We start from the raw sequence: 284,665 nt of genomic DNA, 5'->3' as shown, positions 1-284,665 counted from the left end.
CTGAAAATCTTTGCCTGTGTGTGTGTTTAGGCTACCTGCCTGGTTGGAACACTGAACGAAACAATTGGAAAATATTTTTGGTTCCAACACCTTCTATACACCAGCTCTCACCACGTATTTTTGTTTTTCATTATCTTTAATTTTGCATTAGCATTTGAACACAAACATTGAACATGAGCATGTTTGCCACACCCTATAAAATGTAACGCGTAAAACAACTCTAAGGACTTTGATTTGAGAGAGATTCTATGGTGCCAAAAACAATGAATACAGTAGCAATACAATTTTGTTTACAGAATGGATCTTCATATAAACCATAAAATGTAAAAACATGATGGCAAAGTATTCTAATAGAGCTTGGATTACAGTATCAACCCATTGTTTCTGACAGGTGTCATTCCTGTAATACACCTGTAGTACATGTAATACACCTGTAGTTCTATTGACCAAGAAAAGACCACCCACCCTAAATGTTAACAAGTAGCTGTCCATACTAGAACTTCACTAGGTAGGTGCGTGCCTTCAGGCATTTGAGCTTACTCTTGTGCAGCCCTCTTGCTGCCGATGTCAAAGTACTCCTTCAGCAGCTGCTCAATGTGGTCTTCCTCCTGCAGCATCTGAAGCATCTGCAGCTGGGAAGCAGACTCCTGCAGCGGAACAACAGGGGAATCTGAAACAGCCAGACGCTGACTAGCAATCTAATGAAAACGAACCCCGCCCATGTTTAAATGTCAGAGACGGATAGTGATCTACCATCACCTTTGTCTCATTCAAGCTTTAGCCTTCTAACAACGTTATAGCACATTCACATGTCATGACACAAACTAGCTCAGGAAATGTACGAATTACTTTAGGAGTTCCCTTCCACCTCTGAAACTCAGCCAGTGCCCTCCTATCTATAGTCAGAAGAGATAGTGGAAATGTACAGTGCCTTCGGAAAGTATTCAGACCACTTGACTTCTTCCACATTTTATTACTTTAGCCTTATTCTAAAATGGACTAAATAAAAATAAAAAACCTCAGGAATCGACACACAATACCCCATAATGACAAAACGAAAACAGGTTGTTTGAAATGTTTGTACATATATTAAAAATAAACATACCTTATCTACATAATTATTCAGACCCTTTGCTATGAGACTCGAAGTTGAGCTCTACTGCATACTGTTTCCATTGATCATCCTTGAGATGTTTCTACAACTTGGAGTTCACCTGTGCTAAATTCAATTGATTGGACATGATTTGACACACACCTGTCTATATAAGGTACCACAGTTGACAGTGCATGTCAGAGAAAAAAATCAAGCCATGAGGTCGAAGGAATTGTCCGTAGAACTCAGAGACAGGATTGTTTCGAGGCACGGATCTGGGGAAAGGAACCAAAAAATGTCTGCAGCATTGAAGGTCTCCAAGAACACAGTGGCCTTCATCATTCATAAATGGAAATATGAAAATATGTGTGAGAGGTTTCCAATAAAGAACACTGTTTGTGTTCTGTTAGACAAGTAACTCTTTATCCACATTATAGCAGGGGGTGACATACGTTTTTCCAGAAGCAGACTATGATCTGTAATGTCAAAAGCTGCACTGAAGTCTAACAAGACAATCCCCACAATCATTTTATCATCAATTTCTCTCAGCCAATCATCAGTCATTTGTGTAAGTGCTGTGCTTGTTGATTGTCCTTCCCTATACGCATGCTGGAAGTCTGTTGTCAATTTGTTTACTGTGAAATAGCACTGTATCTGGTCAAGCACAATTTTTCCCAGAAGTTTACTAAGGGTTTGTAGCAGGCTGATTGGTCAGCTATTTGAGCCAGTAAAGGGGGCTTTACTATTCTTGGGTAGCGGAATGACTTTAGCTGTCTGTGACAGCATGGGTAGCTCATTGAGGCTACAACTCAGGAATTCCCACCCAGCTGACTACTTTAAAATAGCGGAAGCGTGGTGGAAGCCATCAATGGCCACTAGAAGTCTCTATCATTTTCAATGGGTCTATGGAAAGCCATTTTAACATACGTTGACTGTACAAACATTATGAACACCTGCTCTTTCAATGACATAGATGACCATGTAAAAATGGCCGTCCTTCTCTTCTCCTCTCTACCTAACTTTACCTCACAGTCCCTTCAGTTTCCCTTAAGTCCTGTTAGTTTGGCTGTTCAGCCTAGCCCATCATAGCCCTGCCATTCCCAACCAATCGGAGCGCTTGGAAATGTACATCTGGACACTGCCCCTGCCCATTCCAGTCAGAGTGTTGTCGTCATCCAAAGAGAGAAGGACTTTTTATTGTCGACAGTAACACAAATGTCTGAATGTTGTGTGTGTATCGAAATAACCACAATAATACGATTCCAAGGCATTACCACACATAAGGAAATACCTTCAATGAAAGTGTGTGTGTGTGTGTGTGTGTGTGTGTGTGTGTGTGTGTGTGTGTGTGTGTGTGTGTGTGTGTGTGTGTGTGTGTGTGTGTGTGTGTGTGTGTGTGTGTGTGTGTGTGTGTGTGTGTGTGTGTGTGTGTGTGGTGACAGTTAAGAGAGTAATGGGCCTCAACATCATGTTCTAACCGGACAACACTGTATTGAGCAGAACCTAAGCAATCAGCACAAGTTAGGCCTTTCACAGCCGACCACTCAGACGAGCTCCAGTTAGCCGTTTTTACTGACCAGGTGAATCCAGGTGAAAGCTATGATCTCTTATTGATGTCACTTGTTAAATCCACTTCAAGCAATGTAGTTGAAGGGGAGGAGACAGGTTAAAGAAGGATTTTTAAGTCTTGAGACAATTGAGACATGGATTGTGTATGTGTGCCATTCAGAGGGTGAATGGGCAAGACAAAAGATTTAAGTGCCTTTGAACTGGGTATGGTAGTAGGTGCCAGCCGCACCCGTTTGTGTCAAGAACTGTTTTTATACGCTCAACAGTTTCCCGTGTGTATCAAGAATGGTTCACCACCAAAAGGTCATCCAGCCAACTTGACAAAACTGTGGGAAGCATTGTCAACATGGGCCAGCATCCCTGTGGAACGGTTTTGACACCTTGTAGAGTCCGTGCCCCGATGAATTGAGGCTGTTATGAGGTTAAAATTCTGCATATATTAGCATGTATTTATTAAACCAATCAGTTTCTGGTGCCTTGATTGTCAATTAACAGGAGGGTGGAGAGAGCACCGAGAGACAGTCTTCATGTTTTGTTTCCTTCAAATTCAATAAAATGTTTTATTAAATTAGATGTTTTTCCTACTAATGTATACAACCTACTCCACCTTTCGAAAGTGAAAGAAAAATGATAGAAAATGTAAATTATTGATATAAAAAAAAAAACATTTTAGATTTGATAAATCATTTTTTTATATAGAAAAATGTAATTATTGATATAAAGAAAAGACAATTATTGATATGAAAAAAGTAAGGAATATATGTTCTAATGGCTTTCCACACTTGAACAGACTAAATAAACCTTGAGCGTCTGACCAATAGAGTACAACAGTTTGAGTCATAATACCCATAAAACCTAGCGGTCATTATCAAAACATCACGCCAGGGTAAACCTATGGGAAACACAGCCCTTATTTTAAGTGTTTCTAAAATCCCCTATGAGAAAATTGAATGGGGAAAAACTATTAGAACCATTTCCCTGTTTGACCCCTAGGTTTTATGGCTATTATGACACCTCCACTGTGGGGTTCTATTACACGAGACTTCAGTTCTGCGTTAACTGAGATTACAACATCCCCAATGACAGACAGGTTTGGTAGGATGTCCTCTATGGGCTGTCCTCTTTTTACACCACTAGATGTCCCTATCTTACCAGATAACCAATGGACCGGTAGTGTGGCCTAGACTGGATTGAAACAGATACATACAGTACATTCGGAAAGTATTCAGACCCGTTGACTTTTTTTGTTAAGTTACAGCCTTATTTCTAAAATAGAGTGTGCAAAGCTGTCATCAAGGCAAAGGGTGGCTATTTGAAGAATCTCAAATATAAAATATATTTTGATTTATTTTACAGTTTTTTGGTTACTACATGATTCCATATGTGTTATTTCATAGTTTTGATGTCTTCACTATTATTCTACAATGTAGAAAATAGTAAAAATAAAGAAAAACCCTGGAATAATATAAAACTTTTGATCAGTAGGGTATATACATTTAGTGTATATACAAGTCTAATTTAGTTTTAGACTTGTAATTTTGTGTTCTCATCAACTGTTATGTCCATTGCTTTTCATGGTTTCATTTACACTCATTCATTGAAATAAATCATCTTTATGTATCACTGGCACGGAATATCATTATTACCCTGAATAAGGTCTGAAAATCATTTGGTTCTGATGAGTAAAAGAGAGAGAGAGGATGGCTCTTTGTTTCACTTAGTATTGTTATAAGACAGTTCCATTGTTGAGTCACACTGTAGGGTCCAGTGTAGCACCCTGCTGCCTGGAGATTTGGCGAGATGCTGTGTCTTTTAAGGAAGGAGCATTGCCAAGTTAACGAGGTGAAGAGATGGAGTGGACTTTGCTAGCGCGTGCAGGCTAGCTGTCTGGATCTCTGTCAGCAGATCTGAAGTGACAGACAGGCTGATGAGGAGGAGCAGAAAGTATTAGAGCGCTATCCTCCTCTCATTATCTTCCTCCAGTTCAGCTGAAAATCTCCTTGTACTTTGGCTTCAACTCAAGACCCTGAAAGAAATGACAAAATGTTCACATTATTGAAAATGCTGAAACACCCTCGGTCGTGAATAAATCCACGATGTTCCTTGAATGAATTCAGGAGATTAGGCCTATATGATTTATACAATTTAGTTATGCTTTTCCATGTTCATTCATTACAGTGTACAGTATATTGTCACTGGATATCATTATGTTACCCCAACATAGACACCCTGACATCAGAGAAAATATACATATTCTATACATGATGTTGGATGTCAGGGTGTGTCTATGGGATAAAAGAGTGATATCCAGAGAGAGACGTCAGTCACGTGTGACAGAGAAAAGTGTCTGCAGAGTGGAGTTAAGGTCTCTTAGCTGGTGTGCATTGGTCCTGCTCTTAATGACCACAGCCTTTTGGAGCAGAGAGAAACACACAGATACAGATGCCACACAGCACAACACTGCAGCCAAAACCCTTCCAGAGAGATGCAGTGCACCTACACATCCTACACATCCACAGGGCACTCTGATGTCTTGATGATGATCAGGTGTTCGGAGGGTAGTCACTAGATAGCCACGCTAGAATGTAAGAGTGCTGCACCCTCACCACGCCGCATAGAATTGTTCTAAGAGCCGACCCGTTACCCATCATATAACGTCAAAAAATGTTTTATTGCAATCTCCCGCCCTTTTTGGACTAATAAATTAATTATATACTCAATGATACTTGAAGAATATAACCGTCTCCATCTCCAAACCTACACAGAAAGCTCCAGATATGAGTGAGTTGACCCCCAGCAGCTCTGTACCGTCTCAGGGGGGGAGAGAGAGACGAAAACAGCAGGTCCGGGACAAGGTAGCATATCCAGGGAACAGGTTAGGGTTCCATAGCCACAGGGAGAATAGTTGAAACTGGAGAAGCAGCCCGACCAGGTGAACTGGGGACAGGCAGGAGTCATCAGGCCAGGTAGTCCTGATGCATGGTCCTAAGGCTCAGGTCCTCTGGGAGGGGAGGGAGAGAGGAAGAGAGAGAGAGAATTAGAGGGTGCACACTTAAATTCAAACAGGACACCCAGGTAAGACAGGAGAATTACACCAGATATAACAGACTGACCCTAGCCACATAGACTATTGCAGCATAGATACTAGAGGCTGAGACAGGGGGGGGTCGGGGGACATTGAGGCCCTGTCGATGATACACTCGGACAGGTCCGACCAGGCAGGATATAACCCCACCCACTTTGCCAAAGCACATCCCCCACACCACTAGAGGGATATCAACAGACCACCAACTTACACACACTCTCTTTTTTATAAGATGTTATTTTATTTTTGATTAACAATACAAAACATACACACGACTACATCATACAATCATCACTACATCACACCTGCCTAGACCCACTAGCCCCCACTCCTATCTCCAGCGCCCTTATCAGTTTCTGCCACATGGCCTCAAACTGTTCGATTTTGTTTCTCTCCATCGCCCACGCTATTTACATTTTTAGATAGGGTAATAAAGCATTTGACTTTTCCATTGCGTAAATGACGGACAATTGGCCAATTTCCAGTTTTTTTGTATTTTTTTGTATAAAAGTATTGTCCAACCTCGGGCTGTTGCGGTGACCATACTACCGACACATCGGTGGTCACGAGCCATGAAGGCAGTCAAATTCCACGTTTAGGTACTGACCGTTTAGTTACAGTAATTAAGCTTCTCCAAGCTCTGATGCTACTGATGGTCATTAGTAGCCTACCAAACTTGCTAACTGCCTGGTACTCAGCACTCTATTCTCCCTCTAATCACTTGAAAATCTAATCAAACACTTCATGAGAGCCCATGAGCTCATGTTGCGCAACATTTCTATTGGTTACGCAACTGAGTGATCGCCTCTATTTAAAAGAGGAGGATCCGATCAGTGTTGTATAGTCTAGGCCTACTATATTAATGTATCAACTTTCCTAATATTAAGCACATTGCTTAAATTTACAACAGGAGTATAGCCTACCTGGCTGGCATGAAAATAAACCACATGGAAAAGTGTCCTCCATTCGCTATTGAAGTACATAGAAGACATGTATTTTTTCCCGCTGCCCCTGTTTCGATACAGGTGCATGATAATGGTCCATTCTAAATCAAAACAAATTTCACACATGATTTAGTATATGTAAAGAAAAGATTAAATCAAGAATAGTCTGATTGGTGTCAATAATATCACTTGTGAATGATGCCCAGCATAAGGCAAGAAACAATGTCTTTTTTTTGTGCAACTTTTTTGAATCATAGTCACACAGCTGATGTAGCCTAGCCCATAGGCCTACATGTTGGTAAGGTTTGTATCACAACTAAAGTGGCCAAATAAAAAATTAAGCACATTAATCCGCTTTACAAGGGGTGTGGATCCTAACTGGCAAACATAAGCAGTGCATGAGTTTCAAGTTTGGGGAAGATAATTTTCACCATAAAAATGCACCTTTATAATAAAGCATTCCATGCATAATCGCATTTGCGGTCACTTTTGATAATGGTGTTTTCCCACTAATGGAACATTTGTGCTTATAGCCTACTGCCATCTGTGCATTGCCGCGTTCATAATGTGAAGAAATAGCCTAATAGTAATCTATTCTGTGTATTTTGGGTGCGGCATGTAGCATAGTGGATAAGCCTAGTGGTTAGAGCGCTGGGTCAGTAACCAAAAGGTTGCTGGATCAAATCCTTGAACTGACAGGGTAAAAATCTGTCGTTCTGCCACTGAACAAGGCAATTGACCCACTGTTCCCCTGTAGGCTGTCATTGTAAATAAGAATCTGTTCTTAACTTACATTTTTTTTAAACCATTTTTTAATTTGAGTTTAACCTGTAGTTGTTGGCTCTCTTCAGAAGTAAAAAAATCATATTCCTGCTTAAATTTAGAAATGTTGTTTTCTTCTTTACCTTTTATGGGCTTTTTCTAAAATAGTGATTTCTTTTTTATTTAATTTCTGCATCAGATTTAACTTTTGACAAGTAAGAGATTATCATTCCCTTAATGTACGTACACCTTAATTAAAGGCATCTCAAATTATATCAGGGTTCGTCTTTTCTCTGTCCTCTATGTTTACATTTGTAATGGTAAAAGTTTCTATTTTTAGTTTACAGTATTTAATAACATTTGGGCTCAGAAGATGCATTCTGTTCATTCTCCAAATTCTGTCCCTAAATGTATTTTCTATTGGTGTTATTAGGCATGATACTGGAGAATGATCCAATATCAGTAAATCATGATTTTTTTAATCCAGTAAATTGTTGAGTGAATTTTTAGGAAAGAAAATGTAGTCAACTCTTGAATAGCTTTTCTTACTTTGAGAAAAAAAGGAACAGTATTTTGTAGTTGTGAATAGTAATCTCCAGGTGTCCTGTGAATTATTTGTAGAGATTACATTTTTCAGCCTCTTTGGAGGCTCCTTAAATTTACCTTGTTTATTATTATGTCTGTCAATCTTATCAAATATATGATTTAGGTCACCTGCTAAAATAATCGTTCCTGTCTGGACTTGACCTAATATAGCTTGAATTATATCTAAAAACACCAGATTTGCCCCTGGTGGGGTATACAATGTAATCAATGTGTATGTTTCTCCATGGAAGGTACAAATTGGCCTTCTTTGTCTATATGCTGGTATGTAAGGTAAAATTTGGTATTTTTATTTATCAGGATGCCTACATCTCTGCTATTTCTACAGTAGGTGGCAGCATATGCCTTTCCAACCTAGCTCCTCTTTAAATGTTAGATTTCTCATTATTTAAAATGTAACTATTTAAAAAAAACACATCTGCTGACAATCTCTTTAGGTGTTCTAGAACCATATGCTTTTTTTTTTCATCATGTAGCCCGTGAACATTCCATATGATAAGTTGGATTTTGGTAGTCTTTACTTGTATAGAATCTGTTCCGTCTATCATTGAAGAACCAAGTAAAACATTTTACTAGACATGACAAATGAGCATAGTGGGCATTCCATAGAATGGGAGGATCATAGTATAAATAAATAGTTATTGTATACATTACATATATATAGCTTCTGGGCATGGGGGCTGAGTAACATCTCCCTGACCACTCCTCTGCTGACCCGGCTGTCTGGGCCTGAAGAGCTGTAGAAGAGCAGCACTAGGTTGGCCACAGCCATCGCCAGATCCCTACCATCATCCAGGGCCATCGAGAGAGAGAGAGAGAGAGAGAGAGAGAGAGAGAATTTGAAAATACAGACATTGTCTTTTATGGTATAAAGCAGACGGACCCACTGGTTTCCCTCTAGGTTACAGAGAGCTGGTAGTCCCATCCACCAAACAACCAGGCGTGAAACAGGAAAGAGACTCAGGGTGTATGCTAATGCTGTATAGAGCAGACCTGACCCACTCTATTAAATTAGTCTGGCTAGAAATTAATAAGGAAATTCTCAACAGAGAAAAATCTCAATCTCAACAGAGAAAAATGTCCTCATGTGTGCTACCTATATTCCCCCAATAGAATCCCCATATTTTAACAATGACAGCTTCTCCATCCTAGAGGGGGAGATCAACCATTTCCAGGCCCAGGGACATGTACTAGTCTGTGGTGACCTAAATGCCAGAACTGGACAAGAACCTGACACCCTCAGCACACATGGAGACAAACACCTACCTGGAGGTGACAGAATTCCCTCCCCCATATGCCCCCCTAGACACAACTACGACAATATAACCAACAAAAACGGGTCACAACTCCTGCAGCTCTGTTGGATGCTGTGTATGTACATAGTCAATGATAGGCTTCGAGGGGACTCCTATGGTAGGTACACCTATAGCTCATCTCTTGGCAGTAGTACTGTAGACTACTTTATCACTGACCTCAACCCAGAGTCTCTTAGAGTGTTCACAGTCAATCCACTGACACCCCTATCAAATCACAGCAAAATCACAGTCTACTTGAACAGAGCTTTGCTCAATCATGAGGCATCAAAGCCAAAGGAACTGAATAATATTAAGAAATGCTATAGCCGGAAGGAAAGTAGTGTGGAAACCTACTAAAAAACAATTAGGCAACAACAAATTGAATCCCTTCTATACAATTTCCTGGACAAAATGATTCACTGTAATAGTGAAGGTGTAAACTTCCTCTCAGCTTCCCTATCAGAAATTGAGACACCTATCCAACCAAAATCATAGAGACCCAGAAAACCTGAGCCTACGCCTTCACTATGGTGAATTACTAAAACAATACAGAAATACACTACAGAAAAACAAGGAGCAGCACATCAGAAATCAGCTCAAAATAATTGAACAATCTATAGACCCTAACCACTTCTGGGAAAATTGGAAAACACTAAACAACAACACGAAGAGTAATCTATCCAAAATGGAGATGTATGGTAAACCACTTCTCCAATCTTTTTAGCTCTATAACAAAGAACAAACACCAAAAACATATACATGATCAAATACAAATCTTAGAATCAACTATTAAAGGCTACCAGAACCCACCGGATTCTCCAATTACATTGAATGAACTACAGGACAAAATGCAAACCCTCCAACCCCAAAAGGCCTGTGGTGTTGATGGTATCCTCAATTAAATGATAAAATATACAGACCACATTGGCTATACTTAAACTATTTAACATCATCCTTGGTTCTTACAGCAGCACCTAGATCTTCTGCACAGATTCTGTCAGACCTGGGCCTTGATAGTAAATCTCAGTAAGACAAAATAATGTTGTTCCAAAAAAGGTCCAGTTGCCAGGACCATGAAAACAAATTCCATCTAGACACCATTGCCCTAGGGCACATAAAAAACGATACATACCTCAGCCTAAACATCAGCACCACAGGTAACTTCCACAAAACTGTGAACGATCTGAGACACAAGGCAAAAAGGACCTTCTATGCCATCAAAGGAACATAAAATTTGACATACCAATTGGGATCTGGCTAAAAATACATGAATCAGTTATAGAGCCCATTGCCCTTTATGGCTGTGAGGTCTGGGGTCCGCTCACCAACCAAGAATTCACAAAATGGGACAAGCACCAAATTGAGACTCTGTATGCAGAATTCTGCGAAAATATCCTCTGTGTACAACGTAAAACACCAAAATAATGCATGCAGAGCATGCATATTTATAATATCAAAATCCAGAAAAGAGCCGTTAAATTCTACAAATCAAATCAACCTTACAGTGAAATGCTTACTTACAGGCTCTAACCAATAGTGTAAAAAAGGTATTAGGTGAACAATAGGTAAGTAAAGAAATAAAACAACAGTAAAAAGACAGGCTATATACAGTAGCAGGCTATAAAAGTAGCGAGGCTACATACAGACACCGGTAAGTCAGGCTGATTGAGGTAGAATGTACATGTAGATATGGTTAAAGTGACTATGCATATGTGATAAACAGAGAGTAGCAGCAGCGTAAAAAGAGGGGTTGGGGGGCACACAATGCAAATTTGATTACCTGTTCAGGAGTCTTATGGCTTGGGGGTAAAAACTGTTGAGAAGCCTTTTTGTCCTAGACTTGGCACTCCGGTATCGCTTGCCATGCGGTAGTAGAGAGAACAGTCTATGACTGGGGTGGCTGGGGTCTTTGACAATTTTTAGGGCCTTCCTCTGACACCGCCTGGTGTAGAGGTCCTGGATGGCAGGCAGCTACAACCTCCTAAAAGGAAGCGATTCCCAAACAAAAGTAATCACCTACAGAGAAATGAACCTGGAGAAGAGCCCCCTAAGCAAGCTAATCCTGGGGCTCTGTTCACAAACACAAACAGACCCCACAGAGCCCCAGGACACCAATACAATTAGACCCAACCAAATCATGAGAAAACAAAAAGATAATTACTTGACACTTTGGAAAAAAATTACAAAACAACAGAGGAAACTAGAATGCTATTTGGCCCTTAACAGAGAGTACACAGTGGCAGAATACCTGACCACTGTGACTGAGACAAAATTAAGGAAAGCTTTGACTATGTAGAGACTCAGTGAATATAGCCTTACTACTGAGAAAGGCTGCAGAAGGCAGACCTGGCTCTCAAAAGAAGAGAGGCTATGTGCACACTGCTCACAAAATAAAGACGAAACCGAGCTGCACTTCCTAACCTCCTGCCAAATGTATGACCATATTAGAGACACATATTTCTCTCAGATTACACAGATCCACAAAGAATTTGAAAACAAATCCAATTTTGATAAACTCCCATATCTATTGGGTGAAATATCACAGTGTGCCATCACAGCAGCAATATTTGTTGCCACAAGGAAAGGGCAACCAGTGAAGATCAAACACCAACTTCTATTTAGGGTTATTTATTTTCCCTTTTGTACTTTAACTATTTGCATATCATTACAACACTGTATATAGACATAAGATAACATTTGAAATGTTTAACTATTTTGCAACTTTTGTGAGTGTAAAGGTTTACTGTACATTTTTTATTGTTTATTTCACTTTTGTTTATTGTCTATTTCACTTGCTTTGGCAATGTTAACATATGTTTCCCATGCCAATAAAGCCCCTTAATTTGAAATTGAATTGAGAGAGAGACCAGAGGGGATAGGACTGACATAAATTAAGTCAAAACCTTTGCAACTAATTTATGTTTCCTTACACAATCAAATATTGTTTTTCTTTCTGATTCAGCAGTAACAGCACTGAAGTTTACTGTAGCTGAGTAACAACCAAGCAGATGCAATCGTGTACCTACCTTAAATGGAGGCCAGCTGTTTGGACACTTCAACCCTGTTTCAACAAACCAGGAGCAAATAGTACTCAGCAAACTGATAGCAATGGCACACCCACATAGTCGGACACTACTGTATACCATGAGCTATTCAATATAATATAAATGGTATAGAAAGGTTAACATGTAATGGTACAATTGGTTCACATCCTGTTTGCTACCTTCTCAAAAGCTGGACTGACTATTGTTTGAGATCCTATTTGACTTGTATTCTTTGGCTTTGACGTTGACCACCCATATTAACAGGGAGCTTTAGTGTAGGTGTTCTTAGGCAAACATTAGTCTTACTGTGACCAAGCCCCTCCCCCCCGCCCGCACACATGCACTCAGGTGCTGTTTGCTAAGGCCAGAGTAATACAGTCAGATTGGATCTTCTGTTAAATACAGAAGCGCTGTTCCCTGAGAATAGCAGTAAGGAATCTGTTCTCAGGTCAGATTCTCATTGTTAGATTTCCAAGTTATTCCAATTGCAGCCAGATTCCTTTAATTCCAAAGCTTGGGGACAAATGATTGCTGGACTCAACACCCAGGGATTCCTAAACACTGATCAGCTTGTTTTTTGAGACATAAAGCCACTTTTTAATCGTCTGGGTTTAGGTTTGTTTGTTAGCAGAATTCCTTCACTTTGGTGAGGGAGCAAACAAAGGTCAACAGACATAACTGCCTGACTCTCTGGGGAAACGCTGTTTCTGCTCAACCATCTGACAGACGCTCATGGGCCATGTCCCAATACTTTGGTAACCAAGCTGAGGTGTGTTTAAGGTGGCATTCTATCTGGGCACCGAGTGGTACCTGGGACATTGGTCGGGGCAGGGTAAGGGCTTAGTCAGGTTTGTGCTGGAGTTAGCGCCTAACCCATTAGGGACACTGGCCTAACTACCCATTGTTCCCAAAAGCTCTTTGTGCAAATGCCAGAGAGAAAAAGAACACACTATACATTTTTTTTGTATGTAACATCTTTATTAGGATTATTCAAATTGCTTGTATATCATCCACACTCAGTAATCATGAACAGAATAATAATACTGGTAAGTGGTTTTCAAATTGTTCACATTATAATGTTAAACGGACAGAAGGGAAGTACATACATGGACGTTTAATTATTGTATTTTTTCATATTTGTTTGTTACCTGGTTAATGCAAGCCACATGCTTTGGAGCTCAAGACACAGGGTTAATTATCATCATCATCATCAATATTATCAGACATTGTCTAATTAGGCCTATTTGTATTAATTGCACAAACTTTTGAAAGTCATACAAACCTGAATTACTTTGTTTGTAGAATTCAAGACAGAGAAAACATGACAGATAAAATGGAGGGGGTTCAGTAATGGTTATACAGACAAGCTTGGCCGAGCTGACTGTTCTAATTGCAACTAGGTTCTTCTGGGCCTTTTTCACTGGGGCCTTGTGCTTAAATGGACTCAGCTAGCTCGCTCTAGGAGGAGTATGAAATTATTCTTCATTTCGCAGTAGTCTAACCGCAGCTTAAAAAACGAGTCCTTTCATTTGAATCCTGAGCGACCATTTGTAAACAGAGCGGGTAGAAACACTTTTCCCATTTACAATTGTTAACACTAACATGAAAAACTTCCCACAAACCAACACATAAAACCCCTTTAGAGCAAGGGCATCATGTGTAATGAAAAAGTAACAAAAACATAAACCCTACATGCAACAATTTAAGATTTTACTGAGTTACAGTTCATAAAAGGAAACCAGTCAAATGAAAGTGATTAATTTGATCTTAATCTATGGATTTCACATGACTGGGCAGGGGCGCAGCCATGTGTGGAAGCCAGGTTCACCCACTGAGGGGCCAGGCCCAGCCAATAAGAATTTGTTTTACCCCACAAATAGGCTTTATTAAAGACAGACCCCCCCCCTCAGCTTCTTGATATGCCACACCTGTCAGGATGGATTACCTTGACAAAGGAGAAATGCTCACTAACAGGGATGTAAACAAATTTGTGCAGGAAATTTGAAGAGAAATAAGCTTTTTGTGCATATGGAAAATGACTGGGATATTTTATTTCTGCTCATGAAAAATGAGACCAACACTTTAAATGTTGCGTTTGTGAGGTAAAACTACTGCTGATACCTTACTGTGTAACTCTGAGGTGAAATCCTGACGGTTTCGTAAATAGAATGTGCACAAACAGGCATAGAAACACATAGCACAACTTCATGCACTTTGTCAACACTATGTAGGAAACTTCAAGAATTATACAATTGTATACCACATTTTTCTTCCACAATGAAAAAGACGTCCAGTTAAAAAGGTCTGTGGCATAGCACCTAGCACAGGAAAAAGAGAAACTATAAACAGACTCAACCAACAGGCAATACAACATTCAGGACAACACATCTAAAAACGTAACCAAAATCAAATTGTATGTACAATACTCCAAAATACTTATGTTTAACTGTATCAATCGACAACTTACTTTTTCTGGCACCGGAATATTTCTACCTAAGAACTGCATCTCCCCCCCCCCCATCAGTGTGACAATCAGACTGCAAGGCTACATCTGATTGGAGTAGGAGGTGGGTCCGCCCACAGGACTGTATTCTGATACCTGCTCCTGGTCTCCCTGGGCACTGTAGCCTCCTGACTGGTCAAAACTGCCCTGGTTGTAGGGCTGCTGCTGGTTGACTGTCTCAGCCTGTTTTTCGGGAGGCGCACCAGCGTACCGAGCTGGTCCTCCTTTATGCCAACCAGTCTCCTTGAAGACAAACCAGATGTTTCCTGCCCACAGGACGAAGTTTAGGAAGCCAAACACCTGGGGAAAGACAGAGGTAACACTTTATTTGGATAGTCCATCTGTAGATGCTCTAAAGACTAGTAAGATCAGTAAGATTTCAACTATCTACTAACCCTAACCTTAACCCTTATCCTAACCTTAACCCTTATTCTAAACCTAACTGTAACCTTAGCAAGCAGTTGCTTATCAACAGATAGTTTGTTGATAGTATGACCGTCTGTAGAGTATCTACAGATAGACTAGCCGGACTATCTAAATAAAGTGTGACCGAGACAGAGTATCACAGCAAAACAAACATACTATGGTTTATAATGTGTGTTTTGGTAGTGTGCAGTTCACAGTCTGACGCACCACAGAGGTATTGAGGCCTGACCAGCGGGGTCCTTGCACTGAGCCACACTTGTTAGTCATGACCTTACAGGCAGACATGAGCTCCTGCACCTCATCTGGGTCTGTGGCCACCTTGATGTCCGACAGGGCTTTAGCCCAGGCTGAAGAACTGACCAGCCACATGAAGGAGAACACCACGGTCACTATAAAGTCCTGAGGGGGGGGGACATGTTACTGAATATTGTTCAAGTTACTGTTTGCACAACCAGCAGATGTCAAAGGTACAGGGAGTACAATATACAAAATATATTGTCTGTAATGTATATTGCTGCATGGAAGCACTACAAACACATAGCATACTATCTTATTCAAAATGTAGATTTGAACATGGAAAAGCGTGAAAGGTGAGCAGCTCACGATCAGAGGGCCTCGGTTGTTCTCGCGGTACTTGTTCTGGAAGAAGATGTAGACTATGGTGGCCATGAAGGAGAAGAGGAAGGCGAACACAGCGATGGTGACGAAGAACTCAGCCGAGGAAGTGTAGTCCCCAATGAGAAAGAGCCTCTCCCTCCTCCTCCCCTCACACAGCGGAGCCTCGAAGGACACCTGGTGCAACCTGGGGTGGGGTGTGGGGGGGAGGGAAGGGGGGAGGGAGAGGAGTCTAAAACACCTGTAGTCACTTTTTAAATAATGGAGAAAATAAGTCTGTTAAACGTAATCAAAAGACCACTGAGGCTCTTATCTCGTGTGTCTCGGAGTGAAATATTAGCAAAGCTACCAGTGACAGCATTTTAGACATCTTGTCTGGTGCTAATCAATGTGTTTGGCCTCCGTTTACACAGTGCTACACAGAAGGATCTTAATTGCCGTGACTAAATCTTCCATATGGTGTTAGAAAATACATCTGACATGGTCTCAAATATTAACCGACTAGGCTGGTGTTGAAACGTATACTTTACACGCACGCGAAGGCATTTTAATGAGGGGCAATAGTTCTGGAGATGATGACTCCTATTCTCTTTGGATTATTTAAAATGTTAATGGGGCTGCACTGCACTCTTTTTACTGACTCTGATGTTATCGACTCGTTCAGTCCAAATATTGACTAATTTCATTCATTTGAGCCAGTAATGCCCAGACCACGCAGGACCCCCTACCGGCGAACGATTAACAAAAAACTAATGATTCTACAAGCTTCTAGTTCATCATAGTGGGCTTATCGGAGCTGTCATTTGTGACTGGGACTTACAAAAATGTGCTTCAAACATTTGTGATGGCTAGGCATATAAATACAATTATTTATTGATACCTTTGAAATGAGGTTAAATTGCGGCCGCAACCACACTAGATTGTGAATGACTGTGAAATGACTTGACTGCCGCGAGGGAGACAAGCACATAACGTTTGCGAACTGCAGCAGCCCCTCAATCGATTAATGATCGAGTTCGAGTTTGTTGAGTAAAGGCGGGCTGTGAAGGCTGTGTTTTGGTTCGACAAAGCTGTGTCCATCGACAACATTCAATAATCAATTAATTACATTCATTCTTGCACCACACGATCAATTATTAGTTGTAAATGTGTATTTTTCTTCTCTATGCTGCATGATCTATTTTCCTGCGCGTACATATGACAGACAGTTGGTGGTTGGAGCACGTCTGGAACCGCTGAGCCGGAGAAGCACATAATAATCCGGCTGTAGGATTCATTGTGGGAAGCAGGTCAAACTAAAATGAATGAGTCACTCGGCAAAATGTATCATGACCCTCGAGTCAGTAAAAATAGTCATATAAAAAGAAAGAATCGTTCGCGAACTTCACATCACTAATTACTATTATCTGTCTGAAATGTTACTAGAGAGTTTCGTACCTAAAAGGATAGGCAAAATCGATGCCAATACTGAGGTTGCTGCTGGCCTTGTCAAGCTGGCAGTCCACACTAACCCACAGCTGTCCACTGTAGCCTCCACATGTCGCAAATGCAAAAATGGAAAAAAGCTGTTGAGAAATACAAACAAAAACCACAATATTATTGAATTAGAACTCTGTTCAGGAGTAAATTGCCTAACCATTTAATAACTAATCTGTTTAAAGTCTGAGAGGACATTACTAAAGACCCAACAAACTGATAACTAGAAGAACCTCAGGGCTAACATGTCTTGCCGTCATTTCCTCTAAAATATTTATGCATCCATCAATTCAAATCAAACTTTATTTGTCACATGCGGTGAATACAAGTGTAGACCTTACCGTGAAATGCTTACTTACAAGCCCTTAACCAACAGTGCAGTTCAAGAAGAGTTAAGAAAATATTTACCAAATAAACTAAAGTAAATTTTAAAAATAAAAAAGGTTACACAATAACGTAACAATAACGAGGCTATATACAGGGGGTACCGGTACCGAGTCAGTGTGTGGGGGTACATGTTAGTTGAGGTAATTTGTACATGTAGGTAGGGGTGAAGTGACTATGTATAGATAATAAACAGCAAGTAGCAGCAGAGCACAAAACAAATGGGGGGGGGGGGGGGTCAATGTAATAGTCCGGTGGCCATTTGATTAATTGTTCAGCAGTTTTATGGCATGGGGGTAGAAGCTGTTAAGGAGCTTGGTCCAAGACTTGGCGCTAAGGTACCGCTTGCCGTGCGGTAGCAGAGAAAACAGTCTATAACTTGGGTGACGAGTCCATGACAATTTATGTGCTTTTTTTCCTCTGACACCGCCTATTATATAGGTCCTGGATGGCAGAAACCCAGTGATGTACTGGGCCGTACGCAGTACCCTCTGTAACGCCTTACGGTCAGATGCCGAGCAGTTGCCATACCAGGCGGTGATGCAACCGGTCACGATGCTCTCGATGGTGCAGCTGTAGAACTTTGTGAGGATCTGGGGACCCATGCCAAATCAGTTGTCATGTCAAAGATAAACATGAAGGCCAAGCTAGCAGCACTAATCCCTCCAAACAATTATTTTGTCTTCCGGCAGGCAAAGCAGTGGTCAATTTCAATTAGGCCTCCTCCCACACACAGGTAATTCATGTCCAGCACCACTATAGAAAAGGCCCATAGAGTTGGTGGAATCGCTGTTTAATTAACTGCCATTTGCGCAGCTGGGCCAGAGCGCTTTATTTAGGTCAGGCGGAAATGTCCGACAGATCTCATCTCATTAAAAGGAGGAAATCGCCCCAACTCGGTCTAATCCAGACATTCTGTGCGTCCAAGAATTAACCGATTCTGTTATCTTTCATCAAAACTATCTGTTGCGATCGGGAGAGCGAGTCATCAGTTATTGTTTATTGTTATTACTGCAGAGCCCGGCTTGGAGCGCACGCTTCAAACCTATTGTGTTATGTCAATGGGCAATGATCACGGCCCTATAGATCATCACAGGCCAATTATGCCATTGATATCTGGTTAAACGTAACAAAATGACATGTACATATGAAAACAAACCTGGAAGGATGAAATATGAAATGTAATTATTATTTGGTGAATTGATAAATCCTGATATCAAACTGATTGAGATTATAGACTGAATAATTGATAACTGATCGATTTATTTGCATTATTATTCTCATGATTATGATTTATGGTTAGGATCCTAAATAACTCAATCATGATTCATATTGAATTCCTATTGAACTGAATTACCTAATTATATTAATAATGATTGTTATGATTAGACTTTTGTGATTATGAATTTGATTGTATACATGTTATTCTGTTTCCTTTTGTTATGCAGCACAGACAGACTACCCAGTAAATATACCACTGAGTGGTTAAAGGAATTCCTGCCTCAGTCTCCTCCAGTCCTCTGTCACCTGACCCGTGACCCCCTGTTCACCTTTACTATTGTCAGTCTGTCTAGCTACCCACACAAATTCCAATAATCGTTCAACCACTCTCTCTATGGTGGACTCACCCTGCAGACTTATACAGAGGCAGCGATATGACTTGGGCGAGCAATGTCTGGATTACTCACCCAAGAAAGAGTGAGACAGGTTGAGAAAGACAGAGACACACAGATGGAGAATGAAACAGAGAAGAACCTCTTTTCAATGTGAGGGATCTTTATAGTGTAAATTACAAGCCTGACAAAGTACAGTTGAAGTCGGAAGTTTACATACACTTAGGTTGGAGTCATTAAAACTCGTTTTTCAACCACTCCACAAATTTCTTGTTAACAAACTATAGTTTTGGCAAGTCGGGTTAGGACATCTACTTATTGCATGACAAGTAATTTTTCCAACAATTGTTTACAGACCGATTATTTCACTTATAATTCACTGTATCACAATTCCAGTGGGTCAGAAGTTTACATACACTAAGTTGACTGTACCTTTAAACTGCTTGGAAAATTCCAGAAAATGATGTAATGGCTATAGAAGCTTCTGATAGGCTTATTGACATCATTTGAGTCAATTGGAGGTGTACCTGTGGATGTATTTCAAGGCCTACCTTCACACTCAGTGCCTCTTTGCTTGACATCATGGGAAAATCAAAAGAAATCAGCCAAGACCGCAGAAAATAAATTGTAGACCTCCACAAGTCTGGTTCATCTTTGGGAGCAATTTCCAAACTCCTGAAGGTACCATGTTCATCTGTACAAACAATAGTACGTAAGTATAAACACCATGGGACCACGCAGCCGTCATACCGCTCAGAAAGGAGACAAGTTCTGTCTCCTAGAGATGAACGTACTTTGGTGCGAAAAGTGCAAATCAATCCCAGAACAACAGCAAAGGACCTTGTGAAGATGCTGGAGGAAACAGGTACAAAAGTATCTATATCCACAGTAAAACGAGTCCTATATCGACATAACCTGAAAGGCCACTCAGCAATGAAGAAGCCACTGCTCCAAAACCGCCATAAAAAAGCCAGACTACGGTTTGCAACTGCACATTGGGACAAAGATCATACTTTTTGGAGAAATGTCCTCTGGTCTGATGAAACAAAAATATAACTTTTTGGCCATAATGACCATCGTTACGTTTGGAGGAAAAAGGGTGAGGCTTGCAAGCCGAAGAACACCATTGCAACCGTGAAGCACGGGGGTGGCAGCATCATGTTGTGGGAGTGCTTTGCTGCAGGAGGGACTGGTGCACTTCACAAAATAGATGGCATAATGAGGATGGAAAATTATGTGGATATATTGAAGCAACATCTCAAGACATCAGTCAGGAAGTTAAAGCTTGGTCGCAAATAGGTCTTCCAAATGGACAATGACCCCAAGCATACTTCCAAAGTTGTGGCAAAATGGCTTAAGGACAACAAAGTCAAGGTATTGGAGTGGCCATCACAAAGCCCTGACCTCAATCCTATAGAAAATTTGTGGGCAGAACTGAAAAAGCGTGTGCAAGTAAGGAGGCCTACAAATCTGATTCAGTTTCACCAGCACTGTCAGGAGGAATGGGCCAACATTCACCCAACTTATTGTGGAAAGCTTGTGGAAGGCTACCCGAAACGTTTGACCCAAGTTAAACAATTTAAAGGCAATGCTACCAAATACTAATTGAGTGTATGTAAACTTCTGATCCACTGTGGATGTAATGAAATAAATAAAATCCCAAATAAATAATTCTCTCTACTATTATTCTGACATTTCACATTCTTCAAATAAAGTGGTGATCCTAACTGACCTAAGACAGGGAATTTTTACTTGGATTAAATGTCAGGAATTGTGAAAAACTGAGTTTAAATGTATTTGGCTACGGTGTATGTAAACTTCCAACTTCAATTGTAAAACAGTCAGAGGAAATACTGTCATTAAAGAAAACAATAGTCATAATCACAGACTCAACAGGGAGAGTTAGGCAAGCATGGTCATTCTGTAGCAGTTGAGTAGGAAAGGTAAAGGGGGAAGCCTAGCCAGTTGTACAACTGAATGCATTCAACTGAAATGTGTCTTCCTACATTTAACCCAACCCCTCTGAATCAGAGAGGTGCGGGGGGCTGCCATAATCGACATCCACGTCTCCGGTGCCCAGGGAACAGTGGGTTAACTGCCTTGCTCAGGGGCAGAATGACAGAACCTTTCGATTACTGGCCCAACGCTCTAACCAACTAGAGCGGGGCTGGACCCAGCAAACCTGCAGTAATAGGGCAAGAACACTACCTACGCCATTAAGGTCCAGACCTGTTGGCAGTAGCTGTGCTGTGCTGACATACAGATGGGCTATAATACTCCAATACACTTGTAATGTCTATGATTGGATCACTGAGGGAGATATGAGGGTCAGTACTGGAGTACCTTAAGGGATGTGTTGGAAGAATGAGGAACAATAACATTTAATATGATTTAATACACGTCCTGTCCTTAAAGCAATGCAGTGGTTTTGGGTGTGCTCCCTAATCCTAGAGCCTGTGGGGATTGTCCTTCCTCTGAGGCCAGGACTAATGAGGTGTTACCAATTCTATCTGGGACTATCGGGAGGAATCACAGGCTGTGACAAATGCAGATCTGTAGTTTAATATTGCATAGGTTATCATTTCCATTGTAAAAATACAAACAAATAACTCTCTGTGGCAATGATAGAAGAAAATCCTACGGCTATAGGGAAAAAAACTGTCATTCCATGTATTCATTGTATCTGGTAAATGTCATGACGTAATGACAACGAAATGAAAGAAAGCAAAAGATACAACATCCCTTTGAGGGAACACCTCCCTGTCTATAGTTCTCCAGTGAGATGTTTCTAATACCTATGAAAACACACATATAAGTTCTACCTCAAGACACAGATTAGTGTTAAAAGCCTGAAACGGCAGCTTGGAGGTAGTTATATTCATCACAGTAGTCTACAACACTGAGCATTGAACCTCGGCCCCAAACTCTGTCTCAAACCAGGTATATGTACCCATATACACTCAGATACACTATGCAAAAGTATGTGGACACCCCTTCAAATTAGTGGATTTGGCTATTTCAGCCACACCTGTTGCTGACAGGTGTATAAAATCGAGCACACAGCCCTGCAATCTCCATAGCCAAACATTGGCAGTAGACTGGGCTTATTGTAGAGCTCAGCAACTTTCAACGAGGCACCGTCATAGGATGCCACCTTTCCAACTCGTCAATTTCGGACCTGCTAGAGCTGCCCCGGTCAACTGTAAGTGCTGTTATTGTGAAGTGGAAATGTCTAGGATCAACAACGGCTCAGCCGTAAAGTGCTAGGCCACACAAGCTCACAAAACGAGACCGAGTAATGAAGAGCGTAGCGAGTAAAAATCGTCTGTCCTCGGTTGCAACACTCACTACCGGAAGCAACACAACACTCCATCTGGAAGCAACGTCAGCACAAGGACTGTTCGTCAGGAGCTTCATGAAAAGGGTTTCCATGGCCGAGCAGCCTCACACAAGCCTATGATCACCATGCGCATTGCCAAGTGTCGGCTGGAGAGGTGTAAAGCTGGCCGCCATTGGACTCTGGAGCAGAGGAAACATTCTCTGGAGTGATGAATCTGGGTTTGGCAGATGCCAGGAGAACGCTCCCTGCCCAAATACATAGTGCGAACTCTAAAGTTTGGAGGAGGAATAATGGTTTGGGCTAGGCCCCTTAGGTGAAGGGAAGTCTTAACGCTACAGCATACAATGACATTCTAGACGATTCTGTGCTTCCAACTTTGTGGCAACAGTTTGGGGAAGGCCCTTTCCTGCTTCAGCATGACAATGCCCCCGTTCACAAAGCGAGGTCCATGCAGAAATGGTTTGTTGAGATCGGTGTGGAAGAACTTGACTGGCCTGCACAGAGCCCTGACCTCCACCCCATCAAATACCTTTGGGATGAATTGGAAGCCCGACTGCGAGCTAGGCCTAATCGCCAAACACCAGCGTCCGACTTCACTAATGCTCTTGTGGCTGAATGGATGCAAGTCCCCACAGCAATGCTCCAACATCTAGTGGAAAGCCTTCCCAGAAGAATGGAGGCTGTTATAGCAGCAAAGAGGGGACCAACTTCATAATAATGCCCATGATTTTGGAATGACATGTTTGACGAGCAGGTGTCCACATACATTTGGTAATGTAGTGTATAATGATGAAATAACAGCATATATTTCTTTGTCATCACATTACAATTTACCTCCCATGAATGTACTGAATAGTACAGTATGACCCTTTGCTGCTGTGGGCCTTTAGGTCTGGTGTGGGAGGCGAGGGCTGATGTCAAAGTTCATGGGGATAGCCTGTGTGTCAAGCTCTCCTCCTACAAAGATGTTAAAGTTTTTCACAATGTATAGGGAACTAGGAGGTTTTCCTGGTTTAGAGGATCAATATTATTTTTCATCAACAAAGGTTTTGTATACATGGGGAGAACTACATCCCAAATATCCCTTCATTCCCTTTGAATTCACCCTTGCTACCTCTCTTCTAACTGAAAATTGTATTATCTCTTAACGGAGGTCTGGAGGAGAACGGGGTCATGGATCAGACATACTCTCCAAAAGCTCCCCTCCAACTTCACCAGACCATCTTTCTCCTGGAACCCACAAGGGAAAAACAAAAAGAGGGCACCCACGGAACACATGTTAATTGAATCAGGCACCAACAAAACAGATAGGATGGAAGAGAACTAGCGTATGATGGAGGGCAGTGGTCCGTGGCCTATGTTCCCCGAAGAGCAATGGGCCTAATACTTGTTGGATTATACTTTGTTTTTGCCTCTGTGGTTTGAAGAAATTATGTTGAACTACTTCATTTAGGCACTCCAAAGATTAATCTCACTAGTTATTTCCTTGTCTCCTCTCCTTCATACCCATTGATCTGAAACACAGCCTAGTTTCTTCATCAAAGACACAGGGTAGAGTCCCCCCAAGCGGTAAAGAGAGAAGCAGCAGCACTTCCACTACAAGTCCGTCTCAATGCATCTCAGCAGGACACACCATCTCCTCCTCTTTATCTTGGTCTCTCCAAGCCCATTTTCCATTTAAAGCTATTTGCCTACAGGCTGCTCAAACCATGAACACCATAATCAGAGCTGACACCTACTTAGCATGCAGCTCCATTCCACAATTACAGACAGCTGGATGGCCAGCTTGCCAAAAGGAGGAGAGATGGCAGTTTGGTTTCAAGTCCTGGAAAGGATGATTAAATGTCTTCTGCCATTTTCAGATTATGCAGCTTGACCTCACACACTCACCTGGGTACGAGCGTCAATAGTGACTAACTGGACTATTAACCAATTTACTGCCTGGTGGTCAGGCTGACATTTTAAGAGGTCTTTTCAAACAGCTCATAATTTTCACAACTTCCCAGTATTATTCCAACCTCATAGCGTGGAAATGCACTGAGTATAGACTGACCAGGTAAATCGAAGTGAAAGCTATGATCCCTTATAAATCAAAGTGATTGATCCCTTATTGATGGGGGGGGGGGGAGACTCAATATTAGGAAGGTGTTCCTAATGTTTGGTATACTCAGTATATATATATATAAATCACAGGGAAATCATGTTTTAGAATGCACTGGGCCATTAAGAGTTTACAGTTCAGTTTGCTTCCCTCTACTGGACGTAATGGTACTACTGAGCACTAACTACAGTAAAGATGGAAGCCCTACCATTAATGGACAATTCACTGAAAACATTTAACTTTTAATAATCCCAAATGAGGCATTTAAAACTGTTACAAAAGATAGTGAAAGTGCATGCTTGAACTAATGTACAATAACTGAACATCACATTCGTCATGTGCTGTACACCACATATTGTCACAGTCAATATCAGGTGATCTGTGCCACCTTGTGGTGGTAAATGGATATTAAGGGGAAGGTAGTTTAGTAAGTAGGTAGTGTAGTAAGTAGGTAGTGTAGTAAGTAGGTAGACTGTACAGTCCAGTGTGGGAAGTGTTTCTGGTTAGGCTGCTGGCTGAGACAGCTTTATGTCATCTCCTTCTTTAATTAACTGAGCTTCATATATCCACAGTGCATGAGAGAGTGAGTGAGTGAGTGAGTGAGTGAGTGAGTGTGTGTGTGTGTGTGTGTGTGTGTGTGTGTGTGTGTGTGTGTGTGTGTGTGTGTGTGTGTGTGTGTGTGTGTGTGTGTGTGTGTGTGTGTGTGTGTGTGTGTGTGTGAGAGAGAGAGAGAGAGAGAGCCCCAATTACAATTCACAGAATCATGATCATGTAAAATAAAAAAATCCTAATTTCATTCTCTATGACACACGCCTGTCCTGCATAAATCAAAGATCGATAAAGGTAAAGAAATCTCCATCTGGCCATCGTCCTGCTCTCTGTCCTCTCCAAGGCAGTACAGTGGCTACATATGTGTGCTAGCTGCTGTGGAGCATTTTGTATTCTCCCTAAGGTGGCATTGCAACAGAGGACCACATGTGGTGTCCAGCAGTGAGCAGAGCAGGATGCTAGGCTAGGAGAGGACATTCTAAAGCACATCTACAATGTACTGTATCAGTCTCTCTGTTCTCTTAACACCCCATTTCCCAAGGTATACTGTAAGTCTCTTCTTATTGCCTTATCTCAAGCACAGAGAAACACAGCAGGATGGCAGAAACAAATACATTCAGTGCTTTAAGTACTGCGATATGGCATTTACCGCTAACATCACACTGTTTTGGTTGAGAGGGATCAGGGGCTTATGAAAAGCAAACAAGCACACACACACAAACCACGGTGCACAGATGTCAGTTCAATGTCTAGTTTTGATTTACATTTGGTTGAGTTGTCAACTAACGTTTGTTTATTAAACGTGAAATCAACAAAAAGTGTCACCATGTCATTGGATTTAGGTGAAAAATTAGGTGAAAAAAAATCCGTTTTCCACGTTGATTCAACGTCATCACATGACATTTTTTGGTCGAAACGATGAGGAAACAATGTTAATTCAGTTTTTGCCCAGTGGGAGTGTTGGGTAGTAACAGATTACATGTAACGGGGATTACATAATCTGATTACAAAAAAATAACTGTAATCAACCCAGATTACTTAAAAAAAAAATCGGATTACATTCTTAAAAACAGCCGATTACATTCGGGACAATTTGATAAAACTTTGTCATCATTGCTGTCATTTAGCCCACCATTAAGAATTCTCACATGCTCTCAGAAATTATATTGTTCTGCTGATTGCCCTTGAAGGGTGGATGGCTTCTTTTGTATTCAAACTGGTTGCGTGAATAGTGGCTTCCAAAACATTTACACCTTGCCCAATGGTCAATCAGACAGCAGTCTGGACTACAGAGTTCCTGCTTGCTGCTTTGAAGCTCTCACTCTCTCTCTCGCGCCTTTGTGAAATGCTTTCTGATTGTACAATATTTCAAAATGTAATCGCAGGAAAAACACTGTATTGAAAGCAACAACTGTTGTTACTGTTGAAGAGAAAATGGTCCCAGCTTTCTGGTCTGAATTGTATTTCATATTGAAAAAAGGGTACTCAGGCCATTAAAGGTGGGTGCTGTCATGACTCTCCTGTGAAGATCTGAAGGATCAGGTTATAGTGCGTACACTCTACAGAGCGCTCTCTCTCGTAGAGCAGGAGAGCGGGAAGTCGGCTGTTCTATGACAGTCGGAAATACAGAAACTCCTTTCCCCACTCTGCCAAAATGAAAGTTGAGAATCCCTTTGTTACCACAGAGAAAGAATTTTCAGTACGGTAAACACAAAAGGTTATATATATTTCTTTATTCCAACCAGTTTTAATGGTCCGTGTGTATTTAAAAAATAATCATGTCCAACATTTACTGTGTTGTGATATCATTAAAGACGTTATAACGGAAACACTGTAACTTTAAGAGCTTTCACAATGTATTTATCAGATTCACATCTAGATGTTGTGGGGTGGCAGGTAGCCTAGTGGTTAGAGTGTTGGGTCAGTAACTGAAAGGTTGCTGGATCGAATCCCCGAGCTGACAAGGTAAACATCTGTTGTTCTGCTTCTGAACAAGACAAAAAGTGACAAGACAGTAAAATAACATATAATTATTAAATATGAAACTATTTGTGAGAAGATGAAATGTGACTTTAGGCTTCTAAATGAGAAAATGTTTTTTTTAATGCAAAGATTATCCAGTCAGTGGCCACGCCATCATGAGCACAGACATTATAGCCAAACATCATGGAATGCCCCTTTCCACAGAGTTAATAAAAGGACTCATGACAAAATGTATATTTAGTCAAGATAATGCAGGGATGGGGTACCCACGTTGAAATGGCTACCACTCTAGACCAAGCAGACTAAGGCGTGAGCCGGATGTTGCAAAATGCTTTAAACAACTACATTACCAAAGGACCAAAAGACCAGAGAGCATGTAGCAGTAGCTACATGTTGAAATGGTTAAATAAATCTACAAACTAAAGGCCAATTAGTCTGGTAAACACATCCAATCTAAGAACAATGGTACTCTGAAAGATCCATTCTCAAGAACATTTCCGAATGGTACTATGACGTATCCATAATAAAAAGCTAGTGGTTCCTCATTTAACAGTTGCGTCATACTGCGGCACACCATGCGTGCTGCTGCAGCATTCTGTGGCATGTCATTAACTGTCAGCCATTTTTTCTGTTACTGCAAGTTATTGGTAGTTTGACAACCAGAGGGAATCTTTGAGAAACACTTGATAATATTCCGTATTGGCATTACCAGAGAATTATAAACCTTATAACATAATATATGGGATTGATTTTATGAAATTTGGCTTAATTAATTTGATTAACATTATGGTGTGTCTATTCAGAGAAAAACGAAAAACAAAACCTTCAGGGTTTCCGTTAGTGTCACGTCCTGACCATAGAGAGCTCTTATTTTCTATGGTAGAGTAGGTCAGGGCGTGACTGGGGGGGGTTATCTAGTTTATTTAGTTCTATGTTGTTTTGGTTGTAGTTTCTTTTTTCTATGTTGGGATTTTTGTATGATCCCCAATTAGAGGCAGCTGGTCATCGTTGTCTGTAATTGGGGATCATATTGAAGTAGTTGTTTTTCCCACCTGTGTTTGTGGGAGATTATTTTGAGTTAGTGCATGTTGCACCTCTTTCGTCACGGTTTGTGTTTTGTTTGTAGTTTTTGTTTGTTTTGCAAAGTTTCACATTAAAATAAATGATGTGGAACGATACCCACGCTACGCTTTGGTCTCCTTCCTACGACGAACGTGACAGTTAGGATGGAATGGAAAATATGGAGCTGTACAATGTGACGGTCGGGAGTAGGCTACAGGATTGGAGGATTCTAAATTGTTTGCCTTCATTAGACAACTTTGCACCAATATTTCTGTAAGACAGTGATATTTATTCCCATAGTAATTCGTTATGGATCCATAAGGAAATCAACATCTGCATTTTGAAATAGTATTTTTCATCATTATTTTATTAACGAAATGTGTTTATTTGTTTATTAGGTTACTGTGCAGTCTACAATACATACTGTAGTAAACATGGGAAAGTGCCTAATTCCTTACATAAGGGAGAGCAGGCCATGTCTGTACTACAGAATGCGGGAGACCAGTGTTATTTCATAGTTGTGATGTCTTCACTATTACTATTCTATAATGTAGAAAATAGTAAAAATAAAGAGATATCCTGGAATGAGTAGCTGTGTCCAAACTTTTGACTGGTACTTGCTTAATTAATTTGATTAATATTATGGTGTTTCTATTCCATGAAAAATGAAAAACCCTCTGGGTTTCTGTTAGGATGGAACAGAAAATATGGCACTGTACAACGTGGCGGTCATAAATTCAGAGCATTGTCAGTTTGTAAATTCAGACCGTTTCGCTCTTGGGGCGCACACTGGACGTTCGGGCTGATATGACTGAAAAATAATGTCTCAGAGATTCATACCTAATCCGCACATTTATTTGCCAAGGAAGAGTACATGATCAGTGAATATATCCAATGTACAGGCTACAATGTGGGAATCTTATGTGTGGTAATAACTACAGTGCATGTATATAGGACTTGCATCCTTGGCACAATAAAGTTATTATATTCTACTCTATCCATAGGCTTCACTAATGCCATTCAGACTTGAAGTTGATACAACAACTATGATAGCTGAGGTTCATAGATTGGTATGAATATTAGTTCAGAACCTAACGTTTTAGGGTCCATACACAGATCGGCTACATACTGTAGCTAGCTACACATCCATAGTCATACAGTTATTTTTATCCTCCACTACACAATAAGCAAGTAAATAGTTAGCTAGCTATGTTACTTCAGCTGCATTGCAAGGAAGCTTGCACAATTGTACATTCATTTTGCAATACATTTTAATTAGCTAGATTCTTTACATCCACTGTTTCACAAGATGATAGCCTGGTTTGCTGGTTTTCTCAGGAGTCCCTAAAACATTAAATCAAATCAAATCAAATTTATTTATATAGCCCTTCGTACATCAGCTGATATCTCAAAGTGCTGTACAGAAACCCAGCCTAAAACCCCAAACAGCAAGCAATGCATGTGAAAGAAGCACGGTGGCTAGGAAAAACTCCCTAGGAAAAACTCCCTAGAAAGGCCAAAAACCTAGGAAGAAACCTAGAGAGGAACCAGGCTATGAGGGGTGGCCAGTCCTCTTCTGGCTGTGCCGGGTGGATATTATAACAGAACACGGTCAAGATGTTAAAATGTTCATAAATGACCAGCATGGTCAAATAATAATAATCATAGTAGTTGTCGAGGGTGCAACAAGCACGTCCTGTGAACAGGTCAGGGTTAAACAACATGAACTACAAATTCATTCTCATGTCATAACACTAGCTAGTTAGCTGGCTAATGTTAGCTTGTCAGATAACTTGCTAAATAGCGATTTCGTAAATTTACTTTATGACAAAAAAATATGCACAAACGTTTGTCTCTACATTAACTAATATATTCCTCTCAATTGTACATCTTTTGCTTGACTCGTTATGACGTTATAACTACTTACATTTGGTTCCACCGTAATGTTTTGTCAGCCATCTTCACTCAGGGACGGGTGGTTCGTGTCAAATTTGTCATTTTTACCACTCGATATGATTGGTCATATAAAAACCTTGGGACCCAAATGCATAATGAGTGCTCTCTCCCCCTTGTGGTGGTCTGGAGCAATGAAGCCATGACACTGGGTAACTCTAAGTCCTGGGGTGTAAGCTCATAACTTTTAAAGGAGGAACCACTGTACGACTACAAAATACTTTGATCCCAGAGACTTTCTGTCGACTGACTATCCAGCAGACGGACCCGTGATCGCAGAGAGGGACAACAAAGGCATAAACTCGTAAATATGTAAATCACAATTTATTTTCGAATGAGCGGTTGTTCATGTTCAAAGTATTAGCATTTCCATGAGTGTAGTTATTGACTGTAGGGACGTGGGTCCACTCTGAGTTTCTTGCTCTTGAGCTGGCCCCACCCCTTTCCTTTGTCTACCTAGCCGTCATATCGGCTTAGCCCACTAGGGACTTTCAGTGTATTATGTCAGTAACCAATGTATAACTACTGTGTGTGTGTTTATGTAATTCTGTGATTGATTAGTTAGTTAGTAAATAAATAATTAAGCCAATTTGTATATCGCTGATTCATAATTTCTGGGGTGCGCGCAGAGGGTTTGCGACATTCAGGAATGAGACTGATGAGGTAATAATAACATTAACAAGTGACTATAATCAATAAGATATGAAAATATCTGAAGAGTTAATTCGGGAAATAGAGACTCTTTAAACATTTTCCCATGGTGCCCCGACTTCCTAGTTAATTAAAGTTTACATAATTAGTTTAATCACGTGAGGAATAATTACACATAGAGAATTGATTTCATAATATAAGTCTTCATATTTAATGATAGTCACGCTACGACAGTGCATTGGCCTATACATGATAGTTACTGTTAGATGTCAATTAAACAGCTAACTATCAGTGATATTAGGCTATATTTAGAGTTAGCGATCTAGCTAAGGTGATTGACTAGTCCCAAATGAATTAGCCTATGTGATATTAGTCCCCAAAAAGATGTAGACAAATTAATCTCAATTGAACAAAAACATCTGAAAATTCTGGACCCCTATTTTGATACTAAAATAATAACAACAATTTCCTAGTTGTCAAACCCCAAATTCATGACAATCACTGGTTTAGATTGCACATAAAAATGTATGGAATCATGCTTTCGTGCTTGAACATGATGCTACAATAAACAATTAATTTCTTGAATAATACCATTTTAGTAGTCTAATACACTTCTTAATGAAACACTTTGAATGATTTTATAATATAATGAGGCTACAATTTATTTATTTATTTATTATGTGACCCCATTGCAATTGTAGTGACTATGCTCTTACACATACGTGAATTAAAGGATCTTTAGGCTATGCTCCCACACTAGACCCCAAATTGGAAATACAACAAATGTTTTAAACGTTTTAAAATATGTCTTTTAAAAAATATATGTTTTTAAACGTTTTAAGTAATCAAAAAGTAATCGGATTACGTTATTTTACGTTATTACTTTATTTTTCATGCAACTGTAATCAGTAACGGATTACATTTATCGAGTAACCTGCCCAACCATGCATGCACACACACACACACACACACACACACACACACACACACACACACACACACACACACACACACACAAACACACAGTTAGACACATTTCACATACACACATAAACACAACAAGAGAGAGAGTGAGAGAGACAGAGAGAGAGCAATTCTAAACTCACATTAGGGTAAAAAACCTCCGGGCCCACCCCCTTCCCCAGCTTTCTCCCCCCCTCCTTCCCTCCCTCCCCCTCTCTTTCCTGCAGCTGCCTCCATTCCCTATGATTTCAGTCATTTACCACTCACGTTTATAGTGGAGGCCTTTGAACAGGCGAGTGTGTCATTGTGAAGGGGAGTGTGTGCTAAGCCCCGCGCCTGTGTGTATATCAGTCTCTCCCAGCTGGGCTCCTGGGGGAGGGATAAGGCCTGGGAGAGAAGCCTGGATGTGGTCCTCGGATGGAGACTGGGAGAACGCTGGGAAAGAGGCTAGAATGAGGGCTGGGGAATGATTATGTTCTTTTGTCCTTCTAAATGAAATTCTATCCACACAGATTACCACAGTCAGTTACACATACAGTACACACAAGAAGATACATCCCTCACCCCCCATGAAAACATACATGAGATAAATATATGAGAAAGATGGCTGGGATGGGCTCATGGACTCAACGAGAATGGAGAACGAAAGCAAGAGTGAGAACGGAGGATGAGGTGAAATTCAATAGTGAGAAGAAGGGAACGCGTGAGGGGGTGCTCGAGGGAGAGGGATCGTTTAGTGTGTAGTACAGGTGGAGTGTATGATAAGGACACTGTATTCATTCAGTCAGTGTCACTGAGGAGCCTAAGCACAGCATTCATCAGCTACACTTAGGTTCCCTCAGGCACTATAGACGCTGCTATCCACCTGTTCTATTACAGTTTTTTACGATTGCTTACACACAAAAATGTAACTTTTCCCACAATTAGCAAAACCTTACACTCAAGGAGCAAAACACAAGGCTAGATTTGCACAACTGTAAGCACATTGTCAGCTTCACACTATTTGCAAAACAGTACACACAGTGATTTGCAAAACACTAAACACACTTGTATACATCAGACACAGAACCATATCATGATGTCACTTCCTTGCAATTCCAAAGCACTGACTGTCAAATTACCACACCTATGAGCCAATCTGTTAAACACAGCCATCAGGTGCACAAACACATGATTGCTAAATTGTAGACACACCAATCAGGTTTAAGCACTATAAAAATGCAGCAGGTAGGTTCACCTGCCTTCAACCAAAATGGAAGGAGTCAGAAGAAGAGTGAGGGTGAGAGGAGGAGTACACAGAGGAGGAGAAGGAGGTAGAGGAAGAGGCAGAGGCCGAGCCAGAGGTCGAGGAAGACCTGAAGCAGGAGGAGAACGTGCACAAAGAAGAGGACCAAACTTATCAAATGACAGTCGTGCAACACTAGTGGACCATGTTGTGAACCACGGATTGACGCTGAGGGAGGCTGGACTGAGAGTTCAGCCAAATCTTAGCAGATATACAGTGGCATCTGTCATAAGGACTTTTCGAAAACAGGTAAAAGATCTTTCTACAGTTACAGTAATCAGCCGCTTATTGTATGCACCATATCAGCACTTGTGATACCCCTTCTTTTGACATTGTACAGTAAGTTACATGTATTATTCTCTACATAGGATTGAGGGTCGGGAACGACAAGGAGGAAGGGGGCCCATATTCACGCAAGAACAAGAGAGAGAGATAATAAACATGGTTTTGGCTAGTAATGCTATCAGGCTCAGAGAACTACAAGCCAACATTATCGGTGACCATGCCATTTTCAATAATGTCCATCAGGTCTCTTAGTCAACACTGGCACGCATCCTGAAAAGACATCAGGTTCAAATGAAACAACTTTATCGAGTGCCTTTTGAGCGGAATTCAGAGAGGGTCAAACGGCTGCGGCATGAGTATGTGGAGGTTTGTATTGTTCACTTTAGCACTGTGATGTTGCATACTGCACACATTACTTTTTTACAGTGACTGTATACTAGACCTATCCTGAACTACACAATCTTGTCTTTCACTGTATTTCAGGGAGTTTTGCAGATGGATGCTGAAGAAATCCTGCATGAATTCATGTATATTGATGAGGCAGGGTTCAACCTCACAAAAGCAAGAAGGAGAGGCAGAAATATCATTGGCCACAGGGCTATAATCAATGTCCCAGGGCAACGTGGGGGTAACATCACCCTTTGCGCTGCCATTTCACAGCATGGGGTTCTCCTCCGTCATGCCAAAATGGGCCCTTACAACACACCTCACATTCTCGCATTTTTGGACTGATTGCACCACATCGTCACAGCAGGTAATGAAATGCACCAGATGCAATACACTGTTATCTGGGACAATGTGTCATTCCACCGCTCTGCTTTGGTCCAGAACTGGTTTCAACACCATCCACAGTTGACAGTACTATACCTTCCACCATACTCTCCGTTTCTAAACCCTATGGAAGAGTTTTTCTCTGCATGGCGGTGGAAGGTTTACGATCTCCAGCCCCAGGCTCAGGTACCCCTCATTCAGGCCATGGAGGACGCCTGTGACCAAGTCGACGCCGCAGCTGTGCAAGGATGGATTCGACATTCAAGACGGTTCTTCCCGCGTTGTCTTGCTAATGAGGATATTGCTTGTGATGTTGATGAAATTCTCTGGCCAGATCCAGCTAAGAGATAATGCGAAGAGCGAAGAGATAATGTATAGTATGTTTACTGTAGTATTTTCTGTATAATATTGTCAGTTTTTTTCAGATTATTTTTTATGTTTGTTGTTGTTGTTATTTACTGTAATTGTAACCTGTACTGGATACAGTATTTTACATTTGTCTGTTGTTTGCTGAGCTAACAGTGTTATGCACACTACTGTAGTAGCATGAAAACTGGGACATGTTTTGTTGTGATTCTCCATGTTGACTGATTTGGGTATATGGTGAGAAATAAATGATATTTTCCTCAGTCTGCAGCATTGGTCTTGTGTAGTGTTTGTATAGTTGCACTTTCTGTGTACTTAATTTACAGTACTCTAATCAGTGACAATTAGACTTGCTAAAAGTGTTTTAGGTTAGCAACAGCAGTGTGTAACTGGTTCAAAAAGATTGAAGTCATATGAAATGTGTTTCGTATGGTAGCAAAATATAGTTTTTATGAAGTGGTGTATAGTTTTGACAGTGTTCCATTTTACAAATGATCTGAAGTGTTGTGCTACTTTGGTGTAGGTAGGGTTGTGCTAATTGTGTGTAGTGTTTTGACAAACCGGGCCCTGTTTTCAAAATTGTGCTTAAACAATTTTAAAAAACTAAAGACATTTGGGCCCACTTTGGGAACAAAAAGTCTGAAATCTTCTCTCTTTACGACTGCAGAAATCTGGACCATGTCTGCAGCCCATTACATGTTTTGATCCACCATCAAAAAAACTTTGGGTCATATAGAGTCTATGAATGCCAGGAACCCAGCTATTATACCATCATTACCCACGGGGTTAGAAAAACTAACTATTTCAATAATGTCCTATTTTGTATATAGTCCTTTCTATCTAGTCTTGAAAGAGGACCATCTTAGATATGTTATATTGTACTTTTAAGGGGCTTAATGACATAACCCAACACACACTGTGATAACAGTCCTGATCAAGACATGATGGTAGAATCAAGTTCTCATGGCAGTTGATCTCCCTACATGGTGAATGGTTTGTGCCCTGTCTAACCTATGACCCTCTCTCTCCCCATCTCCCCTGCTAACACCCCCCCCCCATCTCCCTGTAAGCTTGACTGACCATAAGCAGGCAGAAAATCTCAATGTATTTTTATAACAGTGCTTCTTCATGCTCCTCTTCTCCCCTTGGGGTTTCCATGGCTACACAACAGTGCAGTTAGTCAGCCTCAGCCACCAAACAGTAATATGATTTGACTGTGTTTGTGTTTGTGTGTGTGTGTGTGTGTCTTGCCATTACACGCTTCAAGCTTTCCCCTATGTGTGTGTGTGTGTGTGTGTGTGTTAGTAAGCCTCCGCACCCAGCAGTGGTACAATCCGAACAAGTGTTTGTGTGTGTGGATGGTGGGACACCAGTTATTCTTTGTGTGTATTGGGACAATCAATGGGTCTGTGAGCGTATGTGACAGTGAATGTTTGTGCAAAAACCTATGAGTGAGTGTTAATTATACTATATGTAAGAGTTGACTCTTTTAGCAAAACACCACTTTACATCCATATTACTGTGCAAGTGAAATTCTTTCTGTTTTACTAAAGAGACGAGACACAAAAGTGTGTTCACCTTGATGAATCTGTTAATAATGATTTTTGCTCTTCACACAATGGTGTATGATGTTACAGAACTACGAACTTGTGAATAAGTTGGTACTCCGTCTCTGGAGAAAAAGCAACACCAGACCATTACACGCTTCAAGCTTTCCCCTGTAGAATTTCACTCACTGAGCGAGTAGCGTTGGGCTTGATTTCTGCCCCTGGCTCTGACATTGGGCCCTCCCAGCAAACAGGATGGGACAGGCTGTCCTTCTCCTGTCTGACTCACAGACAGAGCCGAGCCCAGGCCAGGCCCATAGTCTCAGGGAGGGACGTGAGCTCCTCTCTGACCTGATGGGTTAGGGTTAGCAGGGCTAGATTCCAACCTAAAGCTGCATCCACATGGGCCTTATGACATTGGATTGGAACTGAAGAGTTCATTGCTTTGCATTCTGTTGAGCTTGTAGGTTTGAACCCAGATAGAGTGGTTCTTGAAGCTTTGGAAATTGACATGATCTGACATTTGCTAACGTCCAGGGAGGTATGAGAGAGTGAGAGAGAGAGAGACAGACAGACAGAGAGAGAGACAGAGAAGGGGAGACAGAGAGAGACAGAGAGAGACAGAGAGACAGAAAGACAAACAGAGACAGAGAGAGATAGAGAAAGAGACAGAGAGACAGAAAGACAAACAGAGACAGAGAGAGATAGAGAAAGAGACAGAGAGACAGAAAGACAAACAGAGACAGAGAGAGATAGAGAAAGAGACAGAGAGACAGAAAGACAAACAGAGACAGAGAGAGATAGAGAAAGAGACAGAGAGACAGAAAGACAAACAGAGACAGAGAGAGATAGAGAAAGAGACAGAGAGACACAGAGAGGAGATTAATACTCCCTTGAGGAGGTGCATATTTTTTCTCCCATAACAATAATTATCTGAAATGGAAATTCCTCTTATTCAGCACCATTTGTGAAATAAAATAGAGAAATCCCAACTTGTGTAAGGTTCTGTTTTCTTGAGCATTACCTATACACTGTCCTATGAAAACAATACAATTGTGTCTAGTTGAGACACCTGAGAAAGTTGTATCAAGTATTTCACAGTCACACTAAAATCACTGATGCTATACTGATATCTGATACAAATCCATATTTGTTAGTCAGCTGTCAGTATTCTGAAAGAAACCTATCATCTGAAACAAGAGCGCTACGCTGCAGGCAAGACAGTGACTGTACATTAATACAACTAGTTCAGTATTAGGATGCCCACACATGCACGCACACACACACACACACACACACACACACACACACACACACACACACACACACACACACACACACACACACACACACACACACACACACACACACAGAGGAGTTGAGGCACATATCAAAGGACAGTTTCTGCATGACTTGGGAGGGAGGAATTTACAGCTGTTTGGAGAATTGTGTGCCAGATACTGACAATAAAACAATTATTTAAAAAAGTAACCTTTATTTAACTAGGCAAGTCAGTGAAGAACAAATTCTTAATTACAATGACAGCCTACCCCAGCCAAACCCAGAGAACGCTGGGCCAATTGTGTGCCGCCCTATGGGACTCCCAATCACGGCTGGATGTGATGCAGCCTGGATTCAAACCAGGTACTGCAGTGACACCTCTTGCTCCGAGATGCAGTGTCTTAGACCACCGCACCACTCGGGCGCATGTGCCAGAGAGCCACAGCTGCAGCTTCAGAAATGTATGGGAGATGACCCATACATCCATGTCTACTGGAAAGGTTATGGACCACATATAACTCTCTGGAAAAACCATCCACAAATAGATCATACAGACATAAAGATTGGTGCCGTTGTGTGCGAGACAACACAATTGCGTTTTTAAAATGTCATTGGTAATGTAAATGTCAGCACGGACCTAAACCCATCAGATTAAATGTAAGTGGCTCATCAACAAACTGAACTGACAACCATGACTCTTCATTAATTTCAAAAGAAGTCAGAACAGGTTTCCTCTACTACACTGTACATGCTTAGAAAAAAGTAGAACCCTTTTGGGTTCCATGTAGAACCCTTTCCACAGAGGGTTCTACAAGGAACCCAAAGGGGTTCTACCTGGAACCAAAAAAGGATCCTCTATGAGGACACCCGAAGAACCCTTTTGGAACCCCTTTCTTGAAGAGCGTAGACTCCTGAGAAGCCTCCATGTCAACTCTATATAGACTTAATCTCTGAGCCATTTACCTTTTGTGTTTCATTTCCCTCCAGAAAAGCAGATCAGAATAAAGGCCCTCTGTCTCTCAGTAAACTAGTTTGATTAGGGGGAAGACAGAGACATCTACATCCATCCTGCCTCCTGGAGCCCGTACAGAGCAAGGAATAGGGCAGGGACTGGGAAACTGACTGACCGACTGAAGGCCTAATCACGGCAAAAAAAGGATAATCTGGGGCAAACATACACACATTTAGCTTTCAGAGGCATAATAATGGACTTTAGACATATTCAACTTCTTCCTATGTTGATGAGCCTTGGATACATACAACTCTCTGATGATAATCTCTGCAACGGCTGCACTCTTGGTTCAGTTGGGACCTATGTACACATTAAATACCGTTTTCACAGCTTGATAGACATAAATGTACCTATGTCGCCTGGTCTATTTCTACTAGGAAATAATTGTGACATTGTATTGGATTTGATTATATTGAAATTGTTCATATGTGCCCTAACCGCTGCCAGAAAGACAATTAAAAAAAACATTGGTTTGATCCAAATACTTCTGTAGCCCTTTCCTGCAGTCAAATGACCTAGTGGCCTCATGTTATGAATATTTTTCATAATTTCATACTCTTCCTGGGGTCCATCAAAACTAAAGAAGTTATACATTTTAAAAACATTACAATACATTCATAACAGATTTCACAATATATTAAGTGTGTGCCTTCAGGCCTCTACTCTACTACCAGATATCTACAACACAATATCTATGTGTAAATGTGTGTATAGTGTGTATGTGTCTATGTTTGTGTTTCTTCACAGTCCCCGCTGTTCCATAAGGTGTATTTTTATATATTTTTTAAATAAAATTTTACTGCTGGCATGAGTTACTTTATGTGTAATAGAGTTCCACGAAGTCATGGCTCTATGTAGTACTGTGCGCCTCCCATAGTCTGTTCTGGATTTGGGGACTGTGAAGAGACCTCTGGTGGCATGTCTTGTGGGGTATGCATGGGTGTCCGAGCTGTGTGCCAGTAGTTCAAACAGACAGTTCGATGCATTCAACATGTCAATACCTCTCACAAATACAAGTAGTGATGAAGTCAATCTCTCCCCCACTTTGAGCCAGGAGAGATTGACATGCATATTATTAATGATAGCTCTCTGTGTACATCCTAGGGCCAGCCGTACTGCCCTGTTCTGAGCCAATTGCAATTTTCCTATGTCCCTCTTTGTGGCACCTGACCACACGACTGATCAGTAGCGCCAGGTGTGACAAAACTAGGGCCTGTAGGACCTGCCTTGTTGATAGCACTGTTAAGAATGCAGAGCAGAGCTTTATTATCCAAGATGGCATCCAATCTGTCTGTCAGTTTGTATGTCTGATTCTTGAGATCACAGTTTTAAGTGTTTTTATGTTTGAATGACCCTGATACTGTCTACAGAAGCAAACACTTTTGATGTGAAGGTGGATGCTGTATAATACAACTGTTGATGGGAGACTCTGTTACAGAGGAGTGTAAATACTTTTTTAAGGCTGGATCATGTTGTTGTATTGTTATATTTTTTAATTCTGTAATGTATTGATTGTCGCTGCCTTCTTGGCCAGGTCTCGCTTGAAAAAGCGACTCAAGGTCTCAATGGGCTTTTCCTGGTTAAATAAAGGTACGAAATTATATACAGACTTCTCCCCATTCTAGCTACTGTTCCATCAATATGTTTTGACCATGACAGTTTACAATCCAAGGTTACTCCAAGCAGTTTAGTCTTCTCAACTTGCTAAATTTCCACATTATTCATTACAAGATTTAGTTGGGGTTTGGGGTTTAGTGAATGATTTGTCCCAAATACAATGCGTTAAGTTTCTTTTAATATTTAGGACCAACTTATTCCTTGCCACCCATTCTGAAACTAACTGCAGCTCTTTGTTAAGTGTTGCTGACATTTCAGTCTCTGTGGTAGCCGACGTGTATAGTGTTGTCATCCACATACATAGACACTCAAAGCCAGTGGCATGTCATCAGTAAAGATTGAAAAAAGTAAGGGGCCTAGACAGCTGCCCTGGGGAATTCCTGATTATACCTAATTTTGCTTTCCAAAAGTTTACTAAGGGTTGGTAACAGGCTGATTGGTCGGCTATTTGAGCCAGATAAGGGGGCATTACTATTCTTAGGTAGGGGAATAGTAGGCTTAAATTGAAAATATGGCAAATAGGAGTGCCAATATCGTCCGCTATTATCCTCAGTAATTTTCCATCCAAGTTGTCAGACCCCGGTGGCTTGTCATTGTTGATAGACAACAATAATTGTTTCACCTCTTCCACACTTACTTTACGGAATTCAAAATTACAATTCTTGTCTTTCATATTTTGGTCAGAAATACTTGGATATGTAGTGTCAGAGTTTGTTGCTGGCATGTCATGCCTAAGTTTGCTAATCTTGCCAAAGAAATAAATCATTAAAGTAGTTGGCAATATCAGTAGGTTTTGTGATGAATGAGCCATCTGAATCAATGAATGATGGAGCAGAGTTTGCCTTAATTGCCCAACAATTCAAATTTTTATGTAATTTATCTTTGTTTCATAGTGTAGTTTCTTCTTCTTTTTATTCAGTTTAGTCACATTATTTATCAATTTGCAGTACTTTTGCCAATCAGTTGTATAGCCAGACCTATTTACCATCTCATCCCTCTCAACAATAAAATGTTTCAATTCGTCATCAATCCACAGGGATTTAACAACTTTTACAGTCATTTTCTTTATGGGTGCATGCTTATTAGTAACTGGGATAATCAATTTCATAAATGTGTCAAGTGCAGAGTCTGGTTGCTCGTAATGTTTTTTCTCCCCAATTCCGTGATATCCAATTGGTAGTTAGAGTCTTGTCCCATCGCTGCAACTCCCCTACGGACTCGGGAAAGGCACAGGTCAAGAGCCATGCATCCTCCAAAACGCGACCCTGCCAAGCCGCACTGCTTCTTGACACACTTCTTAACCCGGAAGCCAGCCGCACCAATGTGTCAGAGGAAACACCGTCCAGCTGGCTTGCAGACGCCCGGCCCATCACAAGGGGTCGCTAGAGCGCAATGGGACAAGGAAATCTCGGCCGGCCAAACCCGACCCTGGGCCAATTGTGCGCCGCCTCATGCGTCTCCAGGTCACGGCCAACTGTGACACAGCCTGGGATCAAACCCGGGTCTGTATGGTTGCTCGTCATTACACACTGACCAACAACTAATCTTCACATCAACAACATAGGAATCACAACAAACCTTCTTGTATGACCTCTTATACACAATATTAGTCCCAGCCCTTGTAACTTTGGATTTCCTAGATATGGCTACTATATTGTGATCACTACATCCGATGGATTTGGATACAGCTTTCAAACAAATTTCGTCAGCATTAATAAAGATATGATCAATACATCTTGATGATTTCATTCCTGTACTGTTTGTAACTACCCTGGTAGGTTGATTGACAACCTGAACCAGGTTGCAGGTACTAGATACAGTTTGAAGCGTTCTCTTGAGTGTGCAGCCTGATGAACGCCAGTCAATATTTAAATCACTCAGAAAGTATAATTAATTAACTTTTTTTTTAAACAGATGGAATTCCCAGTGTTTCTATGTTAAACAGTTTGTTATAATATTTCAGTGTTCTGTGATGTATATAAAATGTAATATTGGGATGCAAACTTAAAGTTTAATACATTTCAACTCTATATCTGACATATAGACAATAACCATGTGTGTTAGGAGTATACTTTTGTTTCAGAGTAGATTTGTTTAAGACTTTCAAGAAACACTGTGTGACCCTGATTTAGCCCACTGCAGTAAAAGTTAAACATTTTCTAGGACAGCTAAAATTTTCAATGGCGCAGCTACAAAAACAAAGACCTTTGTTAGATAGCCCTCTTGTAATATTATTTCTCAATTGTTGTATCTTGAGCTGCTGTACCAAACCCCCTTTCTTGTTCATGTTTTGTTGCTGTGCAGATCATGTGACTGCTATCGCTTTTTTGATTGACATTGATAAAAACAACAAATACATTTTTTTTATAAATAAAAAAAAACTTCAATACATTTGGGTCTATGACTTGAGTAATGATTTGTAGCCTATCATGCATTTGTAAGCACTGTTTGCCAAAGACAAATAACATACTCCTCATGATGAAATGATGTGCAGAATGACAAAGACAACTGCCATCAGAGCTTCTAATAAGAATCTGCAATAGTAAAGGTACTGAAGATGACCGAGATGTAAGTAAACCCAGGTTATCTCTGTTTTGTCCGACCCGGGTCACTCCTACTAACAAAGCTGAATCAATTAAATCACTCTTGAGAATCACAGTGTGCAGTGGGTTGATTGTCTGTGCGTCACTATGCTCGTGGTTGGGAAAGATACTGATTCCTCCTCTACCCCTCTGCATTTTCAACACACTCGTAGAGAGAAACGATCATCTCCATGACACTGGGACACCACTGCATGCTCAGAGCTCTGTCACTCTGTGTCACAGCCCTTGCTCCTGTGTGTGTGAAAAAATGTTTCCAGCAGCAGCAGTCACAGACTCGTTTAGCAATTATTACAAGCGGGGAAAGCAGCACAATCTGCTTATTTCTTATTTGTTTACATCCCTGATAGTTAGAATTTCTCATTTGCCAAGATAATCCATCATGTAATAAAGCCCTTTTGTGGGGGAAAACCTCCCAGTGGGTGGGCCTATATCGTCCCAGGACTACCCATGGCTACGCCCCTGTCCAGTCATGTGAAATCCATAGATTAGGTCCTAATGAATGTATTTCAATTGACTGATATCCTTATATGAACTGTAACTCAGTAAAATCAATGAAATTGTTGCATGCTGTTTATATGTTTATATTTTTGTTCAGTATATATCCAACTCAACTTCAACATCTTTTTCAAACTTTTTAACCCGCGACCCCCAAAAAAGAGTGGTACAAAACTTGCGACCTCCGGCTCGCACCCACATGCACATGTGCACACGCAAACATTTACAAACAATCACTGCGCAATAGTAGCCTGTCATTACAGCCATAAACAGTGATGCATTTTCAAAACGTAAGTTAGGCTACTGAGATAAACTGTGTTTAACACCTGCATTTGGAGTGTAAAGTCATTCATGTTAGCAGTCAATATCAACTAGGGATATATCATGTCACTTCTCTGGAGTCCAGAGCAAGCAAAATCCTTCTGCCTACTTGTAGTGGAGTCTGCAGGATCGGTTGGAAAGCATGTTCTGTCTGCATCACTTTGGAGGGCAGCCTACCTGCAGAGTGCTCGTTCCCAGCCGGGTATACCTGTTCTTCCTCACAAATATCTTAATACATTTGCCAGAATATGTTAAATCTTCATCCCATAATATGCAATGTTACAGCTGCCTATCTTTAGACATGTAGCCAGTATCCACCCGTCCTAGGCCTATCTGAAATATGAAAATGATCAATCAAATCGCCAGTTAGCCTATTGTTCTGGCAACGATGAGTCAGTAGATTGCTAAACTGTATTTTATATGGATGATAAACATAGGCCTACTCTGTTTTTGTCAGGCAAAACTGGAGGAAATGAAACAAGTTCTTTCTGGTCTCTAATCTGGATATGCGTTCCAGCCTTTTCTGAAAATGTTGATGACTGGTCATTGGTCAGCAATCAAGACGCGCAACATTTTGGTTCTGAAGCATAGACGAGAATTTAACGATGACTTGCGGGCAGTGGGTTCAGAACAATAATGACAACAAAAAAACATTTTGGGGGAAGTCCAATTTGTAAGTCGCTCTGGATAAGAGCGTCTGCTAAATGACTTAAATGTAAATGTAAGTTATACTACCACTGAAAAGGGCAATTTGGAGATTGGAAGGGCAAAGGGGCATGTGTTGTGCACAGGTAAAGCCATAACTGTGCATGTGCCTGCTCGCACACACACAAACACTGGCTCAGACCCCCCTTTGCCTCCAGAACAGCCTGAATTCTTTGGGGTACTCTACAAGGTGTCGTAAACGTTCTATAGGGATGTTGGTCCATGATTACGCAATGGCATCACGCAGTTGCTGCAGATTGGACGGTGGTACATTCATACTGCCAACAGCCCGTTCCATCTCATCTCAAAGATCCTCTATTGGGTTTGGTCAGCAACAATGTTCAGATACACTGTGGCTTTCAATTGTTGTACAATTGGTATCAAGGGACCTAACGTGTGCCAGGTAAACATTGCCCACACCATTACACCATCACCACCAACCTGTACCGTTGACACCAGGCAGGATGGGGCCATGGACTCATGCTGCTTACGCCAAATCCTGACTCTGCCATCAGCATGACGCAACAGGAACTGGGATTTGTTACCAGGTGATGTTTTTGCACTCCTCAATTGTCCAGTGTTGGTGATCACGTGCCCACTGGAGCCACTTCTTCTTGTTATTAGCTGATAGCAGTGGAACCCGGTGTGGTCTTCTGCTGCAATAGCCCATCTGAGACACGGACCGACTGACGAGTTGCATTCCGAGATGTCTGCACACCACTGTTGTACTGCACCGTTATTTGTCTGTTTGTGGCCCGCCTGTTAGCTTGCATGATTCTTTCTCCTTCGACCTCTCTCATCAACAAGATTTTTTTTTTGCCCACAGGACTGCCACCGACTTAATGTTTGTTTGTCAAACCACACTTGGTAAACCATAGACACTGTTGTGCATGAAAAGCCCAGGAGGGTGGCTGTTTCTGAGATACTGGATCTGGCGCTACTGGCACCATCGATCATACCACACTCAAAGCCACTAGTTTTTCCCATTCTAACATTCAATCATACAATAACTGAATGACTCAATGCCTGTCTGCCTGATTTATATAACAAGCCAGGGCCACAAGATTCACTGTCTGTAGGATGATCCATTTTCTGTCCTGCTACACTGCGATCTGTTTCAGGCAAAACGTTCGTTTTTAGGTGTTGGTGATTGCCATGTTCTCCAGCCTCCCTGTGAAGACCTAATAGAGCAGCGATTCCTGAAATGAACGTGAACCAGTTGGTTACGGTAAAGCAGTTTGTTCACGCGCTGATGGATCAAGCGCTGGAATGGTTACTCGTCCGAGAAATAGTAACATCATGGTAGGCGACACAGAACGCAATTACGAGAATTAAAAGTTTCACCTGAGAGTAATGGAAATGAATGTAAACAAAACCTACAATATAGCCTGCTATAACGCTGATTTACTCGCAAAAACACAACGAGACCCCTTGGGTAAACATGAAAGGCGCAGTTATATTTCAGTGCGCAAATGTAGCCTAAATATGACTGCTATGTTATATCTCGCCAGGCACTAACGTTAATACATATGATGAATACATTGACTGGCAACTGTAAACGTGTTTTCTATCATTTAGTTATTTCATGCAAAACAAATATGTGTTTCTGCAAACACTCAAACTTACCCATTCCAAAACGCGGATAAATCCAAGAGGTAATTTAAGCACTTGAAATGTCCCAACAGACACGAGCTAATGGAATGACAACAATAATAACAGAAAAAATAATAACGATTTTTCATTAATAAATCCACAAAATGTGTAATGTTTGCATAGCCTATTTGACATGTAAGTTAGCCTACATTGTTAAAAAATGGAATAATGGCTGTTTAATGCATATTATTTTGAAACCAGACAAAACAAATGTACAATCAACAAACATACCTCATTAGTTGATAACATTTTCAAAATACTTATCTCCTTGTTCAGTAAGATGTAAACAATTGTACAGAGTTACCCAAACCGCTTGATGTCTATGCCTCGCGCGTGTACGACTCTCGGCTCTTATTGCTACTACACGGAAAACACCGAGCCTTCGTCAGCTTGTTGAAAAATGAAACACCATAGAGACAGACGGGGATTGGCTTCACGGAAATGAACGACGGCTTCAAGATTTTACGATTGGATAAGATTTGTTTGTTATCGATTTAAGCTACGACGTGTTTATTGTTTGAACTGCCTCTCCTCCCCACGTCGGAGATGGATGAGAGGATGTGATTGTAACGGAGTGGCTGAATGTTGTCTCGAGGCACCACGAATTAGTCTGGGCGTATAAGTAGAAAAATATATCTTAATGCATATATAAAAATGCATCATTTTGTAGGTTACATGCCTGCGTGCATGCAGTGCATGCACTGAGAAATCCTATGAAATGCCTTTGACCTGTGGGTATTTTCTTGTGACTCCACCATCTGTAGCCCATTCAGGATGAACCCGTCATCTGTCCCTCTGTAATGGTTGTGCTTTGTGCAGAATAATAACCCCCAAATCAATCGCCTATGGCTCCAAAAGCATCAAAAGTGACCTCTTTTATAAGACCATTTCTCTGAATCCTGGAAATATGGGCTATATTCAGATGTAACTTCTATTACTTGTAGGCTACACGAATTATGTGGATTATTATAGAATTTGAGCGAATATGCCTAAATTGCTCAGAACAAAACATTCAGAGAACATTGCAGATATAAATTGACTAAATGTATAAATGGACTGTATTCCAATTCTACGTGAATGGTTCTTAGAGTTATGTCGTTCTGAAGGATCCCCTGTGTGATTCCCAGACCAAGTCAACATGGCTGCTGGCTAAACACAATCCAAGGGCAAATAGGTATGTAACTCACTGAAGACATACTGTTATGTAATGTGAAACAGGGACTGTTTTCAAGACTGAGTTGTACTCCTGTGTAGTCAGTGTACAGTCAGATTGAAAAGCCCTGAAGAATTATCCTTTGCCTGACAATTTTTGGTGTTGTTGGTAAGGGCATCTTTGTGTGAATATTATGATGAAAACATGAACCAGATTTTCCTTGTATTTTTCTGTTGATATAATGTTCCCTTGCTGTGTGATAGCCATTCCTAGCCACCCCACTGGAGGTGGAGCAATTTGTCATCTAATTAGCCTGCCGAGGCAGATAGAAGAGAGCTGGACTGTAAACTAACTGTAGGCAAGATTATGGTGAGCAAGCGAGGCTTCCTGTGTCTGCTATAGAGATAGCCATTCCAGTAGAGATAAGTTAAAACCAGGCTGACAGTGTGGCTAATTTGACAAAATCTCTTCTCTCACTCCACCCCTCCTTCTCCCGTTTTACTCTCTTGCTCACAAACATCCCTCTCTTCTCCTTTCCCTTTTCTCCCCCTCTCTCCGTCTGCCTGAATTGCTTTGTCCTAGCGATTAGAAAACTGTTAGATCCGATTGGCCTAATATTCTCATCACAGTAAATCAAAAAGAAGTGAGCAGGAAGACTAGAAGATCTCATGCATAGTTGATCCATTTAGTAGGATGTGATTTTTTTCATAAGCTGACTGTTTCTGAAAGGGCTGCCTGCCATGAGGTTGCCTGTAGAGTTTGTTGAGCCAACAAACTCTACAGGCTTGCCAGGATCAATAAAACAATGGTCAATACAATGATTGTTGGTGCGATGATGTTGACTGATAATGATTTAAATAATCACTTATCTACGGAGTACAGGTGCCATCTCAACATACACTATATACAGTATATACAAAAGTATGTGGACACCCATTCATGTTAGTGGATTCGGCTATTTCAGCCACACCCGTTGCTGACAGGTCTATAAAATCGAGCACACAGCCATGCAATCTCCATAGACAGATACTGCCAGTAGAATGGCCTTACTGAAGAGCTCAGTGACTTTCAACATGGCACCGTCATAGGATGCCACCTTTCCAACAAGTCAGCTCGGTGAATTTCTGCCCTGCTAGAGCTGCCCCGGTCAACTGTAAGTGCTGTTATTGTGAAGTAAATCATCTAGGAGCAACAACGGCTCAGCCGCAAAGTGGTAGGCCACACAAGCTCACAGAACAGGGCTGCCGAGTGCCGAAACGCATAAAAATAATTTGTCCTCGTTTGCAACATTCACTACCGAGTTCTAAACTCTCTCTGGAAGCAACGTCAGTACAAGAACTGTTCGTCGGGAGCTTCATGAAATGGGTTTCCATGGCCCAGCAGCCGCGCACAAGCCTGAGGTCACCAAGATCACTTTTTCAACCTCCTGAGGGTGAAGAGGCACAGTCCTTAGTGATTTGGACCCCGAGGAACTTGAAGCTCTCGGCCCGCTCCAATGGACCTGTCGATGTGAATGTTTCCTGTAGTCCACGATCAGCTCCTTGGTTTAACTGACATTGAATGAGAAGTTGTTGTCCCGGCACCACACTGCCAGGTCACTGACCCCCTTGCTGTAGGCTGTCTCATCGTCACCGGTGATCAGGCCTCCCACCGGTGTTGCCAGCAAACTAGATGATGATGTTGGAGTGGTGCATGACCAAGCAGTCATGGGTGAACAGGAAGTATAGGAGGGGACAAAGCACATTCCCCTGTTGCGCCCCGTGTTGAGAGTCAGCATGACAGAGGTGATGTTGCCTACCCTCACTACCAGTGTCGGCCCATCAGGAAGTCCAGGATCCAATTGCAGAGGGATCCAGTCCCAGGGTCCTAAGCTTGGTGACGAGCTTGGAGGGGGCAATGGTGTTGAACGCTGAGCTGTAGTCAATGAACAGCTTTCTCACATATCTATTCATTTTATCTAGTTGGATGAGGGCAGTGTGGAGTGCAACTGAGATTGAGTCATCCATGGATCTGTTGGGGCGGTATGCAAATTGGAGTGGGTCTAGGGCACATGTGTCAAACTCATTCCACGGAGGGCCGAATGACTGAGGGTTTCGCACCACCCTTGTACTTGATTGATGAATTAATGTCACTAATTGGTAAGGACCTCCTCTCACTTGGTTTTCTAAGTCTTATTTGAAAGGAAAAAACAAAAACATGCAGACACTTGGCCCTTCGTGGAATGAGTTTGACACTCCTGATCAAAACATGAAACTTAATAAGGTTACTTGCGTAACCCCGGATCTCTGATAATATGAGTGAGATGTATCACATATGGGATTCACTCTGCGAATGAGGTGAGCCCGTCCTCCCTATGAGATGCAACTCACATGTCCTCTGGGCATTCTTGACCATGCCCGATTTGATTGAGCTCTTGCGAGCAGGGAAATTAGGTGATACATCTCACTCATATTATCAGAGAACCGGGGTTACGCGAGTAACCTTAAGTTCTGTTTCAAATACTTATTTCGATGCATCACATATGGGGATATGGCCCGTATCGCAGACATGCTCTCTGAAGCCAGGGTAGTCCCAACAGTGTATGTGCCAACAAAGGTTTAGTGACATCCAGTCGGTAAAACCTCATGAAGCTATGAGAGGCGGCCCAACATGTCGCATCACAAATCTCTAGTAAAGAGATGCCTGTGAATAGTGCCCAAGAGGCAGTCATACCTCTGGTGGAGTGAGCCCTCAGGCCCTCTGCGGGCTGTAAACCCTTGCCAGTATTAGTAATTTAGTATTCTCCACTATCCAGTGGGAAAGTTGTTGACGAGAGAGGGGCCTCGCCTTGCAGGGAGGTGCCCAAGCAGCGAAGAGTTGGTTGCCCTTGTGTAAAACTCTCATTCTATCCAAGTAAATGCGGAACGTGCATACTGGACACAAACGGTGGAGACACTCTTTTTCCATAGCGGTGAAGGGCGGCGGACAGAAAGTCACAAGCTCTAAGGTGAGACTAGTGGTGTTTCTCAATGTGCATACAACCATGCTCCTCCCCCTACTGTATTACCTCACTCTTCACCTCCCCATTCACTGAACCTTCTTCAAGCCAGGACAATGGCAACAAAGCAACCGTTTTAATTCATAACTATCAGCTATCAGCTAGCTATATGTGAATCGTAATAATGTAGCTAACCAGATAGTTTAACAGATAAAAATGACCTAAAATGAATATTATGCAAAATAGATTCTTCATCGGTAGCTAGCTAACAATTATTTGTGGCTATCTGGCTAGCTAACAGTACTAGTAGCTAGACAGTTAACCCTATTGACTTATTATGAGCATGTGATCTACTGTACGTAGGCAGGTAACCATACCAAAATTAACATAGCATGTATTTATTAATGTATCAAGATAAAATATTGTAGTCAGGCAACATATGAGATGTGAATAGGCAACATTTCATTCTGAAGTCAGAGTGTATTTTCTCTCATTTCAACTAGAATAATGGCTGCCATTGACTTCAAGAAATGTTGCATCATTTTTTACGTGGTTGCATCATATTTATTTGCATATTTTCCGTTGAAGCTTGCATCGATGCATGCTTTAAAATATGTACAAACGGAGTACACATTCGAGAAGTGGCCTCTGTGCTCCTTTTCACATACCTTGATTTGGACAAATACTCCAACCCTCCCGTGCTCCAATTTGTGTGTTCGGAGCAGGGTAGTATTCATTTTGAGAAACACCCCTGGGCTGTCCCCGACTAAAAAAAATCTAGGTTGACCGAAAGGCGTCTGTTCTTCAGACTAATCGATTGGTCAAAATGTTTAAATGTGTATTTTTCGATATATAGATACACCTTATGTGTTTAAATAAAATCAACTATATGCATTGAGCTTGTCTGATGCTTTAAGCTTACTGTTTGATGAACTATGACACAAATGACTCAAGAGGGAGGCAGAGATCTAGATAACAAGAAGAAAAAAAACTTAACCTGACCCAACCATTCTCCCCCCTCTCCTGCTGGCTTTTGCAGATTCTGACATTACTCCCCTGAAGTAGCCGGGAACAGGTTACATGAGGAGTTGACAACCTTTCTCACGTAAAATGCCAATTTATCTTACCGTTTCTACAGATCTGTATGCCAGTTATGGTTTTCATATGCACGTTTTCATTTAATTTATATCTCAAAATCATTGTCATGCGGTTAATCAAATTCTATCCAAATCTAAATGAAAATGATACAATATTAAAAAGTAACTTCTATTGCCATTCCCAACTATGTAAAAATAGCCTACATAAAGCCAACAAATAAAACTGCAGCCAGCAGGTAGAAAATATCATGATTTAAATAAATATCCTATAAATCACATAGGCCTGTCTGCAACGAACTTGAAACATTGTGTCAACTATAACTTGGGTCTAGCCCTAAGCTTGCACTAGCGAACTTGCAACATTGCATCAACTATAACTTGGGTCCAGCCCTAAACTTGCATTAGCGAACTTGCAACATTGTATAAAATATTCTGGTCCCTCAGAGTTTCACACGCCAGTGAGCTGGGGATATACACAGCTGTAGGCTGTCTCAAATACAAGGAGTGAAATGTTACAATTTACCCCACCTTACAATTTACCCCATGTAACAGTTTGAAAAAATGCAAAAATCATGACATGCAACAGAATATTGAAAGCCTTTATTGAGAACAGCTGTTGCCATGTTTAACATTTTGCACAGCAGAAATAACAAAATAATAATACAAATCATAAAATTGTTATTATTTTATGTTACATTAACTGGCACTTCTCAACTAAACAACAACATCTGAAAATAAAAAACAACATCTGGACTAAACAATTGAATGTTTGTGTTGTCCCTTATGGAAGAAACGAATGAATTCCACATGTGAACCCGTGCTCTTGCGTGATCACATGTCATTTTATGTGAAGTTAATGTGATAACATGTGTCAGTGTGAAGGAATGTGATAAAAGGAAACTACACGTGACAAGATGTGAGCACATGTGAGAACAACATTTCAACATGTGATACCATGAAACTAAACGTAACATTTCACATGTTTTTATAACACATCACATTTGTGAAATTTCACGTGAAATCATTTGCAAGTGAAATTTCACATACGATATCATATGCAAATGTTTTTTTGGGTCACTTCACATGAGATACTGATGCAATTTCATTATCTGATAAGGGTTGCCCCGATGAGAGGAGTTTTCCCTGGGTAAAAAGAGATTGGATTTGTTTTGGAATCGGGCTGCCCCGTTCAAAGCCCATGGCGAAGTCGGCTCAAAACAAAATTAAGCACATGGATGTTCTCAAGACATTTGTTTTACCAGTCATCAGGACGTCACGTAATGGTCCCAGATGGTCCCAAACTATTATAAGTAAAGTAATGGTATGGTGGTTTTAAAGTAAGTGGTACGCTGTTCATCTAAAATATAACCCTGGGATTTGAACTCACAACCTATGGATTTGAGATATGCTGATCTTTCTGCTGAGCAATGATATCTGTAGCATTCCCCTACACATTCATTGTCTATAATACATCTATGCACTTAGCAAAATAATGCCATCTGCACTGCTATTTTAGTTATTAGTTCATCTAACGATTCTCTCATCATTGATTTAATTTACTTACTTCAGCAATGTTTTATTTTATTTATTTAACCTTTATTTAACTAGGCAAGTCAGGTAAGAACAAATTCCTATTTACAATGACGGCCTACCAAAAGGCAAAAGGCCTCCTGCAGGGATGGGGGCTGGGATTAAAAAGAAAAACATTAAATACACATCACAAAACACACATCACGACAAGAGAGACAACACTACATAAAGAGAGACCTAAGACAACAACATAGCAAGGCAGCAACACATGACAGCACAGCATGGTAGCATGCTTGTAGCAACACAACATGACAACAACATGGTAGAAGCACAACATGGTAGCAGCACAAAACATGGTACAAACATTATTGGGCACAGATGACAGCACAAAGGGCAAGAAGGTAGAGACAACAATACATCACGCAAAGCAGCCACAACTGTCAGTAAGAGTGTCCATGATTGAGTCTGTCCAGTCTGAGTGTTTGTTGCAGCTCGTTCCAGTCGCTAACTGCAGCGAACTGAAAAGAGTTGCGACCCAGGGATGTGTGTGCTTTGGGGATCTTTAACAGAATGTGACTGGCAGAAAGGGTGTTGTATGTGGAGGAGAAGGGCTGCACTAGATATCTCAGAGAGGGGGGAGTGAGGCCTAAGAGGGTTTTATAAATAAGCATCAACCAGTGGGTCTTGTGAAGGGTAGACAGAGATTACCAGTTTACAGAGGAGTATAGAGTGCAGTGATGTGTCCTTATAAGGAGCATTGGTGGCAAATCTGATGGCCGAATGGTAAAGAACAATTGAAGGGTTTTGTATACTTGTCTAATGTTGGTGGGGCATATTATTCTGTTTAAGTATTACTCCTGAATCAATATGATGATTTTAACCTGAGATTTACTTTGAAGTCCAAAGTGCAGGAATACAAGTGTGGTGGCGTAGCAGAAATATCATAATGCTGTGAACCAAGAGGTTGTGAGTTCAAATCCCAGATAAAGACACATTGAATAATTATTACCTTTATAAATAAACATACAATGTAGTCAAATATGTAAGATGAAAACACTGTATGTTAAAAGCACTGTGTGTGTATCATAGACACACTTTTTGTTTTTCCAAAACACATTTTCACATGTGAAATGCCACGTGAAGTGTTCTAAAAACACATACATTCACATGTGAAGTGTTCCAAGAACTTGTTTTCACGGTCTGAAATGTCCCGTGAAGTGTTCTAAAAACACATACATTCACATGTGAAGTGTTCCAAGAACTTGTTTTCACGGTCTGAAATGTCCCGTGAAGTGTTCCAAAAACCAGGGGCGCAACTTTCACTGGGGACGGTGGCAACACCCCCCCCCCCACATTCTGAAATTACATTTTTGTTTTTTGTCCCCCCTGTTGGAATGTGATCCAAAACAAGGAAACAGTGTGCTTTAGGACCATGCGGACGCCTCCGAGCAGTTAGGTAGGCTGTTTGGAGTGTTTACCCGATGCTGACACCACAGAGCGGACTGACAGGTTGTGTGAAGGCATAGCTTCCGGAAGGCTGGCTGGACCAGCACGGGAGAGTTGAGCATAGTTCAGTGTATGCATTGCCCTCTTTCACTGAGTTGTAATAGGAACAGAAACTGGCTACTCTTTAGTTGACTGATGTAGCTGGCAAGGTAACCACAGTCAACTTAACAGAAAAAAACTATTGTTTATTCGCAATGCTGAGCTATTATTGTAACTGACATGTAACTTTAACTAATGTTTCATCCCTTCTCGACTGAGGTAAATTAATAAGTTATGCTAGTGAGTAGCTACCACAGCCAGTTCAGCTCTAGCCTCTAGTTATCTGTCAGATAGTAATAATAGCCACCTCATATCGCTGTCTAACAGCAGTTGTTTGTATGGACATGTTTAGTAGCCTTTGTTTTGTCACATTTCAGAAGTAAATTAACTTGGCAAGCTTTCGGCAGTTGATGTACCGTTTGAGGAAAAAAGGCCAGCTTTCTCTCTATCAAACTAGACCTAAATCAAATGATTGAAGATTGATATTCTGACTTTTTTCACCAGCTACAGCAAGAACTGGTCCCAAACCCAACCACAGTATTATTTTAGGCGTATGTGACACAGCTCACTTGCAAGCCCTGGTCCCAGCAATTTTGCACCCTATAGGCAATATCAAATGCGCAAAAATAACTTAAGAAATAGGTTCAATTACCATAGACTCTCACATGGCCCTTACATTGTATTACTGGGCTAGTTTGAAGAGAGCAGAGTTGGAGAGACTTGCACTTTCTCTTGAGCTATTTTTATAGCCTACATTTTAGGAGTGGGAAGATTTTCAGACGGAGAAATATGGGTGATCAATATTTAAGCCTATTTCTAGGCAATGTAGTAAACTATAGCCTAATAATAGGCCTATTTAGGAAGTACATTTCCTTGGAAAGATAACTGTCCTGTGCTTCTCTAGCCAACTCTATTTAATTGAGACCACATGCGCAGCTGATCTCGCAGGCATGGCTACTGAACTGGAGGCAGCAAGAATGATGACAGCGACACTTGCTACGTTTTAGGAAGACGATTTGCAGGCAGAGACAAATAAATCCATACTTATTGGAAATGAAAAGGCGCAATGCTCGCTAACCATAGTAGCCTAACCTATGTTCATATAATTTCAGACATAAATCACCATAGAATGTACTATATGCCAGTGAAACTGAATATCATTCACTCAGAAATTGTATTATTCTGCTGGAGGTGTAAAGCAGAAAAGGGGACATATTTGCAGATGTTGTGGTCTTGTGAAGGCTGGCTGAATTCTGGCAAACAGTATGTTCTTTTATCTCAGCATGTCTACAGATTCTCCCTTTTCTCTGTTTTTATTTGCTTGGAAATGTTGATGCTGGAGACTGTTATCAGAAGAAACTGTGTAACCTAGCTAGAGGCTAATAAATGCATTACCATTAATTGGAAGGTTGGTTAGATTTGTTTTAAGATTAAGGGTATATTGCGAAACTTTTATAAGGTCTGGATGCCTTATATGGAATACTGTACGACAAAAGGAGTCTATATTGAAAACATGGCCACGTCAGGGGAGATTTTTTCAATCCCTAGCTGCTGGGCTGCTCAGTCCTGGCCCTGCTGTACTGTTGTCACTCTGGCCTTGGCCTAACACACCTGAAACCAATAATGAATGTTTCACTAAGATTCTAAAGCTGAGTGGGGTGTGTTGGGTTGGGGCGCTACAGGGCCATGGACCCCTAGGGGCAGGACGGGGTGACCCAACTATATTGTGTGCATTAAAAATAGCTTTACAGTACTATTAGGCCTATGATATGAATTGTGTGGAGGGTGTACTGTTTCTGTATGTTAATGTGTAGGTGTACAGTGCATTCGGAAACTATTCAGATCCCTTGACTTTTTCCACATTTTGTTACGTTACAGCCTTATTCTAAAATTGATTAAATCATTTTTTTCCCTCACCAATCTGCAGCCAGTACCTTATAATGACATTTAAGCAAATGTATTACAAAAAATATCACATTTACTTAAGTATTCAGACCATTTAGTCAGTATATTCTTGAAGTACCTTTGGCAGCAATTACAGCTTTGAGTCTTCTTGGGTATGACGCTACAAGCTTGGCACACCTGTATTTGGGGACTTTGATTTTTCTCTGCAGATCCTCTCAAGCTCTGTCAGGTTGGATGGGGAGCGTTGCTGCATAGCTATTTTTAGGTCTCTCCAGGGATGTTCGATCAGGTTCAAGTCCAGGCTTTGGCTGAGCCACTTAAGGACATTCGAGGACTTGTCCCGAAGCCAACTCCAACATTGTCTTGACTTTGTGCTTAGGATCATTGTCCTACTTCTGAAGAAAGAAAATGTTTTATTTCTACAATTTCCAAAAGATAACCAAACAAAACATATTTACTTTTTACGAGGCTTGTTTGTGCCGTCATGTGCATTAGTAGCACAATTTCTAACTTATTTTCATTCGTTTTTACTTACACTTGTATGTTGACTTCTCCATTGATGTTGTTTTTAAGTTTTCGCTGACTTTTCTTAGTGGATGTACAATCGTCGCAAATTGAATCATGGGGAGTTTCAGGCCCCGAAGTGAACATAATTGTATGCTCGCAAAGCCGACTAAAAATTAGGGCTGAAGGGCTTAAGTTGCAAACTTCCCTTGCTTGGCTAATCATCTGGACCGCCCTCCACGATGGCAAAGGGCATTCCCCCAAGGGCATAAGGCGAGGTTAAGTGGACGAGGGTGTGTCTTTTAAGCGTCTGGACCGCAGGCAAGGTCTTGCTTCTTCACATGAGGATTGAGGACTGAACTGACCATGTGCACAGTGAGTCACATGATTCTAACTTGTTCCTGATTGGAGATATTGAGAGTGTACAATCCTGTGTTACCACCATCCCTGGTCTCCCCACTGACACCTCAAATGTTCTACTGCTTTAGCTCCTGTTCTCTCTTATATAATATTATCTCAAAAGTATTGTGGAGCTCCTGCACCTAAATATAAACAGTGACAGCACCCAAACCTATTTCAGTCCAAGTCAAGCACTGATAAGAAGTCATCCGGTAGGCCTGTTTTATGACGTTTCCACTGGATCAGAGCATGCCATGTTTCCCTTTCACGCTGAGTGGTTATCGAAAGGGAGAGAACTGGGAAGATTTTTCAAATACATTGAGGAACTATTGTCATTCTCAATGGATGTAAAAACAGAAATTGTTTGCTTGCCGTTTGAGGTGAAGAAATATTACTTTGAGAAGCTCCACAGCTCATTAGTGGTGGTGCATTAAGCCAATCCAAAATACTATCAGCTGTGCACAGGCCAGATAGCCTACCGTCCTATTTCTAAGTGTAATCTGGTGCACATCCTTACTCAACATTGACTGTAGCGCTCAAAACAAAAGACAATGACTAAATTGAATTGACAAAATTTGATGAAATAAACCAAAACTTGTTTCTCACAAGTGTTGCATAGGTTGTGCGCTCTGCAAACAATGTGTCCACTCCGACAATGAGAAGGGTACAAGGAACAATAATATATTGAAGGCATTAACAGAAATGACCATAACCAAACAAACACTGTAGATTAGAAATTATAGGAATTAACGGTAAATGTACTACTAGCAAACAATTCACACAATGAAGTTATGAAACAATGAATGTGCACAAATTGGCGGGAGAGGAGTGCATTCTAGCGAGAGAAGTGCATTATGCATCTGGGCGCTGATGTCTACATTGGTCATGCAGCACTTACGGTGATACGGCCATCTGCAGAAGTTAGAGCATTCATACTTCTTGCTCATCGCGGAGCAGTGCAGAGCTGTTGCCAAGGAAGTTGTCAAGGAAGGGAGTTTGTGTTTATAAAGGATGTTCCGCCCCCACCTACTGTCAACTAATCATGTCAATGCGGAGCTATACAGAGCCCTCGACATTGTTACAACCTTTGGGATCCATATGGCGATGCGGTATAGATCTCAATTTTGCCTCTGCATCAGTGGCGATTCTAGACCATTTCAAATTTCAACTGGGGGGGCCAAGCTGGGGCCAGCTGTACTGTTAGAGGGGCCAGTTACATTAGACATTATTGTTGTCATATCGTTTTCTTCACTGCATTGCAGGCATTAGCAGGCAAAAGACCATGTTCATAATCATTAGTGTTCCGCGTTGCCACTGTCTAATAACGGAAGAAAAAAAACGATAGCAAAAATTAGTTATGTAAAAATTATTTCATACTCCACATTTAGGGGGGCCACCAGGGGGTCCAAAATTGTTGTCACAGGGGCACTGGCCCCCCCAGTGTACTGGGCTAAGGGAGGCTGTGCCTAGGTTTCATTCCCTGCCCCGCTCACCTAGAGTGATGGCACCCCCTGATGGAGAACCAAGGGGGTGCACTTATGAGTCTGTTCTATGGTGTTTGCTTGCGCAATAGACATATTGAGTCAATGTGCATGGGAAGAGGGCCATGATAGACGGCAAATGTCAATCAGTCATCCTGCTCCGTTTGTCACAACCGACCTGAGGCGAAGTGGGCATACACTGACTTCTACCCCTGGCTGGAACCTGAAAAGGTGCCGAGTGGAGAGCCTAAGGGAGAATAGCACTTGGGGGTAAGGAGACCACATGTCCCAGATTGTGTGGGACAGTCTGGCATTTTGGCCCTTTGTCCTACAACCAAACAATCATGTCCTGCATTTTATCAGCAAATTAAAACACCACTAATTTACAATAAAAGGTTGATTTGTCCAATTACCGTGAGACCGGCAGTCAGACATTCCACGTCGCACTTATGAAAATATATATATCATAAGGATTTGGTACTGGTGATGTTAAACACTCCAGTCATTGTTGAGATCTGATATTCTGTAGGCCAGTATGTCATATCATAAAACAACCACTTTTGTCAAATCCTTTCAGGCTAAATTCCAGCTAAACATGGAGAGGACAGTTAAAGCTGCAATATGTAACTTTTTAAGCACCCCGACCAATTTCACATAGAAATGTGAGTTATAGATCTGTCATTCTTATTGAAAGCAAGTCTGAGAAATGGTATATCTGATCTGCGCGTGTTATTTCTATGCTTCCCAATCTTCTGAACATATCTGAATTAAACAGAAAGGATATATTCTTCAAACGATTTGAGGGAGTATGCTAATGCGGCAATTCTGTGTTGCTTAATTTAGAGTTATTTATGCAACTTTAGTTGTGATACAAACATTGGGCTATATGTTTAGATTTTCAATACATTCTAAGGCTGCATGATGCGACTCTAATGAGGATTACAAACAAGTTGCATAAAAGGCATGAGCTCCGATTAGGTTTTTTTGCGCAGGCTGCACACACTTCATCAGTCTCTCATTCCCAATTTAACAAGCATTTGATATTGCCTGGAATTCCCTGGCGGCATCCCCTTTGTGTGGCTGTAATGCCCCTTTAAAAAATCCATGCCTTTTGTGGCTAGTGGCTGTTGTGCCCTTAGGCTGGATATAATAATTGTAATTTCCTTCTCCCGGCTGTGTGCTCCGAAGCACCTCTAACTCTTTCAGATATCTCAATTCTTATTAGCCAAAGCCCATCACGTGATCAGGTACTTCTCACAGGCTACAAGTGAAGGCAGACACATCGGGGACGCAGCTGCGCACATCCTTATCGAATTCCGAGAAGCATATTGAAGATGTTGGAAGAACTGTCCACTTTTCATCAGCTAACAAGATGAGTAGGCCTAACAAACAATAAAGTACAAGCCTATGTCAATCTTTTATTCCCCATAGTACAAAAGTTTACCTATTCTATTCTGTGCAAAAAATTTATATTCCAAACATAGTCTTGGACAGTTGTGGGATGCGATAGATCCCAAATGAATACAACCACAAGCATCAACAAACCTTTTAAGAGCAATGAGGCTGAGGCAACAGATCAGAACGTTTAGCTTAAAATGTTGATGAACTATTAGGATATCTTTTCACACACAGCAGTAGGATACAAGCGCAAATGTTCCAAAATAGAATTAGCACGACTCTGTTCTCAAATGTGACCGCAAATGTGATTAGGCATGTAATGCTTTATTATAATGATGCATTTTTAGGGTGAAAATTATATTCCCCGAACTTGAAACTCACGTGCTGTGTATATACAGTGCCTTCAGAAAGTATTCAGACCCCTTGCCTTTTTCCAAGTTTTGTTACATTAGAGCCGTATTCTAAAATGTATTAAATATATTGTTTTCCTCATCAATCTACAAACAATACCCCATAATGACAAAGCAAAAACAGGTTTAATTATTTTTTTGCTAATTGATAAAGAAAGAATATTCAGACCATTTACTCATTACTTTGTTGATGTACCGTTGGCAGCGATTGCAGCCTTGAGTCTTCTTGGGTTGGATGGGGAGCGTTGCTGCACAGCTATTTTCAGGTCTCTCCAGAGATGTTAGATCGGCTTCAAGTCCTAGCTCTGGCTGGGCTCACTGCGTTCTAAGGCATTGCATCTGAGTGCTAGATGTGTCACTACAGAACCTGGTTCAAATCCAGGCTCTAACACAACCGGTTGTGATAAGGGAGTCCCATAGGGCGGTGCATAATTGGCCCAGCATGATCTGGGTTTGGCCAGTGTAGGCCTTCTTGTAAATAAGAATTTATTCTTAACTGACTTGCCTAGTTAAAAAAAGGAAGAAAAAAAGGACATTCAGAGACATTCAGAGTCCCAAATTCACTCCTGTGTGCTTAGGGTCGTTGCACTGTTGGAAGGTGACCCTTTGCCCCAGTTTGAGGTCCTGAGCGCTGTGGAGCAGGTTTTCATCAAGGATCTCTCCGTACTTTGCTCCGTTCATATTTTCCTCTATCCTGACTAGTCTCCCAGTCGCTGCCGCTGAAAAACATCCCCACAGCATGATGCTGCCACCACCATGCTTCACCGTAGGGATGGTGCCAGGTTTCCACCAGACATGACGCTTGGCATTCAGGCCAAAGAGTTCAATCTTGGTTTCATCAGACCAGAGAATCTTGTTTCTCATGGTCTGAGAGTCCTTTAGGTGCCATTTGGAAACTCTAAACGGGCTGTCATGTGCCTTTTACTGAGGAGTGGCTTCCGTCTGGCCACTCTACCGTAAAGGCCTGATTGGTGGAGGGCTGCAAAAATGGTTGTCCTTCTGGAAGGTTCTCCCATCTCCAAAGAGGAACTCTAGAGCTCTGTCAGAGTGACCATCGGGTTCTTGGTCACCTCCCTGACCAAGGCCCTTCTCCCCCGATTGCTCATTTTGACCGGGCGGCCAGCTCTAGGAAGAGTCTTGGTGGTTCCAAACTTCTTCCATTTAAGAATGGTGGAGGCTATTGTGTTCTTGGGAACCTTCAATGCTGCATAAATGTTTTGGTACACTTCCACAGATCTGTGCCTCAACACAATCCTTTTCTCTGAGTTCTACGGACAATTCCTTCGACCTCAAGGCTTGGTTTTTGCTCTGACATGCACTGTCAACTGTGGGACCTTATATAGACAGATGTGTGCCTTTCCAAATCATGTCCAATCATTTGAATTTCCAATCAAGTTGTAGAAACATCTTAAGGATGATCAATGGAAACAGGATTTGCCTGAGCTCAATTTTGAGTCTCATAGCAAAGGGTCTGAATATTTATGTAAATGAGGTATTTCTGTTATTTATTTTTAATAAATATGCAGTGTCATTATGGGGTATTGTGTGTAGATTGATGAGGATTTTTATTTATTTAATCCATTTTAGAATAAGGCTGTAACGTAACAAAATGTGGAAAAAGGGAAGGGGTCTGAGCACTTTCCGAATGCACTGTATATTTTAATGGCGATCTGTGGAGTATTTGATTGTGTCTCTGCTTGTCTCTGTCCCTTTTCCCCTCTCTTCTGTGTGAAACCACTGTTTCTTCCTCTCTTCCTTTCATAGGTATCCAGCAAGTTCTGCGCCTTACCTTGGGGTGTGTTAATCGTCCATATAGTAGTGTTTGATGGACCAGTATCTGAACACCCGTGTGCTTGGCTGTTTAACACTCTCACTCCATTTTGTTCATAGGAGGAATGGGAGATTTTTGTTCCTGACAGGCTTGACATGAATTTGGTTATTTTCTGCAGTGTCATGGCTCAGTAACTTTGGACACTATCACATTTTTCACAGTTAGTTATCAATTAAACCTATCATGCACCTTCAAAAACACAAATCAATGAAACACGATTAGACACTGATACAAAGATTTTGGAAATATGTTTGGTTAAATGGCATTAGTCCTTGTCTCATTCTGCACCAGTAACACAGCCGAAATAATCAGGATTAACATTAGCACGATAGGGGAAAGAGAGAAAGGGGGGGGAAGAAAGAGAGAGAGAGAGAGAGAGAGAGAGAGAGAGAGAGGGAGAGGAAGAGGAGCTGCAGCATGAGGATGTCCTCAAACTGGTAATATGCCAACCTGGTCTCAGGGCAATTCGTAGGATATGGTATGTACACTTATTTTGCCTCCATTTAGTATGATACATTATATTATGTTAGGTTACATTATGAATGGAATAGCGGTCGTACAATATAATATGAATTATAGTATCATATATATAATCGTATAATATCAATCGAATTGGAGGATGTATAGCCTTCAAACTCAACTCTGGACACCCCTGCATTTCTTTATTTTTCCCTTCAAATCAGGGACTGATTTAGACCTGGGACCCAAGGTGTGTGCAATTAATTATCAGGTACAACAGAAAACTGCGTATGGTAATAGTTGAATAACCCTGACATATATTATTATACTTCTTTCTCTGAGACCAGGCTGCTTGTTGCATTGTAATGACAAAGGTTACGAGAATTAGGTTAAGGTTCGGAAAACGGTTAGGGGAAGGGTTAGCTAAAATGCTACAGCTGTCCCCGATGCACAAGTGGTTTGTTAGACAGTTGCGATATATTAGTTTGTCTAAAGCAACCAGACCATTTGACATATCATATGTCTTGGAGGTCCACAAAAATCTGTATAATATCCTTCGTATGGCTCTAAGGCCAGCCTGGATATGCACAGTTCTGGACTTATTATTAGGCAGAAGAAGCAATTGCCTCAGGCCTCACATCATCAAGGGGCATAATTGAAGAAAAATATTACTACTGTAGTATTTTAAAATAAAAACATGTCTCCTCTTGAGGCTCGGCTTCTGCCTGGGGCTTCTAAATCACTAAGTCCACCCCTGGATACGCAACAACACATGCATGACATTCTCATAAACAAACATGTGCATTCAGGCACAAACATACACACATCTCTGTCTTTATCTTATACACGTGTGCACAGCTTTCAAGTGCAGCCTTGGTAAACACATAATTAAACCATATGACATAACTGTCCAATCAGTAAAAGCCTGTCTCTGTGTACCGTCAGGTTCAGCACATGCAAGAAGAGAACATAGGCACTTTATTACAGTAGACCCAGAGCCATTTATTGTGCCTTCAGAAAGTATTCACACCTCTTGACTTTTTCCACATTTAGTTGTATTACAAGGTGGGATGAACATTTATTTAATTGTAATTTTTTGTCAACGATCTACACAAAATAATCTGTAATGTCAAAGTAAAAGAAGAATTCTAACATTTGTAAAAAAAATCTACAGTATCTATACAGTATCTTGATGAAATAATTATTCAACTCCCTGAGTCGATACATGTTAGAATCACCTTTAGCAGTGATGAGTCTGTGAGTCTTTCTGGGTAAGTCTCTAAGAGCTTTGCACACCTGGATTGTTCAATATTTGCACATTATTCTTTAAAAAAGTATTCAAGATCTGTCACGTTGGTTGTTGATCATGGCTAGAAAGCGATTTTCAAGTCTTGCTATAGATTTTAAAGCCGATTTAAGTCAAACCTGTAACTAGGCCACTCAGGAACAGTCAACGTCATCTTGTTAAGCAACTCCAGTGTATAATTGGCCTTGTGTTTTAGGTTATTGTTGAAAGGTGAATTTGTCTCCCAGTGTTTGTTGGAAAGCTGACTGAACCAGGTTTTTCTCTAAGATTTTGCTAGTGCTTATCTGTATTCCGTTTCTTTTTATCCTTAAAAAAATCCCTTGTACTTGCCGATGACAAGCATACCCATAACATGATGCAGCCACCACCATGCTTGAAAATATGAAGAGTGGTAATGGATTTGTCCCAAACATAACGCTTTGTATTCTTGGACATAATGTTAATTTCTTTGCCATATTTTTTGCAGTTTTACTTTAGTGCTTTATTGCAAACAGGATGCATGTTTTGGAATATTTTTTATTCTGTACAAGCTTCCTTCTTTTCACTCTGTCATTTAGGTTAGTATTTTGGAGTAACTACAATGTTGATCATCCTCAGTTCTCTTATCACAGCCATTAAACTCTGTAACTGTTTTAAAGTCACCATTGGCCTCATGGTGAAATCCCTGAGCGGTTTCCTTCCTCTCCAGCAACTGAGTTAGGAAGGACACTTGTATCTTTGTAGTGACTGGGTGTATTGATACACCATCCAAAGTGTAATTAATAACTTCACCATGCTCAAATGGATATTCAATGTCTGCTTTATATTTACCCATCTATCAATAGGTGCTCTACTTTGCGAGGCATTGGAAAACCTCCCTGGTCTTTGTGGTTGAATCTGTGTTTGAAATTCACTTCTCGACTGAGGGACCTTACAGATAATTATATGTGTGTGGTACAGAGATGAGGTACTCATTAAAAAATCATATTAAACACTATTATTGCACACAGAGTCTATAAAACTTATTATGTGACTTGTTAAGAACATTTTTACCCTTGAACTTATTTAGGCTGCCATAACAAAGGGGTTGAACACTTATTGATTGACTCAAGACATTTCAGCTTTTAATTTTTTATAACATTTTTAAAATGTCTAAAAACGTAATTCCACTTTGACATTATGGGTCAGTGACACAACATCTCAATTGAAACCAATTTAAATTCATACTGTAACTAATCAAAATGTGGAAAAACTCAAGAGCTATGAATACTTTCTGAATGCACTGTACATACCGCTCTGAGTAAACCTACACACTTAATTTGAGCTCTTGCCACAGATTGAAATGCAGTGAATACAGTCAGGTTCAAACATCTGAGTCACTCACCCAGGTGCCTCTGATAGACGGAGCTCTTACCACGTCTGTCATTGGTCAGTAGACCGCTTCAGAGGGCACCAGGAGAAGTCGACTCCATGACAACAGACTTAGCCCATTCATTGCTAGGCAACTAATCCGGTGGTCACGGAGTGGGTCAATGATGGCCAATTATCGGATGCTTATCTCTTTGCAGAGGTTAACCATTCCACTAAATGCATTTTTCAGAACACTATTTTGTAACTGATAATGTGCACTTTTTCATGTCACAGAATATTTGATTACGTGCTTTCAGTTATTGATAAACAGAAAATGGCTTTTGGACTTTCTGCATTATAAACAAGTATGCACTCAGCCATAGAGTGTGGGAGTGCCGGTCGAGGCCTACACTATTTGTATTCTATAACACAGGGAATTAATGTGTCAAAATGACTATGGCCACTTGTAATAATATACCTTAATAGACCTACAGTACATCAGGGTCAGAGAGAAGTAAGCTCTATAGTGGGAGTGACACTTGTTTAGATTTGTTTGGGTGACATCAAATCGAGGAGCAGAATCTTCTGAAGCCGTAGTTATACATTTTCATGTAAACTCTCTGGTGCCCACTGTGGTTGAATTAGTTTGATGTCATTATTTTCGAATGCACAAGGTTTACCGGTATGTCTGGACTGACTGACTGACTGCTGACTGTTGTCATCCAGCCATGTGTCTGCACTCTGAAGGAAATGGATTTGCACATGACATGATGCATTTGTAGGCTCAGTATCAAAGGGGTTATGAAACCACCTGGGTGAACCGTACTGCCAGTGTACATCTGCATCTCAGCTAACTATCACATAGTTTTCTGTATCTATCAATACACCACATCATGGGGTAAAAAATATCACTATATCTTCAGAAATAAATCAACTAGATGTTTTCCAGTGAACAACTGCAGATGCCAGAGAGGCCCATCCTTCCTAGCTCCAATCGAATTTAAAAAATGTTGTTATCTGCTGCTGCCAATCTCCATCGGAAATTACTGATGGGAAACATGCAACGACCAGCGCCTTTGTCTAATCTGCAGCTATCAGGAGATGAGGAGGCCAGATAGAGCCTTCCCTGTGACGCCAGAGCACAGATAACCTGGGGACAGGCTGCCAAACACATCCAGTCAAATTAATGGGTGATTTTTCTCATCAGCTGTGCTCCCTATCTCCTCACACAGCCTGTTCTGCTGGCTGGCTGCACAATATGCCAACATCACCACACTGCTTATTTAGTCTGGGAAGACAGGCACTGTTAATTAACTGACTGAGGAGAATCACAGAGAGAGATTTGGGTGGTATTGTGAGCTATGGTATCCTCAATTCTTTCCTCAAACAAAAAGACGGTAGCTAGAGAAGTAGCACAATGTCACACACTCCCTTACTGTGGCAATATTGGCATTTACCTATTAAACTGAGCATTTCATTTCACAATGGTGGAGAGGTTTACTTGAGTACATTTAACATGAATTATATACATATACATATGAAGAATATTTCATCATTAAATGTGTACATTTCTGACAGAAAATGAGCATGAGGAATAGTGTAATTTGGATTTGAAATAATAGACCAGTAGGGGGCTCTCTCTCATTACCTAGCCAGCTTCTATAGAAGCAGTGTACTGTGTAGTGTAGGCTGCTACCCAACAGCAGAAAATAAGGCCTCAAAGAGTCTCTTTGAAAGACTACTCAAATCTGTGCCTGTCCTACCCCAGGTGATAGGCTTGATCACAGTGATGGGGAGTAGTGAACTATACTGAACAAAACTATGAAAGCAACATGCAACAATTACAGTTTGTGACAGGGGGCCGTGCATTACCACGCTGAAACATGGGGTGATGGCGGAGGATGAATGGCACGACGATGGGCCTCAAGATCTCATCACACTATCTCTGTGCATTGAAATGTCCGTCGATACAATGCAATTGTGTTCGTTGTCCATAGCTTATGCCTGTCCATACCATAACTCCACCATGGGGCAGTGGTGGAAAAAGTACTCAATTGTCATACTTGAGTAAAAGTAAAGATACCTTAAAATGACTCAAGTAAAAGTGAAAGTCACTCGTGTAAAATATTACCTGAGGAAAAATCTCAAAGTATTAGGTTTTAAATATATTTAAGAATCAAAAGTATGTGGAATTGCTAAAATGTACTTAAGTATCAAAAGTAAAAGTATAAACCCTTTCAAATTCTTGATATTAATGTATTCAGATGGCACAATTTGATTTTCTTGTTTTATTGACGGATAGCCAGGGGCACACTCCAACACTCAGACATAATTTACAAACAAAGCATTTGTGTTTAGTGAGTCTGCCAGATCAGGGGTAGTAAGCATGACCAGGGATGTTCTCTTGATAAGATTGTGAATTCAACCATTTTCCTGTCAAAAGTACTTTTGAGTGTCAGGGAAAATGTAGAAGTACATTATTTTCTTTAGGAATGTAGTGAAGTAAAAGTTGGCAAAAATATAAATACTAAAGTAAGGTACAGATACCCCAAAAAACTACTTAAGTAGTACTTTAAAATATTTTTACTTGAGTACTTTACACCAATGCCATGGGCACTCTGTTCACAATGTTGACATCAGCATGCCGCTCGCACACACAACACAATACACGTGGTCTGCGGTTCTGAGGCCGGTTGGGTGTACTACCAAATTCTCTAAAACAACTTTGGAGGTGGCTTATGGTAGATAAATTAACATTAAATGATCTGGCAACAGCTCTGGTGGACATTCCTACAGTCAGAATGCCAATTGCACACTCCCCTCAAAACTTGAGACATCTGTGGCATTGTGTTGTGTGACAAAACTGCACATTTTAGAGTGGCCTTTAATTGTCCCAAGCACAAGGTGCACCTATGTAATAATCATGCTGATTAATCAGCTTCTTGATATGCTACACCTGTCAGGTGGACAGGTGAACCGAAGATATGGGTACAGTAGGCAAGATTTCCTTTCTTTTCTGGCATCAGACCTGTCTAATGTTTACTTGAAACCTAGTTTTTATGGTAAAAAATATACACTTTTTTTCTTTGTTAAAATGCTCTAATTTTTACCCCTTTTCTACCCAATTTTGTGATATCCAATTACTAGTTACAGTTTTATCCCATCACTGCAACTCCCATACAGACTCGGAAGAGTCGAAGATCGAGAGCCATGCGACCTCCAAAACACGACTCTGACAAACCACACTGCTTCTTGACACACTACCCGCTTAACCTTGAAGCCAGCCACACCAATGTGTCGGAGGAAACACCGTACAACTGGTGAACAAAGTCAGCGTGCATGCACCCGGCCCGCCACAAGGAGTCACTAGAGTGCGATGGGACAAGGACATCCCGGCCAGCCAAACCCTTCCCTAACCCGTGTCTCCCGGTCGCGGCCGGCTGTGACACAGCCTGGGATCAAACACGGGTCTTTAATTTAGTAACCTATATGTTTATTAAGGGTAGCTTTAGTGTATCTTAACTTCTCCCAGTGTGAAGTAATTGGTAGCTTGTTAAACTATAATTTCAGAGTAGCTTCCTGAAGCTGGTATTGCACACAATGCTATAGAGATGGTGACTCACTGTGCTGAGCTACCATCTTACTGTAACAGGAATTGACAATGCTGACTGGAGGCCTATCATTGGCAAGGATGGAGATGGGACAATTTTGTTGGTTGATTACTATTTTAGGCCTATCTGCGATGGTGGCACAAACCAGGTTCTCTCCCCTCTACAGAGCACACAGGTCCACCACTATGAGTCTTGCTCTGTGGGTCTCCCCCTGTGTGGGTATGATTTAACTCATATTTACAGTAATAGCAGTGTGCTGGAAACAGGCTCAGGCTCCGACTCGCTTTAATCCTTACAAAACCACTAATGGAACGCCTCATGACCTGTTCTACTCCAGCGAGCTCATTCACACGGTGCACACACGGTGCACGCACACACACACACACACACACACACACACACACACACACACACACACACACACACACACACACACACACAAGTGCATGCTGGTGTCCACTGAAAGTAGGTCAGATATTTATTACCTCACCCATTCCCAGTCATGTGTGTAATGGATTGATATGTGCAGGTTGTTTCTTCTGTTCTCTTTCTAACAGTAACAGTTAGTACAGCTCTCTTGCAGGTGAAATAAATCTAGGTTTCTCCAGTGGCGGCTCGGCCGCTAGGGCATTAGGGGTGGTGCCCTGCTTTTGATTGGTCCCAATTATTATTATTTTTTTAAAATACAAATAATAATACTCACTATATATACACTGAACAAAATATATATAAGCAACATGTAAAGTGTTGTTCCCATGTTTCATGAGCTGAAATAATAGATCCCAGAAATGTTCCAAACGTACAAAAACCTTATTTCTCTCAAATTCTGTGTATATATAGTGAGTATTATTATTTGTAGTTTTTAATTTTTTTAAATTTACATCCCTGTTAGTGAGCATTTTTCTTTTGCCAAGATAATCCATCCACGTGATAGGTGCGAGCGGTTTGCTGATGTTAACATTGTGAACAAAGTGCCCCGTGGTGGCGGGGGGGTTATGGTATGGGCAGGCATAAGCATTTTATCAATGGCAATTTGAATGCACAGAGATACCATGACGAGATCATGAGTGTCATAAAATAGTTCTGCAGGAGGGGTGAAGTCAGGCGCAGGAGACTCAGGTACGTTTAACGTGTTTAATAAAGAAGTCCAACACCAACAAGAAGGACGCGGGACGCTGTCCAGCAAACCTAATTCCCAAAATGCGTAACGTAACTCAGGAACAATAACATAAAATCCCCCAAACCTACAGCAACAGACATGAAACAATCCCGCACAACCCCAAACACAAAACAGACAGACTAAATACCCCCACTAATTACTAAACACAAAACAGGTGCTACTCTAACCAGACATTACCAAACGAAACAGAAACATAGATCGGTGTCAGCTAGTAGGCCGGCGACGTCGACCGCCGAGCACCGCCCGAACGGGGAGAGGCGCCACCTGTGGACGTTGTGACAATGAGACCCATTGTTGTGCCATTTATCCGCCGCCATCACCTCATGTTTCAGCATGATAATGCACGCCCCCAAGTCGCAAGGATCTGTACACAATTTCTGAAAGCTGAAAATGTCCCAGTTCTTCCATGGCCTGCATACTCACCAGACATTTCACTCATTGAGCAAGTTTGGGATGCTCTGGATCAACGTGTAAGTCAGCATGTTCCAGTTCCCACCAATATCCAGCAACGTTGCACAGCCATTGAAGAGGAGTGGGACAACATTCCAAAGGCCACAATCAACAGCCTGATCAACTCTATGCGAGGGAGATGTGTCGGGCTGCATGAGGCAAATGGTGGTCACAACATATACTGACTGGTTTTCTGATCCACGCCCCTATCTTATTTTTCAAGGTATCTGTGACCAACAGATGCATATCTGTATTCCAAGTCATTTGAAATGATGATTATGGCCTAATGAATTTATTTCAATTGACTGATTTCCTTATATGAACTGTAACGGTCAAATCTTTGAAATTGTTGAATGTTGCGTTTATATTTTTGTTCAATATATTTTTGTTCAATATATACATATGTACACTACATGACCAAAACTATGTGGACACCTGCTCTTTGAACATCTCATTCCAAAATCATGGGCATTAATATTGAGTTGGTACCCCCTTTGCTGCTATAACAGCCTCTGCTCTTCTGGCTCCCGATTTTCACAGCGGTCTAAGGCACTTTATCTCAGTGCTAGATGCGGCACTACAGATCCTGGTTTGATTTCAGGCTGTATCACAACCGGCCGTGATTGGGAGTCCCATAGGGCTGCGCGTGATTGGGAGTCCCATAGGGTGGTGCACAATTGGTCCAGCATTGTTAGGGTTTGGCCGGGGTAGGCCGTAATTGTAAATAAGAATTTATTCTTAACTGACTTGCCTAGTTAAATAAAGGTTAAATAAATAAATACAAAATGAAAAAAGACTTTCCACTAGATGTTGGAACATCGCTGCGGGAACTTCCATTCAGCCACAAGAGCATTAGTGTGATCGGGCACTGATTTTTAGAGATTAGGCCTGGGTCGCAGTTGGAGTTCCAATTCATCGCAAAGGTGTTTGATGGGTTTGACATCATGGCTCTGTGCAGGCCAGTCAAGTTCTTCCTCACCAATCTCAAGAAATAATTTCTGTATGGACCTTGCTTTGTGCACGAGGGCATTGTCATGCTGAAACAGGAAATGGTCTTCCCAAACTGTTGCCACAAAGTTGGAAACAGAAACAGAATAGTCTAGAATGTCATTCTATTCTAGAGCGTTAAGATTTCCCTTCACTGTAAATAAGGGGCCTAGCCCAAACCATGCAAAACAGCCCCAGACCATTATTCCTCTTCCACCAAACTTTACAGTTGGCTACCTGCATTGGGGCAGGTAGCCTTATTCTAAAATTGATTAAATTATTTTTTCCCCTCATCAATCTACACACAGTCAGAACTTCTGGGTCTGCTCTAGTCTCCATCCCAATGAGTCTCTCATGCCAGACGGCTTACTTTCGCATGTGAGATTAGATCTGCTCTATCAGGTATAGACGGAGCTAAATCAAAAAGCAAATTGTAATTAACTTGTAAATAAATAATCATAACAGTCATGGGAACCTGGGACCTGATGAACCGGACATATAAATCTAACAAGATTTGAAGGACAGAGGGATACACTAGCTAGAACCTTCTCATCGAGGATCTGGTAGGACAAAAAAGCATGACGATGGCTAGCCAATTTTTTGTTTTCCCCCACAGTACTCATCAGGTTCTACTGTAGGTTACAGTCTGACATGTTTTGTGGACTAAAATAACATAAAACCGGGGTGTCACAAAGCATGATAAAATGATTTAGCCAGCTTCAGTAATACATTTTTGTTGTTGTTGTAAAATGAACAATTGATCTACCTTTAATAAGCAGCTAGCCAGCTATAGCTAGCTGGTAGCTTGCTAGCTAGTTAGTTAGCCCATGTCAATTTCTTTCTAAACTAATATCTGACTAACTCGGAAATATGAAGTTATTTCAGAATGAAATGTAATGGGCTAGCGCATCATGCTTTGTCACATTATGTTAGCTATCCCCAGTTAGATAATGTGTTTTCACTTATTGCATCTGCATGCTTATGTTCTCCCTCGGTTGAAAGCTTAAATTCTTGTTAATCTAACTGCACTGTCCGATTTACAGTAGCCATTACAGCAAAAGCATGCCATGCGATTGTTTGAGGACGGCGCCCCACATCAAAATATTTTCCCACCAGGACAGGATTCATAAATTCACAAATAGCGATTAAATACTCAATTACTTTTTGAAAATCTTCCTCTGATTTGTCATCCAAGGGGTCCCAGCTATAACATGTAGTGTCGTTTCATTAGATAAAATCCTTCTTTATATCCCAAAAAGTCTGTTTAGTTGGCGCCATCGATTTGAGTAATCCACTCGTTCAACATGCAGAGAAATGAATCCTAAAACCTACCACTAAACTTTGTTTCAACAAGTCAAAATATATTTCTATTTACTCCTCAGATATCCTAAAATGTAATCAAACTATAATATTTCTCACGGAAAGAAGTATGTTCAATAGGAAACCGATTTTAGCAGGTGCGTCTTGTCTTCATCGTGCACCCAAACACGAATTTCCAAGACTGAGTCCCTGTACTAAAACTCATATTTCTTATTCGTTTTGGAAGTTACAAGCCTGACACCTTGAACATAGACTGCTGACACACCATAGAAGCCATAGGAATTGCATCCTGGGAGCTAGAATTCAGTATGCCCCTATACTTTTCAATGTAAGAGCTCAATGTAAGAACATTTCTGGTTGGTTTTTCTTTGGATTTTCTCCTACGATATCTATTGTGTTATAGTCTCCTACATTATTTTAGAATTTCTACACACTTCAAAGAGTTTTCTTTCCAATGGTACCAATGATATGGATATCCTGGCTTCAGGGCCTGAGCAACAGGCAGTTTACTTTGGGCACATCAGTCAGGCCGAAATTGATTTTAAAAAAGGGGCCTAGCCCTAAGAAGCAGCTAGACGCTAACTTCTGAGTGTTGGAGGTACTGAACTTCAACTAACACTTAGAAATTAGTCTCACCCAGATGGCTTTAGGACATTGCAAAAAGCTCCTGGGGAAAATACTTCTGCAAAAGAAATGCCAAGAAGGGTCAGTTATCTTCCTTGTCATTATCTTAAGTACCAGTAACCATCCTAGACTCAATCACCAGTCTAGACTGGAAGGCCTGGTACTATGATGCATTGGGACATTATTGAGATGGCTAAATGGAAGTGAGGACATACTTTAAATTGGTACAATTACTACAAAATAACTACAGAATATTTGGTAGGATATATTGATTAATCTCATGAAATTAGCAAATAACCTAAAAGTTTCTCAAAAACAGAAAAAAGGCCAAGATACAATCAAGACAGTACATGTAATAATTCAGGGTTTATGGTATTAATTTGTACAATATTTTATATTACAGATTCTTCAAAGTAGTCATCCTTTGCCTTGATGACAGCTTTGCACACTCTTGGCATTCTCTCAACCAGCTTCATGAGACTTCATGCTTTTCCAACAGTCTTGAAGGAGTTCCTACATATGCTGAGCACTTGTTGGTTGCTTTACCTTCACTCTGCGGTCCAACTCATCCCAAACCATGTCAATTGGGTTGAGGTCAGGTGATTGTGGAGGCCAGGTCATTTGATGCAGCACTCCATAACTCTCCTTGGTCAAATAGTCCTTACACAGCCTGGAGGTGTGTTTTGGGTCACTGTCCTGTTGAAAAACAAGTGATAGTGGGACTAAGCGCAAACCACATGGGATGGCGTATCGCTGCAGAATGCTGTGGTAGCCATGCTAGTTAAGTGTGAATGGAAATTCTGAATAAATCACAGACAGTGTCACCAGCAAAGCACCCCCACACCATCACACCTCCTCCTCCATGCGTCACGGTGGGAACCACACTCCCGGAGATCATCCGTTCACTTACTCTGCGTCTCACAAAGACACGGCGGTTGGAACCAAAAATCTCAACTTAGGACTCATATAGACCAAAGGACAGATTTCCACAGGTCTAATGTCCATTGCTTGTGTTTCTTGGCCCAAGTAAGTCTCTTCTTCTCATTGGTGTCCTTTAGCAGTGGTTTCTTTGCAGCAATTCGACCACGAAGGCCTGATTCACGCAGTCTTCTCTGAACAGTTGATGTTGAGATGTCTGTTACTTGAACTCTGTGAAGCATTTATCTGGGCTGCAATCTGAGATGCAGTTAACTCTAATGAATGTATCCTCTGCAGCTTAGGTAACTCTGGTTCTTCCTTTCCAATTAAAGTAATCTTATTACGTTACTGAGTTTTAAGTTAATCCAAAAATTAGTTTACTGAATAGAATTTTGGACAGGTGACTAGTAACTAACAGATTACATTTAGAAAGTTACATACCCAACCCTGCTGGTCACAAGCAGTTCTAAGGGATGATGCGTAGGAAACTGAAAAGGGGTTGGGGGTTTGGAGGGGACTTTTTGTTTCAAATTTGATTTATTTCTGGGTGTCTATTTAAACTGATGATTATCTCCCTCCGTCTTTCTCCCTTTCAGTCTGCGGCGTTAGGTGGGGTGGCCCACCTGGTGAATTTCTGCAGTACAGTCTCTCTCTCTCTCTCTCTCTCTCTCTCTCTCTCTCTCTCTCTCTCTCTCTCTCCCCTCTCTCCCCTCTCTCTCTCTCTCTCTCTCTCTCTCTCTCTCTCTCTCTCCCCTCTCTCTCTCTCTCCCCTCTCTCTCTCTCTCCCCTCTCTCCCCCTCTCTCCCCTCTCTCTCTCTCTCTCTCTCTCTCTCTCTCTCTCTCTCTCTCTCTCTCTCTCTCTCCCTCTCTCTCTCTCTCTCTCTCTCTCTCTCTCTTTTGGTAGGCATATATATATGCCTACCAAAAGGGTCATTAATCCATGCCCCAGAAAAGCTATAACTTAAACATCCCATCTGTGCATAGGAAACTAAAGTGCACATGCACACACACAACTTGCTTTTAGTCCAGGAGTGTGGTCACCCTCACACACAAACATAAATGTCTCCAGCAAACAAGATGCAATCTAAATTTCAATCAAATACACTTTATTGAGCGGTTACCAATGGGCACAAAGGCATATTTTATTAGGCTGTGTCAGGGCTATGCCTACTAAGCAATCAAATAATATAATCTTGTCATGTAAAGCAATAACACACACACACACACACACTTCTAGATCCCAGTGTGCCCCTATGAAGGTCATATCAGTGAGACTGTGGCACCTGGTCAAGGCCTTGTGGTTGCCTCAGTAACAGGTAGTGGTTCAGGGACAGAGCACTTCCTGGTCTAGGTTATAGACACCTAGGTTAGGACAAGAGGATTCTTGATGAAGAATTCTAAACAAAGCTTTTCTAGTTAGCAACAGCGCTGGTTCCATGAATCCGTCCATTTTCTAAATATTGCGCACGTGAATACAACACGTCATAACCTTTGTCATAACCTGGTCAGGGACACTAGGCTAAAGGAGGGAGATAGACAAGAGGCTCCACACCCGAACCCTCCCTAGCATGACACTGATCAGAGGTTGCAGTCTCAACCTTTGCACAGCCCAACCAAAATACCCAAAACCGGCATGGATCCTTCTACCACTGTGATTCTAGGCTAGTGCTTAGTATTATTCCCCCAATGTGATTATTATTGATCATTACTGTGGCAGGTTTAGCGACACTTTATTGGAATGCACTTAATGTAAGTCGCTCTGGACAAGACAGCGTTTGCTAAATGACTCAAATGTAGGCTACAGTAAAGCAATATAACCTAATGTAATGTAATGGAAGTGAGGCTAGGTGGAGGCAGCGGAAGGAATAAGAACCAATGGCCCAGTAAATGGGAATGATTTTGCAGCTAGCATAACAGGGAGAAGTGATGCTTCCCCTTCATCACGATATTTCAAAACCATTGCATAGATGGACGTTGCTCAATACCTTGCATAGCAGAAGGTCATGGCTGATCTCTTTTTGATTAAATGGATTTCTTTGATTAAATGGATTTTCTATTAAGGCTGCCTTTCACCAAATAATGGATTTCTGATTTTACTGTTCCCATAGGATGTCAAAGCTGCTTCTGTCTTCCTTGCAGTATTCTTGATTTATGTTCGTATTCTTAAATTGTATACTGCTCAAAAAAATAAAGGGAACACTAAAATAACACATCCTAGATCTGAATGAATGAAATAATCTTATTAAATACTTTTTTCTTTACATAGTTGAATGTGCTGACAACAAAATCACACAAAAAGAATCAATGAAAATCCAATTTATCAACCCATGGAGGTCTAGATTTGGAGTCACACTCAAAATTAAAGTGGAAAACCACACTACAGGCTGATCCAACTTTGATATAATGTCCTTAAAACAAGTCAAAATGAGGCTCAGTAGTGTGTGTGTCCTCCACGCGCCTGTATGACCTCCCTACAACGCCTGGGCATGCTCCTGATGAGGTGGCGGATGGTCTTCTGAGGGATCTCCTCCCAGACCTGGACTAAAGCATCCGCCAACTCCTGGACAGTCTGTGGTGCAACATGGTGTTGGTGGATGGAGCGAGACATGATGTCCCAGATGTGCTCAATAGGATTCAGGTCTGGGGAACGGGCGGGCCAGTCCATAGCATCAATGCCTTCCTCTTGCAGGAACTGCTGACACACTCCAGCCACATGAGGTCTAGCATTGTCTTGCATTAGGAGGAACCCAGACTGGCCGCACCAGCATATGGTCTTACAAGGGGTCTGAGGATCTCATCTCGGTACCTAATGGCAGTCAGGCTACCTCTGGCGAGCACATGGAGGGCTGTGCGGCCCCCCAAAGAAATGCCACCCCACACCATGACTGACCCACCGCCAAACCGGTCATGCTGGAGGATGTTGCAGGCAGCAGAACGTTCTCCACGGCGTCTCCAGACTCTGTCATGTCTGTCACGTGCTCAGTGTGAACCTGCTTTCATCTGTGAAGAGCACAGGGCGCCAGTGGCGAATTTGCCAATCTTGGTGTTCTCTGGCAAATGCCAAACGACCTGCACGGTGTTGGGCTGTAAGCACAACCCCCACCTGTGGACGTCGGGCCCTCATACCACCCTCATGGAGTCTGTTTCTGACAGTTTGAGCAGACACATGCACATTTGTGGCCTGCTGGAGGTAATTTTGCAGGGCTCTGGCAGTGCTCCTCCTGCTCCTCCTTGCACAAAGGCGGAGGTAGCGGTCCTGCTGCTGGGTTGTTGCCCTCCTACGGCCTCCTCCACATCTCCTGATGTACTGGCCTGTCTCCTGGTAGCGCCTCCATGCTCTGGACACTACGCTGACAGACACAGCAAACCTTCTTGCCACAGCTCGCATTGATGTGCCATCCTGGATGAACTGCACTACCTGAGCCACTTGTGTGGGTTGTCTCCTGTTACCACTAGAGTGAAAGCACCGCCAGCATTCAAAAGTGACCAAAACATCAGCCAGGAAGCATAGGAACTGAGAAGTAGTCTGTGGTCACCACCTGCAGAACCACTCCTTTATTGGGGGTGTCTTGCTAATTGCCTATCATTTCCACCTGTTGTCTATTCCATTTGCACAACAGCATGTGAAATTTATTGTCAATCAGTGTTGCTTCCTAAGTGGACAGTTTGATTTCACAGAAGTGTGATTGACTAAGTGTTCCCTTTATTTTTTTGAGCAGTGTATTATTTCTTATTGTTGTTGCAATGTCGAGAAGGAATCTGCAAGTAAACATTTTGTTGGACAGTGCATACCATGTGTATCCTGTACATACGACTAATTAAACTTGAAACAGTAAAAAATACAAGGTTGGCAAGCAATGAACGCTACTATTTTTGACCTATGACTTGCACTGTAATTAATCATCTACTTAGCTACCCTGTGCTAAAGTAATAAAATCACATTTTATTTGTCACATGTGCGGAGTACAACAGGTTTAGACCTTACCGTGAAATTCTTACTTACAAGCCCTTAACCAACAATGCAGTTAAGAAAATATTTACTAAATAAGCTAAGGTAAAAAACAAAAAAACAATAATGAGGCTATATACACGGGGTACGGTACCAAGTCAATGTGCGGGGGTACAGGTTAGTCGAGGTAATTTGTAACATAACACTCAAGAAAACTATGAGATGGTTACTAGACAAACGAAAGAGACAGAAATGAAACAGAAAGTTATTCAATGCATACAACTACCCAACTAGGGAAACTATGAAAAGGAGTGTCGTGATTGCACAACATATTCTGTTTAAATTTCTAGAAAGGTCCTTAAATCCCTTGACGAAACATAAAATAAAGTGTTTGATTCTGAAAAATGTAACCTAGACATACCATGTCCTCAAAACTATGGTGCAAGGCAATAGAGCATGTTTCATAGATAAGAGCAGTAGTCTAGCGGATTACTGACAAATAATCTTAATGCAACCATTACAGTACATTAACAACTATATATATATATATATATATATATATATATATATATATATCTTATACTTGACTTTCTGTAGCCCTCTATCAGTCAATGAAATACAATTTATTTGATAAAGCCATTTTTACAACAGCAGTTGTCAAATTGCTTTACAGATTCCCAGCCTTAAACATGCTAAGCAGAGGCACAGTTGCTAGAAAAAACTCCCAAGAATGCAGGAACCTAGGAAGGTGCCTGACCAGGATCTTCTTAAACTCCCGAGAGATGGTTGCCACAGTGATGGGATACCACATCTGGACCAGCATGGTCTGTGAGGGAGAAACAGACAGATTTTCAAAACACAATTTGATTGGAGAAGTTGATTTTGTTCAGAGACGACTTCTAAAACCTTTACAATGGGGTGTGTCTGTGCCACTGCTGCTGGCAGGGAAGTAGAAATGGGTGGGGTCTGGATATCAAAGCTGAGAAACACAGTCGGTACATCATTGTACTTGAATACTTCTTGATAAATGAAGGACACTAAAAGGGGAAATTAAGAAAATGACCTCAATATAGTTGGTGAGCCAGAAGAAATCTGGGTCTGTGTTTTACACTGTGAAGACGACGTTCCCTATGGGAACGATCTTCCCCTCATTAACCGCTTTGATCCGGATTGGGAGACGGCCATCATACTGTGTGCTCGCATACTCCCTTAATAAAAGACCTTAGCTTGAAAAACAAAAAGCGGCAATAGTAGGGGAGAGCAAGGTAAGTTGTCACATGGGTAAGTTGTCAAACTGTTCGTACCTCCAACACTAGAGGCGCTATCTCAAACATCAAAAATCACAAGCTACTTTGTGTGACTACATGTGTGACTACTTGGCCCCACTATACATAGACACATAGAACATGCTCAAAAAACATTGTGATATTGTCACGGTTGTCGTTGGAAATGGAGGACCAAAACGCAGCAGGCATGCGGTTGTTCATTTTGAACATTTATTAAATCAAAAAAAGAACACTCCAAAACAACAAAACGAACAACGACTTCCAGACAGTCTGGCAAGGCACAAGGCTAAACTCAGAACAATCTCCCACAATAAACAGACAAACACACCCAACTAATATAGGACTTCCAATCAAAGGCAACACCACACAGCTGCCTTCAATTGGAAGTCCACCCCAATTAACCAAACATAGACATACAACTAATTAGATCAACATAGAAATACGTGAAACTCAAACAGTGCCCAAAAACCCCGGAATACTAAATCAAATGCCCTTACAACAAAAACACCACCCTGAACCACATAAAACAAATACCCTCTGCCACGTCCTGACCAAACTACAATACCAATTAACCCTTATACTGGCCAGGACGTGACAGATATTGTATAATCAGCTCTGATAATAGTATTAACTGTTACTGTAAATGGATTATTATATATACGTATAGTTTAGAGCACCAGACATATCCCTGGACTAAACAAGACAGGCTCTCTGTGTGTGTGTGTGTGTGTGTCTACTAACACACTACATGCCTACTGTATGAGACAGCATATCCACACAGACACACTACTTCATACAGTGTCATGAATTTAGGGTGGTGTTATGAATTGCATTGTGGCAGCAAGGATAGTAGACAGGGAGGTGGGCGTAATAAGCCTGTAATGAATATGTAATTGCAATGAGGAAATGTGTTTTTGAAGGAAAGAAGAAAGGAAGGACGGAAAGAAAGAGGGGAAGGAAATATAGATGGTTAGAAATGATAAAAGAAAGACAGAATGGCAGCACACCACCTGGCATAATGTTAAAGGCAGTGAGGCAGGTGAAGTTGCAGAACAAATCAATCAGGAGTACAGCAAAGGATTTTGACAAATTACCATACTCTGTCTCAGTTTTGTCAAAAGGTTACCAGAGAAGAAGTCAGACAGCCATGCCAACAACAGTGGTTGGCTATACAAAGCCACGGCAGGTTTTTTCACCTGATTTGGAGATGAAGATTGTTCAGTATATTACTAGGTCAGCTGACATTTATTTTGGTCTGTCGCCAAGTGAGGTCAGAAGACTTGTCTACCAGTTTGCTGTGGCACACCAGCTGAAGTTCGCGCCAATGTGGGCAGAAAAAGAAAAGGGCAGTGTAATACAGGCTTCTTAAAGCGGCACCCAACACAGTCACTGAGAAAGCCAGAGGCAACTAGCCTTGCCAGGGCAAGTAGCTTCAACAGAGAAAATGTGAATGCTTTCTTCAACAATGCAGCAGAAGTGCTACAGAGATATCAATTTGGACCAGGAGACATATGGAATGTTGATGAAACTGGGGTGACCACTGTACATAAACCTGACAAAGTGGTGGGCAGACGTGGATTCAAACAAGTAGGGTCACTGACCTCCGCTGAAAGGGGAGCCCTCGTCACACTGGCCTGTACTGTCTCAGCCACAGAGAATAGTATACATCCATATTTTATATTCCCCCATGTCAACTTCCGCAATCATTTCCTGATCAACGAGCCACCTGGCAGCAAAGGAGGGGCAAATCCCTCTGGGTGGATGAAAGATGTGCACTTTGTTGACTTCCTGAAACATTTTGTCGAGCATACAAAGTGCTCAAAGGAGAAGCCCTGTTTACTCCTTTTGGACAAAACCACGAGTCTCATCTGTCAATTGATGGACTCAATTATGCCAAAGAAAATGGCATACTTATGCTGTCATTTCCACCCCTTTGCTCTCATCGGCTTCAACCCTTAGACAGGTCTGTCTACGGGCTAGTAAAGAGGCATATCAACACCACGTGTGATGCCTGGATGAGGAACAATCCCGGGAAGACAATGTCAATTTATGACATTCCTGGGATTGTGGCAATCGCCTATTCTTTGGCTGCAACCCCCTTGAACATTCAGGCTGGCTTTAGGGTGGCTGGGGTACAACCTTACAACAGCGATGTATTTCTGGAAACCGAGTTTACGCCATCCTATGTTACAGATCACCCCATTCAGAATCCAACCCTACCAGGCCCCAGCACCAACCTTGCCCTGCAAGGCCCCAGCAACATTCCAGCCCTGCCTAGCACGAGCTGACACAGACCTGCCCAGTTATTATGCTAGCACCAGCTCACCCTTGCCCAGCAATGCCATTGCTGACAGCGGACTACCAACTCCAGAGGACATCTGGCCATATCCATAAGCTGGCCCCCGAAAACCAGCTTGTAAAGGAAGAAAACAGCACAAGACAGCAATTTTTTTATTTTTTTTAATTCAATTATTTTACCCCTTTTTTCTCCCTAATTTCATCGTATCCAATAGTTACAGTCTTGTCTCATCGCTGCAACTCAAATACGGACTCGGGAGAGGCGAAGGTTGAGAGCCATGCGTCCTCTGAAACACAACCCAACCAAGCCGCACTGCTTCTTGACACAATGCACATCCAACCCGGAAGCCAGCCGCACCAATGTGTCAGAGAAAACACCGAACGCCGCGCCCGGCCTAACACAGGAGTCGCTAGTGCATGATGAGACAAGGATATCCCTGCCGGCCAAACCCTCCCCAACCCGGACGACGCTGGGCCAATTGTGCACCGCCCCATGGGCCTCCCAGTTGCACCCGGCTGGGCTCAAACCCAGAATCCACTGTGCCACCCAAGAGGTGTGCAAGAGAGCAATTCTAACTGACACACCAGGGAAGCAGGCACTAGAAATGGAAAAGAATAAGGCACAATCTAGCAAGAGGCTTATTCCGAAGAAATTGAAGCAAGGGGGGAGTCAAAATCTGGATCTGCAAAGAACAAGGCGGCAGCTAAAAAAAGAGAAATCATTGAAGAGTCATCAACAGATGAAGAGGAGTGCTTCTGCCTCGTCTGTGTGAAGCCATTTTCAAACTGCCTTCCAAAGGAGACTTGGGTGTAGTGTGAGAGATGCAACAAATGGGCCCATGATGCTTGTACCTCAGGCCAGGAAATGTATGTGTGCCAGAACTGTGACTCTGAAGATGAGTCTGATTAGTCAGATATGGATGTACATCGTATAGGCTGTTACAAAACTGTCCATTAGTGCATTAGCGTGTTTAAACACCACGTCTGTTTTGTTAAGACTTTAAACATATAAGCAAGTTATCTGCAGCATTACATTCCATTCCGATTCCAACAATTACCGTGAATCTATGTACAGGCCAGAGAATGTTTGATTTTCAGTTCAAAGTAGAGTGGTCGTGCCACTTAATTAATGTGTGCTCTGCCAGCATTATTGTTTTGATGGAAAGGCATGATTTGCTAGATTCTCTAGGCATGATTGTTTTTATTTTGAGTTCTTTAATGAAGTTGAATTTGGTTATGAATTTGATATTAAAATCAATATTCACAATGTATTAGTTGTGTTCTTATTTGTTGATAATCCAATGTGACAACTTACCTGACGTACTGTGACAATTTACCCGCTGATGGGGCAAATTGTCACAAGTGCACACTCTCTTTTTAACAGTCTACAATTCCGTACTGAAATAAGATATGAAGATGTAATGAATACAAAATATGTGCCCAAGACTTTCTTCTTTCATTTGGTATGACATTTATACCATTGTGATGTTTTGTGCCCAGTAAATGTTAGATAGTGTGAAAAGTGTGATAACATACCTCGCTCTCCCTTACTGGGTCTATTTTGAGACGCCGTAGCCAGTATACACTTACTTAAAATAGTCAAAATTAATATAAATCTGCCAATAATTTTAACGTTTTTGCCGAGGAGATCTTAGTCACGCAATTTTACATCTAACTAAGATGTTTGGTGCAGTATTTCTCAATGAAAAAATGTGCATGAAAACATTTGATTGACAAAGACTTTATTCTGGAGCGAGTGCGCCTATGAAGTGGCTATGTTGAGTGTGAAAGTGATCATTTGAAACAGGTCCTATATTCTAGATTTAGATTTATTTGGCAACTTTAGTTGTGCTGATACAAAACCTGAAAATGTCTTAGAAATCAAAACATATGGGCAGTATGATGCAACTATAGGCCATTGATGATTTGAAAAAGTCACAAAAAAAGCTTGTACTCTGTTCCTTGTTTCAGGCTGCACACACACTGTTCTCTCATCAAGTGATCATATTTTCACCCATCCGACTATTCTCAAATGAATCTTGTCTTTACTAATATGTACAGTTAGTTTCGGTTTAGAATGGCCCATCATCAAATGGGCAGGAACAGGGGCAGGGGAAAAAAGACACGGCATCCGTATTCACCCGAATAGATAGCAAATAGATCCTCCTCTTTTTAGTGGCAACCATCAAAACTCTTTTCACACAGGATTGAATATAGGAATATCTGGGCTCATAAGTACACTCTCTCCCTCCTGGAGGACCTGAGCCCTGGGACCATGCATCAGGACGACCTGGCCTCTGTAGTGCCTTGCGACACCTAGGGTGGAGATAGCAGCTACACCGTATTTCTAGTAGTGTAATGCTGTGTTCATAATCACGTGGGATGGTGGTAATTACCAGTTGAAGTCGTACATAACAGTTGGACGCATTCTTGTGCTTTGAACTCGTTGAGAATGCTGATTGGCTAAAGGCCAACAAGATGTGTCAACCACTAACTAAAAGTGCAGCTATCATGCTTGTAAACAATTTATAGTGTTCAAAAAATTATTAATAGAATGTTGAATACATTTAATTTGAACTTACTCTATCTGCTGTCTGCTGATTTTGTTGAAATATGAGACAAAATATCCACAGGAAATTGTGATTAAACCAACTTCCAGAACGCTGGTCAATATAATGATCTGTAGGTTTGTATTTCCAGGGTGTTGTATTTCCAGGGTGTATTTTCATGTTAACATTCAGGTATTGTTCAGGTAGTGTGCATCACGTGCGAATGCAAGAGATAGAACATACAAGCTGAGAGAATCACATACTCACTGGTCCTCTAAAAGGGAGGGTAAACAATAGTTTCCTGTGGATATTTTGTACAAAACTTCAAGCAGCTGAAGGGTCAACTGCACAGACAACCAGTAGAGTAAGTTCAAATATAATTGTATTAAACATTCAGGCTTGTAAGGAAAACTTCTACAATTTTAAAGATATATAGTAAGTTTCAAACTATGTCAAGCATTTGTAGAAAAGTCTGATTCATTAGGCAAGGATGATACTGTATGTGGTTGTCTCACCCAGCTATCTTAAGATGAATGCACTAATTGTAAGTCGCTCTGGATAAGACCGTCTGCTAAATTACTAAAATTAAAACTTAAACATTTTAAAATGATAGACACTAGTAATTACCAGTTGGAGGGGTATTCAAGTGGATTTTTTTCCAGTCATATGTGATAAATATCAGCTTCCCACTTGTTTATGAATGCAGCTTTACACTGCCACAGAGTGTGACCACACAGAGATGGAGATTTCAGAGCAGAGATGGAAGAGGAAGCGAGACAACCCACTCCCTGTTTTCTTTCTTCTGGCCACTCCCTGTTTTTTTGTTTCTTGTTCAATGAAAGTCAATGAACAAAGCAATGATCTATATAAACACTAGATGACTTATTGGGGGTGATGTGTTGAAGCCACCGTGCTTCCATCTTGGCACTCCCCCACCGGTGTAAAAAATATATTTTAGATGTCGACATTAGTTTTTGATGAATTTATGCATACTTCTTAATTATATTATGTGAGATAAACATTATGATTAAACATTTTAAAATATATAAAATCATTTTCCTTAAAGTATACATTCTAGAGATTACTAACAATACTGTCCCTACTACTTGAAAAAATACATGCATTCATGTAATTTTGTCCTAGAAACATTTAATTGAAATACTGTAGAACTCCATTCATTCTTATGGAGAACTGCTCCTACTGGGGATTGCAACTATATGGCCGACCGGTGGATTCAAAGCCTCTCAATGGCCAATACATAGCATCAGCAATCCAGAGTTAATATACATGATTTAAACTTTGTGGACCAGAGCCAGCTGCTATTGCATTGGTGTCTATTGGGAAACCACCCTTTAAGTAGACGTGAACTGACACCTTTTTTTTCATTGGTAAACGGCCTGAGTAAACTATCTTCATTTACCCATCATCTTTGTTTCAGAGGTTTCAGAGGTGTTCAAAGAGGGCGAGTTTGAAAACATGCATGTCAGAAAGCATGTAGTGAATGGATGTGTTCGAGGGGTTACGCAACCAAAGTCGGGGGAGGTGCATCTGTTATAGCCGAAAGTCGGACACTGTAGTGGTTTTCCAACAGCAAGGCTCAGATCAGCATGGCAATGTGTCATAGCTGCTATTGTTTATAAACGTTATTCTGTATAATTCTCTAAACAAACTTTCTATACCCCCACTTCACAATCATAAACTGAAAACATAACGGTGTGTACAATTAATTGGTTAGAGAGAGGTCGCAAATCACTTTAATTTATATCTCCTGTAGCTTAAGAATCATAGAATCAAGTTAGCTCCTGTTTCAATCAAGTCTTTGACCACGTTCACGTGGGTCAAACAAAAACACCCTAATGATTGGTTGGTAAATAGTGCCTCCCACAATGTACTCAATGGCTGCAAGGTGCAGTTGGTGTGAAGCAACTGCAGCAACTTGAAGGCGACTTCATCAAAAACTGGATGACTTTTGATCACATGATTTTTGTGAAGTTCATGAAGTTGACATATGGTGCTTTCAAGACCACTGGGAACTCGGAAGAAAACAAGGTCAAATCATGACAACAGTGATCTTCAGCTTGGAAAGTCAGAGCTTTAGGAAGTTAAAGAGTTTCTGACTTGGAATTCCAAGTTGGATGGCCGTTCAAAAGGAGAGCGGTTAAATTATTGTGAAGAAGGCTTCAGGGCGCCCAAGAAAGTCCAGCAAGCACCAGGACCGGCTCCTAAAGTTGATTCAGCTGCGGAATCGGGGCACCACCAGTACAGAGCTTGCTCAGGAATGGCAGCAGGCAGGTGTGAGTGCATCTGCACGCACAGTGAGGTGAAGACTTTGAGGATTGCCTGGTGTCAAGAAGGGCAGCAAAGAAGCCACTTCTCTCTAGGAAAAACATCAGGGACAGACTGATATTCTGCAAAAGGTACAGGGATTGGACTGCTGAGGACTGGGGTAAAGTCATTTTCTCTGATGAATCCCCTTTCAGATTGTTTGGGGCATCCGGAAAAAAGCTTGTCCGGAGAAGACAAGGTGAGCGCTACCATCAGTTCTGTGTCATGCCAACAGTAAAGCATCCTGAGACTCTTCATGTGTGGGGTTGCATCTCAGCCAAGGGAGTGGGCTCACTCACAATTTTGACTAAGAATACAGTTATGAATAAAGAATGGTACCAATACATCCTCCGAGAGCAACTTCTCCCTACCATCCAGGACATTTTTGGTGACGAACAATGCCTTTTCCAGTATGATGGAGCACCTTGCCATAAGGCAAAAGTGATAACTAAGCGGCTCGGGGAACAAAACATCAATATTTTGGGTCCATGGCCAGGAAATTCCCCAGACCTTAATCCCATTGAGAACTTGTGGTCAATCCTCAAGAGGCGGGTGGACAAACAAAAACCCACAAATTCTGACAAACTCCAAGCATTGATTATGCAAGAATAGGCTGCCATCAGTCAGGATGTGGCTCAGAAGTTAATTGACAGCATTCCAGGCGGATTGCAGAGGTCTTGAAAAAGAAGGGTCAACACTGCAAATATTGACTCTTTGCATCAACTTCATGTAATTGTCAATAAAAGCCTTTGACACTTATGAAATGCTTGTAATTATACTTCAGTATTCTATAGTAACATCTGACAAAAATATCTAAAGACACTGAAGCAGCAAACTTTGTGAAAATTAATTTTTGTGTCATTCTCAAAACTTTTGGCCACGACTGTACACTAAGTTGACTGTGCCTTTAAACAGTTTGGAAAATTCCAGAAATGATGTCATGGCTTTAGAAGCTTCTGATAGGCTAATTGACATAATTTGAGTCAATTGGAGATGTACCTGTGGATGTATTTCAAGGCCTACCTTCAAACTCAGTGCCTCTTTGCTTGACATCATGGTTAAATCAAAAGAAATCAGCCAAGACCTCAGAAAAAAAAATTGTAGACCTCGACAAGTCTGGTTCATCCTTGGGAGCAATTTCCAAACGCCTTAAGGTACGACGTTCATCTGTACAAACAATAGTACGCAAGTATAAATACCATGGGACCACGCAGCCGTCATACCGCTCAGGAAGGAGATACGTTCTGTCTGCTAGAGATGAACGTACTTTGGTGCAAAAAGTGCAAATCAATCCCAGAACAACTGCAAAGGACCTTGTGAAGATGCTGGAGGAAACAGGTACAAAAGTATCAATATCCACAGTAAAACGAGTCCTATATCGACCTGAAAGGCCACTCAGCAAGGAAGAAGCCACTGCTCCAAAACCGCCATAAAAAAGCCAGACTATGGTTTGCAACTGCACATGGGGACAAAGATCGTACTTGTTGGAGAAATGTCCTCTGGTCGGATGAAACAGAAATAGAACTGTTTGGCCATAATGACCATCGTTATGTTTGGAGAAAAAAGGGGTATGCTTGCAAGCCGAAGAACACCATCCCAACCGTGAAGCACGGGAGTGGCAGCATCATGTTGTGGGAGTGCTTTGCTGCAGGAGGGACTGGGGCACTTCACAAAATGGCATCATGAGGAATTGAAAATTATGTGGATATATTGAAGCAACATCTCAAGACATCAGTCAGGAAGTTAAAGCTTGGTCGCAAATAGGTCTTCCAAATAGACAATGACCCCAAGTATACTTCCAAAGTTGTGGCAAAATGGCTTGAGGACAACTAAGTCAAGGTATTGGAGTGGCCATCACAAACCCCTGACCTCAGTCCTCACGAAAATGTGTGGGCAGAACTGAAAAAGCGTGTGCGAGCAAGGATGCCTACTGTACAAACGACTCAGTTACACCAGCTCTGTCAGGAGGAATGGGCCACAATTCACCCAACTTATTCTGGGAAGCTTGTGGAAGGCTACCTGAAACGTTTGACTCAAGTTAAACAATTTAAAGGCAATGCTACCAAATACTAATTGAGTGTATGTAAACTTCTGACCCACTGGGAATGTGATGAAATAAATAAAAGCTCAAATAAATCATTCTCTCCACTATTATTCTGACATTTCACATTCTTAAAATAAAGTGGTGATCCTAACTGACCTAAGACAGGGAATGTTAACTAGGATTAAATGTAAGGAATTGTGAAAAACTGAGTTTAAATGTATTTGGCTAAGGTGTATGTAAATTTCCCACTTCAACTGTACATGTCATTCAGTCATGTTATTCAGTCATCCAAACTGCTCGAGCGCTTCTACGTAGCCAGGTGCTAAAATAGAACTTGGTTCTATTTGTGACGCTTAACGCACTTCAAGTTCCACCCCTCCCATCTCCTCATTGGTTTTTAGGAGCATACACCCACGTGGGTGATTGAACGATAATCCGAGGTCCACACTCAAGTCCAGGTTGTGGTGGTAATGCACTTGATTGTGCCTGCATCTGATGGTCAGTCTCCTCTGAGACTGACCATCAGATGCAGGCACTATCAGGCAAGAAAATGATTGAAATGTATGCTCACTCAGTTGTGTGTCACAAGTAATACAATAACAGATCTTTACCGGTGTGATCATATAGCTTAGTGTACCTCAAACCGAACAACAATGCATTTATTGGCAGGGCAATTCAAGCAAAGCCAATATCCTGTGATAATGTATTGGGCCTATAGTTTACTGCACAAACCTCATTGCTACAGTACTGTTTTTAATTGGTTAATGTTGCATAAGCTTACGTTTTATAAGTCATGTTAAAAATAAATCTGAGCGGTAGATCTCGGCTTGCATAGACTTTACATAGACCGGTGTGGCATAAACAATCAGAGTTGCAGTAGGCCTATATGCAAATAGACCATTGCCATATATGAATCTGTGCCATTTACTTCGAACCGGACTGTGTTTACAGCATGAAAGGTTGTGAGTAGATGCGCTTGTTTGAGATCAAAACGAGAGCTGCACGTAGCCACTTGTAGGAAGCAGTGATTGCTTCCTACAAGAGCACAAAACATATACATTTCTAGACATCTTTGAAAACCCAGTCAGGTGAAGAGCTTTTTTTGTCTTAAAGGGGCAGTGTTGTATTTCGAGACAGGCTTGAATAAGCTAAGTAGCCAATAGGCAGAGGGTAGCAAATGTTGTCTGATTCTCTGTAATAATGGTATGGGCATAATAAATAATTTTATTTTGTAAAATGGTTTCTTGCATCAAACAACACAACAACATTTTCAGTCACCTCCTTGTCTGAAGAACAAGTGGATAAACAGGTTGATATCAAGCCCTGCATGTTTTTTTCCCCTAAAGTCTCATGGAGTGTTGGCCTACATTGAACACCACACACTGGCTGCTACTGTAGGCTGAATGATAGAATAACTATTTCCATGTTACAATGTTATGGGATGCATTTTCTCCATTGCTTTTGATGGTAGGCCACTCTGGTAGGGCTACATTATGATCAATTAGCCACAGTAGCCTACATGGCCACTGTTAAAACTGTAACTTAAAGTGTTTACAGCCTCATTAAACACACGCTGGAAGTTGAACAGAATTTTCAGAACGTTCAAGTTTGCACTAGACATTAAATTTGCTCAGTGCCCCAAAATTAGAGCCAACATTGGTCACAGGAGTCTTCTTCAAGTGGTATTGAGGGGCGAGGAGATGCAAACCGCTGTGCTCCTTAGCCCCTTGCTGGTGGCAACAGGCATAAACAATTCCTTGGAGGACTCAGCCCAAAATATCAAATCAAATCAAATGTATTTATAAAGCCCTTCTTACATCAGCTGATATCTCAAAGTGCTGTACAGAAACCCAGCCTAAAACCCCAAACAGCAAGCAATGCAGGTGGTTTACAACCAAATACAAATAATAGTAATTAAAATAATGAAAATAATAGTGGATTACATCCAAATACAGTCATTGATTACAGCAATATCTAAACCATGTTTTATAAATACAATATAATTCTATAACCTTTATGGGCAGCCAGAACTATAGTGTACGAAAATAAACCTTCATACTTGGATACATTTCTGTGCGTTTTCAAAACTTGAACATCACAAATTATAAACCTACAATGGTCTATGCCATCTCAATCTAATCTCAAAATGAGATGGCAACATCTACAGTAGATACAAAGATATGACAAAGTAGTCATAAGGTTGCCTAACACTAAATGCAATTAGAAATTAATTAATCCCTACATGTGAGATTTATGTATTATTTTTATATACAGTACTAGTAATAAGTTAAGCTTTTTCTTTTATTTTCTTACTATTTTCTACATTGTAGAATAATAGTGAAGACATCGAAACTATGAAATAACACATGGAATCATGTAGTAACCAAAAAATTGCATAATAATGTAAAATATTATATCTTTGAGATTCTTCAAACTAGCCACCATTTGCCTTGAAGACAGCTTTGCACAATCTTGGCATTCTCTTAACCAGCTTCATGGGGTAGACACCTAGAATACATTTAAATTAACAGGTGTGCCTTGTTAAAAGATAATTTGTGGAATTTATTTCCATCTTCATGCATTTGAGCCAATCAGTTGTGTTGGAACAAGGTAAGGGTGGTATACAGAAGATAGCCCTATTTGGTAAAAGACCAAGTCCATATTATGGCAAGAACAGCTCAAATAAGCAAAGAGAAACGACAGTCCATCATTACTTTTAGACATGAAGGTCAGTCAAAACCGGAACATTTCAAGAACTTTGAAAGTTTCTTCAAGTGCTGTCACGAAAACCATCAAGCGCTATGATGAAACTTGCTCTCATGAGGACCACCACAGAAGATACGTTCATAAAATAGTGACCAGACCGGACACGTCGCGTGCGCAAGCATTGCAAAATAAATGTAGAAATCCATCTTATTCAATTATTGCACCCACACTGCTCACGCGCGCCAACGAGCGTCTGCGTTGCCAAGGGCTAAAATAGAAGTCATTCCTATTTCTGACGCAGATCACGCTGCAAGTCCTGCCTCTCCCATCTCCTCATTGGTTTATAGAAGCAGGTACCCACGTGCCATCTCCTCATTGGTTATACCCACGTGGGTGATTGAAAGACGAACTGTTTTGCCGGTCGTCGTGGTAATACTATGAAAGTTTAGATGCCAATCACCATATAAGTTCAAAGATGAAAAAGCCTGGAAGGAGGAGAGATGACTAGAAACGATTCGGTTGACTGTTTTATGTGTGGATTAGAAGACCTTAACAACTCAATGTTTATATCCCAGGAAAAATGAGCTAGCATGTGCAAGCTAGCTAAATAGGACAAATTAGCTAGCATGTGCAAGCAAGCTAGCTAAATTGCCATACATGTTTAATGCTTTTCAACCTGTCCCCAAATTAATGTAATTGGTTCAGAGTTTGTTTTGATATTTTAACCTGCGTGTCGTGATCGCGTTTGTTGTGGGGGGACAAAATAAATTTATGCACGATGCTGCACGCTCGCAGCCGGTTTGGGTTCCGTGTTAGAGTTACCAGCCTCAGAAATTGCAGCCCAAATAAATGCTTCACAGAGTTCAAGTAACAGACACATCTCAACATCAACTGTTCAGAGGAGACTACGTGAATCAGGCCTTCATGGTCAAATTGCTGCAAAGAAACCACTACTAAAGGACACAAATGAGAAGAAGAGACTTTCTTGGGCCAAGAAAGACAAGCAATGGACATTAGACCTGTGGAAATCTGTCCTGTGGTCTGATGAGTCCAAATTTGAGATTTTTGGTTCCAAACACCATGTCTTTGTGAGACGCAGAGTAAGTGAACAGATGATCACCGCATGTGTGGTTCCCACCGTGAAGCATAGAGGAGGAGGTGGGATGGTGTGGGGGTGCTTTGCTGGTGACACTGTCTGTGATTTACGGTAAAAAGCCACAGAAGCCTTGGCCATAAGGGTAAATTGTTGGCACTGTCTTTGGAAGGATGGGACGTGGCCATAAGGCTGCACTTTATTGTATTTTTTATTAAGTAGGCTATATAGGCCCACACCCTCTCTAAACAGAAAGTATAGCTATCCTGTGTTCGATTGGAGTCATCCCAGGACCAGTCATGGAAAGAGGCTCCAGGACTGATATTATGCTGTCAGTATTGATGAATGATGCATTCATTCTGATGCATAAAAAAACATTAATAATAATAATTCTGATGCATAACCTATTACCTAGGCTACATAATTAATTATTAATAAGAAGCGACAAGTCTAGGCTATATAAGGCCTAGGCTACCATACAACATTGGCACCATCATAAACAAAAACATTTAATTAATAGTCAATGAAATCATGCACTTCTAGCCTGACTATTGCACGTGTTAGGGATAACTGGATAACGTGGATAAATGATATTGGCGGATTTAAATCTGAATAGGATGAATAAAGAAATAATGATGTTGAAATAGGGTTATTTGGTGAAATCTCCGTTGGAGATGCATCTCCGAGTCTCAGATCATCAGGTGGATGAAGTGAATCGGTTGTCGCAGCAACAGCGTCAACTGCACCTCCACCCCCCGCTATAATTTTCTTTCTGATTCAGAACGACGTTTAATTCCCGGTATCTTCCAGTGGTATCTCCCCAATCCGCGCGTTGCTTAGCAGGAAGCGGCCATCGATAGTTTTCTATTGACAAATCGCATCAGGAAAATAAGTGAAAGTCGATGGTTGTTCGTTCTTTCTATCTTTCATCCGACTCCTTCCCGTTCTCATAGATAGCATCCTAGCAAATCCCCGACGGCGACTGGAGAGTTAAAACGCTGAAAACGCGTAACCTAAGCAACTACAATTTTCTTTCGTTCGAATTCAATAGCTTTTTGTGCGAACAGTTTGACTAGCTACTCTCGTTCAACATCAACGCGCTTTCGTAATTCCTCTCCTCAACTGAAATTTCCTGTTTTAAATATAGTTTATCTGGATTTTTTCTACTTTTTACCCCACTGGCGTTGCCAACGCAACACAGATAGCCTGTCTCTGAACGCAGTCGTTCTTCGATAAAAAACCTCCCGTGGCACTGAGACACATCGGTCTACGCTTCCTCCCCTGTCTAGATAGTCTCCACCCAAGACCAACAACATGTTGGACCCATCTTCCAGTGAGGAGGAAGCGGATGAGATAGTGGAAGAAGAAGGCAAAGAGGTGATGGCACCAAAGACCGGGGGAGCACGGGTGTCACCCAGCCGGACCACCGAGAGTTCTGGTGGGCTCCAGCCCTCGAGCCGGGGAAGCAGCGCTTGTCCGTCCAGCCCCAGCCCCTCCGCGGCAAGCGAGAAGGAAAAAGATGATCTGGAAAAGATGCAGAGGGAGGAGGAAGAGCGAAAGAAGAGGCTCCAGCTCTATGTCTTTGTGATGCGCTGCATTGCCTACCCTTTTAATGCCAAGCAACCCACCGACATGGCCAGACGACAACAGAAGGTAAGTCCACTGTAAATAATACACTCACAACAGTGACAAATTCATTTGAATTACTTTTTAAAAAGCTTCCTATATATATATATATATATATATAGTATCTCGTGAAACTAGTTGTCTGCCCTCTGGGTTTGGAATGGTACATAAGTCATTATTAGAACAGAGCCAACCACACATGCACAATTCAAACACTCATCTACTGCTTCTGGGGTTGGAAAGACAGTAGATCCAGGAAAGGCATATTTCAATTTCAGCAAAACTAGTCAGTGACCAGTTGCACTGTCACATAGGTTCCTCAAAGGGAAAATCTGTGATTGCTCCATCCCTTTAAATTAATGATATATAGGCATACCCATTGATTCTTGAAGAATATAACTTATACATTTCTTTAGCTGTCTAACCCCATCAGAATCCAAAATATAAGCTTGTTTTACTCCTATCTTTGTAAACACTGTATATCCTCAAAACATGGTTAAAACTATACATTTGATCTAATGGTTGGTCAGTCCTTTCATCCATAGTTCTGTTTTTGAATTTGAGAGTGGTTACATTTTTCCAGCCCCGTCCCTTAGCTGTTTACGAAATGAGAGGCGGGGTGCCTGCTTTGTTGTTGTTTCTGTGCCCAGCTCCAAGAGACATTACAGTCACACCATTAACAAGACTAATTTACATACACTGTAAAGCGGTTATCGTGACTTTGACAGTAGCTTACAGGCAGCTCGGTGGCAAGTAAGATTCTGTATTTCATATTACAGCACACCAACTTCAATATCTTTTTTAAACTTTTATTTAACTAGGCAAGTCAGTTAAGAACACATTTTTATTTACAATGACGGCCTACCCCAGCCAAACCCAGACGACGCTGGGCCAATTGTGCACCGCCCTATGGGACTCCCAATCACGGCCGGATGTGATATCGCCTGGATTCGAACCAGGCACTGTAGTGATACCTCTTACACTGAGATGCAATGCCTTAGACTGCTGCACCACTCGGGAGCCCACTCAGGAGCACAATATAAATAGCGTATTAAAGTAAGTACTGTGTAATGACACAGTACAAAGCCATAAAACGTACTGTATTATACTGTAAAAAAGTAAAGGCCACCATAATCGGAATGAATTAATTATTGAAAGAATGAATGGATGAATTAATTAATTAAATTTGTTGAGGGGAGGGGTTTGTATTTCACAGTATTTTACTGTAACTACAAGGGATTGGTGCAAGCAGGTTGGCTGGTAAGTAAAGTGTTTAGAAACATTAGAGCATATTAATGAATATTTTGTGTTTTATATCACTTGCACTGCTAAAGGCCTTAAAGGCTTCCAAACTGGCAGCGACTACACAGTAAAACAGACCAAAAGGACATAGAAAAATGCTCAACCATTTAAGGTTCAGGACTTGCTGCTACTCCAATCTTTCCCCTAAACATGTTTAATTGGTGGGGCATTATATAACCACATAGTAGTTAAATTGGTACAGCATTCTCCCTCACGGGTGCAACAAATATAGCTTCTTACAAGGCACTCCTCAAAGTATGTTAATGAGACAGAAACAACAATACCATGCCCTCACTAGTAGTCAAAATATTTTTTTCGCTCCAAAAATACAGTACAGTACTGTATTCTGGGCCGGCAGGTAGCCTAATGGTTAGAGAATTGGACTAGTAACTGAAAGGGTTGCAAGATCAAATCCCTGAGTTGACAAGGTACAAATCTGTCATTCTGCCCCTGAACAAGGCAGTTAACCCGCTGTCATTGAAAATAAGAATTTGTTCTTAACTGACTTGCCTGGTAAAATAAAAATATTCTGTGGGATGGAATTACAGTATCATTCAAAATACAACAATTATTTCCCCGCCTTTTCTCACAATGCCCCATCATTTACAGTATGCTGCAGTAAAAAGTTTTGTACTGATTATAATACAAAAAAAAACCCCATATAAAACACCATATAACCTCTTGACGCTCTGAACATCCAGCGAAAAACTCCTATCGACATTAGCATAACGAAATTTAATATATATATTTTTTCAAATATAGGACTGTCTCATATCGTTTTATAGATACACCTCTCCTGAATCGACCCACGTTGTCCGATTTCAAACTGCAGTAAAAAGTTTTGTACTGATTATAATACAAAAAAAACAAACATAAAACACCATATAATTTACAGTTTTCCGTTAACAGTGTACTGGACAGGTTTGTGACAATGCCAGTATTGGGATATTGTGATACTCGATTTTCCATGGCAAAAATTAAAACACAAAGCAGACCAAACTCTTTGGTCCTTTAAAAACCTGCAGAATGTAAAATATTGTGTGCTATAGACTGGTTAGCTGACAACATCACGAAAACGATGCGAGCGCTTCAATGGGGCAGAAGTCCGTGTGTTGTGATTCTGAATGGCCAGATAGCAATCAACAATGACAAGAAGCTGCCATATGGGGAATGGTAGGTGACTCGTTTCAGCTAGTTTTATCTTGTTCTTGATACCATGTCTTGTTTTGACTGATGTCACGTCTATGCTAATATGGCTCAAATCTGCTAGCGAGCTAACCAACAACTGTAACGATGTCTATAGCTTGGAAAATAAATAAATGTGACTCTGGACATCAACATAATGATGTTTATTTCCAACATTGTTTTCCTTAATTAAAGGCCCAGTGCAGTCAAAAACGAGATTTACGTGAAAAAAATCGCCTGGAATTTTAGTCTGTTTGGGTGGGATGGAGTTTTTGGCCGCTGCATGTCACACGGCGATCTGATTTTAATGGACAAATGATCATTAATGTTGTATTTGAATATTCATATTGTATTTGCATACGTCCCCTCCTACGCTAGAACGAGAGAGTGGCTTCTTCTGTAAAAAAACATGTCCTGCCCTAGGCTAATAGCTAGCTAGCTACACGTTATAGTGTGGGTATTTGAATAATGACAGATCTTTGGATTACTCATATTTTCATCATGGACAACATGCAAAATGAAACAACGTATTTCAATAATGTGTTGCCCTGAATTCACCTGGTCCATCGACGACACAGTGCTCAATCACGAAAGTCTGAAAAAAGTTCATGCTGAGTGAGAATGTTTCACTTTCAGTCTTCTGCCATGAATCATTCATCCATACACAGGTAAGAGACTAACGTTATGGTACAGTGGCTAGCTACATGTGCATACATTTTATGTTCACCTGTATGAAGTCATTTGCTTTGCTAGCTATATTGTTAGCTAGATAGTCAGCAGCATATTGGTTAGCTAGCTAGCTAGCTGACCGGCAACTGTAGGTTAATGTTGATTGCACATGCGTTATATAAGCTTAGATAATCATTGTTACGTTCCCCAGTTTCTGTGTTGTGGTTTTGTTATGTGTGTGTTTCAGGATGGATTCCTGAAATTCCCCCAAGCAGCTGATTGGTCGGCCCCATTGCTAATTGGAGCTGACCCCGCCCTCTCGTCAAAGGATACAGCTGTCTGTAATTACAGACTCCTTCAGAAGCTAGAAAAGCCAGTGTTCCTTTGTTAGGAGAGAGCTGAGGGTGATAGCCTATGTTGGTTGTTTCTTAGAAAGAGCTGAGGATGATTAGTGTGTCCTGTGTTGGTTGTTGCTGAGCGAGAGATGATGGTTATGTTCTGTAGTTGTTGCTGAGAGAGCTGATTGGTATGATCCTAATGTGGGTTGTTGCTGAGAGAGAGCTTATTAGTATGTCCTGTGTTTGTCAATAGGACACAGTTTTTTAAATTATTGACATTGTTTGTATTATTCATTTGTTCCCAGGGGGAAGGGGAAAGCACCTAGGGAGTGCTTAGGCAAGAGGCCCGTGGGCATACATAACCGTAGTATTCACTGTCTATGCACACTAGGTAAGACCTGGGCGGACCACCCCCTGTATTTTGGTTAGCGCACCAGGTGGTGCTAAGTTAGGTAAGTAGTGGGTAGGCAGGTAAGTTAGGAGAGGGAGCTTTGACATTTACTTTCTTTGCTTTGGTTCCGTTTTTTCCCAAATTTACCGTGTGAAGGAATAAATTCACAGTAAACGGTAAATTCTCTGGCTTTGTCATCCTTACTCGCACCTACAGTCCATACCTCTTTCACTCCACGGGGACTTGAGTTGTAGCAGGGTGTTGCGTTCCCTCTTCCTAGAGGCGTACTTAACACTCATCATGGTCATTATTGTACCTTTTTTATGTTCCCTGCCAAAAATATTCCCTGTGGTTCTAATGCTAATCAAATCACATGAGTCAGTGGTACAAACTGGATTTTATTAGCTAAATTGGCTAGCTAGCTAGTTTTGATTAATGTTACACAATTAGTTAAGGACGTTGTTTGCATATTCAACTAGGTGGCTAGCTAGATGAATACCATTCACATCCAGCTAGCTGGTTATTATGGCGTTAAATGTTTGTCAAATCTAGCTAGTTACAGTGCCTTGCAAAAGTATTCATCCCCCTTGGCGTTTTTCCTATTTTGTTGCATTACAACCTGTAATTTAAATTGATTTTTATTTGGATTTCATGTAATGGACGTACACAAAATAGTCCAAATTGGTGAAGTGAAATGAAAAAAAATAACTTGTTTCAAAAAAGAAAAAGAAATAAAAAACTGAAAAGTGGTGTGCGCATATGTATCCACCCCCTTTGCTATGAAGCCACTAAATAAGATCTGGTGCAACCAATTACCTTCAGAAGTCACATAATTAGATTGCACACAGGTGGACTTTATTTAACTAAGTGTCACATGATCTGTCACATGATCTCATTATATATACACCTGTTCTGAAAGGCCCCAGAGTCTGCAACACCACTAAGCAAGGGGCACCACCAAGCAAGTGGCACCATGAAGACCAAGGAGCTCTCCAAACAGGTCAGGGACAAAGTTGTGGAGAAGTACAGATCAGGGTTGGATTATAAAAAAATATCTGAAACTTTGAACATCCCACAGAGCACCATTAAATCCATGATAAAAAAATTGAAAGAATATGGCACCACAACAAACCTGCCAAGAGAGGGCCGCCCACCAAAACTCACGGACCAGGCAATGAGGGCATTAATCAGAGAGGCAACGAAGAGACCAAAGATAGCCCTGAAGGAACTGCAAAGTTCCACAGCGGAGATTGGAGTATCTGTCCATAGGATCACTTTAAGCTGTACACTCCACAGAGCTGGACTTTATGGAAGAGTGGCCAGATAAAAGGCATTGCTTAAAGAAAAAAAATTACAAACACGTTTGGTATTCGCCAAAAGGCATGTGGGAGACTCCCCAAACATATGGAAGAAAGTACTCTGGTCAGATGAGACTACAATTGAGCTTTTTGGCCATCAAGGAAAATGCTATGTCTGGCGCAAACCCAACACCTCTCATCACCCCGAGAACAGCATCCCCACAATGAAGCATGGTGGTGGCAGCGTCATGCTGTGGGGATGTCTTTCATCTGCAGAGACTGGGAAACTGGTCAGAATTGAAGGAATGTTGGATGGCGCTTTCTTGAGGGAAACCTGTTTCAGTCTTCCAGAGATTTGAGGATTTGTCCACCTTCCAGCAGGACAATGGCCCTAAGCATACTGCTAAAGCTACACTTGAGTGGTTTAAGGGGAAACATTGAAATGTCTTGGAATGGCCTAGTCAAAGCCCAGACCTAAATCCAATTGAGAATCTGTGGTATGACTTAAAGATTGCTGTACACCAGCGGAACCCATCCAACTTGAAGGAGCTGGAGCAGTTTTGCCTTGAAGAATGGACAAAAATCCCAGTGGCTAGATGTGCCAAGCTTATAGAGACATACCCCAAGAGACTTGCAGCTGTAATTGCTGCAAAAGGTGGCTCTACTGACTTTGGGTGGGTGAATAGTTATGCACGATCAAGTTTTCAGTTTTTTTGTGTTATTTCTTATTTGTTTCACAATAAAAAATATTTTGCATCCTCAAAGTGGTAGGCATGTTGTGTAAATCAAATGATACAACCCCCCCCCCCAAAAAATACATTTTAATTCCAGGTTGTAAGGCAACAAAATAGGAAAAATGCCAAGGGGTGTAATACTTTCGTAAGCCACTGTATCTTGTGTCTGCATTGCCAGTGCTTGGTTTGGCTGGAAGCAGGTTGAGTACAGGGCAGGCAATCTTTGTGACAGTTTTTTAGCTGGTGAATTTTAGTACAGTTGTAGCAATCAACAGGCAATAACAATTTTTCTAGAATTTGTTGCTCAGCAATAAAAAAAGTGTACTTTGTAAAAAGTAACTTTGTCACCTTGGAAACAGGTTGATACTGTAACTTGTAGATACACAATTCCCTTCCATTCATTAACTCCTTTCTTAAAAGGTAATCGCTGTAGTCTCGTAAATCCGACACTTTGCAAAATCAGTGACTAGGGTGTGGTTTCAATGATGGACTCTTTTGGCATAGAGGAACTACGTCACTGCCTACGTTACTACTTTAACCGCTTGAATAAAATACAAAATAGTAGCTAGCAAGATGGAGATCACAGAGTTTATCTTTTCGCAAGTGCTTGTTTGCATCACCTAGCTTAACTAAAACCACTGCAAAGGTTTTGCCTGCAAACTGTGGTTTTGAATCACAACGTTCTGGCATGTCTGCATCGTGATTTATTGGGAGTCCCCAGATGTATTGAAAAATATATATATTTTTTATGTAGGCAGTGAACAGTGGCGGTTGGTGACGTTTTAGATGAGGGAAGGTTATACTTTTTTTTATGAGCATGGCCTTATTTCTATTGCAGCATAATGGATGACTGTCATTCATATTCCATTCACCCAGCTCAATGTAACATTGATAGGTTTAGGTTACTACATGATACAATTTTTTTTCCTATACCCACCATGAGGTTGCTACAACCTAGCCTATAAATCAAAGTTCACAACATAGGCGCACAGGTCGGGAGAAATTTGAGTAATCAAGATGACAGACATTGACAAATGTAATACTACCTTGTACACTCTTGCCTGCATCTAGCTGATCTTGGGTGTAATCATTAGTTCAACAGTTGCAAACGAGAGTTTCTATTGGACAAATTCAGGTACTGTATGTTTTTCTCTGTTTCGTTCCGTTTGCAAAATGTTTCTCAACAGAATCGGCGGAATGAATACACCTCTGATCAAATGCAAACACAGTTCACTTTCATAGCAGCCACATACAAACAGCATGATCCCTTTGATCAATGTAATTACTTTTCGCATCTACGCACTCTCCTTCTCTCACTTTTTCCCTTTGCTTGTGGACTTCTGTCTGACTTCAGCTGTCTGTGACCAGACAAAAAAAACTTTCCAACCCAAACCTTCATATCATAACCGCTAACCCCTACACACAGCCTACATCGTTGTCAGCATATTAACATCATAGCTACTAGAACTAATGTGTTAGTAAAGCTGCTACAATCATGCAGTACAGTGTACAGCAAGCAGAAAGCAGTTTAGCACCTACACCAATGGGCCCCAGTGGAAATACATTAATAAAACCAAAAGCTTACCTTGACTCGGAAAAGTTCCAGTGTTGGATAGTCATAGGAAGCTAGCTAACATAGCATCCCTCTCTGTTTGAGCCGGGTGTTTGATTAGGCTAAACTAGCTAGCTGCATTTTCTAGCTAAGTGAAAGTGAAAAAATACAACTAAATATAGCTCTCTCTCTCTCACTTGCTTCTCCTTCATTTTTAAATAAATACATTTGTTCAAAACTGTTCAACTATTGTCTTTCTCTCTTTTTGAGTCAACTACTCATCACATTTTGTGCACTACAGTGCTAGCTAGCTGTAGCTTATGCTTTCAGTACTAAATTGATTCTCTGATCCTTTGATTGTCTGAACAACATGTCAGTTCATGCTGGTAGAGCTCTGATAGGTTGGAGGACGTCCTCCAGAAGTTGTCATAATTACTGTGTAAGTCTATGGAGGGGGTGAGAACCATAAGCCTCTTAGGTTTTGTATTGAAGTCAATCTACCCAATGAAGGATGGAAACTAGCTGTCCTCCGGCTACACCATGGTGCTGGACTTTATGTTGTTGAGGCTATTGTAGACCTTTATTGCAATATAGTGTGTTTTAATCAATTATTTGGTGACGTGAATATATTGACTATAGTTTTAGCTAAAAAGGATAACTTTTTTAATGTTTTTGTATTTTTATGAAATTCACTGAGGAAGATGGTCTTACCCTGCCTCCTCCGAGGAGCCTCCACTGGCAGTGATGTAGTTTATCTATGCCGAAATAGTCCATTATTGAAACTAGACCCTAGTCACTGCTTTTGCCTAAGGTTGGGTTTACAAGACTATCATCGCTGAGGAAGGCCTGCAGCATGATGAGGAGGACCATAAGGTCATGGACTTCTTGGAGGAAGATGTTTTTGATGAGGAGCTACTTGAATTTGAGGATGAAGAGTATGACACACACACACACACACACACACACACACACACACACACACACACACACACACACACACACACACACACACACACACACACACACACACACACACAGGACATTACATTTACATTACATTTTACATTTAAGTCATTTAGCAGACGCTCTTATCCAGAGCGACTTACAAATTGGTGCATTCACCTTATGATATATAGGACAGGCAGGTGAACATCAACTGGAAGAGAAGCAGCTGAACTGGTTCTTCCTTAACACTCCTAGGTTGATGCTGGTGGAGGTAGCAGGTGCAGGTTGTAGAAATGCTCTAGCCTGGTCCCAGATTTGTTTAAGCTGTCTTGCTGCTTAAATAGACATTACCAAAAGTAACTGCTATTCATGTGTAATTACATGATTCTGTCATGCAAATACTTGGTATATTTGGAAAGAAGACATCTGGGAGATTATGAGGAAATGATCAGAAGTTCAGAGTTACATAGTTCAGAATACACAAGATCAAGCACACACAAAATAACATTTTTTTTTTTTGTTATTTTTTATTTTGAAAGTCATCTTTCATTGACAAGCAATAAGTGAATTATTGATGAAAAGAGCTGGAAACACATCAGATGGCTTCCACAACATGTGAACAATATCAGAGAAAAATCGGCCTGATAGACCTAACAACTGGAAATGGGCAGATGTTTTAGTAAATGGTGTCAGGTGTGGTCACGGGACATTTCCAAGTGTCCCTATACCTCTCCAAAGTGGCATATGTCTGTAAATTAGATAATTCCAGTGCTATTACATATTTGCAATTCCTAAATGCTATTTGTTCAGTATAAAAACAACATTTCTACCATATCAACCTCACTCAAACATTGTGGTGGTGTTATGGGGTATCCAGAGTACATTCAAGTGTACTTTCAACCTCTCCAAAGTTTCCAAATGTGGTAATTGCATTGTTTTTGCACACTGGATGTGCCTAAAAGTAGTTATTGTTCACTATAAAAACAACATTTCTACATCACCAACTTCTCTCAAACATTGTGGTGGTGTCGGGGGACATACAGGGGATATGGATGCCTAATTTTAGTCACTCGGTGGACATTCAATGTTACCATTAAGTCATACATCATCAGGTAACATTGGCAATAGGCTAGATTTGTTCCTAACAACCTAAGGATTCATTTGATACCTATAGCTCAAACACAGACCAAATCGAAGCTTACCTTGTAAGATGTTTGCTGTTTGATGAAAATGTTGTGTAAAATAAACATTTTGGGCTGGTGATCAATAATGGTAGGTCACAGGCAGACAAATAATATATCCTCATGATCTGTGGAGTCCTGGCTTTCAGTGTGTATCAACGTATTCCGTGTTTATTTTGTTTATGCTTCACAACGCTAAGGAATGTTGGTAGCAGCCATCTTGAAATGAGGTTATCGGCCTGCCCTGATATATTCGTATGCCCATATATGGTAGTAAGTCATACAAAAGATTTGAAGGCACCGATCAATAGCCAAGATACTCAGCTTTCCACAGACACCCTGCTTTTGCAGATAGGGGCTACCATTCTCATACAAGACTGAATTGAATAAAAACATCTAATAGGGTCCCCAAATATGGGGACTTTACATTTAAGAGGTTTTAAAATTGATTTAATTGTCATTGTTTGTCAAGTCTACACAAAATACTCTGTAATGCCAATGTGGAAGAAAAATTCAATTTAAAATAAAAATATTTATCAAAATGTAATAACTAAAATATAGTCGTTGCATAAGTACTCTTCTCTCTGAGTCAATACATGTTAGAAACACCTTTGGCATCGATTACAGCTGTGAGTATTCCTAGGAATGTTTATAAAACCTCTTAAATGTAAAGGATGTAGCCGATATTGTAGCGGTTTTTAACAAGCACTTCATATCTGCTGGTTCAGTGTTTGATAATGGTGGTGCCCAGCCCTCTAATGTAAGCTCTGTTACAGTAAACTAAACTCAGCAAAAAAATAAACATCCTCTCACTGTCAACTACATTTATTTTCAGCAAACTTAACATGTGTAAATATTTGAATGAACATAACAAGATTCAACAACTGAGACATAAACTGAACAACTTCCACAGTCATGTGACTAACAGAAATGGAATAATGTGTCCCTGAACAAAGGGGGGGTCAAAATCAAAAATAACAGTCAGTATCTGGTGTGCCACCAACTGCATTAAGTACTGCAGTGCATCTCCTCCTCATGGACTGCACCAGATTTGCCAGTTCTTGCTGTGAGATGTTACCCCACTCTTCCACCAAGGCACCTGCAAGTTCCCGGACATTTCTGGGGGGAATGGCCCTAGCCCTCACCCTCCGATCCAACAGGTCCCAGACGTGCTCAATGGGATTGAGATCCGGGCTCTTCGCTGGCCATGGCAGAACACTGACATTCCTGTCTTGAAGGAAACCACGCACAGAACGAGCAGTATGGCTGGTGGCATTGTCATACTGGAGGGTCATGTCAGGATGAGCCTGCAGGAAGGGTACCACATGAGGGAGGAGGATGTTTTCCCTGTAACGCACATCGTTGAGATTGATTGCAATGACAACAAGCTCAGTCCGATGATGCTGTGACACACCGCCCCAGACCATGACGGACACTGCACCTCCAAATCGATCCCGCTCCAGAGTACAGGCCTCGGTGTAACACTCATTCCTTCGACGATAAACGTGAATCCGACCATCACCCCTGGTGAGACAAAACCGCGACTTGTCAGTGAAGAGCACTTTTTGTCAGTCCTGTCTGGTCCAGCGACGGTGGGTTTGTGCCCATCGGCGACATTGTTGCCGGTGATGTCTGGTGAGGACCTGCCTTACAACAGGCCTACAAGCCCTCAGTCCAGCCTCTCTCATCCTAATGAGGACAGTCTGAGCACTGATGGAGGGTTTGTGCGTTCCTGGTGTAACTCAGGCAGTTGTTGCCATCCTGTACCTGTCGTGCAGGTGTGATGTTCGGATGTACCGATCCTGTGCAGGTGTTGTTACACGTGGTCTGCCACTGCAAGGACGATCAGCTGTCCGTTCTGTCTCCTTGTAGCGATGTCTTAGGTGTCTCACAGTATTGACATCACAATTTATTGCCTCGGCCACATCTGCAGTCCTCATGCCTCCTTGCAGCATGCCTAAGGCACGTTTACGCAGATGAGCAGGGACCCTGGGCATCTTTCTTTTGGTGTTTTTCAGAGTCAGTACAAAGGCCTCTTTAGTGTCCTAAGTTTTCATAACTGTAACCTTAATTGCTTACCGTCTGTAAGCTGTTAGTGTCTTAATGACCGTTCCACAGGTGCAGGTGCATTAATTGTTTATGGTTCATTGAACACGCTTGGGAAACAGTGTTTAAACCCTTTACAATGAAGATCTGTGAAGTTATTTGGATTTTTACGAATTATCTTTGAAAGACAGGGTCCTGAAAAAGGGACGTTTCTTTTTTTGCTGAGTTTATGAAATAGGCCCTCGTGAACCATTTTAACTTTGAGCCTGTTTCTTATGCTGAGGTCTTTAAAGCACCAAAGGCAATAGACATTAAAAAGTCTGCAGGTCCAGATAACCTGGATCCCTACCTCTTAAAGGTAGAAGCTGCTATTATTACTGAACCTGTGGATCACACTTTCAACTTGAGTCTGTTGAACAATTCCATACCCAGCATTTGGAAATCAGCTTATGACCTCCCACTGCTAAAGGGTGGGGATCCCTCAGATACTAATAAGTATCGTCCTATCTCCAAACTCCCTATCCTGGCCAAAGTCTATGAATCCCTAGTGAACTCACAGTTAAAAAACGTCTTTATTTAAAATAACATACAGAGCGGGGTTCAGTCTGGCTTTAGGTCGGGGCACAGCACCACAACTGCAGCTATGGCAGTGGCAAATGACATCATAAATACACTTAATAAAAGCAACATTGTGCTGCTCTGTTTGTTGATTTATCAAAGGCTTTTGATTCAGTTGACCATGAGTTGTTGCTAGCTAGACTCAGTAACATTGGTCTCAGTGAAGGGGCAGTAAATTGGTTTAGGAACGATCTTTCTGACAGAACACAATGTGTATATACTGACAATCACAAGTCTAGCTTTCTTGAGATTAATAGAGGTGGGCCCCAGTGTTCCGTTTTAGCTCCTGTGTTGTTCTCAATTTTTATTAATGATTCGGGAAATGGGATGCAACCAGCAAAGTTGCATCTATATGCAGATGATGCAGTCATATATTCATGTGCTCCTTCACTGGTTCAGGCTGTTGAAGAGCTCAATACTGCTTTTCAGTCACTGCAGGGCTCCCTTTATGGTCTCAAACTAGTCTTGTATGTACAAAAACTAAATTCATGACCTTTACCAGAGCTTGCACTCAGCCAGAGAAGGTTAGCATTGTCACATCTGGTGGCTTATCCATTTAAAAAGTGTCATCCTACAAATACCTAGGTATATGGTTGGATGACAAGTTGTCCTTTAAAGTTCGTATGGAAAATCTTGTGAGGAAGCTTAAATGGAAATTGGGTTTTGATTTTTGGAATAAGGCTTGCTTCCCAACTATGGCTAGAAAGAAGCTTGTTCCTGCTACTTTTCCCTCTGTAATTGATTATGGTGACTTGTTGTATATGCATGCAGCCTCCTCCGTCTTACAGAGACTGGACTCTGTTTATCATGCATCCTTGTGCTTTATTACAAATGCCAAGTCACTCACCCACCATTGCACCTTGTACCAAATGGTAGGTTGGACCTCACTTTATATGCGCAGAAAGCGGCACTCGAACACACTCCTGTGTTCCAATGGCACGTTGTGTTAGCTAATCCAAGTTTATAATTTTAAAAGGCTAATTGATCATTAGAAAACCCTTTTGCAATTAAGTTAGCACAGCTGAAAACTGATGTTTTGATTAAAGAAGCAATAAAACTGGCCTTCTTTAGACTAGTTGAGTATCTGGAGCATCAGAATTTGTGGGTTCGATTACAGGCTCAAAATGGCCAGAAACAAAGGACGTTCTTCTAAAACTTGCCAGTCTATTCTTGTTCTGAGAAATGAAGGCTATTCCATGCGAGAAATTGAAGATCTCATGCAACGCTGTGTACTACTCCCTTCACAGAACAGTGCAAACTGGCTCTAACCAGAATAGAAAAAGGAGTGGGAGGCTCCAGTGCACAACTGAGCAAGAGGGCAAGTACATTAGAGTGTCTAGTTTGAGAAACAGACTCCTCACAAGTCCTCAACTGGCAGCTTCATTAAATAGTACCCGCAAAACACCAGTCTCAATGTCAACAGTGAAGAGGCGACTCTGGGATGCTGGCCTTCTAGGCAGCGTTCCTCTGTCCAGTGTCTGTGTTCTTTTGCCCATCTTAATCTTTTATTTTATTGGCGCAAACGAGATGTGATGGCGACATCTGGTTTGCGCTTAGTGGGACTATAATTTGTTTTTCAACAGGACAATGACCCAACACACCTCCAGGCTGTGGAAGGCCTATTTGACCAAGAAGGAGAGGAATGGAGTGCTGCATCAGATGACCTGGCCTCCACAATCACCCAACCTCAACCCAATTGAGATGGTTTGGGATGAATTGGACTGCAGAGTGAAGGAAAAGCAGCCTACAAGTGCTCAGCATATGTGGGAACTCCTTCAAGACTGTTGGAAAAGCATTCCATGGGAAGCTGGTTGAGAGAATGCCAAGAGTGTGCAAAGCTGTCAAAGGCAAATGGTGGCTAATTTGAAGAATTTAAAATATAAAATATATTTTGATCTGTTTAACACTTTTTGGTTACTACGTGACTCCATACGTGTTATTTCATAGTTTTGATGTCTTCACTATTATTTTACAATGTAGAAAACAGTAATATATATATACGGAATAAAAGTATAAATGCAACATGTAAAGTTTGGTTCCATTAGCTGATTTAAAAATCCCTGAAATTTACCATACGCACAAAAAGCTTATTTCTCTCAAATTTTGTGCGGAATTTTGTTTATAACCCTGTTCTCATTTGCCAAGATAATCCGTCCACCTGACACGTGTGGCATATCAAGAAGCTGATTAAACAGCCTGATCATTACACTTGTGCACCTTGTGCTGGGGGCAATAAAAGCCCCCTTGAAAATGTGCAGTTTTGTTACACAACACAATGCCACAGAGGTCTCAAGTTTTGAGGGAGAGTGCAATTGGCATGCTGACTGCAGGAATGTCCACCAGAGTTTTAGCCAAAGAATATTGGAGAAGGCGATGCATTTAAGTAGCGACGCATTAGATCTCTAGATCTCTAAGGTGAGACATTAAATATTTATTGACCTCAGGCATGAAGGCAGTGTTATGTAACAAGGTCACCTTGGATAACCCTGGGGCTGTTGTAGGCATGAATGGTGAACACTACGTGCAGCTCATTGCAGATGTAAGTGCCATTAGTAAGACAGAGAGATTTCTTTTCTTTCCTTTATTTAACTAGGCAAATCAGTTAAGAACAAATTCTTATTTACAATCACAGCCTACCCTTGCCAAACCCAGACAACACTGGGCCAATTGTGCGCTGCCCGATCACAGCCGGTTGTGGTATAGCCCAGGATCAAACCAGGGTCTGTAGTGACACATCTAGCACTGGGATGCAGTGCCTTAGACTGCTGCGCCACTCGGGAAATATATTACCTCCACGCTTTTCATATCAAAAAAGGCTGCAGTGAAATAGCCTTAAGCACAATTGGCCGGTCCGAAGATGGGGCTAAGGGCTTGGATACTGAGCGGAAACAACATGCTCCCTTCATGAAACGACATAACAGAGGAAATTCCTGCTGTGTTATTGTCGAAGCCTATAGCAGGCCGAGATAGAGGCTAAACCTTCCCCTTGTTCAAAAAGGACCTGCAGAAAGCATAAAACCTTCGATACATATGTAAGGAATGATCTGTACTTGGTAACACCACTTCTCAAAAACGCACCACCCGTTACCATACACTGGGTGTGTAGAAGGGACTCTGGGGATCCCAATGATTTTTTTAACAGAGGAGAAAGCCTTCCTTTTCTTTGAGCCAAAAAAACAGCCCTAGTCAGCATTTTGCAGTGCTTGTAGGACTCAGGGTTGTCGAGTGCTGCCTGAGCATGCTCCCTTCCTAAGTAGTTGATGTAGGCGAAAATCCTTACTCGCAATCTTGGAGCCGCAAGCCGGGGGTTCGGGTGCTGGGCATGGCTCACCCTTGGATGGGGTAGCAGTGGCCATTTATATGGAACAAGGCTTGCTAATATAGAGACGCATGTTGTAAAAAACAATGTATTACGCGGAAGGCTCTGAATAGGCGTAAGCTAGTTTGGAAAAAAGCCACAAGGCTATTAACTAGCTAGGGTGAGCACAAAGTGAACGCTATAGCCACGAGACTTGTAAGGCATTAACTTGTGGCTAAGGTGTGCTGTAGCTAGCACAGTGCTACCCGAAGGGGACTGCGTGGGGCAAGGTTCGACTTCGGGTTGGTAAAGTACCTCAAAGGAGAAGCCGTGAGGCTAAACCAGTCGATCTAGCTAACCCAACGAGTGAACGTAGGTTAACTAGACGAGAAAAGAGAGCTAGCAATGCTACCATGTGTGCAGGTAGGGATGCTTGTGTGGATTGGCTAGCTAGCAGCTACCTTGTGGCTAAGGTGTGCTGTAGCCAGCACAGCGCTAGCTGAAGGGAACCGCGTGGTGGCAGAGTTCTGCTTCAAGTAGGTGTTCTCCCACGACCGTGGAGCCGTGAGGCTAAGTCGGTCAAGTTAACACAAGCAAATTAACATAGATTAAACTAGACGAGAAAAGGGAGCTAATACTAACGTATGTGCAAGTAGGAATGTGGTTTGCTTGCTTTCCAGCGAGCTAGCCAAGTTAGCTTAAGCCTTGCAGCGTGGGCTAATCAAGTCTCGATAGCGAGCCGTGTAATGCTAGCTAGCACCGAAGACTGAGAAGTAGAAAACAAATTCTACTTAAAGCAAAAACTTTCCTTTCAGGCAGTACTCAACAGTATAGACAGGGGGTAAGGTCCTTTGTTCGGCAGCGTTAACCTCGCAGTTCGCATGAGAACAGTTAAGTAGGAAGACATGATTCTAGTCATGCTCAGGAGAGCTTCAGGAGCCATAGCGATTCTTCCACAAGGAAGAAAGGTGAGAATTACCAGAGGACAGGTGAGTGGCGCTCTTACTGTATAAAGAGGGAAGGCTCACCACATTCGCCACTTGACCTGTCTGTCTCCGACAGACGTTGTGTGATTGGATCGTCATAGTGATCCGCCTCCAGTGAATCCCCATATTTGATACATTGAAACTAGTATTTGAAAGAGAACCTCCAATGGGAATTCCCAAAGCAAGGCTTGCAGGTGCTGATTTCTCCTGGTGATAACATGTTATGATCCTTTTCTTGTATGATGAAATACACCAGACAATTTGGCATTCTCTAGACTAGTGACTCTCATAAAGTACACCCTGCAGTCTGATGGGTGGTTCTGGTTCAAACGTTCATTACATTACCCTGAAGAAGGCAAAGTGATGCCGAAGCGCCGGTGGTTTACCCAATAAATTACTGGGAGCTTTACCCAATAAATTACTGTGACTCTATTTATTTATTTGTATAGCCTCTTTTATATAGCCTCAGACATTTTCTGGAGATGAGTGGTGAGGGATAGCTCTCCTGGAATAAGTTGTCATACTTATTAGTCTATTTGGACACTTATAGTATCTTCACCACATTACTGTAATGAGTATATGGACACATGGTGGTCCATGTCAAACAATGGTCCACCCTAAGATAAAGGGCAGTTAATTACTGCTGTTGATCCTTGAATGAGCTGGCGACTGTACAGTAACTGGGGTGTGACCCTGGTCTGACCTGACCCGACCCAATGAAGTCACAGTAACTGTGGGTGTGACCCTGGTCTGACCTGACCCGACCCAATGAAGTCACAGTAACTGGGGTGTGACCCTGGTCTGACCTGACCCGACCCAATGAAGTCACAGTAACTGGGGTGTGACCCTGGTCCGACCTGACCCGACCCAATGAAGTCACAGTAACGGGTCTGACCCTGGTCTGACCTGACCCGACTCAATGAACTCACTCTGATCTGATCTCTTAACATCAATCTCAAAATATCCTATCTTGTGTGAGTTCGATTTGTCCCTCTGTTAAGGTCACACACACTCACTAGCAGGATGATAAGTGGATGGTATTGCACCTGTAGAGTCGAATCCCTCCCTGTTCGGACTGAGCCTTTACTCTCACTTGAACCCCAGTGGATAGCTGACTGAGAAAGTGTATCTTTATCATTACAATGTCTACAAAATCTCACATTGATGTAGGTCTCATTCTCCCCTGTCATATTATCTTCTCTTCTTTCTCTCTGACTGTGTCTTCCTCTCTCTTGTTCTCAGTCGCTTTCTCAGCCCCCCTCCCTCCTTCCCCCGTCTTCTTCCGTCTCTCACTGCCTCTGTCTCTTTCTATCGCTTTCTCTCACTCTCTCGCTCTGTCTTTCAGCTTTCAGCCTGGAATTGGAGCTCATTTGCTCCCAGCAGTCGATATACCTCGAAGGCCTCTATATGAAAGGGATTGTAATAGTCATCAAGTCATTTACTCAATGTTTCGGCTGGATGCTTTCTCACTTGCTCGCTATCCCTCAAATACCACAGTGAAAATGTGTACTTATTAAAAAGGGAAAATTAGTATCTGTTGTGTTAATAGGGCCATATTGCTTGGGCAATATGTCTTTTTAGGCATCAAGCTAAAGCGAATTTTTGCTGTGATAGATTATTTGAAACTTGTTTCCTCAAAACATGTTTTCTAATTAGGCATAAACCCTGCAAGGCCCTTGATCTAAAATGAGATATGCTAACTAGCTCTGTTGTTTTAACCACTTCTCAAAAATATTGCATGCCATACCAATTACTGAAAACGTGGAGCGATAGTTAAATGCAGAAGGCACTGCAGTATGGTAACAACCTCCCGCTCCCTTTTGTCTTTTATTTATTCCCCATTCTTTCCCAAGCCTTCTAATCAGGCCTGGGGGATTAGTACACACAGGTGAGGCTGATGCGGTACAGTAGCACAATCAGGCCATCTGTCCTCTTTTTCACCACAATAGGCCTGGATGAAACCAGTCCAACACCGTCGCACCTCACCCCCGCTTTTCTCTCCTCCTCTCCTCTCCTCTGCACCTCTCCTCCTCTCCTTGACCATTCCCTTGCTCCTTTTCCTGTTCTTCTACACTCCTCTCTGCCTTTCCTCTACCATTCCCCTACTTTGATCCTTGATTTTCTCCTCTGCTTGTCTCTGCCCTCCTCTACCCTGCTCCTTGTCTTCTGCATATCTCCCCCACCCTCTCCTCTGCTTATCTTCCTTGCTCCTCTCCCCTGTTTCTCTCATCCACTTTCCTCTTCCATCTCTCTGTTGCTCCTTCTCCAAATCCTTTTCCCCATCTCGCTTCAGGAGCCTCCAGTGGCAGGGCTTTGAGTACAAAGCTGTCAGATCAACAGATACACAGGGCTCCAGCCAACAAGGGCTCCCTTTTGATATTTTCATCTCTTTGTTCAGCCAACACCTTTGTCCATGGTTACTTACCCTCCCTGCTTTAACAAGCAACATGTTTAGGGCCTTACTCTTAGGAGTTTAACCAGTACAGTAATTTCAGCATATCAGAGGTAAACGTAAGGAAAGCATGGAAGGCCTCTGAGAGTTTTGGTCCAGCCTTGCTTAGTCTCCGCTCAGCCTACTCTGGGACGTATGAGACAGGTAACGGGACAGAGTTACCACCTCCCCTCCTCTCGCGTTAATTACCGTGGGATACTGCCTTGGTGGAGAGAAAGTCTGCTTCTCTGCTCAGCGGTATTTGTCTCAAGCAGATTTAAGTCAGGTTTCATTCGGCCACTGTCTTCTTGGTAAACAACTACAGCCTGAGAATATGAGAATAACTTTTTTTATGCACAATGCGTTTAACAATGCAACAACCAATAATGGAACAGAAAACTTTGTAAATTATGTAATCAAAGGCAGATCTTGTATGTTTTAGTGAGTAAACACACAGTTTACTATTTGTTTGTGAATAGAACGATTGTGTGATATGGAAATCCAGCGTAAGGTTTTGTGTGTGATGGTAATGTCAGCTTGCTCATGCTCTCCTTGCTCTCGTAAAGCTTTTCGTTGTGAAACTGGTTCAATAGTTCCCTATTCATGAGGACAAGGGTCTGTACACACACTCACACTTAACACATGGACACACACGCACACACACACACACACACACACACACACACACACACACACACACACACACACGCACACACACACACACACACACACACACACACACACACACACACACACACACAGGAACACACACAGGAACACAACACACATGTGCAGTACACCCACACATACTACACATGCTCACACATCCTGTCTCTGACACATACTGTACACGTACAGTACCACTCTTTCAATGTTTTTTCTGTATTTTTACTATTTTCTACATTGTAGAATAATAGTGAAAACATCAAAGCTATGAAATAACACATATGGAATCATGTAGTAACCAAAACAGTGTTCAACAAATCAAAATATATTTTATGTTTGAGATTCTTCAAGGTAACCACCCTTTGCCTTGATGACAGCTTTGCACACTTTTGGCATTCTCTCAACCAACTTCACGAGGTAGTCACCTGGAGGGTTGTCCAAACCTTTGACTGGTACTGTACACAAACATATATTAATAAGACTAATCAGTGCATTGAGTCACTGAACACAACCAGCCTGATAAATTACAGCTGTAATGGTGTGCTGCCTGAGACATGAGTACAAAGACTAAATGAACATCCTATCAGCCTAACCCCCCGCCACGAGCTCAGCGGTACCAGACATCAAGCTGTGTTTTAGTATTCTTAAACACTATTGAACTACTATTTATGTATGTGCCATGCTATTCCATTCTCTATGTTGTTGGTATTCTTGAATACCATTTTAAAAGGGTGTGTTTTCTGTAGGTGATGCTTAATCTATCTGTGAAGGAGTTTCTTATGTTTCCACACTTCAATGTCTCACTTTATAAGTGGATTACAATTGTGGAAGTGGCCAGAGTTGTTTTATGTGGGCAATCCCATTTTTGGGACATTATCCTAATTTTAGCTGAGAGGTAAAAGCCTCCATTCACAGAACCTGTGGATAGTAGTTACAAATGGCCAAGGGAGAGCTCGGTTGGACCTGGGAGTGAGGCAGTGGCACACTGATAATGGACCATAGATGGATTCCCCACTGGCCCAATGCACTTTGGAGGGAGAGAGCTGTGATCAGAGTGCCACTGTGGGCGCTGGAGCACCGTTCCAATACTACTTTTATGATTTCTCCTTCCTGCCTCCCAGTCCCTACCTCAAAGTAATCATTAATCAGACTGGATTGGCTAAAACTAAGATGTGGAATCCTTGATTTTCTTATCTCATTAGATCAGTGATCACTTCAAGAAAAGGGAGAGCAGCCCCCTGAGTGGTGCAGGGGTCTAAGACACTGCATCGCAGTGCTAGCTGTGCCACTAGAGATTCTGGGTTCAAGTCCAGGCTATGTCACAGCTGGCCACGACTGGCAGACCCATGGGGCGGCGCACAATTGTCCGGGTTAGGGGAGGGTTTGGCCGGCAGGGACGTCCTTGTCCCATCGCACACTAGTGACTCCTGTGACTGGCCGGGCGCAGTGCACCCTGACACGGTTGTCAGGTGCACAGTGTTTCCTCTGACACATTGGTGCGGCTGGCTTCCTGGTTAAGTGGGCATTGTGTCAAGAAGCAGTGCTGCTTGTTTGGGATGTGTTTTGAGGGATGCACGGCTCTCGACCTTCGCACACTAGTGACTCCTGTGACTGGCCGGGCGCAGTGCACCCTGACACGGTTGTCAGGTGCACAGTGTTTCCTCTGACACATTGGTGCGGCTGGCTTCCTGGTTAAGTGGGCATTGTGTCAAGAAGCAGTGCTGCTTGTTTGGGATGTGTTTTGAGGGATGCGCGGCTCTCGACCTTCGCCTCTCCCGAGTCCGTACGGGACTTGCAGTGATGAGACAAGACTGTAACTACCAATTGGATAACACAAAAAAGGGGTAAAAAATATATTTATAAAAAAAAAGGGAAGCGCAATAATGTTTTTTACAAGTGCCCCCTCTAGAGGGCTAAGCTACAATAAACCAATCTAATGGTCCTCGCCGCAACCAAGTCTGCTCTGATAGATTTTTTGGGGTGGAACCATCCCACTGGGCACGAACTTCAACCTCAGCACTATGTCACCATGTTAACCAAATTTCAACATTGTATAAAATATGTTGAATTTGTATCTTTAAAACAACGTCAGACCTTCAACATTATGTCCACTATCAGAAAAAAAACTAGATGCTGGGCAGCACCTCCTACTGGAGAATTTATCTATCTACATCTACCCTTTAGTCTCCCATCCAGGGTTATAACCAAGCCCATTGTATTCCCATTTGAACTTTGCTGTGGTTTTAAATGGTTGAAAGCATAGTGATAGCACATTGGAAATTCAACTAACTTTTGGCGGTATTTTTGAGTTGGTGATCATTGATCAACGTCTCAACCAAATATTACCCAATTATCCCGGTTGATATTATGTGGTGTATCCAGTGGGATTACCCTAGAGGAGCGGCACTGGCACGTGACTGGAAGCTCCAAACCCATAACCTCTACAATAGAAAACTCTTTTTATTTATTATTTAGTTTCTTTGTGGCAAATATTCATTTTAAAATGGCAGCTTCCTTTCAAAAAGACAAGAGTAAAAGAAAATATGTTTGTTTCTTCTTTTGTGCATGTGTAAGTGCATGTCCCTTAATAAAGCAACAAGATGTTGCTGCTGAGCATTCACGTACCTCTGTTTTTATGTGCAGGCCTGTGTGTGTGTGGGTGGGTGTGCACGTGCACAGATGAGCACTTGCTCTCCTTTGTTGGCTGTCAGTAATCTGGGATTACACATCCATTTGATGTTTTACGGACATTATGTAACTGCCGGGGAGAGCCTGTCTTTGTGCCCTGCCCTCTATATAAGAGGAGAGGAGAGAGAGTGATGTGTGGACGACGAAAGAGAGAGAGAGATATGGTTGCCCTCCTGGTGCCCTCTCTCTTCTCTGAGACTGTTTTCCTGACCAATATGCTTAGTAGTCACACATTAAAGACACTCCATTGGAAGCTGAATGGTGATCGCTTTTCCCCTGATGGTGATTAGGGAGATATGTTCCTTGATTTGCAATGGCCGACCCCCTTTGAATGATTCAGAGCTATTTCAGACTCACCAACTGCCGAAAAACACTAATTAACATTGCCCAGCGAGAGAGAGAGAGAGAGAGAGAGAGAGAGAGAGAGAGAGAGAGAGAGAGAGAGAGAGAGAGAGAGAGAGAGAGAGAGAGAGAGAGAGAGAGAGAACATTAATCAACAGGTTTGGTATCTGCTGTATGACAGAAGAGCAGAACACAGAAACACAGTGGCTACATCAGGGCTGGCCAACCCTAGATCCTGGAGATCTACCGTCCTGTGGGTTTTCAGTCCAACCCTAATTTAACACACCTGATTCTACTAATTAGCTTCTCAACAAGACCTTAACTAGCTGAATCAGATATGCTAAATTAGGGTTGGACTGAAAACCTACGGGACAGTAGATCTCCAGGAAGAGGGTTGGGCAGCCCTGGGCTACATCATCCATCATCTCCCTCCTTTCCATGTCCCAGTTCTCCCAGTGGGTAGCCATAGGGGCTGCAGAAACAGCGTCATATATGATAGGTGAATTATGTTGCAGGGTGAACACTCGTGACTGAGTTATGTGTTTGTAGCTGACAGATGGCAGGCATAGAGATGGCCTCCACTAACACCAGACCCTAAGTTGCTTTCTCCTCTCTCCAGTAGTGGTGTATGGGTAAAATCACTGGTGAAGCCAAGCCAGAAAAAAATCCATATTACAACCTATGTTTTGTGATAAGTGCTTTGTTTGCTCTATAACCTGTTAGTTCATATGCCTTGACACAGTGATATATAGGCCTAAAGGCAGAGACAATAAGAAGACACAGTAGCAGAATAAATTCAACCACACCCTTGTTTCATCAAAAAAACATAGAGCAACCTCTGTCCGGGGGAGTCCACAAAGCATATTGCATGTAACATAACCTCCAGCATGGTGCATGGAAATGTTTCCGACATTTCGGACCACTAAACAACTATTTATTTGGAATTACAGAGAGTTACCGCAAGTCGCAAAGAAAACAGGAGCTGCCTCCACTATTCCAGCACCATTTCAACATCATCAAATCACCTACGCCAATGCCATCCTCCTCTCTTTCATTTTGACAAAATAGTCTTTGTTTCTTTCATACAGTACACACTTGTAATTTTTGTTGAGAGACGAAAGATAAATCATTTCATAGATTTTTTGTATTTATTTTCTTGGTCAGCTCACACATCTAGTTAACTCAGGGTGTCAGCGCCAAACCAGGTTTCATTACGACAGATGCCATTCCATACAGAGGGGGGGGGGGGGGGGGGGGGAATGCCTTCAACTGAAATGTGTCTTCCGCATTTAACCCAACCCCTCTGAATCGGAGAGGTGCGGGGGGCTGCCTTAATCGACCGCCTGGCACCACTGTTAACACTAACTGTAATACATTGACTATCAGTAAGAGAGAGGAGGATTTCTTAAAGAGGTTGCTACATTACTTGGTACATTTGAAGTCGGAAGTTTACATACACCTTAGCCAAGTACATTTAAACTCACTTTTTCACAATTCCTGACATTTAAACCTAGTAAAAATTCCCCGTGTTAAGTCAGTTAGGATCACCACTTTATTTAAAAAATGTGAAATGTCAGAATAATAGTAGAGAGAATGATTTATTTCAGCTTTTATTTCTTTCATCACATTCCCAGTGGGTCAGAAGTTTACATACACTCAATTAGTATTTGGTAGCGTTGCCTTTAAATTGTTTAACTTGGGTAAAACGTTTTGGGAAGCCTTCCACAAGCTTCCCACAATAAGTAGGGTGAATTTTGGCCCATTCCTCCTGACAGAGCTGATGTAACCGAGTCAGGTTTGTAGGCCTCCTCGCCTTTTCAATTCTGCCCACACAAATTTTATAAGATTGAGGTCAGGGCTTTGTGATGGCCACTTGACTTTGTTGTCCTTAAGCCATTTTGCCACAAGTTTGGAAGTATGCTTGGGGTCATTGCCCATTTGGAAGACCTATTTGCAACCAAGCTTTAACTTCCTGACTGATGTCTTGAGATGTTGCTTCAATATATCCACATTATTTTCAATTCCTCATGAAGCCATCTATTTTGTGAAGTGCACCAGTCCATCCTGCAGCAAAGAACCCCCACAACCGGGCTTCACGGTTGCAATGGCGTCCTTCGGCTTGCAAGCGTCCCCCTTTTTCCTCCAAACACAACGATGGTCATTATGGCCAAACAGTTCTATTTTTGTTTCATCAGACCAGAGGACATTTCTCCAAAAAGTATGATCTTTGTCCCCATGTGCAGTTGCAAACCGTAGTCTGGCTTTTTTTATGGCGGTTTTGGAGCAGTGGCTTCTTCCTTGCTGAGTGGCCTTTCGGGTTATGTTGATATAGGACTCGTTTTACTGTGGATATAGATACTTTTGTACCTGTTTCCTCCAGCATCTTCACAGGGTCTTTTGCTGTTGTTCTGGGATTGATTTGCACTTTTACGTCCATCTCTAAGAGACAGAACGCGTCTCCTTCCTGAGCGGTATGATGGCTGCGTGGTCCCATAGTGTTTATACTTGCGTACTATTGTTTGTACAGTTGAACATGGTACCTTCAGGCGTTTGGAAATTGCTCCCAAGGATGAGCCAGATTTTTTTTCTGAGGTCTTGGCTGATTTCTTTTGATTTTCCCATGATGTCAAGCAAAGAGGCACTGAGTTTGAAGGTAGGCCTTGAAATACATTCACAGGTACTCCTCCAATTGACTCAAATGATGTCAATTAGCCTACCAGAAGCTTCTAAAGCCATGACATAATTTTCTGGAATTTTCCAAGCTCTTTAAAGCCACAGTTAACTTAGTGTATGTAAACTTCTGACCCACTGGAATTGTGATACCGTGAATTATAAGTGAAATATCTGTCTGTAAACAATTGTTGGAAAAATTACTTGTGTCTTGCACAAAGTATATGTTCTAACTGACTTGCCAAAACCATAGTTTGTTTACAAAACATTTGTGGAGTGGTTGAAAAACAAGTTTTAATGACTCCAACCTAAGTGTATGTAAACTTCCGACTTCAGCTGTATTATAAGGAATTACAACCTGTAGTGTATGTTTTTGTTTGTGAGATAATGTGAAAATGCATAGATCTAAAATATTGTAAGCTGGAGCCTGTTTGGGTACCAAATGTAGTTCTGTAGGCAACAGAGACATTAAGATGTGGCAAAGATCATCAGAGAGACCAGGGCTCTGTTTCCCAAAAGGCATCTTAAGGCTAAATGAATCTTAGAACCATAGGATCTTATTCTAACGATGAACTTAACCTTAAGATACTTTTGGGAAACCGGGCCCAGGGTAATAGAGCTCTGAAAAGCTGTGATAGGGAGAGAAATAGAGACTAACTTCTTAAATGACAACCTAGGGAATTATCAGCATTGGTCCAGTTTCCTAGAGGACCCGGACTCTTTGTCATGTGTCCACCCCCATGCAGAGCCCTCTGTGTGGGAGTAAACACAGCCCGGCTCCCGGAGACATGAAAAGAGGATTGTACCTCACACACACACACACACACACACACACACACACACACACACACACACACAATATGCTCGTATGCATTCACACACACATACATACACACACACACATGCACACATACGAACACACGACTAATGGGGACCCTGTTTCAGTGGGCCTCCGTCAGTCACAACCCACGCACATGCAGGCCCAGTGGGCTTCTGGGTCTGTGAGCATTGTCTTCTGGCCACGCTCGGGGTGCTAATGATGGGAGGAAATGTACTGTAACGTTAGAGGAACAATAATGCATACACAGGACATGCTCACTTAAGCGATAAAAGGCACGTGCCAGGCACAGACATACAGACCATGCTTAGACTCTTATGAACACACACACACACATGCTGACAAAACATGACTTAATCCGCATTTAAGTATGCACAATATACAGTTCATGTTTGTACAACACATTCATAATACATCCTACATTACAATGATGAGAGTTGTACTATACACACACATAATGTCATATTTGCTCCATGAACCTGTAAAGAGCATGCCTTTTTTGGAGTCAGTGCTGGTTGTGGCCAGCTGGCTCAGTAAAACAATCATTCAAGGGAATATTCCATCCTGTGCCAGAGATGATTAGATTCATGCCATTAACGTGGCGCATTACATAAACCCTCAGCCTGATGTTAGCTGGCTTCGGGGCTTAGGGCCAATGGTGCTGCTTCATGAATGGATTGTAGTGGACGGTGAAACATGGGAGAGGACTTTAGTTAATGAGAAGAGACTAAGTTACCTTGTTGAACCACTGCTGTAAGTGGAACACAGTCTAAACTCTCTGAGTTGCTTATACACTGTGGGGAGGGAGATGACTACATTTCTTTATCGTATTATGTAAAAGACTTTGGGAATTATGACTTTACTATTAATCTAATGGGAGAACACAGCGTCAAATGTCAAATAGCAACATGATCTCGTGCACATATATACTGTACCCAAGGGTTTGGAATATGGAGTGTTCTCTTCCTGGTCATCTAATGTTTGGAGTGTGCCTGTTTGCTCTGTGTCTGTTCATCAATAAAAGGCTGGCAGAAGAGGCATATGTAAAATCTGACACAGTGTGCCAAACTCCAGTCAGAACACTGACCTTTTCCTTAGTAATTCCCTGGGATTAGTGTGTTGGTGTGTGTAGTTTCTGGACTGCTGCCATGGCTGGACGGCCTCTCAGTCTGACAGGCATCTATAGAGAACCCTAAGGGTTTTTCCTCACTGTCTTAGGAGGAAGAGAATATCACACAGACACACCCATCTATTTATGTATGCACAATATCTCTATGAGTATCTTTTCTTTCGCATCCGTGATGTACAAGCCAATCAATCCTAAGATTATACAAAGTGCCAATCTTAAAAAATATTACAAATATTTACACACAGGCATGTGCCTGATTTCTTGTACTGACTTCGCAGTTAATTTAATTAGAGGACACTGACTTAAATAAAGAAATAAAGACTGTTCAATGTCTTTAGCTTCGTTTTGTCTTTTACTCCACTCTGAAAATGGGAGTAGTGAACATTGCACGGGTGCAAGCGTTTAGTAATTCTAGGCCCATGTATGATGGATTCTAATGTAAACCAATACAATTCAATGCTTCATTAAGCACATGCGATTCCTGCGGGAATTCACTCTTGAGACGGACCGTACAGTATGGAAACTGTACACACACAGACCATTATAGTGCCTATTCTCGCCTATTCTGTTGTGAGTGAGATTTCTCTAAGAGGAAACAATGACATGTTATCTTTGTAGTGCACACATGAACCAGGAGGGTCACAATTACCTATGTTCCAAATACACCCACAATTACCATAGTAAACCCGGATCTGAAAGCGCTACATATTTGAAGGTGATATGGAGAAAAAGACTTGCCCTCAGATTCTGCCAAATTCAGTCCTCTAATATCTGTGGGGTTTGGAGTCAGGAGTCAAGAATAGGAATTTATTAAAGTGTGTTTGGACATACTGCAGCAACTATTTCACGTCAACTCCGAAACCTGAATGCACATCTGCCCCTCCCCCGACAACTACCCCAACCCCCAGCCCCGGCAGTACATATTTCTCCTGATTCCTCTTAATAATGGAGTGGATGATTGCTAGAATTTAGCAGCTGGACTACAGATTCTTTGCGTAGCAGCAGTCGTGTTACAATTGTATGTGTGTCTGCCTTTTTCTTAAACCAGTGTAATATTGAAGTAATAATATGGTGGGCATATTGTTTACTGCCTCTCACCATGTTTCACGCATCGGCTTGCGGGGCTGTGTTTTATCAGGGTATAGATGTGGAATGTGCTTATTTTATTGCCAGTGTGTAAGTGCTGCTATTTTCTGGTATACAGCTTAGCCTCCAGCTCTCCTTGGTGTGTTGAGAGCAGAGCAGAGCTAGAGTGGATGACATTTTTTTTAGGGATTACTGGTGCTACAGATAATTTAACCCACAGTCAGGTGCATATAGGTAGAGAGAGAATGAGGCGAAAGGACAGGATACAGCTGCCTAACAGGATCAACTGAGGCAGTACTACCAATATCTGGTCTTTACTGGGGCCTCATACAGGGTCTATAAAACTAATGGCTACTGATCATCCTCCATTCACTCAAACCAGAGTGTAAATGGAGGAGAGAGTAGAGGGATGGGGACAGGTTACAGGTGTGAGAGGAAGAGAGACTGTTGTGCTGCTTAGGTCACACCTTCTGTGACTGTGTATTGTGCTAGGAGAGTATGTGATACTGTAGTTCACCCCAGACATGCTGTCTACTCCGTGTCTGCTCCACTGTCTGATTAACTATACGGGTCTGATTGCGACAGGCATCTGGAGGTGAGAGGTTGGCTGGCGTTCAGTCTTCATTAAACCCTGTGGCCCAGCTGGTCTGCTGAGGCATCTTTCTCACCTAAATATGGGCTATTTATCAGTACTTGACAGAGAGGTGAATGGGGTTGGGCAGGGTGAGGATCCACAGCTGATGATGGGTGTTTCGTTTAGTTTATTAGGATCCCCATTAGCTACTGCACATGCAGCAGCTACTCTTCCTGGGGTCCACATAAATGTACAAATACATGACAAAGTACAACTCCAGTTGAGGTTTAGGCCTAAGAGAATGCTTTGAACCAATTACAGTACTTTTGTTTTTATATGTATTTAAGACCAGTTTATTGTTAATTAGCCCTTCTGACACCGACTGTAACTCCTTGCTAAGAGTTTCAGTGAGCTCACTGGTTGTAGGTGCTGATGTGTAGAGTGTGAAATCATCAGCGTACATATTCATATTAGCTTATTTTATGACAAGTGACAAATAATTTGTAGATATAGAGAAGAGTAACAGCCCAAGGCAACTGCCCTGAGGGATACCACACTGTACATATCTGATGTTAGAGAAGCTTCCATTGAAGAACACTCTCTGGGTTCTATTGGATAAGTAACTCTCCAACCATGTGATGACAAGTGATATAAAGCCATACAAATTATGATCAGTAACATCAAAGGCTACACTGAAATCTAAAAATACAGCTCTAACTCATCTTATTATCCATTTCTTTTAGTCAATCATCAGTCATCTGAGTCAGTGCAGTACAAATTTAGTGGCCTTTCCTATATGCATGCTGAAAGTTCGTAGTTAACTTGTTCTTTGAAAAATAGCATTGTATTCGGCGCATATGACAAAGTTTGATTTGATTTATATTGGTTCAAACACAATTTGCTCCATCAGTTTACTAAGAACAGGCAATCAGTCAATGTTCAGGTCACCAAGAAAATTACTTTCTCTATTAGTATCTAACATCAGACACATATACTCCAGATACTGACAGTTGGCACTTGGTGGCCTATAGCATTACCCTAAAAGAAGAGGCTTCAGATGAGGCAGGTGAACCTGCAACCACAGCACTTATTTTTTTAACTTTTATTCAGGGAAGCCCAATTGAGACCAGGATCTCATTTGCAATGGTGCCCTGAGTGCACACATTATCACAATCAAAGAAAGTTAACATTCCAAATAAATTAAGAAGAATAAACATACAAATAAACTACTAGGTTTACAATATTACAATTTCAACAATTAAACCAATTTCAATGAATCAAAATAACTACAATCCTCAATTAATTAATTTAACACCAGAGTCCTAAATGGCCCTAGTGGCACCAGAGAATCAAGACGCAAGGAATTTTGCAGGTTAATCCAGCAATGGGGGGCAATAAAACTAAAGGTGTCAAGGCTCAGGAGAAGACCCAGACAGTTTCGAAGTAACAAACGTTTATTACAAAAACAGGGGGGCAATCAAACGACAGGTCAAGGGCATGCAGAGGTCAGTAGTCCAGAGCAGAGTCCGAAAAGTACAGAACGGCAGGCAGGCTCAGGGTCAGGGCAGGCATAGGTCAGAAATCCAGGGTGGTGTGACAAGGTACAGAACGACAGCCAGGCTCAGCCTTCAGGGCAGGCAGAATGGTCAAAAACCGGAAAAGCTGGAAATCAGAAACTAGAGACAGAAAGGAGCGCGGAGAAAAACACTGGTAGGCTTGACGAAACAAAACAAACTGGCAACAGAAAAACAGAGAACACCGGTATAAATACACTGGGGAAAATTAGGAAGATGGGTGACATCTGGAGGGGGTGAAGACAAGCACAAAGACAGCTGAAACAGATCAGGGTGTGACAAAAGGAGGATTTACCTAAATTGGTCAAGACCAGAGGGACCTTAAGAGTTAACCAACCATGCGAGCGGGTTTGGTAGCTCATTCTTTTATACTTCAGCAAAAAAGTTTTGTAAGGTGGTAGCTTGTTTAGTAGAGCTTTGTAAACATAAAGGGGTAATGAAGGGATCTACAGGACTTTATTGAGTACCAGCCAACCTGTTAATAGAGGATACAGTGGTGAGTATTAAAACTGTCACCTGTGATAAAGTGAAGGGCGCAATGGTAGACGACATCCACTTCATTTGTCATGAGATCCTCTCTGACCTTTACAGGAATATGCCTCTGAATATATACAGTAACACCTCCCCTGCAGACATTCCTGTCTCAAAGGTGCTGTCTAAGTAAGTCTCAGAAATTGCTAATATATTAATATTATCTAAGATTAGAAAATTACTAATCTCATTCACTTTGTTTCTGAGGCTACATATATTTATTTGAGCTAACTTTAACCCTTTCTTTGGTAGCTTATCAAAAACAGAACTCATATTGATAATAGGTTTTATTTTCAGTGTGTGAGTAGAGCTCACTAGATCTCAGAAAACTGTTGAGATTCTCTACATGTTAGATGGTGGATAAATGAGGATGGCTATTGTACAGATTCAATTGAATGTTTGTCACTTCCATAACTATAATCTGTGCTATAACCATTGCCCTCATTTCAGGGTTTGAGTATAGCCCTCGGCAGAGAGGCTAGTAGTGGAAAGGTCATGTTGAACTCTGAACCTTGACCCCATTAAGGGTAATCACTACATGGCTTCCTGGAGTTGCCTGTGACATGGTGACCACGGTAAAAGTAACTTGGGACAGCGGTGAGAGGGGACAGATGTCCAGGGGTGGGTTGGTGGGCGTGGCTTTAGACATTAGTGTCAGAGACAGAAGAGAAACCGAGACACACTGCTCCCTCATTTGTTCTGATCGGGGCGGGGCCAATCTGCTCTACTTATTGCCTGCTTGTTTGTCTTGTGTAGAGGACAAAGGAGAGATACCATATGAAGGGCGCATTGATAATACATTTTAATGAATTACAGTATCTTGTTCCTTGCCAAAATGATGACAGAACAGTTGGCTTCCCTCCCCTCTCTTCCTCTAAACATGTTGCGAGTGTGTGGTAAAGACTTTGATAAATGATGGACGTCGTTTGGGTGATTATCCTCAGTCAACATCACATTCCTAGATAGGACCTAAAAGTTTCATTATGGCTGTACTGCCTCGTGTCACCTCGTCTATACTGTATCACTTTCTCTATCCTCCCAGTTAGACCTGCTCTCTTGTCTATCTCTGCTCCTACCAGCCTGTGTGTTTAGTGGCCAGTTTATTAGGTACACCCATCTAGTACCGGGTCGGACCCCCATTTGACTCCAGAACAGCCTGAATTATTTTGGGTATGGAAACGTTGCTCAATTGGTATCAAAGGACCTAACGTGTGCCAGGAAAATGCTCCCCACACCATTTCACCACCGCCACCGGCCTGTACCGTTGACACCAGGCAGGATGGGGCCATGGACTCATGCTGCTTACGCCAAATCCTGACTACCATCAGCATGACGCAACAGGAACCGGGATTCATCGGACCAGGTGATGTTTTTCCACTCCTCATTTGTCCAGTGTTGGTGATCGCATGCCCACTGGAGCCACTTCTTGTTTTTAGATGATAGGAGTGGAACCCGGTGTGGTCGTCTGCTTCAGTAGCCCATCCGTGACACCGACCGACGAGTTGTGCGTTCCCCAATGCCGTTATGCACTCCCTGTTGTACTGCACTGTTATTTGCTTGTTTGTGGCCTGTCTGCTAGCTTGCAAGATTCTTGCCATGAACGGTCCTTGGACCTCTCATCAATGAGCTGTTTTTGCTCAAAGGACTGCTGCTGACTGGATGTGTTTTGTTTGTCGCACCCTTCTCGGTGAACCCTAGACACTGTCGTGCGTGATAATCTCAGGAGGCTTGCCGTTTCTGAGATACTGGAACTGGCACCAACGATCATACCACACTCATAGTCGCTTAGGTCACTCGTTTTGCCTATTCTAATGTTCAATCTAACAGTAACTGTATGCCTTTATGCCTGTTTGCCTACTTTATATAGCAAGCCACGTTCACATGACTCACTGTCTGTCTGTAGGAATGAACCATTTTCATGAACGGGGTGGTATAACTAATAAACTGTCTGAGTGTACATTTGCACAAGTGACGTGTGCACTATTACTGTGGCAACATCAGTCCAAACTCATTTCCTATCTATATTTGAACATCTTTAATACCCAATCATTTATTTATAGCCTATATATCAGTCCTGTTGCCGTGGGATAATAGGTTTTTGCCATACAGCGATTGAACCACTAATGCATTTCTATGCAAAAAACCTCCTCATTGTTACTGTCAGTTGAGAGACCCCAGTTTTTAAAATGTTGGCGAGGGCTGTAATCCAGAATTAAGGTGGCATTTTTTTAGTCTTAAAAGCACTGTGAAGTTTACAAATAAAGATGTGGATGGGTCGTTCCATGAAATGAGTAACCTTTGCATCCCTTTGATATTTCAAGTGGAAATTGTGCATCAATATTGCATTTTAAAAGCCTGTTCAGGTAAGTGCCCTTCAATATAGACCACATGGAGAATTCAATAAATCCTATTTTTTTATATGAATAAACACTTGCTAAAGTGGCAAAATTCTGCATTTGAAATCCTATGACACAGGATGATTTTAACCCCAACATTTCTCGATGATTGTAAATGATTGTAAAGCCCTAGTTATTTTGTTGCTTTGACAAAGACATTTCTGAAGATTATTATTTATTTAATGCAGTGGTGTAAAGTACTTAACAAAAAATACTTAAAGTACTACTTAAGTATTTTTGGGGGGTATCTTTACTTGACTATTTATATTTTGACAACTTTTACTTCACTACATTCTTAAAGAAAATAATGCACTTTTTACGCCATACATTTTCCCTGAAGTACTATTTACATTTTGAAAGCTTAGCAGGACAGGAAAATGGTCTAATTCAACACCCCTGGTCTTCCCTACTGCCTCTGATCTGGCGGACTCACTAAAGACACATGCTTCATTTTGTAAATGATGTCTGAGCGTCCCCCTGGCTATCCGTAAATAAAAATAAAATGGCCACATCTTGTTTGCTTAATATAAGGAATTTGAAATTATTTATACTTTTACTTTTGATACTTAAGTATATTTTAGCAATTACATTTACTTTCGATACATAAGTATATTTAAAACAAAATAATTTTAGACTCTTACTCAAGTAGTATTTACTGGGTGACTTTCACTTTTACTTGAGTCATTTTCTATTAGTGTATCTTTACTTTGACCCAAGTATGACAATTGGGTACTTTTTCCACCACTTATTTATGTTATTGGTGATTCCTTTTAAGGTAAAAAAAAAAACCTGTCCCATATTTTAAGGTCAACAATGTTAAGTGAACTGAAATCTCGTTTTAAGGTGGTGAAACTATTCCTTTAAAAATATTTTTGGAAAGAAACATCTAATAGTCAAATCATAGTGTTAAAGCAGGTGAGCTGGTTCTACTCTTTTTGGCAATATTCTGGTGTTTTGTGGTAAAACCTAAGCGGGTTGAGCATAACACGTGGACCCTGTTAGCTACAGCTAGATAGACTAGAAATGTGCTTCCTTTTCCACTGTCACAAGGGGATTTTTGTTTGATTTAAGATGCAATCGTCAACCCTGCTACTTTATTTGGCACTTAATAGGCATTTACTTTTGTATGTTTTTTATTTATTTAACTTCTTGTGATGGAAAATGTGTTTTTTATTAAGTTGCCCATGTGCCCTTTATGACAGAATGTAACCATTTGGTAAAATCTGAAGTTTCTTTTCTTACAAAGTTACACATCTTAAAAGGCACCAAATTGGTGGAACGACCCGGATGTTACAAACGGCATGAGATAGAACCAGGAAATGTGTAATTGGTAATGGGAGGACTGAGATGAGTGCTGGGACCGGGGTTGCGCAGGGCAGTTAAATTATTTGTGTGAAAACACAGTTTAAACGGGAGGACATGTTTCAATTTAGCACTGAAAAAGAAAGATCTATGCATGCAAAGAGGATCCAAATAGAGGAGTTGTGTTAAGTGAAGAAAGACACATTTTTTTAAACATTTTTTACTGTATATTCAACATTGATATAAACTTATTCATTTTATAAGGGGACTGTGACAAATGTTTAAAGTGAAGTAATATGAAACCTATGAGCTAACTTAATGTTACCATGATTCCTATTACTCTGTTGTTTCCCTCTATATTGACTCTGTCTGTCTGTCTGTCTGTCTGTCTGTCTGTCTGTCTGTCTGTCTGTCTGTCTGTCTGTCTGTCTGTCTGTCTGTCTGTCTGTCTGTCTGTCTGTCTGTCTGTCTGTCTGTCTGTCTGTCTGTCTGTCTCTCTCAGATCAGTAAGCAGCAGCTACAGACAGTGAAGGAGCGTTTCCAGGCTTTCCTCAGTGGTGACACCCAGATAGTGGCAGACGAGGCCTTCATCAATGCAGTCCAGAGCTACTATGATGTAAGGCCCTACTCTGTGTGTGTGTGTGTGTGCGTGTGTGGGAGGGTCTGTACAGGAATACAGTTTGTTTAAGTGTTTGGGTTGTGTTATCTGTTTATTTGTATTCACCAATGATTATTCTGCAGTTTTAAATAGTCTTCTGCGGACGAACCAAATCGTCTGGATGTTTTCCTCCTGCATCTGACAGATTCAAATGAATTGGACTTCCCAAAATAGGCCTCTAAAATATTATTAGTCCAGACAGAGGCTATGTGAGGTGCTAAGCTGAATCCATGGACATCTTGTGCTCCAAGAAAGTAGCTTTGAGTATGCCTATCCAGGGCCTCCCAAGTGGCGCAGCGGTCGAAGTCATTGCATCGCAGTGCTAGAGGCGTCACTACAGACCTGGGTTAGATCCCAGGCTGTTTTGCAGCTGGCTGCGACGGGGAAACCCATGAGGTGGCACACAATTGGCCCAGCGTCATCCGGGTTAGGTAGAGGGTTTGGCCGGCCGGGATGTCCTTGTCCCATTGCACTCTAGCGACTCCTTGTTTTGGGCCGGGCGCATTCACTCTGACTTCGCACATTGGTGCGGCTGGCTTCCAGGTTAAGTGAGCAGTGTGTCAAGAAGCAGTGCGGCTTGGCAGGGTCGTGTTTCGGAGGTCGCATGGCTCTTGACCTTCGCCTCTCCCGAGTCCATACAGGAGTTGCAGCAATGGGCCATAACTGTAACTACCAATTGGATAACATGGAAAAGGGGTGAAAAGTAGCAAAAAAATAAATACAAGAAAGTATGACTATCCATCCCTTTCAATATGTCTGCGTTGGCAACTCTGAAATCATAGAATAACGATGTTCGAAACACTATCTCAAAGCTCCCAAAAAGTTACAGAAAATGAGACAAAAGTGAATGCGATTTGCTCTGCCTGCAGAATTAATTGATACAACACTTCAATAAGCCTAAATTAGTGAATTGAAATGCTTCATTACTCAACACCCAGCTAAAGCTGGTTTTCCAATTCAATTAAAGCCCAATGCTCTTACTGACTGTGTTCTGGATGCTTACACACTCCCCACATCCCCACCTGCCCTAGAGCCTGGAGGAGACCTGGGGTGCTCTTCCTTGGCAGAATTTAGGATTAAGCTACATGAAGAAAAAAAAATTCTAGCTAACATTTACATTTTATTGTCTATATCAGGAGTTCTATCTTCAACACTCCCATGCAATGTACCCTTCTTTTTGGCCCTCTGAGAGCACTGCTGCTGTTTCAGAAAAAGTTGCAAGTGCCCAAAGCTGACACCAGACAGAGGATGATGAATGTCTGTGTATCTGTATGTCCATCCAGGCTCAGAGGCGATGGCCCTCAGTCTTCACCCTGCGTTAGGCACTGATTGGGAACAGGGAGCCTGTCACCGTGAAACATAAGGAGCCTGCATGGTAGAGAGAGGGCCAACATCTGAGTCAGCCACACATATGGATCCCTCTCTCTGTCTTTCTCTTTCCCTAACCCACACCCCTTCGCATGGAAAATTGCTTTGTGAGAATTGTGGGAAAATAAATGTGCAGTTTGGGATTGAACAGATAAGCACAACAATGCCAGATTTAATTGAAACTACAATCATTTATTTTCCTCTGCACCTTCATCATGAAGACAGAAAGACCAAGCTGCAGCAAATCCTCAAAGAGAGAAGCAGTACTTTAGACATTTCACTTCCCTCGAGGAGCAAAGACGAGTCAGGCTGCCACCAGGGCTTCTTTACACAGATGCAGGGGAGAACGTCTCACAGAAAATAATGGGCAATTTCCAATTCAGAAATTGAGTTAAAATAGAATTCATCCAAACCTCATAACCAAACTGTATGTTCTTCCTGTATGTTCCTCGTGCCTTTTTAATACTTAAACCACATGCCTAATCCCCCATCTCTGCTCTTAACCGTGACCACAGATATTCCTGAAGAGTGACCGTGTGTCCCGGATGGTCCAGAGCGGAGGCTGCTCGGCCAGTGACTCGCGGGAGGTTTTCAAGAAGCACATTGAGAAGCGTGTCCGTAGCCTGCCGGAGATCGACGGCCTAAGTAAGGAGACGGTGCTCAGCTCCTGGATGGCCAAGTTTGACACCATCTACCGCGGAGAGGATGACCCCAGGAAGCACCAGCAGCGGATGACTGCCAACGCAGCCTCAGAGCTCATCCTCAGTAAGGACCAGCTCTACGAGATGTTCCAGTCCATCCTGGGCATCAAGAAGTTTGAGCACCAGCTCCTCTACAACGCCTGCCAGGTGAGATAAGAGCTTCACCTCATGTCCTTTACCAGGCATTTGTCTTAACACTAACACTTTCACTGATGGAGATTTCTCAGTTTCACTCCTTTCTCTAGGTCTGAGAGGTGATTTGAGGTGCAGCGTCAACTTTTAACACCTTTTTGATGCTTTGATTTGAGGCTTGCTTCTCATTAAATTCCAATGGGTTGAAATGGTAAAAGTGTGCTGTGAAATCAGCCTTACTTTAACTTCTTGCCGTTCCCCTAGGATAGGGGGCGCCACAGCGCATTTTGGAAAAAAATCGTTCCCATTTTCAACGGCCTACTAATCAAAGTCAGAAGCTAAGACATGCATATACTTATTTTATATGGATAGAAAACACCCTAAATTTTCTAAAACTGTTTGAATGGTGTCTGTGAGTATAGCAGAACTCGTATGGCAGTCAAAACCCCGAGACCGATTGAACCAGGAAGTGGAAATCTGAATTGTGGACTCGACTTCACAGCCTTCCCTATAAATCACAACGTAAAAAAATGAAAATTGAGCACTTTCCAGTGCTTCCACTAGATGTCCCCAGTCTTTACAAAGTGTTTTGAGGGTTCTACGGTAGAAACTCAGTGAAAGAGACGATGTGGCAATTGGTCACAGTCGGAGGGCCATGAGCATTGTGACGTTGGCGGCCGTGTCTGCCCCCACCTTTGGAAGTTTTTTGAAACACAATGAAATCGTCCCACTTGAATCTGATTGGCTTTCTTGTTGAAACAGGCCCTGACGATGTCTTGATACAACGTTTGACATGTTTGAACGACCCTAACTTACCGTAAACAGTCATTTTGCGTTAGACAGCTGCCGCCCACGGATCGACTTTTGATTACAGCCTTAGGACGCGCTAACAAGAGGAAGCTAATGGAACATAAAGCATGGACTTTTTCGACCGAAAATACATTTGTCATGGACCTGGGACATCGGGAAGGGATTTCTGATGAAGACAACTAAAGGTGAGGGATTATTGGCGATATTATACAATATCAGATGTTACGTGTTCAAATGTTCAAAGATGGCGCCGAGTTAGGTTTTCGAGCTCAATTTCTGGGTATCGCATCCCATTTGATCTCAAAGTGTGATTACCCTGTAAAGTTAATTTAAAATCTGTTTTGACTGGTGTTTTCAAGAGATATTCATCTATAAATCTTAGATTGACAATATATATTAAAAAAATCGTTTTCGAATAGTAATTTATAAAATTGTAGCAGTGTTTACCGGGACGCATTATATGGGAAAATAGTTAGTCAACCTCAGGTGCCGATGTAAAATGCTGTTTTTATATAGAAATATGACCTTTATTGAACAAAAGATTGCATGCTGTGTGTAACATGATGTCCTAGGTGTGTCATCTGATGAAGTTTGTAAAAGGTTAGTGCTGCATTTAGCTGTTTTTTGCCTATATGTGATGCGTGTGCTTGGTTGGAAAATTCATATGATGCGATTTTTACAAAGTACTCCTCTAACATAATCTAATATTGTGCTTTTCCTGTAAAACCTTTTTGAAATCGGACAACGAGGGTCGATTCAAGAGAGGTGTATCTATAAAACGATATGAGACAGCCCTATATTTGAAAAAAAAAAAATATTGAATTTCGTTATGCTAATGTCGCTAGGAGTTTTCGCTGGAAAATGATCCCGCTAACGGGATGAGACATTCAAGAGTTAAACCCCTGGAAAATCCACCCACCTTCCAGGGTTATTAGATGAATAGGCACCTGTCACAGAAAAGCACAGTGTTTAGTGTGGGATTGAATACTCTTTAATCCAAGCAGGAAAGAGGACTGGAATGAATACTGCAAAAAGAATATGACCATTGTGAGATGGAGAGAGAGTGTGGGTGGTGTGAAGGGCACTATGGAGGCAGAACAATAGATGAGTGTGACTACCAAGGTACTGTGCTAACGGCAATCATATTGTATCATAGAGAATGGAATGGATAGCTATTGATCATTGTTGAATGGAGAGGGTGGGCTGAGAAGTAGGCAGCCAGAATAATAGGATGATGGTGGCCTTTAAAGAGGGGGTCCACATGTCAGTCATACTGGGTTCAATGGAAGAAGGTCTAGTGAGCCCTTCAGGATGTGTTAAGTCATCATCCAGGCTTTTGTCTGTCCAGGATTAACCATTCAGTTGCCACACACACAGGACGCTGGCCAAGGGCGGCAGGTAGCCTTGCAGTTAAGAGCGTTGGGCCATTAACCAAAAGGTTGCTGGTTTGAATCCCCAAGCCTACTTGGTGACAAATCTGTAGAACCCTAATTGCTCCTGTTAACCAAATCAAATCAATTTGTATTTGTCACTATGCGCCGAATAAAACAGGTGTAGACCTTACCGTGAAATGTTTACTTACAAGCCAACAATGCAGTTCAAGAAATATTAAGGAAATATTTACTAAATGAACTAAAGTAAAAAATAAAATAAAAAGTAACACGATAAAATAACGATAACGAGGCTATACGGGGGTACAGGTACGGAGTCAATGTGCGGGGGTAAAGGTTTGTCGAGGTAATTTGTACATGTAGGTAGGGGTAAAGTGACTATGCATAGATCATGTAAATAGTCCGGGCGGCCATTTGATTAATTGTTCAGCTGTCTTATGGCTTGGGGCCTTTTGGACCTAGACCTGGTGCTACGGTACCGCTTGCCGTGCGATAGCAGAGAGAACAGTCTATGACTTGGGTGACTGTGCCTTTTTCTGTCACCGCATAGTATATAGGTCATGGATGGCAGGAGCTTGGCCCCATTGATGTACTGGGCCATACGCACTACCCTCTGTAGCGCCTTACAGTCGCATGCCGAGCAGTTTCTATACCAGCTAGTGATGCAACCAGTCAGGATGCTCTCGATGGTGCAGCTGTAAGAAAATTGAGGATTTGGGGACCCATGCCAAATCCTTTCAGTGTCCTGAGGGGGAAAAGTTGTTGTCGTGCCCTCTTCATGACTGTCTTGGTGTGTTTGGACCATGATAGTTTGTTGGTGATGTGGACACCAAGGAACTTAAAACTCTCGACCTGCTCCACTTCAGCCCCGTCGATGTTAATGGGGGCCTGTTTGGACCTGCCACATCCGACGAGCGCCATAGCCGGTGTAGTAGGATTCAATCTTAATCACTCTGGATAAGAGCGTCTGCTAAATGTTTAAAATGTAAAAGTAAAATTTTTGGTCTGTAGGCCTAGCCATTCTATTCTCTATTTAAGACCTAGGTATCATTGTAGTTCAGGCCAAGATTGAAATGACTTTTCTGCCGTTTCTTAATTCAATAATGTGTCCCGTCCACTCTCCTGGTTCCAGTTAAAAGGCAGGGCCAACCCTGAACATTAATACTGCTAGTGACTCATCTTCTGGCAGGGACACAGGAAGGAGTCCTGTCATCTCTATCTGTATCTGCCTCTTCCACAGAATGAGGCTCGTCAAACCTATTGCTGTGGCTTCAGTTGACATGATGTTTCTTTTCATGTACATTTTCCATCACAACGGAAAGAGTGAAAATGAATGAGCTGTTGGAGGATGTGCGAACAGATATCTGCACAGACTTGCTGTGTGTTACATGGAATTAGGTCTGTGCCTTTGCCCTGTTTTCAAGAATATGATTTAGTTTTCCTCTGCTGTGGTTTGATGACAAAATTACTGTCAACATCACACACACACGCACACGCACACGCGCACACGCACACGCACACACACACACACACACACACACACACACACACACACACACACACACACACACACACACACACACACACACACACACACTGTTATGACACATTAAAAGAGGCCAGGCCACGCCAGAGCATGCACTGACCAGCTGGCAAGTGTCTTCACTGACATTTTCAACCTCCCTGACTGACTGTCTGTAATACCTACATGTTTCAAGCAGACCACCAAGAACTCCAAGGTAACCTGCCTAAATGACTACCGCCCTGTAGCACTCACATCTGTGGCCAGTGATGCCTTTGAAAGGCTGGTCATGGCTCACAACAACACCATCATTCCACAGTGGAGGCTCCTCATAGGAGGAAGGGGAGGACCATCCTCCTCAGTGAATTTTATAAAAATAAAATTGTGAAACATTAAAAGTTATCCTTTTTAGATAAAACTATACTAATATATTCACGTCACCAAAAATGTATTAAAAGCACACTGTTTTGCAATGAAGTTCTACAGTAGCCTCAACAGCACTCTTTAGGGTAGCAACATGGTGTAGCCGGAGGAAAGTTAGCTTATGTCCTCCTCTGGGTACATTGACTTCAATACAAAACCTAGGAGGCTCATGGTTCTCACCCTTTTCCATAGACTTATGCAGTAATTGTGACAACTTCCCGAGGACATCCTACAACCTATCATAGCTCTTGTAGCATGAACTGACATGTTGTCATCCCAATCAAAGGAGCAGAGAATGACACTAGTACTGGAAGCATAAGCTACAGCTAGCTAGCACTGCAGTGAATAAAATGTAGTGAGTAGTTGACTCAAAGAGAGAGAAAGGCAACAAATTAATTTCTTCCAAAATTAAGAAGCAAGATATAGCAAGAGCGCTATATTTCATAGTATATATTTTTTCACTTTCACTTACTTAGCTAGCATCGAAGGCAGCTAGCTATTTTAGCCTACTCAAACACCCAGCTCAAACAGAAAGGGATGCTATGTTAGCTAGCTGGCTATGGCTATCCAACCCTAGAACTCTTCCAAGTCAAGGTATGCTTTTGGTTTTATAAATGTATTTTCACCCAGGCCCGCCGGTGTAACAGCTAATCAGCTTGCTGCTGACTGTACACTGTACTACATGATTGTAGCGGGTTTACTAACGTGTTAGTTCTAGTAGCTATGTTGACTACGATGTGACAACAATGTAGGCTGTGTAGTAGTGGTTCGTGGTCATGATATGAAGGTTGTGCTTGGAAAGTTTTTTTCACCTGGTCACAGACAGATGATATGTTGTGCACAAGTCCACAAGCGAAGGGAAAAGGTGAGAGGAGGAGAGTGCGTAGATTGATGTAAGAAGGAATTATATATATAACAAACTGTTTGTATGTGGCTGTTATGAAAGTGAACTGTGATCAGGGGTGTATTCATTGCACTGATTCTGTTGAAAAACGTTTCTCAAAACAGAAGTGGGGATAAATATACCTGAATTTGTCCGATAGAAACTCTTGTTGGACTGATGATTACACCCTAGATCAGCTAGATGCAGGCAAGAGTGTGCAAGACGGTATTGAATGTGTCACTGTCACCTTGATTACTCAAAATTATCTCGATCTGTCAACCTACTTTGTAAACTTTCATTCCTAGGCTAGGTTATAGCAACCTCATGATGGGTACAGGGAAAATTTGAGTATCATGTAGTAACCTAAGCCTATCGCTGTTACATTGAACTGGGTGAAAGGAGTATAAATGACAGTCATCCAATATGCTGCAATAGAAATAAGACCATGTTAATCCTCCCTTATCTTAAATTGCACCGACTGCCACTGCATCCCAGACACCCTGGACCCGCTTCAATTCGCATATCGCCCCAACAGATCCACAGATGATGCAATCTCTATTGCACTCCACACTGTCCTTTACCACCTGGACAAAAGGAACACCTACGTGATAATGCTGTTCATTGGCTATTGCTCAGCATTTAACACCATAGTGCCCTCCTAGCTCATCACTAAGCTAAGGACCCCGGGACTAACCACCTCCCTCTGCAACTGGATCCTGGACTTCCTGACGGGCCACACCCAGGTGGTGAGGGTAGGCAACACCACATCTGCCGCGCTGACTCTCAACACAGGTGCCCCTCAGCGGTGTGTGATTAGTCCACTCCTTTACTCCCTGTTCACCCATGACTGTGTGGCCACACATGACTCCATTACCATCATTAAGTTTGCAGATGACTCGATGGTGGTACGCCTGATCACCGACGACGATGAGACAGCCTACAGGGAGGAGGTCAGAGACCTGGCAATGTGGTGCCAGGACAACAACCTCTCCCTCAATGTTAGCAAGACAAAGGAGCTGTTCGTGGACTACTGGAAATGAAGGGTCGAGCACGTCCACATCGACGGAGCTGTAGTGGAGCAGGTCAAGAGCTTCAAGTTCCTCGGGGTCCACATCATTAAGGAATGGTCTACACACCCCAATCATGGTCCACATACACCAAGACAGTCGCGACAAACACCTCTTTCCTCTCAGGAGGCTGAAAAGATTCAGCATGGGCCCTCCGATCCTCAAAAAGTTATACAGCTGCACCATTGAGAGCATCTTGACTGGCTGCATCATCGCAAGGTGCTACAGAGGGTAGTGCGTACGGCCCAGCAAATCACTGGGGCCGAGCTCCCTGCCATCCAGGACCTCTATGCCAGGCAGTGTCAGAGAAAGGCCCTAAAACTTGTCAAAGACTCCAGACACCCAAGTCATAGACTGTTCTCTCTGCTACCAGACGGCAAGCAATACCGATGCACCAAGTCTGGAACCAACAGGACCCTGAACAGCTTCTACCCCCAAGCCATAAGACTGCTAAATAGTTAGTCCTTGTAGCTAGTGGTTAAGTATTTAACTATCTGCATTGACCATTTTTGCACAAAGTCTTTTGACTCATCACATGTGCTGCTGCTACTGTTTATTATCTATCCTGTTTCCTAGTTACTTTATCCTTACCTATATGTACAGTGCCCTCCACTAATATTGGCACCCTTGGTAAATACAGTTGAAGTCGGAAGTTTACATACACTTAGGTTGGAGTCATTAAAACTCGTTTTCCCACCACTCCCCAAATTTCTTGTAAACAAACTATAGTTTTGGCAAGTCAGTTAGGACATCTACTTCATGCATGACACAAGTAAATGTTCCAACAATTGTTTACAGACAGATTCTTTCACTTATAATTCACTGTATCACAATTCCAGTGGGTCAGAAGTTTACATACACTAAGTTGACTGCCTTTAAACAGCTTGGAAAATTCCAGAAAACGATGTCATGGCTTTAGAAGCTTCTGATAGACTAATTGACATAATTTGAGTCAATTGGAGGTGTGTACCTGTGGATGTATTTCAAGGCCTACCTTCAAACTCAGTGCCTCTTTGCTTGGCATCATGGGAAAATCAAAAGAAATCAGCTAAGACTTCAGAAAAAATGGTAGACCTCCATAAGTCTGGTTCATCCTTGGGAGCAATTTCCAAATGTCTGAAGGTACCACCTTCATCTGTACAAACAGTAGTACGCAAGTATTAACACCATGGGACCACGCAGCCGTCATACTGCTCAGGAAGGAGAGGAAAAAGGGTTATGCTTGCAAGCCGAAGAACACCATCCCAACCGTGAAGCACGGGGGTGGCAGAATCATGTTGTGGGGGTGCTTTGCTACAGGAGGGACTGGTGCACTTCACAAAATAGATGGCATCATGAGGAATTGAAAATTATGTGGATATATTGAAGCAACATCTCAAGATATCAGTCAAGAAGTTAAAGCTTGGTCGCAAATGGGTCTTCCAAATGGACAATGAATTGTGAAACACTGAGTTTAAATGTATTTGGCTAAGGTGTATATAAACTTCCGACTTCAGCTGTATGAGCAAAACAGAATGTAAAAAAAAATCTTTATTGTTTATCCTCTTGGTCTTTCATTGAAAATATTCACAAAAATCTAACTTGAATTAAAAGTAAAATAATTGAAAGAAAAAATTGAAAGATAAAATAAATATTTTTCTAAAGTGTGTTTATTATTGTCACCCCTTCATTCAATACTGTGTGCAACCTCCCTTTGCCAAGATAACAGCTCTGAGTCTTCTCCTATAATGCGTAACGAGGTTGGAGAACACATGGCAAGGGATCTGAGACCATTCCTCAATACAGATTCTCTCTATGCTTGTGGACTGTCCTCTTCAGCTCATCCCACAGGTTTTCTATGTTCTTTAGGCCAGGGGTCTGGGACGGCCATGGCAAAACCTTGATTCTGTGGTCAGAGAACCATTTTTGTGTTGATTTTGAGGTGTGCTTTGGTTCATTGTCCTGCTGGAAGATCCAACCAAGGCCCAGTTTAAGCTTCCTAGAAGAGGCTGTCAGGTTTTGATTTAATATCTGCTGGTACTTGATGGAGTCCATGATACAATGTATCCTAACAAGTTGTCCAGGGCCTTTGGAAGAAAAACAGCCCCACAACATCAAAGATCCACCACCATACTTCACAGTGGGATGAGGTGCTTTTCTGCATGGCTATCTTTCTGTCTACACCAAACCCACCTCTGGTGTTTGTTTCCAAAAAGCTCTATGTTGGTCTCATCTGACCATAGAACCCGGTCCCATTGAAAGTTCCAGTAATGTTTGGCAAACTGTAGGCGCTTATGTTTGTTGTTTGATGACAGCATAGGCGTTTTTATGGCAACCCTCCCAAACAACTTGTGGTTACGTAGGTGCTGTCTGATCATAGTTCTGGAGACTTTCTGATCCCAAGACCTAACTAATGTCTGCAATTCTCCATCTGTGATCCTTGGAATCTTTTTAGCCACTGTTACCATCCTCCTCACTGTGCGTGGGGTCAATATTTACATTTACATTTAAGTCATTTAGCAGACGCTCTTATCCAGAGCGACTTACAAATTGGACACACATTAACAATCGGCCTGGAAGAGGACATCTCCAGTTGCTTTAAACTTCTTAATTATTGCCCTGATAGTGGAAATGGGCATTTCCAACCGTTGAGCTATTTTCTCATTGCCATTTCCTGATTTGTGCAGCTCAACAACCTTTTGTAGCATATCATTACTGTATTCTCGGGTCTTTCCCATAGTGATGGTTGACTATGGGAACTTGGCCTGTATGTCACCTCATATTTTTACCCCAGTGAAACAGGAAGTCATGGTTTAACACTTAAGTATTCCTAATCACTCAGGTGAACTTAAAACATAAAATATGCATGGGAATATACTTCCGTTAGTTTTTACTCATAAGAATTTCTAGGGGTGTTTTGGAGAAAAATATTTATTTAATTTGCTTCACATTTATTTTTTACTTAATTTTACTTAAATTAAAGGTTAGATTTTTTGTGAGTGTTTTGAATGAAACACCAAGAGGATAAACAGCAAAGATTTATTTTTTTTACAGACCGTTTTGCTCATGTTTACCAAGGATGCCAATATTAGTGGAGGGCACTGTACATATCTACCTCAATTACCTCATAGCCCTGCACATTGACTCGGTTCTGATACCCTGTGTATATAGCCAAGTTATCATTACTCATTGCGTATTTATAATTGATCTATTTTTCAATTACTTTTCCTTTTTCTCTCTGCATTGTTGGGAAGGACCCTTAAGTAAGCATTTCGCTGTTAGTCTACACCTGTTGTTTTCGAAGCAAGTGATAAATAAGATGTTATTTGATTTGAGTGTCAGATTGAGTGTTTGAAGGACAGAACAGCTGTAATCCGTGTCCCTACTCAGGTACCTGTCATCATGTACCTTAGGGTTGTGAGATGGATGCTTTTGAAGGAGATTGAGATACAGATGGTTCCCTCCTATCACATTTTGTAGCAAGCTGTTGTTACACTAATTAGATGAGTGGTTGTATTCTGGGGATTGCAGTGTAAGAATGGTGCAAAGAGGGCTGATGGATTTACAGTTGATCATGTGGGTAAAAGGGTGCATTTTATGTTGTTTTACCTTTGTGTGTGTGTGTGTGTGTGTGTGGACCTCTCCCTCTGCAAACTGAATACTAAATTATGACTATGTAAACATTTCTGTGAAGAAACAACCTCAGTGACTGACTAAATTAAAATGAGAGCATATTGTCTTCTGATGAATATGTTTTAGCCTGTAATGATGATTTGAGTTAAGGAATAAATTGAATTTCAGCCCTGTTTGGCAGATGCGTGACTTGACCTAGGTGTGGGTGGACAGCGTGGGTCTTCTTCCTTTTCACCAGATGCGGTTTGGCGTTATGGATGTGGTCGTGCAGACCGCCTGCCGATGTTTTAATGAAAGCACAATCAGCCTACAATTGGTCAGAATGGACAAGCAACAGCACAACACGGCTGAGGTGACTACAGTGCTGGCTTCCCAGGGACTCATATAGAAACACAAAATTAGATCATCATGAAAAATAAATAGTATCTTTATTAAAGATGCAGTCCGGGATCTTAAGCACTTACAAATTCATAACATAATGTACGAATTGGAATTTGTAACATGTCATACGAATTGCAAAGAATTTGCAGGATGTAACATATCATACGAAATGGATGACATACTAATTGCGCACCATTTTTTGGAACCCGTTTTGGCTTGTGAGCACTACTTTCAAAACTACTGTCTGAAATTATATTGATATGAAGACCAATATCTCAATATACAATGAACATATTTATCATACAAAAGAGACCAAATTCCGAGTGATGTTTCAAATGTTTACTAAGGGAAGATGTAACAGCTTAATATATACATTACGTTTATCCAGGATGGCGTAGCAGTCAGACGTCTTTGTCCCTGTCCTGTCGTGTCCTGTGTATATATATTTTTCTTCGCATATCTTTTAAAAATATTTTCCTAAACTTCAACTTCTAAATACTCTCCTGCAACCGGCCTCACCCAATGTGGCGTGGATCTGTTTTTTTTCTAAAGTATTTCTATTTACTTCGGATCTGGAATCCCTCAACTGAAGCTAGACAGCTAACTACCTACCAGCTATCAGTCAGCAAACCACTGCTAGCAGTAATCAGCTAACCTTCAGTTCGGAAAGCTCTCGCCAGTCCGTACAACGTGACTCAAACCAGAGCATAACGGACCTATTTTTTTTTCTCTCCATATCCCCGGATTCCTACCGCAAACTCTGAACATTTTCATCTGGATCTTCGCAACTAGCTAACTGCAATCCCGGGTGACTACTCTTGGCTAACGTTTCCATCCCGGAGCAAGCACTAATTAGCCTGAAGCTAGCCTGGCTAGGGCTCCTGGGCTACCACCGAAGCCCACTCCTGGGCTACAATATCCGGACCCCTTCTACTGCCGGTATGGGGCACGGAACACCGCCAATCCTCTACAACTGGAATACCGACATAATCTGCCTGAGGATTCCAACAGGCCCCTCAGGCGTGACGTCCGCTGAAGGCCCATTCTGCTAACCGCGGCCTGCTAGTTACCTAGAGCTACTTGGAACCCTACTAATCCATGACTGGTCTATCGACGTCACCGCACGAAGAGGCAAAAACAAACTTACCTCCATCGCGACATCCCCCAAAGGCCCTTCTGCTAGCTTGCTAGCCCTGGTCTGCTAACTGCTAGCTTGCTTGCCCCGGTCTGCTAACTGCTAGCTTGCTTGCCCCGGTTTGCTAACTGCTTGCTTGCTAACCCGGTCTGCTAACTGCTAGCTTGTTGGCCCCGGCCCACTATCTGCTAGCTTGTTAGCACCGGCCTGCTACCTGTCTGAATCGCCGTGTCCCCAGCCAGCCCAACCACTCACTGGACCCATATGTTCACTTGGCTACGCATGCCTCTCTCTAATATCAATATGCCTCGTCCATTACTGTCCTGGTTAGTGATTACTGTCTTATTTCACTGTAGAGCCTCTAGCCCTGCTCAATATGCCTTAACAAACCATGTTGTTCCACCTGCTACATATGCGATCACCTGGTTTAAACGTCTCTAGAGACTATATCTCTCTCATCATTACTCAATGCGTAGGTTTACCTCCAATGTACTCACTTCCTACCTTACCTTTGTCTGTACACTATGACTTGAATCTATGCTATCGTGCCCAGAAACCTGCTCCTTTTACTAACTGTTCCGAACGTGCTAGACGGCCAGTTCGTATAGCATTTAGCCGTACCCTTATCCTACTTCTCCTCTGTTCCTCTGGTGATGTAGAGGTTAATCCAAGTCCTGCAGTGCCTAGCTCCACTCCCACTCCCCAGGTGCTCTCATTTGTTGACTTCTATAACCGTAAAAGCCTTGGTTTCATGCATGTTAACATTCGAAGCCTACTCCCTAAGTTTGATTTACTCACTGCTTTAGCACACTCTGCCAACCTGGATGTCTTAGCCGTGTCTGAATCCTGGCTTAGGAAAACCACCAAAAACCCTGAAATCTCCATCCCTAACTATAACATTTTCCACCAAGATAAATCTGCCAAAGGGGGCGGTGTTGCAATCTACTGCAAAGATAGCCTGCAGAGTTCTGTATTACTATCCAAGTCTGTACCCAAACAATTCGAGCTTCTACTTCTAAAAATGCACACCTTTCCAGAAACAAGTCTCTCACTGTTGCCGCTTGCTATAGACCACCCTCTGCACCCAGCTGTGCCCTTGACACCATATGTGAATTGATTGCCCCCCATCTATCTTCTGAGCTCGTGCTACTAGGTGACCTAAACTGGGACATGCTTAACACCCGGCCATCCTACAATCTAAGCTTGATGCCCTCAATCTCACACAAATGATCAATGAACCTACCAGGTACAACCTCAAATCCGTAAACACGGGCACCCTCATAGATATCATCCTAACTAACTCGCCCTCCAAATACACCTCTGCTGTTTTCAATCAAGATCTCAACGATCACTGCCTCATTGGCTGCATCCGTAATGGGTCTGTGACCAAACAACCACCCCTCATCGCTGCCAAACGCTCCCTAAAACACTTCTGCGAGCAGGCCTTTCTAATCGACCTGGAATGACATTGACCTTATCCCGTCAGTAGAGGATGCCTGGTTATTCTTTAAAAGTGCCTTCCTCACCATCTTAAATAAGCATGCCCCGCACAATTAAAAAAAAATAGGAATAGATATAGTCCTTGGTTCACTCCAGACCTTTTTGCCCTTAACCAGCACAAAAACAGCCTGTGGCGTTCTGCATTAGCATCGAATAGCCCCCGTGATATGCAACTTTTCAGGGAAGTTAGGAACAAATATACATAGGCAGTTAGGAAAGCTAAGGCTAGCTTTTTCAAACAGAAATTTGCATCCTGTAGTACAAACTCAAAAAAGTTCTGTGACACTGTAAAGTTCATGGAGAATAAGAGCACCTCCTCCCAGCTGCCCACTGCTCTGAGGCTAGGAAACACTGTTACAACCGATAAATCCACTATAATTGAGAATTTCAACAACCATTTCTCAACGGCTGGCCATGCTTTCCACCTGGCTATCCCTACCCCAGTCAACTGCCCGACACCCTCCACAGCAACACGCCAATGCCCCCACCATTTCTCCTTCACCCATAATGCAGATAGCTGATGGTCTGAAAGAGCTGCAAAATCTGGACCACTACAAATCAGCCGGGCTAGACAATCTGGACCCTCTCTTTATAAAACTATCTGCCGAAATTGTTGCAACCCCTATTACTAGCCTGTTCACCCTCTCTTTCGTATCGTCTGAGATTCCCATAGATTCTAAAGTCTTCGACAGCCAAGTTAACAAACAGATTACCGACCATTTCGAATCCCACCGTACCTTCTCCGCTATGCAATCTGGTTTCAGAGCTGGTCATGGGTGCACCTCAGCCACGTTCAAGGTCCTAAACGACATCATAACCGCCATCGATAAGAGACATTACTGTGCAGCCGTATTCATCGACCTGGCCAAGGCTTTCGACTCTGTCAATCACCACATTCTTATTGGCAGACTCGAAAGACAAATGATTGCCTCGCCTGGTTTACCAACTACTTCTCTGATAGAGTTCAGTGTGTCAAATCGGAGGGCCTGTTGTCCGGACCTCTGGCAGTCTCTATGGGGATGCCACAGGGTTCAATTCTCGGACCGACTCTCTTCTCTGTATACATCAATGATGTTGCTCTTGCTGCTGGTGATTCTCTGATCCACCTCGACGCAGACGACACCATTCTGTATACTTCTGGCCCCTCTTTGGACACTGTGTCAACAAACCTCCAGACGAGCTTCAATGCCATACAACTCTCCTTCTGTGGCCTCCTACTGCTCTTAAACGCAAGTAAAACTAAATGCATGCTATTCAGTCGATCACTGCCCGCACCTGCCTGCCCGTCAGCATCACTACTCTGGACGGCTCTGACTTAGAATATGTGGACAACTACAAATATCTAGGTGTCTGGTTAGAATGTAAACTCTCCTTCCAGACTCGCATTAAGCATCTCCAATCCAAAATTAAATGTAGAATCGGCTTCCTATATCGCAACAAAGCATCCTTCACTTATGCTGCCAAACATACCCTTGTAAAACTGACCATCCTACCGATCCTCGACTTCGGCGATGTCATCTAAAAAATAGATAGACTGCATCCAGTTTGTTGAGTTCTTTCACAGTGCCATCCGTTTTGTCACCAAAGCCCCATACACTACCCACCACTGCGACCTGTACACGCTCGTTGGTTGGCCCTCGCTTCATACTCGTTGCCAAACCCACTGGCTACAGGTTATCTACAAGTCTCTGCTAGGTAAAGCCCTGCCTTATCTCAGCTCACTGGTCACCATAGCAGCACCCACTCGTAGCACGCGCTCCAGCAGGTATATCACTCTGGTCACCCCCAAGCCAATTCCTCTTTGGTCGCCTTTCCCACCAGTTCTCTGCTGCCAATGACTGGATTGAACTGCAAAAATCAATGAGGCTGGAGACTCATATCTCCCTCACTAGCTTTAAGCACCAGCTGTCAGAGCAGCTCACAGATCACTGCACCTGTACCTAGCTCATCTGTAAACAGCCCAACTACCTACCTCATCCACTTACTGTATTTATTTTATTTGTCTTGCACCTTTGCACCCCAGTATCTCTACTTGCACATTCATCTTCTGCATCTACCATTCCAGTGTTTAATTGCTATATTGTAATTACTTCGCCACCATGGCCTATTTATTGCCTTATCTCCCTTATCTTTCCTTATTTGCACTCACTGTATATAGACTTTTCTTTTTTTTCTACTGTATTATTGACTGTATGTTTTGTTTATTCCATGTGTAAATCTGTGTTGTTGTATGTGTCGAATTGCTATGCTTTATCTTGGCCAGGTCGCAGTTGCAAATGAGAACTTGTTCTCAACAAGCCTACCTGGTTAAATAAAGATGAAATAAAAAGAAATCAAATAAAAAATAAAAACATTCAATACAGTGCAGTGTACACTTATACTCTTAGCTCAAATCAAATCAAGTTTTATTGGTCACATACACATGGTTAGCAGATGTTAATGTGAGTGTAGCAAAATGCTTGTGCTTCTAGTTCTGACCGTGCAGTAATATCTAACAAGTAATCTAACAATTTCACAACAACTACCTTATACACACAAGTTTAAAGGGATGAATAAGAATATGTACAGTTGAAGTCGGAAGTCGGAAGTTTACATAAACCTTACATATACGTAGTAAAAATTCCCTGTCTTAGGTTAGTTAGGATCACCACTTTATTTTAAGAATGTGAAATGTCAGAATAATAGTAGAGAGAATGATTCATTTCAGCTTTTATTTCTTTCATCACATTCCCAGTGAGTCAGAAGTTTACATACACTCAATTAGTATTTGGTAGCATTGCCTTTAAATTGTTTAACTTGGGTCAAACGTTTCGGGTAGCCTTCCACAAGCTTCCCACAATAACTTGGGTAAATTTTGGCCCATTCCTCCTGACGGAGCTGGTGTAACTGAGTCAGGTTTGTAGGCCTCCTTGCTCGCACACGCTTTTTCAGTTCTGCCCACAAATTTTCTATATGATTGAGGTCAGGGCTTTGTGATGGCCACTCCAATACCTTGACTTAGTTGTCCTTAAGCCATTTTGCCACAACTTTGGAAGTATGCTTGTTGTCATTGTCCATTTGGAAGACCCATTTGCGACCAAGCTTTAACTTCCTGACTGATGTCTTGAGATGTTGCTTCAATATATCCACATAATTTTCAATTCCTCATGAAGCCATCTATTTTGTGAAGTGCACCAGTCCCTCCTGCAGCAAAGCACCCCCACAACATGATGCTGCCACCCCCGTGCTTCAAGGTTGGGATGGTGATCTTCGGCATGCAAGCCTAACCCTTTTTCCTCCAAACATAACGATGGTCATTATGGCCAAACAGTTCTATTTTTGTTTCATCAGACCAGAGGACATTTCTCAAAAAAGTACGATCTTTGTCCCCATGTGCAGTTGCAAACCGTAGTCTGGATGTTTTATGGCGGTTTTGGAGCAGTGGCTTCTTTCTTGCTGAGCGGCCTTTCAGGTTATGTCGATGTAAGGCTTGTTTTACTGTGGATATAGATACTTTTGTACCTGTTTCCTCCAGCATCTTCACAGGGTTCTTTGCTGTTGTTCTGGGATTGATTTGCACTTATAGCACCAAAGTACGTTCATCTCTAGGAGACAGAACGCGTCTTCTTCCTGAGCGGTATGACGGCTGCGTGGTTCCATGGTGTTTATACTTGCGTACTACTGTTTGTACAGATGGAGATGGTACCTTCAGGCACTTGGAAATTGCTCCCAAGGATGGACCAGACTTGTGGAGGTCTACAATTTTTTTTTCTGAAGTCTTGGCTGATTTCTTTTGATTTTCCCATGATGTCAAGCAAAGAGACACTGAGTTTGAAGGTAGGCCTTGAAATACATCCACAGGTACACCTCCAATTGACTCAAATGATGTCAATTAGCCTATCAGAAGCTTCTAAAGCCATGATGTCATTTTCTGGATTTTTCCAAGCTGTTTAAAGGCACAGTCAACTTAGTGTATGTAAACATCTGACCCACTGGAATTGTGATACAGTGAATTATAAGTGAAATAATCTATCTGTAAACAATTGTTGGAAAAATTACTTGTGTCATGCACAAAGTAGATGTCCTGCTAGGGGGCGATTGCCAAAACTATAGTTTGTTAACAAGAAATTTGTGTAATGGTTGAAAAACGAGTTTTAATGACTCCAAACTAAGTGTATGTAAACTTTCGACTTCAACTGTTCATATAAATATATGGATGAGCGATGGCCGTGCGGCATAGGCAAGATGCAGTAGATAGTTTAGAGTACAGTATATACATATGAGATGAGTAATGTTTGGTATGTAAACATTATATAAATTGGCATTGTTTAAAGTCACTAGTGATACATTTATTACATCCATTTTTTAATTATTAAAATAGCTAGAGATTTGAGTCAGTATGTTGGCAGCAGCCACTCAATGTTAGTGATTGTTGTTTAACAGTCTGATGGCCTTGAGATAGACGCTGTTTTTCAGTCTCTCGGTCCCAGCTTTGATGCACCTATACTGACCTCGCCTTCTGGATGATAGTGGGGTGAACAGGCATTGGCTCAGGTGGTTGTTGTCCTTGATCTTTTTGGCCTTCCTTAGACATCGGGTGATGTAGGTGTCCTGGAGGGCAGGTAGTTTGCCCCCGGGATGCGTTGTGCAGACCTCACTACCCTCTGGAGAGCCTTGCGGTTATGGGCGGAGCAGTTGCCGTACCAGGCAGTGATACAGCCCGACAAGATGCTCTCGATTGTGCATCTAAAAGTTTGTGAGGGTTTTCGGTGACAAGACAAATTTCTTCAGCCTCCTGAGGTTGAAGAGGCACTCTTCACCACACTGTCTGTGTGGGTGGATCATTTCAGTTTGTCCGTGATGTGTATGCCGAGGAACTTAAAACTTTCCACCTGCTCCCTCTGCTGTTTCCTGAAGTCCACGATCATCTCCTTTGTTTTGTTGACGTTGAGTGTGAGGTTATTTTCCTGACACCACACTCCGAGGGCCCTCACCTCCTTCCTCTCTGTAGGCCATCTTGTTGTTGTTGGTAATCAAGCCTACCACTATAGTGTCATCTGTAAAATTGATGATTGAGTTGGACGTGTGCATGGCTACGCAGTCATGGGTGAACAGGGAGTACAGGAGAGGGCTGAGAACGCACCCTTGTGGGGCCCCAGTGTTGAGGATCAGCGGGGTGGAGATGTTGTTTCCTACCCTCACCACCTGGGGGCTTCCCGTCAAAGTCCAGCACCCAGTTGTACAGGGCGGGGTCGAGACCCAAGGTCTCGAGCTTAATGACGAGTTTGGAGGGTACTATGGTGTTAAATACTGAGCTGTAGTCGATGAACAGCATTCTTACATAGGTTTTCCTCTTATCCAGATGGGTTAGGGCAGTGTGCAGTGTGATTGCGATTGCGTCGTCTGTGGACCTATTGGGGCGTAAGCAAATTGGAGTGGGTCTAGGGTATCAGGTAGGATGGAGGTTATATGATCCTTGACTAGTCTCTCAAAGCGCTTCATGATGACCGAAGTGAGTGCTACGGGGCGATAGTTGTTTAGCTCAGATACCTTAGCTTTCTTGGTAACAGGAACAATGGTGGCCATGTTGAAGCATGTAGGCACAGCAGACTAGGATAGGGATTGATTGAATATGTTTGTAAACACATCAGCCAGCTGGTCTGCGCATGCTCTGAGGACATGGCTAGGGATGCCGTCTGGGCGAGGGTTAACACGTTTAAATGTTTTACTCACATTGGCCACGGTGAAGGAGAGCCCACAGGTTTTGTTAATCATTGGGCTTGAATGAAAGAGCGGGAAGACTTAGGAACAAAGAAACAGCAGCTATGCTATCGTAAATACAGAATTTTATGCATTCTAAATTACTGCCCATTTGGAAAAGGAAAATGAAATAAATATTTACTCTGAGCTGCGCTTCGGTAGATTGGTCGTAGATGCTGGCTGGGTTGGCCAACAGATCTTCCGGTCCTCGGGAGAATGTCTCTGGTGGTAAATTGGATACGTGGTGGTATCTTCGTCTGTGGTAGACTGGATCCGTCGTCCATCCTTCCCTAGCCCACGTCTACAGCGGCCGCTGCTAACTCAATGGCTAGGAAGTATCACTTCTGTAGTGAATAAGTTCAAAGTTCATACCATTCACAACCAAAGCTCACGCCGAGGTTGGCTTAGTTCTGTACTTGACATGTGTCCTTATAACGTAGAGGCTGCAGACCTCACGTAGAGGAACCCGGTTACATTGTGTCATTGTCTTATATAGTGGCGAGGGGAGGAGGATGTGTTTCATCGTTTATGACCCCTGTCTCTTCACAGGGGCGGGCCACTGATCAAGCAGGGCACTTTCCTTATGAAAACCCAATTCTCTCAATTGGAAGCTAAAATTACATTTAATCTCCTAACAAACAATTTCAATATCAAACATTTCAATTGCATAACAATTCCATGTGATTCTGATAACTAGCGGGTGTATACTTTCCCAGGTACAGTTTATGTCATCCTGTCATCAGTCATAATGTCTCAGATGACAACCGAACTGACATCCATACTCATTAAGTTTCAAAGCATATTTCCAACTGGTTTTATTACCAAAATATGGTTCCTTTTCCCCATTTGTTTGATGTTCCCAGACTCTCTATATTTAACAAAGGCTATTCAACAGTCCTTCAGTAGGGTCAGAAAGAGAGGGGAAGGGAGAAAGGTATTTATGGGGGGGTCATAAACCTTACCCACAGGCCAACGTCATGACACATGGAATCCGATTTGTCGGACCAGCGTTGAACAGACCTGAGCACGGGCGTTTCCTATTTTAGTTTCTGTCTATAGGCTGGGAGCAACTAAATGGAGCAGTGGTCAGATTTGTCAAAAGGAGGGCGGGGGAGGGATTTGCATGCATTGCGGAAGTTAGAGTAGCAATGATCCAGAATGCTGCGAGCCCGAGACGCGTGTTCAATATGCTGATAAAATTTAGGGATCCTTGTTTTCAGATTGGCTTTGTTAAAATCCCCAGCTACAATAAATGCAGCCTCAGGATATATGGTTTCCAGTTTACATAGAGTCCAGTGAAGTTCTTTCAGGGCAGTCGAGGTGTCTGCTTGAGGGGGGGGGTATACACGACTGTGATTATAATCGAAGTGAATTCTCTTGGTACATAATGCAGTCGGCATTTGATTGTAAGGGTTTCTAGGTCAGATGAACAAAAGGACTTGAGTTCCTGTATGTTGTTATGATTACACCACGACTCGTTAATCATAAGGCATACACCCCTGTCCTTCTTCTTACCAGAGAGATGTTTGTTTCGGTCAGCGCGATGCGTGAAGAAACCGGGTGGCTGTCCCGACTCTGATAACATATTCCGAGTGAGCCATGTTTCCATGAAACAGAGAATGTTACAATCTCTGATGTATCTCTGGTAGGCAACCCTTGCTCGAATTTCGTCTACCTTGTTGTCAAGAGACTGGACATTGGTGAGTAGTATACTCGGGAGCGGTGATCAATGTGCCCGTCCACGGAGCCTGACCAGAAGACCGCTTCTGCGGCGCCGTTGTTTTGGGTCACCTACTGGGATCAAATCCATTGTCCTGGGTGGTGGTCCGAACAGATGATCCGCTTGGGCAAAGTCGTATTCCTGGTTGTAATGTTGGTAACTTGACGTTGCACTTATATCCAATAGTTCTTCCCGGCTGTATGTAATAAGACTTAAGATTTCCTGGGGTAACAATGTAAGAAATAAGAATGCGAATCGAGGTGACCATCTCTGTCGGCGCCATCTTGATACCATCTCTGTCGGCGCCAGCTCTCACCCCCTCCCTTCCACAAAGATGTACTTCAGTACTTTTCTATCACACAGTTGGAAAAAGGTTTCTCCATGCTCCTCCGTGCATATCACAGGACATCTTATCAGTCAGGAGAGGTCTTGAGTTATTGGGAGTACTCATTCTCACAGTCCACTGCAGTCCACTAAATAATTACACTTCTCATAAAAAGAGATTGAACCTTACACTAATTTAGATTTCTAAGGCTATATAAAACAATCTATTCATACTAAGAGGATATAATGATATAAAACAGTAAGAATATAAAACAGTAATTTACAATCTATCAATACAAAAGCTCTGGAGAATCCAGCTCTAGTAAGGTGGATAATTTGCCTTCATTTCTGCTCCCAGAACACACTCCCACAACACAAACACACACCTTCTGGTTGCCAGTTCATCTCCCTCTTACCATTGCCTGTTAACATTCTGGCCATTGGTCTACCTCTCTAACTTCAAGGATACATATGCCCAATATAAACACTCTCCGTTAAGCCTGTAGAATCAGTTAAAGAGATTCTCCGGTACTTTTGTGTTCTTTATTATTAGAAGTTCTGAAAGTAGAGCTCACAAGCCAAAAGTGGTTCTTTCTCTCGCTCTGCTGTGTGGGCATCTTGCAAGCTGTCACTCAAATGGCGAGGGGCTAACGCTCATTGGCTGAAACTTGAATTGCTAGGGGGCTGACCCACGTGGGGTTTAAATGTAGGGAAAATGGCGCTGCACAGCTTCCTGTAAACAGTCACTTTCAAACTAGGGATTTCGTGGCTAATTAAGATAAGGCTGTAATTCTGATCATAGATTATGCATGTATGAACTACAGATTGACACATCCAGCCCGAAGCGGGAGGTTTAAAAAATACTTACTAGTTGCCAAAGTTCCGGAGCATGTCTTTAAGTATTAAACAACATAAAAGCGTCAATGCAAACAGTTGTATTTTTTCACAAAAAATTGCTTACTTGAGCACACAGAATGTTTTAGAAGTCTGTCAGAAGTCCCTTTTATCAGTTATTTTCCAGTTCAGGTGGAACATAAAAACAACAGCCGTCATCAATGAGTCTTTTGTTCTCTGTGTTAGAGGTATAAAACCTTTTACTCTGTCAAGTCACTTACTGTACACCTCATTGAATATGGATGAGAGAGATCAAGCCCAAAGAAAAGACTCCTATATTTTTGTATCATAAACAAGGCCATCAACACAACGATTTGAAAGCCCTCTGTTCTATGCATACATTTGCTGCTATTACAGAATGGGGAAGTAATATATCCTCAATTTTCATCAAAGACCTTGCTGCTATTGTACTGCAAACAGATGTCTGTCTGAAAGCTTTGAAGTAGATCTCAATGCTGGACTTTTGTTTTGGTGTAGTCTGTATGGTGTGTTGCTATGCTCACTGTGTGTGTGTGTGTGTGTGTGTGTGTGTGTGTGTGTGTGTGTGTGTGTGTGTGTGTGTGTGTGTGTGTGTGTGTGTGTGTGTGTGTGTGTGCGTGTGTGTGTTTATTTGTTTGTGGAACCTTTCTGCCGTCAGTCACACACACACACACACCATGCCCTTTGTCTGCTCATTTGTGCTACCATGGTGACAGTAAACATGGCTACCTTTCTTTCCCCTCTCCACATCCTCCCCTGTCAGCTGCTGTCATCCTGTATATATTAAACCAGACAGACCGGAAAGGTTTTCCCCTAATCACATATCAGAGTTTGACTTTGAATCTATCAATCGGAGGGGACTGCAATTTATTTAAATAATTAAAAGACTGAAGAAAGGAGAGCAAAGGAGAGGAGACGAGAGGAGCCTGTTTGGAATAGGTAGAGAAGATAGTATTTAGTGAATCACAAAATCCTGCAAACCCATCCTTTAGTCCGTTACTTCTGGCCCAAACCCCCAGTAGCTGAACACCTGTGTGTTATGACATTTCATCTCCTCTGTAGAGAGTTGATCTACAAAAGAGCCTGAAGCCTCATGTATTGTATCTCTTTACACAGGAAAGCACTGTAGGATCACAGTGGAAGTGTGCCCGGAGTTCTCTGTACATAGGATTAAACATTGATCAGACACTTATGTACTCTGAAAAATGTACATTGGCAGAGCTGTGTGTGTGTGTGTTTTTGTGTGTTTGGTTTTACTATCCTTGTGGGGACCAGAATTCCTCACAAGGATAGTAAAACAAGGACAATTTGGATAAGTGGGTGTGGGGACATTCATCGGTCCTCACAAGGAAAAATGCTATTTTAGGCTTAGGGGTTAGCATTACAATAAAGTTTAGGGTTTGGGGTTAGGTTTGAGGTTAGGGTTGAGGTTAGGGTTAGGTTAGGGAAAATAGGATTTTGAATGGGAATCAATTGTTTGGTCCCCACAATGATAGTAAAACAAGTGTGTGTGTGTGTGTGTGTGTGTGTGTGTGTGTGTGTGTGTGTGTGTGTGTGTGTGTGCTTGGGTTTTTCTTTAAAAAGTGGAAAACAGAAGGGAACAAGCAAATTAGGAGGACTGTAGCCTTGACAATGGTATCAGACAGTACCATACTTGACCCTAAACTCAATCAAGCCAGTGGTCCTGAACTGGGATCTAAACTCAATCAACCCTACGATCCTGATATGTGGCCAAAATATTCATTTTATGGAGCGTGGTGGTGGACAAGTGAGTTTCAGAGGGAACGTCTCCCTGACCCTTATCCTCAACCCTCCCAGCTCTGCCTCACTCTGCCTGTGGTTACGCTATAGCTGTTCACCCCCATGAATGTTTTCACTTAAGGATGAGTTATCTGCCGCCTGGAGTGCTTAATGATGGAGTGACCGGTGCCTCAGACTCGGGGGCTCCACGCTCTAGTGAGTGATTGAAAAAGATAGATAGTTCATCATGCTACTCAGTGGACAGAATACACAATCGATTGCCACTCAGCACAACAACAGCACGGCTACTACAGTTACAACAACATGATGAAGACTGATACTACAGATCACAGACACAGACTGACTGGCTGGCTGGGTCTGAATATCCATACTAGCGTGCTACATACTACGTACTGCATACTATGTACTCATCGTCACATACTATTTAGCATGTACTGTTTAGTAAAAAGTATGCAGTATGCCACGGCTCCTGACTGGCTGAGTAAGGGAGGCGAGTGCGGGTGGATTTTTCCAAATTAAACAGATATGCATCGCATTAACCAACCTGATAATAGCTCAGTTCCAATTTGAATAATTACTCTAAACTTTGAATAGAATAGGAATGATTATAGGCAGACTATCACATTTGACCTATATCGTAGCTGTTAAGTCTACTCCTGCTTCTCCTCTCCGGTGTTCGACGTCGCCGGTTTACTAACCACCGGTCCTGGCAACCATCATTACGCGCACCTGGCATCAATTATTACGCAGTCTACTCATGATTAAGCTCACCTGGACTCCATTTCCTCTTTCATTACCTCCCCTAATACTACCACTCCCTTAGGTCTATTCCCCTGGCAGTATTAATGTTGTTCCATGTCCATAAGCTACACTTGTGTCTTGCGTTGTTTTCTGTTACGTTTATTATTATACTCACTACCGGCACTTGCTTCCCGTCTCCCAGCGTCGTCGTTACAGAAACCCATACAGCCCATTTATCCTATTTAAAAAGGACTGAAGACAGAAACAGGTTTGGTTCAGTTTCAACATATTTATTAGTGAAACCAAAGTGCTGTAACAAAAAAAAAGACTTCTGTTTTCAAAGATGTGCTCATTTTTATAAGAGCAAAAATGACTTAGCCTACATTTGAACACCACCGCAGAAGCTTCGCTATTCGGCATCTTCCCAATTAAGTAGCCTAGTTTTGTTGTTAGACTACGTGAAGAGAACAAGGGTCGATCACTTGCAACCCACCTTTTACAATGCATTGTGGAAAAGTGCATCCAATTCTACTAGATGAAAAGCCGAAATGAGTATAACTTTCTGGCATTTAAACCATACTCGATTTTCGCATACTGAGAATGCATCATGCGAGATTGCGTTGTTTCCCCTTATTCGTTGATTTCTGTAGCGCGTGTCACAAATCCCACCGAAGGTGGCTCCCCTGCCTGCTCGAGCGGCGCTCGGCGGTCGTCGTCGCCGGCCTACTAGCCACCGCTGATCCCTTTTTCCTTTTCTGTTTGTTTAGTCTTATTGGTTGCATCTGTTCCCTATTGTGTTTATTGATTTGTGTTTATTTAAGCCTGCTTAGCCCGCCCAGGTTTGTGCGGGATTACTTTTGCTGTTGTGTTATTTTTGGATGTGCTGGCTTACGCCTTGTATTCTCTCTCCGGACTGTTTGCCTGTTGTTTCTGGGTTGGTCATTTGTTTTATGCGCCCGTTTGTTTTGGCGTTGACCGTTTTGTGCCGGATAGAATAAAGGACGTTATACTGTACCTCTGCTCTCTGCGCCTGACTCCTTCCACCACTCCTAGTATCCCGTGACAGCGGGTCCCCATATCTAATTGATCAGTTCTTGTTAAAGCCAAAAATAGTATGACATCTGGGCATTTAAAGTAGACTCGATTTTCACATACTCAAACGGCCTACTATTTAGGACGCAAGTATGGGTATTCAGACACGGCCACTGACTGACTGACTGGCAGGCGCACACAGACGGGGATCATCAGTGCCTAACCCAGTGGGATCTACTAAATTAAGCGGGCATGGAACACAATATACTGTTAGGCAGTGTGTCAAAAGAGATGACTCGTCTTGCCCCTCTGTAGGGGACACTTAAGTTTGAGGTAGAAGGAACTTCTAAGTAGAGTCTTCTCTTTGCATCATTGGCTGAAACCGTTTTAGGTAGGGCTTTGATCGCTGGCCGGGATTGAGACTTTAGCGATGCGATTGGATTAATTACTTTGCAATCTCATCCTGTAATGTAAAGAGGAAGAGGACATCATTGGCCCCATTTTGACCCCACACACATCCCATACATACTTGACTGTGTCTGTCGGCTGCCAAAGCCAAGCCGTGTGTGTGTGTTCTGTCTCAAACACTACAGGAATGTAAGCTTGTGGTAGGCCTGATCACCGACAACGACAGGAGGAGGTCAGAGATCTGGCCGGGTGGTGCCAGAATAACAACCTATCCCTCACAAAGTCAAGACAAAGGAGATGATTGTGGACTTCAGGAACAGGAGGACCGAGCACGCCCCCATTCTCGTTGATGGGGCTGTAGTGGAACAGGTTGAGAGCTTCAAGTTTGTTCGTGTCCACATCACCAACAAACTAGAATGGTCCAAACACACCAAGACAGTTGTGAAGAGGGCACGACAAAGCCTATTCCCCAATCAGGAAACTAAAAAGATTTGGCATGGGTTCTCAGATCCTCAAAAGGTTCTACAGCTGCAACATTGAGAGCATCCTTACTGGTTGCATCACTGCCTGGCACGGCAACTGCTCTGCCTCCGACCGCAAGGCACTACAGAGGGTAGTGCGTACGGCCCAGCACATCACTGGGGCTAAGCTGCCTGCCATCCAGGACCTCGTCAGAGGAAGGCCCTAAAAATTGTCAAAGACCCCACACACCCCAGTCATAGAATGTTCTCTCTCCTACCGCATGGCAAGCGGTACCGGAGCACCAAGTTTAGGACCAAAAGGCTTCTCAACAGTTTTACCCCCAAGCCATAAGACTCCTGAAGTAATCAAATGGCTACCCGGACTATTTGCGTTGTTCCCTACCCCTCTTTTACGCTACTGCTACTCTCTGTTTATCATATATGCATAGTCACTTTAACCAATTCTACATGTTCATACTACCTCAATTAGCCCGACTAACCGGTGCCTGTGTATAGACTCGCTACTGTATATAGCCTCGCTACTGTTATTTTTCACTGTCTTTTTACTGTTGTTTTTATTTATTTATGTATCTATTGTTCACCTAATAGCTATTTTTTTAAATAAAAATTCTGTAAATAAGCATTTCACTGTAAGGTCTACACCTGTTGTATTCGGCGCACGTGACATATAAACTTTGATTTGAGTTGGTGGTAGCAGCAGGGGTGGGTGTTCAGCAACTTGTTAATGCAGCAGTTGTCACGCCCTGACCATGGAGAGCCCTTGGTTCTCTATGGTGTTGTAGGTCAGGGCGTGACTAGGGGGTGTTCTAGTCTTTTTATTTCTATGTTGGTGCTCTTAGTATGGTTCCCAATTAGAGGCAGCTGATGTTCGTTGTCTCTAATTGTGGATCATACTTAAGGGTTCCCTGTTCCCACCTGCTTTGTGGGATATTGTTTTGTGTATGTGCATGTAGCACCACGGATGTCACGTTTTGTTTATTGGTTTGTTTAGAAGTTTCACTTTATTAAAAGATGTGGAACTCAACACGCTGCGCCTTGGTCCGTCTTTCCTCACGATCGTGACAGCAGTAAGAAAAATCAATGGCAAGAGAGGGCTGAGAGGATAACACAGAGACAGGGAGAGGGAAGGTAGAAGACACAGAGAGAGAAATATATAGGTAGTCTTTTGGAGAGAACAGGGACATTTTGTGCTATAATTCAGAGAATGAAAAACAGAAATTAAGAGACGGAGAATGGAGAGAGACATCGCCTTTTGATTCACCAATACCCCCCCCTACACACACACACAGACACACACACAATGCATGGTGGCAAATCTCCTAATCTTCATCCTGACATCTGTATCATTAAACTAAGCTGGGTCCCCAGTCTTCCTGGAGGCTACAGAGGGAGGGGATAAGGAGAAGTAATGTTGAAGAGTTGTATTCTAGACAGGGAGACTGTGTTGAGATGGATGGGCATGGGAGAGCATGCATTTATTCCAGACACAATCATACTAACACAATACTCTCAAACACACACTGATAAACACTGTCAGATACAGTACATATGGTGTGGCAATCAGGCGCACAGTTTTTGGCCAGTGGAGATTAAGCAGATTTAATTAATCTTATTATGGTTGGCCTTGCTTACATCGGATCTGATTCTATTCTGACAGGGATATCTCTTTCTCATTACTGTTCTGGTGTAATGCAGAAAAGTATCTCTGTCTGAGTGTGTGTGTATGTGTTATGACAACTCTGTAGTCTTCTTCTCAGCCACCCTCTCCCTTGTTTCTCATCCCTCTCTGAGTGTTGCTGTGAAGAATGCCACAGTGCCCTGTCAGAGGGTGGAGAGGGCGTATGTAGCGTGGGCATAGATACTCTAGTGGACAGGGCACCTGCTTGGCACAGGGCATACAACTCTCTGCCAGAGGGGAATGCCAGCCCTGGGAATTCGGGTGTGTCTGGTCTTTTGGGTTTTGAAATTAGCTTTCTGCAATTCTGTGTGTGCTCGTTCGTTGGAGTGTGTGTTTGTGCGTGTATTATCTACGGGGAGTGTAGAAGAAATGGTTGGTGTGTAGGACAGTTCTGTAGACACCAGCTGGAGACAGGAAGGGAGACACTCCAGTCCTGCTCCTGTGCAGATGGCTTTCTGGCCAACACACACACACTGTTACTAGTACTGTACATTGTGTTCCTCTGTGTGTGTGTGTGTGTTCTGCCCATCCCACTTGAAGAGCCCCAACAATGCCTCTGAACAGACTGGGGGATTATTTTAGCATACACTATAGGGATCTTGTTGCATATCTGTGTGTGTGGTGATGCACATGTGGTCTTGAACACGTATGTGTTGTGGTATATGTCTTATACCACGGCATTGTTCCATACTGGTTTCAGATTGGCTAGAAGCGCATTCTAGAGTGGGAATGTGGTGAGTAATGAGAATTCATGTCTCCGGTCTGTCAACGTTGCAGTCATGACGCAAATGGTGCTATGCTGTCATCCTCCCACATGTTTCTCATTTGACCAGCTGTTTTCAGCAACTGGTATTGTTGACCTCAGTTGTCATATTGACAGATTTGCTAGCAACAAACTATTTAGCTAGCTCCTAGCCTAGTGTATGATATACAATGCAACCTCTACGGTAATGAACAGTGTCTTAACGAGACAGCAACTTTTTTTATGCCAAATGAAATCACGCATCATCAGCTCCTTGTGGATGTATCCAGATAAATGTCACTAGCAGACAGCTTAAACAAATGCAGCTACTTTACTGTTATTCTGGCTGCACTGTTTGACGTGACTGTTATGACATGTCCTCCATTATTTCCAAGATAATGTACAGAGCGTCTATCTCTTACATGTACCTCAGTATTTGTGGTCCTGCCAGTACACACAATGCTAGAAACCATCTCTGCAGTAATTTGCTCCTCCAGGCGCTGAAGGAGTGGCTGTGACAGATGTGTTTGTCAGCTATTATACTGCAGGCTCCCTGACCACCAATGACTATCCCTTTCTCACCAGCTCAGACACACCTCTGCTCTTCAATCTGGGGAAAGAGTCTATACTGCACACATACATCTGATGACATCTACTCAGATGTACACTGAATGTACAAAACATTAGGAACACCTTCCTAATACTGTTTCACCCCTTTTTGCCCTCCGAACAGTCTCAGTTCGTCGGGGCATGGACTGTACAAGGTGTTGAAGCGTTCCACAGGGATGCTGGCTCATTTTGACTCCAGTGCTTCCCACAGTTGTGTCAAGGTGGCTGGATGTCCTTTGGGTGGTGGACCATTGTTGATACACACGGGAAATGGTTGAGTGTGGAAAAACCCAGCAGCGTTGCCTGGCACCTACTACCATAGCCCGTTCAAAGGCACTTACATGTTTTGTCTTGCCCATTTTACATGGATTCACCTGGTTAGTCTGTCATGGAAAGAGCAGTTGTTCCTAATATTTTGTACACTCAGTGTATAGTAAATGAACGAATTCATAGAACTGAACCAGAGCTGTAAACAAGCATCCTTAAAGGGGCAATCTGCAGTTGCTACATCCATTTTTGGACTATATTAATGATATGTAACCATTGTTTCTTGAAGAAGATAACTTATAAATGCATCATGAGCTTAGGTCAACTGTCATACCCCATCAGAACCCAAAATATACTGCTAAAAAAAATAAAGGGAACACTTAAACAACACATCCTAGATCTGAATGAAAGAAATAATCATACTTTTTTCTTTACATAGTTGAATGTGCTGACAATAAAATCACACAAACATAATCAATGGAAATCCAATTTATCAACCCATGGAGGTCTGGATTTGGAGTCACACTCAAAATTAAAGTGGAAAACCACACTACAAGCTGATCCAACTTTGATGTAATGTCCTTAAAACAAGTCAAAATTAGGCTCAGTAGTGTGTGTGGCCTCCACGTGCCTGTATGACCTCCCTACAACGCCTGGGCATGCTCCTGATGAGGTGGCGGATGGTCTCCTGAGGGATCTCCTCCCAGACCTGGACTAAAGCATCCGCCAACTCCTGGACAGTCTGTGGTGCAACGTGGCGTTGGTGGATGGAGCGAGACATGATGTCCCAGATGTGCTCAATTGAATTCAGGTCTGGGAAACGGGCGGGCCAGTCCATAGCATCAATGCCTTCCTCTTGCAGGAACTGCTGACACACTCCAGCCACATGAGGTCTAGCATTGTCTTGCATTAGGAGGAACCCAGAGCTAGCATATGGTCTCACAAGGGGTCAGAGGATCTCATCTCGGTACCTAATGGCAGTCAGGCTACCTCTGGCGAGCACATGGAGGGCTGTGCGGCTCCCCAAAGAAATGCCACCCCACACCATGACTGACCCACCGCCAAACCGGTCATGCTGGAGGATGTTGCAGGCAGCAGAACGTTCTCCACGGCGTCTCCAGACTCTGTCACGTCTGTCACATGTGCTCAGTGTGAACCTGCTTTCATCTGTGAAGAGCACAGGGCGCCAGTGGCAAATTTGCCAATCTTGGTGTTCTTTGGCAAATGCCAAACGTCCTGTACGGTGTTGGGCTGTAAGCACAACCCCCACCTGTGGACGTCGGGCCCTCATACCACCCTCATGGAGTCTGTTTCTGATCGTTTGAGCAGACACATGCACATTTGTGGCCTGCTGGAGGTCATTTTGCAGGGCTCTGGCAGTGCTTCTCCTGCTCCTCCTTGCACAAAGGCGGAGGTAGCGGTCCTGCTACTGGGTTGTTGCCCTCCTACGGCCTCCTCCACGTCTCCTGATGTACTGGCCTGTCTCCTGGTAGCGCCTCCATGCTCTGGACACTACGCTGACAGACACAGCAAACCTTCTTGCCACAGCTCGCATTGATGTGCCATCCTGGATGAGCTGCACTACCTGAGCCACTTGTGTGGGTTGTAGACTCCGTCTCATGCTACCACTAGAGTGAAAGCACCGCCAGCATTCAAAAGTGACCAAAACATAATCCAGGAAGCATAGGAACTGAGAAGTGGTCTGTGGTCACCACCTGCAGAACCACTCCTTTATTGGGGGTGTCTTGCTAATTGCCTATAATTTCCACCTGTTGTCTATTCCATTTGCACAACAGCATGTAACAATTATTGTCAATCAGTGTTGCTTCCTAAGTGGACAGTTTGATTTCACAGAAGTGTGATTGACTTGGAGTTACATTGTGTTGTTTAAGTGTTCCCTTTATTTTTTTGAGCAGTGTATAAACTTGCTTTACTCCAATGTTTGTAAACAAAGTAAATGTAAACATTTGACATTACATTTGAGTCATTTAGCAGACGAGTGACTTAGTCATGAGTGCATACATTTTCATACTGGTTCCCCATAACCTTGGCGTTAGAAGCAACATGCTCTACCAACTGAGCCACACGGGACTAAACAAACACGATATTTCTTCAAAAAATGTTAAACTATCATTTTGATAGCATGGATGGTCAGTCCTTGCATCCATAGCTCTGTTTTTGAACTTGAAAGTATTTCTCCAGCCCCATTCCTCAGCTTTTTACCGGAACAGTGGAGTACGCTTTATTGTTTCAACTGCTGATTCCCCCTTTAACATAGAAACACAATCATTGGACAGGGGTTGAATATCCATCATCTTTCCCAACGGAGGGGAAGTGATGGAATTCAAATGGAAATGATATTGATTCCAGCTCGTTGCATGTTGATACATTCATACATTACTACAGACAATGTTCCTTTTGAAAATCATTCCCAAGGATGATGATTATAATATACTGTAAGAACTAAAGGTAATACTATGTCATCACCATTAGTCTATGGTCATGGGCATCACTAAGGCTAGTAATGGAGGTTGTGTTTAAGGCCTATGTCACCTCTAAGGGGATTTTAGAGGCTATATGTCAAGCTTTTGTCCCCTCTAAGGCGACAGTAAACACTGTATGTCAGGCTTATGTCATGATGAAATCTTCTCTCATTGTGTTTGTTTCCAGCTTGATAACCCAGACGAGCAGGCTGCACAGATCAGGAGAGAACTGGATGGACGACTGCAGATGGCTGATCAGATCGCCAGGGTAAGACACCACTACCTGAAAGTAAAGTAGAGAATTAGACACCAACCCACCCCTCTTAAATCACCTCACCAGAGCTGTAACAGATACTGTAGAAGGCAGTAGGCCTAAGGCCTATACACTAAGTAGTAGAGGTACTACAGTATGTGTGTGTTCTGAACCGTAGGCCCTCACATGAGCAAAACAGCCTCAATAATGTAAAAGCAGAGGTAGACTCAGGGCAGGAGTACGCATGAATAAACATCCTCTTTTAAAAAAACTGTACACTTTATGGTTGTAGACTTCACTATGGACGTGTGTGTGATCGTGTTCCTGCGTGTGTACGTCCCTGTGTGTATGCTTGTGTGCGTCTGTCTAACAGGGAGGCAAGTTTCCCAAGTTTGTGTCCAAAGAGATGGAGGCCATGTTCATAGAGGAGCTTAGATCCTCAGTGAACCTGCTGATGGCTAACCTGGAGAGCATGCCCGTGTCCAAGGGAGGAGAGTTCAAACTGCAGAAGCTCAAACGAGGGCACAACAGCTCCATCATAGACATGGGCCAGGAGGACGAGAACACGCTGTCCAAGTCTGATGTGGTGCTCTCCTTCACTCTGGAGGTATGGTTGGTTAACACTGCAGATCACACAGCCTGCCTGAGACACAGAAATGTCTTGAGTCAATAAATATTCAACCCGTTTGTTATTTCAAGCATAAATAAGTTCAGGAGTAAAATTGTGTTTAACACATCACATCATTTTTGAATCACAGGATTTTTGAATGGCCTCATCTCTGTACCCCACACACATAAATACCTGTAAGGTCCCTCAATCGAGCAGTGAATTTCAAACTCAGATTCACAGACCACAAAGACCAGGCAGGTTTTCCAACGCCTCGCAAAGAAGGGCACCTATTGGTAAATGAGTAAACAAAATGTGGACAGACATTGAATTTTCCTTTGATCATGGTGAAGTTATTAATTACACTTTGGGTGGTGTATCAATACACCCAGTCACTACAAAGATACAGGTGTCCTTCCTAACTCAGTTGCCGGAGAGGAAGGAAACTGCTCAGGGATTTCACCATGAGGCCAATGGTGACTTTGAAACAGTTACAGAGTTTAATGGCTGTGACAGGAGAAAACTGAGGATGGATCAACATTGTTCTGCAGTTACTGTACCATACTAATCTAAATGACAGCATGAAATGAAGGAAGCCTGTACAGAACAAAAATATTCCTAAACATGCATCCTGTTTGCAATAAAAGCACTAAAGTAAAACTGCAAAGAATGTGGCAAAGAAATTAACTTTGTCCTGAATACAAAGTTATGTTTGAGGCAAATTGAACACAACTCATCACTGAGTACCACTCTTTATATTTTCAAGGATGGTGGTGGCTGCATCATGTTTTGGGTATGCTTGTCATCAGCAAGGACTAGGGAGTTTTTGAGGATAAAAATAAACTTAATAGAGCTAAGCACAAGCACTTAGTCATTATAGGGTATTGTGTGTAGATGGGTGAGAAATTATCAATTTAATCCATTTTGAATTCAGGCTGTAACACAATAAAATGTGGACTACTGTAAGTCAAGTGGTATGAATACTTTCTGAAGGCACTGTAGGCTCTGATGATTAATGTCCTATGGGACATAGTCCCTCCCCTCACATATACCTCAGAAATGTTTGTTGCAGCAGTCGTAATGTTTTACACTCCCTATTCTGCTGGTCTCAGGAGACATGGCTGTAGATCAGAGAGGCTGAGCTGATCTGGGCGGCCCATGTCTGTGAAAAACCAAGGATGATGTTTCTTTATAGTATAATCAGTGTATTTAACTGTTAAATGTAATTTTGTGTTTGTGTCTGAAACTAGTTTGTAGCAGCAGATGTGTGTTGGAAATAAGTGATATAGATATATATATATATATATATATATATATATATATATATATATATATATATATATATATATATATATATATATACACACTGCTAAAAAAAATTAAGGGAACACTTAAACAACACAATGTAACTCCAAGTCAATCACACTTCTGTGAAATCAAACGGTCTACTTAGGAAGCAACACTGATTGACAATAAATTTCACATGCTGTTGTGCAAATGGAATAGACAACAGGTGGAAATTATATGCAATTAGCAAGACACCCCCAATAAAGGAGTGGTTCTGCAGGTGGGGACCACAGACCACTTCTCAGTTCCTATGCTTCCTGGCTAATGTTTTGGTCACTTTTGAATGCTGGCGGTGCTTTCACTCTAGTGGTAGCATGAGACGGAGTCTACAACCCACACAAGTGGCTCAGGTAGTGCAGCTCATCCAGGATGGCACATCAATGCGAGCTATGGCAAGAAGGTTTGCTATGTCTGTCAGCGTAGTGTCCAGAGCATGGAGGCGCTACCAGGAGACAGGCCATTACATCAGGAGACGTGGAGGAGGCCGTAGGAGGGCAACAACCCAGCAGCAGGACCGCTACCTCCGCCTTTGTGCAAGGAGGGTGGTATGAGGGCCCGACGTCCACAGGTGGGGGTTGTGCTTACAGCCCAACACCGTGCAGGACGTTTGGCATTTGCCAGAGAACACCAAGATTGGCAAGTTCGCCACTGGCGCCCTGTGCTCTTCACAGATGAAAGCAGGTTCACACTGAGCACGTGACAGACGTGACAGAGTCTGGAGACACCGTGGAGAACGTTCTGCTGCTTGCAACATCCTCCAGCATGACCGGTTTGGCGGTGGGTCAGTCATGGTGTGGGGTGGCATTTCTTTGGGGGGCCGCACAGCCCTCCATGTGCTCGCCAGAGGTAGCCTGACTGCCATTAGGTACCGAGATGAGATCCTCAGACCCCTTGTGAGACCATATGCTGGTGCGGTTGGCCCTGGGTTCCTCCTAATGCAAGACAATGCTAGACCTCATGTGGCTGGAGTGTGTCAGCAGTTCCTGCAAGAGGAAGGCTTTGATGCTATGGACTGGCCCGCCCGTTCCCCAGACCTGAATCCAATTGAGCACATCTGGGACATCATGTCTCGCTCCATCCACCAACGCCACGTTGCACCACAGACTGTCCAGGAGTTGGCGGATGCTTTAGTCCAGGTCTGGGAGGAGATCCCTCAGGAAACCATCCGCCACCTCATCAGGAGCATGCCCAGGCGTTGTAGGGAGGTCATACAGGCACGTGGAGGCCACACACACTACTGAGCCTCATTTTGACTTGTTTTAAGGACATTACATCAAAGTTGGATCAGCCTGTAGTGTGGTTTTCCACTTTAATTTTGAGTGTGACTCCAAATCCAGACCTCCATGGGTTGATAAATTGGATTTCCATTTATTATTTTTGTGTGATTTTGTTGTCAGCACATTCAACTATGTAAAGAAAAAAGTATTTAATAAGATTATTTCTTTCATTCAGATCTGTGTTGTTTAAGTGTTCCCTTTATTTTTTGAGCAGTATATATATATATGTGTGTTTGATCTGCTTTTCTTTTTCTCTCAGGTGGTGATTGTGGAGGTTCAGGGGTTAAAGTCGCTGGCGCCCAATCGGATCGTCTACTGCACTATGGAGGTGGAGGGGGGGCATAAGCTCCAGACTGACCAGGCCGAGGCCTCCAAACCAACGTGAGTGTGACACACACACACATGCAAGTATGCTGTGCACATACATGACATTACAGCGTTATTTAGGAATAAATACCTAGTAATTGGGTAATAAGTTCAGTGCATTCTAATTGTTTTTTATCTAAACAAAGTCATGTTAGCTAATCAGGTTAGGAACTACATAACTGCATTTAGATTTATCAGCACCCGATACAGATTGTTAATATGAGCAGTAAGTCCTGAGTCCTTGTTAGGTGGTCTGTAGGCTGGCCTCATGTTCTGGCCGTAGCTACACAGCATGATGTGGTAATGATATTGCCTGTGTGAGTGTGATCAGGGCACACATAATAAGGTTGTAGACGCTGAGCCGTACTGATTACCCAACATGCACCTTGCGCCACTGCTTGTGTTCTCTAGCAGGTGACTGAGGTGGGACGTGTGGATGTGTTGAGACATTTGCTTTGCTTTAATAAAGGATACTCACAGATGTATCAGAGATGAGTAAGTAATTCATAATCCATATCTCTTCCTGATATAGATGATGAATTCATCATTGTCAGTAGAGGGAATTATTTCCTCATATATAATGCAGGGCTCATCACCACTCTTCCCTCCTCCTCCTCCTCCCCTCTTCTCTCTGCCGTACAAATTTCTCCATGGAGCCGAGAGACATTTTTGCTGTTTGGAAGCTGATTTCCTGCAATTCTACACATTTTGCCATGGCTTATGCTGTATTATTTTACTCAAACATAATAAAATTAATACTCAAAATGAATGAATTGTTTTTGGTATTGTATATTCTCCCTGACTGTCTAGCTTTTATTTTGGTGATTATTAGATCTCAAAGATTATATTATTTAAGAAATATATTAGCTCCATTATCTTTCCTACATACTTTATCTGTTTTTAGTCTATTTCCTCTCTTCCCCTCCGTCTGATTTGAACAGCAGGATGGTATGTCCTAGACCCCCTGCTAGAGCTATAGTAGCTAAAACAGTTTGTAACAGTAACCCTGTACCCTAGCCATCAATACTCATTCAGAAGTGTTCATCTTGGCAAGGGCCTTGTTCTGAGTGAACAGATGTTGCTGGTTGATTGTAGTTTTAGGGTCACACTGTTACTGTAACACACCCTAGTGTGAAATATGTGGCGCAGTGGGTCTGTCATCTGTTACTGTCAGAGTTATATCAGTCTCTGTGCCCTGAGTGCACAGAGATAGAGAGTAGATATTGTCTAGACTTTGGCAAGGGATGCAGCTGTGCCTATCATTGACATCAAACTGTGTCCAAGCTAATGGGTTAGGGTTACAATTAGGGTTAGGGTTAGAATTAAGGTTTGGGGCCTCCCGAGTGGTGCAGCGGTCTAAGGCACTGCATCGCAGTGCTACAGGCATCACTACAGATCTGGGTTCAATCCCGTGTTGTATCACAACTGGCCGTGATTGGGAGTCCCACAGGGCGGTGCACAATTGGACTGGCGTCGTCCAGGTTAGGGGAGGGTTTGGCCCGGGGGGCTTTACTTGGCTCTTCACGCGCTAGTGACTCCTGCAGGCTGAACTCAGTCGTCAGTTGAATGTTTTTTCCTCTGACACATTGGTGCGGCTGGCTTCTGGGTTAAGTGGGCGGGTGTTAAGAAGCGCAGTTTGGCGGGTCATGTTTCGGAGGAGGCATGACTCGACCTTCGCGTCCCAAGCCTGTTGGGGAGTTGCAGTGATGAAACAAGATCAAAATTGCGGGTAAAATTAAAAAAAAAAAAAAAAGTTAGGGTTTGGGGTTTGGGCTAGGTTAAGGATTTAGGATTTTAAATGGGAATACATTTTTAGTCCCCACAAGCATAGTAAAACGTGTGTGTGTGAGAATGGGAGAGAGAGAAGGGGCTATTTTTGGCCCTGCTTCCTCACAGTGGAAGGCTGATGGGATCTGTGAGTGGATCAGTGGAAACTTTAGTTCAACCTCAATTGTTCCTGAAACAGAGTAGTGTTTATTTGTGCTAGATACAGTATCTCGGTCAGACAGCCATGGATAACGGAACACTGATGAGTACATTTAAAAAAGGGATCCATTCCTTCTCTTCCATGATGCACAGATGGCCAGTCTCATGTTGAACTTTGCATAGGAATGTTAGGTTCTAAATATCAGAGTAAGACATTATGAAAGCTTAAACCAAGTTTATTCATCCCAAAGGATCTAACAGCTGAACCGATCAAGACATATTCACACATATTAACTCTTTCTCCTATGCTGAGTCTCCTCCTACACATCTGAACAGCCAATGCATCTGTTGCTAGACAGAGAACCTTAGTGATATCTGTTCTTCCTCACTTCATCTGACCTGACCTCTGCCCCAAAGTGCTCAATCCTACCCAACTCATGGCTTTCATGGTGACTGGTACCAGACTGTCTCTTCTCCAACCAGAGGATCCCTCCCATAGGATCCCTGATGGCTAACAATAACATATCCTGACATAATGTAAACGTTATACATTACCCTCTCTCCCTCAGTGACATGAATAAGTATATTTCATATTCTCAGAACTCATCAGTCCCCTCTGTTGAACATTAACCCCATACTGTTCATCACTATATACACTTGGACATTTCTTATAAATGGACAAACAATGATAATACAACATTAACAAAAAATGTAACATAATTAACATTCACATTGAGGTTTACAAACTCAGACTTATGGCCTCTGTTCTATAGTCGCACCATGCACACTCTTATTTCCATTCCTCATAGAACACTGATAATAACGTGTCTGCTGGAGCTGTTGACTTCTTCCAGTTCAACTTTCTCCTTCTGGTTCCTATGAGAGTGACAGCACAAGAGTTGAAAATTAAAAAGGAACACAAGACATATCAGCATTAGTAAGGTGGTAAGCTATGCATAATTATATATGCATGAAAACCCAAAGTCTGATAACATGACAATTCCCACTCTCTCTTCGCCTGTCTCTATGCCTCCAGGATACTCTATGCCTCCAGGATACTCTATGCCTCCAGGATACTGGATTCCACAAAAATGAAGGCCCTAGAGAATCTCATGCTTTCACCCAGTCTTCCCCTTTCCGGCCACAGGCTCCGAGAGGTGTCCCCAAGCCATGTCATTTTCACTTTGTTCTCCTTCTTCCTCCATTGCCACCTGATAGGCACATCACCTGATAGGCAAGTGCGTATCCTTAATCAATGCCTTCAGAAGGTTGTGACATGACAATCTTTACCGCTGCAGGTGCTGCAAGGGATACTGTGTGTGGACCAGACCAATGGTGTCCCAACACCCCTGCCTAGTGTATCTTTATGTACACTCAATCTCCAGAATTCAGTCCGTGCTCCCGGTTATCTCCTGCTCCTCATGTGCCGCTTTCACCTGGGAATATACACACTGCAACGCATGGGTCATTTCCTGACAACAGGACAACATAGACTCTCCCAACAAAGCTACTAGAGTAACCCCTGCTACTACTAACACTGCCCATGACGCATACCTCCAAATCCCTAATTTGCGCTGTAGTCCAATTCCATGCTGTTACTATATGGCCACCTTCAGTTACTGTCAGCGACTGCCGTGAGAATAATCACTGCATGGAATCTGTCAAGTGTTTGCTGGTTGTTATAAATGGGGAAAAGATGAATGACATTGGAAGAATATCCATCCTAACAAAACTCTGAGTCATAGGTTTCCTGAAAGTTTACAATAGTGTTTGAAATGCCAACACTATCTCTGCTACTTTCACCATGATCTGGGTATGTGCAATAGTCCCTATATTGTGCACAGTTAGCTGTCCTCCCTCTCCTACGATCTCCTGTAACAATATACATAGAGTGGTATCATCCCCAGAGACTATCACCCCGAACCTCAATTTGTGAGCCCCCACAGATCTCCACCCCAGTCACATTCCATCCCACTTAACAGCCGTATGTAAACATTGTCTCAAACACAGACCTCATGTGTACCTCATTTTCACATATATATCATTCCATCTAACCCACAACAAAATAGTCACTGCTCCTAATGCACTTCTGAAGTTATAAATATAATAAAACATTCTCAAATCAATTAGTCAATATACACCAATCCCTCCTCTAGAACAATGATCACTCTTATGTTCCACGACACCTAAAAACATATTGACTTGAAAGAGAAAAGGTACATGTTTAATAATTCACACCACCCTTGATGTGACTGGGGAAATGCCCATGTGATGCTGGTCTCCATGCCGTCTCCTTAATTTTCATCCTTGGGTGTTATCGCAAGACACAGGCTATGAGCCTTGTATGCAATTAATTGTACCGTATCATCCAGCAATCTATATGTATTGATGCAATTTAACATTACAATTCTGATGACATGGTAAAACAAAAAACAAATAAACCTTTATGGTTGACCCAAGCTACCATCCAGTGAGTTTTCTAACAACCTCCCTCTCGGAGGACACTTAAAGATAAGGTTTCTAGAGTGGAAAAACCCTCCCTAGGCCCAATAAATTCTAGCAGTGCACCCACACCTCACAGTTTGAGAGTAGCGCTCTCTCTCGCTTTATCCGAATCATAATTAAAACATTTGATAAACTATCCAACCCAAATTTAGAATGACAGTCCTTAGTGCTTTACTAAGCTTCTCAACCTGGCACACATCATCACGGTTAGAATGTACATTTATAAACGGGACCAGATATTACCGGTAATAACTCTTCTCATTACCACCCCAATTTGTCCCTGTTCTCCTGTCTCGAGTGGCATGGTACTGAAAGATCGTTATCTCAATGTATTCTTAGTCCAAATTGTTTGCAGTGTGTAGACCTTCCTCAATATCACCCCCCCCCCCTTTCCCGGCATGTCCTTATAGCATTACAGTTCATCTTCCCAACGGCACATATGTAAGTCTTGCCTGTCACATTTGATGGCCCTTGATAATGTCCGATTTCAATATAGAGTAATCCATTTTTTTTATACGTACACGAGTCTATCACCTGAGCCGCTACCACCATTATGTCTGGTCCATTTCTCCCACCAGTACACCAGGAGCATGAGATAAGTTTGAATGTGATCTCTCTCCATGCTCACTCCACACGCACGGTCTCAGGACTCATGGCGCGCTCCTGCCGCCCGTGACCTGGTTAATGGCTCGGACGCAGACCGGAGTGTTAAGTCACTAAACGCCTTTGTCGCTCTTTCTTCAGCCGGTTAGGGAGGGTTTTGAGGTTCACACACACTGTTCATGGTCAAATTATTCCTACCATGCATTAAGACCCCATCTGATGTCAACTTCCATGATAACCTCAAGAGAAGACAGATCAGAACAACAGTTTACTTAAAGCATTGACTATATGACAAATTATATATATATCACCTTTATTTAACCAGGTAGGCAAGTTGAGAACAAGTTCTCATTTACAACTGCGACCTAGCCAAGATTAAGCAAAGCAGTGTGACACAGACAACAAGACAGAGTTACACATGGAGTAAACAAACAAGCCAATAACACAATAAACAAGTCAATGATACAGTAGAAAAAAGAAAGTCTATATACAGTGTGTGCAAAAGGCATGAGGAGGTAGGCAATAAATAGGCCATAGGAACAAATAATTAAAATTTTGCAGATTAACACTGGAGTGATAAATGAGCATATGATGATGTGCATGTAGAGATACCGGTGTGCAAAAGAGCAGAAAAGTAAATAAAATAAAAACAGTAAGGGGATGAGGTAGGTAGATTGGGTGGGCAATGTACAGATGGACTATGTACAGCTGCAGCGATCGGTTAGCTGCTCAGAGAGCTGATGTTTAAAGTTGGTGAGTGAAATAAAAGTCTCCAACTTCAGCGATTTTTGCAATTTGTTCCAGTCACTGGCAGCAGAGAACTGGAATGAAAGGCGGCCAAATGAGGTGTTGGCTTGGGGATGATCAGTGAGATATACCTGCTGGAACGTGTGCTACGGGTGAGTGTTGCTATGGTGACCAGTGAGCTGAGATAAGGCGGGGCTTTACCGAGCAAAGACTTATAGATGACCTGGAGCCAGTGAGTTTGGCGACTAATATGTAGTGAGGGCCAGCCAATGAGAGCATACAGGTTGCAGTGATGGTAGTATATAGGACTTTGGTGACGAAACAGCACTGTGATAGACTACATCCAGTTTGCTGAGTAGAGTGTTGGAGGCTATTTTGTAAATGACATCGCCGAAGTCGAGGATCGGTAGGATGGTCAGTTTTACGAGGGTATGTTTGGCAGCATGAGTGAAGGATGCTTTGTTGCGAAATAGGAAGCCGATTCTAGATTTAATTTTGGATTGGAGACGCTTAATGTGAGTCTGGAAGGAGAGTTTACAGTCTAACCAGACACCTAGGTATTGTAGTTGTCCACATATTCTAAGTCAGAACCGTCCAGAGTAGTGATGCTAGTCGGGTGGGAGGGTGCGGGCAACAATCAGTTGAAGAGCATGCATTTAGTTTTACTAGCATTTAAGATCAGTTGGAGGCCACGGAAGGAGAGTTGTATGGCATTGAAGCTCGTTTGGAGATTTGTTAACACAGTGTCCAAAGAAGGGCCAGAAGTATACAGAATTGTGTCGTCTGCGTAGAGGTGGATCAGAGAATCCCCAGCAGCAAGAGCAACATCATTGATATACAGAGAAGAGAGTTGGCCCTAGAAGACTAAATAAACCCTTTCTCGACAGAATAATGCAATAGATTGATAGAGTGAATGCATCAATCTAGTTGGCATTGGCAAGTTATCATTGTCATCATTAGCTGAGCAAAGACATTTCGGGACTGGGGAGAAGCAACAAAAAAAAAAACAGGAAAGATTTTCGGTGCAAAATGTCAAAATTACATGAGTTTGACCGGTTGTAAGGAAAAAGAAAGCTGTGAAAGTGACCCAACATGTTTCTGATGAGATATCTGCAAGAAATGTTAATGCTGCAGGAGTTCTTATTTAGGCAATGTGAGTTATAGACCTAGAGTCAGTTTCCAGATTTAAGTTTCTGTTTAACCCATCTAAACTACAGTTCCCTTGACATGCCATCGGCCTATTTGAAGTCCCATCTTGTGACTGTGGAATTTGTATAGCGCCTCACAATCATCACACATAACATAACATAACACTGCTCTCATCCTCTTATAGCATATTTTCCAAACATTGCTATTCTTTCTCCATTCTCTTTATTTTCAACTCTCCTTTCACAGCTTTTGTCTTTGTAACGGCCGTCGTATTGAGTAGACCAAGGTGCAGCTGGAAAATGTATACTCATCTTCTTATTTATTATAAAAGAACGAAAAACCAAAAGAAACACGTATACAAAAATGAATGAACGACACTAAACAGTCCCGTCAGGTGCTACATACACTAAACAGGAAATAACTACCCACAATTCCCATTACCAAAACACCCCTATACATAGGACCTTCAATCAGAGGCAACGAGGAACAGCTGCCTCCAATTGAAGGCCAAATCAATAAACTAAACATAGAACTAGAAAGACTAGAACATAGAAATATACTAACATAGAACATACACCAAAACCCCGGAAAACTCTAAACAAACACCCCTCTACAAAACACATAGCCCAACAAACCCCGAAACACTCTAAATAAATATCCCCTGCCACGTCCTGACCAAACAAATATAACAAATAACCCCTTTACTGATCAGGACGTGACAGTACCCCCCCCCCCCCCCCCCCCCCCCCCCCCCCCCCCCCCAAAGGTGCAGACCCCAGATGCACCTCACACAAAAAAATACAAAAAATAACCCCCTCCCCCCCCAAAAAATAATCCCAACTAAAGGGAGGGAAGGGAGGGTGGCCACCGTCACCGACGGTTCTTGTGCTACACCCCACCTCCCCAACCCACCTACTATGGAGGTGGCTCAGGCTCCGGCCTTACTCCCCAACCTAACCTGTCCACCCCCGCTAAATATTTATTAATTGTTACCCTTCCCGAAGTCTCTGGGCTGATGCGCGTCGCTGGAGACCTCAGGCTGAAGGGCAACTCTGGCTGCGCCGATTCTGGACTGTAGGGCGACTCTGGCTGCGCCGATTCCGGACTGTAGAGCGACTCTCGCTGCGTCGATTCCGGACTGTAGGGCGACTCTCGCTGCGTCGATTCCGGACTGTAGGGCGACTCTCGCTGCGTCGATTCTGGACTGTAGAGCTACTCTCGCTGCGCCGATTCCGGACAGTAGGGCGACTCTCGCTGCGTCGATTCTGGACTGTAGGGTGACTCTCGCTACGTCGATTCCGGACTGTGGGCCGTCTCTCTCGGTTCCGGACTGTGGGCCGTCTCTCTCGGTTCCTGACTGTGGGCCCTCTCTCTCGGTTCCTGACTGTGGGCCGTCTCTCTCGGTTCCTGACTGTGGGCCGTCTCTCTCGGTTCCTGACTGTGGGCCGTCTCTCTCGGCTCCTGACTGTGGGCCGTCTATCTCGGCTCCGGACTGTGGGCCGTCTCTGCTGGCTCCGGACTGTGGACTGTCTCTGCTGGCACCGGACTGTGGGCCGTCTCTGCTGGCTCCGGACTGTGGGCAGTCTCTCTACGGAGCACTGTCGCCGGAAGCTCTGGACGGGGCACTGTCGTCGGACACTCTGGACGGGGCACTGTCGCCGGACACTCTGGATGGGGCACTGTTGCCGGAAGCTCTGGACAAGGCACTGTTGCCGGAAGCTCTGGACGAGGCACTGTTGTCGGAAGCTCTGGACGGGGACTGCACACTGAAAGCCTGATGTGTGGGGCTGGCTTAGGATGCGACAGACTAAGGACACGCACCACAGGGCTAGTGCGAGGAGCAGGAGCAGGACGAGCTGGACTGGGCTGACGCACTGGAGGCCTGGTGCGTGGGGCTGGCTTTGGACACGACAGACTGGAGACACGCACCTCAGGGCTAGTGCGAGGAGCGGGAACTGGATACACCGGGCCATGGGTAAGCACTGGAGGTCTGGAGCGCACCTCCTGCACAACCCGTCCTGGCTGGATGGTAATAGCAGCCCTGCACAAGCGGAGTGCTGGCACAGGGCGAACTGGGCTGTGCAGAGGCCTGATGGTTGCCGTGCGTAGAGCAGGCGTAGGGTAGCCTGGTCCTAGGAGGCGCACCGGTGGCCAGATGCGCTGCGCAGGCATCCTCCTTCCAGGCTGGATGCCCACTCTAGCACGGCACTTGCGAGGGGCTGGGATCGCTCGCACCGGACTGTGTGTGTGCATGGTCGTAATCATGCGCACTTCCGCATACTCCGGTGCTCTCCACTCCATATGCTCCCCATAATAAGCACAGGGAGTTAGCTTAGGGCTCACCCTTGGCCCAGCCAAACTACCCGTGTGCACCCTCAAAAAAAATTATTGGGGATGCCTCTCGTGCTTCCCAATCGGCGCGTATAACGCCTCATTCCGGTGCCGCTCTGCCTTGGCTGCCTCTATCTCCTCCGGTGGGCGACGGTATTCACCAGCCTGGTGCCATGGTCCAGCCCCGTCCAGAGTCTCCTCCCATATCCACGATTCCCTGTAGACCACATAATTCCTCTCCAGGTCCTTACCCCGCTGCTTGGTCCATTTGTGGTGGGTAGTTCTGTAACGGCCGTCGTATGGAGTAGACCAAGGTGCAGCGGGAAAATGTATACTCATCTTCTTATTTATTATAAAAGAAGGAAAAACCAAAAGAAACACGTATACAAAAACGAACGAACGACACTAAACAGTCCCGTCAGGTGCTACATACACTAAACAGGAAATAACTACCCACAATTCCCATTACCAAAACACCCCTATACATAGGACCTTCAATCAGAGGCAACGAGGGACAGCTGCCTCCAATTGAAGGCCAAATCAATAAACTAAACAGACCACATTTTACATTTACATTTTAGTCATTTAGCAGACGCTCTTATCCAGAGCGACTTACAGTAGTGAATGCATACATTTTTTCTCCGTACTGGTCCCCCGTGGGAATCAAACCCACAACCCTGGCGTTGCAAATACCATGCTCTACCAACTGAGCCACACGGGACTAGACTAGAACATAGAAATATACTAACATAGAACATAAACCAACACCCCGGAACACTCTAAACAAACACCCCTCTACAAAACACATAGCCCAACAAACCCCGAAACACTCTAAACAAATACCCCCTGCCACATCCTGACCAAAGTAATATAACAAATAACCCCTTTACTGGTCAGGACGTGACAGTCTTACTGAATTGAACTTTGACAATGGCCTTTTTTCCTCTGTGGATTGATGTTAACTTTTTCTGCCCGTTCCCAAAAGCATTATTTGGCAATTGGCTGTGTAGTCTATTTGGTGCGTGTACAGTTAAGCCCCAAAGCTTAGGCTTATGCACTAATACCAGATAAAATAATGAAAGAAAAATCTTTGGGTTATGAGTCAACCCGCACATCATTAGTACGTGTGTATGTTTGTGGCACCAGCTCTGTGCTGTACTATGTTGTGCTGCTCCGCTCGTGTGGTTGAGCTGAGATTTACATCAATACTAAGTTCCATAGGAATGCCCCAGGCCTGTGCTCATGGCTACTGAGGCTCAAACATGACTCAAATCATCACCAGGCCTCACATCTGAGCCACGAGCCAGGCTTAGACATACACTCATCCCTAGATATACCAGGCAGTGTCAGAGGAAAGCCCTAAACATTTTCAGACTCCAACCACCCAAGTCATAGACTGTTCTCTCTGCTACCGCATGGCAAGCAGTACCAATGCACCAAGTCTGGAAGCAACAGGACCCTGAACAGCTTCTACTGTACCCCCAAGCCATAAGACTGCTAAATAAGAAGTCCAGGTAGCTATTTGGTTAACTATTTAACTATACTGAACAAAAATATAAAACGCAACATGCAACAAAGTCAACGATTTTACTGAGTTACAGTTCATATAAAGAAATCAATCATTTGCAATAAACACATTAGGCCCTAATCTATGGATTTCACATGCCTGGGAATACAGATATGCATCTGTTTGTCACAGATACCTTGAAAGAAAGATAGGGCGTGGATCAGAAAACCAGTCAGTATCTGGTGTGACCACCATTTGCCTCATGCAGCACGACACATCTCCTTCGCATAGAGTTGCTCAGGCTGTTGATTGTGGCCTGTGGAATGTTGTCCCACTCCTCTTCAATGGCTGTGAAAAGTTTCTGAATATTGGCAGGAACTGGAACACGCTGTCGTACATGTCGATCCAGAGCATCCCAAACATGCTCAATGGGTGACATGTCTGGTGAGTATGCAGGCCATGGAAGAACTTGGACATTTTCAGCTTCCAGGAATTGTGAACAGATCCTTGCGACATGGGGCCGTGCATTATCATGCTGAAACATGAGGTGATGGCGGTGGATGAATGGCACGACAATGGGCCTCAGGATCTTATCATGGTATCTCTGTGCATTAAAATTGCCATTGTAAAATGCAATGGTGTTCGTTGTCCGTAGCTTATGCCCGCCCATACCGTAACACCAACACCACCATGGGGCACTCTGTTAACAATGTTGACATCAGCAAACTGCTCACCCACAAAACACCAAACACGTGGTCTGGGGTTGTGAGGCCGGTTGGATGTACTGCCAAATTCTCTAAAATGATGTTGGAGGTGGCTTATGGTAGCGAACTTAACATCCATTTCTCTGGCAACAGCTCTGGTGGACATTCCTGCAGACAGCATGCCAACTGCACGCTCCCTCAAAACTTGAGACGTCTGTGGCATTGTGTTGTGTGACAAAACTGCACAATTTGTTATTGTCCCCAGCACAAGGTGCACTTGTGTAATGATCATGATGTTTAAATAGCCACACCTGTCAGTTGGATGGATTATCTCTGCAAAGGAGAAATGCTCACTATCAGGGATGTAAACAAATGTGTGCACAACATTTTAGAGAAATAATATTTTTGTACATATGGGACATTTCTGGGATCTTTTATTTCAGCTCATTACATGTTGTGTTGATATTTTTGTTCAGTGTATCTGCATTGATCCTTTTTGCACTAACTTTTTTGACTCGTTACATACGCTGCTGTTAGTGTGCTCATCTCAGGCACATTATAATGAGGAATACATACTGTGATCCTGACATCAATTTATATCTGTCATTTTCTGAAAGCAACATACATTATGTAATGTCCTTTTATGATATTTTGAATGTAATCCAGACTTTAGTGATGCAAGCTAGAAAGCCAGTGCGAGGGTCTGTGCCAATGATGTATATAAACCCTGTATTGCTGATGCTATGTAATGACCAATGAAAGGCTTTGAAGCCAACCATTTTGGCACTCCATAGGAATAAATGGAATTCTACAGTATTTCAATTAAATGTTTCAAGGACAAAATTACCTGTATTTAAGTATTTTTTGTTGTTGATGTGAGGACAGTATATAGCCTCGCTACTGTTATTTTATTGTTGCTCCTTAATTATTTGTTATTTTTCAATATTTTTTTAATACATTTTTATTTACTTATTTCTTCAGTTTATTTTAGTAAATACTTTCTTAACACTTTTTTCTTCTTGAAACTGCATTGTTGTTTAAGGGCTTGTAAGTAAGCATGGCAAGAGGTACCAAACTAACACTAGGGCAATTGCTAACTAGTGTTAGCGCAATGACTGGACATCTATGGTATCTGCTAGCAGCAGATACTATAGACTTCCAGTCATTGTGCTAACGCTAGTTAGCATTGGCTCATGAAACTACCTCTAACTTCCTTCATACTGGACACAGAGACATGCAAATGGAATCCACGAGTTCATCTGACTCTGGGGAAGTAGATAAAGGGCCTCATGGCCAAAATCCCGAGGTATCCCTTTAAGGTGTCTGTAATAGAATAATCGTTCAAAAACAAATGTACACAATAATAAATGCATTTCCATAGCTTCCAAAATATTTTTTACTATGGCGGGGAAGTGCCAAGATGGAGGCGCAGAGGCTTCAAAACAGCACCCCGTCAGTCATCTAGTGTATAAATAAATAATTGGTCTACTCTCAGGCTACAATGAAACAGCAATTGCCACATTACACGTTTCGGTTGAACGCATTCAGTTGTGCAGCTGACTAGGTGTACCCTTTCCCTAGGTGCAGTGAAATGTGTTGTTTTACAGGGTTAGCCATGGTAATACAGTACCCCTGGAGCAAATTAGGGTTAAGTGCCTTGCTCAAGAGTACATCGACACCACTACGCCGCCAGCTAGGCTGCGACACACCTGGGATGTGTTCAGTTCGATTAAACGTTTGCTATGTTGCGTGGCGGTTGTACTGAATGACACGTTTCCCCAAACCGTTCTTGAAAGTTTGCTCCGTTTGGTGGGTGTGGCGGGGTCTGGCATGAAGCAATGAGTGATGTGAGTGACTGAATGCGTAGATTCCGCATGTGTTTCTCTGCTTATTAAAAAAAATGTGATTTCAGTCTTGATACTTGAATTTTCCTTATACCCATCATGAGGTTGCTACAACCTAGAGTTTGAATGAAAGTTTACAATGTAGATGCACACAGGTTGAGAGAAAAATATGAGGTGACAGACAGTGACACATGGACAGACAGTGACTCATTCAATACCTCCTTGCACAGTCTTGCCTGAATCTAGCTTATCTACGGAGTAATCATTAGTTAAACAGTTGCAAACGAGAGTTTCTATTGGACAAATTCAGGTATTTTTATCCTTGTTTCAGTTGCTTCCGTTTAAACACTTTTCAACCAAATCGGTGGAATGAATACACCCCTGATTACGCGTAAACACGGTTCACTTTCATAGCAACCACGTTGTATTCCTTCTCACCTCTATGCAGTCTCCTCCTCTCTCCTTTTCCCTTCGTTTGTGGGCTTTAATGCACAAGCTAAACCATGTCATAACCACTACACACAGCCTACATCATTGTCCCCATATTAGCTAAAGTAACGTCCTAGTCAACATAGCTAATAGAACTAATGCGTTAGTAAACCTGCTACAATCATGCAGTAAAGTTAGTGTATAGTCAGTAAGCAGTTTAATCCTTAACTTGGATGAGTTCCAGTGTTGTATTGGATAGTCATTGCCAACTAGCTAACATAGCATCCCTCTGTTTGAGCCGGGTGTTTTAGTAGGCTAAACTAGCCAGCTGCATTTGCTAGCTAAGTAAGTGAAACTGAAATTGAAAAAATAAAAACTCTGTCTCTTGCTTCTCCTTTATTTTTGAATAAATTAATTTGTTGAAAACTGTTCAACTATTGTCTTTCTCTTTCTTTGAGTCAACTACTCACCACATTTTATGATCAGCAGTGCAAGCTAGCTGTAGCTTATGTGTTCAGTACTAAATTAATTCTCTGATCCTTTCATTGGGTGGACAACATGTCAGTTCATGCTGCAAGAGCTCTTATAGGTTGAGGGCATCCTCCGGAAGTTGTCATAATTACTGTGGAAGTCTGTGGAAGGGGGTGAGAAACATGAGCCTCCTAGGTTTTGTATTGAAGTCAATGTATCAAGAGGAGGACGGAAGCTAGCTGTCCTCTGGCTACCCCATGTTGCTACCCTACAGAGTGCTTTTGAGGCTACTGTAGATCTTCATTGCAAAACAGTGTGTTTTAATGAATTATTTGGTGATGTGAATATATTTAGTATAGTTTTATCTAAAAAGGATAACTTTTTAAAATGTTTTTCACGAATGTTGTTTTTATGAAATTCACTGAGGAGGATGGTTCTCCCCTTCCGCTTCCGAGGAGCCTCCACTGGTGTGGTTCGATGTGGCAGTTAGATGTTTGTCGCCCATGAGACACCATAGGAACAAAGCCAGTAATCACTTTTTCAATATAGTCATAATGAATCTACAATAATCTAAGATGACTCAACTGTTTTATTCATGCAATTGGCATTGAGGAGAATAGCACCTCAGTCACCGGCTTCATCAATAAGTGCATCGACAACGACGTCCCCACAGTGACCGTACTTTAAAAAAAAATTGATTCCACTATTATTTAACTTCTTATGGGCAGGTGGGACGGTAGCATCCCATCTGGCCAACATCCGGTGAAATTGCAGAGCACGAAATTCAAACTACAGAATTATAAATATTTAACTTTCATAAAATCACAAGTGTAATACATCAAAATAAAGCTTAACTTCTTGTTAATCCAGCCGCTGCGTCAGATTTCAAAAAGGCTTTACGGCAAAAGCACACCATACGATTATCTGAGGACAGCGCCCCCCCCATACAAAACCATGAAAAACATATTTCAACCAGGCAGGTGGGACACGAAAGTCAGAAATAGCGATATAATAAATGCCTTTGATGATCTTCTTCTGTTGGCACTCCAAAAGGTCCCAGTTAAATCACAAATGGTCCTTTTGTTCGATAATGTCCTTCTTTTTATCCATAAAAACTCAGTTTAGCTGGCGCGCTTCAGTCAGAACCCAGTTTCCCTCCATCAAAATGCATACAAAATGAATCCCAAACTTTACTAATAAACTTTTCCAAACAAGTCAAACAACGTTTATAATCAAACCTTAGGTACCCTAATACATAAATAAACGATCAAATTTAAGACGGAGAATCGTTATTGTCTTTACCGGAGAAAAATCCCAAAGAACGCGCTCTCATTCACGCGCTTGGAAACACTACAGCCAAAATGGGAGCCACTTAGAAAAACTACAATTTCTGGCTCATTTTTCCAAAAACCACCTGAAAATCTTTCTAAAGACTGTTGACATCTAGTAGAAGCCCTAGGAACTGCAATCTGGGAGGACTTCACCTTATAATAAAAGTGACAGCCATTGAAAATAGTGGTAGGCTGATTTTTTTATTTTTTGGGGGGATGGTTTGTCCTCGGGGTTTTGCCTGCCATATCAGTTAATTATATGCATATCCTAGCTTCTGGGCCTGAGTAACAGGCAGTTTACTTTAGGCATGCTTTTCATCCGGACGTGAAAATACTGCCCCCTACCCAAGAGAGGTTAACCAGGTGGGCTAGTTGAGAACAAGTTCTCATTTACGACTGTGACCTGGCCAAGATAAAGCAAAGCAGTGCGACACAAACAACAACACAGAGTTACACATGTGAATAAACAAACATTCAGTCAATAATACAATAGAACAAGTCTATATACAGTGTGTGCAAATGAGGTAGGATAAGGGAGGTAAGGCAATAAATAGGCCATAGTGGCAAAATAATTACTATATTGCAATTAAAAACTGAAGTGATAGATGTGCAGGAGATGAATGTGCAAGTTGAGATACTGGGGTACAAAGGAGCAAAATAAATAACAGTATGGGGATGAAGTAGTTGGATGGGCTATTTACAGATGGGCTATGTACAGGTGCAGTGATCTGTGAGCTGCTCTGACAGCTGGTGCTTAAAGTTAGTGAGGGAGATATGAGTCTCCGGCTTCAGTGATTTTTGCAATTCATTCCAGTCATTGGCAGCAGAGAACTGGAAGGAAAGGTGGCCAAAGGAGGAATTGGCTTTGGGGGTGACCAGTGAAAAAAACCTGCTGGAGCGTGTGCTACGGGTGGGTGCTGCTATGGTGACCAGTGAGCTGAGATAAGGCGGGGCTTTACCTAGCAAAGACTTATAGATGACCTGGAGCCAGTGGGTTTGGCGACGAATATGAAGCGAGGGCCAGCCAACGAAAGCATACAGGTCGCAGTGGTGGGTAGTGTATGGGACTTTGGTGACAAAACGGATGGCACTGTGATAGACTGCATCCAATTTGCTGAGTAGAGTGTTGGAGGCTATTTTGTAATTGACATCACCGAAGTCAAAGATCGGTAGGATAGTCAGTTTTACGAGGGTATGTTTGGCAGCATGAGTGAAGGACGCTTTGTTGCGAAATAGGGAGCCGATTCTAAATTTAATTTTGGATTGGAGATGCTTAATGTGAGTCTGGAAGGAGAGTTTACAGTCTAAACAGACACCTAGGTATTTATAGTTGTCAGAACCGTCCAGAGTAGTGATGCTGGAAGGGCGGGCAGGTGCGGGCAGCGATCGGTTGAAGAGCATGCATTTAGTTTTACTTGCATTTAAGAGCAGTTGGAGGCCACGGAAGGAGAGTTGTATGGCATTTAAGCTCGTCTGGAGGTTAGTTAACACAGTGTCCAAAGAAGGGCCAAAAGTATACAGAATTGTGTCGTCTGTGTAGAGGTGGATCAGAGAATCACCAGCAGCAAGAGCAACATCATTGATATATACAGAGAAGAGAGTCGGCCCGAGAATTGAACCCTGTGGCACCCCCATAGAGACTGCCAGAGGTTTGGACAACAGGTCCTCCGATTTGACACGCTGAACTCTGTCTGAGAAGTAGTTGTTGAACCAGGCGAGGCAGTCATTTGAGAAACCAAGGCTGTTGAATCTGCCGATAAAAATGTGGTGATTGACAGAGTCGAAAGCCTTGGCCAGGTTGGTGAATACAGCTGCACAGTATTGTCTCTTATCGATGGCGGTTATGATATCATTTAGGACCTTGAGCGTGGCTGAGGTGCACCCATGACCAGCTCTGAAACCAGATTGCATAGCGGAGAAGGTACGGTGGGATTCGAAATGTTCGGTGATCTGTTTGTTAACTTGGCTTTTGAAGACTTTAGAATGGCAGGGTAGGATAGATATAGGTCTGTAGCAGTTTGGGTCTAGAGTGTCTCCCCCTTTGAAGAGGGGGATGACCGCGACAGCTTTCCAATCTTTGGGGATCTTAGACGATACGAAAGAGTACAGGCTAGTGATAGGGGTTGCAAGAATTACGGCTGATAATTTTAGAAATAGAGGGTCCAGATTGTCTAGCCCAGCTGATTTGTAGGGGTCCAGATTTTGAAGCTCTTTCAGAACATCAGCTATCTGGATTTGGGTGAAGGAGAAATGGGGGAGGCTTGGACAAGTTGCTGTGGGGGGTGCAGGGCTGTTGACCGGGATAGCCAGGTGGAAAGCATGTCCAGCCGTAGAGAAATGCTTATTGAAATTGTCAATTATCGTGGATTTATCGGTGGTGACAGTGTTTCCTAGCCTCAGTGAAGTGGGCAGCTGGGAGGAGGTGCTCTTATTCTCCATGGACTTTACAGTGTCCCAGAACTTTTTGGAGTTTGTGCTACAGGATACAAAAAGCTAGCCTTTGCTTTCCTAACTGCCTGTGTATATTGGTTCCTAACTTCCCTGAAAAGTTGCATATCGCGCGGGCTATTCGATGCTAATGCAGTACGCCACAGGATGTTTTTGTGCTGGTCAAGGGCAGTCAGGTCTGGAGTGAACCAAGGGCTTATCTGTTCCTGGTTCTACATTTTTTGAACTGACATGCTTATTTAAGATGGTGAGGAAAGCACTTTTGAAGAATAACCAGGCATAACCAGAGAGATTTACATGGTTATCAAACATTACGCCAGGGTAAGCCTACACGAAACACATACCTTATTAAGTGTTTCTAAAATCACCTATAGGAAAAATTATTGGAACCCTTTCTCTGTTCGACCTCTAGGTTTTATGGGTATTACGACTCATACTGTGGTACTCTATTGCCTTCAGTTGCGCTTTAAAGGGCAACGGCTACGCTGAAGCGTTCCTCAACCCACAACTAAACTCCTCCCAGTTTTTGAAAAGGTAATTCAAAACCGCATTCTTTCCGTTTAATTGAACATTACACGCTGTTTTATTTGTACTGAACGTGTTAGTTAGTTAGTTACTGCCGAATTGGGAATCATCAGGGGCAGGTTTTTCTAAACGTTTTTGAGGGGGGGGATCAGAATGATTCTCTAATTCTACAGTTTTTGTTATCCAGGATCAGATTGATCTGGCTGTTTTTTGACGTTTTTTCCAAAAATAATCAGATAAGATCATTCTGATCCAGATACCTCAATATCAAGATCACAGAATCCAGATTTTCAGTGGTTTGGATAAGTATCTATATTGCCATCTACTGTACTTGGTGAGTTATGTTAGCATTTTGTTTAGCCAAAATGACAGCCAAAATGTTCACATTTGTATCTGGATCAGAATGATTTGGATTCTGTAATCCTCTTTGTTGCTAACCAGGATCAAATCAATCTGGCTGTTTTTGAGATGGTTTTTGAGAAAATAATCAGATAGGATCATTTTGATCCAGATACCACAATATCAAGATCACAGAATCTGGATTTTTTGCTTTGAACAGGCCTACATCTTGCCATCTACTAGACAGATTGTTGTACTACTTGGACAGATGGACAGATACTTCTACATGCTCATTGGCAAACAGAAATAAAGTAAACTACTTGAATAATGGTAACTTGATAAAAAATAATATAGCTTGCATATCACTTAGAATTGTAATGAACACGATGGGAGACAGAGAGCTGGTTTCAAGCGCAGGGCACAGCAGGTGTTTATTATTAAAGGACCACAGGAGGAGGCAGGTAGCTGGGTCCAGGGGCAGGCAGAAGGTCATACACAGGGGGTCCAAAAAGGCAATAGTACAGGCAGGGCCAAAGGCTAGTAACGTCATTCGGGAGATCAGGCAATAGGTTGATAACAGGAAATCCGATAGGCTAAAGTACAGGCAGGGAATAGGCAAAAAGCATCGTTAGTGAGGCAGGCAAAAACTATCATACACGGGAGGATTAAATTACAGGAAAAATAGAGCTCCGAATAGAAGTGTGTCACAAAACAAACAATACCTCACAATGACGGGGTGCAACGAACTAAACTAAATAGTGTGTGATATTGGCATACAGGTGTCTGAACGTGATCAGAATTCAGGAGTTTGGGATCTGGAGAGTGAGCTGCGTTCAGGGGATCTATGTGTTTGAGAGTGTGAGCTGGAAAGTGGGCTGGAAAGTGAGCTGCGTTCAGGGGATCTATGTGTTTGAGAGTGTGAGTTGGAAAGTGGGCTGGAAAGTGAGCTGCGTTCAGGGGATCTACGTGTTTGAGAGTGTGAGTTGGAAGCAGATGTTACAAGAATTAAGTAGATGCATTTGTTTGACACTTCTCAATATAACAACTTACCACGTACCTACCGCAGTCAATTTAACATATTTAACCTTTGATTTTCAGATCTAACAACGTTTTTTTTTACTTTCTCACCTTAGTTACATTGAAGTGTTGTGGTTGTAATGCATTTCACCTTTCTAAATCCACCCTGAATCCACCGTTCCAGTGTGATCAAGAACAAGCTCAATACAATCCTGATTAAAGGTCAGATTGGATTACTAAATCCTTATCCCTATTCGGAGGATCAGAATCTGTTTTCAGTTTTGAAAAACCCAGTGCTATCATTTAATCCTATCTGATTGCCGAAATCCAATAAGACAACTTTTGAAAAACTGGGCCCAGGGCATATACTGTATACAGGAAATATGTAGAAGAAGTACAAAATGGACAGATATCATTGAGAAGAGACCTTTGTTTCCCTATTCGCCGGTATCTATTTAACCAGTTGCTTGCACCTGACCTGTTGCGCCTCCTACGAACAACAGCTGTCTTCTCCTAATGAATTTGTACAGCACTGTTGAAGGCATTTGTTAATCACTTTTTATCACTTTGCACTAACATCTTTTCTTATTCTTTCGAGCATGGATGAAATGATGTTGGCCTCCTTGGTTTTTCCTTTTCATGGTTTGAGTGAAAGTACCTACATATTTCTGCAAGTTCTTAGACTGCCATCTACAGGTGGTATGTAAAAACAGAATTACCAGGATTTGGACACCTACTTTGCTTAAAACACATATTTACAGACTTTTAATTGTATGTAAATGTATGCTGTTAAATACTACACAATTAAAACCATCTGGAGAATATTCAGTTTGTTCTGTTAATGCAATATTACGCTCCTGTAATTCATTATATTAAATTATCTTTTTCCTCTCAATTGGTGTCAATATTGCAGAGTCGGCACTCTGCCAGTGCAATCTGCTCTGACAAGACAAACAGAGGAAAAACCCCAGGGAAATAGATTGCAGTCTTTTCTCCATGACTCATACATAGGCTAGTACCACCAGAGTGTTGTTGTTGTTGACTTGGAACGTGTGCATGTGTGACAGGCCGTTCTGTGGTGAGTCAACTGGTGAGCCCTTACACACTACTCCACACACTACTCTATAGTGGCAGAGCCCAATGTATTACACATGACTCACAGGGCTTATGATTCAGAGGCATTGTAACACTGTGTCACAAAGTGTTCCCTGCCAAGGCTCCAGTACAGTGGCTACTGGGCTGGAGGGATGTGGGTCATGTTGATGGAAAGCAGCAATTCAACAGATGCTGGACTTCAAGCCTGATAGGTTGTTGTTAATGGGTCATATGTGGAGCTGCTTGCAGGGCATTGGTGGGGTCTGTCATGGATACTGTGTTTCATTTAGAGCAGGTCATTTTATACCATGCAAAATGATTGAAATATGTACAGTTTAAGTGCGGAGAGAGGGCGATGGAGAGGGTGAAAGAGTGAGATGGACAGACTAGTCTTCATTCTGCCGTATCAGTGCTCCCCCACCGCAGGCAGAGAGAACTGTAGTGAACATGCTTAGTATTTTGAACGTGAAGCCAGTCCTGGCTATATTAACTCATGAGTGGCCACAAGCAGCCAAGACCTCTCTCTATTTCATGCTTATGTCGCACTGCCCACTGGCTCACATGCTTCTAGAATTTAACAAAGAGAATAGTGAGAATTGTGAGTCTTCCCATAGGACGAGCTTGAAAGTTGGATCTGATTTGGCTTGGTCTGTGTACTCCTCTGTGGCTGTTTCTGGCAGGCCTGTGTTTGGTATTCTTTATAAGCTGCATTTCACAGTGTGTGCATGGAGCTGTCAGAGCTACAGAGAACATCCCAACTAGATTACCTTCTAACAATCCGTCAGGAGACAGCCATCTTCTAACCATAGTCAAGTCTGTTACCACAGGTGTGTGTGTGTGTGTGTGTGTGTGTGTGTGTGTGTGTGTGTGTGTGTGTGTGTGTGTGTGTGTGTGTGTGTGTGTGTGTGTGTGTGTGTGTGTGTGTGTGTGTGTGTGTGTGTGTGTGTGTGTGTGTGGTAAAATGGAATGGATTATGATTATCTGGACACTAACTCTAAATGCTTGTGAACCATCCAGAGTCTTAGGCTGCCTATCCTTGGTCATATAAGTATATACAGTATATATATATGGGATCCAATTTTGTGCTCCACGTCTCTAGCATATATGCTCTCTACCAACAACAACCCTGTGGCACAATGCACTTGAGTCCTATTATCAACTGTTTTCACGGCATTCTATAGTAGCACCTCCTCTTAAACACCCTCAATCTCCTGCTTCAGTTGGGTGAGCCAGAGATGTCACTTACTGTATACAGTATAGCACTTACATACTTATATTATTGTATAGTAGTTTACAAATGAATACTTACTCTGTGGATCCATCACATCTGGGAAATGCTTCATGGATGGTAGCCGCTGTGTGTTGTGAGAGCAAAATTGCAAGATTATGTTATAATACTGTAATTGCAACAAATGGTTGTTTTATGCAACAGAATAAGGGTTGTTAGAACACTCATCTGTGTGTGTTCTACTGACGATGGGCCTCTGGGAGATTTAACACTGACAGAAGATTTACGATGTCTTTGGGTGATAAACCTAGAGACCGCATTCCATAGCATGAGTTAATGTTTCTGTTCTATAAGGTACCAGGTAGAGATGACTCCAGGACCAGACCCTGGTCTCTACACAATGAGAACAGTTTTTACAGCAGATACTGTTTGCTGTGAATTATAAGTACCTTTCATACAAATCTTAACCTTGTGACCCATTCCATAAATCTGTTGTTTGTCATGAAGACTGAAGGGGGTGTATCTTTGCTATAAAAGGCCATGGTATATTTTGTTGTTGGGCTCTCAACGAATCAACTAGGGGGGGTTCGTTGACAAGCTCCATTACTGCAGTAATTAAATAATAAAGTTTGATTGTTTTGAAGAAATGTAAGTCTCTCCTTTTGATTGCAATAATTCCACAACAGTGTACAATACTTAAGTGCAAAACTTAGAATATTTTTCACAGATAAGAGACCACATAGAAATGTGATGCAGCACATCAGTGAGAAGTGACACACACAGGGGAAACACCTAACAGCTCAGAGATAGTCCACAGTAGGTTGTGGTGCATCCTAAAAGCATGCTGATTGATATTGGAATGATGAAATTGCGGTTGTGGTGTCAAGATGTCATGGTTTCCCCTATGCTATCTCTCCATCACAGAGTGAGTGTATTCTGAATACACTGGGTTTGTCATACACGCACGCACGCACGCACACACACTCACACACACACACACACACACACACACACACACACACACACCAATATTACACTCACAAAAGTTCCAAAAGAATAAAGACATTGCAAATGTAATATTATGTATATATACAGTGTTGTAATGATGTGCAAATAGTTAAAGTACAAAAGGGAAAATAAATAAATGTAAATATAGGTTGTATTTACAATGGTGTTTGTTCTTAATTGGTTGCCATTTTCTTGTAGCAACAGGTCACACACCTTGCTGCTGTGATTGCACACTGTGGTATTTCACCCAATAGATATGGAAGTTTATCAAAATTGGATTTGTTTTCAAATTATTTTGGGTTCTGTGTAATCTAAGGGAAATATGTGTCTCTAAATGGTCATACATTTGGCAGGAGGTTAGGAAGTGCAGCTCAGCTTCCACCTCATTCTGGGGGCAGTGTGCACATAAGACCCTCACAAACTTCTACAGATGCACAATTGAGAGCATCCTGACGGGCTGTATCACCGCCTGGTACAGCAACTGCACCGTCCACAACTACAGGAATCTCCAGAGGGTGGTGCAGTCAGCCCAATGCATCAACGGGGGCATACTGCCTGCACTCCAGGATATCTACAGCACCCAGTGTCACAAGACGGCCAAGAAGATCAGCAAGGACCTCCGCCACCCAAGCCACGACCTGTTCACCCTACTAGAAGGGGAGCCAGTATAGGTGCATCAAAGCTGGGACCGAGAGACTGAAAAACATTTTTTATCTCCAGTCCATCAGACTGTTAAATAGTCACCTACAGCTGGCCTCCGCCCTGTACCCTGCCCTGAACTTTAGTCACTGTTTCTAGCCGGCTACCACCTGGTTTCTCGACCCTGCACCTTAGAGATGTACTGTCGATAGTAATTGAACACAGGTCACTTTAATAATGTTTACATACTGTTTTACCCACTTTATATGTATATACTGTATTCTAGTCAAGGCTCATCCTATATAACTACTGCTGGACACCTTTTCTATTCATATTTAGCCTATACACACCATCATAAGCATTTTGCTACACCCACAATAACAAATGCAAAATATGTGTACGCAACAAATAATATTTGTGACCGACCGCCTGGATTCGGTCTTATGGTGCAAAATTTGAAATAGTGTTTTTTTACATTGGATAAAAGCAGAGTCACAGAGCTACAAAATGCCATATCATACACTGCATTTGAGGAACAATGGGAAAGTAATTCTGCTTTGAAAGTTGATAAACGTGTTACCTCACTTTTGAGAAAATGGCCTTTGAATGTTCGCTAGCTAGCTAGCTAAACAATGGACCATAATCCCAACTCATGATGTTACAACCCTGCATGAATCAGCAGGTAGCTAACCAACCAGGTTCAATGTTAGCTAGCTAACATTAGACTATAACTAGCAATGCAAATGGCTCTGAGATAAGAGTAATAAGATCATACACGTAACGTTAACTAGTGAACCAGCCAGCTAACGTTAGCTAGCTAACAGTACACTTTAACTTGAAATGAAACCACTTTCTGTAGCTAGACTATCTTACCCTTATACATCATGGATGGATGCTTCTCCTGTCATGGATGCCATGGTTGCCCTTAGTTTGAAGATGTAATCCAGAGACAGGTGTTTTCTCCATCTCCTTAGCTATCACACATGAATTTCACTGATTTGAAAACTCAGTCCTCCAGAAAGTGGAGAGCAACACTTGTAGTTTTACTACGCAATACATAATTTTTTTAAAGCCGCGTTAGACAGGATTACCTACACATACTGACCAGCTCAAATAGACAGAAGCGTACTATATGGCAGACCAATCCAAACTCATCTTTCGGCATGTCCAGCCCACTCATTATCTCAGCCAATCATGGCTAACAGGAAGGTTGCTCACTTTTTCTGTGGCTAAACCAACTAGGTTCGTAATTTAGCAATTTTATTAGTATTTACAGATGGCATACAAGTTTGTTATTAAGGCACATGAAAGTTCACATGTTCGAGAACACATTTCATGGCAAAAAATGCATTTAGATGTTTTAAAAAGTTTACGTTCAAACGGCTCTCCTGTGAACTAGTGACCTTCGACATGCGCCTAGTTTCCTGAAATGGATCATATTTGATGTGAAACAATCTCATGTCACCCTTTAACCCGTCTTCTGTGTGTTTCAGCTGGGGGACCCAGGGGGACTTCACCACCACACACCCCCTGCCTGCTGTCAAGGTGAAGTTGTTCACTGAGAGCACAGGAGTTCTGGCCCTGGAGGACAAAGAGCTTGGCAGGGTAAGAGCCTACAGAACTGGAGCCAGACTTAGGCACAGTTAGCAACGAACTTGCTTTTCAGATTTCAAAATGTTTGCCATTGATGTGAATAGGGAGTATACATTGTTACGATCTAATACATACATTATACATATACATTGATACAACCTTACATGGCTGTGTGTGTTTTATGTTTGACTTGACTATAATAGATAGGTGTCTTTGTGCTTCCAGGTGGTACTCCATCCGACCCCTAACAGTCCGAAACAGTCCGAACTACACAAGATGTCCGTGTCCAAAGGCTGCCCTGACAGTGACCTGAAGATCAAACTGGCCATCCGCATGGACAAGCCACAAAACATGAAGCACTGTGGGTAAGCTACGCTGTGCTGAAACTCTAGATCAAAACATATCTTTCTCATATCTTTCGCAGTGATATGCTGCCATCTAGTGGGCCGACCATTAGTGCATAACACACACTTCCAGACAGCCGATCGACTGTGACCAAAGCAGGCAACCTTTATCTTTAACCTTAAACATTAAATCTATTATCTTCAACATACATTGAACATTACTATGTAATTGGCACTGTGACATTTTTAAATTTTCTCAAATATTGTTGTACTGCATTTATCAAGCTTCCATAATGTTTGCTAAAGAACAAAAGGAAGTCTTCTCCTTCAGTATTTCACCGCTCTGTTGGTGCCATTGCCTGGGATCAGTCATTAACAAAGTGCACATAGCCTCACACTAATATGTAAGACATGACCATGTTAAAGAGCACATTGAATAAGAGTAAGAATTCTGACTGTCATGAATGGATATCAAGTTAAAGGTATTGATATTCTCCTCACCCCAGATCAAATAGCAAATAATGATCGTGATTAAGCCAGTGGGGCGACAGGTAGCCTGCTGGTTAGAGTGTGGGGCCAGTAACTGAAAGGTTGCTGGATCAAATCCCCGAGCTGACAAGGAACAAATCTGTTGTTCTGCTCCTGAACAAGGCAGTTAACCCACTATTCCCCAGTAGGCTGTCATTGTAAATAAGAATTTGTTCTTAACTGACTTGCCTAGTTAAATTTATTTACATTTTTAATAATGGCTATTGATGTAAGTGATGTGACAGCACCAATTCAGAGACATAAGGAAACGTTCACATCACACTTCTTCCTTCTTCCCTCCTCCGGTCTCCTCCACTGTGTGTGTGTGTCCTGCTCTATGGGGGAAGCCCAGTGTCTGGGCTTTAAGGAGTGCTGCCTGTCCCCCTCGTTCACTCTCCTCCTTATGCTTCCTGTACCTGCCTCTGCCTGTACCAGCCTCAGCCCCCTTTCCCGCTGCTCCTTGGGCACTAGTTTATTCAGAGAGAGAAGTCCCTAAACTAACCAGGGGGATACAGAGGCAGGCAAGCCAGGGTACCCCTAGCCCGGCCAGGGGGAGGAGCGGAAAGAGGCTGTCAGAGCTGTTGTCCTCACCCTCAGATGTTCATTTCTTCTTCATGCTCTGATCTCTTCACAACACAACAAGATACACAGCAACACAACTCAAGACTGATAGAAGTAAAAAATAAAACAAATAAAATGTATGCACTCACTACTTACTGTAAGTCACTCTGGATAAGAATGTCTGCTAAATGACTACAATGTAAATCTAATGATAGCACTCAACAAACCAGAGTACAGTCATCATACCCACATGTAGGGACGTCCACTGGCTCATACTGGAGCTGGAGTTCTGGATGTCACTTCCATCCCCGAACCATGTTCTGCTCTGAATTAAGTTAATATCAGAAAACAGTTAATTTCCCACTTTAACCTTTCACAAACAGAAAATGGGTCGTTCTAGCTCTAAACCCTTTTCACAGTAAAAGGTAGCAGTAACAACTTTTTACCATTAGAGGTCAGCAGAGACCTTGTACTGTAACACATGCATCTCTGCTATTGTTCGCCAATTGCCATTCACGCAAGGTGTTGTATATATTACTCATTATAACATAAAAGGAAAAATGTATATGTTTTTTCAGCATGCCACCTCTTCATGAAATAATGATGCAACGCAAGGTTTAATATTGTAAAGCAGCCTCTGTAGAAAGGCCATCCACCATAGTCCACACAACTTGTTACTAAACCATTGCTTTGTTTACTTAGGTACCTATGGGCTATTGGTAAAAATGTGTGGAAGAGATGGAAGAAGAGATTCTTTGTCTTGGTGCAGGTAAGAACAGAAGACCACTAAAGAACCATGGTCAGCACTGATCCAATAAGGAAGATGTTATGTTTTTGATCTGTCAAGCTTTGGTATATGTCTTCCTCTAGTTGACTGGGGTGCTGAAGGTCTAAGCCAGTTCTTGTCAGGAGCTTTTGTAGCTGTAGCAGTCATTTTCTGTCTGGCCTCATTTGGAGAAGCACTCTTTCTCCTCTGTGTTTGGGAGGATATGTCTCAGAGCGAGGAGTTGACAGGCGATTGACAAACCAGAGTGTACGCTGGCTGGCCTAGCACTCGCAGCTACAAGAGCCCACGGAATGCTCGTCTCGCTTGCTCCCAGCTGTACATACAGCCTGTGTGTGTGTGCGTGTGCGTGCGCATGCGCGTGCGTGTGTGTGTGTCATGTGCAAGTCTGTTTCTTAGAGAGACCGATAGCTTTTATGTTTGTGTATAATTTCATTTGTAAATCTTTTACTTTTTCTTGTCTCTTCTGTTTTGCTTATGTTAAGTCGCGTGTAAGTATTCAAGACATTCAATACTCTATTGGTGTTATGATGGACTCAAATGTATTGTTCTTCAGAATTGGCAAAATTATTATATTTTCAAAGTGAAGGGCACATACGTTTCGTTCGCTTTATCATCAATATAGTATGTCCCCTTTGTTTCTTGGTGTTGCCTGAAAATACAAAATTCAGCAGTGAAGTAGTACAAAACTGTACGTATTGATTCATAGCCTATGAAAAGATAACAGTGTGCAACTTCAGCTGGTTGAGGAGATATGTTCAATAGAAATGTTTGAATTTATTTCTGAGTTTGTTGTGAGTTAGCTGTGTTAACTACTGTGGATGTGATTCACCAACAGCACTCTGTGATGTTCAACCCTCCTTCTCTGAAATAACAAAACGCAATTTCACATCCGCTGTATGCCGAATGTGGCACACGCACGCACGCACACACACACGCACACACACACGCACGCACACACACACACACACACTTTCTGAATGTAATTTGACTGACATTTGCCATGATACTCATAAATAGCACTGCTTTCACTGGGGGGTATTTATTTCAGTGTCAGAAGATTCGTTTCCTGTTGAATTATTCATGAGTTGTTAATTACATGGAGTGAGTAGATCATTTACAGTGCTAGGTGATGGACGCTGGCACCACCCATGGCAGCGACACACCAACAACACGTCAGGTACACGTAAACAGAATTCTACATGTGTAAAGCTGTCATTACACACCCTGTAAACACGTTACGTGTGCCAGAGATAACAAGGACGAGTCAGGGGTTGAACATCCCATGAGATGGCTATCGTGACGGCTCAGGCCATGTAACCCTCTCACTGTTCCTGTGTGATAAAGTCCCCTTTCTCCGTTCATACCCAGTGAAAGTGGAAAGCGTCAGTATCAAAGGCATCAACCTCAGCTGAATCGAGTCCCATCACGAGAGGCAAAAATGCCACTCTAAACCTGTGAAACTGTGTTTTGTCTTAATTGAGTCGAGGGATCACAATTAAGCGGCTTGCTCCCCAAACCAAGCTCTCGCCAGCCCCCTCCTACACCCACCCCGCTCAGATAGAGTTCATCCTGCCTGTAATGGTATCTGGCTAGTTGAATGCCCTGACAGGTCACTGCTCAACAGAACAGATTGGAGCCATAAACCACATGTTTATGATGCAAAGTGAAGTGTAATTATTCAGCAGTCTGGAGGCTGTCCTCGAACACAGCCAGAAGCAGCCACTCTCTCACTCTGCACCCTACCACTCTATCCTTCTTTCTCTCTCCCCCTTCTCTCACTCACTCCTTTCTATTTTCTTCTCTGTTCACTCACCCTCTTTGTTCTCTCTCTCTGCTGATATGTGCTGGCTTTGGAGTGGAGTCTTAAGCATTTCCATATGACAACTGGGGAGGGGGGGGGGCTATGATGTTCAAGAGTTTCCTCAGTGACATACTGGCAAATAACCACGTTGATCTCTGGCCTGTTCTTCAGCCCCACCCCACCCCATCACACAATCCAATTTATAGACTCAACCAGTGGTGGAAAAAGTACCCAAGTGTCATACTTGAGTAAAAGTAAAGATACCTTAATAGAAAATGAATCAAGTAAAAGTGAAAGTCACCCAGTAAAATCCTACTTGAGTAAAAGTCTACAAGTATTTGGTTATAAATATACATCATTATGAAAAGTAAATGTAATTGCTAAAATATACGTAAGTAGCAAAAGCAAAAGTGAAAGTATAAATAATTTCAAATTCCTTATTAAGTAAACCATGTTTTGTTTTTTTTACGGATAGCCAGGGACACGCTCCAACACTCAGACAATTTACAAACGAAGCATGTGTTTAGTGAGTCAGATCAGAGGCAGTAGGGACAACCAGGGATGTTATCTTGATAAGTGTGTGAATTAGACCATATTCCTGTCCTGCTAAGCATTCAAAATGTACTTTTGGGTGTCAGGGAAAATATATGGAGTAAAAAGTACATAATTTTCTTTAGGAATGTACTGAAGTAAAAGTAAAAGTTGTCAAAAATATAAATAGTAAAATAATGGACAGATACCCCAAAAGACTACTCAAGTAGTACTTGAATGTATTTTTACTTAAGTAGTTTACACCACTGCTCTCAACAATAACAACGTTATTTAAAAGAGCAAAGCATGTAGGGTAATCAGGGAGCAAAGTCATTTAGAATCCTTTAACCATCAGTTTGACAGCAGGTCAGCCAGCCTTAAGGCCCATAGAGTCCTGCTCTGTCTCTGTCTGTGTGTTTGTCTCGCCTGGCCATGACAGGTCCAAACTTTAGCAGGCAGAAGGATGTGAGGCTGAAGTGGGTTGAGAGAGAGGCAGGCGAGGGAGTGGGAAGGAGAGGGGGAGTTCTGATGTGCCCCAGGGACGTCCCGAAGGCAAGGGGGCACCGTGGAGCTGGGTAGTGGCACCGGCGGCCCAGCAAGTTCCACCCGGGGCCTCATCAGAGCCCTGACAGTGAATCTCTGTTGTCACACAGAGGCAGGCTGCAGCCAGTGAGAGCTGCCACTTGCAGCAGAGGTGACAATAGCGTGGTATTGGCTGAGATCCTTGGGTTGCCTTGGCATGACTGGCACCTAGCAGTCGGGCTCCTATCTCTTGTGACAGGGTGTCACTACCGCACTCGTCTGTCCTCACTGAGTGACAGAGTCAGGGCCACAACCCCGCCCTGGCAACGGCTCCGGCAACAGCACCCTGGCTGCCCACACTCGCTCTCTGATTCTCTCCCAACTCTCTCTCTGTCTCTCTCTCTCTCTCTCTCTCTCTCTGTGTGTGTCTGTCCTTGTCAGTAGCATAATAAGCCTGCTTATCACTGTATCAGTGCTGGATAGATACACACTCACACTCAAGCACACACATACTCTCTCTCATCAACATAATTTATTTTAACCAGCCCCCCCCCTCCCCTGGTTCGGCCACTTCATTCATCTAATTATAATGTGATTATCCCTGTATACTCACACACACTCACACACACATTACTGACTAGAGGTTCAAGAGTGGGCAACACAGCTGTCATTTTCATTCTCTCACTATTGCATTCACACACACACACACACACAGACACACACACAGACACACACACACACACAGATTGTTTTCCCATATGCCTTTCTTTACCAGCATCTGGTCACCATCTATGCCTGGTGATTGGCTCATTAACACTTGTGTGACCATCTCTCCCGGTTGGTTATCACAAACAAGGTGTCCAAGGCCTGGGTTAGGTAACATGACGTTATATTTGAGATCAAGGTTACAGTGGTAAGTAGAACTGATAAGATGTAATGCTTTCTTTCAGTCTGTTATTTACCTGGTATACTAAAATGGTAGTTACATAGTAATTACTAGGCAGTTTACCAATGTTATGTCGTTTTCATCTGTAAGTCCCAGTACCCGTATTAGTATGCGTTACCTTGAGAAATACCAGGTAAATAGCAGCTAGAATAGCACGATGAGATAAAGTGTACCGTAAATCATTTGTAGCCCTCTGTTCCTTCCTCTGTGATGCAGGTGAGCCAGTACACCTTTGCCATGTGCAGCTACAGAGAGAAGAAGGCAGAGCCTGTGGAGCTGCTCCAACTGGACGGCTACACTGTAGACTACACCGACCCTCAGCCAGGTACAGTAATACACCACACACACACCGACCCTCAGCCAGGTACAGTAATACACCACACACACACACCGACCCTCAGCCAGGTACAGTAATACACCACACAGACACCGACCCTCATCCAGGTACAGTAATACACCACACACACACACCGACCCTCAGCCAGGTACAGTAATACACCACACACACACCGACCCTCAGCCAGGTACAGAAATACACCACACACACACACCGACCATCAGCCAAATACAGTAATACACCACACACACACCAACCCTCAGCCAGTTACAGTAATACACCACACACACACCGACCCTCAGCCAGACACAGTAACACACCAAACACACACCGACCCTCAGCCAGGTACAGTAATACACCACACACACACACCAACCCTCAGCCAGGTACAGTAATACACCACACACACCTACCGACCCTCAGCAGGTACACTAAAACACCACACACACACCGACCCTCAGCCAGGTACAGTAACACACCACACACACACACCGACCCTCAGCCAGGTACAGTAACACACCAAACACACACCGACCCTCAGCCAGGTACAGTAATACACCACAAAAACACACACCGACCTTCAGCCAGGTACAGTAACAAACCACACACACACACATATCCGACCCTCTGCCAGGTAGAGTAACACACCACGCACACATCCACCGACCTTCAGCCAGGTACAGTAACACATCACACACACACACGTACACACCCTCAGCCAGGTACAGTAATACACCACACACACACACCGACCCTCAGCCAGGTACAGTAACACACCACACACACACACCGACCCTCAGCCAGGTACAGTAACACACCAAACACACACCGACCCTCAGCCAGGTACAGTAATACACCACAAAAACACACACCGACCTTCAGCCAGGTACAGTAACAAACCACACACACACACATATCCGACTCTCTGCCAGGTAGAGTAACACACCACGCACACATCCACCGACCTTCAGCCAGGTACAGTAACACATCACACACACACACGTACACACCCTCAGCCAGGTACAGTAACACAGTCCACACACACACCGACCCTCAGCTAGGTATAGTAACACACCACACACACACACCGACCTTCAGCCAGGTACAGTAACACACCACACACACACACCGACCTTCGGCCATGTACACTAACACACCAGACACACACACCGACCCTCAGCCAGGTACAGTAACACACCAAACACACCGACCCTCAGCCAGGTACAACACACACCGACCCTCGGCCAGGTACAGTAATACACCACACACACACACCGACCTTCAGCCAGGTACAGTAACACACCACACACACCGACCCTCAGCCAGGTACAACACACACTGACCCTCGGCCAGGTACAGTAACACGTCACACACACACACCGACCCTCAGCCAGGTACAGTAATACACCACACACACTGACCCTCGGCCAGTTACAGTAACACACCACACACGCACACCAACCCTCAGCCAGGTACAGTAATACACCACACACACACCCACCTTCAGCCAGGTACAGTAACACACCACACACACACAAACCGACCCTCGGCCAGGTACAGTAACACACCAAACACACACACACACCGACCTTCTGCCAGGTACAATAACACGTCACACACACACCGACCTTCTGCCAGGTACAGTAACACACCACACACACACACACACCGACCCTCGGCCAGGTACAGTATTTCACCACACACACACCGACCATCAGCCAGGTACAGTAACGCAACACACACACACACCGACCCTCAGCCAGGTACACTAACACACCACACACACACACACACACCGACCCTCAGCCAGGTAGACTAACACACCACACACACACACACACCGACCCTCAGCCAGATACAGTAACACACCACACACACACACACACCGACCCTCAGCCAGGTACAGTAATACACCACACACACCGACCCTCAGCCAGGTACAGTAACTCACCACACACACACACACACACACACCCTCAGCCAGGTACAGTAACACGTCACACACACACGCCGACCCTCGGCCAGGTACAGTATTACACCACACACACACCGACCATCAGCCAGGTACAGTAACGCACCACACACACACACCGACCCTCAGCCAGGTACATTAACACACCACACACACACACACACACACCGACCCTCAGCCAGGTAGACTAACACACCACACACACACACACACACACCGACCCTCAGCCAGGTACAGTAATACACCACACACACACCGACCCTCAGCCAGGTACAGTAATACACCACACAGACACCGACCCTCATCCAGGTACAGTAATACACCACACACACACACCGACCCTCAGCCAGGTACAGTAATACACCACCCACACACCGACCCTCAGCCAGGTACAGAAATACACCACACACACACACACCGACCATCAGCCAAATACAGTAATACACCACACACACCGACCCTCAGCCAGGTACAGTAATACACCACACACGCACACACCAACCCTCAGCCAGTTACAGTAATACACCACACACACACCGACCCTCAGCCAGATACAGTAACACACCAAACACACACCGACCCTCAGCCAGGTACAGTAATACACCACACACGCACACACCAACCCTCAGCCAGGTACAGTAATACACCACACACACCTACCGACCCTCAGCAGGTACACTAAAACACCACACACACACCGACCCTCAGCCAGGTACAGTAACACACCACACACACACCGACCCTCAGCCAGGTACAGTAACACACCAAACACACACCGACCCTCAGCCAGGTACAGTAATACACCACGCACACACACACCGACCTTCAGCCAGGTACAGTAACAAACCACACACACACACATATCCGACCCTCTGCCAGGTAGAGTAACACACCACGCACACATCCACCGACCTTCAGCCAGGTACAGTAACACATCACACACACACACGTACACACCCTCAGCCAGGTACAGTAACACTCCACACACACACCGACCCTCAGCCAGGTACAGTAAAACACTCCACACACACACCGACCCTCAGCCAGGTACAGTAACACACCACACACACATGCCGACCTTCAGCCAGGTACAGTAACACACTCCACACACACACCGACCTTCGGCCAGGTACACTAACACACCAGACACACACACCGACCCTCAGCCAGGTACAGTAACACACCACACACACCGACCCTCAGCCAGGTACAACACACACCGACCCTCGGCCAGGTACAGTAACACGTCACACACACACACCGACCCTCAGCCAGGTACAGTAATACACCACACACACCGACCCTCGGCCAGTTACAGTAACACACCAAACACGCACACCAACCCTCAGCCAGGTACAGTAATACACCACACACACACCTTCAGCCAGGTACAGTAACACACCACACACACACACCGACCCTCAGCCAGGTACAGTAACACTCCACACACACACACATCGACCCTCAGCCAGGTACAGTAACACACCAGACACACACACCGACCCTCAGCCAGGTACAGAAACACACCACACACACACACCCTCAGCCAGGTTCTGTAACACACCACACAGACACACATCGACCCTCAGCCAGGTACAGTAACACACCACACACACACACCGACGCTCGGCCAGGTACAGTAACACGTCACACACGCACACCGACCCTCAGCCAGGTACAGTAATACACCACACACACACGGACCTTCAGCCAGGTACAGTAACACATCACACACACCGACCCTCAGCCAGGTACAGTAACTCACCACACACACACACCCTCAGCCAGGTACAGTAACATGTCACACACACACTGACCCTCTGCCAGGTACAGTATTACACCACACACACACACACCGACCCTCAGCCAGGTACAGTAACACACCACACACACACACACACACCGACACTCAGCCAAATACAGTAATACACCACACACACACCGACCCTCAGCCAGGTACAGTAATACACCACACACGCACACACCAACCCTCAGCCAGTTACAGTAATACACCACACACACACCGACCCTCAGCCAGATACAGTAACACACCAAACACACACCGACCCTCAGCCAGGTACAGTAATACACCACACACGCACACACCAACCCTCAGCCAGGTACAGTAATACACCACACACACCTACCGACCCTCAGCAGGTACACTAAAACACCACACACACACCGACCCTCAGCCAGGTACAGTAACACACCACACACACACCGACCCTCAGCCAGGTACAGTAACACACCAAACACACACCGACCCTCAGCCAGGTACAGTAATACACCACGCACACACACACCGACCTTCAGCCAGGTACAGTAACAAACCACACACACACACATATCCGACCCTCTGCCAGGTAGAGTAACACACCACGCACACATCCACCGACCTTCAGCCAGGTACAGTAACACATCACACACACACACGTACACACCCTCAGCCAGGTACAGTAACACTCCACACACACACCGACCCTCAGCCAGGTACAGTAAAACACTCCACACACACACCGACCCTCAGCCAGGTACAGTAACACACCACACACACATGCCGACCTTCAGCCAGGTACAGTAACACACTCCACACACACACCGACCCTCAGCCAGGTATAGTAGCACACCACATACACACACCAACCTTCAGCCAGGTACAGTAACACACCACACACACCGACCCTCAGCCAGGTACAACACACACCGACCCTCGGCCAGGTACAGTAACACGTCACACACACACACCGACCCTCAGCCAGGTACAGTAATACACCACACACACCGACCCTCGGCCAGTTACAGTAACACACCACACACGCACACCAACCCTCAGCCAGGTACAGTAATACACCACACACACACCCACCTTCAGCCAGGTACAGTAACACACCACACACACACACCGACCCTCGGCCAGGTACAATAACACACCACACACACACACACACACCGACCCTCAGCCAGGTACAGTAACACTCCACACACACACACATCGACCCTCAGCCAGGTACAGTAACACACCAGACACACACACCGACCCTCAGCCAGGTACAGAAACACACCACACACACACACACACACACACACACCCTCAGCCAGGTTCTGTAACACACCACACAAACACACATCGACCCTCAGCCAGGTACAGTAACACGTCACACACGCACACCGACCCTCAGCCAGGTACAGTAATACACCACACACACACGGACCTTCAGCCAGGTACAGTAACACGTCACACACACCGACCCTCAGCCAGGTACAGTAACTCACCACACACACACACACACACCCTCAGCCAGGTACAGTAACATGTCACACACACACACTGACCCTCTGCCAGGTACAGTATTACACCACACACACACACACCGACCCTCAGCCAGGTACAGTAACACACCACACACACACACACACACCGACACTCAGCCAGGTACAGTAACTCACCACACACACAACACCCTCAGCCAGGTACAGTAACACGTCACACACACACACCGACCCTCGGCCAGGTACAGTATTACACCACACACACACCGACCATCAGCCAGGTACAGTAACGCACCACACACACACCGACCCTCAGCCAGGTACACTAACACACCACACCCACACACACACACACACACCGACCCTCAGCCAGGTAGACTAACACACCACACACACACACACCGACCCTCAGCCAGATACAGTAACACACCACACACACACACACACGCACACACACCACACACACACACCGACCCTCAGCCAGGTACAGTAATACACCACACACACACACACACCGACCCTCAGCCAGGTACAATAACACACCACACACACACACCGACCCTCAGCCAGGTACAGTAACACACCAGACACACACACCGACCCTCAGCCAGGTACAGTAACACACACACACCCACACACACACACACACACACACACACACACACACCCACACACACACACACACACACCCTCAGCCAGGTTCTGTAACACACCACACAGACACACATCGACCCTCAGCCAGGTACAGTAACACACCACACACACACACACACACCGACCCTCAGCCAGGTACAGTAACACACCACACACACACACACACACACACACACCAACCCTCAGCCAGGTACAGTAACACACCACACACACACCGACGCTCGGCCAGGTACAGTAACACGTCACACACGCACACCGACCCTCAGCCAGGTACAGTAATACACCACACACACCGACCCTCAGCCAGGTACAGTAATACACCACACACACCGACCCTCGGCCAGGTACAGTTATACACCACACACACACACACACTGACCCTCGGCCAGGTACAGTAACACACCACACACACCAACCCTCGGCCATGTACAGTAATACACCACACACACACGGACCTTCAGCCAGGTACAGTAACACGCCACACACAAACACCGACCCTCTGCCAGGTACAGTAACACGTCACACACACACACGACCTTCAGCCAGGTACAGTAACACACCACACACACACACACCGACCCTTACGAACTGACTTGTTGGAAAGGTGGCATCCTATGACGGTGCCACGTTGAACATCACTGAGCTCTTCAGTAAAGCCATTGTTTGTCTATGGAGATTGCATGGCTGTGTGCTCGATCAATACACCTGTCAGCAACTGGTGTGGCTGAATTAGCCGGATCCACTAATTTTACGGGGTGTCCACATACTTTTGTATATATGTGCTGGTATCTACCTGTAGCACTAGCCCCACAAACACTGCTAACCATAATAATTCCTTAGGTCTTGATGGTGGGAGGACCTTCTTCAACGCAGTAAAGGAAGGTGACACTGTGATCTTTGCCAGTGATGACGAGCAGGACCGCATCCTGTGGGTCCAGGCTATGTACCGGGCCACGGGCCAGTCCCACAAGCCCATCCCCCCCACTCAGGTCCAGAAACTCAACAACAGAGCAGGCTCCGCACCTCAGCTAGACGCACCCATCTCCCAGTTCTGTAAGTGCCACCCATGTTGTGCCCACGAGGCCCACAACGCTCAGATTAGCTCTCACTGCTTCAGCTACAGTACCCAGGAAATGACCGCCTAATGTACAATGCTGTTATGTCTAATCAAATTCAATATCTATCAAGATACAGATTTTATTGGACTCCTTTTTGAGGTAACCTCTTTTGTTGTATTTATTTCTCTCCACACAAGTGTGTATTTTTAGATGGGCAATACGCACTGTTATGGTATATATTTATTCTATAGGAATGTGTATGTAACAGTGTATATTATGTAACCCCAAGCAACTACAGCGAAGTGTCTACATCCATCTGGAGAAGAAAGAACGCCTCTCCTCACCTCTCCTTTCATTCTGTTTCATTAATCTCTCTGCTATCGTCACTAAATATGTCATTTTTTTTCATCAACGTTGTGTCTCTCTCTCCTATTCCATATCACATTATCTCTCACTCTATCTGTATCTATCTCTCACTCTATCTGTATCTATTCCTCAAATCAAATGTATTTATATAGCCCTTCTTACATCAGCTGAAGTGCTGTACAGAAACCCAGCCTAAAACCCCAAACAGCAAGCAATGCAGGTGTAGAAGCACGGTGGCTAGGAAAAACTCCCTGGAAAGGCCAAAACCTAGGAAGAAACTTAGAGAGGAACCAGGCTATGAGGGGTGGCCAGTCCTCTTCTGGCTGTGCCGGATGGAGATTATAACAGAACATGGCCAAGATGTTCAAATGTTCATAAATGACCAGCATGGTCAAATAATAATAATCACATTAGTTGTCGAGGGTGCAACAAGTCAGCACCTCAAGAGTAAATGTCAGTTGGCTTTTCATAGCCGATCATTGAGAGTATCTCTACCACTCCTGCTGTCTCTAGAGAGTTGAAAACAGCAGGTCTGGGACAGGTAGCACGTCCGGTGAACAGGCCAGGGTTCCATAGCAGTCATCATGGCAGGTAGTCTTAAGGACATGGTCCTAGGGCTCAGATCCTCCGAGAGAGAGAAAGAAAGAAAAAAGAGAAAGAAAGAAAGAGAGAATTAGAGAGAGCGTACTTAAATTCACACAGGACACCGGATAAGACAGGAGAAATACTCCAGATATAACAGACTGACCCTAGCCCCCCGACACATAAACTACTGCAGCATAAATACTGGAGGCTGAGACAGGAGGGGTCAGGAGACACTGTGGCCCCATACGATGATACCCCCGGACAGGGCCAAAAAGGCAGGATATAACCCCACCCACTTTGCCAAAGCACAGCCCCCACACCACTAGAGTGATATCTTCAACCACCAACTTACCATCCTGAGACAAGGCTGAGTATAGCCCACAATTTCATTTCACCTTATGTCAATATTCATCTCTTTAGTTTAGCCCTTCCTCTTCCCCTGTGTCCTATTATACCAGTTGTTTAACAGTGTTGTGAGCTATTTTCCCCACTTTCTCTCACTCTCACTCTCACACTCATGCTTTGTGTGTGTCCCTGGTCTAGCCCAGCTGCTGTAGGTCAGGTCTCTGTGTCTGCTCTCTGTCTTTATGTCTCTCTGGTTTGTTCCTTCTTACCCCGCTATCTATCTCGTAGCTGGATTTAAGGGTAAGTGCTTCCCTGTTGCTGGCACAGCTCAGATAATCCACACTGATTATCTGACCAAAGCAATGTGCTCTCCTCCCTCTCTTCCTCTTCTGTTGTTCATACTCTCCCTCTATTCAAATCTTTATATTATCTCTTTCTTAGACCACTTTAGACTTTCATTTTGATTTGGTTTGATTCTCTTTAGGTTTAAAATACTTACTTCCATCCTTCCAAGACTAAGATGCATGTCACTCTGATTTTGTTTGCTTTGCTTTGGTTAAACTGCATATTTGCCTTCTCTCGCTCTCAGCAACTTTATTGAACATGAAATCCCTTCTTAGCAAAACAGACCTATTTCTAAACACCAGAACTTATAACATACCAATATGGTATCTCTTAAAAATAATTTATTTAAAAAAGGCGGAAACAGTTAGTTGTAATTACCATAATAGTAATAAAGGGTTAAGGCGGAGACAGGGCTAAAACCCACAACATAAACTACAATGATTTGTTGATTGTCATGTTCCATAAATTGCAGTATAACTGAGGACGTATGTTAATTCAGTGAAATGGTTGTTTTTGACAACTACTGGAGGCCTTTGTCTCTCAGCAGGTGATTACTACCATCTTAAAAGTGCCATGACATGAATTAAACAGTGTGGTCTCTGCACAATTATTCCAGGAAGCAATCAGTGAAATGTTGCTAAATAACTACGTGCTAGTTCACACTTGCAACTCTACAAATGCCTTCTCTTCGGAGAATAACAAGGTAAAAAAAACACTTACTATATGTTTTGGGGTTTAAAATAAGATAATTAAAAAATATTATAGGTAGGATAAATAATCTTGTCTTTTTATTCCAGACCAATGTAATTTGGCTACACACTTCATACACGTTATATAGTTTGATGTGCTTCTTCCAAATTGCGGAAAAGTCCAAATCCAATGTATGCATGCATGTAAGTCTGCTAAATGTCTGCTAAATTGTATTTATATATAGTGCCTTCAGAAAGTAGTCACACCCCAAATGTTGTTCTGTTAGCCTACATTTTAAATTGGTTAAATTTAGATTTTTTTTCACTGACCTACACACAATGCCTTATAATGTTGAAGTGAAATTAAGTTTTTCAAACTTTTTACAAATAAATTAAATTGAAAATCAAAAATGCCATTAGTCAATAAGTGTTCAACCCCTTTGTTATGGCAAGCCTAAGTAAATTCTGGGGTAAAAAAATGTGCTTAACAAGTCACATAAAAAGGTGCATGCACTCCCTCTGTGTGCAATAATAGGGTTTTAATATGTTTTTTTTTATGATTGCCTCTGTACTCAACACATACAATTATCTGTAAGGTCCCTCAGTTGAGCAGTGAAATTCAAACACAGATTCAACAATAAAGACCAGAAAGGTTGTACAATGCCTCACAAAGAAGGGCACCTATTGGTAGATGGGTATAACAAATAGCAGACATTCAATTGTTATTAATTACACTTTGGATGGTGTATCAATACACCCAGTCGCTACAAAGATACAGGTGTCCTTCCTAACTCAGTTGCCGGAGAGAAAAGAAACCGCTCAGAGATTTCACCTTGTGGCCAATGGTAACATTAAAACAGTTACAGAGTTTAATGGCAGTGATACTCCACAATACTAACCTAATTGACAGAGTAAAAATAAAAAATTCCAAAGCATGCATCCTGTTTGCAACAAGGTACTAAAGTAATACTTTAAAAAAATTGTCAAAGCAATAAACTTTTTGTACTGAATACAAAGTGTTATTTTGGGGCATATCCAATACAACACATTACTGAGTACCACTCTACATATTTTCAAGCATAGTGGTGGCTGCATCATGTTATGGGTATTAAGGACTGGGGAGTTTTTCAAGATAAAAAAATTAATGGAATGTAGCAAAGCACAGGCAAAATCCAAAAGGAAAGTTGCTTACCAAGAAGACAGTGAGTGTTCCTGAGTGGCCGAGTTACAGTTTTGACTTAACACTACTTAAAAATATATGGCAAGACCTGAAAATAAGTGTCTAGCAATGATCAACAACAAATTTGACAGAGCTTGAAGAATTTTGTAAAGAATAATGGGCAAATGTTGCCCAATCCAGGTGTGGAAAGCTTTTAGAGACTTACCCAGAAAGACTCACAGCTGTAATCACTGCCAAAGGTGCTTCTACAAAGTATTGACTCAGGGGTGTGAATACTTATATTACATTTACATTTTAGTCATTTAGCAGACACTCTTATCCAGAGTGACTTACAGTAGTGAATGCATACATTTCATACATTTATATATATTTTTTCCCCGTACTGGTCCCCCGTGGGAATCGAACCTACAACCCTGGCGTTGCAAACACCATGCTCTACCAACTGAGATATTACATTTTCAAAACAATTGCCCACATTCTACAAATGTGTTGTCACTTTTTCATTATAGGGTATTGTGTGTGGATTGGTGCGATTTCAAAAACATATTTAGGGGTATAAATACTTTCTGAAGGCACTGTATATATTTATTATATATTTAATCAATTGTTATTTCCAGTGGAATATCCATGTTTTACTGAAGATTGCTCAATTCCTGCCTTTTCCTCTTTATTCTTCTTGCTGCTAAATGAGAGCTGGCAAATATGTACCTGGAGTATTCTGAATGCTAACATGTACCAAGTGATGATGTCATGCCATTCCTTTTACCATATGCTGCTGCAGTCTTCTCCACTCCTTAGAGACGGACCTGAAATGAACACTTCTACCACTTTTACAATGTACATATCCGTTTACCTTTTCTTTCTTTGGATGCCTGACAAGAACATTTACCAGGGTGATATTCTCACAATTTTTGCTTAAAACTGAGTCTGTTTTCTGTTCCCTCTTGTTGAAAGACTGAGACAGATCCTGGTATTGTTGGGTATATAGAGATTTGCCTCAGGAATTCATTTATCCTCTCCTTTAACACACTAATATCGGTATGCTCTCAGTGCTCTATGAATCATACAGTGCATGGGCATATAAAGTATTGTCAACTTACAAATGTGTTAAAAACATGAACCTGTATACAAAATCTAAATGAGCATAATAAGATCTTCCACAATTGCTGTTCAATGAATTCAAACATTTAGGATGGAGAGACTGATCGAGAAAGAGAGAACCACAGTGTCAGCTCATGTCTTTAGCTCCACGTTACCCCTAAATCAGACCCAGCTATCATCATGTACCCCTCACTCTGCCGTCAGAGAGGGCTGGGCTGTGGATGTTCTGGGGAGAGAGGGAATGAGCAGGGAGGTGGTGCTGGTGGTCAATTCTTAAAAAAAAAAAAAAAATGCGCTAAATAGCCCAAATGTTCAGTGTAGGGATCTATAAATGAGTAGCATCCATCAATCATTGTGATGTCAGGCCTTCCCCTGCCTAGACAGATGGGGGTGACTAGTGTCATTGTCTGTTACTGTCCAGAGCCCCCATGTCCATTCCACCGCTGGAATGTCAAATAGACATGACAGGCCACCAGTCACAGAGGAGAGGGACGCATAGTCACCTTTTTGGATTTGGGAGTTGGGGATCATAAGCATCATAGCAGCACAGGCTTTGTTCCCTGGGTGGTTGACAGCTGGCCTGGCGCCACATTGGGTTTCACTCAACAGTGAAGTCGAGGTCAATGGGAGAAAATAAAAGTGATTTTTTATTATTATATTCTCTCAGCTTTGAATGGTATTTTTTATTTTTTTATTTTTTTATTCTATAGTCAAAGTAATTTATTGTTCATGATTTTAGATTTGTATGTCACGTTCAGCATTTGTGTGATTTGGAATTTATGAAAAACATCCAAAACATTTGACACTTTTTTATATCAGTGTGTCTGGACACATTTTACTATGACATTGTGTGTGTATATCCACATTGCAGCGAAACTCATTTGTTTCTATATCGCAACTGTTGTTAATGCTCCATAAGTGGTGTTGTCTCTTTATTGACATGTAAAGCCTCGTCTCGGGAGGGGCAGCTGCATAGGCTATTTATCCAGACCGCTGCTTAGAATAGCTGTGACCTGCGGATCTGAGGCATCCAGAGCAGTCCCTAAGCCCTGGCTGAAGCAGTCCATTAGAATACAACTAGAGGGAGATGGACAGCGCATGGATTAACGGTCAGCCTTCCCTTTCCAGACAGACCCTGATGTAATGCTTAAGCCCACTCACTGGGAAGGAAAGGGAAAATGTGTTGTCAAATTTATTTAGCCCCCTCTCTGGACAAAGGGGGTGGAGGGGGGTTTAATTAGGGAGACCCTAGGGGGGATGTGCTGACGGGCTGAGCAGTGGAGGGGAGGGAGTAGAAGTAAAGGGGAAGGGAGGGAGGGAAAAGTAGATGGGTCTAGCTAGTGCACCTCAGAGGTTGCATTCGATCATTTGAGGATGCAATCAGAAAGGCTGCTATCAGAGACTTTAGACTATATATACTGAACAAAAATGTACACATACAAAAGATTTTACTGAGTTACAGTTCATATAAGGAAATCAGTCAATTGAAATAAATTCATTAGGCCCTAATCTATGGATTTCACATGACTGGGAATACAAATGCATCTGTTGGTCACAGATACCTTAAAAAAAGTGGGGGTGTGGATCAGAAAACCAGTCAGTATCTGGTCTGAACACTATTTGCCTCCTTCGCATAGAGTTGATCAGGCTGTTGATTGTGGCCTGTGGAATGTTGTCCCACGCCTCTTCAATGGCTGTCCGAAGTTGCTGGATATTGGGGGGAACTGGAACATGCTGGAACATGCTGTTGTGCACGTCGATCCAGAGCATCCCAAACATACTCAATGGGAGACATGGGAGACATGTCGGGTGAGTATGCAGGCCATGGAAGAACTGTGACATGGGGCCATGCATTATCATGCTAAAACATGAGGTGGTGATGGTGGTGATGGTGGTGGATGAATGGCATGTCAATGCTCCTCAGGATCTCGTCACGGTATCACTGAGCATTAAAATTGCCATTGATAAAATGCAATTTTGTTCGTTGTCCTGCCCATACCATAACCCCACCGCCTTCATGGGGCACTCTGTTCACATCGTTGTTATCAGCAAACCGCTCGCCCACACAACGCCATACATGTGGTCTGCGGTTGTGAGGCCGGTTGGAAATACTCCCAAATTCTCTAAAATGACATTGGAGGTGGCTCTGTGGGATTGTGTTGTGTGACAAAACTGCAGATTTTAGAGTGGCCTTTTATCGTCCCTAGCACAAGGTGCACCTGTGTAATGTTTATGCTGTTTAATCAGCTTCTTCATATGCCACACCTGTCAGGCGGATGGATTACTTGGCAAAGTAGAAATGCTCACTAACATGGATATAAACAAATTTGTGTCCAAAATGTTCGAGAAATAAGCTTTTTGTGCGTATGTAACATTTCAGGGAACTTTTAATTTCAGCTAATGAAACATGGGCCCAACTGCATCTTGAGTTTATATTTTTGCTCGGTGTATATGCTCAGGTCGATGGATCACGTGTGGTGGGACCTGAGATTTCAGCAGTCATACACTGTTGTGTAGGGAGAAAGACCCCACATAAAGTAACGCTGAAACGTATCAAGAGAGAACTAGACCAACACTGTCTTAATGAGACAGACAGACAGAACAGAATCAGTCATGCATGACCACAGGAATGACCCTTCTGCATTAGTTATGCTGCAACTCACATCCAATCCTCCTGACCCTCCCTCTGGCCCAGAGCCCTTTCCACCTGCTAGTTAACTATGAACCCCACACTGATCCTCTCCATTGACCAGACCACCCAGCCCCAGATGAACGAGAGCGTACTGTACGAGAGCCCTATTCAATGTAAACCGTTAACCTGGTGTGCAGGCTCAGAACAAATTGAACATTTTTCTTGCCCGGTGAGAAGATGTCCGTATAGTTTCACACATACGCCATTGGTTACTCATTAAATGAGCCCCAACCCACAATCTTCCAGTGCAAGAAAAATGTACACCATATGTGTGTCTCATCCCGTAAACCTTCTTAGCAGTTCTGATAGAATAGGGCCCTCACACTGTGTCAGTGACGCTCTCTTACCCTCTCACTCCGTCAGCCATTCCCATCCTCTGCTGTGTCTAACTGCTGTGGATCCTGTCTCTCCCTTCATGTGTGCTGGCTCTCTCTCTCTCTCCGGGGTGGACGGACATAGACGCGGACCGGGCGCAAAAACATGGCATGGATGAGTTCATCTCAGCCAACCCCTGCAGCTTTGACCACTCCTCTCTGTTTGAGATGGTGCAGCGCCTCACCCTGGACCACAGACTCAATGACTCCTACTCCTGTTTGGTGAGGAAAGGGTTACCAGTCCAGTGGTTCCCTCATTCTTTTACATTGTGATCCTACATTCTATCAATTTTGATCTATTCTAACTTCCCTCGTATGTCTATTTTGTAGGGTTGGTTCAGTCCAGGCCAGGTGTTTGTCATGGATGAGTACTGTGCTCGTAATGGTGTGCGGGGGTGTCACAGACACCTGTGTTACCTGGGTGACCTGCTGGAGAGGGCAGAGAACGGGGCTATGATCGACCCCACCCTGCTGCACTACAGCTTTGCCTTCTGTGCCTCACACGTCCACGGCAACAGGTACAGAGAACTGACTTACAGCCCCCCTTCTACGCCCCCCCCTCTCTCTCTCTCTCTGTGTCTGTCTGTCTCTGTCTCTCTCACTCTCTCTGTATCTGTCTGTCTCTGTGTGTTTAACAGGAACAAATGTTATGCATATGAAAGTAAACCCAATCCTCCCCACTCAGAGAACCCACTCTACCACCAACCCTCTTCATCAAATCAATCTCATTCGGAGAAGACAGTAACACAATGTATATTCCACCCTACAACCTGTCTCCTAGATCTGCATACAATCTTCTGTACGGGTATACACCAAGCCACCTCATACTGTGCTTGTTGTGTTTTTGCCTCAGTCAAAGCTTTCTCTAATATTATTTTTCCAATCACTTGTTTCAGTCACTTATGCTTTTAAGTTTCTCATGTTCAGTTGGGATTTGTGTTTAGTCTTTTATTTTTCTTCTTTCTTTGTTGTCTGTTCTCAATTCATTGATTTTCATTGTCTGTTATGATTTTGGTTTGCTTTATTAATGTTCTTCTTTCTTTTTTCCGATGCTTGCTCTCTTAACATCACCCCTGCCTCTTTCTCATGTAACCTGTAGTCAGAGACTGTCTGAGTTGCTAAACTGGCCTGTAACCGAGGCAGAGCTTCAGAGTTACCTTTACCCCCCCACCCCAGAGCCCCGAACACCCTCTAAGAGGGAACTCAAAATCAAGGAGTTTAGGAAAAAAAAGGACTCCAAGTCCCAGGCTGTCTCTTGGCCCAGAAGGTAAGAGTCTGTGGTGCTTCCTCCCTGGTAGATCCACTGTGACTCTCCCTCCCACCCGACCTCAGTCACTTGACTTTTTGATTTTAATAAGAGTGAATACTGGAGTTGAAATATTGAAATACTTATTGGGTATTTACATGTATTTTTTTGTATAATAAAATGTGTGTTTGTGTGTACTATTCGTGCATCCGTACGTACGTTTGTATCTATGTTCGTGGGTGTTTGTGTACATGTGCCCACACTTCTGTATGGAGACCGAATCTGTCGTAATGATGGCTGGATCTCTAGTCAATATAAACAAGCGAGTGTCACTACAGTGTGAGGGGCAAAGGTCACGGCGGCTGTCTGCCAGTCTGCCCCAGTCTGACAATCCTCCTACCCCATCTACCCCTCCCCTCCGCATCTTTTTAGCTTTGCTTTTCCTTGGGGTACTTTATAGTCGTTCAGTTTTTAACATTTTATGTTTGTTGTGTAGTAAATAGTTCTGTTTTTTTAATTTGTTTTTTTCCTGTGAGGCACTTGCATTCTATGTCTGAAATTTGCTGTATAAATAAAGCTTGATTTGACTTGATTTGATTTCCAACCCTCCCTCTACCCCCATCCTATGACAGACAGTGATGAAGCTGAGGTTGGCTGTCTGTTTGAGTCCTGTTATGATCAGGCTGGACAGGAAGATGGGAGTAGCTCTAAGACTGGAGGATAGGAGTGGGGGGTGGAGAGAGAAAAAGGAAAATGGGAGAAAAAGAGAGAGGGGGAGAGGACGTAAAGAGAGAGGGTCAGGAATAGAGGGAGAGAGAGAGAAATATGGAGACAGAAAATAAAGGGAGGGAGGGAGGTGTAGTGTACTGTAGTGGGAGCTCTCCAGCCGGCCGGTGTGCCTGGAGGTCAGGAATGACAGGATGACAGGTTGTCATGGGTGACGGGCGAGTGTCTCCTGCCACTGTCCGAGCCCAGGCCACAGCTACAGCCAGCCCGCCTCCAGTCCCCATGACCATGACAGCCCCGCGCAGCTCATGAGACAAACCCATCTTTGGCCAAGAACCCCCTCACTCCCCTCATCCACCCACAACGTAATAGCCTGATGGCCACAGGGCATGAACTGATTATTACAGAGAGTACAGTAGCCTGAGAGTAAATTTTGAATAAATTGTCTGTTTAAACGTTGGAGTGGATTTCATTCCACCTCCAGTAAGTTTAGGTAATGATTTGGAAATGTGGTGTTTGAATGTTAAATACAGTTTAAATATGGTATTTGTCTTTTAAAATGTGATGTACTAGTCAATTTGTGATTTGGCTGTAATTCAACTCCAGTCATGTACTCTAGCTTCTAGAACTAGAGGAAGCACAGACCTCTGATATGGCGTGCTTCCGGTGTTATGTTATTAGTTTCTCAGATCGCTCTGTTACAAATGACTTCTCATTTCCATGTAGCCATTGTAATAGAGGACAGGGGCGTGAGATTATGAAAACATTATGAAAGCTGTGGAGGAGCAGAAAATGAGGCTAGGCATAATTAGTGTGAAATGATCAAATAGTTGATTTCTTTTTGACGGACGGTCAGATGCAGAGATTATACACACACCACATCTTAGGGCTGTTTATCGACATGCCTCAGATCAACACACACACACACACACACACACACACACACACACACACACACACACACACACAGAGGGAAAAGAGTGTGGTTGAGGGGCCTGGCTCCTTATAGTTAGTGACGTGGCTGAGGATGGGGGAAATTGAGCAGAGTGCATGTGACAGAGGAGGCGCTGGTCGCCGTGACAGCGGCTTGAGGAGCAGGAGACGTGACATGCTCCGCGTCACCAGGCCCAGGATGTAATCTCAGTGAAGGACACTGGGAAAGGAGGGGAGGGGAGGGGTGAGGGGATACTCCTGTCAGACAAGATGGGGGCCACAGCTTGGGGGGGGGGGGGGTGCAGTTATAACCCCCTGTCTGTAACCATCCTCAGATATCAGTGGCCCCACTGTTCCAGACAGATGGCTGGCTCTTACCTGTGGAATACACCACAGAAACTCTTCGTACTGTAGGCTCTGCTGTGGACATATGGCTAGCCACTACACGTGTACTATGTTAGCTGAAATTTGCAGTTATAACTCCAGTGACCATGTTGACCCTTGTGTGACCCCTGTGATCACTGTGTCAGTGGTGGCCATACTGTCTACTCTGAATTGGGATATTACGATGATACTAATATAATTTGTCCTAAGGGAAATTCCAGTTAACACATACTGTATATTCATTGTACTTTATGTGGACCATGTGGGAATGAAACCCGCAATCTTGGTGTTTCCTGCCCCATGCTCCAACCATATAAACTCTATGGTACTGTATATCCCTCAGGCCTGACGGGATAGGAACAGTCACTGTGGAGGAGAAGGAGCGCTTTGAGGATATCAAAGAGAGGCTGCGTGTTCTGCTGGAGAACCAGATCACACACTTCAGGTGTGTACTGTAATACTATATCTAAATCTATAACTGACCCTGGCACAGACACAGCTATGGGACTTATCAGACCACAGATTATAGACTGTGACAGATGTCAATCATGTATCAATCACTGTGATCTGCAAAATTGTACTTTCATTCTGATCTCAATAACTAGCTGCCCACTGGGCACAAACTGGTTGAATCAACGTTGTTTCCACGTCATTTCTATTAAATTACATTAAAAACAAAATGGAATAGACCTTGAATATACGTCTGTGCCCAGTGGGTAGTCATTTTTAAAATTGTAGAAATCCTTGAGGATAAAGAATGGTCTTATGATGAAGGAATACCTTCATAATAAACCCTACAGAAATGAAACTGGATTACTTTCACAGGTACTGTTTTCCATTTGGTCGACCGGAGGGGGCCCTGAAAGCCACTTTGTCCCTGCTTGAGAGGGTAGGTTATTATGCATTCTCTTCTAACCTTACCTTATGTTCGATTAACCATGGACACACACCTTCCTAAACTAAATACACACAATATTTTAAATGTTCCATCCACATTTTAATTGACCAGGTCTTATGGATAGATGTCTATTTGGTTTCTATATATTGTATATAATATAGGCTACCTGAGTGTGGTTAAACAGATGTTTGTCTCCTGTTCTCTACAAGTGAAGGGTCAACACGCACACTCCCATGCTTTTCTTTTTTGTGGTACTGCCCCAAAAAGGATAGTATTTTTTCTCCAATGTCTCCTTTTCTGTTCCAGGTGCTGATGAAGGATATTGTGACTCCTGTGCCCCAGGAGGAGGTGAAGACAGTCATCCGTAAATGTCTGGAGCAGGCAGCCTTGATCAACTACCAGCGCCTCTCAGAATACGCCAAAGTAGAAGGTAGATGACCACCACACACACAGTTAAATTACACAATGCAGCATCACAGTGTGCTAGCTATACCCATAGAGTATTATTTCACACACAGTACTTTACTGTACTGTACAATGTTCTGTCGTCATTTATGTCTCCCCTCTAGCATTGTTGCCACAATAGTATTGTTATCTACAGGGATTATCACATGTTATTGTTAAACAGTGACATACATACTACAGACATCATGCCCTCTGGTGCTTTACCACATTGCCCCCTGCAGGTCAATGGGTGCTAACAAACTACAGTTGTGGGGTTAGCTGATGAAACTAACACTGTAAAAGTGTGACAAAAATGTGATCAGTGTTATTTCCTGATAGTTGCTGGTTGAAAATACAATCTACACAGGACCTTCTAATCAGCAGGTTTTACGTGGTGGAGTTTCGGCCAGGCTGTAAATTCATTAATATACTGAACCAATAACAGAGTTCCAAACCTCTCTGCCAATAACAGCTAGTTTTCAGTTTTCCCCTCCCCACTCAGACCACTCCTAGACAGTGATAGCAAAATTCATCCTTGAGAAATAGTTTTTTTGCTGAAAAAGCTATTTGTGTTTCTTTTTAACAATTTTAAAGGAAAACTATGTCATTAAGGAACTTCATTGTTACCCAGAAAGGATTTGATATGGAGATCACAGCAGCATTTAAGAAGAAAACAAAGTCAAACATTCAAATACAATCAATGAATGGAAATAAGTTAACTCAAAGCAAAGATTTTGTCTTCATATGGTATTAATATAACTGTTCTGTCCCCAGCTGCAGTGAAAATACCTCGGCTTCCAGTCCTGTGGCTGCTGTTACTTTTAGATGTGCTAATGAAGTTGAAACCCTCTTTTCATTTACAGGTGTTCTTTATGTTGATGTAGATCCCTAAATAAATGTGCATGTTAGAGATGTGTACAGTAAGTAAAAATGCATTCAACTCCCTGTGAATCTGCCATCTTTATTCTGACTCCTGTGTGCCTCAGCTTCTCTCTGGCCCAGTCAACCCACTGTCCCTCTCCTTTCTCACACCGTTGTGGCTTCAAGGTGGGGTGATGCTCTGAAGCAACAATTGTCCTTGTTTTCTCTCCTTCCCCTTTCCTATCCTCTCCTTTGTTTTGAAATAATCTTCATCTTCTGTTCACCGCCTCCTCCCCTCTGCTTTCCTCCTCCTTGTTTATTGGCTTTGCTGCTTCACTCTAAGCTCCTTGTAGTATGAACACAAGTCAGGAAGGCTAATGCACAAGGCATGCTGGGATTGCCCTCTGCAGCTACCCAGTATCTGTCGGTTGCATGTCCCAAGTTTTCTTTACTAGGCATCCAGAACTGGCAACATGTTCCACGGACACGTTTACAAAACAAATCTGTGTATAGGTATGTGCAGCTTGGACTACACTCAACTATACTGTGTTTACAGCAATTGAATCCTCCATTCTCAAATGAAGCTCTTCTCTATTCCAGTCAGTGACTATTAGGGCTGTGGCGGTCATGACATTTCACCAGCCTGTGATTGTCAAGCAAACAACTGCCGGTCTCATGGTAATTGCTCGTTAATTAGCATAAACACATTTAGCATCTCCTGGCTTCCACACCTACAAGCCACTGATGCAGACCTTAGGAACATCTGCATTTTGAAAAGTCTAATACATCTATTTAATATAGCCTACACATCACAATAAATCCATTATTTATTTTAGACAGTTCAAAAGAAACATGAGATGAAGAAAATGTAGTCTATTTCAGAAGAACAAAATGTCATACTCTGAGTTGTCCTTATGTTACGTCCTGATCTGGCTATTCCATATGGCTGTGGGCTACATAGTCCATTTAGCAGACAGGATTTACTTAGAGTTTTGTGGCATTATTTGATATTATTTTATATATTGAAGAATACAGTTGAACATAGCTGAATAAAATAGAAAGGATATTTTATCCAAATGATTTCTGAGGTAGTGCGCACATGCAGCTATTCTGTGTTGAGTGGTTAATAAAGAAATAGGTCCTCCTATATGACTAATTTAGTATTATTTATGTAACTTTAGTTGTGATACAAACGTTGGACTATATGTTTTGATTTTTAAAACATTCTAAGGCTGCATGATGCGACTCCAATGTTGATTTGAGAAAAGTCGCTCTGCGTGTTTCTTAAGCAGGCTGCACTCACTTCATCAGTCTCTGGTTCACAATTTGACAAGCACCTGATAATAATCTCACCAGGCCACAAATTTCCCGACGGCATCCCCCTTGTATGGCTGTAATGCCACCTCAGAAAATCCATGCCTATAATAATTTGAATTTCCTGTTCTCGTCTGCCAATCGCTGTGCTCCGAAGCACCTCTCACTCACATGGCTCTCTCAGATATCTAAATTCGTAATAGCCAATGCCTGTCATGTGATCGGGTCCTTCTCACAGGCATCTCAGCTTCGAAGTAGGCTACAAGTGAAGACAGACACATCTAGGACGCAAATGAGTGCGTCCTTCTTATCGAATTCCAAAGTGTACATTGAAGATGTTAGATTTACTTTTCGCCAGCCAACAAGATGAGTAGGCCTAACGAACAGCAAAAGCACTAGCCTATGTCAATCTACAATCCCCCGTAGTACAAAAGTCAACCTATTCTATTGGTCAACTTTGTCCTTCTGTGCGAGAAGCACAGTGAGGCTGATACAACAGATCAGAACATTTAGCTTAAGATGTAGATATACTATTAGGCTATTTCTTCACATTATAAGTGCAGCAAAGTGCACACGGCAGTAAGCTATATGCGCGAATGTTACAAAATGCTATCAATTAGCGGGAACATACCATTATCAAAAGTGACCACAAAGGCAATTATGCTTGTAATGCTTTATTATAAAGGTGTATTTTTATGGCTGCTTATGCCAGTTAGGCTTCACATCGGCTGTAAAGATGATTAATGTGCTTCATTTTAAGAAGTTATTTGGCCACTTTAGTTGTGATACAAACCTCATCAACATACAGGCCTATGGGCTAGGCTACATGAGGTGTGTGACTATGATTTGAAAAAGTCGAAAATAAAAGGCATGCGCTGTTTCTTGCCTTACTGCACACGAGGGACATCATTCACAAGTGATAATATATAATTCACAAGTGAAAGGCTAATATTGTCTCCCATCAGACTATTTTTTATTTAATCTTGTCTTTACAAATATTAAATAATATATGTGTGAAATTAGTTTTAGTTTAGAATGGACCATTGTCACCGGCAGGGGAAAAAATACATGTCATCTATGCACTTAAATAGCGAATGGAGGACGCTTTTCCCGTGGTTCATTTTCATGCGAGCCAGGTAGGCTAGTCTCCTGTTGAAAAGTGAAGCAATGTGCTTAATATTAGAAAAGTTGTGAAATAAATATAGTAGGCTATAGAAAGCTGATGGGATCCTCCTCTTTTTAAGAGGCCATCAAAAATGTTGCGCAACATGAGCTCATGGGCTCTCATTAAGTTTTTTATTTGATTATCTAATGTCAGATGTCAGAGTGATTACAGGGACAATAGAGTGCTGAGTACCAGGCAGTTAGCAAGTTTGGTAGGCTCCTAATGACCATCAGCAGCATCAGAGCTTGGAGAAGCTTAATTACTGTGACTAAACGATATGACTGCGGTCATAACTCCTGACTGCCATTGTGGCGGTAATACGGTCACCGTAACAGAAATAGTGACTATTAAAAAAAGCTGAGGGTGACGAAGATACTGAAGGAGATGCCCCTCAGTATCTTGGAGTGGAAAAACTGCAGAAAAATCCTTAATTCTGTTTCTCATAAACATTTGCTTGTTCGTTGCCTTGACTGGGAAGATCTCCAACTTGATAGAAAAGTCTCACACCTTAATACCATTTGGCATGAAGAATGGTTAAATAAAAGTGTGTACAAAGGCGACCCCCAGCCCCCACTCCTTTTGTCCACACACCCACTCTCCTCCACATTTGACACTTCTGTCAAATCGATGCCTCTCTTTCTGTCTTCACGGGCCCATCACAAGCCTCCTCAACCACCAAACTCCACCACCACCACATCCACAGAAGACGCTGTGGGAACCCCTAACCACCACATGCAGCTACCCTCTGAACTCTGACCTCTCCTTCTTTGACCCCAGCCTTTTGCATGCCCCGATCCTCTCTTGTAGGGAAAAAGAGAGAAATGTATGAGCATCCTGTCTTCTGCTTGGCGTCTCAAGTGATGGATTTAACCATTCGTGAGTACCTTCCTCATCCTGCCACACCCTCCTCCACCCCTTCCTTCTCCTCCCCTCTTTTCTACCATGTTTTTCAGTTTTCAACATCTCCTCTTTTGCACGTCTCTCTCTCTCTCTCTCTCTCTCTCTCTCTCTCTCTCTCTCTCTCTTGCTTCTCTCAAGTCCTTTGGCTTTTTGATCTGTTGCTTCTGTCTGTGAAAGCTACCTGTGAGGGATCCAGACCCAGGGTCTCTGTCTGTCTGCCTATCTGTCTGTTAGTTCCTAGCAGGGCAGGACCAAGGCTCCATCTATCTGTGAAGACCATGAGATATCGTATCTACTGTATCTGGTAGCTCCTCTTTCTGTTCCCATGCCTGTCTGCGACTTGAATGCATTTTTACTTTGCTTCTGTGAAAACCCCTCAGTCCTGTTGAGCACCATACAGCTACAGTACCATAGAGAACATTGTCATGACTTTCCCTTTGTATCAGTTCACACTTTGGACCAGAGGGGTAAGACAACAGGAACAGGAAGTGGCAACGTAAGGAGGACAGGATGTAGTATGTCTACACATCTCTACATGTTTTCCAATAGAAACATTTATATATTGTCATGTCTTTTCTTTATTATTACAGCTTTTTACTGTATGTCCTGAAGGGTGTATTTTCTTTTTGGGGGTTTGGGTTTTGTTTGGACCACTGTCTGTATATGTTTTACTGTATGAAGCTATATGTGTGTCTATGTCTGAGTACTGGTTAACATCAGAGGGTGAAAGATGTTGCTCAACCACCTGTCTTCCAGACTTCCACTCTATCCTGCTCTGATGCTTTTAGTACTGACTATCCTCTCTTCTTTCTCTCTCTCTTTCTCTCCCTCCCACCGTCCTTTGTCTCTCCTTCTCTTTCATTCTCTGCTCCTACTCTCACTTAGCGGAGAAAAGTCAGAAAGATAAGAAAGATCACCAGGATCAGGATGCAGGTGACATCATATATATGATCCTAACCCGGCTAGAGCCATAGCAACATAACATCTCACAGCCTTCCTGAGGCACGGCCTGGGAATGTTACAGGAACGTTGTGACAGCGTTATGTCTCCACACCCCTGCCCTGTAGTTTCCCCTGTACCTGCACTGCATTCCAGTGATGGAGATGCAGCCCTTCCCAGTGGGTGATTGTGGTAACCTTAACTGTCAAGTCCTCTCTCTAACCCTCCTGTTAAGACCGCTCATCTGTGGTGGCTCCACCAATGGACATCCTCTGAATTCTTTTAAAATACTTCCTCTTTCCTATAATGGGGCCTTACTGCACTAGATTACTTCCAGGAAGAAAAAGAAGTGAGGGAGTGAGGAAGGGAGGAAGAGGGAAAATGGAGGGAGCCATTTTAAGACCATTCAGACCATTGCCATTGAGTATCACACTTGTGTGATTGAAACCTGCAGAGTTAGCACTGCTTTATTGCAAGTACATGTAAGTTAATGCAGTTATTACATGCTTTGGAATGTATGCTGTTGTACAATTAAAGTATTACTTCCTCTGCAGAAAGCGCATGAACTATAAACATCTCCAATGTACTAAAATGCAATAGTTTTGAATACAAACCTGTCATGGTTTGGTATTGATGGTTGCAAAATTTGACAATAAGTGATGAGATGGTCTGGATATTCTGACTGCTATTGTCCATAGATGACCATGTTTTTATATCAATGGAAATGTTGATACATTGGAAATAAATACGTGAACTAAGATGAGATCATAGATGATAATAGCACATACTGTAGTCATCATAAGTGTTAATGTCACTTCAGACTGTTTCAGGGTTGCGATCCTGCTGCACTCTTAGAAAAAAAAGGTGCTATCTAGAACCTAAAAGAGTTCTTCGGCTGTCCCCATAGGAGAACTCTTTGAAGATCCCTTTTTGTTACCTGGTAGAACCTTTTTGGGTTCCATGTAAAATCCTTTCCACAGAGGGTTCTACCTGGAACCAAAAAGGGTTCTAACTGGAACCAAAAACTGTTCTCCTATGGAGACAGCGGAATAACCCTTTTAGAACCCTTTTTTCTAAGAGTGTGGTGTCACGCTGGGTGACACATTGCTTCAATTCCACTGAATAGACAGAGCTCACACCTGGTTTCCTAAGTCTAAAACATCAGACATCCCTTATACTGTAGAATGTGGCAATACTGAGTTTCTGTTATAGAAGATCTAGATTTGTGCCCTTCTCTCACCTCACCTGTATCACTCCAGCCCCCCTGCCCCTTCATTGACTAAGGGAAGAAGTTGCCTTTTTGTTTGAGGGCATTCTTTTAATCCCTCCATCCATGCTGGTGACTAGGCCGTCATTTCAAAACTCAGTCAAAGAGGCAATCCTCTGTCCACAGTTCAGTTCACGGACACCACTGGGCTTAAAGTGCTATGCCAGTGTGTGTGCGTCACAGAACTGTACCTCTGTACACTGCCAATTAAACCCCTGCTACTACAGAATACTGACTAGCACAATGACAGATGTGTATGCCGGACAAAGAGCAGAAGCAGTGAGGAGAGGACTTCTGCCAGTGTAAAAGTCCACATTGTCACATTAATCTCTCCATTTTACTGGGACTGTAAACAGACTGAGAAATGGGAAATAAGTCAAGTAAGACGGTGTTGTTTTGAGAAGTCTGTCTGACTGATTCGTTAAGAAATGGGTAAGTCAGCCATATCGAAAGATCTTTGACCCTGCCTGAGATGCCCTGAAGTCTGAACGAGGAACCAAATATGTATGGTACTGTATAGGCTACTACCCAGTCCTCCAGTTACCTCTGCTGACTCTCTCTCACACATATACCTTCTCTTCACCGTATTACTTGTTCTTTTATTTATTTCAAAAGCCTGACATTTATGTGTAGTATCATCACAACCTCATTGGTCAGTTGAGCTGGCTGTGTTTTGTTACATGATTGCTGTAGACTGAGTTGGTATCCATTAGTAGTAGTATGTGAAAAGAAATGTGTTCTTCAAGATGGATTTGATGTGAAAACAATTATTGTAATAATGCCAATACTTGCACTCTACACTTTCTTAGTGGTTATATTTATCCTGGTTGTCACGGCTATCCTACTCAGCTGGGGAAAGTACCAGACTACAGTGAGAGTAGTTTTGCATGTCACATGTTAAACATGAAGAAAAGAACATGAGTGCTGCACGACGTTCTGCACATTTTGCATGGTAACTGTGGAACATATGTTGTTTTCCCTGTTTTAATTTGTGTCATTATACCTGCGTTGTTCTTGAAGGGGTTATTACAGTGTTGCCCTCTGAGGCTTACACAATAGCACACCATTACCATAACGTTGATCAGACGTTGTGGGGAGGTTTTACAGCCAGGTATCTCCCTCCATATTGACCTGTGACCTTTGTGCTTCAGAGAATGTAGGGCGCTTAGTCACCCCAGCCAAAAAGCTGGAGGACACCATCCGCCTGGCCGAATTGGTCATCGAGGTCCTCCAACAGAATGAGGAGCACCATGCAGAGGTGAGTACATTACACTGTCTGTCTGTCTGTCTGTCTGTCTGTCTGTCTGTCTGTCTGTCTGTCTGTCTGTCTGTCTGTCTGTCTGTCTGTCTGTCTGTCTGTCTGTCTGTCTGTCTGTCTGTCGCTCTCTCTCTCTCACACACACACACACACACACACATTATGTCTAATATATTCCTATCAAACACTGTGCAACGTGACCAGGGAAAATCCAAAGTCAGTTATTACCATAGCAGAGAATGAAGAACTACAGAGAACCATGGGGCATTTATTCTGTCTGACTCTGTGTTTAACAGGCTACAGTCACAAGTACTGGAAATCAGTCGGTACAGTATTCATATCTCTGTTTTCTTCCTCCATATCTCACTGGTGCATGCTAGCCAGACAGCACTGGCCTGCACGGTAGGAGGTCAAGGTGTGGTTTTAAAGGTCAAAAAGGTTTCATCATTTCATGTGCACCGGGCTTAGTTTGGGATGACAAAGATGAGCAGTGCACAGTTTGACTGGGGGACATCTGATTGGGTTACTTTGTTTGCTCTACATGCCCACCTGGATGTGAAAGCCAGCGGGACTTTAATTAACCCTATTACCTCATATCCTACCCTAGGCGCTAGCTAGGAAGTTTTTCCCTGTGATGTCACAGTTGCTTTTCCTGTGAACAAGGGTGTCCCCCACAGAGGTTGCATGGGTCTGGTAGAGCAGTGTAGTACAGTGTGTAGTGTAGTGGAGGTTGGATGTGATGATGACTCACAGACTCGATCATCCTGTTGTTGTGTCACATACTTTTAGTGGCACATGACTGTATTTGTACTCTTTCCAGAAACGTGAAGAGAATTTACAGACCTCAGTGACCCATTTTTAAATACCAAATGTGTCTATTGATTATGTGGCTAGGCCAAGTGCATGGTTTTCCTCGCGTATATCATGTTTATTCACAAAATAGAATGTTACCATCTTTTTTAACAGACCTTGACCTCTTGAGTATGTTTTGAAACAACAACAAAAAATGTCTCTGTTGTTTTGGATCATTTCTTTCTTTCACTGTCATCATCGCATATTTTCTGCCAACTAACCATTAGAAGTAAAAAGTCAACACGGGGATGCCAACTTTGCAGAAGTGTACCTGACTTAACCCCTTCCTGTTCTCTCATTGTTTGTTTTGTTTGCGGGGAATGTCCGAACAGGGCAAAGAGGTATGTGATAGATCCTGATAACATGACCTCTAACCCCTGCCACCCCCCACCTGCCATGACCCCTAACCCCTGCCACACCCACCTCCCATACTATGTGCATGTCCTGAAGATGCCCAATACCCAGGGATGATCTTAACTGTTCCCATCTTCCTTGTCTAGTAATAGCCTTGTACCCCAACTTCTTCCCTTATAGTTGCTGTCAGCCCGTCCCAGAGAGTTGTGCAAGTGCTTGTGCAACCCAAAGGGTTGCCTTTGGTGATAAGGCATACCCCAACAAGCACTGTGGCAGTGTCCCTGTCTTTCATACTTAGACCCATCCTACTGAAATAGTAGCCCCCCCCCCCCACCACCACATCACCCCCCTCACCGTCTGGTCTGGTGCAGTTTTCTCTGTCCACCCCAAATGACACAGCCAACTCTGGTCCCATCCTGTCAGGGAAAGACCTGCTCTGTAGTGCTGTGTGTTTGAGGAAAGGAGGAAAGCTGTGTGACAGGTAAGAGAGGTGATCCAGTCACCTTGACCCAACAAGCTGATCCTCCTCCATTGTAGACCTGAGTACTCTCAATGGAAAAAGCATGCCATTTGTCAGGGTCAACGTGACCCACTCTATCCCCTCTTTCATTTCTCAAGTGCATTGTTGTGTGAATTTCCCCATTCAAAATGTAAACTAACACTGTCAGTAGACCAGCAGAAGCAGCAATAGGCACATCTTCCACTCCCCAACTCAGGACCCTCAGTCACCTGATTCATTCAGTTTGAGTCAATTCCATTTTTATTCAACTCAATTGGCGAATCTAATACAGTGTTTGTGTGTAGTGTATGCCATGTCCAATAAAGACCATTAATTGACTTGAATAGAAATTAAACTGACCCTAACTGTTACTCAATTCAGCATCCAATGTGGAGCATTAGTAGATGAATCCTCCTCGAGGCCTGTAATGAAGGTTTTATTTATGGTTATGAGCCTCACCATTTTGACCCAGAGATCCTGTTGCTGGTTGCTGCTGGTGCTGTCATGCCAACCGTCCCATGCCAGAGTGCATGGGAACATTCACATCACAGAGGTGTGACGATGTGAATGGCTGATGGCCAAGACCTCCAATGGGAAGAGATAGGGGGAGCATGGGAAGCTGAGTGTTAATCTGCATGAGACCAGCCTGTTCCAGACTCTGTCACTCCACTGATTCTATCTATCCTATGGGGAGGCTCAGAGCAGCTCTGTGTGAATGACTTAGTCAAGGAGCCGTGTCTACGCAGTTCTCTGTGTCTCTCTCTGTGGTCCAACAGAACAGCGCACGTTTAGCCGTGCTCAAGCGCAGAACTGAAACACTGTGCTCAAAGCTGTGAAGTGTACCCCAGAGATCTCTGTGTGATGCCTTAGAGGTGACAACTTGACTCTTATTGTGAAAACGAGAGAAGAAAAGAGCCCTTATATAGATCGGTGGAGTAACATTCTCTCCCTTTTCCTCTCTAGAGAATGACAGTGCTGTGAGGCTTGTAGTTAGAGATGTGCTTGTATTATATTTGCATAATCTTATCCTCAATTTGTGTTTCTGTCTCTCTCTTTGTATGTTTCTCTACCTGCCTCCTTTTCCCCCTCTTTCACCCTCTTTATTTTTCTCAAACTTCCTTTAACTTCCCATTCCTCTTCTTCTCTCTCTTTCGTTCATTCCCCCTTCTATCCTGTTCTCTTTGTCTATGTATTCCTCTCCTCTTTCTTTCATTCTTCACTCAATCTATCTCTCTTTCCTCTCTCTCTCTCTCTCTCTCTCTCTCTCTCTCTCTCTCTCTCTCTCACTCACTCACTCACTCACTCACTCGCTCACTCACTCACTCACTCAATCACTCACACTCTCTCTCTCGCTCTGTCTCTCTCTGTCTCTAGGCGTTTGCGTGGTGGTCTGACCTGATGGTGGAGCACGCGGAGACCTTCCTGTCTCTGTATGCGGTGGACATGGACGCTGCTCTGGAGGTGCAGCCACCTGACAGCTGGGACAGCTTCCCTCTCTTCCAGCTCCTCAACGACTTCCTGAGGACCGACTGTGAGTGCCTCCAACCCCAAACCAGGCCCTGAACCAGGGCTACATTATGAACAGACACGCACAGCGTTTAGCACTCCAGAACCATACAGTACACACTTAACATGAGTGAAGCATTCATGTCACATAGGACTGGGTTTTTATTGAATATTCATTGTGGTTGGTCTTGGCAAACTGGAGAAACTAAAACCTAGAGTTGAGATCTAATGGTACATTCCCACAGCATGATGCTTTCTACATTTGACTTCAGTATAATGAAAGGGATGAAGGTAATTGAGAGGACAATAGGGCGCTATGGGAGCTTCGCAGTAAGAGCTGAGAGACTAACAGTGAAATGGTTGCTGTGCGCCCTGTCATCTCCCTAATGAACTGCAGTTGCCGTAGGAGCACTGTCCAGGGTGCTGAAAGCGTGAGCCAGAAAAGAAACACTTACCACTGCCTTTGTGAAGTGAACCTACACTGGGCTAATTGTCCCTGGGGAATGTCTCCTTTTAGCTTGTCAGCCAGGAGTCTGGAAGGATGTAATGCAGTCTGTTGTTCACCTGCAGTGGCTTAATGGACTTAGACTGGAACAGCTTGTTATGCTCGCTTGCTACTGCTGCACAATTGGCCGCATTCACAAGTGGCTTTTTTTTTTAAATAGCCGATTGGTTATTCACATTGCAATGATCATAGTTACTAGACCATCTGTATACATGCCAAACAGAATGGCAAATTTAATGGTATTCTTCCCCAATTTACTTTTATAATTCCAAAAGGCTCCAGTGATCACTGCATGACAACACATGTTGGATTTCATAGTGCACACTTTACATACAGTATAATTGATGTAGCATACATGGACTAATTCCATGTAATACTAGTCATTCTAATTCCCATGGCTTTGACAGCATAACTCAACATGCAAACCTCACACGGTGTTGAGTGATATGGTCACCAAAATAGCATCCATCTATCCGTCTCCCTCAGGGTCCTCCAGTGGTTTACAGGAGCACACTAACACAGTATACAATGTCAAAATCCACACTACACACACAGTGCAACATCCCCACAACTACCATTCCATATCACAGGGGCATTTTACACAGAAGGTCATTTGTTTTGTCTCCCCAAAGCAGCTAGCTTATATGGCAGGAAATACCCCTAGCACCAGACAGGCGCCAAAAGTCAGACGCCATTGAAGCAGTTAATGAGGTCTAAAACAGAAGTGGCTGGGAGAGGGGTGAGCCCTGCATCATCACTTCTGGACAAGTACATCAAAGTGTACAGCAGCCGCTCAAGTGGCTAATTGGAGAGCGGCAATCAAGGAACAAAATAAACATCGCACCTACCGTGTATCATCGACCTTGACTTCTATAACACGCAGCACACACATATAGCCTACACACACAAACACACACACACACACACACACAGAGAGAGAGGGAGAGCGAGCGCTCAAAGAGATAAAATACAGACCCACTGTGTGGAGCCGTGAGCCATCACATTAGCACACACTGGCCTCCATTTTATCTCCCGTGGTCTGTGTTAGCGTTGCCTTTTTACCAGTTGAATAGAGAGGAGTCATGCCTTGTCTGAAAAAACTATAGGCAACAGATATACAACAGAGAGAATTGTCTAGTACGGTAGCTGATAGCGAGGAGCTAGACTACTATTAGCTTCCTTCTGATAGGACTCAAAAGCTTAAAGCAAGGGTTCCACAGCATAGCTTTCATAAGACCAGTCCTTTCAAGACAGCGATCACTTCAAGGAAGACAGGAAGGAGAAGCATTTCCAAGTCATTCTCCCTTGGCTGTTATATTGATGATTGTTCCTTTGGTGTTACAATTTAATGAATGACTTAATATATGCTCTTTCCTGTCTCAGATAACCTGTGCAACGGGCAGTTCCACAGACACCTGCAGGACCTGTACGCCCCCCTTGTGGTGCGATATGTGGACCTCATGGAGTCATCTATCGCCCAGTCCATCCACAGGGGCTTCGAGAGAGAGTCCTGGGAGCCTGTCAAGTAAGGGCACCTCAACATCTAGAATCAACACCCTATTGTAATGATTGGATATCCTGGGTGCTACACAGTTTCTGCATTCAAGTTGGCTATAGCAGAAACTAACTGGCACCCAGACTAGTCATACTGCAGTAGCCTAAGCATACCTTTCTTCATGTAGGCCAATTAATCAATGAAGGATTTTGGGTACTACCCAACATACAATATAGGTAGATGCTAATATATTTTCAAACATGAATTACTGTCAATGATTTTAGGCTTTCTTGTTCATGTTAAAATAAATATTCAGATATTTTTGGGGTGATCATTTGTACCATGTATTTGTACATGAAATAGGTTGTTATCCACATAAATGATGTATACTGAACAAAATATAAACACAACATGTAAAGTGTAGGTCCCATGTATCATGAGCAACAATAAAAGATCCCAGAAATGTTCCATACGCACAAAAAGCTTATTTCGCTCAAATTTTGTGCACAAATTTGTTTACATCCCTGTTATTGAGCATTTCTCCTTTGCCAAGATAATCCATCCACCTGACAGTTATGGCATATCAAGAAGCTGATTAAACAGCATGGTCATTACACAGCTGCACTTTGTGCTGGGGACATTAAAAAGCCACTCTAAAATGTGCAGTTTTGTCACACACACAATGCCAACGATGTCTCAAGTTTTGAGGGAGCGTGCAATTGCCATGCTGACTGCAGGAATGTCCACCAGAGCTGTTGCCAGAGAATGTAATGTCCATTTATTTAGCATAAGCCACCTCCAACGTCGTTTTAGAGAATTTGGCAGTACTTCCAACCGGCCTCACAACCTCAGACCACGTGTAACCATGCAAGCCCAGGACCTCCACGTCCAAGCTTCTTCACCTTTGGGATCATCTGAGACCAGCCATCCAGACAGCTGATGAAACTGAGGAGTGTTTATGTCTGTAATAAAGCCCTATTTTGAAGTAAAAAATAATTCTGATTGGGTGGACCTGGCTCCCCAGTGGGTGAGCCTGGCTCCCAAGTGGATGTGACTATGCCCTCCCAGGCCCACCCATGGTTGTGCCGCTGTCCAGTCATGTGAAATCCATAGATCAGGGCCTAATTTATTTATTTAAATTGACTGATTTCCTTATATGAACTGTAACTAATACTTTTGTTCAGTATATATTTGTGGGCAATTGTGTAAAAATATATGGTAACTATTTACGTTGCTACATATCCATAACACATGTATTACTCATAAGCATTTCATGAACATGTTATAACAGGTCTCAACCGCATTATTAAAGGTTCACTAAATATATCTATAGCATATTCATGTCATGCTATGCAAGGGCTCATATTTAGGTATCTTAATAGATGCATCATTACAATGACAGCTTAGTGACATCATTATGGCTGTTGTCAAAAGTGTGCTTCAGCCATACCAGTGTTAGTGAATATGCCAAAAGGCCAAACCACGTTTAGAAAATGATGCTGATATATAGCCTGTACCAGCCCCATTTCCCCCACCGGCCGGTATAGGCCCATGACTTACCTTCTTCTTCTTCTTCTCACTGAGGTCAATGGTGAAGGAGATCCCCACAGGGTTGAATCCTCTGGGTAAATTTTACAGATCACATCGTGTAGTGGAGGGTCATATCATAACTCTTTCATATCTCATTAGCAACTCTCATTCACATCACAATTAAGTAGGTCATACTGGTCTATAATGCACACATGAAAGGTCTATGTGTGTATTCTATGCAGTCACATTAAAGTCAAATCTGTTTTCACATTCATAAAGCATTTATAGCTAAGCACTTCATGGTAATTAACTGTACATTTTGCCACTGATCTATAACACCAACATTAAAGGTCTATGTATGAATTCTATGCAGTCAGTGTAATATAATTTAAATTTTCCCATTCATAACACATTTATAAACGTGCCTCAATTATCAAGAAGAACACAGACACAACACAGAATTTTAAAGGAAATATGGACATTTGTATTTACATTTTCTAGATGTAGCACATAAATCAATTGCTGAAGTATCTTACTATTCACATTTTTCAGTTCAACTTTTCTTTAATAGATTTAACAAAGATTGATATTTATTGTATTCATATTCAATTCCTCATTTCAGACTCATAGCTAGCAATAACTATTTTAGTATGTACAACGTACCCTTATTCACTAATGTAGCTAGCTAGCTAGCTTAGCTCCTGGCAATGTCAACACATTTTCCAACTTTGTCAATAAAAGTTAATCTCATCATAAAACTCATAAGACATTTAGTTCACAGTGATAGGTATCTGTATATTTTAAGACATACATTGTACTTTTGGACATTATGAGGTGAAAAATATATCATCTTTACTCCACACACAGAGACGCATACAAAGCTTTTCCTCGCCCTCCATTTAGCAAATCTGACCATAAGTCTATCCTCCTGATTCCTGCTTACAAGAAAAAACTTGAACAGGAAGTACCAGTGTCGCACTGAATTTGGAAGTGGTCCGATAAAGTGGATGCGGTTTCGCTAGCACAGACTTGAATATGTTCCTTGATTCATCTGATGGCATTGAAGAGTTTACCACATCAGACAACAGCTTCATTAATAAGTGCATTGACGATGTCATCCCCATAGTGGCCGTACGTACATATCCCAACCAGAAGCCATGGATTACAGCCAACATCCACATTGAGCTAAAGGCTAGAGCTGCCACTTTCAATGACTGGGATACTAATCAAGACGCTTATAAGAAATCCCGCTGTGCCCTCCGACGAACCATCAAACAGGCAAAGCGTTCATACAAGACCAAGATCGAATCCTATTACACCAGCTCTGATGCTCGTCAGATGTGGCAGGGCTTGAAAACTATCATGAATTACAAAGGAAAACAGTCACGAGCTGTCCAGTGACGCGAGCCTACCAGACGAGTTAAATTACTTCTATGCTCGCTTCAAGGCTAGCAACACTGAACCATGCATGAGAGCACCAGCCGTGCTGGACGACTGTGTGATCACACTCTCCGTAGCCGGTGTGAGTAAGAACTTTAAACAGGTTAACGTTCACAAGGCCACAGGGCAAGAAGGATTACCAGGACACATACTCAGAACATGCGCTGACCAGCTGGCAACTGTCTTCACTGACATTTTCAACCTCTCCCTGATGCAGTCTGTAATACTTACATGTTTTAAGCAGACCACCATAGTCCCTGTGCCCAAGAACGTCAAGGTAACCTGTCTAAGTGACTATCACCCCTTAGCACTCACATATGTAACCATGAAATGCTTTGAAAGGATGGTCATGGCTCACATCAACATCATCATCCCAGACACCCTGGACCCACTCCAATTTGCATACCGCCACAACAGATCCACAGATGACTCGATCTCTATTGCACTCCACTCTGCCCTTTCCCTCATGGACAAAAGGAACACCTATGTGAGAATGCTGTTCATTGACTACAACTCAGTGTTCAACACCATAGTAACCTCCAAACTCATCACCAAGCTAAGGACCCTGTGTTTAAACACCATCCTCTGTAACTGGATCCTGGATGGCCCCATGTGATGAGGGAAGGAAACAACGTATCCCCCACGTTGACCCTCAGCACGAGAGCCACTCAGGGGTGTGTGCTTAGTCTCCTCCTGTACTCCCTGTTCACCCATGACTGCGAGTACAACATTTAGATGTAACTCTGACATATACATTGTGAAATCTCTTAAAGTTACAATGTTTCTGTTATAACATCTTAAATGATATCTCAAAACAATAAATTATCTGACATGATAGTTCTTCAAGTCCCTCCCGACCATTTCCCACATTCTTTGTGTTAGAAATATTGTTTCATTATCCACTTTTGGATGTTGGGAGTTTTGGCGGGAAGAATCTCTTTGTAACAAAAGGGTTCTTTCCCCTCAATACTGCATGGCAAGGGAGAGAAAGTTACTGCAAGGTATTTACAACCGTCATAAAACTGGCCAACTCCCTCAGGAAAGTCTTGAAACCTTTGATTAGCCGGCACCTTTGATCTCCACCCAGGAGGGCAAGTCAGGGCACTAGTCACTTTATTCCTACCTACAGTATATGTACATACAGTTGAAGTCGTAAGTTTACATACACCTTAGCCAAATACATTTAAACTCAGTTTTTCACAGTTCCTGACATTTATAGTAAAGATTCCCTGTCTTAGGTCAGTTAGGATCACCACTTTATTTTAAGAATGTGAAATGTCAGAATAATAGTAGAGAATGATTTATTTCAGCTTTTATTTCTTTCATCACATTCCCAGTGGGTCAGAAGTTTACATACACTCAATTAGTATTTGGTAGCATTGCCTTTAAATTGTTTAACTTGGGTCAAATGTTTCAGGTAGTCTTCCACAAGCTTCCCACAATAAGTTGGGTGAATTGTGGCCCATTCCTCCTGACAGAGCTGGTGTAACTGAGTCAGGTTTGTAGGCCTCCTTGCTCGCACACACATTTTCAGTTCTACTCACACATTTTCTATAAGATTGAGGTCAGGGCTTTGTGATGGCCACTCCAATACCTTGACTTAGTTGTCCTTAAGCCATTTTGCCACAACTTTGGAAGTGTGCTTGGGGTCATTGTCCATTTGGAAGACCCATTTGCGACCAAGGTTTACCTTCCTGACTGATGTCTTGAGATGTTGCTTCAATATATCCACCTAATTTTCCTTCGTCATGATGCCATCTATTTTGTGAAGTGCACCAGTCCCTCCTGCAGCAAAGCACCCCCACAACATGATGCTGCCACCCCCATACTTCACGGTTGGGATGGTGTTCTTCGGCTTGCAAGCCTCCCCCTTTTTCCTCCAAACATAACGATGGTCATTATGGCCAAACAGTTCTATTTTTGTTTCATCAGACCAGAGGACGTTTCTCCAAAAAGTACGATCTTTGTCCCCATGTGCAGTTGCAAACCGTAGTCTGGCTTTTTTATGGCGGTTTTGGAGCAGTGACTTCTTCCTTACTGAGGGGCCTTTCAGGTTATGTCGATATAGGACTCGTTTTACTGTGGATATAGATACTTTTGTACCTGTTTCCTCCAGCATCTTCACAAGGTCCTTTGCTGTTGTTCTGTGATTGATTTGCCCTTTTCACACCAAAGTACGTTCATCTCTATGAGACAGAACGCGCCTCCTTCCTGAGAAATGGCAGCTGCGTGGTCCCATGGTGTTTATACTTGCGTACTATTGTTTGTACAGATGAACGTGGTACCTTCAGGCGTTTGGAAATTGCTCCCAAGGATGAACCAGACTTGTGGAGGTCAACAATTTATGTTCTGAGGTCTTGGCTGATATATTTTGATTTTCCAATGATGTCAAGCGAAGAGGAACTGAGTTTGAAGGTAGGCCTTGAAATACATCCACAGGTACACCTCCAATTGACTCAAATGATGTCAATGAGCCTATCAGAAGCTTCTAAAGCCATGACATCATTTTCTGGAATGTTCCAAGCTGTTTAAAGGCACAGTCAACTTAGTGTATATAAACTTCTGACCCACTGGAATTGTGATACAGTGAGTTATAAGTGAAATAATCTGTCTGTAAACAATTGTTGGAAAAATGACTTGTGTCGTGCACAAAGTAGATGTCCTAACTGACTTGCCAAAACTATAGTTTGTTAACAAGAAATGGAGTGGTTGAAAAACGAGTTTTAATGACTCCAACCTAAGTGTATGTAAACTTCCGACTTCAACTGTATCTACCTCAAATACCTCGTACCACTGCACATCGACTCAGTACTGGTACTCTGTGTATATAGCCAAGTTATCGTTACTCATTGTGTATTTATTCCTCGTGTTATTTTTCTACGATTTTTTGTTTTTCTCTTTGCATTGTTGGGAAGGGCTCGTAAGTAAATATTTTACTGTTTGTCTACACCTGTTCTTTACAAAGCATGTGACCTTTTTTTGTTCTTTTATTTGAATTAAGAGACAAACATCATCACATTCTTTCCATTTTGGATGCACTATCACAGCATGTGAGAGTTGAGTGGTCATTGAAATGACACTTCCTGGTGAAGTCTCGCTTCTACAAAAATCATTACAAAAATGAATTAAACATTTTGTTAACCTTTTTCATGAATGAAAGTGTACATTTGTACATTTAAAATAACAAAAATAGCTATTAAAAGCTAGAAGAATGCTAGGCTGTCACCCGGAAGCGATGCCACCATGACTTACCTCTCGTCTGCAGTCAAAACATAGAGAATGATAGAGGCTTCTAGTTGCCAAAAGGCCTTATCAGCATGGGCAGCGCCATATTAGCATGGGCAGCGCCATTTTAATGTAGTCAACTGGGTGGGACTTCCAACTTCGTTGGCTGATCCCTCCTGATGACCTTGTTGGAGTCATGTCCATCCGGGTCATCAGGCGGGATCAGCCAATCGTGAAGAAGAACATTGACTACTTCTAAATGGAGATAGCCTCCATGTCGCTGCCAATGCTGTCACAGACGCTAGAATGGCACATATACAAAGATGAGTTCTCTATATATCACTATGTTCTCTCTTAATTTGTCCTGTTTTAAAAGGTCTGTAATGTGCAAAAGTACAATGTAAACAGTGAAATAGCGAACATTGTTAACAAAACGTTTAATAAGGGGGAAACACTAGCTAGCTTTACCACCTTGTGTTATTACGTTTTACTCACTAAAACAGTTATTGCTAGCTATCGGTCTGAAATGGGGAATTGAATTTGAATGCTTTGAAAATTAATCTTTGTTAAATATATTCAAGACAAAACTAACTGAAAAATGTTAATAGTAGGATTCTTTGGCAATTGTTTTCTGTGCTAGCTAGCTAACGTTACATATGGAAAATTGAAATAAAATACCATTCTGTGTTGTGTTCGTATTCTTTTTGATAAGTGAGGCATGTTTATAAATGCCTTATAAATGCGTTATGAATGAGAAAATTGAAATGACAGTACATTAACTGCATAAAATTCATACATAGACCTTTAATGTTGGTTTTATAGATCAGAGTGGCAAACTGTACAGGTAATTACCATGAAGTGCTTAGCTATAAATGCTTTATGGGAAAATAGATTTGACTTTAATGTGACTGCATAGAATTCATACCCTTCATGTGTGCATAATAGACTAGGACTAACTTAATTGTGATGTGGAGAAGGGTTGTTAATGAGTTACGGAAGAGTTATAGTATGACCCTCCACTACACGATGTGATCTGTAAAATTTACCCAGAGGATTCAACCCTGTGGGGATCTCCTTCACCATTGACCTCAGTGAGAAGAAGAAGAAGAAGGTAAGTCATGGGCCTATACCGGCCGGTGGGGGAAATGGGGCTGGTACAGGCTATATATCAGCATCATTTTCTAAACGTGGTTTGGCCTTTTGGCATATTCACTAACACTGGTATGGCTGAAGCACACTTTTGACAACAGCCATAACGATGTCACTAAGCTGTCATTGTAATGATGCATCTATTAAGATACCTAAATATGAGCTCTTGCATAGCATGACATGAATGCACTATAGATATGCAATGAATATATTTCATTAACCTTTAATAATGTGGTTGAGACCTGTTATAAAGCGTTCATGAAATACTTAAAGATATGTAATAAATGTGTTGTAGACATGTAGTCAAAGTAAATCGTTACCAAATATATTAATTTGTACTAGCAAGATTATTTACTATCTATTTAATTCACATTTTCCCTATTGCAGCTAAGACCATATGTCTGAAAATGTTGTCGGAAACATTTTTCCTCTGTTTGGTATTCCCTAGTGTTCATATGGTATTCCTGGTATTAATGTCCTATTTGCTGTCACCATATGTTGAGTTATCAGTTGTTAACTATATTTAGTCATTGTTCTCTGCAATGCTGATAAGACACTCTTTACACATCATTTTTCAACGTTAGATTTGTCTCTTCTATTCACTGCAACTATACCCTTACTTATTTCAACTTAATAACTGCTATTTTTCTTGTAAATTTGCTCTGCCTCACCAATTGTTTTTCTTTTTCTTGGCATTGCTTCACTTTCCCTTTGAAAACACATCCATATTACCGCTGTTATAGCACATCATATTTTCTAGTTCTTCACGTCTGTTTCCTCTACACAGGAGCCTGACAAGTAATCTTCCTGATTTGAATCTACCAAATGTCAAGCTCCAAATGCCCAAAGTACCAAATCTACCGCCAGTTAGCCTACTAACAATGCCTAGCTTTTCTACACCCAACTGGATGGCAGCTACATGTGACTCAGAGTGTGTATTGAGTCTCTGTTGGAGCCTGAAACATGAAAAATGCATGTGTGTTTTTGGCATGAACATGTCACATGTCCTCTGAAGTACTGGCTAAATTTCTGGAGATGTACAGGCAATATCCACCAATCCTAATTTAGATGGGGTCAGGTTAGGCCTTGTTGATTTGACTTAGTTAGCTAATGGCAGCTACTCAACAATAGGCTACAATAAAACATTGACACATTTTACTCATACCGTAGTAGGGCCTGTAGTGCATTTGTAAAACCAACCATGCCTAACGTGCAGAAGTAAGAGAGCTTTGATCAGCTCTAGGGCTCCTGGTGTTTGTCTTTACTGAGGCATGAGCCTCTCAGATACGCCTACTTTAAAACAGATCATGTTCACTCATTCACACCATGATAATGATCCCACTTTTATATTGATGGAATATGAAATGAAGTCCCATTTCATTAGTGATTCTGCCAGTTGTAAAACTCCATGTCTACCTGTTAGCTCTTAGCAGCCCTCCCGGGGGACCAATGAGAGACACAGCGTGAAGATAATTGCAAAGCTATGTTTAGATATGTTGATCAAAAGCACTTCTTCTGCACCTTGAGGTACACCTGACACATTACCAAAGTGAAACATCTCCAGCACCAGCTACTAAAAATGTGTGAAAGGAGAGAGAGAGATGAAATGAATACATTCGCTGCCAAAATGTAAAGGCACTGCTCTGTCAAAGATAGGCCTGAACTAAAAGCAGGTTCGGTATCTTGTAAATAAGCCATAAAGACTAAGTCAATCTCACCCCACAAAAGAAAACTCAAACACAGCCTTGGCACAACCACATTGTTGATAATTTGGAAAAAACAGGCTCAGCCTATACTAAAATATGTAGTAAAACACTGCCTGTGATCTGAAGTTCTTTTTCCAGAATCCAAGTTGTCCCAGTGTTCTTATTGTTCTACCTGCAGCCATGTTCATGCCAAGGCCCTCGCATGGGGTGTGGGGTTAGAGTAGGCAGTGTTTCAAAATGGAGAACCATCAATGGCTTTTCATTTTCCTCCTACTGCATGTGTTTGAACTGAAGGGTGGAAAGAAACAAATGACTTTTTAAGCTGATTGAAAAACACCAAGAATGGGAAATGCTAAATACACACCATTATTAAATGAGGCCCTACCCAAGCTAGTGTTTAAAAGTATTGAATTTGTGTCTTTCCATCACACATGTATCTGATCTCCAGTCTGCCACAGTGTGCTAGGGAGGATAAGTCCCTGTTTACCCTGTGTTGGAGCTCTTACCTGTGGGCGCTAGTTGTGAGGAGGCCCCTGTGTGTCTGGAGAGACCTGTGTGGCTGGAGAGATCTGCTCTCTCTTTCTGCAGGGGTTGGGGGAAGGGGACAGGGAATAGGAGTGGGATACAGTCTCCTCCACCTGATCAGAAAGCAACCCCACCCTTCCTTGTTTGTTTTCCCAGAGTGCACTAACTAACTGACCAACCTGCAGTGTGCATGGACCCCTACTCTTTCCCTTGTTAACTACTCAACTCTGAGGTTATTAATTGGTCAAAGACATACTCATGTCTGTTTATTTTTACCATACACTGATTGGGACCTTGATGAACACAATTCATAGAACCTCATTGGCCAGGAATAGATTAAATATATAGTATCTTCCATTCAAAATATTTTATAACCAATCGGTAAATGGTAAAAATAACCCAAACAAATGGAATCCTGAGACCTAGATTTGCCCATCCTCTCTGATCCTTGATGTAGTCCTCTACCCCCCATGTGTTCTCCTGTTGGGTAACAGTGCTCTAACCTTTAACATCTTAGCTGTGACCCCTGACCTGTGCCCCGTTCTTCCTGCCCAGTAATGGCTCGGGGACATCCGAGGACCTGTTCTGGAAGCTGGACGCTCTACAGACCTTCATCAGAGACCTGCACTGGCCTGAGGAGGAGTTTGGCAAACACCTGGAGAGCAGGCTCAAACTCATGTCCAGCGACATGATTGAGTCCTGCGTCAAACGGTGAGAGAACGCTCCTGAATGGAACCCTTGCACTTGCTTACACACAATTACACACATACACAGTCTTGTACAACTAACCTTGTGGGGACACCCAATTCAATCCCATTCAAAATCCTATTTCCCCTAACCCTTACCCAAACCTTAACCCTAACCCTTAACCTTAACCCAAAAACCTAACCTTAACCCTAAACCTAACCCTAGCTCCTAACCCTAACCCTAAACCTAATTATAACCCTAATTCTAACCCTAATTCTAACCTTAAACCCCCCTAGAAATAGCAACATCCAACATCCACACACACAGACATTGTAGGTCCGTGTATAGTGCTCCACAACCTCTCTCCTTTCTTTGTCCCTGTCTCCAGAACGAGGGTGGCCTTTGAGGCCAAGCTCCAGAAGAGCAGTCGGACCACAGACCTCCGCGTGCCTCAGTCCATCTGCACCATGTTCAACGTGATGGTGGATGCCAAGGCCCAGTCAGCCAAGCTGTGTGCCATGGAACTGGGACAGGAGGTAGAGGATTCCTTCCTCCCTATAGTCTTTAACCAGTCTTAGATCAGACATCAGATACCAGGCTTAGATAAGACATCAGATACCAGTCTTAGATCAGACATCAGATACCAGTCTTAGATCAGACATCAGATACCAGTCTTAGATCAGACATCAGATACCAGTCTTATATCAGACATCAGATACCAGTCTTAGATCAGACATCAGATACCAGTCTTAGATCAGACATCAGATACCAGTTTTATATCAGACATCAGATACCAGTCTTAGATCAGACATCAGATACCAGTCTTATATCAGACATCAGATACCAGTCTTAGATCAGACATCAGATACCAGTCTTATATCAGACATCAGATACCAGTCTTAGATCAGACATCAGATACCAGTCTTATATCAGACATCAGATACCAGTCTTAGATCAGACATCAGATACCAGTCTTATATCAGACATCAGATACCAGTCTTAGATCAGACATCAGATACCAGTCTTATATCAGACATCAGATACCAGTCTTAGATCAGACATCAGATACCAGTCCACCTCCATCTGCACAGCCTCAGACCAACACAGTTTCCACCTATTATATTCTAGATGGAATATAACGTAAATCATTCTGCTGATGTCTAATAGTGATTTCAGTGATTTCTCTTTCACTCTGATTTATATGATATATCACTGAGCATGCTGCACTGGATATACAGATCAGTATCCACCCTGGAGCAGTACCAATGCACTTTGGGAAAATCATTTTGTCCTCACCAGCTGTGTGTTAGATGTGTATTCTCTTAAAATTGAATGGATTCAGGAGCTCCAGGTCAATTAGAATCAGCATTTCTATGCTTCCATTTCTTTTTATTTGCTCATATTATGTAATGCTATGCTTATACAATACATGTTGTATAGTAGCACATTCTGTATATGTATTTCTGTCAAGGTTTTCACTGACAATAGTTTCAATGGCACTTACTGTGATTGCTGTCTCCTGATTTAGTTTTTGCTTGAAAATGTGATTTTGCTGTAGTCGTTTGCTTTTTCACTATCATTTTTTCATTTCTTTTCTCTATCTTGTGAAAGTTTGTTAGAGATTGGGTAAGTGTGGCTAACAATTCAATTGAAATCTCACTCCCAGTTCGCAAATGTATAATTAGCCATCAATGCAGTGTTTCCCAGTCTTCCAACACTTGAAATGTTTTGATTTCATTAGCATGTGTGTGGATGGTACTGAATATACATGGGGTAGATTTGACAGTTCTCATCTCTGCACAATCTAGAGACAGACACCAATTATCAGTGCCGAATGAATTAGTCTGAAGTCTTTAGCATGACTTACATGAAGACAAAAGAATGCTGTCATACTACAGATTAGCATATTGGCCTACTGTGAGACCTGGTAACAACAAACATAAGGGAAGGGAGGGACGCTGGATATGGACGTTGTGATTAACAGGTCTCTTTACCTCACAGAGACAGTACCATTCCCAAATCGACGCTCTCATAGAGGAGACTGTGAAGGAGATGATCACCTTACTGGTAGCAAAGGTGCTGTTGCTGTCTTACTCACATCTGAAAGTGATATTACATGAATGTTGTTTTTAATGTGATGGAATTGCCAGTAACACAACTCCCTGTCTGTCAGTTTGTGGTCATTCTAGAGAGTGTCCTAGCCAAACTGTCCAGATACGACGAGGGCACACTCTTCTCCTCCTTCCTCTCTTTCACAGTAAGAACGCACTCCTTCTCTCGTTCCCCTCTTTCTCATCGTACACTGCATACAGAACTGGACCCTGATCTTTAAATGATTTTAATCATCATAGGGTAGCAAACATATGTTCAGAGTATGTACAGCTCTCTCCCTCAATTTGCTTATGATAACACTCCCAATGTATGAAAAGGTTATGTATTTTAGTAGTTTCCTGAACATTGTAATAGAAGTCTATATTTTTTTGGAGTGAACTATGTTATTACATTTCCTGGCATGACTCACTTAAGCATATTGCAGTCACACACTGAAGCTACACTCACAGTATACAGCTTTTGCAATGAAAGGAAGTTGCACAGTTGGAATCTCAAATCTTTCCTTTTCACCTAAACTCTCTGTCTCATTTCAAGGTGAAAGCTGCATCAAAGTATGTGGATGTACCTGTAAGTGGGAGAATAGCATTATTATCAGTACTTGTGTTTTTCTTGTCCCAGTCCAAGTGTGCGTGTGTACGTGTTTGTGTGTGTGTCATTCCATCTTCCCTGATATGGATCTGGGCAAAAACAGCCAGCTAGGCATGTCATTGTGAGTGTCTCTGTTGTGTTGTGTAACAAAAACCCACAAAAGCTCAACACGGCACTTTTTAAATGTATGCCTTGTCAGTGGATCTGTGATTGGGCCTCTTATGTCCGCAGGGCCAGAGCCCTAGTTTCTGCATGGTAATTGTTTGCTTAATGCACAAAATAAAATTACACTGGAGAAACATACTAATTTGCACCCTTTGGAACCACTCAGGGATGTGTTAACTAAGTTCAGTGTACAGCGGGTAATACAAATTCATATGACCTCGTCCGCTGGCACAAAGGATGTGTTTCATATACCGGAGAAGAGGCGCGAGGGGGAAATACACACACACACACACACACACACAAATTGAGTGTCTTATTTGCAAACGCATTGTCCTGTTTGAATATTTGAGATGGCATGAGAAATGGCAGCCCTCCTAACAGTCTGTTCAGCAGCCTGATCACGTGTTCCTGGTTCTTCTGTTCACTTTGCACATGCCCAGACTGTGACAGATGATTCTGGGCCAAGTACAGATCTCTAATAGGAAGTTCAGTGAAAAAGACAGCCATAGCCCAGGGTCTATATGCACTGCAAATGAAACACCTCTCCAGAGATGTCAACTGTACATTTTAATACTTTTTTTTCTGAGTTGAAAATGACAATTTGATAACACTTTGGGTTGAATGTTTATTGTAATACCTGTCAGTTTTTCATATGCATGTCTTAGAGCTTGACATGACATAACAGTTGATAATAACTTATGTCACTTTGCTGGTCTCCATCATGTTTATTATGAGGTAAACAGGTTTCGGTGCCTTGGTGAGACAATGAATCAATGTTTTTTTGGGGCTAATTACTCTTTCCCTCTTGTTCTCAACTCTCTCTCTCTCTCTCTCTCTCTCTCTCTCTCTCTCTCTCTCTCTCTCTCTCTCTCTCTCTCTCTCTCTCTCGTGTTCTGCAGAAGCCTGGGATGGACATTGCAGACGGTTACGTGACCTTTGTGCGCCATTCTCAGGACATGCTGCGGGATAAGGTCAATGAGGAGGTGTACATAGAAAGGTTATTTGCCGTAAGTAACCAATGCCATCTCCTCCCTTACAGGGGGAGGCTCTCCAAGATGTGATAAAACAGTCGGTTCAGAGGGATAAGTCTCATTTTGAACAGCTCTCTGGCTTTTCTTCCACAGCTGTACAAGTAGCTCTCTCTCTCTCTCTCTCTTTCTACCCCTTGCTTTACTTCTAACTATTCCCTCCATACTGAATACACTATGCTCTAGCCTGTGTCTTCTCTACTGAAGTGTTCTGCATCTTCTGTTTATCTCTGTTTGAGAAGTGCAAAATCTTGAGGAGGATTATCTTAAGCAGTGTTCTCTCTCTGCGAGTCAGCAAACAGGGGTTCATCAATTAAAAGCCACACAATAGAATGCCCTCCTATAAGATTACTTAATAGCGTCTTTACAATTCCCCAGTCTAAATTCTGTTTTCAGCCATTAGAATACATTGTGTTCTTCCACTAATTGATCTGTAGCAACATTAAAAATCAGATCAAAAGGTTAGGGTTAGTAGGTCGGCTGATGCTGACCAGTTCCCCCCACACTGCTGACCCGTTCCCCACACACTGCTGACCCGTCCCCCCCACACTGCTGACCCGTTCCCCCCACACTGCTGACCCGTCCCCCCCACACTGCTGACCCGTCCCCCCCACACTGCTGACCCGTTCCCCCCACACTGCTGACCCGTTCCCCCCACACTGCTGACCCGTTCCCCCCACACTGCTGACCCGTCCCCCCCACACTGCTGACCAGTTCCCCACACACTGTTGACCTGTCCCCCTCACACTGCTGACCCGTTCCCCCCACACTGCTGACCCGTTCCCCACACACTGCTGACCCGTCCCCCCCACACTGCTGACCAGTTCCCCACACACTGCTGACCTGTCCCCCCCACACTGCTGACCCGTTCCCCACACACTGCTGACCCGCTCCCCACACACTGCTGACCCGTCCCCCCCACACTGCTGACCCGTTCCCCCCACACTGCTGACCCGTTCCCCCCACACTGCTGACCAGTTCCCCACACACTGCTGACCTGTCCCCCCCACACTGCTGACCCGTTCCCCCCACACTGCTGACCCGTTCCCCCCACACTGCTGACCCGTTCCCCACACACTGCTGACCCGTCCCCCCCACACTGCTGACCAGTTCCCCACACACTGCTGACCTGTCCCCCCCACACTGCTGACCCGTTCCCCACACACTGCTGACCCGCTCCCCACACACTGCTGACCCGTCCCCCCCACACTGCTGACCCGTTCCCCCCACACTGCTGACCCGTTCCCCCCACACTGCTGACCCGCTCCCCACACACTGCTGACCCGTCCCCCCCACACTGCTGACCCGTTCCCCACACACTGCTGACCCGTCCCCCCCACACTGCTGACCCGTTCCCCCCACACTGCTGACCCGTTCCCCCCACACTGCTGACCCGTCCCCCCCACACTGCTGACCAGTTCCCCACACACTGCTGACCTGTCCCCCCCACACTGCTGACCCGTTCCCCCCACACTGCTGACCCGTTCCCCACACACTGCTGACCCGTCCCCCCCACACTGCTGACCAGTTCCCCACACACTGCTGACCTGTCCCCCCCACACTGCTGACCCGTTCCCCACACACTGCTGACCCGCTCCCCACACACTGCTGACCCGTCCCCCCCACACTGCTGACCCGTTCCCCCCACACTGCTGACCCGTTCCCCCCACACTGCTGACCAGTTCCCCACACACTGCTGACCTGTCCCCCCCACACTGCTGACCCGTTCCCCCCACACTGCTGACCCGTTCCCCCCACACTGCTGACCCGTTCCCCACACACTGCTGACCCGTCCCCCCCACACTGCTGACCATTTCCCCACACACTGCTGACCTGTCCCCCCCCACACTGCTGACCCGTTCCCCACACACTGCTGACCCGCTCCCCACACACTGCTGACCCGTCCCCCCCACACTGCTGACCCGTTCCCCCCACACTGCTGACCCGTCCCCCCCACACTGCTGACCAGTTCCCCACACACTGCTGACCCGTCCCCCCCACACACTGCTGACCCGTCCCCCCCACACTGCTGACCAGTTCCCCACACACTGCTGACCCGTCCCCCCCACACACTGCTGACCCGTCCCCCCCACACTGCTGACCCGTCCCCCCCACACTGCTGACCAGTTCCCCACACACTGCTGACCCGTCCCCCCCACACACTGCTGACCCGTCCCCCCCACACTGCTGACCCGTTCCCCCCACACTGCTGACCCGTTCCCCACACACTGCTGACCCGTCCCCCCCACACACTGCTGACCCGTCCCACCCACACTGCTGACCCATTCCCCCCACACTGCTGACCCGTCCCCCCCACACTGCTGACCCGCCCCCCCCCACACACTGCTGACCCGTTCCCCACACACTGCTGACCCGTCCCCCCCACACTGCTGACCCGTCCCCCCCACACTGCTGACCCGTCCCCCCACACTGCTGACCCGTTCCCCACACACTGCTGACCCGTTCCCCACACACTGCTGACCCGTTCCCCACACACTGCTGACCCGCTCCCCACACACTGCTGACCCGTCCCCCCCACACTGCTGACCCGTCCCCCCCACACTGCTGACCCGTTCCCCACACACTGCTGACCCGTTCCCCACATTGGACTATATACAAGACATTTGGAACCGTCCCATTTTGATAATGAGGTCTTCCTCCAACTAAATCTTCCTCTTAGGAACGACAAACAGAAAGGAGGGCCTCTGACCCAGGGCTTATTGTAATGAGGGCTTAAGAAGGATGGAGAGAAAGAAAGAAATAACGGAAGAGTGGGAAAGAGAGAAATATAATGAGTTTGTATTTGAGAGTGAATAAAGTGGGGGGAGAAATGAGAAAAGAGAACACTGTCTTAAGGAATAGCCTGAAACCTGGTTATCTAAATAATCCTCGTTGATGCATGTTGACCAATTTGTCCACTACTCTTTTTGGGGTGAGAACCTCAGATTGCACCTGTGCGTGTGTGTCAGTGTGTGTTATATGCGGGTGTGTGTGTGGCTTCCCCTAAGGCCTGCTGGCATGACCTTCCTTCTATCTTATCAGTCTTCTCTGAGTGAAAGTGTCTCTTCTCCATGTTTGTTTCTCTTGCTGCTTTGACCTGCTGTTTGGCTTGTATCGTCTTCTCTCAGAAGAGCATTTCTTCTCTGATTATAGCAGAGGCCTCTCTCTCTATATATATGTCACTCTCTATCTGTTCTCCCTCTGGCAGTACTGTGGCGTCAGAAGGTGTCTTGCTGCGCTGTAGGACTCCTCTATGTTGTCCTTTTCTTGTCGCTCTGCTCAATATGACCAAGGCGTGATGCTGCTGTTTCTATGCGTTCATGCTCAGGGTTCAAAAGCATAAAAACGCCCTTGGTTTTCTGTGTATTTTCCCTTTCCTTCCATCTCTTTCTTTTTCTCACTTGAACCACAATGCCTTTTAACATTTCTTTCAGCTTTACTTTGCAAACACTTTCCCACCTAGCTATATATTTTGAAATGGAACTTATCTCTCATGTCAGATTGTTTTAACACATTATGTCCAGTGGCATGATTCAGAGTCAAATAATCTTTCTGTGTACATCTACTAGCAAGGCCCATCTCCCTGGAGATTCACCCCATACATACATGCATGCACTCAGCATCCCTCCCTTAACAACCTCCTTGGCATTCGTACAACACTGAGGAACACATTTTTGTAAAAAACTATTTTAGCTTACAGCACCTGGTATTCCCAGGCGGTCTCCCATCCAAGTACTAACCAGGCCTGACCCTGTTTAGCTACCAAGATCAGGCATGTCCAGGGTGGTCTGGTCACAAGCCTATTTTCTTTTGCAAATTTTATCCCCAAATTATGACCTTGGCTCATCATTGCAACTCCCAAATGGGCTCGAGAGAGTCATGCGCCCTCCAAAACATGACCCGCCTGGCCGTGCTACTTCTTATTACACTGCTCACTTAACCCGGATGTCAGCCACACCAATGTGTCAGAGGAAACACAGTTCGACTGATGACCAAGTCAGCTTGCATGCACCCGGCCCTGCCACAAGGATTCGCTAGAGTGTGGTGAGCCATGGAAAGCCCCCTGGCTAAACACTCCCCTATCCTGGAAGGCACTGGGCCCATTGTACACCGTCATATGGGGCTGCCGGTCACAGCCAGCTGTGACACAGCCTGGGATCGAACCACAGTCTGTAGGGACACCTCAGCACTGTGATGTAGTGCTTTTACCGCTGCACCACTCAGGAACACATTTTGACAGCACAAGAGTGCAGGGATGTTGCCAAAACAGACACTATCATTTGAATTACTCTACATAGCTCTTAAAATAGTTTAATACTTTGAATATTAGTCGGTTTTTACAACATCTCCACATTGTTAAGCTGTCAAAATTGTGCCCAAATGTTGATGCTCCCCCAAACGAGTTAGTCTAGGATCAGAAAACTTCAGCCTTACTGCTTCTTAGACATAAATGTCTGCCTTCACCGACACCCCCGATAACACTTTATAGAAAGGACCAAAGAACATGGGGATCATACCACTTTTAAACAGAGAGGGGGAGGGGGCATCTGTTCTATAAAAACAAGGATGGGGATTGTTTGTTTTGTTTTGTTCTTTTATTTCCAGGGATAATAATTTATTCTATAACTAATTATAAAGTAGCACGTGCTGTTGTCTGTAAACAAAATTTGCATCCTGTCAGACATAACTATTGGTAATGGTTGAAGTTATAGTCTGGCTTCAACTGCTATTTACATCAAAGGCCCAATACAGCCGTTTTAATATCAATATAAAATCATTTCTTGGTAACAATTAAGTATTTTACTCAAATAGATTTATGTTAAAATGTGCAAAACAAATTTGCAAAAAAAATTATTCTCAAGCAAGACTTTTGCTCGGACTGTCTGGGAGGGGAAAACTGAAAAATAGCTGTTATTGGCAGAGAGGTTTGGAACTATATTTGTTATTGGTCTATTAACCAATTTACACCATGGGAAGCGTAAACTTCCTCCCGTGCAAACCTGCTGATTAGAAGGTCCTGTGTAGATTGCATTTTCAACCAGCAACTAGCAGCAAATAACACTAATCAAATAGTTTTATCAGCTGATGATGCAAAACACAGGAAAACTGGATTTTGACTACACTGGACCTTTAAGATTTCATGTGTTTTTTGGGGGGATAAATTATAACATAATTATTAGGTTTTCATGAAGTTATTACCATTTCAACCATGTTATTTCTAAGAAGAAACAGGTGAACAGCCAATAGTATAGTTAAGTGTAATCAAAATATATTTATCTTGGATAAATACTTTTTTTACAGGGATATTTTTCTTTTCAAGAAATAAAACAAAAATCCTACCCATCCATGATATCCACTTAAACATAATATGAAGTTGATTTGCATTTCAGGTGTTTTGATGTCATCCCATAATAGATTATCAGAAGACAAGATTTAAATCCTATTCTATTTCATCATAATATAAAACAAATTAAGAGATTGAGATGCTGACCTTGAAAATAACATTATTATTCTCTGTACTGCTGATCATGAGGGGATTACTTTTCAAATCACACAATGCCTCTAAAAATTAATATCCCTCACGTACATTTTATACATCTAGACAAAAACCAAAGATCAAAATTCTCTCTTCTGTCTTTTGATCTCCCTTTGACCTGCAATGATTTACGTCCCACGTTGAGTTGGTACAATTGGTGCCCATTAGAATAGATGATTTAGAAGGAGCCAAAAGACCAATCAGACACGTGGAGGGAATGTCTTAGCCCTATAAAGGTTAAGGTCAGATTTAGTGGTAGGGGTGTGGCTAGGGCCCTTCCTAAGAATCCATTATAATGCCCACCCTCAGCCTTAGACCTGAGCAATGGCTCTGAGGAGTAACAACATAAGACGTTCCTCTAGGGACAATTTCTGTTTTCAATTGTTTCCCCTACCCTAATCCCTTGGGTCCTGATGACATTTGGTCAGGGTTTAAATGTAATGGTGCATGTGTGTGTTTTGGAGCCAGTTGATCTGGAGGCATACCTTATCTCCCCTCAGGGTTAATTAGGGTGGAGACATGGATTTCTTCAAGACGTCAGTAGATGTCATATCAGACACAATAAGGATATGGTTCACTTCATTTAAATACATGTCAGAAGCACTGACTTTAGCCTGGGATGCCGTTTGACATCAGACTGACCATATGGGTATAAGTTAATATGTTTTAAGAAAACAACAACTCCCAAGAAATTAATTATGATTGGAGACATATTATAAAGTGTATAAGGCCTATGTTGTGACAGATTGGATGGCAGGGGGGGCTGGTAAACCATAACATTATTTTAGTATTTCACCTCGTCTCTCTCAGTAACAACAGCTCTACAGCTCTGTACCAATGTCAAGAGGGTAAAACAACAATTTTTTCCTGAATTGTCATTGCAATCAGTGAGAAGAAAAATACTATTTGATTCAGGCCATTGTTACATGCCACGATCCTCACCATGAATCCAATCATTCTATGATCTCTTTAATAATACATTTTTGTTCGTGAAAATTGAGGCTCGGACAGGTGTACTGGATGTGTGTGTTTGTGCGTCTGTGTATGTATGTGTGTATGTCTGTATGTGTGTGTTTTTGTGTTTGGGGAGAGTGATGCGGGTATTATTCAACAGTAAGGATTAATCTTACAGGACTGTTCCCAAAGTACAGATGGCTTTTGTGATGTGCTATAGGTTTTACAGAGGAGCAATTTCTCTTTTTCCAAGCTGCCTAAGCGGCACCAAATTGTATACAGTGCTAAAGAGATGGAACTCGCAGTCAGATGGCTAAATTTGTTAAGTTCAGGGGCAGGGAAAGGGAGGGAGCTGGATGGAGTGAGCGAGCGTGTGGGGGAGAGGAACAAATAATTTGTTTTCTTCCCCCCATATCCCCTCCTCCTCCTCTCTCTGGTAGTTCTTGAAAGAACAGCTGAAGAGAAGAGGATTAAAACAGCTGTGCTTAACGTAAGGGCTCATCGACTTAATGCGGCTGGCCCAGAGATCATTGATTAAAACAGCCATCTCTTTAGCCAAGGCCAAATCCAGCTTCTGCACTGATATGCTAGCTGCCTGGTGTTGGCCTCCAGCCTCCAGTGCCAGGGAACAGAGATTTTGGGAGGCATGGTGCCCGGCTGGCACTGGGTCCAGTTGTTCCCTGGCCAACCACAGATACACAGATTACACGGGTCAATTATAGACTTAATCTGCCTCCTGGGGATTAGGGCCCAGCTCATTGATTGATTTGAAGTATTTCCGTTGACCTTGGTAGTTATCAGATCTGCAAGATTGCACTTTATGACGACGTTAAAACGCTTTAATCGCCACGCAGGGAACCGGTTCACGACTGGCAAGGGCAATGGAGAGGAGATCAGGAGGGGTTAGGTTCGATTGAGATTGCTCTGCTGCTGCTACTGTTGATGTTGCTGCTGGCTTGTGCTTGTGGTGGTGGTGGGGATGATTATGAGGAGGATAACTGACAGACCTGCTGCAATACCACTTCACTGTCCCAGACACTTTATCACTTTACAGGATCCGGTCGCCAAGCGCAGAGCCAAGTGAACAGCTTAATCAATTTGAGCTTCTTGTGAAGCACGCAAAATTAACTGTGCCAGGGCGGGTCAGGCAGATGGAGAGGAGAGCCAGGGTGGGTCAGGCAGACGGAGAGGAGAGCCAGGGTGGGTCAGGCAGACGGAGAGGAGAGCCAGGGTGGGTCAGGCAGACGGAGAGGAGAGCCAGGGTGGGTCAGGCAGACGGAGAGTAGAGCCAGGGTGGGTCAGGCAGACGGAGAGGAGAGCCAGGGTGGGTGAGGCAGACGGAGAGGAGAGCCAGGGTGGGTCAGGCAGATGGAGAGGAGAGCCAGGGTGGGTCAGGCAGACGGAGAGGAGAGCCAGCGTGGGTGAGGCAGATGGAGAGGAGAGCCAGGGTGGGTCAGGCAGACGGAGAGGAGAGCCAGATAAACAAGCTAAAGGACAGAAACGAGAGAATGAAGGAAAGAAGGCTCTAGTTAGACCAAGAGTGATGACCCTGCTTTGTTTCTTTGTTGAGGAGATTACAGTCAACCTACCAGGGTAGTTACAAACAGCACAGGAATTAAATCATCAACATTTATTGATCTTTACTAATGCTGCAGATATTTGCTTTAAAGCAGTATCCAAATCCATAGGATGTAGTGATCCCAATATAATAGCCATATCTAGGAAAACCAAAGTTCCAAAGGCTGGGCCTAATATAGTGTATAAGAGGTCCTACAAGAAGTTTTGTAATGATTCATATGTTGATGATGTAAAGAATATTTGCTGTTCTGTGGTGTGTAATGAGGAACAACCAGACGCTGCAAATGACACATTCATGAAACTACTTATTCCAGTTACTAATAAGCACGCACCCATTAAGAAAATGACTGTAAAAACTGTTAAATCCCCTTGGATTGATGAGAAATTGAAAAAGTGTATGGTTGAGAGGGATGAGGCAAAAGGTATGGCAATTAAATCTGGCAGCCCAACTGATTGGCAAATGTACTGCAAATTAAGAAATCATGTGACTAAACTAAATAAAAATAAACTACACTACACTATGAAACAAAGATAAATGATATAAAGAATGATAGTAAAAAGCTTTGAGGCACCTCAAATGAAATTTTGGGCGATAAAGCCAACTCGGCTCCTTCATTCATTGAATCAGATGGCTCATTCATCACAAAGTCCACTGATATTGCAAACTACTTTAATGACTTTTTCATTGGCAACATAAGCAAACTTAGGAATGACATGCCAGCAACAAACGCTGACACTACACATCCAAGTATATCGGACCAAATTATGAAAACATGAATTGTACTTTTGAATTCCGTAAAGTCAGTGTGGAGAGAGGTGAAACAATTATTGTTGTCTATCAACAATGACAAGCCATCGGGGTCTGACAATCTGGGTGTAAAATTACTGAGGATAATAGCAGATGATATTGCCACTCCTATTTGCCACATCTTCAATTTAAGCCTACTAGAGAGCGTGTGCCCTCAGGCCTGGAGGGAAGCTAAAGTCATTCCGCTACCCAAGAATAGTAAAGCCCCCTTTACTGGCTCAAATAGATGACCAATCAGCCTGCTACCAACCCTTAGTAAACTTCTGGAAAAATTGTGTTTCACCAGATACAAGGCTATTTCACAGTAAACAAATTGACAGCAGAATTTCAGCATGCTTATAGGGAAGGACACTCAACAAGCACAGCACTTACACAAATGACTGATGATTGGCTGAGAGAAATTGGTGATAAAATTATTATGGGGGCTGTTTTGTTAGACTTCAGTGTAGCTTTTGACATTATCGATCATAGTCTGCTGCTGGAAAAACTGATGTGTTATGGCTTCACTCCCCTGCTATAATGTGGATGAAGAGTTACTTGTCTAACAGAACACAGAGGGTGTTCTTTAATGGAATCCTCTCAAATATAATCCAGTTAGAAACAGGAATTCCCCAAGGGAGCTGTCTAGTAGGCCCCTTGCTTTTTTCAATTTTTACTAACGACATGCCACTGACTTTGAGGAAAGCCAGAGTGTCTATGTATGCGGATGACTCAACAATATACATGTCAGCAACTACAGCGACTGAAATGACTGCAACACTCAACAAAGAGTTGCAGTTAGTTTCAGAGTGGGTGGCAAGGAATAAGTTAGCCCTAAATATTTCTAAAACTAAAAGCATTGTATTTGGAACAAAATACTCACTAAACCCAAAACCTCAACTAATTCTTGTAATAAATCATGTGGAAATTGAGCAAGTTGAGATGACTAAACTGCTTGGAGTAGCCCTAGATTGTAAACTGTCATGGTCAAAACATATTGATGCAGTAGTAGCTAAGATGGGGAGAAGTCTGTCTATAGTAAAGCGATGCTCTGCCTTCTTAGCAACACGATCAACAAGGCAGGTCCTACAGGCCCTAGTTTTGTCGCACCTTGACTACTGTTCAGTCGTGTGGTCAGGTGCCACAAAAAAGGACTTAGGAAAATTGCAATTGGTTCAGAACAGGGCAGCACGGCTGACCCTTGGACGTACACAGAAAGCTAATATTAATAATATGCATGTCAGTCTCTCCTGGCTAAAAGTGGAGGAGAGATTGACTTCATAACTACTTTTATTTATGAGAGGTATTGACATGTTGAATGCACCGAGCTGTCTGTCTAAACTACTGGCACACAGCTTGGACACCCATGCATACCCCACAATACATGCCACGAGGTCTCTTCACAGTCCCCAAGTCCAGAACAGACTATGGGAGGCACACAGTACTACATACAGCCATGACTACATGGAACTCTATTCCACATCAAGTAACTGACGCAAGCAGTAAAATTAGATTTAAAAAAACAGATAAAAAAAATATCTTATGGAACTGCGGGGACTGTGAAGCAACACAAACATTGGCACACACACACACACACACACACACACACACACACACACACACACACACACACACACACGATAACAAACGCACTATACATACACATGGATTTAGTGCTGTAGATATGTAGTAGTGGTGGAGTAGGGGCCTGAGGGCACACAGTGTGTAGTGAAATCTGTGAATGTATTGTAATGTTTTTAAAATTGTATAAACTGCCTTAATTTTGCTGGACCCCAGGAAGAGTAGCTGCTGCCTTGGCAAATACAAATACAAATACATACTTTCAGCGATAGCTATACATGGTCTTATTTTAGTTTTTGTAATCTATATGTTTGTTAAACTTTTTTTATGATACAATGAATGTATAGTATAATTCCTTGGGACAGAGATGCGTGTGTTTCTATTTAAACTAGGGTGTGAAACGAAAACACATGCTGGGGTTGTTGCTTCTGTTGTTTACCAGTCAGGGTTTCATTTTGGGGATTTAGTTTTTCACTTTTACTGTGAAAAAAGACATCATGTAGAATGAAATACTGTATTTGCCCTATTGAAGACCCTACTATATTCATGAGGGGGGGTTTGTGTTGTTGATCGTCCTTTATCAATTGGATTAACTTCATATCAAATTACATATACAAAAGAGAAGCAAACATGTTTACTATTAAAACAAAAGCGTCATTGACTCGGGGAAAATCTACATAGTCACAAATATGGGTGAAGAAATGTTTTTAGGAGGATGAGGACGTGTTAACACAATGCATGCCAGTCTTAGATATATTTTGTATGAATCCAATAGCAAGAGTAAGATGCGTTTTTCCCATGTAAAGCCATGATACATCTCGTTATGAACGCAATACTTGTTTTTCATGCCAGTTAATAATCTCTTTTGTGTTGATATAAACCAATGGTGAAAAGAGGCTTTGGAATGGATAATGAAGAATCTGGATGATAGAAGGCCAGAATAAAATAAGACTAAGGATAACAAACAGGTAGTATATAGACTCACTGCAACTGTTGAAAACATATCAAAAGGTTTCACTTCCTTTTAATGAAGTCTGTAAGCAGCTTAGACTCTTTATAATTACTGAGGGAGCATTTTGTTTCCCCCCATCCATCCATCCATCCATCTACCCTCAATGTGATCTTGGCATAAATCCCTCCTGACCCACCCCAGAGGGCCAGAGGTCCATGTCAGTGGTCAACACCAAATGAGGAAAGGAATGGATGAATAACATAAGATGAGGGAAATGGAAGTTAAATGGAGCCATCTTTTATGTTGAGTGGGACAAGTCCCCCTGTTGGGGGAAGGGGGGGTGATAGGATTGGTTGATCACACATACACACACACACACCATTTTCTCTGTTTCTCTCTCCTCTCTCTCTCTTTCTCTGTTTCTCTCCCCTCTCTCGCTTTCTCTGTTTCCCTCTGTCTCTCGCTCTCTATCTAAAGGGAGGTATGGTGGCATTTGTTTGATTAACTTGTCTGACAAAAGTGACAGCTGCTTGCCGGTGCATGTGGATGAGAGGCTCAGCGCGGGTCCCTCTTTGTACATCTGTCAGCGGAGAGGCAGGGGGAAAGGGTGAAAAGAAACAAATTGGTCCCAAAAGGCAGGCCATTCACCTTCTGCACCCCCTCTCTTCCCCCCGTCCCTCCTTCCCATTCAGGTGCTCGGCGGGATCCTCAAGTGCTTGCTGGCTTATTCCATTTCGTTCCCCCTATAGTCTGAAGTCCACAAGTGTTTTACCCATCATTCGGAGCCCCTCAATCCACCTCTAAGCAGCGTTTTGAAAGGAGTATGGCTCACTTTGCTCAGGCCTTTGCTCGGTTTTATTCACTGAGCTTTTCTGTCCTTTATTGTGTGTTTACTCAATGGCGCGGTGTAGTCCACAATTCCAACCGTTTAGTTCCTCAGAACATGCTCTTTCTCTCTTTTTTTAACCATGTTTTTGTAAAGTACTCTTATTTTGACACTGTAATCTGTTCAACTGACACTAACTAGTGTAATGTGACTTGCGTTTTTGTAAGAGACTCGGACTGCAACGGAAAATGTTCTCGCTTGCTTTCCTTTGATAGAAACATTTTTGTCAGTCTTGTGTTACATATACACAGAACATTTATTGTTAGCCTTACTTATTTCACATTTCTTTAAAAGGAAAGGCTGACTATCTTAGCGATTTAGTAGTGGTTGGGCACACACAGAGGATTTTTGTTCCACTTAAGGTTGCGCTGAAGCGTGTGAATCGTTGGCCGGCCTCTCCTTTGTAGATGCGGCACAATCAGAACAGTTTGAAGCCCATAAACTTGCTGAGCCTGAAACTTTATTTCAATTCTGCCTTTCAAAATGCTGCGCTCCCCTATGTTTAGAGAAGTAGAAAGGAGAGCGGTGTGAGCAGAGCGCAGGGTGCTGGCAGGATCTGAGGGCCACAGCAGCAGTGGTGCTCAGCCAGCGTGGAGGGACACGGTATAGGGCCGTCAGCTTCCTGTGAAAGGACTGACTACCTATGGGATCAGCTCTTTTGGGGGGTGGGGGAGACCTGGGGGTCACCGGTGTGAGTTACTATGGTAATTGAGTTCCGTCATCAATGGGCCTCCTCTCAGGAGCTATAAAGCAGACAATAACAGGCAAGCAGCAGCGTTGAAAAGCAAGCAGGTAGGATTACTCTGCCCCTTTGTCGTAAGTGCATAATGTCTTGTAGTCAGATTTAAAGACTTCTCAACCCCCGGGTCCTCCCCTCAGCCGCCCGCTGGGGGGCCTAATTTAGCTGCCCTGGCTGCCAGCTCGCTCTGGGCCAGGAGACCAGTGTGGACAGCTCTTTTTAACCACTAACAAAGCCCTGTAGACACCCTGGCCAGGAGTGCTGGAGAAAGGTTGTGCCTTTGATCGGCCCTACCACTCTTTAATGGATTTTTGAGGATTGTTTTGTTTTTATTTTAAGGAGCTTGGAGAGCAGAGGCTGTGTGTGTTCTTGAGTGAATGCACACACGTGCATGTGTGTGTGTGTGTGTGTGTGCGTGTGCGCGTGTGTGTGTGTGTGTGTGAGAGAGAGAGAGAGAGAGTTAAAAAGGAAAAGTATTGGTGCGTAATGTCTCTGTAATACACAGCGGCCTCCCCTCTCCTTTAAATGTAAGCCTGTCACTTTGCGTTAGCATCGTCGTGGCAACAATCATCATTCCATGCCTCCCGCTAATTGCAGACACAGCTGGGTCCCAGCAGGACACCTACTACACACCCCAGCCTTGCACCAACCAGGGCCAATCTGTGGAGCACTAACACACAGACAAACACCACACCTACTACAAGATCCAAGTTCAATCAGGCCAGATCCAATCTGGTCTGTAGCACTGACACATACACAATCACATGCACACACACAGACCTTCGCACACAAAGGCACACACACACATCACCACCAGCAAGGGCGGAAAGAGGCAGAGTCACAGGTTGCTTGTAATCCCCCTATACCCCCCATGGAAGGACCCCCGCCTCTGCTCCAGCATTCCTGCTTTTTGTGTTTTTTGGGGATCCAGGACAAAGGCCTAAGCCGACCCCTTACCAGTCCTCTGTCCTAGTCTTGCAAAGGAAATAGTGGGACTGGTGTATGTGTTTATGTGTGTATGCATTGGGAAACGAGGGGAGGGGTATGCAGATTTGCACTGAATTCTGTTGGTTGCCCCCCTGCCAGGCGTTATGGCTTCCTGTAACATGTCATATATGAGTGTGAACACCAGGTTCAAGGCGGGGTGTTGTGTGTGGTGGTGTTTGGTGGTGGTGGAGGGGCGTGGGGGGGTTGGTGTTGCAGGGGGCAGGAGGTTGCTCTGCCCCCCAGCTCTTCACCCCTCTTCGGGACCTGCAGATGTTTGTACGTGTGTGATGAGGCAGTGGAACCCCTATCCGTAGGCGCACACACACACACACACACACACACACACACAGACACACAAACACACACACACACAAAGACACACAACCATCCAAAACCACCTTCATTATCCAATCCCTAATATCAGATGGAACTTGATAGAATGTCACAGTGTCACAGATTTGATCCCTGTTGGGTTATGACATTATATATTCAGAGCCATATTACACGTGTTTTGGCTGTCAGCTATTGCTAGCCTCCTGCTGATCCCAATCGAGCCTAAAAAGAGTGAGAGCCTGGGTGTGTTCATCTGTTCTGAGAGATTTGTTAGGGTTTGTTAGTCTGTTCAGAGTGGAACAAAGCAAGAGTGCCATCACTGTTCATTTCACAACCCTGGCATCAGAGTCTGTCTCTCTCTGAGTTTCCCTTGAGCACCACGCCCTCCCCTCACACACACACACAAAAAGAAAAATTGACCTGAAATCAAAAATGGATGGCCCTCCCTTCAGCTAAATATATTTGACCTAAACCCTCCCTGAACATTTGAAAAAAAACAAATGACCCTCCCGTATACCCAAAATAATAATTAGAATATAAAGGTGATAGTAGGGAACATGATACCATTTACCCTCACTTCTTGGACAGACCACAGCCTTAGATGTGCAGTTTTAGAAACTGTTCATTGTCCTGTAAGCATTACATGGCAACGCAGGAATTTTGATAGCGCACAGGGCTGCAGGCCAAAAGGTTGTGGGTTCGCAGACCACCGTGGACAAGAATAGGGGTGGAAAGATCTCCTTCATAGTAAAAGCATTGCATGAATCTATCATCATATTTGCAGGTCCGAGAAAAAAATTGCATTTAATAAAAATGTCTTGCAATTCTACGTTATTTTACATATTAGCAGAATCTTTTTTAATACCACACAAATTACTGAAATGACATGCTAAAAGTGGACTGAGAGAAAGGCCTATGTGTTCATCTTATCATATTTCTCCAATGCCAAATCAGTGATTGTTTGCAACGAAACTATCCCTGTTTGCAAATAATACAATCTGAGACGTCATTAGGAATCTTAGCATGATAGGTTACTTTCAAAAGTTATGCATACCTTTCCACCCCAGACAGAGTAGGCCTACCTTTCCACCCCAGACAGAGTAGGCCTACCTTTCCACCCCAGACAGAGTAGACCTACCTTTCCACCCCAGACAGAATAGGCCTACCTTTCCACCCCAGACAGAGTAGGCCAACCTTTCCACCCCAAACAGAGTAGGCCTACCTTTCCACCCCAGACAGAGTAGGTCTACCTTTCCACCCCAGACAGAGTAGGCCTACCTTTCCACCCCAGACAGAGTAGGCCTACCTTTCCACCCCAGACAGAGTAGGTCTACCTTTCCACCCCAGACAGAGTAGGCTACCTTTCCACCCCAGACAGAGTAGGTCTACCTTTCCACCCCAGACAGAGTAGGCCTACCTTTCCAACCCAGACAGAGTGGGCCTACCGACGCAGAAACATGTAAGCTTTAACTGCTGACTACTCTTCTTCCGTGGCTTAACCTAACAAGAGTAGGTAACAAGTGTTTCCCTAAAAGCTGTCTGGGTTTAAACATCTTCTATTGTACATAAAGTGAATAGTTTAATCAATTGATAGTGACAGAATTAGATTACTTCCCAAGCAAAGTGCATTTTTTGTCTCCTTGTCTATAGAAGATTGTAGCTCAGCCTCTGAATGTAAAAGAAACTAAACAATGACATCCTCATAAGCATCAGTGTCACTTCTTCCCAGATATTTTACAGCTTGTTTCTAGCATAAAGCATTGCGGACCAAAGTGCTGTTATAGATCACTTTATATGATCGGATCCGCTTTATTTTCTTTAAAATCTTAAACTAACAAGGGGTATGCCTGTGCTTTTTGCCATTTACTTGAATGAAAGTAAAACATTTTTTTTTTTACAATAATCCTATTTAGAGGTTATGAAGGTGAGAGAAAGAGAGGCTGACAGGGAGAGATGGAAGGAGGACAGAGTGAAAAGAGGAGAGCGAGAGCAGTCACACCAGGCCTGGCCTCTCGGCGTGGGGTCGTGCTAGGGGCGAGATCACAGCCCTGCTGCCATGGCGATTCCTTCACAGGCACAGAGCGGCAGAGAGGAAGCTGCCACAGTGGTACACATGCAGCAGGTTCCCACAGTGATTCATCCCGCAGAGAAGGCCTTTACGTTGTACACTTACTTACCCCAGCACAACTCCAGGGAGAAGCTATACACCAGGGTTCCCCACCTGGCGGCCCACAGGCCAACTTTGGCCCGCTGGGGATTGTATTTGGCCCCCCAAGTCAGGAAATCAGCTCCAAGTGATTTTCATTTTGGAAATCTGTACCAAATTATTTCCACACATAATAGCAAGATATGTGATCGTATACAAATGTAAGCAAGGTTTAAAATGTTAATGTTTTAGTCAAATGTTTGTAGTCTACAAATTATTTGTATTATGTTCCGGCCCCCTGACCATCCATTCAAGAATAGATTGACCCGCGGCTGAATCTAGTTGATGATCCCTGCCATAAACTGTCATCTAGAGAAGGAACTGATGATGAATGTACTGTTGTCACTGCTGGGGTATGTTCACTTGAAACATGAAGTACTGTATACTGATAGCTACTTTTTATCTAGCTCCCTGGTAGAGAAGGTGCCTTGTAGCCTGAAAAATTGTTCTCATATCTCATGACAGTCTTTTTTGCACATGAGTGTAAAAAAAGGACACAGCAGAAGGCCTCTCATTGACAGTGTGAAAGTTCCAGCAACACAAACTCAAGAGTCATCCCAGATATGTTCCCCTCCTGTCTTGTCTCTGCCTGACGGTTGAGCGCTAGTCCACTCTGATTAGCATCAGCCTGCCCTGATCATTACCAATCAATTAGACTTCAAACAGGACTCGGCCCACAGATAAACATCTGGAGTCTCTCAGCTAGCTACTCCGGTTATAGAAGAGGTGCTTCCAGTTCACTCTCCCCTCAGCTGAGAGAGAGAGACAGCAAGAGGGAGTCAGTTAGTCAGAGGGTAATGAGTGAGTGAAAGAGACTGAGAGAGAGAGTTGTTGATATGGAGAGAGATACAGAGATGGAATGAGAGGGGGATGAAGACATAGGAGAAAGAGAGTGATAAAGAGTGAGAGTGTAAATTCCTATGAAATGCTGGTTCTGCTCTGTGTTTTCTGTATTCTGGTTGTCTGTGTGTGTGTACGTGTGTGTTTGTGTGTCTGTTTTGCTGGAGACCGTTGTGTTTGTCTGTTGCAGCAATGGTACACCAGCACCATGAACCTCCTGGGTATGTGGCTGACTGACCGGATGGATCTACAGCTCCATGTCTACCAACTCAAGATCCTCATCAGAGTAGTCAAGGTAAGTCAAGCTCAACCAATAGGCCTCTTCCAGGGCCTCCCAAACCAATTGGTCATTCATTCAAAGTAATATATCAAGGTTCACAATCAAATAGTGTAGAATTACATAATTTCATTTTTAAAATAAAATGTTTATATTCTCTTAATCTGTGACCCATATTGAATGAGTTGTGACCTACTGTACCTTCTCATGGCTTGGTGGAAGGCCTAGTACTGACAACCATTGTTTCTCTGTCCTGTGTTAATATTTCAGCGTGATGTTGGTGCAGTGTGAACAGTAACAAGTCTTACCAGCATAACGTCATGTCACACATTTATTTCTGTTCTCTCAGAGAGACTGTCTCCCTATACATGCAGTAGTGACTGATGAGGGCTGTATATGCATGGGATCTGTCCTCACATGTGACATATAGTTTCAGTGCCAGATGATTTAGTACAAAAATGGGTCAATAGGATGTCCCCGGAACATCAGGAAATTGTAGCCTAAAGTCGTCAGGACGTTGTGTAATGGTCCCCATGAGGTTTTTGTCTAGTACACGGCGTGTTCATGATGGGCGCAAAGAAACGTCCCATCCACACAAAATGTAACTCTCTATCCAGGGCACGCGGACCCTAGTTTCATTACACCTCACTCCTTGTTACTGTTGCAAAGCCCATCAAGGGCCCTGATTGGTGAATCACTTATCCATTCACAGCTCTTTGTCTTTGGCAATGTTAGGGGCACCCACACAAAAAGTGTTTTTAACATAGTGTTTTCAACGTACATATTGGATACACTTCGGCATACATGATTACATTGCATTCCGATCTTCCTGCTACTGTCACGTCCTGACCAGTATAAGGGTTATTTGTTATTGTAGTTTGGTCAGGACGTGGCAGAGGGTATTTTGTTTATGTGGTTCGGGGTGGTGATTTATGTAGTAGGGTGTTTGATTTATTATTTCCAGGTTTTGGTCTATGTTCTATGTTTTGTATTTCTATGTTCTTTCTGGTTTGTGGTATTTCTATGTGTAGGTTAATGGGGGGTTGGACTCTCAATTGGAGGCAGATGCTTTCTCATTACCTCTGATTGAGAGTCCTATATATGGGTAATTGTTTGGTTTGGTGTTGTGGGAGATTGTTTCTTGTTTTGCATGTGTGAGCGTGACAAGAATGTTTTGTTGTTTGTGTGTTTTTCGGTTTGTTATTTTGGTGTTCTCTTTATTTAAAAATAAATAACAAGATGAGCATCCACATTCCTGCTGCGTTTTGGTCCTCTATTCCCGACGACAACCGTTACAGCTACAGCTACGACACCAAGTTAATATCAATGACTGAGTTCCTACACTTTTCACTTCAAAGTAAATTTCAGCTCTGTTAAAAATACACACAAAAAAATGATTATATTTGTTATAGTGATTCTGGAGTAACATTAAAATATGCTCCACCAACATTAAACAACAATATGGGAAAGAAAAAAAAAACTCAAATAGCTAAAATAATTTAATCATATCAATGATGTGAGAATAGTCAGATTAACTAATAACTAAAATAACAGTGCAGATGGCACTCATTTTCTAAGTCTGTATATACAGTGGCAAGAAAAAGTATGTGAACCCTTTGGAATAAATTGGTCATAAAATTTGATCTGATCTTCATCTAAGTCACAACAATAGACAAACACAGTCTGCTTAAGCTAATAACACACAAACAATTATATGTTTTCATGTCTGTATTGAACACACCGTGTAAACATTCACAGTACTGGGTGAGAAAGGTATGTGAACCCTTGGATTTAATAACTGATTGACCCTCCTTTGGCAGCAATAAACTCAGCCAAGTGTTTTCTGTAGTTGCGGATCAGATCTGCACAATGGTCAGGAGGAATATTGGACCGTTCGTCTTTACAAAACTGTTTCAGTTCAGCAATATTCTTAGAATGTCTGGTGTGAACCACTCTCGAGGTCATGCCACAGCATTAAATCGGGTTGAGGTCAGGACTCTGACTGGGCCACTCCAGAAGGCGTATTTTCTTCTGTTGAAGCCATTCTATTGTTGATTTACTTCTGGTGTTTTGGGTCGTTGTCCTGTTGCATCTACCAACTTCTGTTGAGCTTCAATTTGCGGACAGATAGCTTTATATTCTCCTGCAAAATGTCTTGATAAACTTGGGAGTACATTTTTCCGTCGACGATAGCAAGCTGTCCAGGCCCTGAGGCCAGTGATGCCAACTTAGCAATTTTGTTGCTAGATTTAGAAACTTTTCAGACGACCCTGGCAACTTTTTTTCAAACAGCACCTAGCAACAAATTTAGCTACTTTAAAAAATGTATTTGGAACTTTTAGCAACTTTTGAAAAGTGACTCAAATGCTAAAATAAATTTTCCCTCTAAATGACACAAAAACGATTTTCTCTGTCACACAGTCACAACACACGTGCCTGGCTGCAAAAGTGCATTGTGAGTGACATCAGCAGCCAGCGCTCAGCCCGTGCACAGGCAGCAGCAGGCCAGCAGCAATTTCAGCAAATTGCAAATCATTGTTGGCTGACTGCAGCAGCAGTAGTATGCGTTCGACGAGACAAACCCAATGAATATAGTTGGTCACAAATGTTTGATCTTGAACAGAACTTACAACATCAATCAACATGTTTCAATCAAAATTGTACAGCCAGAAGTACAGAAAAGAGTGTCTGTACCTGAATTTAAAGGGTGGCTGAAGCCACCCAATTGGCCATTGCCCAATTGGGGATGATTGTCTGGCATACAGTACATACAGCAAATCAGATATGCTTGCAAAAATGTATGACATCAAAAAACATTGTGCTACAGCAAAGCATATAAATAAATCAAAACCGTACAACCCCGCAACGCAGTCTACATTAACACAGTTGGTTAGGAATGTGTATAACTGCAAAAGCGCAGAAGCTACTATGGCAATGGCCATTGCATTGTTCGCTGCTAGCATGCGACCATTTAGGTATGGCTTGCAAAGCTGCCTTTTCAGATTCTGTGGCAGCAACAAACTTCCAAGTGCACAGAAATGATTAGGGGAGTACTGGCTCCTTATTTTCTCAAAAGGGTAACATCAGATGTGGGGTATGAGAATTTCAGTCTCCTTTTGGATGAGTCCACTGACGTCAGTGTCTCGAAATACCTGGGTGTGGTGATTCGGTATTTCAGTGCTAAAAAAAGAACCGTTGTGTCCACATTTCTCGGGCTGGTTGAATTGGAGGGGGGCGATGCCAGATCAATAGCAAAGGCGGTAGTTGAGTTTCTTGAGAAGTATAACTTTAAAAAAGAGAATCTTCAGGGTATTGGCACTGATAATGCGTCCGTGATGACTGGGGTGCACAACAGGGTGCACAAGATTTTAAAGGAAGAATCTGCATTGCCCAATTTGGTACTCATCCCCTGTGTGTTCCATTCTTAACAATTGGCTGTCAGTGCAGCATCAAAAGAAACCATCCCTAGGAGTGTTGAGTACTTAATCAGGGAAACCTACAACTGGTTTTCGATTTCCCCAAAACGGTGTGAGGCGTACAAAGCAGTGTATGCCACCATTAATTGTGGCCAGAAACCCCTGCAGATCACCAAAGTGTGTGCCACACGTTGGCTATTGATTGAGCCTGCGGTAACTCGTATATTGAGCCAGCGGGAAGAACTGAAACTCCACTTTGAGGTGACCAAGGCCAGTGAGCATTGCTACATGGTGGATGTGCTCCACGCCATGTACATGGACAAGACCAACTATGTCTACCTGACAATCTTGTAATTAATCATGTCCGACTTACAAGTTGCAGTGAAGTCATTTGAGGGAGAGCAAACAGATCCTGTCAAGCTTTTGGACAATCTGGTACACCTCTTAACATCAATTTGCAGCAGAGTAGTCAACCCTATGGTAAAAATGTATGTCCTGAAGGATGCCATTGATAGACATCTCAGTCCATCACCATTCCTTGGGTACCTTTTCGAGAGCATGGTGTACCAACTCAGTCTTGCGCCAGAGGACAAAAAGGAAATTCGGAGACGGTGCATCAACTATATTGTTGCTTTAAGCAAGGAGCTGCAAGCAATGCTCCCAGACAACCTAGAAGGTGTCCGAAACATGGCCTTGTTCAGTGTTAAGAAAACGCTAAAGCACAATAAAGGCACCACTGAAATGATTAAAGGAGCTGAGCTACTGGGGTACCAGCCCCAAACAATTGATCAAATTGTTTCCCAATGGAGAAACATCCATCTGTTTAGGTGGGACTCAACTGAAAATACATTTGAATTTTGGAGTGAAGTGAATAACTGCACGGACTCTTCCGGGTCAAATCCATTTGAAGAACTGTGCAAAGCTGCACTAGCTGCCCTCTCTTTGCCACACTCAAATGCAGAGGTTGAACGGGCTATTCAGCCAAATGAGTGTGGTCAAGTCAAAGTGAAAAAATATAATATCACTGAACACTCTCAACTCCATACTCCTGGTGCGGTATGGACTGAAGCTGGCTGGTGATACCTGTTACCAGCATAAACTACCAAGTGAAGTTCTGCAGCAGTTTGGCACCATAGCAGCATACAGCTTTACGTATGCAAGGAGTGGACTTTCTGGAACTGGCAGAGACCCACAGCTGATGGTGGCATTGTGCACTGCAGTGTGAGCGAGAACAGTGGCAATATATGGAGGAAACCAGTAAGCAGCTATCCAGGCAAGCAGCACAACAACCTGGAGAGAGCTGGATGCCTAGTGCACACATCATTATTTGAGTTAAGTTGCTTGTTCAAAAGGATAGCATATACAGTTGAAGTCGGAAGTTTACATACACCTTAGCCAAATACATTTAAACTCAGTTTTTCACAATTCCTAGTAAAAATGCCCTGTCTTAGGTCAGTTAGGATCACCACTTTATTTGAAGAATGTGAAATGTCAGTATAATAGTAGAGAGAATGATTTATTTCAGCTTTTATTTCTTTCATCACATTCCCAGTGGGTCAGAAGTTTACATACACTCAATTAGTATTTGGTAGTATTGCCTTTAAATTGTTTAACTTGGGTCAAACGTTTCGGGTAGCCTTTCACAAGCTTCCCACAATAAGTTGGGTGAATTTTGGCCCATTCCTCCTGACAAAGCTGGTGTAACTGAGTCAGGTTTGTATGCCTCTGTGCTCGCACACACTTTTTCAGTTCTGCCCACAAATTTTCTATGGGATTGAGGTCAGGGCTTTGTGATGGCCACTCCAATACCTTGACTTTGTTGTCCTTAAGCCATTTTGCCACAACTTTGGAAGTATGCTTGGGGCCATTGTCCACTTGGAAGACCCATTTGTGAAGATTTAACTTCCTGACTGATGTCTTGAGATGTTGCTTCGATATATCCACATAATTTTAAATTCCTCATGAAGCCATCTATTTTGTGAAGTGCACCAATCCCTCCTGCAGCAAAGCACCCCCACAACATGATGCTACCACCCCCGTGCTTCACGGCTGGGATGGTGTTCTTCGGCTTGCAAGCCTCCCCCTTTTTCCTCCAAACGTAACGATGGTCATTATGGCCAAACAGTTATATTTTTGTTTCATCAGACCAGAGGCCATTTCTCCAAAAAGTATGATCTTTGTCCCCAAACCGTAGTCTGGCTTTTTTATGGCGGTTTTGGAGCAGTGGCTTCTTCCTTGCTGAGCGGCCTTTCAGGTTATGTGGATATGTAGGACTCATTTTACTGTGGATATAGATACCTTTGTACCTGTTTCCTCCAGCATCTTCACAAGGTCCTTTGCTGTTGTTCTGGGATTGATTTGCACTTTTCGCATCAATGTGCATTCATCTCTAGGAGACAGAACACATCTCCTTCCTGAGCGGTATGACGGCTGCGTGGTCCCATGGTGTTTATACTTGCGTACTATTGTTTGTACAGATGAACGTGGTACCTTCAGGCATTTGGAAATTGCTCCCAAGGATGAACCAGACTTGTGGCGGTCTACAATTTTCTTCTGAGGTCTTGGCTGATTTCTTTAGATTTTCCCATGATGTCAAGCAAAGAGGCACTTAGTTTGAAGGTAGGCCTTGAAATACATCCACAGGTACACCTCCAATTGACTCAAATGATGTCAATTAGCCTTTCAGAAGCTTCTAAAGCTATGACATAATTTTCTGGACTTTTCCAAGCTCTTTAAAGGCACAGTCAACTTAGTGTATGTAAACTTCTGACCCACTGGAATTGTGATACAGTGAGTTATAAGTGAAATAATCTGTCTGTAAACAATTGTTGGAAAAATTACTTGTGTCATGCACAAAGTAGATGTCCTAACCGACTTGCTAAAACTATAGTCTGTTAACAAGAAATTTGTGGAGTGGTTGAAAAACAAGTTTTAATGACCCCAACCTAAGTGTATCCAAACTTCCGACTTCAAATGTATACCTTGTTATTAGCTTTTACCTATAATTGTTGATCAGTTAGGTAGCATGTTAACTACCAATACACTGCTTAAAACTATAATTGTTCAGAATGTGTAGGTTTACTTGTAAAAAATAAAATAAATAAAATATAATTGTTCAATAATATGTTATTGTTCAAAAATTCAATGTGTTGTGTATAAAAATACAAATATCTGATCATATAAAATGTGTTGTGTTTTAATTACTTTTACAAATAAAAATATGTGATAATAAACAAACAAATCTAAACTAACAAATGTCAAATCATATTTTTCGCCGAGATGGCCAGTCAATTTGAGTAACATCATTGTGTATTCTACGTTTTGTCTGTTTTGTCTGGACTGCAGTGGCTTCTTCCGTGGTGTCCTCCCATGAACACCATTCTTGTTTAGTGTTTTACATATCATAGACAGAGATGTTAGCATGTTCCAGAGATTTCTGTAAGTCTTTAGCTGACACTCTAGGAGTCTTCTTAATTAATCTCATTGAGCATTCTGCACTGTGCTCTTGCAGTCATCTTTGCAGGATGACCACTCCTAGGGAGAGTAGCAACAGTGCTGAACTTTCTTCATTTATAGACAATTTGTCTTACTGTGGACTGATGAACATCACGGCTTTTAGAGATACTTTTGTAACCCTTTCCAGCTTTATGCAAGTCAACAATTCTTAATCTTAGGTCTTCTGAGATCTCATTTGTTCGAGGCATGGTTCACATCAGGCAATACTTCTTGTGAATAAAAAAACATACATTTTGTGAGTGTTTTTTATAGGACAGGGCAGCTTTAACCAACATCTCCAATCTCATCTCATTGATTGGGACTCCAGGTTATCTGACTCCTGAGTCCAATTAGCTTTTGGAGGTCATTAGCCTAGCGGTTCACATACTTTTTCCAACCTACGCTGTGAATGTTTAAATGATGTATTCAATATAGACAAGAAAAATACAATCATTTGTGTGTTATTAGTTTAAGTACACTGTGTTTGTCTACTGTTGTGACTAAGATGAAGTTCAGATCAAATTGTTTGACTAATTTATGCAGAAATCCAGGTAATTCCAAAGGATTCACATACTTTTTCTTGCCACTGTATATTATAGGTAATTATACCATGGCATTGTTGAATACTCGTTTCTGATTGGCTTGAAGGGCATTCTAGAGCGTGCATTATTTAAGCAATAATGCCTGATAACCCGGGAATTATCATGTGACATCTCCCTCCAAGGACTGTTCTGAGGCCCAAGGCGAATAAAACAGTTTCCAACATATTTATAAAAATATTAATGACATTTCTGCATAACAAATATTATTTTAATGAGTCATGGCTGCTGCGGCTCCCGAGTGGCGCATCAGTCTAAGGCACTGCATCTCAGTGTTAGAGGCATCACTACTGACCCTGGTTCAATTCCAGGCAATTCCATCACAACCGGCCGTGATTGGGAGTCCCATAGGGCGGTGCACAATTGGCCCAGTGTCGTCTGGGTTAGGGTTTGGCCAGGGAAGGCCGTCATTGTAAATAAGAAATTGATCTTAACTGACTTGCCTAATTAATTAAAGGTATGTAAAAAATCAAAAAACAAGTAAATTTGTTTTTGCATTATGAAGTTGCTACCCAAGCGGCTGGTCGTTAGTTATTTTCTCATGTTTTGACCCAGTCGTTACATCTAATAATTATATTAATTTGACGTTACTATCAGCGTACCCCAAATCCAGAGGTTCTGAGTTCAAATCCCAGGTGGGGTGATTTTGTCAAGACTAAGTGATCATGTCAAATGTAATCATATTGTTGTTAATTAAAGATTTTTACACTATTTTAGCTGAACAGCTTACCACTTACCTTAAAACCCCCATACCATAATTACTTTACTTATAATGGTTTCGGAGACCTGGGACCATCATGTGACAAAAAAACACAACGTCCCAAGAACGTCCTAAAAAGGTTCTAATATGGTCCTGACATGGTCCTCAGTGACGTCCAGGGAACTAGACAAAGGTACCTCAGAGAACGTTTCCTTGGGACCGTCATGCGACGTCCTAAGGACTAGTAAAATTAAAGTCCTGAGATTGTCCTGACATGGTTCTCAGTGACATCCTAGGAACTTACAGGGAACTACACAAAGGTCCCTCAGAGAACTAGACAAAGGTACCTCAGAGAACGTTTCCTTGGGACCGTCATGCGACGTCCTAAGGACTAATAAAATTAAAGTCCTGAGATTGTCCTGAAAATGTTGTGACATGGTTCTCAGTGACATCCTAGGAACTTACAGGGAACTACACAAAGGTCCCTCAGAGAACGTTCCCTTTGGACCATCTACATCAAATGAAAGTCCTGAGAATGGCCTAAAAAGGTCCTGACATGGTCCTCAGTGAAGTCCTGGGAACTTGGTACTACACAAAGGTCCCCCAGAGAACGTTCCCCTGGGAGCATCATGGGACTTCACCTTGACCATCATGAAATGTCTCCTTGTCGTCATTGAATGTCCTGTGGATAACGTCTCACCAAAACCCCTTTAAGGGACCTAATGGGAACGTTGCTGAATGTCCTTAGGATAGCCCCTGTTGGTGGGGATGTCTCTTTGGGGAAAATGCTACACATGGTGTAACGTTCGTCGTTATAGAGGGACCAAGGCGCAGCGGAGGTTTGGTTCATCATCATTTTTATTAGAACGGTGAACCAGCAAAACAATAAACGATACCACGAACGAACAGCTTCACAGGCTACGAATAGCAATGCAAATACAATTCCCCACGAACAGCGTGGGGGAAAATGAACTTAAATGAGATCCCAATCAGAGACAACTAGCGACAGCTGTCTCTGATTGGGAAGACAGAAACCAACATAGAAATACTCCCCAATAGAGCCAACACAAGGCTCCAACGCAAAACAGAAAACAAACACAGGAAAACCACCCAACATAAACCACCCTGACCCAAAACACCTGAGTTCACCCGGTCAGGGCGTGACAGTACCCCCCCCTCAACGGTGCGTACTCCCGGCGCACCAAACTTAAGTCTATTAGGGGGGGGAATCCGGGTGGGCGCCTCACCCTCGGTGGAGGCTCTGGCCCCGGGCGTGTTCTCCCCCCCGCCTCCACCTTAGCCCTACCCCTCTGGCCCGGACTGGACCACTGTGGAGCGGCATGCCCAGGCTCTGGAGCGGAGCCGTCGCCCGGAACAGGATTGGGCACCGGTGGACCGGACCCGGGCCGTGCCGGACTGGGAACACGCACCACTGGTTTGGTGCGGGCAGCAGGGACGGGCCGGACAGGACTGGGGACACGCACCACTGACTTGGTGCGGGGAGCAGGGACGGGCCGGACAGGACTGGGGACACGCACCACTAACCTGGTGCGGGGAGCAGGAACGGGCCGGACAGGACTGGGAACACGCACCTCTGACTTGGTGCGGGGAGCAGGAACGGGCCGGACAGGACTGGGGACACGCACCACTAACCTGGTGCGGGGAGCAGGGACGGGCCGGACAGGACTGGGGACACGCACCACTAACCTGGTGCGGGGAGCAGGGACGGGCCGGACAGGACTGGGGACACGCACCACTAACCTGGTGCGGGGAGCAGGGACGGGCCGGACAGGACTGGGGACACGCACCACTGACTTGGTGCGGGGAGCAGGGACGGGCCGGACAGGACTGGGGACACGCACCACTAACCTGGTGCGGGGAGCAGGGACGGGCCGGACAGGACTGGGGACACGCACCACTAACCTGGTGCGGGGAGCAGGGACGGGCCGGACAGGACTGGGGACACGCACCACTAACCTGGTGCGGGGAGCAGGGACGGGCCGGACAGGACTGGGGACACGCACCACTAACCTGGTGCGGGGAGCAGGGACGGGCCAGACAGGACTGTGAACACGTACTGGTGCCCTGAAGCGTGGAGCCGGTTTAGCCACTCGTCCTGGCTGGATGCCCATCCTAGCACGGCATGTGCTGGGCATGTCCACCGGACGTACCGGGCTGTGCGGGCGCACTGGCGACACATCGCGCAACTCCGCTTCCCGTGGCCTGGAGCGGGGAGCAGGGACGGGCCGGACAGGACTGTGGACACGCACCGTGGGCTTGGTGCGGGGAGCAGGGACGGGCCAGACAGGACTGTGAACACGTATAGGTGACCTGTAGCGTGGAGCTGGTTTAGCCACTCGTCCCGGCTGGATTCCCATCTTAGCACGGCATGTGCTGGGTCTGTCCACCGGACGCACTGGGCTGTGCGGGCGCACTGGCGACACAGCGCGCAACTCCGCATACCAGGGCTCCTCCTCCAGATCTTCCCTCTGCAGGTCCTCAATCAACTGCCTCATCATCTTCGTCTCTTCCTCCGCCGTCATCCCCCACGAGAGCAGTGGTCTGGGCTCTTCCTCTGCCCTACCGGACCACCCCATTAGCCCCCCCCCAAAATTTTCTTGGGGCTGTTTTCCGGGCCTCCTCGACCGCCGCCTGCGACTCCGTCTACCGGCTGGCTTTTCCTCCTCGACCTGGGAGTCCGTCCGCCAGGGTCCTTTCCCCGACATGATCTCCTCCCAGGTCCAGAACTCCTTTCCCTCGCGAGCCCATCTCTCGCGCTCCTTTTCCTCCCGCTGCTTGGTCCTGGTTCGGTGGGGAATTCTGTAACGTTCGTCGTTATAGAGGGACCAAGGCGCAGCGGAGGTTTGGTTCATCATCATTTTTATTAGAACGGTGAACCAGCAAAACAATAAACGATACCACGAACGAACAGCTTCACAGGCTACGAATAGCAATGCAAATACAATTCCCCACGAACAGCGTGGGGGAAAATGAACTTAAATGAGATCCCAATCAGAGACAACTAGCGACAGCTGTCTCTGATTGGGAAGACAGAAACCAACATAGAAATACTCCCCAATAGAGCCAACACAAGGCTCCAACGCAAAACAGAAAACAAACACAGGAAAACCACCCAACATAAACCACCCTGACCCAAAACACCTGAGTTCACCCGGTCAGGGCGTGACACATGGATAATTTGCTAAATGTGTCAAATATTGTGAACCATTAAGTGTCCTCTTCTCCTTTTGTCCACTCCTACATTTTTCCTCATCTAAAAAACACATGCTAGGTGAAGGCATTGTGATGCCTGGGAAATTGTTGTCACTAATTAAATTCTTTAATGATTAAGATAGAGGAAAGGAGACAAGGGGAGGAGGCCACTCTAAACAGTCGAGATTCACCCAAACATTGCAGTGCATTCCTGGCTTCATGTCCTCTCTTGCCTTAGCAACTGACTGAGAATGTTTCGTCTGTGTGCTAGTCCCAACCCTGACCCTCTCTACTCTCTTGTTCCAGAAAAAGTACCGTGACTTCCGGCTGCAGGGCGTCCTGGACTCCACACTAAACAGTAAGATGTATGACACGGTGCGGAACAGGCTGACCCTGGAGGAGGCCACGGCGTCGGTGAGGGAAGGAGGGATGTCGGGCATATCCATGAAGGACAGTGATGAAGACGACGATGATGACTAGATCAACATCACCGGATGGAGCCTGTGAATCAATGCATGTACCAACTTTGTTAACCACTGGACCAATCGTATAGGTTTATTATTTCTCTCTATCAGATAGATAGAAATACCCACAAAGGAACAACAATACAAATTAGTAACTGAATACATAAATTATAATATATTAGTCATTATAATTATAAAATATATATATTTATGTGTTGAACTAAAAGGTATAGGTGTTTTACAAAAAAAGTTAGCGTTTGCCTATCATTCACTCTTGAATGTTCCTAAGTAATATGGAGAACCGTGTATGCGATGTTGAGTACCATGATTAGGGATAATGCTTGGTGTGTACCTGTTGAATGCAAACCTGTTGAGGCGCTTTGTTAACGTACTGTGAAAACAGTAATGGTACATCATTGTGAGGAGGAGAGTAAGATCACCTATTGTTCTCATTCATCTCAGAGCGTATGTCTACTGCCTAAAGGGAACCAAACTACAGACCGCCAGACAACCTGTTTGTATACATTATAAAAAAGTAGCTATCCATTCTCTCTCCTCTCTTAACATCAATGTAGAATTTACTTTGTTGACTCAATTCAATACTCAATACTACAACATTTTCTCTCACTGGCAAAACATTTAGCCACATTGTTTTAGAAATTATGAGTTGTTTTAGAAATGCAATATTTTCATTGTTTCATTGTTATATCTTGTTGATGTATTTATTGACAATTTATGTTTTTTAAAACATACGTTTTTTTTTAAATATGTTATATTTTAGTTATAATAGCAATTAGCACAAAAATATTCAATCACAAAGGGAAAAGAGACTTTCTTTCTTCTGTGTCCCCTATACTTCCGCCATTCCAGGTGATTATGTGTTTACACACTTTTATATCTTTATTGTGTCTGCCAGTATTTTCTCTGCCGCTGATGTTGTTTTGTATATACACATACTGTACATTGCCCTGTGTGCAGTTACTGCAAGTCCCAGGTATCCTCTTCTCTCCAAAAGTGTGTTTGTTCTCAGTGTAAAGTTACTGGTGGAGTAATTTTTCTTCTGCCTTATGGGAGCCTATAGAACTGGGGCCCACAAAGTGAAAATAAAACTATCTGTACAAACATACTGCTTTTTTATTCATTTAATTGTTATTGTTGTTGTCTTGTACAGTCCTGAGGGGTATTCTAGAAGGTAGGATCAATTAATTAACCAGCTAACTTTGATTAACAACCAGAAATAACTATAGATGTGTTGCTTAATTAAGAAAGCTAAACATAGATACAGTATGTGTTTTTGGTTGGGGAGTCATTTAGACAATGCCCATTTCAAGCTTTCGGGAAGAAAAAATAATATTTAGGAATATTTAGGAAAGTTAGTTAGCCAACTCCTTGATCCTGCTTTGTAGTATACCCCCCTGGAAGTCATATTAATTTTAGTTTAATTTCCTAGAAGTAATCTGCCCATAGAAATTAGTGTAAGGAGTTAGTGTTATGTTGTAATACATTTTTAAGAAAAACAAACTCAAATTGAACCTGAATGCACAATACATACACTATATATACAAAGGTATGTGGACACCCCTTCAAATTAGTGGATTTGGCTATTTCAGCCACATTCGTTGCTGACAGGTGTATAAACTGAGCACACTGCAATGCAATCTCCATAGACAAACATTGGTAGTAAAGTATACGCTAATAAATGGGAAGCAAGTACAGGGAGGGATTAACTAAACATTCGGATTATATGCACACCCCCATCAAGCACCCAACTTTTGTTTTTGCCTTAAATAACCTTCTGTCTTATGTAACCATACCAAACGTAAAATATAATACTAATTTGAGTGTCCCGAATGTACTATACTATGTTACGTTTAGTCTATGAGACCAGGCTGCGTGCTCCAGTGTTGAGACTTGGGCCAGTTCTTGCTGTGATGGTCAATTGAGAATATTTTATTTGAATACCATTATCATCCTCATTTTAAAACCTGATTGAAGCTTAAAAACCAAAGCAGCACAGATCGTGCCTGCGTAAATCTCCAGGCCTATTAATCCATCTCGCTGTCCTCTCCCTCACAAAATTGTTGCATCGCGCCTGGGTTTATGTGCTGATTAAATGTATAATATCCGGAGGACCCTAGATGCTAGATTGGATGTTGAGCTAGAGCATTTTGGCCTTTGCTGTCGATTATTCCTATATCAGGTAACAGACGAGATGGGCGTCCATAGAAACGTAGCCTACGCTCCCACAATTAGGTCAGAAATCAAGTCCCAGGGAGAACATTACCGTGTAGAGCCTCTCTCGTTTGTCTGACTGTGCCCTACGCAGCCCCCCCCCCCCCCCCCCCCCCACAAGTATGATCTGGTGAAATAGTGTTTTGAGTTTAACCACAATGTCTGCAGGGATGAGAAGTCTCATTTGCTCAATGGCACAGCTCTTCATTCCTCAAATTTCCCCCTAGCACTTGATATGAAAAGGAATCAGAGATGACAATCATTGCACTAGGAGAATACAAAATGCCATAAAACACCCCTGCTTCTCATAAATTCCTAATTCGCCAGGACTTTATCAATTCTAATCCACATTCTGGATGAATCTCAGAATGTGTATGTTAGAATGTGGAAGGCTGAACTGAAACCTTACAGATGCCTATTAGAGTATAAGGATTAGCAAAAAGTGATACCTATAGCAGCTATACATACTTGTTATAATGTAAATATTGAATGTACAGTACAATGAATTCCTACTGTCAGTTCTCCAAAATGACAAACTATGTTGTCACCCTTCAACCAAACCATAGCCTTGTTCTCGAATGATACACAAGATTGTTTTTGTTGTTGTTTTGGATCACCCCATTCCCACAATACTGGGGATAAATCTTGTTTTTCTCAATTCTTCTAAGAAGGATTTGTTGTTTGCCCTTCTTCTATGACATAATTAAAAATATGCAGTCTTCTTTTAATTCGTGACTATTATATTTAATCCCCCTGATATCTGTCATCTTGTCCCTGATTTTTCTTTTTTTTTAATCTGGTGGAAGAGATCTGCCAAAGTGTATATCATCTTTGGCCATTCTTCCAATCTCCTTCTGGACTGTATTATAAACTCTCAAGATGAGTAAAGCTTTAATCCAACACACTAATCTCAGACTCTTTTCTTAGGACACCACTGTGACAGGAGGAGGGGGAGATGAGGGGTTACAAGGGCCGGCGTTTAAATACAATACATGACCAAAAGTATGTGGACACCTGTTCATCGAACATCTCATTTCAAAATCATGGGCATTAATATGTAGTTGGTTTCCCCTTTGCTGCTATAACAGCCTCCACTCTTCTGGGAGGGCTTTCCACTAGATGTTGGAACATTGCTGTTGGGACTTGCTTCCATTCAGTCACAAGAGCACTGTTGCCACAAAGTTGGAATTGTGAACAATGTCATTGTATGCTGTAGCGTTAAGATTTCCTTTCACTTGAACTAAGGGACCTAGCCCAAACCATGAATCTCATCACAAACAACTTTAGCATTTGAGCTAATTAACAACTTTGCAACTACTTACTACCTTCCCCTAACACTAACCTTAACTCTTTAACTTAACTCCTAATCTTAAGTTTAACCCTATCCCCTAACCCTAACTCCTAGCCTAGCTAACATTAGCCAGATAGCAAAATTTTCACATTAGCCACCTAGCTAATGTGAGCCATAACAAATTTGAATTTTGAACATATTGTATGTTTTCCAAATTCTTAACATATTGTACGAATTGCAATTCGTAACATATTGTACAAATTGCAATTAGTAACATATCATACGAAATGGATGATGGACATTGACAAATTAATACATACCATACGAAGTGTAACATATCATACTAAATGGAGTGTTTCATATTTACGTTCAAAATAATATGAAATGCTCTGAGACCAGGTTGGAGCACAAGCAGTGGGGTGTCCTGACAGTTGAGCCCCCATATCAGGCAAAGCAGGCTCCCTCAGACATGACATCGCAGGATAATAACAACAACAAGAACATTGTAAGAGGAAAAAGTTAACGACCTTAATATAAACAATTGGGCTACCAAATCCATTGATCTTCGCACTTTATTTTAAGCAAGCATTTGTTATATATACCCACACAATAAAATGGGCTGCTGCATTCAAACGTTTGTTCAGAACAGCTTCTGTTTTTTGGGGGAGGTATTTTTATTAATTTGCGTGTCAGAAGTGTTGGAATTGCCTGTTATTTAACAGAGCAGGTAGATGTCATATCCATTTAATAAAGGCTGTAGCAAAGCCACATGTTTTACTACCTCTCCATAACCTTCTTATCTGAGCTTTAAGAAGGGAAAACAACCCCACTGATTAATTTTGTATATTTTTTCCATGAAAAGAGTAGCTTACAGTTTAAAGCAATCTCACACAATGTTCAGTCAAGACATCAGCGCAGCGTATTACAGAGAGATGTGGGGATCAACAGGATCACAGTGAGGAACTGGGGCTGCCAATCCCACTGTTGTTAAAATTTGATCACTTGATAGACAGATTTTTATTTTATAGCTCATTTTATTTTTTTATATATTTTTCTCCCCAATTTCGTGGTATCCAATTAGTAGTTACTGTCTTGTCCCATCGCTGCAACTCCCGTACGGACTTGGGAGAGGCGAAGGTCGAGAGCCGTGCATCCTCCGAAACACAACCCACTCTTCTTGACATAATGCCCACTTAACCCAGTCTATAGCAAGCAGCACTCTGTATACCTCTGGCCCTTTGTTGGACACTGTGTTAACCAACCTCCAGATGAGCTTCAATGCCATACAACTCTCCTTCCGTGACCTCCAACTGCTCTTAAATGCAAGTAAAACTAAATGCATGCTCTTCAACCGATGACTATTTTGAAGAAGTGATTACTGGCTTTGTTCCTATGGTGTCTCATGGGCGACAAACATCTAACTGCCACATCGAACCACACCAGTGGAGGCTCCTCGGAAGCGGAAGGGGAGAACCATCCTCGTCAGTGAATTTCATAAAAACAACATTCGTGAAAAACATTTTAAAAAGTTATCCTTTTTAGATAAAACTATACGAAATATAGGTCACCAAATGATTAATTAAAACACACTGTTTTGCAATGAAGATCTACAGTAGCCTCAACAGCACTCTGTAGGTTAGCAACATGGTGTAGCCAGAGGACAGCTAGCTTCCGTCCTCCTCTTGATACATTGACTTCAATACAAAACCTAGGAGACTCATGTTTCTCACCCCCTTCCACAGACTTCCACAGTAATTATGACAACTTCCGGAGGACACCCTCAACCTATCAGAGCTCTTGCAGCATGAACTGACATGTTGTCCACCCAATCAAAGGATCAGAGAATTCATTTAGTACTGAACACATAAGCTACAGCTAGCTTGCACTGCTGATCATAAAATGTGGTGAGTAGTTCACTCAAAGAAAGAGAAAGACAATAGTTGAACAGTTTTCAACAAATTAATTTATTCAAAAATAAAGGAGAAGCAAGAGACAGAGTTTTTATTTTTCAATTTCAGTTTCACTTACTTAGCTAGCAAATGCAGCTGGCTAGTTTAGCCTACTAAAACACCCGGCTCAAACAGAGGGATGCTATGTTAGCTAGTTGGCAATGACTATCCAATACAACACTGGAACTCATCCAAGTCAAGGCTAAACTGCTTACTGACTATACACTAACTTTACTGCATGATTGTAGCAGGTTTACTAACGCATTAGTTCTATTAGCTATGTTGACTAGGACATTACTTTAGCTAATATGGGGACAGTGATGTAGTCTGTGTGTAGCGGTTATGACATGGTTTAGCTTGTGCATTAAAGCCCACAAACGAAGGGAAAAGGTGAGAGGAGGAGACTGCATAGAGGCGAGAAGGAATACAACGTGGTTGCTATGAAACTGAACCATGTTTACGCGTAATCAGGGGTGTATTCATTCCACCGATTTTGTTGAAAAGCGTTTAAATGGAAGCAACTGAAACAAGGATAAAAATACCTGAATTTGTCCAATAGAAACTCTCGTTTGCAACTGTTGAACTAATGATTACTCCGTAGATAAGCTAGATGCAGGCAAGACTGTGCAAGGAGATATTGAATGTGTCACTGTCTGTCCATGTGCCACTGTCTGTCACCTCATATTTTTCTCTCGACCTGTGTGCATCTACATTGTAAACTTTCATTCAAACTCTAGGTTGTAGCAACCTCATGATGGGTATAAGGAAAATTGAAGTATCAAGACTGAAATCACATTTTTATTAATAAGCAGAGAAACACATGCAGAATCTATGCATTCAGTCACTCACATCACTCATTGCTTCATGCCAGACCTCGCCACACCCACCAAACGGAGCAAACTTTCAAGAACGGTTTGGGGAAACATGTCATTCAGTACAACCGCCACGCAACATAGCAAACGTTTAATCGAACTGAACACATCCCAGGTGTGTCGCAGCCTAGCAGGCGGCGTAGTGGTGTCGATGTATTCTTGAGCAAGGCACTTAACTCTAATTTGCTCCAGGTGGACTGTATTACCATGGCTAACCATGTAAAACAACACATTTCACTGCACTTAGGGAAAGGGTATACCTAGTCAGTTGCACAACTGAATGCGTTGAACCGAAACGTGTCTTCTACCCCAACCCCTCTGAATCAAGAGGTGTGGGTGGCTGCCTTAATTGACGTCATCGGCCCACGGGGAGCAGTTGTTGTTGGGGGTTAACTGCCTTGCTCTATGCCGCCCCCTATCCCGTGTATGTGACAATAAAACATCTTTAAGTATGTGTTCTAATTAATTTATACAGCACTGATGAAGGCATATAAGCCAAAACGTATAATGTGGTAATTGCTGTTTCATTGTAGCCTGAGAGTGGACCAATTATTTATTTATACACTAAAAAGTAAAGTAAGTAAGTAAGTAAAATCTTTGACTTTGTTGCATGTTGCGTTTTATATTTTTGTTCAGTATAGTTAAATAGTTAACCAAATAGCTACCTGGACTTCTTATTTAGCAGTCTTATGGCTTGGGGGTACAGTATTAGCTGGTCAGGTTCTTGTTGCTTCCAGACTTGGTGCATTGGTACAGTACGGTAGCCGAAAGAACATTCTATGACTTGGGTGGCTGGAGTCTGAAAATGTTTAGGGCTTTCCTCTGACACCGCCTGGTATATCTAGGGATGAGTGTCTGTCTAAGCCTGGCTCGTGGCTCAGATGTGAGGCCTGGTGATGGTTTGAGTCATGTTTGAGCCTCAGTAGCCATGAGCACAGGCCTGGGGCATTCCTATGGAACTTAGTATTGATGTAATAGACTACACAGCCAATTGCCAAATAATGCTTTTGGGAATGGGCAGAAAAAGTTAACATCAATCCACAGAGGAAAAAAGGACATTGTCAAAGTTAAATTCAGTAAGACAAAAGCTGCGAAAGGAGAGTTGAAAAAAAAGAGAATGGAGAAAGAAAAGCAATGTTTGGAAAATATGCTATAAGAGGATGAGAGCAGTGTTATGTTATGTTATGTGTGATGATTGTGAGGCGCTATACAAATTCCACAGTCACAAGATGGGACTTCAAATAGGCCGATGGCATGTCAAGGGAACTGTAGTTTAGATGGGTTAAACAGAAACTTAAATCTGGAAACTGACTCTAGGTCTATAACTCACATTGCCTAAATAAGAACTCCTGCAGCATTAACATTTCTTGCAGATATCTCATCAGAAACATGTTGGGTCACTTTCACAGCTTTCTTTTTCCTTACAACCGGTCAAACTCATGTAATTTTGACATTTTGCACCGAAAATCTTTCCTGTTTTTTTGTGTTGTTTTATGATATTTTCTCCCCAGTCCCGAAACGTCTTTGCTCAGCTAATGATGACAATGAAAACTTAAATGCCATACAACTCTCCTTCCGTGGCCTCCAACTGTTCTTAAATGCAAGTAAAACTAAATGCATGCTCTTCAACCGATCGCTGCCTGCACCTGCCCGCCCGTCCAGCATCACTACTCTGGACGGTTCTGACTTAGAATATGTGGACAACTACAAATATCTAGGTGTCTGGTTAGACTGTAAACTCTCCTTGCAGACTCACATTAAACATCTCCAATCCAAAATTAAATCTAGAATCGGCTTCCTATTTCGCAACAAAGCATCCTTCACTCATGCTGCCAAACATACCCTCGTAAAACTGACCATCCTACCGATCCTCAACTTCGGCGATGTCATTTACAAAATAGCCTCCAACACTCTACTCAACAAACTGGATGTAGTCTATCACAGTGCCATTCATTTTGTCACCAAAGCCCCATATATCACCCACCACTGCGACCTGTATGCTCTCGTCGGCTGGCCCTCGCTACATATTCGTCGCCAGACCCACTGGCTCCAGGTCATCGATAAGTCTTTGCTAGGTAAAGCTCCGCCTTATCTCAGCTCACTGGTCACCATAACAACACCCACCCGTAGCACGTGCTCCAGCAGGTATATCTCACTGATCATCCCCAAAGCCAATTCTTCCTTTGGCCGCCTTTCCTTCCAGTTCTCTGCTGCCAATGACTGGAACGAACTGCAAAAATCTCTGAAGCTGGAGACGCTTACCTCCCTCACTAGCTTTAAGCACTAGCTGTCAGAGCAGCTCACAGATCACTGCACCTGTACATAGCTCATCTGTAAATAGCCCATCGAATCTACCTCATCCCCATACTGTATTTATTTATTTATCTTGCTCCTTTTCACCCCAGTATCTCTACTTGCACATTCATCCTCTGCACATCCTACCATTCCAGTGTTTAAATTGCTATATTGTAATTACTTTGCCACCATGGCCTATGTATTGCCTTACCTCTCTTATCCTACCTCATTTGCACATGCTGTATATAGATTTTCCTGCTGTATTATTGATTGTATGTTTGTTTATTCCATGTGTAACTCTGTGTTGTTGTATGTGTTGAACTGCTTTATCTTGGCCAGGTCGCAGTTGCAAATGAGAACTTGTTCTCAACTTGCCTACCTTGTGAAATAAAAAAATAAAAAAATCTGTTCCATTGCACCTGTCCTCTAGCCTACAGTCAAAAATGCTAATGCAGATAAGCCCTCATGCAACGCTGCTCCGATGTCCTCTTCAGTGCTGGTGATGGGCCTGGGTAGGCGTTGGCTGGCCTGAGTCAGGCTTGGGTAGACCTGGGCCTTGCATGGCTCTACTAGACTCAGAGCTGGCCCGGAGGGGACGCTCCCTTCAACCTGCTGTCGATCACTTTCATTTTGGCAGACACATGGGGTCTGTGCAGAGTGGGCGGCAGCCAGCAGGGCAAACCAAGGCCTCTCAGGTGGCCATACATGCTCTGTTCTCTCAGGCCTCCTCACCATTGTCCTGTTCTGCCATTCACTCCCCTGCTCTAAGCATCAAAGGCAAGGCTGCCCCGTGCTTTGAAAAGCTATGGGCTATTCAGAACTAACAGTATGGAGAACCTCCTGCACTTGGATAAGGGGTCAGAAAAATAGAAGGATGGGGGAGGGAGGTGGGGGACTTTAAAAGGCACTGAGTAAAAGTGGCACCAATGACAAACGTGACAAAAGAAGTAACGAAGGTGGGTGGAGAGAAATGTGGGCTAAAAGGCTGCCTTACGTATTTTGAATAGGGCACGCTGAATGTGTGTGACAAATAGAGCATGTGTGT

The 284,665-nt window shown here is 42.8% G+C and overlaps 2 protein-coding genes and 1 pseudogene across 21 annotated transcripts; 1 reads left to right on the top strand and 2 right to left on the bottom strand.

The window, feature by feature from the left end:
- Positions 1-13,351: 13,351 nt before the first annotated feature.
- LOC115150765 (synaptoporin-like) lies at positions 13,352-46,318 on the bottom strand. 2 transcript variants are annotated; one of them, XM_029694424.1, is made up of 7 exons: positions 46,187-46,318; positions 45,929-45,994; positions 32,282-32,449; positions 17,377-17,504; positions 15,928-16,126; positions 15,532-15,723; positions 13,352-15,198 (listed from the first exon to the last, which is right to left on the bottom strand). In XM_029694424.1, the coding sequence occupies exons 1-7, from the start codon at positions 46,202-46,204 to the stop codon at positions 14,941-14,943; spliced, it is 1,029 nt and encodes a 342-aa protein (XP_029550284.1). In that variant the 5' UTR covers positions 46,205-46,318; the 3' UTR covers positions 13,352-14,940. The 2 variants fall into 2 exon arrangements, with proteins under 2 accessions (XP_029550284.1, XP_029550285.1); XM_029694425.1 differs by lacking the exon at positions 32,282-32,449.
- Positions 46,319-93,039: 46,721 nt separating this feature from the next.
- Positions 93,040-276,105, top strand: LOC115150762 (calcium-dependent secretion activator 1). Of its 19 annotated transcripts, XM_029694398.1 has the most exons (32): positions 93,041-94,272; positions 129,518-129,631; positions 131,557-131,889; positions 163,645-163,725; positions 164,084-164,317; positions 167,201-167,322; positions 192,647-192,758; positions 192,972-193,111; positions 194,882-194,948; positions 198,983-199,091; positions 205,843-206,055; positions 213,823-213,959; positions 214,068-214,255; positions 217,370-217,471; positions 217,852-217,915; positions 218,231-218,354; positions 222,516-222,584; positions 223,494-223,541; positions 225,966-226,072; positions 226,369-226,398; positions 227,257-227,265; positions 229,152-229,308; positions 231,172-231,313; positions 239,415-239,558; positions 241,414-241,569; positions 241,934-242,081; positions 243,547-243,621; positions 243,719-243,802; positions 244,192-244,224; positions 245,310-245,417; positions 263,008-263,112; positions 274,824-276,105. In XM_029694398.1, exons 1-32 carry the CDS (start codon positions 93,934-93,936, stop codon positions 274,995-274,997), a joined length of 4,068 nt encoding a protein of 1,355 aa, XP_029550258.1. In that variant the 5' UTR covers positions 93,041-93,933; the 3' UTR covers positions 274,998-276,105. The 19 variants fall into 19 exon arrangements, with proteins under 19 accessions (XP_029550261.1, XP_029550264.1, XP_029550274.1 ...); XM_029694401.1 differs by lacking the exon at positions 244,192-244,224 and having other exon boundaries at positions 93,040-94,272; XM_029694405.1 differs by lacking the exon at positions 222,516-222,584.
- LOC115151221 (uncharacterized) lies at positions 249,130-249,238 on the bottom strand (annotated as a pseudogene).
- Positions 276,106-284,665: the final 8,560 nt, after the last annotated feature.

This window comes from Salmo trutta, chromosome 16 (genome assembly GCF_901001165.1).
Source record: "Salmo trutta chromosome 16, fSalTru1.1, whole genome shotgun sequence".
NCBI lineage: Eukaryota > Metazoa > Chordata > Actinopteri > Salmoniformes > Salmonidae > Salmo > Salmo trutta.
The sequence above is the reverse complement of the archived record's forward strand: the minus strand, read 5'-3'. Positions and strand labels throughout refer to the sequence as shown.

Bases quoted from the DNA above. Each gene is read 5' to 3' on its own strand.
- LOC115150765 (XM_029694424.1), bottom strand. The intron at 32,450-45,928 runs GTAAGTTTGAGT...CCTCTTTCCCAG, and splicing joins TTATCCGCGTTTTGGAATGG to CGTTCTCCCAGTCTCCATCC. The intron at 15,199-15,531 runs GTGCGTCAGACT...GTCTTTCCCCAG, and splicing joins CAGGCCTCAATACCTCTGTG to GTGTTTGGCTTCCTAAACTT.
- LOC115150762 (XM_029694398.1), top strand. From the start codon at position 93,934: ATGTTGGACCCATCTTCCAGTGAGGAGGAAGCGGATGAGATAGTGGAA. The intron at 129,632-131,556 runs GTAAGGCCCTAC...CCGTGACCACAG, and splicing joins CAGTCCAGAGCTACTATGAT to ATATTCCTGAAGAGTGACCG. The intron at 223,542-225,965 runs GTGACATCATAT...TTTGTGCTTCAG, and splicing joins TCACCAGGATCAGGATGCAG to AGAATGTAGGGCGCTTAGTC.